At 38.8% G+C, this 240,570-nt stretch overlaps 5 protein-coding genes across 13 annotated transcripts; 3 read left to right on the top strand and 2 right to left on the bottom strand.

The window, feature by feature from the left end:
• Positions 1 to 44,944: 44,944 nt before the first annotated feature.
• spata17 (spermatogenesis associated 17) lies at positions 44,945 to 75,816 on the top strand. 2 transcript variants are annotated; one of them, XM_046856055.1, is made up of 10 exons: positions 44,945 to 45,084; positions 45,301 to 45,390; positions 47,951 to 48,032; positions 50,071 to 50,121; positions 53,021 to 53,124; positions 56,721 to 56,844; positions 58,890 to 59,066; positions 61,228 to 61,376; positions 66,296 to 66,425; positions 75,174 to 75,816. In XM_046856055.1, exons 1-10 carry the CDS (start codon positions 45,017 to 45,019, stop codon positions 75,252 to 75,254), a joined length of 1,056 nt encoding a protein of 351 aa, XP_046712011.1. In that variant the 5' UTR covers positions 44,945 to 45,016; the 3' UTR covers positions 75,255 to 75,816. The 2 variants fall into 2 exon arrangements, with proteins under 2 accessions (XP_046712011.1, XP_046712012.1); XM_046856056.1 differs by lacking the exon at positions 58,890 to 59,066.
• A 56,593-nt stretch (positions 75,817 to 132,409) lies between these two features.
• greb1 (growth regulating estrogen receptor binding 1) lies at positions 132,410 to 156,352 on the top strand. The gene is given in 33 exon segments (XM_046856598.1): positions 132,410 to 132,575; positions 138,331 to 138,506; positions 139,272 to 139,378; positions 139,664 to 139,822; positions 139,825 to 139,839; positions 140,354 to 140,536; positions 142,048 to 142,173; positions 142,273 to 142,404; positions 143,029 to 143,151; positions 143,483 to 143,596; positions 143,692 to 143,877; positions 144,508 to 144,858; positions 145,265 to 145,393; positions 145,526 to 145,627; positions 145,702 to 145,899; positions 146,025 to 146,205; positions 146,284 to 146,473; positions 146,958 to 147,094; positions 147,590 to 147,932; positions 148,026 to 148,141; positions 148,820 to 149,025; positions 149,344 to 149,786; positions 150,600 to 150,702; positions 150,781 to 150,936; positions 151,053 to 151,189; positions 151,284 to 151,445; positions 151,555 to 151,759; positions 152,057 to 152,219; positions 153,104 to 153,325; positions 153,533 to 153,668; positions 154,050 to 154,250; positions 154,588 to 154,726; positions 155,636 to 156,352. Coding segments are annotated over 31 exon segments (5,325 nt in total). The 5' UTR covers positions 132,410 to 132,575; positions 138,331 to 138,506; positions 139,272 to 139,275; the 3' UTR covers positions 155,800 to 156,352.
• Positions 156,353 to 158,452: 2,100 nt separating this feature from the next.
• Positions 158,453 to 184,639, top strand: lpin1a (lipin 1a). Of its 4 annotated transcripts, none has more exons than XM_046856616.1 (21): positions 158,453 to 158,592; positions 166,747 to 166,947; positions 167,324 to 167,419; positions 169,076 to 169,362; positions 170,782 to 170,895; positions 171,008 to 171,106; positions 171,199 to 171,328; positions 176,735 to 177,029; positions 177,107 to 177,200; positions 177,283 to 177,452; positions 177,532 to 177,625; positions 177,727 to 177,796; positions 179,595 to 179,687; positions 179,775 to 179,812; positions 180,098 to 180,236; positions 180,764 to 180,912; positions 181,037 to 181,123; positions 181,210 to 181,362; positions 181,661 to 181,775; positions 181,854 to 181,957; positions 182,041 to 184,639. In XM_046856616.1, the coding sequence occupies exons 1-21, from the start codon at positions 158,539 to 158,541 to the stop codon at positions 182,198 to 182,200; spliced, it is 2,742 nt and encodes a 913-aa protein (XP_046712572.1). In that variant the 5' UTR covers positions 158,453 to 158,538; the 3' UTR covers positions 182,201 to 184,639. The 4 variants fall into 4 exon arrangements, with proteins under 4 accessions (XP_046712572.1, XP_046712575.1, XP_046712573.1 ...); XM_046856619.1 differs by lacking the exon at positions 158,453 to 158,592 and adding an exon at positions 161,935 to 162,009; XM_046856617.1 differs by lacking the exon at positions 158,453 to 158,592 and adding an exon at positions 163,956 to 164,133.
• Positions 184,640 to 186,242: 1,603 nt separating this feature from the next.
• Positions 186,243 to 216,075, bottom strand: itsn2b (intersectin 2b). The gene is given in 41 exon segments (XM_046856615.1): positions 186,243 to 186,889; positions 186,982 to 187,155; positions 187,650 to 187,733; positions 187,841 to 187,923; positions 188,008 to 188,129; positions 188,209 to 188,421; positions 189,059 to 189,226; positions 189,314 to 189,412; positions 190,294 to 190,477; positions 190,580 to 190,686; positions 191,116 to 191,237; positions 194,579 to 194,773; positions 194,869 to 194,965; positions 195,205 to 195,326; positions 195,468 to 195,507; positions 195,598 to 195,764; positions 196,563 to 196,612; positions 197,347 to 197,543; positions 197,642 to 197,732; positions 197,844 to 197,989; positions 198,140 to 198,264; positions 198,971 to 199,225; positions 199,228 to 199,390; positions 199,392 to 199,794; positions 199,986 to 200,122; positions 201,192 to 201,331; positions 202,293 to 202,380; positions 202,983 to 203,123; positions 203,433 to 203,582; positions 203,690 to 203,952; positions 205,303 to 205,409; positions 205,519 to 205,656; positions 205,739 to 205,802; positions 206,943 to 207,085; positions 207,183 to 207,273; positions 207,356 to 207,562; positions 208,271 to 208,437; positions 209,467 to 209,530; positions 210,526 to 210,618; positions 211,265 to 211,357; positions 215,843 to 216,075. Coding segments are annotated over 40 exon segments (5,565 nt in total). The 5' UTR covers positions 211,272 to 211,357; positions 215,843 to 216,075; the 3' UTR covers positions 186,243 to 186,731.
• Positions 216,076 to 218,510: 2,435 nt separating this feature from the next.
• On the bottom strand, positions 218,511 to 234,519 carry pals1a (protein associated with LIN7 1, MAGUK p55 family member a). 5 transcript variants are annotated; one of them, XM_046856134.1, is made up of 15 exons: positions 230,759 to 230,892; positions 228,470 to 228,477; positions 226,170 to 226,652; positions 224,573 to 224,781; positions 224,198 to 224,275; positions 223,887 to 224,036; positions 223,101 to 223,262; positions 222,916 to 222,993; positions 222,628 to 222,811; positions 222,041 to 222,112; positions 221,866 to 221,937; positions 220,646 to 220,813; positions 220,352 to 220,554; positions 220,156 to 220,266; positions 218,511 to 219,403 (listed from the first exon to the last, which is right to left on the bottom strand). In XM_046856134.1, exons 3-15 carry the CDS (start codon positions 226,603 to 226,605, stop codon positions 219,227 to 219,229), a joined length of 2,100 nt encoding a protein of 699 aa, XP_046712090.1. In that variant the 5' UTR covers positions 226,606 to 226,652; positions 228,470 to 228,477; positions 230,759 to 230,892; the 3' UTR covers positions 218,511 to 219,226. The 5 variants fall into 5 exon arrangements, with proteins under 5 accessions (XP_046712090.1, XP_046712087.1, XP_046712085.1 ...); XM_046856131.1 differs by lacking the exons at positions 228,470 to 228,477; positions 230,759 to 230,892 and adding an exon at positions 234,382 to 234,519 and having other exon boundaries at positions 226,170 to 226,679; XM_046856129.1 differs by lacking the exons at positions 228,470 to 228,477; positions 230,759 to 230,892 and adding an exon at positions 234,382 to 234,519 and having other exon boundaries at positions 226,170 to 226,653.
• Positions 234,520 to 240,570: the final 6,051 nt, after the last annotated feature.

Genomic DNA, 240,570 nt, shown 5'->3' with positions numbered 1-240,570 from the left:
TTAACATTTGTGTTCTACAACTATTCGACCTTAATGGAGCTAATTCATGATTCAAGAACTCTTTTCTCAAGATTCGGTTGTTGCAATACAAGTCAATGGTGCAATATTATCATATACACACACGTTCACGTGCACGCATGTCCCGCGGAGGGAAGGGTCTCTGCACATCAATACAAAATCACTCTGATTAATCAGTGCATTACGCCTTGCTCATCTCTGCCTCGCTTATTAGGATCTATATGTACATCTATGCTTGGATTGCTGTAAATCTGATTATTAAAAGCATTATACGAATGAAATAGAAATGAAACTGAATTACTCTAGCCTGATGTCTCAGGGTGGTCTCTTCAAGGATGGAAATGTTCCCATTCACAAGAAACGATGGATCGCTGAATGTTTTAATGAGGATGAAAGTGATGTAAATCATATGATACCAATCATGTGATCTCAACCCAGATTAATACCTGCAGCAGATATGGAGCAACATGTTAGTGCTCTCCATTAGCATGACCATCGAAACAGCAATTGTGGAAATATCTCTGAGGAAAATGGTGTTTGCAACAGTTGGCCTGTCTAGAATTCCTGTCAGAAGGTAGGTGTAGCTGTGTCAAAGTTAACGTTCAAGTAAAGATTTTACTAGAGTAAATACAGAGGATTAATTACAAGGTGGACCTTATTGGCAAGCTTTGAACGCAGGAAGACCAGAATAGAATCGACTATTGATTTGATTGAAAGTTTTGGAACAGCATCCTATAGGCAGATACAGCGAGAGTACATTGTATCAGAATGACAGGAAGAGAGGATTATGGAGAATGAAAGGATCTGCTCATGATCAGAAGTGCACAATTTTGTCATACGGCTAGGATCATTAGTGACTGCCAGTAGAACTTGTTCCATTGTATTTTTGGAGACCACTCTTTGCAGCATGGGATGGTTCCACATCTACAGCTGAAAGATCCTTGAAGTTACTGAGCAACCACTGATTGCAAGAACAGTTCTGCATTTAAGTACCTATCACAGCAATGATGGAAGTGTAATAAATAGACATTTGATGCCACCCAGATGTGAATAGGTTTCCTTTCAAGTGTGGTTCCTCTCAAGTTTTCTTTCTCATGTCATCTCAGGGAGTTTTTCCTTGCATCAGCTGCCACTGGCTCACTTATTAAGGATAAATGTACAATTATAAGAAAAAAACTTATGGGCACTAAATTTATACATTCTTTTATACAACTTTATAACCAATTTATCTCTGTAAAATGTCCATTCTTAAAAGCGCTATACACATAACAATGAATTGAACTGAATTGAATTGAAGTGTATAGGCCGATATTATCTGTTTAAATTCAGCCAAATGCTCCAAACCCATCAGACAGCACTTCGCTGTGTAGTGACCCGAAGCAAAGCAGTGCAAAAATGTGGAATGTTCAGCAAAGCAATCATGTCATTCATGTGGCATTCATCCAATTGAGCATTCATGTCATTTACTGTAGGCGAAACACCCTAAGAGTGGACAGGAACTAAGACTAAAGATAAATTCAGTGTAGACAAAGTGGGTCAACACCAATGAAGAAACCATGCATCTGGTGATGTTTACAGTTCCAGATTCTTGGCTTTCACTAACTACTGCAGCCAAGTATTACAAATGGCAATTTCAAGAATTGAAAGTCTGCATCTGCCATAATCTGAGGTTCTGGAATTTCACTGGTACACTTAAGTAAGCATTGACATGCAGGACTCTGGACTACACTGACTGGCACACAAGTCCACAGACTTTGATGTGATTATTGGCATGTGATGCCATTATCCTCCGTTCAGGGGTTGTCAGTCGGCCACCATCTGCTCAGACTCGCTTGCCCTTACAGGAAAGCCCTGTCACCACAGGTGATCCATTCTACCCATAATCCCTAGCACTTCAGGGTTGTTTTTTGCCAGCCTGCTAAGCACTGGGGCAGCATTCGACAAGAAAGAATTAGAAGCAACCTGCACTTTTCCTTTACCCAAGTTTTGTTTACCCAGGAATATGACTATAGTCTACAGTTAAAAGTAATAATATCTAACACCTTAAGGATCATCAGTGTGGCTTTAACCTGTAATTCAAAAGAAAATGTATGCTACAACACAAGCTCCTATTCAGGTAAAAGGCAGATTCTAAAGCAACATAAGATGTCTCTTTGATGGTGACAAGGAAAATACAATACTTTAATTCCTGGGAAATCTATAATCAATAGAAATAGGCAGACAAGCAGACAGACAGATAAATACACACATTCATCCATATATACATACATATAGGGCTGCAGCTACCGATTATCCCATTGATTAAACGAGTAATCAGATAAGAATGATAAGAGCAATACTTAATATACTAGAGAAAATAAGACACAAGTCACAAGTAATGTGTTTAGAAAAAAACGTTTTAGAAAAAAAAAAAACAATTTTATTGCTAAAAGAACATACAAGAAAATGTGTAAAAAAACAACCCAAAAAAAAAAAAAAAACATTTAGTGCATTTAATTGCCATATTACTTAAAAATGCAAATACAAATTTACAAAATAAATAATCAAAAATAAAAATATTAAAATCTATTTCAATGTACTGAAAAGAAAAAAAAAATAAACACACTGTGCGGTGTTTTCTTTATGTTTTAGTTTGAAATCCCAAAACTGATCCCAAACTTTTCGTTGTTTTCTTTTGTCTGAATCTTCTCCTCTCCCCTCACTGTTTTCTCTCTGTTTCTCCATTTTTAATTCTGCAGCGTTTTGAGTTTAACTGTCAAGAACCACTGTCAAAGTTTAACGGGTGGTGCATCAGTAATAATGGTCCGTGGGAAAACACAATGCTCCGTGTGTAGTTTAATGGATTATACGAAGCATCGATTCAAATAATTCATTCGAATCACTGAAGTTACTCGAGGGATCATTTCAGACTTACATTCATCTTCTCCACGCACTCCACCCTGCCTGCACTCTTTTCTTCACTTCTCTAACACACTCTCCGTTACTTTACACTGTTCACCCCAGGTACTTAAACTCCTCCACCTTCTCCACCTCTTCTCCCTGCAACCGCACCACTGCACTGCCCTCCCTCTCATTCACACACATGTACTCCGTCTTACTCCTACTGACTTTCATTCCCCTTCTTTCCAGCGTGTCCTCCACATCTCCAGGCTCTTCTCCATCTGCTCCTTACTCTCACACCTGACTTCCTCATATAATACCACAACTATTTTCTTAGTGCCCTGTCGTACAATTTCTCTAAATCCACAAACACAAAATGCAACTGCTTTTGACCTTCTCTATACTTCTCCATGAACATTCTCAAAGCAAATTATTGCATCTTTAGTGCCCTTTCTTGGCATGAAACCATACTGTTGATCAAAGATGGTCACCTCTTTTCTCAGCCTGGCTTCCACTACTCTTTCCCATAACTTCATGGTGTGACTGATCATCTTTATTCCCCTGTAGTTACTGCAGGTCTGCACATCTCCCTAATTCTTAAAGATCGGTACCAGCACACTCCTTCTCCATTCCTCAGGCATCCTCCCACCTTCCAGAATCTTGTTTAACAATCTTGTTCAAAACTCCACTGCCATCTCTCCTAAACATCTCCACGCTTCTACTGGTATGTCATCTGGTCTAACTGACTTTTCACTCTTCATCCTCTTAATCACTGCTCTCACTTCCTCTTACTAATCCTATTCACTTCCTGCTTTACTACCTCCACACTATCCAAACTTCTCTCTCTTTTCTCATTTTCCTCATTCATCAGCTGCTCAAAATACTCCCTCCACCCTCTCAACACACTCTCCTCACTAGTCGACACATTTCCATCTGCGTCCTTTATTGCTCTAACTTGCAGCACATCTTTCCCAGCTCGGTCCCTCTGCCTGGCCAATCGGTACAAAGAAAACATAGTGCTCTAAAACCACTTTGCCTCATATACCTGGCACGCACATCAGACAAGCTGTCAGAGAAATAATGATAATTTACAGAGGAGAGAACAAAGCAAATAATCATCGTCTTAAATGGAGCATGAGGAATGAGTATGGCTGAGGGGAGCTCTCACTCCTCCTGTCTAAACACACACACACACACACACACACACACACACACACACACACACACACACACACTTGGCTTTCACACAATTAATCCATACTAACACACAAACACACACATAGAGTACAAAAACAGACATAAACAAAGCACAAGGTCCAACCTGGGCATGTGGTCTCAATTATGAACAAACAGTCTAATTTCAGAGCTCAAAATATTCCCTCCCCAATGCTATAAACATGAAATACATACACTAACATGCTGTGTGCATGTTTAAATCATGCAAAATCATTGTATAATTTCATTCCCCTATCACTAAGAGTCATGAAAAAGAACTGCCATAGTTTTTTTGGGGGGTGTTTACTTTTTCCGTAATTTCCAGGCTATAAAGTGCACCCATGTATAAGCCTCACCCACTGAATTTGACAGAGATTTTTATTTTAAACATAAATAAGCCACACCTGTCTATAAGCCCAGGTGTCTACACTGGAACTAATGAACTTAACACAGGCTTTAACATAAGACAGTGTCTGTTACACGGTGTAACGGGTGAAATATGTTGCGCTTCCTTTAGGAGCATAGCGGTATTTTGGGAATAGCTTGGGGCCGCATTTTTCCACTATTACTGCATGTGTGGAGACCGAGGAATATGTCCTTATTCTTTTCTGATGCTCATTTCTAAGTTTCTTTGACTAACCCGTAACGCTGTTGCCAAGAAAAATAAAAAAGCACGAGTTTTGGAAACCTGTGTGTGCTTATATGATTTCTGTTGCAACTGGAGTTAGTGAGCTCTCCCTTCACCCAGACTCAACGCGCTACAACGGCTTGTATCTAAACAGTAGCCGACCAAGAAAGACATTGTTCACTGTCTTTCTCCTTCCTTTCACAACTATTTCTCTCAGGAATTTATCTTTTGGCATCGTCGTGCTTTTAAGAAAAACGTTTTTTTCTCCCGATGCCGTGCAGCTCAGAACACAGGGGAGGTGCGTTTTTTAATGTTAATGCAGTATAGTCCGAAAAATACGGTATCTGGTTGTGCTGGGAAAACTGGGGGCTTAGTAAAGAGGGATGTCTATAAAATGGCTAAAATGTGTAGAACAGAACAGAAATGTGTAGTTTGGGTCTCCTAGCTAAAATGAATGAAAAATTGTGTGTCTCTATCTTTGTGGTAACAGTTTGGGGAACAACCACATATAGCTAGAAATGGCAGGTATCCCAAAACTTTGTCCATTTTGTATGTATGTATGTAATTATGTATTGATAGATAGATAGATAGATAGATAGATAGATAGATAGATAGATAGATAGATAGATAGATAGATAGATAGATAGATAGATAGACAGACAGACAGACAGACAGACAGACAGACAGACAGACAGACAGACAATTTTGATTAACCAAACAAATTGTAAAAACCTGCTTACAGAAGAATGATAATCAGAAAAAGTTTTGACGACAGGTGTTGGACTAATTGCACAGATATCGCTGGTACGGTAAGGTAGTAGCCTCCCATACTAATCCTGTCCAATGTCATGCGGCATTGCCTCCGGATAGCCCAGTGTCCGCGCCACAACACGCCAGCCAATCTCATTAGCATGCCAGACACTGTGTCAAGAGGGGCAATAGATCACTTCTTCATTACCGCAACTGTAATTAATGACGATAAAGGTTTTTGGGTAGAAATAATAGCGAAAATATTCGCCTTTCACTGCCTCAAGCTTACTCACAATGCTTGAGCACAAGGAGTTTAATAGTTTAAACACTTCAGATAATGGCGGAAATTAATTTTCGAAATCTCCTGTTTGAATAGTTGAGTCTGGACACATTGACAATTATGTAAATGGCTGAGCAGTGAGATAGGCTGCTAACAGGATTTGCTAGCATGGCCCTGGATGAAGATTCGGTTCTATAATAATACACTAACTAATCTCACGATGCCCTGAGATGAAGGCATTGTTTCTTCAGCTATGTTTGAGCTGGACCCTCTGCAACAGACCGAGCATATTTAGTCGTTCTGAAAAGTCTCTCTCTCCTGCATGAATAGGAAACATGAGGAGGGTGAAATTGCCTTTGCCGCCGCTAAGGTGGAAATTCATCGCCACACTATCGGCACTTAATAACACTTCTATGACTTTTCAGAACGTGAGCTTTCCGGGAAATGATGAATCGGGCTGGCTAGCGCTTGCAATAACCCTGCTAAATGCAAATGAGAGCCGAAGAAGCGGTAAGACAAAAGAGACGTTAGCACAGAGCTCTCTTTCAATCCGGCGAAGAAATCCTAGAACAATTCAAATTATATTAGTAACACAAATCCATAGCATTTACTTTTCCTTCTTTTCCTTCTTTTTCCTTTTTTTCCTACTTTTCTAAAAAAAACATGACTAGCAAATAAAAAAAAAAATCATACATATGACATTCAAGTGTCCTTCTCCCAGAATAACTGATGTTCATGAGAAAAAAAAAGGACGATTTCCAAAAGGTAACATTAAAAGTAAACCGTAGAACGTGTAAAAACGCAAGGTCAAGTGCAAAATCCATAAAAGGCCGAAAATTTATGTACCGACCCGATAAAGTGTTGTCACGTGCTAAAAGCTCTGCTAATTGCTAATTAAGGCCAGACTTTCATTAAGAAATTATTTATGCACAAAATGTCAGCTCTATAAAGCATTACATGGCTTGGCAAGACCTTAATGGATGTTGTAATCCATTCCAGGAACAGGAAGATCAAAGCCCCGAACCTGGCACATGGACGTCTGTCAACGCCAGTCTAACGTTTTGAGACTTGTCGCATGTACGGTATAAAGTAAGTCATGGTATAATCCTGGTTTTTAAAGCATTGCAGTGTTTGCATTGATAAAAAACAAGTCTGAGCATGAGTAAGAGGCTGTTGCGAGGGCGTGAACTAATGAGCAGAGCGATCGATACGTAAAGACTTACTCTGCATATCATTAGAGACAGCTTGCTCTGTGAAAGAAGGGGGGGGCTTCACTTATTAGATCTTCATGATGCTTTAAATAATTATATATTATTACTCCAATCGTAACTATAAGGGTCCTGATGTATCGCCCAAACCACACCAGCTTTGTGCTTGAGTCAGTAACAGTGACCTTTTGGTTTAATACAGGCAATAAATAAGCAAACTGTGATTTGCTTTGAGATAATGATAATCTCTTGGATCTACTTCCAGTGCCTGTTTACACCCAGTGAACTCTATTCACCATGAAAAACGTGTATTTAGTAACGGGTATTTAGAAGGATTAGAGGATTTTGGAGCCCGTCTGAACATATAAACGACACTGCGCATCCTCTCTCTCCTCTCTTTCTCTCCTCTCTTTCTCTCTCTTTGCCCTTCTTCACTTCTCTTTAGGAAGCCGAATAATTACCATGCCACGGCACCCGAAAGTGACATGTTTGAAGAACAGATAAAAAGACATAAATTGGCTAGTAATGGCGATATTTCCTCGGCTTTAGAAAAACCCATTTATTCGTTCCCTCTCAACAAATCAAGGCATTGTCATTTCGCCCCCCACTCGTCTCCTTGGCCGGAGGGGCCCGCCACAATTTCTTTGCTGTAAAGCGAATGGCGGAATGCAGATGAGGCTCTGGCGCTAACTAGCGCTCTCGGCTCCATCCAGCATCTGCTCGCTGCGTTTCCTCCATTTCTAAATCAACCATAATGGGGGCAGGACCTCAGCAGCACTAAAGAGAGTGAAGTGACACACTGGACAAACTGTGATTTTTTTTTTTTCTCCTGAAGAGGAAATGATATTGCACATCTGTCACTGCTGTGCAGACAATTACTCACCGTGTGTGTGTGGAGGGGGGGTCATGAGTAAGGCAGTAGTGTGTATCCGTGCAGATTGTTAACTAAGCTAAGCAGGAAAGATGGGCTCTCAGAGCTCGAAGCCTTCATCATTATGTATTGACTTCTGCTTTCTTAATTGTTCATTCATTTATTCGCCGTTGTTTGCATTCCTGCAGTAATTAAAGGCAATCACGCCATTTACCCCATACTGTACCTTTACTAATGAATAATCATGGCATTTAGCCCTGTAACTTTACTAATCATTAACTGATCCACAGGGGGGGCCGAAGCTCAGAAACGTAATAGTTTCTCCTCACGAATCGGCTGTGTCCTAAATAACATCAACTGCACAACCTTTATTTATCCGATGAGCTATTACCTCATAACTTTACGCCATTTTATATTCTAAGAAGTGTATTCACAGGGGTTTTTTTTATATAGTTACCTGGAGCAGGATTTGGCTTAGAGTTCATAGAGCAGTTCATGTTTTCATGAGGAGCCATTAGAATTCCAAAATATTTTAATTTAATCACTATACAGTGGTGCATCTCTATTGCTGGTAATGCATGAATATTTACATTTTTTATATACATCTACTGTGTGTGTGTGTGTATATATATATATATATATATGTACATAAGACGGAGTACGGAGAGCAAATGTCACCAAAATGCCTCACCCCCGCAGTCAAACATGTAAGTGGAAGTTTAATGGTTGTTTTGGAACAGGAAAAGTAGGAGACATATTCAGGGTAAAAGGAATACTGATCCAACATGGGTTCTGACAATGACCAGAGCTCTGTCCAAGCTCTCTAAACATTATTCAGAGAGCAAACTGCTGGAAAGAGTGTTAAAACTTATGGAACCCAGTCACTGCACCTATATCCTATTGAACTGCACTGGGATAAAAAGCTAAAAAAAAAAAAATCTTATTTGGCAGGTGATTATATCTACTGCTTCTGTTCAGCCTCACTAATACGGGCCTCGGAATATCACACCAGGACACCAGGACGTGTACTAAGTTTATTGACAGGGGGATGCAAAGACTTCTGTGATGACTATGCCCACCTTTTCCAGCTATGTTTGGTTCTTCCCCAAACTGTTACGACAAAGTCAGAGAACCACAACTGCACATCTATTTATCTATCTATCTATCTATCTATCTATCTATCTATCTATCTATCTATCTATCTGTCTGTCTGTCTGTCTGTCTGTCTGTCTGTCTGTCTGTCTGTCTGTCTGTCTGTCCGTCCGTCCGTCCGTCCGTCCGTCCGTCCGTCTGTCTGTCCAAGATACACACACACACACACACACACACACACACACACACACACACACACACACACACACATATATATATATATATATATATATATATATATATATATATATATATATATATATATATATATATATATATATATATACACACACACATATGTTATATATAACACACATATATTATATATTCAGGGTCAGGTAAAAGAAAATAATAATAATAATAAAAAGAAATAATCTGAATCTGTTCCACTGGCCCAGTTAAGCTATTTTGTACTTCAGCTCATCTGTTTAGTATACTTTTATTTTAGTAATTAAATAACATAAAATATTAATAACTTATCATACTTTACTTTAAAGTTAAATGCCATTTTTTTCCCATTCTTCCTTCTCTTATTTAATAAAAACATTATAATTTAAATAACAAATTACTTAAAAAAACTCTATTTGGTCATGACAGTGTTGTGATAAGTTGGTGACAGTATGAAATTTTATGTCAATTTATGGTCTAATATACAAAATACAGTAAAACAAATCGATACCATGCCATCAAAACCTTTATGCCTTCATGCCATTAGGCTAAAATCTACCATATTCTTCTTCTCCCCCTTCTGCATCCTCAAAGCCGTGCTGGAATTAATGTGTATTGATGATGTGTGCGCGAGACGTGTGAGTTCAAATGCGAGTGCAGGATGGCAAGGGAAAGCAGGAGAAAATCTGCTCTTGCGTACGTCAGGTGTGCAGAGGCAATGAGGCTTGCCTTCGCTGCAGACCAGCAGGACTTTTCATGCTCCACTCGTCAGTCGCCTAGCAGTTACAGCAAATCAGTAAAACAAATGAGTTGTTAAAAATCTTAACGCTCGGTCATAATGCCAACCCACCCCAGACTAACTCTTCGAGTATATATATATATATATATATATATATATATATATATATATATATATATATATATATATATATATGTTTCTTTTTAAATACAGATTTACAGATCGGATCGAGTTATTCAAATTCTAGTGTACAAATCAATGATTATCTACACCATGAATTCCAAACACATGAAGTCAATAAATCATAAGTATGTATTTCACTTCACAGGAACAAAGCGAATAAATCACTGTACTTTTCTCAATTGACGAGTACAGCTCAAATGTATTCTTAGTGTCCCTGGCTTCTCGAGTGAATTGTTTGTTTTCTTGTACAGAAAGGCTGTGAGTGATGCCTCTGTATGATTAATAGCAGTAAATAATGTGAGATGAAGCCTTGTCGCTCTCGGCCATACCTGCGCTCAGGACGCCATATTGCAGGATTGACTTGATGAAGCAAACATCTGGTCTCTGGCTTTTCTCACTCACCCTTGCAGGGTTGCTCAGGTGTTGTGAATGGGTTGGTGTGTGTGTTTGTGTGTGTGTGTGTGTGTGTGTGTGTGTGAGAGAGAGAGAGAGAGAGAGAGAGAGAGAGAGAGATTGAAGCTGTGCTACTACTGAAGCACCTGTCTGCCAAGAAGGAACTAATAATATGAGTATAATTATGAATACGAATATGAATCTACAGATGTTCAGAATGAAGTGCACATATTGTTGTAATATAATATATGAAATGTTATATAGGCACTTTGCTAACTAGGTCTTTTATTTTTATTATTTATTATGACCTCCACCCTACTGAAAACCTTAGGGATGAACTGGAGCACTGACTGCACCCCAGGTCTCCACACCTCACCTACATCAGTACCTGACATTACTAATGTGACTTGTGGCGAAATTTCACATTCACACTCAAAATTTCAGTGGAACATCTTCCCAGAAGAATGGAGGTTAATATAACAGGAAATGGGGACTAAATATGGGATGTTCAAAAAGGTGCAATTGTGTCTTATGGCCAGGTGTCTACAAACTTTTAGTATATATATTTGAAGGTGATGGCAGCCAAATCCAAAGATTTTTTTCACTGTATTTATTGTGGAATTTTTCTAGCTAGAATATTCATAGTGTTATTTTTGCTTTTCAAATTAAATTCAGTACAATTTAAGTCCTCCTTTCAAGTAAATCGACAATGCAATGCTACTATGTCCTAAGACATCACATACAATTGTGTGCCTCGAACTTTGTGGTTTGAAGAGGTTTGGAGAAGATCTACATAGGGGTGGAAAAGTCAAGGTGTCCCAATACACTTGTCTACCTAGTCATGAAAAGATTTACACAGCAATGGTAAAAACATGGTAAAAAAAAAAAAAAAAAAAAAAGGAAATAGTAAATAGAATGAATGAAAAATTCTATACAAACCATTAAGATGTTACGCTTAAACTTTGCCAGAACGTTACTATTCAACGTTTTAAAAAAGTACTAAATGGTTTAAATTTTTTGGAGAAGCAGGTAAGTAACAATGTGACCAATTTCCAAAGAAAATCTTAAAAAATATATATTTTTAAGTTTTTCTATCTGAATTATTTAAATAATAATATACATTTTCAATATTGTATCTTGTAGCTTTTTGCAGTTATATAATAATAATAATAATAATAATAATAATAATAATAAAATGTTTTCCTGCTTTTTCGAGCAAAAAAGGTAACATACAGCTGTGAACTGAGGAATCCAGAGCCAGGATCAAAGTGCTGTAAAGTTTTGGAAACACTGATGATAAACATGCTGAAGTCATGATGAAGACCACAAGTGAACAGCAACCCTAACCCCTCAGTCTAAATGAAATTGGGGCGTATTTTTGTTGTTGTTGTTGGACAGATGTCATTTGTAATGAAGGCAGAAAAGTCTAAACAAAGTCGATAAGCGAGTGTTGAAATACTACTACAAAAAGAAATGTGGTTCAGACACACATACACACTGATATAGTTATTCTACTTTATCCCGCTATGGAAAACACACTTTTTTTTCCCACAGTAAAAAGTTCTGTTGGTGACCTTTGTTTCAGGGTCACAGTATTTTTGCTCTGACTTTGTGTTGTGTCCTCTCCTTGTTTTCTTGGACACGTCCTGCCTGCAGAGGAAGTTAATCAGCTCTTTAGCCTCTCAGCAGCTTACCTATCCATGCCCTCGAGCTCTGAAGAGGGGTCGGGGCATCAGTCAGGACCCCCGTCTTGTCCGGCGTTGTATTTGGAGACAAAACAGCAAAGATGGCACAGTAGGCAGTTACACCCAATGTCCTTGTGTGGGTAATTCTCTGTGAGGGCAACTAGAGCCTCCGTGGTTTGGCCTGAGTCTGACCTTAATGGGATTACCGTTCAGACACAGATATATATATATAATGTTTGTGTTCTTTTCCTGCCTTGGTAGCTCCTGTCGCCAAGTCAAATTGTGTGTAAATATGGTAATAAAGCTTTTTCTGATGAAGAAATGAAGAAGTGAGACCCAAATCTCAGACCATGCCCCCTCCACACACATACACCTAACGTAATAATCCTATTGAAACGTAAATTGGCGCATGCGCCTTCCTGTTTCCTGCCAATAACTGTTTTAGAATGTGCCATGGTCATTTTGTTTTATTTCTCTCAAAAATGGTGGCAGCCCTTCAAAAATTGACGACACATTTCTGTAAACCATTTTGCTATAAACCATTGTAGTGCAATCCACTACAATGGATTTTGCTACAACCATTATTGCACAACCATTATCGCAAACGTGAAAAATTTTTAATAAAAAGATCGACTTTATTGACCCCAAACATTGTTGATAAGAGCAATTCATGATGCTGAAAATACTTGCGAAAAATAGCTACATACATTAATTTAATTTAATTTAATTTAATTTAATTTAATTTAATTTAATTTAATTTAATTTAATTTAATTTAATTAAGTTAAGTTAAGTTAAGTTAAGTTAAGTTAAATTAAATTAATGAATAAATAAAATCGTTAGATGTATAGTGTATTTTTATGGACTTCCTATAAGGCCATGCATTATAATAACTTATTTCTTTTCTATTTTTGTGTTATCCTGACAAAACAAAAATTTCTCCTGATCACCTCATTATCAGTACTTTATTTTTCTGTGTATTCGGCATAAGAGCATGTTCTAGAGACAGCATCATCGCATCATAAATGGTCGTATTCACCTTTACTTTAATTTTTGATCAGCGACTCACTCAAACTGAAAAAACTCTGTGTCTGTCAGTGATTGACAACTTGAAAGGCACGTGATAACAACATCTGTTATGGCGAGATCACGAGAAAACAAACTTTGTTATGGTGGGAAAATGTCATAATAAAAGAAAGAATTCATGGCCTCATTTATTTTAGATGTACGTGTATGAATATGCACGAAACACAGGAAAGAAAATGACCCTGCTCCCTAAGCCTTCATGGTTGTCATATGAGTGTTGTAGTATCTGTGTGTGTGTGTGTGTGTGTGTGTGTGTGTGTGTGTGTGTGTGTGTGTGTCCTAATTATTTCATTCTAGCAAGGCTGGAACCGCTTTATATTATAAAGATAGTCCCCACCTTACGATGAAGATGAGTTCCGATGACTTCATTCTACCTTCAGAATATTGTAAATTGAGAGGACATGTGGACACGCTCAGTTTTAGTGTCCAGCAATGCAGATAAAAAGGAGCGAGACAAAAGCAAAAATTGGGTTTTGAAACACAAAAAACACAGAAAAATCGCTCATAGCAAGATTGAAAAATCGTAAACCGAACCATCGTAATTCGGGGACTACCTGTATGTGATCTCTACAAAGTCCCTACAATTTTTTTCTCCAGAAGAAATCTTAAAATTATCAATTTATTTTTTGCAAATGAGAGTCTTATCTTGTTGTTTTGAGGTTTTGCTTTCCATTATTTGACCTGCTTCTAAGAACCTACACAGGGGCCAAGGAAGAGTGAGAAAGAGATTGTTCATTCTGAGATTGCCCGTAATAACAGAGCAAATGAAGCACGACTGGAGATGGTCCGCTCTCACTCTCGGGCGGGCCGGGATGAGGGAGGATCTGAAAGGCGTTCCACTTGAGCGGCTCTCTGATTTGCATTTAGCGGCGGAGACGCCGAAATGGCGCTCGCCGAATTGTTTGTGGTCGAGCCCCGCGCTGTAATTAGGATGCCGTCCGATGCCTCAGGGTCACATCGCACTTGCTCTGAGCTCCGCAAAACAAAGTAGCACACTTGAGAAAAAAAAAAGAAAGCACCTAAAAACCCTCTGTAATTACCAAGCTGGAGCGAGCAGAGCGTTATAATCTGAACGCACGCTCTTTTATTGCAATGTACAAGGATGGGTACGGGGGAAAAGCAGGTGGAGGGCTCATCACTGAGTAGTCCCCCCAGTCCCAGCCCATCCCGCCCCCCACCCCTCTTTTCGTTTTTTACAGCGGCATAAATTTGACGGAAGAGAATGCGGAAGGGAAAATGCTTTTAGTGTATGATTTATAAGAGCGTGATGGGGGAATCATAGATCACGGCAGCCGGCCGACAGGCACTGATGGGCCCTATAAGGAGCGCTAATGCCGCCAGAACAGAATGTAACCAATCTTTGGACGCCCTCAACCATGCAATATGCCTAATAGAAACTCCAAAACTATCAGGCTGTCAGGAGAGCTGCGTTGGAGGAGGACGGCTGCGCTCAGGAGATTCTAGATGGGAGAAAGAGGGGAAATAAATTTACTTGTTGTGCTCTTTCACCTACACACACTCTCACACACATATACACACACACAAGCTTTTCTACCCAGGTGGTGTTTAGTTACCTGGGCTCTCCGGCTTCTTTCCTACAGATGTGTCAAAGATCATAAAAGTTGGTAAATACATAAACAGGAAAACAATGTCAAAACCTTATGCACCTTGTAGATTCTAAGGATGTGACGCACATCATCATGACCATCACCCTTCAATCAGAGAAGACACTAATTAACCCATTTGACAGATGGTCAGAGCTAAAACACAAAGCGTCAGTGCTTGGTACAGGAAAGAAAGAGGTTCATTGTAAGTGAAAATGATGTTTGGTAAATAAATCAGTAAAGAGGGTGAAGACTGTCTTGTAGACACACAAAATAATCCCAAACGCAAACTTCTGTTTTATAAGGAATGACTCCAGAGTTCCTGAGCGCCATCATTCAGTTATGAGACAAGGCTAAAAGCGCTCTATCTCTTCTAAAACATGGTTCATCCCTTAGCTAGATCTCCGTCAATCTCTTCACTGCAGGTCTGGGGATATCAATCATACAGACGCCAAGATGTGCATGAAAGATATACAAAGTTTGTTGACAGGCAAAGCAAGTATACAGACCTCCTTGTTAAAAGTGGGGTTTTAGCATATACGTAATCATTAAACATTAAGATATGATAGTCGAAGCATGACAATATGCAAGAGAAGATCGTAGGAAGGAGGCAAATATATGTATAGGATTAGGATTAGGATTAAGGTTAGGGTAGGATTCATTGCCCCGCTTTTTTTCTAAAAGATAACATTGTGCAAGAATAATTAATCAGGGGCATCAGGGGACATGGAAAATATGCGTCAGGTGTCATTGGATCAGGATAATATGCAGGATTATCATTGTGCTGATCGGAAATGCCATAGCGATGTTGCATTGAGGCAAAACAAGATCGAATACAACTATAAATGCAGGGCCTACAAAAGCAACAGAGCAGTACCAGAGGTGTAAACAGTACCTAAAAATCATACTAAAGTTACAAATATATATTACCTTACTGCAAATCTTTAACAAGCACCAATTCCTATATGAATTTAGTAAAAGTCTTTGATTTGAATAGAACTTAAGCATAAGATATTGAACATAAGGTCAAAAAACAAGATCAACACAACAGCCTCTTCAACACGCCAGAATGAAATAAAAATCAAACATGTTGGTAAAAAAAAAAAAGACTAAGCAGTAAAGCAATTTTTTAAAAAGATATCTTTAATTAACAAAATAAAAGTACAGATTCATGTGAAACACCTGGCATTCGGCAAAAAGACAAATTGCAATGGTCAATGTCAATTAAAATATAGCGAAGTAAAAAATACATATATTGAATTATAAATGATTTTTTGATATTCAATAAAACTCGAAAGTAGCAAAAATAATCCCTTAAGTACAGTAACAAAATTATTTAACTTAGTGCTAGGATCAAAATAACAGAGAAAGCTATGAATATGTATGGTGTTGACCAGAGAAGGGAAATGTTTATCATATATGGCGTCCTTAAACAGACCATAGAAGTTAAAAAGAAATTGTCCAGGTCAAACAGATTTTCCTCTTCCTCTTATTTCCTCTTCGTCCCTATAAAGGATGGCAACCTGTCCAGAGGTTATGAGGGAGAAATATTATTTGGAATATTATTTAACATTCATACTCTAGCAAAAAGGTGAAAAAAAACATAGTTTATACATACGTGTATATATATATATATATATATATATATATATATATATATATATATATATATATATATATAGATTAGATTAGATTAGATATAGATTAATAAACAAAACAAAAAAAACAAAAAACATTGTTATTTTTGTCTTTGGATAATAAAGTTTTAATTTTAAATTTTTTTATTGATTATTTATTTTTTCATTTCAGTGATATATTTGATCAGATATTACTAAAAAAAAAAAAAAAAAAAATTTATGACAATAAATTAGTGAATAAATAAATAAATAAATAATACATAAATAAGCAAGCAAACAAACAAACAAATAAATAATAGCTACAGTTGAAAAACAAGCTATAATCAAAAAGAAAGAAAGAAAGAAAGAATGAAAGAAAGAAAGAATGAAAGAAAGAAAGAAAGAATGAAAGAAAGAAAGAAAGAAAGAAAGAAAGAAAGAAAGAAGAAAGAAAGAAAGAAAGAAAGAAAGAAAGAAAGAAAGAAAGAAAGAAAGAAAGAAAAGATACACACTAGGTTTAAATCATGACTAAACACTGATAACTTAATTGAGCACCACTTACAGTACCTCAATGTATGAAAACCTAACCACTGTTATCCCTGTATTCCTTCTCTCGATTGCTCGCCTCCTTTCTTTCCTACCCCTCTCTCTTTACCTACCCTGCTCCCCCTTGGAGAAAGCATGTAATTCTGCTTCCATTAAGGACGATATGCGGCACTTCACATTGGGGAGTAAGAAGGGCACGGGTTCAATTCGTCTGCATTCAGTGCACGCTGTTCATTTTCGAGCGGGAAGTGGAAACTAACCCTGGAGGTGAGGTTAAGTGGCGCAGCGTAGTCCTATTTCTGTGAAAAAGGGGTGAATCCTGCTAAATAAATAATTCTGTTTAAACCAGTCTGGCTGTTGAACACTATACACGAGGCCCGTTCCGATTAAAGAGAAAAGAGGGAAGATGGAGTGGAGGAGCGATGTCACAGTGTGGTGTAAGAAGTTGTATGTTCAGTAATTCTTTACTTTGTTCCAGTTTGTTACCCTTCTACTACCAGCGATGTCTTGCGATGTAAGATGATGGAATCTGGGGTAAGAAGGGGGGCAATTTGAGATTGAATAGCCTGAGAGCTTGGTGTGTGATGCGTTGCTGACAGACGCTGGAGACGCTGGGCATGTCAACAGGGATAAAGAGTGAGGCGAAGACAACAGGTACTCAGTACTCTGGCTGTCTGGCTGTCTCTGTGTCACTCAGTGGATCAGTGGCGATGGCTGGCGCGTGCCCTCCGGTCACCGGTGGAAAAAGGTGCCACCAGGCCACCCAAGATGAGCAGATGTGACTATGGTTTCTGGCATTTGGCAAGAGCTCTCAGCGTCAAGCCGATCCCGATGGAGCCGGACAGAGCATCAGCTGCAGCACCAGAGCAAGCAGGCTGCGCAGTGTCACAATACGAGGGGCAAACAGGGCTAGAAACCCCTCTCCGTCCTTCTCTCGGGCACTCGGGACTGGTGCGATCGAGCGTCACCCTGGCCAACAGCGCTCGCTGTCACAAATCATCACTGGCCCATGGGGAAGAACTGGAAGTGCACAGCCACTGAGGAGCGAGAACAGGAAGAAAGGCAAGTCAAATCCAGGGACTATAAAATAACATCAGAGTCTGTTTTCTTTAAGGATTTTCCATCTGCTGTATGTTTTCCCACAAGGTGACAAAGCATTTAGGGTGTTTAGGAAGAAAAGGTAAAAAATGGCCTATAGGGCAAAGAGCTCGCAAACAGAATTGTACAAGACGTCTGCTAAATCCGAAAAGACTGTTCGGGAGCAGCTTCAGAGAAAAGATAAAAGCAAAGTGAGCACTTGAAAAAAAAAAAAAAAACAGGGTTAAGGACTGTGTGTGTGTGTGTGTGTGTGTGTGTGTGTGTGTGTGTGTGTGGGGGGGGGGGGTTGTTTAGCTTGTATTACTGTATTATATATTTTAATTCTAATTATTGAAATTAATTAATTAATTAATTAACACAACTGAGCAGCACATTTTGGTAAGTTTTAGATGCACATTTGCCCATCTGTGTAATATCTCGTGAAGCCTTACACAGCAGCATGAAATATCATAAACCAGGGTCAATGGCCTTTGGGAACATTTCCTGTCACTTTCTCAGACTTTTCTCAGTCTCTGTTTCTCTCAAAATTTTTCTCAATTTCTGTGCCAGTCTCAATCTCAATCATAGATTCTCTCATTCAGACTTTTACTCAGTCTATGTGTCAATTTCATTTTCTCTCTCAGTTTATTTTAGAGTTTTTCTCAGTCTCTACATCAGCGTCTCAGTCGTAATCTCTCTCTCTGAATTTTTCTCAATCTCTGTGTCTTTGTCTGTATCTTTCTTTCAGTCTCTCTTTCTTTGTCTCTGGGTCACTCAGCTTTTCGCAAACCTTTTCTTAATCTCAGTCTCTCTTATTTTCTCTCTCAGTCTTGGTTTCTCTCAGAATTTTTCTCAGTCTCTGTGTCAGATTCAGTCTCTCACTCAGATGTTCTCTCAATCTCTATGTCAATATCAGTCTCAGTCTCTCTCAGGCTTTTTCTCAGTGTCTGTGCCAGTCTCAATTTCTCTCAATCATAGTTTCTCTCTTTCAGACTTTTTCTCAGTCTTTGTGTCAGTGTCACCTCTTTATTTCAATTTCAGTCTCTCTCACAGACCATTTTTCTCATTCTCATTCTCATTCTCAGTCTCAGTGTTAGTCTCGCTCAGTTTAAGTCTCTCTCTTTTCTTAGACTTTTTTTAGTCTCTGTGTCAGAGTCTCTCAGGCTTCATCTATCTCTCTTGCTCTCTGAGTCTTTTTCTCAGGGTCAGTCTCAGAAGCTCTTGATCTCACCGCTGCTCTCGGATTGTTTGCCGGGCTGTGAGAACACACACAGTTTGAGCTGACTCCAAAATCTCAGCAGAATCTTTTTTCTCGCAAAATATAATGTAATGAATTTTCACCTAATCTTCACCTTTATGTAATTGCAGCTTTATCCTCGAGAGACAAAAAATCAATTCCTTTCCCTTATTACGCATTACCAACTTCCCCACCTTAGGCTTTGGGTATCTTTTTTTCTGAAAAAGTAGGAATCTATTTTCTAGATTCATTTTTCATTCGCTCTCTCTATTAACACTAGTTCCAGTGCATATCAGAGTAGTATAATGAAGATTCACTGCTTTTCTCTCTTCTGCTAATACCTTATCAAAGTTGAATCCCTTTCTGGAAAATCAATTTCCCTACTGATTATTAAGTTCTTCTCTACCAGGCCTGTTTGCCCGCTGCTGCTGTTGCTGGGGAATGACACGAGAGAAAGAAACGAAACAAACCAAAAAAAATGTAAAAAAAAAATTACAATTATTAAAATAGTACAGCATGGTAATCTGTGTATTCAGTGGGATGCTGCATCAAGAAGCTGGGAAGTATCTGATATCAATATTGCACTATTGTGATATCGATTGCACTGATGGTGCAACACTTTAGGTTAAAAGGAGGGAAAATAAGATGAAAAAACGAATGCAGGCTTAGATGTGAAAGTTATGGCTGGAATGCACGTGATTGATCTGAGTTTATAGAATAAAAGAGAGAGAGAGAGAGAGAGAGAGAGAGAGAGAGAGAGAGAGAGAGAGAGAGAGAGAGATCAGCAAAGAATTACTTTTATTGTAAAAAATGAAATAAATATAGGGTTATGAAGGAATCAAAAAGTGTGAAATGATTTTTAAATGTGATCTACTGTGGAAAAAACTGTACAGTTAAATTGGCATGTAATAATGGAAATGAATAATGATGTAATCAATTCAATTAAAAACCTTTTGGAAATCAAATCTTGAACAAAAGACCAGAAACAACCATACCTACAGTGAAGCACGGTGGTGGGAGCTGCATTGGGATTGGGACCCTAACGCTTTAAATAATATTTTAAGATGGACTAATTAGAGGGCACATTAAAATCCTGGAGGTCATGCAAAGAGAGGATAAGCAGGAAATGTATGCTAGTGGAATTGACACGAATGTATTTTTGGTGCCACCCAAATGAGGATGGGTTCCTTTTAAGTTCTGTTTCTCCCGAGGTTTTTTCTTCATGCCATCTCAGGGAGTTTTTGCTTGCTACAATCATCACTCATTAGGTATAAATTTACAAATCTAATCAACAAATGTATAGGCACTCAATTTATACATTCATTTATCTCAACTTTATAACTGTTTTATCTCTGTAAAGCTGTTTTGGGATCATGTCCAATGTTGAAAGTGCTTTACAACCAAAAATGAATTGAATTTAATGAAAGTGTTGATCATTTTAATTGCACAAATATATATAAAACAAAATGAAGCACAAAGTGCTTCACCAAGCTGCCATTCCTGTGCTCCTGAGCAAGTCCCTTAACACAGATGCTCAGGATAAGAGCTTCTTCCACATGCCATAAATGTAAACAATATTCGGTTGTCTCTTTAAAAACAATATCGGTTGTTGAAAGCGGCATACGAATGAATCTGATTTGAATTAAATGGGATGAAGGGTGAATGAGAGAAAGAAAGAGAGAGAGTTGGAGGAAACCTGGGGAAAAAGATTGAAAGACAAAAAGTGGAGGTTACATTTTGTATTATTTTAAACAATATCATGGATGGAGGGAGGGAGGGAGGGACGGACGGACGGACGGACGGAGACGGACGGACGGACGGAAGGACGGACAGACAGACAGACAGACAGACAGACAGACAGACAGACAGACAGACAGATAGATAGATGTACAATATAGGATATGTACAATATATGTACAACTGTACAAATGTTACTCAACAGTGTATATACAGAGGATATTGATATGAGTATAATCTAGGAAAATAATTTTGAATTTTATACAGGATTAGTGAATAAATAGATAAATAGATGAATACATAGGCATGTTGATTATGTCTTTACTCATAGTATGAAACAAGGTATTTTTTCTTTAGGATAAAGGCATCACATTTGAAATTAAATCAATAAAATAAAATTTTAATTATGAAATAATATATTATTATTTGTATTATTGACGATAGTCCATACTTCTGCTTTACGCTGTGGTCTAAATTTATTTTAAAAATGGTATGAACCAGTTTTTTTCACAGCATAACCTTTTTTTGGAGTAATACTTTTTTCCAGAAGTTTCCAGCATCACTGTTCAGTCCCCTCATTTTCTTCTGCACCTTTTGACCCGTACAGCCAAAAAACTGTGACCCGAAGAGGAAGAAGTGAGCTTTGACGAGCGGTTAGTGGATTCACAGTAAAGTCTTTGTGCTGGAAGGTTGTGTTGAGGTAACGAACGAGGCAGGACACCGGGTAATGATGAGGGATCATGGATGCAAATGACCGCTGATGCTAGAGATGGGCGACTGGGGAGATCCTTGCAAGCCTCTCATTACAGCTGGAAGAAAGATGGATCGACAGGTTGGAAACAGTGACAAAAATAGAGGAGTAAAAAAAAAAAAAAAAAACAGAGAAAGAGATAGAGGGAGCAGGAGAGGGGAATAAACGGATAATAAAGTGAGGGAGCGAAGGGAGAGGTGCGTGTGACTGGAAGAAGGGTGGTGATGTATGCGATGGTGTCAGCAGGGGGAAGATGCAGTGCGCTCTTCCTCGGGGAGGCTATCTCCCACCCACCGAGCGCACGCTTCACACACACACACATAATGAAGTGGGCTGCCGACACACAACACAAACACGCACACAAGCACATACACACTCTTATCATCACGCTTCTGCCTCCACGGCCTCCCGTAGGGCCCAAATTACACACCGGCACCGGGCCCCGTCCGCATTCAATCACACTTTAACCTAATTGCACCAGCGTGCTACACTATAGTGATTTGTTATTGTTGTTGCGGGCAATTCTGGTGGGAGTGATTTAAATAAAACAGTTGAAGCACAAGTTATTGAAATCACTGGCCACCAATAGGAGGCCACTAGACATAGAGAGACTGAGAGAGATTGAGAGTCTGTTAGTGTATGACGAAGAGTGGCTCTTCGGCTCATGTGCGAGTTCGAAAAAGCAAATTATTCGCAGAATGAGCATTAAAAAGTGAGAAGAAATGAGAAGGGGGGAAAAATCGATGTAAATGGCTCCCTACGGACGCTCGGGTAATAAGGATTACTTCAGTGAATAGAACAATCCATACAGCAATCGGATGAAGAGGTGTCAGATGTGTAGACTAGTCTGTGAGAGCTTTTCTCCAATTGGTTTTTTTTTTGTCTTTTTTTGTATTGTATTGTATTATTATATTTATACAGGTTTATTATATTTATTATTAGTTAGTTTAATAAAGAGACATTTTGGAGACAGGATGGATGTATTGGAGACGAGGTGAAATTTGGATGGTTTGGTCGTGTGCAGAGGAGGGAAGCTTAGGATGCTTAGGATGGACCCCCAGGCAGGAGGGGGAAAAAAAAGCAGAGGACGAGGTTTATGGATGCGGTGAGGGAAGACATGCAGGTGGCTGATTTGAAAAAGGCAAACCAATTCAAATTGGTTCAAATTTAGCTTTTGTTTGTCCCTAATTACTGAGCCAGTGGTGGCTATGGCAAGGAAAAACTCCCTGAGATGGCATGAGGACGAAACCTTAAAAGGAACCAGACTCAAGAGGGAACCCATCTCATCTGCGTGGCACCAATGTTCATTTTTTTAGTTGTAGATGTAGAGGACACAATGGAAACAGATTGTGAGCAGCCAAAAGAACAACAAGAACAAGAAGAAACTATTACCACCCAAACTATTACCACGAAATTGGAGGCACATTGGAGGTGTATAATATGTCTTTGGTGAGTTAGCATGCAATTTCACATCCAAGTGAACTACAAGACCCATAAAGCCAGCACCATGAACTTATGCTTTACATGGGTTGGAGTGGAAGATTTGAAGTGGCCTGTCATTAAGCTCTGATCTCAACCCTATGAAACAACTTTGGAATCCTTTAACCCTGACTGCACCTCAGGCCTCCTCACCTGACCTACATCATTCTCTGAATTTACTATTGGTGGGATTTTTTAATGCTTAGAGTTACCTAAAAGAATAAAAATATATACCGGTACATATTTAGTATATTTCTTATTTAAGATTTCTAGCTTCCTATTAAGTTGTAAATGCCATGAGATAATATCCATCTTTATTGCTTTGTACAGAAGGTCACATATTCCTCATGTCTAATCTTTGCTATTGAAGCTTGTGATCGGACGACACTCTGATGGACTCGATCAAAAAGAGGACCGTAAGGTTTTGTCTATGGAGGTCGAATCATTGTAGCAGAAAAGGATGAATGAGCTCTTTTGAATGAATTTGTATTAAATTGGAATTAGAAGAGAATGCTGAAGACAGGGAAATATTATTATTATTAATTATGTTCTTTAATAATATAATTTTTTCCTTTGAATAATCTGACTATATTAATAGTACATTTTCTCTCATATCATGTGTTAGAGCAAAAGAAAATCATAAAGTGTAAGTAATGAACCCTAAAGATTTGGATCAAGGTTGCCAATAATTTTAGATTTACCTGTATATCGAGATTAATCTTTGGAATAATTATTATTTGGATATGTTGTGAGTAGTCATGTTTCCAAAATTGTATATCTTTGTATGATTGTGTGTGTGTGTGTATATTTGTGTGTGGAGAGGGTCATAGTAAACATACCTTGTGGGTAAATGTGAATCAGAGAAACTGAATGTGTGTGTGTGTGTGTGTGTGGTGTCTTCACTGTGAATGTCAAGCGTGTGCTGAGCATGGAAAGTCCTGTATGCATGAGCATACAAGTCCAGGTGTGAAATAGCTATATAGTGTGTGTGTGTGTGTGTGTGTGTGTGTGTGTGTGTGTGTGTGTATATGAGTACACAGCCTTTAATCTGGCCACTATCTTGGTGGCAGGGTAAAAATGGGTGTGCAGTGTGCCACCACAGCTGGATAATCCATTCTCAACAGTGCAGCGTGGAGCGCGAGGCGCGCTGTGCCCATTGTCATGCTGAGTTACATGGACTCCTGATCACATTACGTGGCCCGGGAATCCTGATGTTTCATTCGCTTTCAACTGGTGTCTGTTCACAGCCAACTTATTTCCTTGAGGCCTAGCCCTGCCACCAACCTTCTCGCCACCATATTAATCTTATTTATGGACTTATCACGCGCGGAAAAATGCCACAATACCACTGCGAAGGCAGGTTTTCTCCTGGACGCCCCTGGCACAAAACAAACCAGGAGCTGGGATGGAGGCTGAGGAATAAAAATTGGTTGTTTACTGCACATGGGGAAAGAAAGAAAAGTAAAAAAGGAGAGTGGACGAATAGCGGCGGAAGTGGGAAGTAAACGATTTGCTCGATATCCTCTGATCAGTTGATCAGAAAGTAAAAAAAGTGAGAATGAAATTTATGGCTACAATCCAACCTGATTCTTAGATTTATTTGATTTAAGTAACGATTTAAAACCAATAAAGTTTCTGCTAAAAAATGACTGATCGTTCGCTTGACGTGAGGTAGCTGATCTTCTGCACTTTCTAAATCGGACCAGGTTTGGCTTTACGACCTGTATGGTTATAGGAATGTCATTACTATATTACTATATTACTGCATACAGAGTTATAGCGCAGCCTCAGGGAGCGATTGTAGTAGAGGTTAATTCAGAGGGCCACAGCGTCCCTAACCTTATTCTTACACAGATGAGGGCGAGAGAAAGAGACAGAGGGAGGAGAAGGAAGGGAGGAAGAATGTTTATTCCCATCTCAATTACACCTTCATCAGCATCATGCCCTGTACTTCCACACCGATACGGAATGAGACGATGCAGAGAAAGGACACGGCGCATGTGTCTTAATTACCACACGGGTTTCCTTTCTGCTCTCTCCTTCTCTCACTCTGTCTCTCGTTTTAAAGCAGAGAGACATATTGATTCTTCTTCTCTCGTCCCTTTTTTAGAAAATGGAATAGTAGAGGCCAGAGATTTTGTGCTGCTGGACTGAAACGACACGCAAGAGAGGGAATTGTGATGATTTCATTAGTGATTCCTTTGTGAGCCTGTAAAATCCTGGACTTTTACTCTCTCCCTTACTCTCTCTCACACACACACACACACACACACACACACAGTCCTCTGTTTTCATTTCTCAGACTAATAAGAAAGGAAAAGAAAGATCGGGCAAACTCAACACATCAGGAGAGAATTCAAAGATGTCACAGCAAATGTATTTAATTTTGAACAATAGTTATGGACAAATGTTTGTGGACACCTGACCATAAGATTTGTGTGCTTTCTGAACATCCCATTCCTGTTCTAATAATCTCTCCTGGGAAGAAGTTTCAATACATTTTGGAGTTTGCTTGTGGAGTTTTTAACCACAATGGTGTTAGTAAAGCCAGGTACACATGTAGGTGAAGTGAGGAGGCCTGGGGTGCGTTCTAATTCATCCTGAAGGTTTTGAATGGGGTTGAGGTCAGAGCTCTATAGCAGGAGATCTTCCATTCAAACCCATGTAAAGAATATCTTTATGGAGCTGGCTTTGTGCTTAAGGGCTTTGTCATGCTGAAACAGGTTCGGGCTTTGCAGTTCAAGGGAAGGAACCATGTAATTGTGTGCTTTAAACTTTGTGTGTAAGGGACCACGTATGGCTGGAAAAGCCAGGTGTCCAAAAACTTTTGGACATAGACTATTCAAATGTCTGTGGATGAGCTGTAATGTAAAAGATGGCTAATATTATTGTAATAAATTATGTCACCATATATATATGTGTGTGTGTGTGTGTGTGTGTGTGTGTGTGTGTGTGTGTGTGTGTGTGTGTGTACAATTAAATAAATATAAATTAATTACATAATTATTATTTTTTACTAAATAATAAATAAAACAATTATAATTTATTTAATTTTATTTAAAATGTGAAATATCCACAGAAAATGTCTCTTGTATATATAATTACTAGAGACATTTTCTGTGGATTGTTTTCACATTTTTTAAATGTGAAAATATATATATACATATGTACTTTAGGTTTTTTTTTTTTTTTTACAAATGATTTCCCCATTTTGCAATTCTATATATTAAACTCAAACATCAATTATGTATTATTGAGAATGTACCATATATCATGATCAGATATTTTTGATTTACCCCTAACAGAAAGTATTTGAACACCTGCTTGATTGCCTGAACTAATTTCCACAGCATTTCTTTTCGGAAAACATTAAATGAATTTCAATCTTTGCTGTTCATCTGTATCTGATCTTAGGACACTCGAACGCCAGTGATATTAAAGATGAAGTTTAAAGATACATAGGCACACCAGAATAGAAAAAACCTCCCCTGTGCATTAGAAGGAAGGGCCATGTGTGTCTCCACATGCGCTCTCTGGCTGAGTGACAGCTGTGTAATGTGTGTGAGAGTGCCATTTGCTGCACCGGACTGACACGTTTGAATTTACAGCTTTTTGCCTCTTTTACTATAATCCACGCGCCTCGCATTTATCATCGTCCGATCGATCGTGCAGGCCACAGTTAATATTTTTTCAGGGATAAATCATTTATCAGCGTTTTACGAGCGCTTGATAGATGCGTCCCGCTACGCCACTGTCCCGGAATGCTTCAGAAAGAGACGAGAGCAGGAATACGGACCCTAATTTATGTTTATTTGCTTGCATTTTGCATTCCGTCACGAAGAAATATGGAAACGGATGAAAACTAAAGAAATAATCCTTTGTACACGATGGAGGCCTGAACACGAAAGCTAAGAGTTCTGCACAGGTCATCCGTCATCTCGGTGTTGTGTTGCAGTGTGTGATTCGGTGTTTCAAAGAGTTGTGTGTGTGTGTATGTGTGTGTATGTGTGAGGGAGGTGAAAAAAAAAGAAGACATAGAAGAAGCGGCGTAGACTGACTGTCAGCTGTATGATATGCTATGAGTGGCCTCTGCTGGCTAACTGAGGGCAACATGAGTCACAGTGCAGCAGCTGCGTAAACACACACTCTTATCTCTTCTCCCCCTCTCTCTCTCTCTCTCTCTCCGTCACACCCTCCTACACTGCACAATGACATACAAACACACACACACAAACACACGCATATACTGACTAATCAAGTGCTGGTCATGGCTTTGAAAGGAAGTAGATGAAATAAAAGTAGTGGTTGCACCATGCATTGCTAATTTATTTTCCCATTCTTGTGTGCTATCTTCCTCATCAGAGCTGAAACAAATGCAAACACCCCTCTCCCGCTCTTTCTCTTTCTATCTCTTCCCTGTCTCTATTTCTATTTTTGTCGATAAAAATACCACAGTGAGTGTAATTCCTGAAAGCAGGCCCCCGGCTAACAGCATGGCCCTGTCGAGCTGCCCCTCACCACCTGCATTCACACTCCACAAGATCTTTGGATTCAGAACATTGATCACACAGATATATTAATGAAGATGAGCGACAGGAAAAACACCAGCCGAGATTCAGTCACGAGCTTTCAGCATGTGATAATCAATAGTGCCACGATACGGCAAGATTTATCACAGCCTCGATTTCCACTTCCTTTCCTTTTTTTTTTTACCACTTTAAAGAGTTTTACACAAAAAAAGTGCATAAGAAAATAAAAAAATAAAAAAATTACTATAGAATTTAGTTAATTAAATATAATACTGAGCCCTTGGCAATATATATATATATATTTTTTTTGTTTGGTTTTTTTTTTGTTTGGTTTTTTGAGGAGGGCTCAGTATTATATCTGATTCACTGAAATTATTATAAATTATATATATTCATACATATATATATATATATATATATATATATATATATATATATATATATATATTGTTCCTCATTTATTTATTCTCATGGCACTTACCTATTTAATACTATAACTATATAATATTTATTGATAATTATACAAAAAAATCTGATTTCCTTTAATCTTATCAATTCAAAATCATTTGATCCTTATACGATTGTTCCTTAGCCTTGTTTCTACAATCATTCATTCAGTTTTAGAGACTTTTTTAAATATGAAAAATGTATTTATTTTTTTTAATCTGTTTATATAGCATATTATATTGCCAAAGAATTGCCAAAGAAAATTAAAAAAGTTTTAAAAGTGAGATCAAGTCATTTCAGATGTTCAGATTATTTGTGTTTTAATCAAAATAGATAGATAGATAGATAGATAGATAGATAGATAGATAGATAGATAGATAGATAGATAGATAGATAGATAGATAGATAGATAGATAGATACATTTTCATAGAAAAGCTACAAAATGATGTGTGCAGTAGTTTTATTGATGATTTACACAAAGTGAATGTAATAACTCAGATATAAATAGCATAAATCTGAAATTTCTTTCAGCTACAAAATATTAAATTAAAATAATTTTCATTAATTAATTAAACAAAGTGTATAAGGTTCCGTAGTAATCAAAATCCAATAGATTTTTCTCAAACAAACAAACATAATAATAAAGCTATACAATGTTAGCTCAGTCTAAAATAAAAACAGGGAAGCACCTAGTTACTCAAATGTCATCAGAATATAAGTAACTGAAGCAAAATCTTTCACTTTAAAAGTAACCGCATAATCTAGACCTGTTCTGAATCTCTTGGTTCCTGACAGGAACAGAGCTAGATCCTACCTTCGCCATGTAAACGCTGGTAAATTGTGAGCCAGCTCTGCGCTGATGGATCTCGAGAGCATTAGATGCTGCTTAATGAGCGCGCTGTGTTAACATGGCAGCAGGTGAAGAACATATTGCACTTGGAAAATTACCTCACCAGCAATCATCGAAACGTCGCCAACAAAGATGTTATAAACGCGTTCACGTTAGCAAGGCCTTTCATTAGTCTCGAACATTACGCGTGATTTATAGCGCTGAATCATCATGCCGTCGGGTTGCATGCGATTACTGCAACAGGAAAGGACACGGCGTGTTCCGAGATCGTGTGCGAAAAGGCAAAGGCCAGAGTGAAATGTTGCTAAGAGAGGGAGAAAAAAAAAAGAAAGAAAAAGAGATAGGGAGAGAGGACGAGAGATAGAGAGAGAGAGAGAGAGAGAGAGAGAGAGAGAGAGAGAGACCAAGCAAGCACAGAGCACCCAACATTCAAGGGGGAGGTCAGAGCCGGACAATGATGAAAAGTCCATATGGTACAGTAGTGCCATAAATTATGTGAAAACGTATGGTAAGGCCACCGAAGGGGCTTCCAAAAATAGTCCACAGAACAAGGTTCTGACTGCGGCGAAACAAATTGCCTGCTTTTTTGAGCTGCAGAGATCACAGCTCCTGACAACCCTGTTTACACGGCCTGTCCGAGAGAGAAAAAGGGGAAAAAGTGATAGAGAGAGAGAGAGAGTGAGAGAAAGTGAGAGAGAGAGGTGGGCCATCAAGCAGTCCAGCTCCGACCCCCATCCAACACCCATGTAACCATCTGCATGACACGGCTGAAGATTTATCAAGCTCTGGCATACGATAAGGTAAAGGGACACAATGTGGTCCAGCTCCATGAGAAGGCGCAGAGTCAGAATCCTACAGCAAACACATCATTTCATTGTCTATGAGTCATATTATTCACTAGAATGTAAACAAAGCACTTCGGAGCGGGACAGAAGTGTGTGGTGGAGGAAGTTCACGATGGACCGGAACATATAAAGAGACGTAGGTGCTCAAGGTTCCTACACATTTTTCATTTCAAAATTCCAAACTATTCCAGACACTAATAATACAATATTTCCTAAAGATTTATAAAACCATATTTAACATCTGAAATAATGATTTTAAATCTCAACTATACCATGCGTTATGTTACAATACCTGATGTATGTCAGAGTCAGAATCTCTAATGTTTTTCAAGTGTTTAGTCGCACGGTCTGGGGCGCTGCACCGTCATGGCAAATGCTGCCTCACCTGAAACAACCAATCACAACTGTGCAGATCCAGTCTAGCGCCGATCTTTTTGGCAGCGCTGATAGTCTGCTCCTAATGCCATGAGAAAACACCTTTCGGCCAGGTCCAGACTAATGTTTGAAAACGCATATTTTTCTGTTTCATATTTATCTATTTTAGCTCTTTGTTTACACCAAGACGTCGAAAACGCCGCTTTTTAAAAACGCTCCCCAAAGTTAATATATTTTCCAAATGAAGGCTTTCGAAAAACAATGACGCATTTTTAGTCATCGCCGCGACGTTTCAAAGAGCCAAAAAATTATTAAATGGGGGGTGGAAATGACACAGGTCGAAGCATCTTCGTTTTGTTCTTGCACAGTACAGGGACGTAAGCGTTGTCAAAAGGTTTGTGTGTATGAGCAACTTTTGAGAAATGATTGAAAACGACAGTGTGGACGCGATTACCCGGATTAGCGCTAGCCTTTGTTTTATTAAAAATATTTGTACAAATTCTTAATTTTATATTTTAGAAAAAAAATGTTTTTCAAAAAAGCGTAGGAAACCTGGGTATTAATAACCCTATTTATGGATTACTTTAGTCAGCAGAAGTGAATTTAGGTGTTCTGAAATGCTGAAAATCATCACCGTGGGGTACATATTTTCTAATAAAATGACGAAGTTCTAATTTCTTGTATACTGTCTACAATTTACACAATTACTAAATTATTACACGTAAACATCTCCAGGCAGAGGAAATACAAAGGGGGTACAAAGGGACACAGGGGCTGACAAATTCCCATTTCCAACATGCCAGGTGGGACTGGAGGGACACTCCAGTGAAAACAACACATCGTTCTTTCTGGGCCGGCCGTGTCCGGCTCACCTTAGCACCGCAGCCTGCCAGCCGATGATGGATCTGAAAAGGCCGGTGTAAGTGGGTGACACTGGCTGCCTTGTTATAGCTGCCAGTCTTCTCTCTGCTTCCTGTCATTATTACACGGACAAGATTTATTTGGGTTCGGAATGGTGTGCCGGCACGCCAGCCATTCGCTATTCATCACGAAGGCTTTTGCCAGAGAGGAGCGGCAGCGCGAGGCCGGCAGAGGCCGTGCCTGTAATTGCCAGCGTCACCCGGCTGTGGAAATGATGAGGAGGGGCTGATCAGGCCAGGGGTCAGGATCCCGCCGCTGCCACACACATGGATCCTCTCACAAACACACCCAACCACACACAGAGCACTGTAAGATGTACTGCAAACTACAACAAGAGCGTTTAACAAAAATTATTATTGTGTTATGTCAAAAAAAAGTCATATAAGTAGGCAGTCATGGGCCATTCCAACACGGCCTTGCTTTGAGTACAGTAATTAAAGCAGCATGGTGTAGCAGAACAAGGCCATGGTGTAAATTTATCTCTGCTCCATTTACAATTCAGACGCGTCGCTCTTCCGCAGTCACGGGACCTCGTTTCTATTTGAGTAAGCGTCAAAAAAAAAAAGTGACGACTCCTCCAGCCACGTTAATGTGGCCTAAAATAATTTGGCACAAACCTCTCCCTTTCCCTCTCCTTCTTTTCCATCTCTCTTTTGCTCTCTCTCTCTTTCTCTCTTTCAGACTCAATAAATAGCTATTTGTTTTCCTCGGAAGTGGTGACAGGTGCCTCATAGAGAGAAACAAATAAAAAGTAAGAACCCAAACAACACACACAAAGACACAACAGTGGGGGAAGATTCATTCCCTGAACAAACGTGTCTATTTAGGCTATAAATCATTACAATTAAACATCATAAGTAGGCCATCATAATTAATTGGCCAAGAGAGAGTTGGTGTGACAGGCAGGCAGGCAGGCAGGCAGGCAGGCAGGCAGGCGCAGGAAGCAGGAACGTAAAATCTACTTCCTCCACATGGCTCCATTAATCTCCTCCCCTAGCGCTTTAGCTACAGGCAGCTGGCACTGAGTACAGGAGGAAATCAGGGAACGCGTGTCAGCGTGTGCTGGGGAACATGCCGAAAAAGACGAAAATGTTTGTTTTATTCATCTTTGGTAATCGCTTTATCCTGATCAGGGTCATGGAGAAGCTGGAGCCTATCCCGGGAACGGAGGGCACGAGGCGGGAATACGATGCGGATAAGACGGCATGGGTCCACGCACACACACACACACACACACACACACACACACACACACACACACACGGCCATGGCACCTACTGGCATTTCTGCATTGTCTGTGAATAGATTTCAATTCAGCTCTAAGGCTTGTATACTATTAAGCATCATCATCTTCATCATCTTCATCAAAATATAAATAATAATAATTTAAAAAATATCGACACGTTTAACACCAGAAAAAAGTTGCTGACGTATTTCCAGGAAGAGTTTCACCCACATTAAGTAATGTTCACATTCATCCTTTCACTTCATTCTTCCATGGATAAACAGATCATGACTGTCCTTCAAAGCTCTCACACACTATTCTCCCCTCCATGCTAATGAATTCTCTATATTCTCTCTCTGTCTCTCTCTCTCTCTCTCTCACACACACACATGCTACTCATCACCACTTTCATCTCTGCCATCTCATTGTGTCCTTATCCCTTAGATGTCCTTTCCTTCCATCTGTCCCGGCATTGTGTCTCTGATTAAACTTGCGATCAGCCACTAAACGTATGTGTGTATGTGTACCTCCAATTTTCTCTTTATCCTAATGACCTGAACTCCACATTGTTGTGTATATATATATATATATATATGTATATATATATATATATATATATATATATATATATATATATATGTGTGTGTGTGTGTGTGTGTGTGTGTGTGTTTATATATATATATATATATATATATATATATATATATATATATATATATATATATATATATATATATATATATATATATATATATATATATATGTATATATATATATATATGTATATATATATATCAATCTTTTGATTGGAGGAGAAAACAGGTGTGATTGTGTTGTGAATTATTTAAAAAGGCATTCTGGGAAGCAAAGCCGATGAGCCACTCCAGTATAAACATGGATACATAAATATGGAGTGTTGCAAGCACTTGTATTGAAAAGTGTTTGTCGAATATATATATATATATATATATATATATATATATATATATATATATATATATATATATATATATATATATATATATATATATTTTTTTTTTTTTTATCATAGAATGCAACTTGAACAATGTTAAAAATGATTTACACTTTATAAAATGCTCTTCTATATATACACTTTATAAACAAAAGTTTGTAGAAACCTGAGCATAGGATTGGTATGTGCTTTCTGAACATCTTATTCTCTAAGTCCCCATTTGCTGTTATAATAACCTTCATTCTTCTGAAAAGATGTTCCACTACATTTTGAAGATTTGTGATCACTCAGTCACAAGGGCCATAGTAAAGTCAGGAACTGATGTAGGTCAGGTGAAGAGGCCTGGTTGCAGTCAGCATTCCCGATTCATCCCAAAGGTGTTAAATAGAGTTCAGGTCAGAGATCTATAGCAGGAGATCTTCCACTCCAACCCATGTAAAGCATATTTTCATGGCGCTGACTTGTCATGCTCAAGCAATTTTGAGTCTCCTAGAAAATTTCATGGTCCAAAGGCAATGCAAAGGCAATAGTGTGCCTCCAACTTTGTGGTAACACTTCGTAGAAGAAGCACACATGGCAGGTGTCCCAATACTTTTATACTTATACTTATATTATAGATAGATAGATAGATAGATAGATAGATAGATAGATAGATAGATAGATAGATAGATAGATAGATAGATAGATAGATAGATAGATAGATAGATAGATATACTGCTTTAATGTAAATGGCACTCAATGCCAACAAAACAGCAATAAAACGATTTATTAGATTAAATTGTTGACCTCTCCCATAGATCTTAGAGGCAGCTTAAAAAAGCAGTGGACGCCATTTTGTGTGTGTGTGTGTGTGTGTGTGTGTGTGTGTGTGTGTGTGTGTGTGTGAGTTTAGGGGGGGTCAAGGTCAGCTCAATTCAGCGAGGTCAAGTTCAGACTGCCTCTGATACCTCCCTTATGCATTCAATTACACAGTCACCTCACACTAAATTACCATGACAACCCAATTTGCCTTTTCACCCCATTGGAGTGTGATCTTTCCCTGACCAAAAAAAGAAAAAATGAGCACATGAGAAGGAGACAGAGACATATGCATTACTGTACAAGAAAAAAGAGAGTGCATACAAAAAAAAGCTTTTTGCTCCACTGATTCAGGAACCATAACATTTTTCCAAACGGCCGACTTCATTAATTATTAAGGAATCGGAAAACGACTTCTATCGGGAACTTTGAGTCGAGGTGCTGTCCCATTAGCCGGTGTCAGCTTTGGAGGAGGTAGTGGTGGCGTGTGCCGTAATGAGTGGACCCTTCACGCCTCCAGGCTGGCCTAATGAAGTGAAGCTTACTAAGAGGCGCCCGGCACCGGTGGAGCAAAGAGAAAAAAAAGCTGGGGCCGAAAAGCCGAAAGTTTTACGGTAAAAAGGGAAATGAAGCATCGCATATGTGGAGCCTGTTCTTGCTGACCTTGTTACTGTACCTGCTTTAAGCTGCCCACCGTTCAGCCGGAACATGGATCATGATATGAAAAAGCAGAGGACTGTTTAATACATTAGAATAATTGTAGAGTGCGTTAGAGCTGCATGACGAAGTACCAAAGGACTTAAATTGCTAATAGAACTAACAGTGCATGGATGCTAGTTACTCTAATTACTTGGGTATAATGTTAAAAAAGTAGGTTTTATTTATTATCAGTCACGTTTTTTTTTTTTATTGAAGTGAAACCATAAAACAGAGGTCTTAAACGTGGAGTTTATGTGTCATCACATTATTACATATAATAACTTTAATTTTAATGCTTAATGTTTTTTTTTACATAAAACTTACCTAAAAAAAACTATCATTTTTCATATAAACAAAATGTATATCTGTTTAAATTTGATTGATTTTTCACCACAAATTGCTGAATAGGAAAATTTAAATATTTGTTAAAAAAAAAAAAAAAAACATTTTCACAATCATAATATTACAATACCTTTTTCTGACATTTGATTGAAAGTAAAAACACATATCATACATCAACAGCCAAACTTTTTTTTTTAATTCCTAGTACTGTAAAATGATAAAAAAGCAATAGTTCAAATCAAGGTCGCAGAACAAATGTATTATATAGCAGATAGCTAGCAAGAAACAGAAACATTGTGAAAATCTGGGTTGTATGTGGACAGACTCGCCCCCAGCACCCCTGCACCACATCCTCCTAAAAAGGGCCTTGCTCAAGGGCCCAGGTCTGGCAACTTATTGTGGCTGGGATTTGAACTCACGGCCTTCAGATCCACAGTCCAATGTGTTAACTTCCAACCCAATAAAAGTGGTACTGGTATTCCGAAAGAAATGTTATTAAAACAGATAAAATGACCTACTGTAATATTTAATACATAATAAACCTAGATTTGATGAATCGAAAAGAAATAAACAATCACCTCCTTTCAAAAGAAAAGGAGAAAAGATGGTTAAAAAGTTTAATAAGGGCTTGTGACTGGTTAAATAAGAAACTGAAGGGGTAATCATTGCAAACTGAAAATGGTAGCTACTTCAACTACATCGTTGCGCATTCAAAGGATAAATTAAAGTAATAAAGGAATAAAGGAATAAAGTTGGGCCAACTCTGGAAACGTTATAAAGAGGCAGGATCGGTGTTGAAAGAAAAAAAAAGAAAGAAAGAAGAAAAGATGGAGGACACGGAGATTAGGTTGAAATTAAATACCTAAAGTGCTGTTCTAAGCATTTGGAAGTGTCTCGATAACTCCTTTAATTGATGGAAATGAGATGACCTTAAAAATGAAGAGCGATGGGCTTTAAAGCCACTTTGTTCGCGGCGTGGGCTTTTGCATGAGTCAGTGAACTCGGCTCTCCCCAAAGGACGACGCTTTCTATAGGTTACAGCCCCGATCGCCCTTCACTCTCTACACAAGGTAACTTCTCCCGCGCCCAGCTGTGGTTCGGCTATTTTTGGACGGCACGGTGTCGGCTGAGTTACGAAAACCTAGCCTCCTGCACAAAGATACAATCAATTCTGTCTTCCTGTTCTTTCTCTCTCTTTCTCTCTCTTTCTCTATCTATCTCTCTCTCTCCTCCCCTTTTCAGTTTGAAACGGAGCGCGCGAGAACAAACCGTCCTCCGTCATTGATCAGAAATTCAATTCAAAAGCCTATAAATAAAAACAAATGAGTCTCCCGGTCCCCTCCCCGAAGGTGGCAGCTGAACAGGGATCAAATCTATAATCCTTCAGCTGGAGACATGATCATCTCCAGAGTGTGCATGCAAATGGAATTAAATACATTTTTTGCAATGATGGAAGAATTGTAAATACTGTAACTTGACAAGGGGGTTGTTCAGAATTGTATATACAGTACATGACTAAGTGATGAAGAAGTGCTGGAATAGGAAGATGAGAAAGAAAGAAGACTGAAGGAGGAGCCGGGTCTAAATTAAGATGTTAGGTGCGAAGTTTCCAATAGGACCTTGACATAACTTTTGACCTACTCGTGGCACCGTCGCAGTGCCGAGGATTTGAAATTCTATTAGAATCACCGATGGAAAAAAAAAAGAAGACGAAGAAGACGAAGAAGAAGTCAAGGAGTCACGAGGAAAGCAAATCTATAGCTCGACTCTATCAGCCAATTACTGTTGTTAAAGTAGAATTAGATGGGTATTGACAATGAGAAGAGGAGAGAGGATTAGGCTGACAGGGGCCGCTGCACTGAGGGGACAGAGGCAGAATTAAAGGAGATGGAGATTTAATAAAAGGATTGTAATGGAAGGCTATTTTAATTTCGCAAACACGCTCCAGTTCAAGTGCTCCGAGTTCTGAAGAACATCAGGAAAGAAGCATGTTCGATCCATCACAAGTGCAATACATCATATAAAAGTGTCTGAAAGCTATAATAATTCTTAAATATTGTATGGAATATTTATGTGACTGTAAATGGGAATATTCATGGTGTACTACAATATGAGTTTCTAAAAGCACAGGAGAACAGTATATATATGTGTGTGTTTGTGTGTACAGTATATAGGTGTGTGTATGTGTGTGTGTGAGAAAAAAATGGGGGGTGGGGGGTTGTTCGCAAGAGACTCCCTCCACTGTCAGATCTTTATTTCTTATTGGAAAACTAGCTGAAGTTAATATTGACACAGCGAGGTATGAATCGATACATTGAGAATGAGCAATACATTTTAATTTCGAACCTGTTCAAACCTCCAGCAGCAAATCCATGCGGTTAAGCCACAAAGGGGGCCACGAGGGAGGGCAAAAGCAACCGGATTGGACGAGATAGAAATTCGCTCGAGATCAAATTCTGGATCAACCTTCTCCAGCGTGACATTTCCTGTCAGCTGATATAGACTGGCCGCTGCAACTTTTTTAATCCGTGCTTTAAAGCGGACGTATGGAACTAAAGGCAGTGTCTATAAAACACCCAGAACCCACAAGGACGTACAGTATATAAACAAGGCTTTTTAACTCACAGGCAGCCTCATATTGGGGTAAAAAAAAATCAGAAAACACCATACAACCTCTTTCTACCAGAAACTCATTCTAGCAGAAAGTATAGGATGCATGGGATATGGCGCCACGACTATGGAAACTATCAATATTCAAACAAAGGATGTGAAAATGCCAAATGTTATTGTATGCCTGCTAGATGGCCTCGAAATATGATTGATTAAAGCAACAGCCTTTCAGCAACATATACTTTAAGCTATATGCGCCTGCACTGTTCATTTCTAAGGACACGTGAGGTGATGTCTAAAATCTAATAGGATAGAAACTTGAACGTAAACAGACACTAAGATTAAGGGAATAGACTACTGGGAATAATGTAAAACATATTAAAATGTAAATTAGTGATTCTGATAGATTTTACATAAACAGAGAAAGACTTGCTGGCCCTGATGGCGTAATTCTGATGATAGAAATTTTAAATAGAGATGGAGATAATGTGGTAAATGTGTCTGGTGGAGGTGTTGTTATGATGTGAGGAATGCTTTCTTGGCACACTTTATTGCCTGTGCATCCCTTCAAGGGAGGTGGTAGCTCAGTGGTTAAGGGATTGGAACTCTGAATTGGAAGGTGTCAAGTTCATAGCACTACCAATGAACCACTACAGGGCGCTTAAGCAAGGCCTTTAAACCTCAACTGCTCAGTTGTAAGTCTCTCTGGAAAAGGGCGTCTGCCAAATGCCGTCAATGTAAATGTTCCTAAATGCACCTAAATGCAAGTGAAATTCGTCTCAAACCTGTTTCAAAAACATGGCGTTGGGTTCAGTGATCTTCACGTTCTTCCCAGTCATCAGATCTGAATCCTGAAACATGACTATGGAATGTTTGTGACCTGCACTGATGCGACCACATCAGCATAGACCAAAATCTCAAAGGAATGTTTGGAATATTTTGTGGAACAATCCCATAAGAGTAAAAGCCTGACCAACCCGGTGTTAGTATAATGTTCCTACTGAAGTGTAGTGTATAATCTTTAGTACGATGAACCCTTCTGTAATGGAGATTCATGGAAGGAGTCTCCAGTGTCAGGGATTTTGTGTATTTTAGCTTCTTAGACAAAATGACTGGTTTCAATGTATATAAAAAGTAATTTTATGTAATTTTGGTAATAACAGAAAGTTGAAACTTGGATGATCCAGAGGTCAAATTGGAGCTACTGTAAAAACCAATAAAAATGACATCACATATTAATGAATAACAATAAACTAAAAACCACATGCTGTTATTGGAGATGGTAAAAAATTTTAATAGCAGCATGGACCTTCATGTTTTATTCCTTACATATAACACATAATTATTATATATCATTACTACACATTATAATAATAATAATAATAATAATAATAATAATAATAATAATAATAATAATAATAATAATAATGCGTGTGTGTGATGTAGAAAAGTTTCACATGACAATTTTTCCTGTTATCTGACAGAGCAATGGCAGGAGCCTCAGGCTGTCAAGTGCAGGTCACGGTAGCTGTGTGTCCGGGTTCACGAGGTCACATGGAGGAACGGGACGCTTAATCACACCCGGCAGACTAGTCATTACTGTAGTGGGCCAGAGTGAATTATCATATCACAGCCTGACAGACAAGAAGAGCGAATGAGTGGCAGCTAGTGATGACAGGCGTTCGCTGAAGAAAAGGGGCCGGCGCACGGCATTGTGCTGCAGGACATTTTGGAACAAGAGAGTGGCTGCCTGATAGCGTTAGTGTTTTCAAGATAGTTTGTAAATGTATAAAGCGACATCACTGCAGTTTTCTCCTAGAAATGTTTTTTCTTTTCTAGGAAACTGATTAATTGACCATACTAAGATGTTCGAAAGAAGTTTGCATTATTTTTAGGCAAAAGTGTTAATTAAAGCCCACTCTTGAAGAGAACAACATCTATTTTCATCCTGCATACTTACCATCATTAATTAATGCTAATCGATCTAAAACAAATTCTTTTCCAACACCTGAAATAAATCACCCAGGCTTCTTCTCCTCTCCGATGACCCGATTTGGCCGGGCTGAGTGATCAATCATTAGTAAACAAGATCATGTGCAGAATTTCGGCCTATTATTTTACTATTATAGGCCTGTACATGACTATAGAAACTTCTTAAAGCCAAAGAGCTCCCGGTGTCCATCGTTTCACGTAAAGATACTGCCGGTTTGAGCTGCGGTTTAATTGCGTGAGCATCCGGCGTGTTGTTCTGTGCTGATGCTGTGTGTAATGAGGCTATCAATTCATAGCCTCGGGAAAGGATGTGATAACAGGCTGAAGAATATTTTCAAATGTTAAAAAAAAAAAAAAAAAACGAGAAAACACACACACACACACTTAAATTACGGCAACGCAGTCTCGTTCTCACATGCACAGATGCCTATAAAATCAAACAGAGAGGTTTGCGAAAAGACAAAAAAGAGAGGGCCTGAGGGAATCCACTCACACCTGGTGCTGTTATATTGCTGTCAGATCCACTGTTGGACGTGTTAATCAAAAACTCAAAGGGAAAGCAGCTATCTGACTCGCGCACTGCCATCTTTATCGATTCCATTTACTCCGACCTCACACCGATTCCGCTTCTTTAATTATTAAACCGGACCAAAATAGGTTTTTTTTCCATAAGATGTTTACTAGAGCGACAGGGGAAAACATTACATCATAACTGAAAAGGGATATAGTTTAAATAAAATTTAGAGAAATGATCTAGTTTCAGAGCACATAATTACTTTATGTGCTTAAGCAGACTAACCACGTGAAACATTCCTCGCATCATTACACCACCTCCACCAGCTGGACAATTCATGTTATATATATATATATATATATATATATATATATATATATATATATATATATATATATATATATATTATTTATTTATATTATTATATATTATTTTTTGCTTTAGACGTGCTTTGATTTGGGGTGAAATTAAGATCATCAGATGTGGTTTCCTGCTGTCATTGCATACAAGAATCAAAACATTGTACGTCTAATAACCTCAAGCGTCTCAAGTGTATCTCATGGAGTGTATCTCATGGAGATAACTGGCCAAATGATTGCAAAAAGAATGCGCTTTATTTGTTTCTTTTGATTTGCTGCAATTTCTTCTGATGACCTTTAAAATGGATGAAATTTGAACTAAGCCAAAATAATTCAGTGCAAAAAAAAAATAGAAAGAAAATGAGAAATACCAATCCAACCTGCAAATGATGACAAAATACTCAGCAAGTTGAGCAAAAATTCCATTTAGCTCCAAAAATCCAGGCTCCTGTGCCTCGCTTGATCTGCTGATTTGATATTTAAACTAAAGAACTTTTTGGTGTGAAACAGTCTTCTAAACATGCGACTTAATGGAGTCATCAGGCCCCTTGAAAACAAATCTATCTGTAGTAATAGCTCATATAAAACCAGATACAGTCATTGCAATAAGGGCAGGTAAACAGGCAACAAATCCTCGCAGAAATAGGATCGGGGCCTGGATGGACCGAACTGAACTGTGACTATAAACAAGGGCCAGAAAAAAGGCCAGAGTTCATGGGACAAGGTCTTTATTAAACAGCCGCCTTCCCTCCTCCAATTCCCTCCCTCTCTCTCTCTAGTTGAAAATGAATTGCTAGGCAGGCGAGGTATTGTCTAGATCAGATTCAATTCCCAGCAATTACAGCCCACTTTCGAAATAAATAAGCTGGCCCCAGTCAAGCAAGTTTGCGTTTTACACAGAAAACAAGCAGAAAGAGCAGACCGTAATACAGTCATCGAAGCTGCGACGCCTAGTTTGCTTATTGATCTTCAGCTATAGCGCTACTACGTCTCTCTGCTATAGAGATAAAAGATTTGACTGATCTCCGAACGGCACAGTGAGAGACAGAGCCAAGCTTCGAGTGGACAGGCCTAGGAGCAAATACAGGAAACACAGCAGGTTCTGCGTCTTCTTCTTATTGCTTCTCTGGAATATGAAAGCCAGCAGTGTGTTTTTTCATTAACGGAAAAGATTGGGATTTTTAGACATATGCGACTGGAAGCAGCGGGAAAAGCAGCGACGCCCTCACCGACAACACACGTGATTTCATATTTTATCATTCGCCGATCAAACCGGGTTCCTTTCTCGGGCTTTCGCGACAGCACACCGGTGCAACGCTGCTCGATGAAATGGAAGAGACCTCAATCAAACACAGGCTAAGCCTTTCTTCAGGAAATGAAACACACACAAACAGAGCATAGCCCTCCGGGCTGTATTACGATCTAAAAAAAACTAAACAAAAACAACAAAAAAAAAGACAAAACAAATAGTAGGAAAAGGAGTTTTTTTTTTTTTTTTAAATAATGAATAATAACCAGGAAGAAGACATTGTGATGAAGTACGCGGGACTGTAGCGAACGTACCGTAAGTACGAGCGGTTAATTGCTGTGGCGCGTTGACAACAGCGCTAACACAGCTCGCCCAACATGACCTGCCTTGTACAGTATGAATGTCTTTGGCCGGGCTGGTCAGAAACACAGAGGAGGTATTGGGAATGATAAAGAGATACAGTAAGCCAATGATGGATCTGGCGCAGTGGCAGCGGAGGCCGGCAGCACTAAATGCCCTTCCACACATGGCACCGAAATCCTGGACTTCATCAAGGCCCCTCGCAGGATCATCCCCCTTCTTAATGGATTACCTCTGTCTCCACGCAAGCACGCCACAAATAATGATAAACCGCCGGCAGATTAAAGCGCCTTGCCCAATCCTCCATTCATTACCTCAATTTCCCCCCTAGATAAGGGCCAGCTAATAAAAATATGATTTTCTTTCCCATCTGGAACAGTCACGCTTTTTTATCCATTAGGGGAAAACAAAGACGGAACGAGCAGGTGAGCTGGGAAAAAAAAAGAAAATTAAGGGCTATAATGACCATTATTTCAATTCTGTATGCCCCATGGTGCTGGAACAAAAAGACTCGAGATTGATGACGCAGAGGTACACGTGCAGAGTGAGATAGTTCCCGGAATTAAACAACTTTCTGCAGGCAATGGCTTCCTCGAACAAGCTGCAGAAGGAAACGTTTTTTCATGCTGTGCTGTACAAGAGAGGACTGGAGCATTTTCAAGCACCGAATGACGAAAAAAATGAGTGTCAGGACACATTTTTGGGGATTCAATTTTTTTTCTAGTCTAGATTCTATTGTATTTACAGTAGGGCCCTTGAAGTAATCACTTTTGCTCGAGAACATCATCTTCAAAACTATTTGGTCCAGTGGTGTATGTAGTGGCTAAATTGGCAGGATAGATACAAAATGCTCAATTTCAAAGCTAACATCGTTTTGACATCGTTAAAACAGGACACAAAGAAAAGCAATACTTTAAAACTAAATTCATGAAGGATAAATGAAAGCGCGCACGCGGATATAACAGTGGCGAAACATATCAGCTATATTTTAACCTGCTACGGCAGATGGACCATCAGACACAACAAGAAAAATACATCTAAAAATAATCATATAAACCATCGAAAATGCCGGACCCGTCAAGTGGAGTTTGGCGCAGAGCGGGCCACCAGGTCGCGTGTAAAACACGCTGGTCTCCGTGCAGCGGGAAATGGCTTTACTGTCATCCAGTTTGTCAAAACAGCACTCTGCAGGTAATTACTACGGCTTATAGTCCAGAGCCTGGGTGGACCCGTGCCATCAAGAGAAAAGCGAAAGTCCAGCAGAGGAGCAGAGTGAAGGAAGGAGCCACAAATCATCATCGCACAGCTTTGAATAAGATAAAATGGAATCGATAATAATAATAAATCAATATATACATTAAAATAAATATATAAGTATATAGATTAGATTAAAATAGATTAGATCAGATTCAAGTTTATTGTCATTACAGCAATTGTGAATTGACGGCTGAATTCTGATTGGATAGAAACTCTATACAGCTCTTTGGAGTAGCGCCCCCCAGAGAAACACTTTGAAATGACGAGACTAAACCATTGGGAATTATTCAAAACATTTTCATAGACAGAAATATAGGAAAACGTAAGTCCGTGATTTTTATCACATGACATGACACTTCTGATTTCATGTTATAATTTTAAGGCATTTTTTTTTCCACCTATAAACCTATTGCTTTCAAGAATTGAGTCTTGAATTTGTCTTGCACTGTCTTGTGTTGTCTTTGCACTATTTGCACCAGGTTGCACACATGCACTTTATGTGGTGAGGACACTTACTAGTCCTTAGCCCTGTGTTTTTCTGTTTCTGTGATTGTTGTTGTATGTAGCATCAGGGTTCTGGAGGAACGCTGTTTCATTTCACTGTGTACTGCATCAGCTATATATGGTTAAAATGACAATAAAATCTTCTTGACTTGACTTGAGATGATTTGAGATGTTACATACAGCTTTATTAGGAAGTACATAATGATTGGTTATCTCTGTTAAGCTGCTTTGGGACACTGTTGGTTGTTGAAAGCGCTATAAAAGTATATCTTGAATTGAATCGAATGACTAAACACTGAACCCCCAGAAGGATCGAAGTATTTCTATTTAGGAAAGCTTTTACTTCAACTTCACTTCATATCTACATAACTACATTTTGTGATATCAGTTGTTTCTTTTTTTATTTATGAGTGGATAAAACTTAACTGGTCAACATGAAACATACAGTTCAGCATCAGTACAGTTTTTATTTTTTTTATTTTGGGCTTATGGTCATGAATCAGTGTTTGACTCATTAATATCATTCTATTGATAGATGTGTAAAGAATAAAATTAGAGTTTTGTGGAAAAAAAATTATAATATGAACATTATAGCCATAATAATTTATAGTACTTTGGATACTTAAGTACATTTGAAGGCAAATACTTTTACACTTTTAAATAAAGGTTTAAAGGGAGCACTTTTACTTTTTACTGGAGTCATATTTTATCGCGTGTATCTCTACTTTAACTTAATTACATGGTTTGTTTACTTTGTCCACCGCTGGTTACACCTGTGTTGTGGTTTGGGAGTCGTAGCCCCGCCCCCCTGCTTCCGCTGTTGTGTTCGCTTCCTCGTTGTCATGGATACCAGGAAAACACAGACATGGCTCGGCTGGTGAAGCTGTACGATCAGATAGAGCACATTAAAGAGCAATTTTTTATCAGAAACAGGTAAAGTCAAAAGATTTTATATATATATATATATATATATATATATATATATATATATATATATATATATATATATATATATATATAGGAGCTATTATCATGGCTCCCAGGTGTAAAAAAACAAACAAAAACAAAAAAAGTCAGAGACCTGGGGAGTATGCATTTATATGATTCATGTTTATTTTATTTTTAATTATTGATCGACTTATATTATAGAATAGCGGAAGAAAACCGGCAGAAGGAAAATGCAGCTGCAGTGAAAATTCAGAGCTGGTTTCACGGCTGTCGGGAGCGCGCCTACCTCAGGTACACTGGATCAATAACGACTTCACGTTTTTACCTTTACTTTCTTCATCCATCATCCAACAACTTATCTTGCCTAATATTAGCCATGTTGAAACTCTCCAAATCGAAGTTTTCAAAGTGGCTTATTGTAGGAATATGACTTGTATCTCATATGGGTTCCCTATAAGCTCCTGTGCTCCAAAGCAGTGTCATCATTCACACTTAGAAAGTATGTCCAGTACCAGTCAAAAGTCTGGACACACTTCAGTGGTAGATTTTTTTGTTTTCAACAACATACTGAAATTTTTTCCATACAATGAAAAAAAAACACAAACACAATTATGTGATCAACAGAAAAGTGTTAACTCCAATGTAGCTACAATTAGCTTTAATGACAGGTTGGCAGAGACTCATCAGATTCACGAGGTAGTCCCCTGGAATGGTTTTCGGTTCACAGATGTACCCTGTCACGTGTTCATTTGTGGCATTTCATTTTTTGCTTAATGTGCTTTAAATCATCAGTTGTCTTGCAAAGTGGAAAGGGTGAGTACAAAGCCCTATTAGTGCTACTACTGTACAACTACAAAAGAGAGAAGGATGGTCCATCGTAACTTCAAGAAATGGAGGTCCGTCTATCCGAAAAATCCCCAAAACTTTCAATGTATCCCCAAATGCAGTCGTTAAAATCAACAAGTGCTATCACGAAACAGGGCCGTCCCAGGAAAGAAAGACCAAGAGCTACCTCTGCTGCAGAGGATAAGTTTATTAGAATTGCCAGCCTCAGAAACTGCATAATTACATACGTGATTCTCAGAGTTCGAGTGACAGACATATTTCAACGTCCACTGAAGAACAACGGATTGATGACCTGGTGTCCACAATCACCTGATTTAAATCCAGTGAAGATGATTTGGGATCAGTTGAACTGTGGAGTGATGGAAAAGCAGTTTTAATGTACAATGTTGAAATTAATACAAATAAAAAAGAGAAGCTGTGTCCAAAATTTTGACTGGTACTGTATACATTAAAAAATAGGATTCTTTTGTCAGAATTTCTGTCAAATCAAACGTACTCTAGTATCCGTGTAAGTATGTAAGTGTAAGTCCCACCGCCAGCTTTATCAAATCATAATGAATATAATAGTAATAATAATAATAATAATAATAATAATAATAATAATAACCTTCCAAAACTCCCAATCTATCAAAGCTAAATTTCCCTATGTGGTTGTGATGATGAACAGCCAGGATATGTTATCCCACCTGGTCCAAGTAGATTCTCTAGTTCAGGGGTCTCCAACATGGTGCACCAGGTAGCCCGCAAGGACCACGAGTAGCCCGTGGGCCTTTTTCTAAAAATAGCTGTTTCCTACTTTGCTAAATCATTGTTGATAATTATCATGAGAAATCATTAACATGATCAGTGTCTTCACATAGATGAATATCATAAATTTTTATAATATTAATTATTAATATTAATCAAATATTAATATTAATAATAATATAATGTTATTTTAGATCAAACTGAAAACTGTGTGTATCAAACTGGTAGCCCTTCACATTAATCGGTACCCAAGAAGAAGCTCTCAGTTTCAAAAAGGTTGGTGACCCCTGCTCTAGATCCTCCTGAGTATAGATTTCTGAAAATGAATGAATATATGCGATTTTATTCATCAGAATCAACTGAAGAATCATTCACTTGATGCTCATTGTGAGACCTTCAAAAAAACTGATCTCATTAAAAATAAAACCTGATCCAATTAATGTAACCATGGTTTTATGTAGCCTATTGGATCACCATCGGTTCTGAATAAAAGAGAACCTTGGTCGTACTCCACAGCAAAGTCTCTCAGAAATGTTAGTAGAATCGTATAACATTGTAGAACCTGGTATTCCTATTCATTCTGAAAGATCTATTGACACATTTCTTACACCAGTCTTCCATTCAGTAATATTTCTACGTAGTATTTCAAGCATAAAAAAGTCAGTTGACGAATGTACAACGGTTACACCGAAAAGAGCATTTTCTCCACATGCTGGTAATCTATTACAGCGTGCACGTTTTTTTTCTTCATAAGCCTAAAGTGCTGTGGACAATTGCAGGCCCCTGAGCTACATTTCCGGTGACCTCTGCATGCTAAATCATTGTCTATTTCGTTCTTAAGACCTAGAAATTAGCAAGAGCACTCGGTGCTCTAGCAATGTCAACCTCCATCTATTTCTGTGCAGTCAGCAGACAAACTCACAGACAGTAGGTTCATTTAGATTACTTTAGTTAATTGATCAGTGTGTTAAGTGGTTAATTAGGCACAATCCGAGTGCCTTAAGTGCAGTACTCGGGTTGCCACCTTCCCTATATACGCATTGATTTTTCTAGGGTTATAAAAATAGGGTCTTTTTTCAAACAGATGGCCTTGTTGAGGCCCGCATCACCGTAGACATGCATTTAGAGGGGACGGTTTTTGATAAATGAATGCAAATGTCGGAGAAGCCCAAACCACTTAGGGCTCTTAGGTGGAAGCTTTCCAAATGCTCCTTTCACTGCTAATATCTAGGTGATTAACTCAGAAATATTGTTGCAGATATCTACACCGGAACGCAACGGTAATACAGAAAACGTGGCGGGCTTTCAGCGCACGGCGGTACTTTAGGCAAAGGGTAAAGGTAAGTTGCGCCATTGTGTAATATCGATTATGTTATGATTACCCTCATTAACATTCAGCGGTTCACAGGCGTGCCACGACTTACACCTCAAGTAGCTTTGTAATTTGACAGTATGTATTGATTAGCTATGAAAGGCCTTATCGGAGAGAGGCTGCTGATGTAGCGCACTTATTCCTCTCCCGAGCACTGACCGGGTATTGTTTAATGTTGGTTCGTTAACAACCGATTTTAGAATTATTGGCACTCAAAAAAAAAAATGATTATACTTAGGAACTATTCGCCTATTTTTTGTAATAATGGATGTATGTTAAAATTAGACAGCCTAAGAAATACATCATATAAATGTAAAGCACATGGTCACCCACTAAAATGGATCACTTTCCATTAACCATAAAAGAAATGGCTCTTCAGAAATAAATGTTGCCTTTAACCGGGTATGAGGCTCAATCATGACGGAAAACCAAAGAGCTATTAGGTAAGGCGTATAAAAATTCTGTATGTAAACCGTTAAAAGGAAAGTACAATCTGATATTTCCAAAGAACGCACTTAAAATATACAATATGACCAAATGTTTGTAGACAGCTAACATCACAATAATACGTGTAAAAATCCATGAAGTTACTGAGCAACTCAAGAACTAGGAGGATGGATTTAGACAGTAATCAACACTTTCCTGAACAGTACATTTCAACAAGGATGGAACTATAATAAATCAATTTAGTTATTATAGTTCAGTGCCACCCGGATCAGGATGGAGTCCCTTTTGACTTTGGTTCCTCGCAAAATTTCTTCCTATTACCATCTCAGGGAGTTTTTACTTACCACTGTTGCCCCCGGCTCGTTCAGTAAAATATAGGTCTAAACTTATTGTCACTAAACATATATGTTCTTATTTAACAACCTCTTTATCTCTGTAAAGCTGCACTGGGACAATGTCCATTGAACATCCCATTCCAGATATCCCTTCCACTGTTAAAATACGCCTCACTCTTCGAGAAAGGTGAAGGAATCAGTAATCATTTCAGCCACACGAGTATTGGTGAGATCAGGAATTGGTCAGAAAGTGAGGTCTGGTGAGGTGGTCTGGGGTGAGTCTGGGTCTGTCCACTCCAACCTTGGAATACAATGTTTTCACCTTGTGCATGGGGACATTGTCCTGCTGGAAGAGTTGCCCAGTTTCAGTGGAGGGAAAATGTAATGCTACAGCAAACAAGGATATTTAAAAAATATGTGTGTCCTTGAAAATGAATAATGTGGGGAAGACCAATATATGGGTGTGGTGGTTGTGTGTCCACAATCATGCATATAACATGCCTAAAAAACAGATCTGCTGGTCATATTGCAATAGATTAGACAATTAGTGCTATCTATCCTCTTCGTCCATCAGCTTACTGAGACTAGCCAAGGATTACAAAATGCTGCCATCTTTTCCACCTAGAGAGCAAGGATGGCATGGATTGTGATCTTTTATACCACTTTCAACTGCTGATAAGTTTCAACCAGTTGAGCTCTAGACCTCACATGCATTATTTATTTAACACTGTTGCTAATTTTTATGTAGTGTGCCAATAATTCTGACAATATTTTCGATTCTTGATTGTAGCTGCTTAAGTAAACTGAATTAGAAGCCTAACAGTAGCAATAATTCGGAAGTACTACTCCTAGCGATACCTAAATACTGTATTATAATTAATAAATCACATATTTTCCTGTAGCGATTATTCTCTGGTACAGTTCTCCAGTTTTATTCCCCTTGGGACACCATTGATTATCAAACTCAGCATAGAGTGGTTTGCCATATATCTCTATTAGGTTCCAGTCTGCCTAGCATAGATTTTCCTCAGCCACCGCTGCATTACATATTAAGAACAGCCGTGTCCCTTCAATATGAGGCCTGACTTAACTTGCAGCGAGCTCTTTGTTGCTTATTACGTATTACGTATAAATCAGATTCCTCTCGTGCATGTAGGGAATGCTTCATAAAGCCACATGATTCAGTCCCTGTAATGTAACACTGTCCCCTTCTCTTTTTAACAGGTCGCATATTGTCTCATGAACCTGAATTTCTACAATGAGATGGCTGTCAAGGTGAATACATCTTTACTTGGTATCAAGTTTGTATTTTTGTTCAAATCTACAAGCAGATCTTCTCGCTTTTTGAGTAAAAATCAGAAAACATAGAGTATGATTATGTATTATGTATGTATGTGTGTGTATGTATATATATGTGTGTGTGTGTGTGTGTGTGTGTGTGTGTGTGTGTGTGTGTGTGTGTGTGTGTGTTCTATTCTCACGATTTAAACCGTGGTTGTCCAGATGTGCTAGCCTCAGAACAGGAATATGAACCTCTGTATAATCAGCTACTCAGGAAAAACAGACTAAAGTTTTTGTTTTTCCCTCCTTTTTTTGACTTTTCATTTTTTATCAGTTCCGCATGGTGCATTCTAAGACGTATAAAGTAGCAGCTTTATATTTGAGTGATGCATTGACATTTTTATTGGGGTATCAATATGCAATGAAACTCTAGCTTTACAATCCCATGTAGCACTTTTTTTCCTTCCCTGGTGTTTAACCTTAAAACACTTAAAAAAAAAAAACATACCATTTATTGAAGAGTGGCAGGTTCCCACTGATGAATGATATCACTGTGATATTTAGAGGCCACTGGAAATCAAGAATGAGTGCAGATTTATATATTCATTGGCTTGTTGAATGTAGGCCCTAAGCCTGTGCTCTCTGTCCACTCATGTTACATGAGTCTAATTGAGCGATGGAGCCTGACCTTCTTCCCAGAGGTCAGGGTGCACGAGGCTGAAGGTCCTGTCACCACTTAGACACAAACAGAAGCTGCTCAACAAGGCAGATGTGTTTTATAGCTCTTGTAAAAGAAGAGACTGTTATGACTAGGAAGGAAAAAGCAAATGTTAAAAACATATCATGGGGGAAATAAGGGGCCGGTGTGAGAATGGAAGAATAGATCCATTAGACCGTGTATAAAAAAAGACTCTGATTTGATAATTTATGGGTGTTTTTTAAAAATGGTTGCTTCTATCACTTTATTGCGTTTATGAGACCAGCTATAGATATATGAAGGAAGGATTTATCTCTGATATTACATAGCTTTCCCACATGACAGTGTTTGCTGTATGCTGTACATGACTGTAATTTGGCTGGAATGACTAGCAATATTATTGTGGAGATTTTATTATGATTTTAAATTGATCTATTTTGCCTCTTAATGCAAGATTAGTTTGTTAATATATATATATATATATATATATATATATATATATATATATATATATATATATATATATATATATAAACCTATTAAAAGAGCATTATTTCTATCATAATGACATTTTTTCAAAATTCTTTGTTATTGAAATCAAAACATTTACTTTCTTATGCATATGGATGCGGTCAGTGGGTGAATATAACAAATAATTAGTCTACGTTAATAACTAAAGGTCGATTGATACCGATAGTTAGGATCGTACTTGCTGATAATCGATTAATCAGCCGATAGTTTTTAAAATGGATACTGGATAAAAACATACAAACATAACACTTAATGTAAACAGTACTAAACTTTATCCCAAAAACAGAAAGAAAAAAAAACAGTACTAAATGATAAAAATGTGCTAAGGAAATTAATATGAATATATTTAGTAATCAATATAATTCTATAATTAATAAATAAACAATAATGAATATAGCGCTCTCCGTGCAGCATGTTATCTGACGTAAAAACAAACAGTACGTGGTGTTCGTGATTTGCCTCTAGAGGCTGCTCTCGTAACGACAGCAGATCAGAAGCCGGAAAAACTATCTGTATTGATTTTTGTTGATAGAAAATAGTTTTAGCAATCAGCTATTGGTGTCTCGAACTCTATTAATAATTATATAAAATATATCAATATAAATATAAAAATCTATATAAAAATAAGAAAAATTAAATCCAACCATTATTATTAAATATAAATATGATATAAGTAAAACATTTAAAATAACATTTTCAAAATATGTCAAGCATTGTTCAGAGGGCCATTCCAAATGTGGGGGTGGCCCGTAATTTGGAGACCCCTGATGTAGATGTTCAACCGAAGACTCGCCACGTAGATTTGACTCAGCTCACATACCCATTGCAAAGTATACATTTAGTGTTCTCATGCTTGCCAACACCAAGCCAATCTTTTTTTTTGCTACAAGGCTATTCTGGTTCTCATCCATACGGTTTCTGATTCCTGATCACCTGATCATCATCATCTTTTCTCTGCTTGTGTTCTGTATGGTGGTTTTTCAGCCTGAATACATTTATGAGATAACAAAATTTGAAATCATTTTATATCAGTATATTAATATGACGTGAGGTCCAGTTACCAGCATGACACTAAAACAGGTAGTAACATAATATTTACAATTATCTACATTTGATTTTAGTGTAATTCAATAACTATTTCTGTGTTCTTTTTTCCTAATTCAGTTTAAATTGCTTACACGCATTCTTTACCAAACGCCAAAGTGCTAGCTCGTTAATAGAAACCGGTGTTTACAAGGCTGCACACATTTGTATTAGACCTAATTGAGCAATACGCATCATCGATTTTACTCGTCTGAAAGGTCAGCGAGAATTCGGATTTGCGGCGCGCAATTACTTTATTTAGAATTATCTATTGACTGCTGATCAATGGCAATTTTCATTTTGTTTTGTTTTTGCCTTATCATTTTTATTTTTTTTTCGCCTGCTGATGTTTTAGTCTCCCAATTATCCTGAAGGACATGTGTCCACTCGGGTGCACTAGTAATGCTGTCCTATACGCTCGGTTGTGTAACTGTGTGTAACGGCAGCGCCTGAACCTTCTTCGTTTATGTAAAGACAATAATATTTTATTTATAATAATGAGCACATTCATGTAACTAAGGAGGCGACCACACAAAAAAAACCCTAATTGATAATCCTGACAATTTTGAATATTCTCGACAGATACAAAAGACATGGAGAGGCTACTACGTAAGGAGGTACGTCCACAATTACTATGCACGGAAGAGCTACTTGGAAAACTTGGCAAAAAAGAATGAACAAGTCAGGTGAGTGTGTGTATGGCACTATATTTTTATATTATATCTCACTATACACATACATTATATAGACAACCGTTTGTGCTTTTTGAACATCCCATTCCACCTTTAGTCCCCGTTTGCTATTATAATAACCTCCACTCTTCTGGGGAGATGTTCTTTTTTTTTGCTAATTTAGACAGAAGGGTTTTAGTGAAGGCAGGTACTCATGTAGTTGGGATGAGGAGGTCAGGGCTGCCTGCAGCGTTCCAATTCATCCTCAAAGTGTCCAGTAGGGTTGAGGTCAGAGCTCGATAGTTGGAGATCTTCCACTACAACTTCAGTAAAGCATACCTTCCTGGTGTTTGCTTTGTACACAGGGAGATTGTCATGCTGGAACAGGTTTGGGTCTCCTAGTTTAGGTGAATTTCTATAGTTGGGTGTATTTAGATATACACATACACACGCACACACATACTGTATATGTATATATATATATATATATATATATATATATATATATATATATATATATATATATATATATAAATATAAATATATATACACACACACACATAAATTCACACTATTCTGTACTCAGCAGTATTGCTATTTAAATCCATGACTTTCCACAAAGATAAATGACTCCCTATAAAGAGTAAAGCGTGCCGATTAGCAACATGCCAGAAATTCTTTGCCCACGGGTTCCTCAGCAGCGAATGTTACGAAATTAAAAAAAATTAGCCCCTCATTTCAGCCGGCTTCTACATTAATAAAACACGCATGCTTTGGGGCTAAAAATGATACCATCTTTTACTTTTGATAAAATCTTGAGTCAGATGTTAATGTGGCCAATATATTTTGTGGCAGAAAAAAAAAATATCTTTAGGGTTTTTCCTAAAATTAAATGTGAATTTGTTAAGTGCTCCTTGGATCTGTAACTCCAGCTCCCCATCGCCACCTCCAGCCACCAGAGACTGAAGTCACTTAAGAGATGCTACTTGCTTTTAATGGGGTTTCTCACCTATGAGTCACTTTTGCTAATGTGCCTGAAACACTGAGGATTTTTTTTGTATATATAAATGGTGGGTTTAATGACAGTATCCCATTGTATTTGATGAATAGTTTGAAACAAATGTGTAATAACTTTACATTTATGATACCATATATGATTTTATATATATCTGACTCTCTCAGATTTAATAAAGATAAAATATATACAAATAATATAGAATAAATCAAATGAATGCAATACACTTTTATTATATTGATTAAAGTGAGTAATCGATAAAATTGGCACAAATGAAACTGATTAAATAAAATTAAATAAATGGAAAAATTTAATGAAGCAGTATACATTTGGTAGACTCCATTTGGGTAATACAGATTTATTTAAGTGTTTGTGTGCGTGTGTGTGTGTGTGTGTGTGTGTGTGTGTGTGTGTGTGCGTGCGAGTGTGTGTTTTACATTTAATATTGGATCTTCTTAAAGACGTTATATTTCATTGTTCTACTTAATACTTTAACAATTCAGTCACTTTCTCCATATGGTAAAGGAATTTCCTTATAAGAGAATTCTTGACGTACATGAAATGCTAAAGAATCCATATTAACGACTGTCGTAAAAACAAAAGTGGAAGGATTTTGCGCAAGCTCAATACCAAATCTGAATTTTACAACCCCAGCCATTAGGGTTGCACAAGCCTTAGTGCCGGTCCCAAGCCCGGATAAATGGGGAGGGTTGGTTGAACATAAAACAATTGGCTTAAGCTGTCAGTGACCCTCTCTTCCCCTCCTTCCCTCGATCTCTTCCTCTCTTCCTTCCTTCCTCCCTCCCTCCTTCTCTCCTCCTCCTTCTCTCACTGCCAACAATGAAAGATCTCAACCAAAAAATAAATAAATAAAAAAGCACAACACTGTTGCCTATTCATTAGCAGAGCCTTGATGACAAAGGGGGCCACTGCTCCTGTGTCCATCTTCAGCCTGCATATCTTAATGAAGTCAAGGCCCCGGGTTCGGCGCGGCAGATCCACAGCAAGAGTTTGTGCGATGGAACACTTCATCATTTGTCGAAAAGACACTTAAAGTTCCTCCGCTTAATAAGGGCTTCCTCTGGGCTTGAGTAATTAGAAGCGAGCTGCTTGCATATTTACTAAACGCGGAGTGTCATTGCCACCGTGGCCCGTTTCCCGCATGAATTATTTCTCTATCTGTAATAAACAGCTGGGTAATTATTACAGCCGTAATCAGATAAATGTCTCTCTGAAATGTTGTGGCAAGGCAAGTCTTTAGCTCTTCAGCAGGAGAATTGATGGACTGCTAGTGCTAAAGCTACTTTCGTGACTCTTGCGTATCTTTCAAGGGCATTTGGGGGGGTGAGGGGGGGAGTTCCTTCACTTAATGTATTGCAAACATTTGCACAGCATTTAAGGCCGGGAACCTTATCTGAGTAACAAAGAAATTATTAATGACTGTGCGATGCAGAGATTTTCATTTCAACACTATTCCTACTGTATGACATGGTTAAACAGGTTTCGATGACTCTTCAGATGTACAGGCATTCGGGATGAAAAAAGTGCGAAGTTCGATGTGTGTGTGTGTGTGTTGTGCGCATGTGTTGTGCTTTCGAGGACACTCAAAGGTCATCTGCGAGCGCCGCTCCCATGTCTCCCCACTGGTCCATCAGCCCTAATGAGCTTTATGTGTTTCCCCATCGCCTTGCTCAGACACAGATTGAGATCCCCTCCACGGTTACAAATCTGTTTGGCTTTTGTCCACTACAGTGCAATTAATAATAAGTGTGAGATATAGGTCAGCGAGGTCACACAGACTGAAGCAGGGAAAAAAAAAACACAACAGAGTACTGAGACAGTAAAAAAAAAAATGCACAACGTAAAATATTACACTCTGAAAAACAAATCTAGATTTTTATGGTGTGTAGTTCATCCAGTGTTGTCTGTCATGCTGATAACAAGGGGAAAGCTGCTGTACTGTAGGAAGGAAGAGTTCAGTGGAATGGGGCAAAAATAATATCAAGCTAACTGGAAGATTTCGCTCACTATTAATACAGAAGTCCGTTTCCTGCTGACTAAAATGTCTCCATTTTACATATTTCATTTCGTAATTTAATCTTCGGCTTGGAGAGAAGGAGTGGGGATGTGGTGGTGGTGGTGGTGGGGGGATCATGGTTCTGCAAAAGTGGTGATTTTTAAGTGTCAATATACTCAGTTCCATAATCATATGTAAAAAGGAATAATAATTGAAAAGTGAGAGCCGGGGAGGAGCTCTTCTCGTTTCTCTCTCTCTCTCTCTCTCTCTCTCTCTCTCTCTCTCTCTCTCTCTCTCTCTCTCTCTTTCTCTGGGCACTTATGTGAAGATTAGATAGAAATGGAGCAGGATTACTAATTGTGTGTGCATTGTGTGTATTGTGTGATTGCTGTATGCTCTACTCTACTCTACTACCAACAGTTATGTGGATATAAAATAAAACACATATAGGGCATATTTTTATTACACTATTAAAAAGTCAATTAATAAACAATGCATAAATGAATTTTAAAGTAATAAAAAAAAGTATACTTTTTTTTTATGTGTGTGTGTGTGATGATTTGTGTTATTTTTTTAAAGGAAAGAGCTTGAGGAATTAGCAGAGCAGCAGAAAAGAGAGCGAGAGCGCCTCGCGATAGAAAGAGAAGAGAAGGAGAAATACATGCAAGCTCAACGACTTCACTTCCTCCTCAGCACCAAACAGGTCAGCATATAAATAAATATAATTCATTAATAACGCGTTAAAGCAAATTCATTTTAACAGCACATTTTATTAACGCAGCGTGCATTTCTGTTTGCCCATTTTTATAAAATTATAAATAAATAAATATAAAAGTTAAAACTTTTTTTTATTTTTATACTCAGATAAAAAATAAAAAAAAAATTTTATGCATTAAACATTTGTTTTACTGTTGTCTCAAATCACCAAATGATGCACACGTCCGGCAATTTAAACCGTCCGTGTGAAAACATCGCAAAATTTCCTTTTGGTGACTTGATGATTTGCGTAATTGAAAACACCATAATTACTTCAAAACATTTACAAAAATATTTAGTACTCATGCTCTATGTTGCGTTTGGAAACTTTTTTTTAAGGTGCATTTAGAACATAAAAATGTACGATTAAATTGTGATTAAGTTAACTCGTGACAACCAAGCAATTAATCGCGATTAAATATTTTAATTTCAATTGAGGTTAAAGGCTAATGTGATCGCATCTTGATATATAGCCAAAGACACGATACATTAAATATACATACTGTATGAAGCAGCTACCGATGCGATTCACCCCTACTACAGTGCAGTGCGATTCGATTCGACACAATGCAATTCAAAGCAATACGATGCAATGGAAAGAATATGTTACACATAGTTTGCTTTTATTTTTTTGGTTCAGACAGACAGCAAATGATCAAATTTACTTAGTTGCCTTCTGGCTTCTAACGCGTGGCCCTTTCTCAAACAGGCCTTTATAGTGACGTATCCGCATCTGAATATGTGAATGAGAAATTACTTCAGAAACAGTAAAGAAATATGTGAAAAACGATGCATCACGATATAAATGCCAATTTGTATCGACGATCATTTACCACCATGGACATTAGGGTAGGAAGATGCCATCGGCGGCGCTCTGCGGTCAGTATGCGGAAATGAGGTAATAAAACGTATCAGCTAATCGCAAATGGAGAACAGATGTGGGGAAGCAGCATGACAAGGGATTGAAAGGGGGGAAAACTGTCGAGAGGGGAATCGGAGAATGGCCATCATTGGCTATTTTGTTGTGTTTGCACAGCTACTGCTCGCCTTTTCCTGGACAACTACATTCCTATGGCTTAACCCGACACATCTGCTGTAGATAATCAGTGCGCCTCATTAGCCGAATTAGCCGTTCGGACCGAAACGATAGATAGATTCCTAGGAACAGGGCGGCGTAAATTTTCACCTGTGCAGGTGTCAGCTTCGCATTATTCAGCAGCGTGCATAAAAAGCTCTTGAGAAAGGTCACGCACCCCGAGCTGAACCCTCCATAAAGCAAGAGCTGGCGTTACTATCTTTGTGTCTTCATGCACTTCCTCTTAGTCACTCGCACGCTGCGTGTGTGTGCTAGGCAACTTCTGTTCCCACAGTCTGACCTTGTCGGGAGGAAATGAATGGGCCTCCAACGGTTCATCGTTAACCAGAGAAAATTCTGCTGGACAAAAGTGGCTGTGCTGACATAGATGTAGTTGCTCAGTATGAGGGTCAACATCATTGCTCTTTTCCCTGGAACACCGTGGCAAGTCAGGAGTTTCCACCGTGTAGCCCCTTACCAGATGCACTCGTCTTCAAAAAAAGCCCCCAAAGTGGTTCATTAGCACATGATATTTATATATATTTATATAGGTATATCTCGCATAACAGCTAGACCTTCCAGCCGGGTCTTCTTCATCAAGGTTGCGTCTTCCTAACGTTCGAAGCTAACGTTCATGCTAGGTGGAATACTTGACAGGCGCTGGCGTGATAGATATACGTCTACTCACGGGAGGCGACGAGTATAATTGTTTTGCCGAGGTTGAGTGATTAAAAGCAGGCTCGTCGACATTATGTGCGGCGTGTGCGTTTTTTGCATGAACACCTTCGATAGGTGGAAAGTGAGAACGAAAACACACAAATGAGGTATTTTTCAAGGCCACTGGAAAAGTCTGAGTGCCTCAGTCCTATGGTAATGATGTATATGAGAAATGCTATTTGTATGTGTGTTGTTTGCAGCGCCCAGGTGTGTTTAACTCCCCGTTCCGCTCAGAGCCTGATGAAATGGAGCTGAGGTTACGGACAGTAAAGCCTTTGCGGGCAAGATCCGCTCCCAAAGAAAGAGCAGTTGACCAGCAGCCGTCTGGATTTTTGTCTAGCATCGAGAGACTACCTCCGATACACAAGACGCCACAGGTAGACGCATGGCCTAAAATACCCGTAGGAGACTACAAAATCGGCATGACCTAACAAATATAGCTGGTTTCGGAAAAAATAGCTTAAAAAATTGTAGAATTTACATACATGGAGTTAGGAGCAGACTTTCAGTGTTGCCAAAAGATTGGTTGTTACGTTGTGAGGCAGCTGTTGCCATGACTGTACAGCGCCCCCAACCGTGCGCCTAAAAACATGTAAAAGATCAGAAATTTTGATTCGGACATACAACAGAGATTATAACATAACACATGTTATATTCAGGATTTAAAATCATTATTTCAGATGTTAAATATGGTTAAAAAAAAAAACTGTAGGGAAGTCGGCATATTCGGGTCTGAAAAAGTAAGAATTTTGAAAAAATAATGCGTAGAAACCCTGATTACTATTAGAATAAAAATAATTTATTAGTCACAAGACAAACTTCATTTCAAGAACATGTGCTAAAAATAGCAATAGATAGTTAATAGATAGAGCAATTAAAAATATTATTGCTACGTAGACAAAATAGTCGGCTGAAGTACCTGAAGCGAAAGACATAACTTCCAGTATTCAGACATAATAATGAAAGGCAGAGTGTGCTGTTAAGTATCATAAAAGATTACAAGCGTTCATGACTGATGTAGGATCAGGGCACTCTGAAGAGGCGTTAGCATAGTGGTTAACGCATTGGACATTGGATTCGAAGGCTGTGAGTTCAAATCCAAGCTACACCAATCTGCCACTCCTGGGCCTCTGAACCAGGCCCTTGACCCCATAGCTGCTTAGTTGTATATATAAAAAATGTAAGTCGCTCTGGAGGCTAAGGGCATCTGCCAAATGCTGTAAATGTAAAAGCCAGGAAGAGTAAAACTGGTGAAAAGCACGTCTATAGATATGGCTTTAGGTATTCTGGTTTGAAGAACGTCTTTCTCTCACTTTTCTGAAAACTTCAAGACCTGAAATTGTTCAAAAACAATGGCGCATTTGAAGTCACATGGCCCATTCCGTTCCAAAACAACTGTATAATCTTCCACTGTATGAATATTTCCATCTATTAATTTGTCGGATACTTTTTGACATTTCCCTCCGTGTCAGTTCAAAGCCACAGAAATTAAAGATATGCAATTCATCTGCTGTGGGAAACGACGCAGGGCAAAGCATTGTATGGTTTTTAGTTTTTATGTTTGGGTATAGAAGCAATCTTTATTTATCATTATTATTCTAACGCATGCCGTTTGTGTTGTTTGTGGTGACCGATTCTCATATATCGGTTTCTATTTGTGTAAAAGATAAGTGAGCAAAAATAAACGCATGAGACATTTCGCATTATTAGTGGCCTAGTTGCTTGGATTCGATAAAAGGCGCTTAGTTGCAATTCAAACAAGCAGAAACAGTAAGGGTGTATTCTTTATCCAGATTTTCACCCTTACGAAATGCACCGATCTCTTCCTCACTCATTGTAACTTTCACCCCCCCACCCCTTTGTGATAAGCATCAGGGAGTGATGGATTGATTGTGTGCCATTTGGGGAAGCCAGAGGATTGGTCAGTGCCCGGGTGCTGATCTGGTCTTGATAGCATCAAGGGCATTTGTGCCTGCATGAATTAGCAACCACAATGGCTGAAGGTCACATGAAGGAACAAAGAGCAACAAAGTAGTTTTGGTCAGAAGATGAAAACAGAATGATACTGCGCATATAATTCCTGATTATTTTGTGTGGTCAGTATAATTGCTATAGTATTGCATGGTGCTTTACTTGGGTAAATGCATACATGGAAATAAATAATACATTTTTTAATTATTTGAACATTTACACATTTTTTTTACAATTTCATCTTAAATTGACACCCAATGTAATGTACTGCGGTGTTGCGTATCCTTTTCACGGTGTTATAAGAAATACTGTGGTACACCTAACACAAACCGCCTGGTGTGTGTGTGTTTGTATATGTGGTACCACAGGGTGAAATAAGTATACCGTTTTATTTTCTTTTTTTACCCCTAACCCCTAATCATCTTCATGCCTTTAGCATGACTAAAACTGAGCTTTAATACCACAGCACTAGTGCAGCCTGGGGGCATTTGGCTGCAAGAAGGAATCATCAATAACAAGTAGGGTAAGCAATCTAACATTTACTTTATCCCTCCCCGTTCATGTCAGGGGCCTTTCAGGCCAGCTGCAGAGGTTCAGCGGCAACGCCAGCGGCCCCTGGAGCCGAGTCTACGCGTGGCCACATCCATCACGGCCCTGGAGGAGGCCAGAGAGGAGCTGCGGCAGCGCGAATGGGGGACTCGCCTCATCGACCAGCCGTGAGTCCTCAGCACACACACACACACACACACACAAGCATGCGACAGAAAGGCATTTAGACCAACCCGTGAAATTTAAGCTATACATATTCCTCACTATGTAATAAACAAGCAAGTCAACATGACTTCCATAGAAAGCAGGAGATCACGCAACCTTCTATGACCACACATCAGCCTGTGGGTACACTCAAATACCATAGATCACACTGACAGCAGGGAAGGTGTCAGACTGCATCTGATATTCAGATGTCAAAAATTAGGATACCTAACCACCAGCTGGTGCTTTTCCAGTGGCTCAAAAGTTGCAAAGAAAAGAAAAAAATGAATAAATAAATAAATAAATAAATAAATAAATAAATAAATAAATAAATAAATAAAACCCACCAACTCTGGCTTTAAAGGGCAACCAAGCTTCTAGCTTTATCCTTCCAAAACTTCAGAGCAGATGGCAAAAACTCAGAAGGGGCCCTTTTTAAATAAGTTAGGGAGAAAATCAGCGCATAAAACACTGCCTTCTCGCAGCTATTAACGTCCCGCCGAACGCATTCCGTCCTCGCTGAAACGTTATTAAAGTGCCTCTCGTGAATATAATGATTTCAGTGGATTATCATAATAACATTTTAAAACAATATTCCTTCGACGGTTCGGTTCCGAGAGCCTTTCCATTTATCGGAATTGCGAGCTTAGTGTGCAGTGTTTATTAATGAGGATGGCTCCAATTTGAAACAGAAAATTAGCTAACCCTATTAACACCGGCCACTCCGGTCAGGCCGTGGTACGGGGCGTAGTTACTGTGCAAATTGCGTTACACATGTGGTAGCTCTGGGGCATGCTGAGGTGTGATTAGACCGTGTCTGTTGATCTCGTTCTTTTCTCAGTGTACCACCCCCACCACCAACACACACATTAAAATGCTACAGAAAAGCTTTATTTTCCCTTCTATGGCACCGTCTTAAATCTAATTTAAATACAGAGGACCCGTCTCAATTTGCACTGACGAGGAAGTCGGCATTTTTAAGGTCTGTCTCAATTGCAAAGTCCTCCAATCATTGCTCAAAGACAGGGGTCCCCAAACCTTTTTCTGTGAAGGCCACATAATTTTTCCTTTATTTAGAAAATGTAACAAAAAACGTAAACCGTGTCATAATGACATTCTTTCATATTAGTTGCTATTAAAATTAAAACATTTATTTGTTTATGCATATGGTTGGTGGGTGAATCTAACAAATAATTCGACTATGTTAGTAACTAGATGTCGACCGATAGTGGATTTTACTGATAGGTTGGAACGTACTTGCAGGTAAGCGATTAATCAACCGATTGTTTTTTACAATGAATGCTGGATAAACACAAACAGACATAACATTCCATGTAAAATAGTACTAAACTTTATAAAGGCCAAGGATGAGGTTTATGGATGTGGTGAGGGAGAGATTCAGGTGGTTGGTTCGAATGAGGAAGATTGACAGAGTGGAATAAAGTGATTTGGAGACTGATGATCCGCTGTTGCGACCCCTAACAGGAGCAGTTGAAGGAAGAAGATAGTGTCTGGTGAGGAAAGTGGAAATTAGTTAGACATGTCAGTGGAAATTGAGTCATCGATGTCCCAATATGTAGTGGAAATGGTATTTACCTGTACCTGAGCTTGTACAATATATACTACTACAGGATCTAAGGGACACATCCTTGACATCTTGCCATTCAGGCTATGCTGGGACATACTATAACTTAAAAAAAAATGGTTATGGACAGGCTTAAAATGTATATTGAAATATTTGTTTTTTATATGCTTGAGCCATGTAGCTTTTTGGACTGGTTATTCATATGGAAGAAGTGTTTCTTGTTGTTATGCCACAGTGGTTTTCAATTCTCAGTTCTGATTGGTTAAAAGGTGTATGGCTAAAATGGTAGCTCTGACAGTAGGGTATTTTAAAACACAGGTTTATATTAGTGTACTCATTTGAATGCTGTATCATTACTATAGTATTGTTGCATTGACATGGTGGACATTCCTTGTAAACAAAGACTGCCATGTACAGTAGATTACATTATTTCTTTTTTTTCTAAGGTATAATTGTTGATTTGGCGATTTCTGGAAAGTATGCATTTATCTATTGTTTGCGAAAGGCGCCTCGGGTGTAGTATAAAAGCTCGGAACTTTTGAAATGTCTTCACATTGTCTAAACAGGATTAGGATTTTTATGTCTGCAGAGCTTTAAATGCCATATAAAACTGAGAAAGAAACTTTTTCATTTACACACACACACACACACACACACACACACACACACACTTCCCTCTGTCTCTATCACCACCTTTCCCCCATGTTTTTCCTCTGTTTGGTGGCTGCCTGGTGTGTTGTCACTGCACACTACCTCACGCTGCCAAGAGATCCCCTGTGAGGAAGCCAAAACTCCCCTTAATGGCTTTGAATGAATAAAAACTAGCCTATTAAAATGCAATTCAGAGGCAATGAAAGCAGTAAGTGAAACAGCCGGCTAGCAGCAGAAGCATTGTGTATTCGAGGACATCGGGGCCACATTAATTTTTACTCGCCGCTGTCTGTCCCTTGTGCACATTAGCATGAGTTGCACTGTAATCTGTCTTGCAGGAGCGGCTGGTGTCTCTAGTGGGGAAGGATGTATGTATGAGGCCATTATTTAAAGAGCTGTGTTTGATGCAAACTTTTTTTTTTTTTTTTTACTTTTTTTTTACTGCCCCATCAAAAATTTTATCTGTTATTTTTTGCTCCTTTATCAGGCTATTAGGTCATAATTATTTATAAGGGTATTATAGAGAGCCTTTCTCCTTGATGTGTGAAACGAGAATATATATATATATATATATATATATATATATATATATATATATATATATATATATATATATATATATATGTTTGTGTGTATGTGTCGTTGTGTGTATATAGCCTTTGCCAGAATGCCACATCTATGGTATTTTACTTTTGATTTCCAATTGTATGGTACCCAGTCCCACCCCCATGCATGATTACCCTCAGGAGAAGAGGCAATTATAAAGTATCCATATGCCAAAAATGATTTATAGACAGTTTACCTTTTACAAAGTGCTTTGATAAGAGACGTGTTCTTTTATTTCCCTGTTAAACGCCAGTTCCGTGTTTGCATACGGCCTCTGCATGCTTCTCTCCACATACTGTATCTTGATTTAATTGCGTTCAAATGTACTATTTAACACCTGTGTTTGTTGTCAGATCATCATTAAAAACATATGAATATGACAAGTGTGGAGAAAAAAGGGCCTTTTAGTGGCGAAAGAAAAAAAAAAAAAGCGGGCAGGAAGCGCCAGAATCGTTGGTTGTTTGTTTGTTTTGTGATGAGCCAAGCCAATGCCCAGAGGACGTTTAGCCGTGCTCATGCAGACACCTCTTGTACGGCGCCGGATAAATCTTCCTCCAGGCAACGTGTCTTGGGTGCAATTTACAAAATCAACCTCGCTGTAATTAACATCTGGCATTTTTCCTAAGTAACAGCCATTTGCATTGAACAAGTGCCCAACAAACACACAGGCGACTCTAACAACCCGCAAGAAATCAAGCGATTAAGAAACCATTCCGATTTGGACCGGAATCCGTCGCGTTTTCCGAAGGGACGCATGAGCCGACATAGTGATGTATAAGAGCTGAAACATTAGCTCGGAGTGGATGTACTAGAGAGAACTCGAGGCTGTTACTGCAATTTAGGCCTCTAATTAAATCCCTACTGCTGTTTGTGGCAATTTGGATTTCTCATCTGCCTTTTACACCATTTTAAATAAAAACTACAAGTTTAAAGTATTACTGTTAGTATTGAGGGCCTCACACTTATTTCTCTTAACATTTAATCCTATGGTGGCTGTGCAACGTCTGTAGGATTTTTACGATGCGAGTACAAGTTATACGTGATGTTCTTGTCTGGGCTCACACATCTCTGGTCACCATGTGTTATTACCAAATAAGGTATAGTTTTACCTCAGGTTTTGTATATATTAGGGCTATCAAAATTAACTTTAACGTCACTAATTTTATTAACGTGTGATTAATACAGCATGCATTTCTTTGACTATTTTTCAAAAAAATATACAAATATAAAAAAAGGGCAACGCAACACATTTATTAACGACGTCCTTTCTTTACTCAGCTAAAAAGAATGAGTAAACTCCACCAAAAACTAATACTGATTATAATAAACATTTGTTTTACTGATGTCTCAAATCGAGCACCAAAATCCGCCATGATGCACACATCCAGCAATTAATACCATCCGTGCGGAAACATAGCAGAATTTCCGTTTGGTGTCTTGATGATTTACACAATTTGAAATATCATATTTATTAAATATTTTGTCTTCATGCTCCTTGTTTAGTTTGGTTTTACTAATAAACATACATTTGCAGAAAGCATTATTATATGCCCATGCCCATTTTAATTTTTTGTATTAAAACTCTTAAAACTCTTAAAAAATTTATTTAAAAAATATTCTATAAAAACAAAAGTGTTTTTGTTCTGCCCAATGAAGATGCAGCTCTACCTCTGCCATGTTAATCTCTATTCTATGTAATTCTCAGGACACGCCTCGGTCTCCATAGTGTTTTGATATTCACATGGCAGCAGTGGTGCTGAGAGAACGCTCTTGAGATACAGTTTAGCGACGAGACTTCAATCTACATATAAATTATTGGTCGCTTTCTAAATAATATGTGTAGCGCATCTACTAATAATTAGATATAAATTAATAGTTTTTTACCGAATATCGATGCACCGATGCAAACAGGTGACACCACGGGCATCATAGATCGCATTGGAGACCACTCCTAAACCTCTCCTAGAATTAATTTTAGTTGGGGCATGATAAAATTACATAAACCTAAACTTCATCTTTTTCCCCCCTCTTGCTGAACAGGTTTCTGCCTTTCTCAAAGGACCACCGAAACAAAGAACACGAGGCCTTTCTCCACACTCATTCTCCATATCATCAGAACGCGTACGGCACCAAGTACTTCCGCGAGGAGAACAAAGTCCAAGGCAAGAAGGTACACTTTTAGCACACACAATCTACACTCTAGCTACTCTATATGATCCATTGAAAAAAGAAAGGTCCGAAGGCACCCCATCGTTATGTCGTGGCACAGCAATTTAATAAATACCCCAAAAATAACTGAGAAGAAAAAAAGCCTTCTCCTCTTAATACCCAGAAGTCCTCACATTAGGTAATTGCCTGTGTCTTTGCTGAAGGCTGTTCATGGATGAAAGTTCTTTATTGGCTCTTACCAGCAGGCACTGCCCTCTGCATCCAGTGCAATTGCCTGGAAATACCTCCTCCTCCAGCAGAATAAATATAAGCGCCTGCTCTTAACACAGCTCGCGCATGTCCCGTGTCTCAGCAGCTCACATTCGTGTTCCCGCACTGTTCCACAAACACGAGAAACCCATAAGATCACGTTATCTATTCATTCCAGTTTGCAGAGGACTGTTCAGAGTTTAGAGGATTGTTCCCCTGTCTGGTTTCCTCGTGGCGTTGCATGACTCAAAAGTTCAGCGAGTCATGACACAACTTTCGCAGTTCTTTTTGTAACCATCTTCAAATCCCAGGGGTGTAAAGCCGATCCTGCTGGCGTGTGACAGTAATGAAGGCTCAGCGTAACAAGCATGTGTTTGTGTGATTAGCATAATTGACGCAGCTGAGGATGTCACATCGAGGATTATCTCTGATCCATAGGTAGAAGGGAGATCCCCCCTACCATCAGGGGTTACGCCCCATCTAGAGAGGTCTCTAATCTTGCTGACAAAGCAGACACACACATACACACCACACACTTTGCTGAATTAATTACAGTCTTTCCAGGTAGTATTTTCATTTCGAACTCCTGCTCCAGGTCATCAGCAAGTCAAATGAATCCAATTAGTATAGATGTTCACTCTTTTAGCTATGGCTGTAAACCTTTACAGGGCAGTTCCTTCATTCAGAAGATTCGTACATGCTTTATCAACACCCCATTCCACAGTCCCCATTTGCTGTTTTAATAACCTCTACACTTCTGCGAGTACAGAGATTATGTGTTTATTTACTTAGTAAAGTCAGGTAATAATGTAGGTGAAACATTGAGGAGGTTTTGGGTGTAGTCGCATTCCAGTTCATCCCAAATGTGTTTTCAATGGATCTGGCTTTGTGTAAGGGGCACTGTCATGCTAGGACAGGTATTGGTTTCCTAGCTTATGCGAATGGAAAGTGGTAGCTCAGTGGTTAAACTTTTGGGTTACTGATTGGCACCCTAGCATCACCATGTTGGCAGACTTGGGCCCTTAAACAAAGGCCCTTAAACCTCTGTCCTCAAGGGGCACTGTATTATGGTTGGCCCTGCACTCTCACCCCTAATTCTAGGACCTCTATTTTTTTTTACAACTGTGTGCCAGGTTTGTTTCAAGCCGCATATGCATGGAAACGGTGTCCCAATACTTTTGGAAAAGGTCCCCCAATACTTTTGGGAAGGGTCCCCCAATACTTTTGGAAAAGGTCCCCCAATACTTTTGGAAAAGGTCCCTCATACAGTGTATTTGAGTAGAACTGAGAGATTTGGGAGAGCATATTCAGTAAACCAGTGCTATTGCTTCCAGATAATTACGTCCACATTCATTTCAGGGAACAGAATAAAACAGTTTTTAGCTTCACGTGCATCGCGTTCACACGCTCCGAGTCCACACCTCGCGTCGGTTTCTCATATTTATCGGACCTCAACGAGCGATATGCGTCGGTATTTCTAGCTCTTGAACTTCTCTCAGGAAAAGCTTAGGTCCCTTGATGGCAATCCGAAACGTAAATTGATTCTAAAGAGGAAATTAAATGGCACTTATTACACTGTCTAACTAGTAACCCGGTGTCATTTGTCTGCGGCATGATGAATGCACCGTATTCGCCTGCGGTTGCCGCGTAGCGGTGAGATATGCGCCGCACACAAACCTGTCTTCATAATGAATTTTCACATGGCCTCGTTCCTTTCTCCCTCGCATCGACTTTGCGAGGAGATAATGATGGATATGGTTATTTTCGGGTGCATTCGTGATTAAATAATACCCATAATCCTTTTTTTTCCTCTCTACATTTCATTTCTTCTTTGCTCTTCTAGTTCACCTTAAAAAAAGGCATCCTGAGTTGTACCGAGATGAACACCCCTTTAGCCATGAAAACGCAGCTTGTGATTTCTCAATTGTAAACTGAAAAGGAGCAGGTATAAAGATGAGACCTTCGGCTCAAATCTTTGCGGTGTTACGTGTCGCCAGACGGGCAGCACTGTTAGTGTTCACGTGTCGTTCTACAGATCTTCGTAAACCGTGAGTCCAGGTGGCGACGATGACGGGCGATGCTTACTCCTTAATTAGCACATTAGTTAACACCCTCTTGATGAGGACGGCCTTCATCGGGCTGCCCTTTGCGTGGCCAGAGCGCACGTTTCGAGCTTTGCATCAGCACCAACGAGCGCTAGCTAATTACAGAGCCTAATGAAGTGCGGACAGCGGCCGTGCTTCGGCGTGAAAACCCCTCACCATCACCCCGCATTAGACTTTCATCAATCACGCTTTTAAACCGGCATTCCTTCCTCACTCACTTTTTTTTAATGTTGCTTTACTAATCTTTTTTTTGTTTGCATTCCATTTCTTAGGCACCACACTAGCTTAGAAAACAATATAAAAGTCACAGTGACGTGATTGTTCGCGTTTTACCACGACAGATACTCGGTATGGAAAACATATAATAAGTCAAATAAAATAAAAACATCCAGCTTTTTTCGGGCCTCGCTGATGGGGGCTCGGTTTTAACCCTAGGATCTCAAACTCATACCCCCATACAAACACACACATCGGTCTAGGTTGCATTAGTGACCATGAGGCTTGGGGTGATTCACTATAACCTGTTTTATAGGGTGATAAACTTTCCCAGCCCCTTCATTTGCCATGTAATAAACAATTCTCCGGACGTGCCTCTTATATATGTATCAAAGAACGTCACGTTTTCATCAATCATGTCAGCGTTTTGTTTTTTTGTTGTCCTGCATCAGTATTAATTTGAAGCATTAAAAAGAGCTGTTTTGCCCCTTAAAATTTTTATGATAGAGCAGCGTCAAATCAGATCGCTTATACTAGGTTTAATGTCCGAATGAAAATATCTGTATAAGAAATTATTATTATTACTATTATTATTATTATTATTATTATTATTATTATTATTATTATTATATATGTAGACTTGCATTAGCTCACTGTGCTTCCCAATGAAAACCCGATGTATTCAAATGCATGTCCAGAAACGGGACCAAAAAAGGAATAATAATACTGACACAAAAAAAATGAGTACGTCCAGGAATCAAAGCACTTTCAAAAGCATCTTTGCATTAAACAAGAACCCGAGACTCATCCAACGCTCTCTTCTTCAATAGTCACGCTCCACTGAACCAATATCTTCTCCACCGTCCATTCTCCACACCAGCCCCAGATCTCGGGCCTTCAAACACACAAACATGACAGCCTTCATTTTGCATGGCGAGAAATACGAGTAAACAAAGAAACGAAAAATGGAAATGACTTTGTATTAAACCGGAAGAAAGAACGATGCGGATTCGATCCGAAGGGTGTACTCCTTCAGAGAAAAAAAAATAGAAACAAAACAAATGGGAAATTACAGGCTCGAGCCAGACTTTACTTACTTCCACTTATGATCCCGTTCATTAAAGCAAAATGAAGGACAGATTTGACATATGCTAAGTAGCTTTATTTGTAATAGGTTGTAAAAGTAATACTAAAAAAAAATTCAATAGTTACCTGTGTTCAGGTCTTTCTTTTTAATCCTGTTAAAGTCTTGGTTCGAGTATGACATTGAGAAACGATTCGGATTACACACAAGCACCTGCACGACGGTGCAGCGTCCCTTTTACATTCCTAAATCACGGTTATAGGGGGAACAAGGGGAGACGGATGAAAGCACTAAACCCTGGTGAAAGACTGGGATTAGAACAACAGCTTCCACATCCAGCGAACGCCGGAATTTAATTGGTCTTGGATCTAGGACCTCTGTGAGCAGGACAGAGGGGTTTCTGAAGTGTGAATGAGGCTAACAGGAGATATTTTAAAACACTAGGGTCGTTAAAACTTGGACAGTAAACATGAAAAACGAATAAAAGTCCTTTTTTTGGAGCATTGCACTGATCAGTGTTTCCAACAGCAACATTAATCAGCGATATTATACAATTTAATATTAAAAAAAACATTTCACATGCACTATTAGCATGAAGGGTTGTTTTTATATTCCATAATCCCCTCAACAAACATGTACTTTGGCAATTATTTTTAAAAATGTGCCTAAAATATAGAAAAACATGGAATAGGATTTTATGATTTTTGCACATCAGTAAATTCGTGAGTTATAGTTAATGGTCCAGTACGTACTAAAACACACTTCTCTGATCGCATATATATATATATATATATATATATATATATATATATATATATATATATATATATATATATATATATCCACACACACACACACACACACACACTATCCACACACACACACAAACCACACACTATAGTGGATAACACTGATTATTAACATATATATATATATATATATATATATATATATATATATATATATATATATATATATATATTAGAACTGTTAATCGGTTCAAATATTTATTTGGGATGAATCGCATGATTGTCATGAGTTAACTCGTGATTAATCGCAACTTAATCGCACATCTGTTGTAAATGTACTTTAAATGAAAACTTTTAAAGTTTTTATTATTCTAATCAACATGGCCATGGACACGTTTGGACACTTTATGCAAATGTGTGACTATTATTAGTGAAACCAGACCTAACATAGAGCATGTAGACAAAATATTCTTGTTGTTTGTGTTTTGAAGTTTTGTGGTGTTTAAAAATACGTAAATCATCAGGACACCAGTGTGTGTTGCGTTGAAGGATTTGATTTTAATACATTTTTATACTTTTATTATTTATCTTTTTAATAAAGAAGCCAAACAGAAATGCGCACTGCCTTAATCACACGTTAAAAAAGTTAGTGCAATGAAAAATATTTTGACAGCCCCTTTATATATATATATATATATATATGTTTCAGTGTTTGTTTTGTTCTCGTCTCCCACATTCGTACCTCACCTGAGCTCCCGAGCTTAAAGCCACTTCTTCACACAGGAGAGATAAATAGGATGATAAAATAGGACTTCAGGATGTGGGACGCATATTTCATCAAGCATCTGAATAAAGCCGAATTATTATGCATTGCCATCTCGGGGTTGAACTGATTACCATATATCATAAAGGGCTTCATTTTTTTTTTTTTTTTTTTTTTATTCAAGCCCTGATTGTTTTTTTGCCTGTATATTCTGCCTTAGAGTTTCTCCTGGAATATTTCTTTTTTTAATATTATAATATTGTTCCAATCTTTCGCATTTTATAGACTAAAGAATTTTACAGTAAGAACAACGTAAAAGTTTTAATGTGCACAATTATTCTTGCATCAAATGTAATTATTATTAGTATGTATAAATTTATTTTATTAACACAAAGTTCCTAAAAACTCCACACACACACACTATAGTGGATAACACTGATTATCTCATTATATTGGCACCTGTGTTGGGGGGGTGTGGTTTACTATACAACAAGTAGTCAGTTTTCAAAGTAGGAAACAGGAAGCATAGGTGAGTGTAAAGAGTGGCTTTGTCTAGAGGACTGGGCATCTCTAGAGCATCTCCAAAACCAAGGTGTTATGGACTTTATTCCAGTATAAAAGTGTTAATACCTACCAAAAGCCCTATCGTAGGAGAACGAGTGATTTGAGGGTAATGGATGCTCAAGGCACGTTAAAAGACACGAGGAGCAAAGGCTAGTCCATCTAGTCTAATCCCAAGTAGAGCGACTGTAGTACAAACTGCTGAAAAAGATGCCTGTTCATCATTCAGATCTCCTATAATAGACCTGTGAGCATCAGAACAAGTCCAAATCACATTTTCTTTTATTTCAAGTGTTGTTTTCTCAGTTTCTTAAAAATCTTTGAAATGCTTCGTCGAATACCTCCGCGTAAAGAGCTGTAGCTTCAGGGGAACGAGAAGCGGCGGTGTATGAAAGAGTCCTCTGCCTTTTTTCAGCTGGGAATTACGCCATCAACTTCCCGCTAGCGAACATAATGTAAACTCGTTCGGGCCGCGGGCCGGCAAGACGTCAGCGTGTCGGACTGCAGGAAAGTGCCTTGGACGCATTAGGACTTGACAGGGTCCTTTCTTGAAATAAGTGAAATTAATGGAGCTCTCTTCATGTACGACAAGGCCGCAGCACCCCTTTCACACTGCTTACATTCAGAGAAAAGTCAATACTTTTTTATTACGGATTGTGACCTACATTCTGCACTACAAGTGCTAGCCTGCTAATTGGTTTCAGGGAGAGAAAAAAAACACAGAATAGCTCCATGTCAAAGAATGCTGAAGCAAATAATTCAATCTCAGTTGGGTTTTTTTTGTTTTTTTTTAAATGCCCGCATCTGTTTTTCTTTCTTATTTTTTTCTTTTTTGAAGTCCAAGGCCACAACAAATGCTGGGTTAAATATGGCTCCAGCAGACGAGAAAAAAAAAGTCGTGTTCCGACTGAAGCTGTAGTTAAGTGGCTGTTAAATGCACACTAATGCAGACTCCAGGCTAGTGCTTCCCAGTTTAATGTTCTTGGCTCTTAATATTAATGAATGTCCTGCTAATTATAGCGCATTAATTATAGTATATAAAATGTTTTAGGGACAAATGCATGAATTAAATGATTCAAATTAAGAAATTGACCTTTAACATCACTTACGTGACATACCAAATCTAGTTATTTTGTTCAAACTATGTGGTGTGTTCGGAGGTCTGAAGTTTCGACCCAAAACATGAAACAGCAGGAAGAAATGCGCAAAAGCAAAATCGGGCAGAAAAATCGACGCTCATTGGTTCCTGGCGGGTTTTTTTTTGGACACCCTGCATCTACAGTACACACACTCCACCTCTTCCTCAAGCTGACAGCTCGACTGCTCCTGCAGCTCCGACCATGTGTCCTCTTTACCTCGACGCAAGTTCAACAATCTTTGTCTTCCGTTCCGTTCACGTGCTCCACGTCATCGGAGCGGTGTCCAAACACGACTCGAGCGAATGTTCTGCAAAAACACACTTGTTTTTACACCTTTTTTTTATGGGTTTGAGAGAAAACATTTATTTTAAACTCCGTCCGCTCACATTTCCTCCGCAGTCATTAGTGTCAGCATTGAGTGGTGTCTACAAGGACAGCAGTCTGGAGAATTTCCCCAGGCCATGGCACAAAGATGATTGTCACGCCGGCAGACGCTGACTGACAGACAAATCGCGTGCATGCCTGCAAGACGGCGAATCGTCAAAAGCCTCAGTCTATGACATTAGTTTGTCCTTCGTATTTTTTTTTTTTTGTCCAAACAAAATATATAATTAAAATGTCTCCCTTCCCCTCCCTTTCTTTTCCTGCTCGGATAACTTGCGTCACTTTTGTCGCTTAGCCTGGGCTCTAGCAAGCATCTCTCAGACCTCTAGGGGGCGTCTATGAGCATTAGCACTCATCTAATGAAATGGAGAGGAACAAAGCAACTAGGCCACTTGTTTTAAAAAAAAAAAAAAAAGCTGAATCCAGTCCAGCTAAAAATACCTGACACTTTTTGCAGAGCTGCAAAAATAGAGGTCAGGATGTTTGCGGTGGCTCTGGCATTCATCATTAACAGGCTGACTGAGCGCGGGATAAACTATTAGGATTATGATGAAGAGGGCATGCAACTTCCAGCAGCAACTTCTCTTCACCCCGGAATCACATTACACACACAGAGGAGCAAACTACGTCAGCGCAGTGAACTCGCTACCGCGAAAGATACCGCACGCTACCGTTCCAGGATACCTTGGACTTATTAGGAGAAAAATAATCATTGCACTGGCTCATTTACATTATTATTTGTACTGGCTAACTTTACAAACCCTGCACAAATTGCATGGTTGATATCTTTATTTATTATTTGATTATTAGATTTTCTTAGTTTTTTTGTTTTTCACATTTTTTAAGCAACAGTACACCATGACAAATTCCTTGTACCATGCAACCCATGGATATGATGTATATATATACAGTAATAACTCGGTACTTGTCGGCTGCAAAACTCTGCTCGGAACTCGACACTTACTACCCCGATGAAACTCGTGAGCACTTCGGTCTCACGGTAAAACAGATGCATGTAGAGTCTCATGTTAGCTTATGAACACTGCAAGAGTGCCCTCCTATGCGTTCCCTATGGTGCTTTCTTTGCATTTTAAGCCTCGGTCCTGAAAAGATTAAAAACGATACCAAGAAGCTTGAAAAGAATAGCAAATGGCTAAATAGCAATTAAGGAGAGCAACAATAGAAGAAAAAGAAAAATTGACTGTGCATTTTCTTTATTTTTTATACAGTACAGAACTGCATTAAAAATAATAGCTGTTTGGTACTCGTCAAATTCAGTACTACACGAGTACAGAGGTATTACTGTGTGTGTGTGTGTGTGTGTGTGTGTGTATATATATCATGTATATATATTTTGTGTGTATATATAATCATTAATTACATTATAATTATTATTATCATTATTATTATCATTATTATTATTATTATTAGTTATTCTTTTTGGGAGTATCTTTTCTGAATGCAATCTAACGGTTTCTAAATCTTTCTGTCTTTTTCAGCCATTCAAAACAGTCTTCACCACCTGCCATGTCTTCGACAAGTTTGGACGATTTTACTCCAATGCTGGGAAAATCGTTTAGCATCACTGAATAAAATAGGCACAATAGGATATGCACCGACCAATCACAGATGCACGTGAAGGCCAACAAATGAGCTACTGTAGCTGAAATTGCAGCAGAAGTTGATGCTGGTAATGCTTAAAAGAGCAGGACTGATTTGTCAGAAAAAGGGGGGAACCTACACAATATTAGGCAGGCGGTTATAATGTTATGCCTGATAGATAGATAGATAGATAGATAGATAGATAGATAGATAGATAGATAGATAGATAGATAGATAGATAGATAGATAGATAGATAGATAGATAGATAGACAGACAGACAGACAGACAGACAGACAGACAGACAGACAGACAGACAGACAGACAGTTGTAAAAATCCCTCATGAACTTAGTTTCCGCCTCCTTTCACTCTGGCTACTCGATCCGTACCGGAAACATAATTTGTACTGCACACGTGCGAAAACTCAAATTTTGATTGGCAACGTTTTTACGACAGTCTAGCGATATGAATTCTTTTGCGTTTTATGTACAGCTTTAAGAATATTTCTCTTAAAAGGAAATGTTCCTGACAATTCAGCATATTGAGGGAGTGAATGAATGAATGAACAAAGGATGGATGGACTGAATTCATTTATAAATAAATAAATTGAATGAATACATAAAGAAATATTTTGTGAGTTTCTTAAATGAAGACATCATTAAAGTAGGCAGAAATAAGTAGAACATATCTTTAGAAAAGTAAATATTTAATGTAAAACATGCACACACACACACACACACACACACACACACACATATATATAACCATCTGTATTACAGAAATGGTGTCTAACATATATATATATATATATATATATATATATATATATATATATATATATATATATATATATATATATATATATATTTTTTTTTTTTTTTTTTGATCTAGCATGAATTTTATAAAAAAAAAAAAAAAGCAAAAGAAAATGCAAAATGTTGATGTTCACAAATGTTAATTATTTAAAATAACAAAATATTATATGTTTTGCATTCCTTCCCCCTAACTGTAGCAAAATTTAACCGAACCGTGATTTTAAATCCGAGGTACGTACCGAACCGTGAATCTTGTGATTGTGTGTGTATATATATATATATATATATATATATATATATATATATATATATATATATATATATATATGGGATAGTATTTGTATGTGTTTTTTTTCATTGGAAGAAATGTAATTCTAGTACTATTGCACTTAGTGGTGCTGATGGACAGCTGCCCATCAGGAGACACATGGCAAGCAGCTACCTTATTGCACGTGTTAAATTTTTCCCCATCCTGGAACCGCGGCCAATTTCCCCCTGAGTTTTTCCACAGAACGAAAAAAATGTCCTTAATTTCACTGAGTGCGAGAAAGGCGAAGTCGGCCAAGTGAGGCTTCTCCTACAGAGATTTAATTTCCACAAATAATTCTGAGTGCTTTGTTCTGTTGTGGTGGTGTAAGTGTGTGTGTGTGTCTGTGTTTGTGTATATACCCATGTGGTGTGCGTCTAGGTGAAGCCTGCAGGCGACCATCTCCACCACCCCTGCTGATGAATCAGTGGCAGAAGCGGCGATAATTTGCAGATGCACAAGCTATCTCTTTGATTGCTTTCAGTCTGCGGTAGTCCATCACTTCACAATAACTCAAGCCGCTGCAGACTCGTTCCTTAAAAAATGCTGCTTTCCCATCAGAGCGATACACGGTTTTCCATCAAGCCGATTAGAAAAAAAAAGCCCTGCCGACTTATTCTGATTGCTCGCTCTTCATACCAAGTTTTGTAATCCACGCAGGACCCCTGAAACAAGGCCAGGGGATTGTGGGAAAGTCAGTTTATGAATTGATTCATGAAATGTGAATGATTTTTTTTGTTTACAGCTGAAGGGTTCACACAAAAACCTATATTTTTCACAACCCAACCACTGAACATTAAGTAGATTAAGTACATTCCTGATCAGCATTCCCATAGGCTTTTCCAGGTTTACTTTTACATTTACAGCAATTATCACATTCATACAACTGAGCAGTTCAGAGTTAAGGGCCTTGCTCAAGGGCCCAGCTAAGGGGTGACAAATTTCCAATATATTTCTGAAAACTATGGGATCTTCATCTGGGAAATTTTGGAAATATTCCAAGATGGAAACCAGGAATTTATGGGGAATTTTTTGAAATGAATTTGAATTTTTGGGAAGTGTATATAAACTGCATCATATACAAGCATACATATAAACTTTTTTTTTTTGCCTATAAGCTCACAAATAAAACAACATTGTGGAAATATTTCAAGTTGGAAACTTAACAGGAATTTATAGGAATTTATGGTAATTTAAGGGATTTAATTAGATATTTATATAAACTATCATATACAAACATAAACTTTTTTTAGTCATAAACTGACAAACAAAAACAACATAATGGAATATATCAAGTTGGGAACTTACCAGGAAATTATGGGTAATTGCTGGGAATTCATTTAAAATTTGGGGACATGTATATAAAATGTATCATATACAAACATTTCATTGTCAAAGCTGACAAACAAATCAACATATTGGTGGTGGGATTTGAACTCACAACATTCTGAGTAGAAGGTCATTATCTTAACCCATTACCAGCCCCTTCTGCTGAATCTGAACGCCTTTTATTTCAGCCAATATACTTCATGGTTATCCCACTATATACTCAGTTAGCCCATAACACTTTTCACTGAGCCCAGTATACCTCTCATTTAACCCACTATACTTTCTTAATTACCACATATTCCTACTTAGTTCATTCAGAATACCTCTTGGTCATCCCACTTTACTTCCCTATACCTCTCGGTTAGCTCATCGTACTTCTCACTTAGTCCACCCAAGCTTCTTCATTGTGCCATAATGAGCTCTTATTATCGCTTAAACCATCGCATTGCTTCTGCATCAACATTTTCATTAGGCAGGAGCAATAGAAATAAGTCTCCCAGTCAAGTCGTGCAGTGTGTTCTTCACAGGGCATGTGCTGGGTTTGGCTGCAGCTCAAGTGTGGATTTGAGCCAACGCGTGCGGTGAAAGTTGCTGCAACGACAGCAGGAGGTCCTCCGCCAGTCTGAAGGCCATATGCAGTGATAAAACCCTTTAATGAATGAAGACAGGTACGAGAAATCTCAAAGATAGGCTTAGATCTTCAAATCAGGTTGCGTTTATCATCAGATGGATGGTGAATTCGTTAGATAGAGTAGTAATGCTATATATTTCAAACGATCTGGATGATTGAAAACTAGTGGTGGATAAAGTACACAAAATATGTACTTAAGTTAAAGTTAAGATACACTGGGTAGAATATTACTCAGTAAAAGAAAAAGTGCTCTATTTAAACTTGAGTTAAAGTACAAAAGTATTTGCCTTCCAATGTACTTGAGTACTAGAATTTATTATGGCTATAATGTTCCTATTATCATTTTTTGTCACAAAACTCTTTGCTTAATAAACTCAGTTTATGTTATACGTAGCACACCAATCTATTAATAGAATGATATTAATGAGTCAAACACTGATTGATATCTGTAAGAATTATCATGAGCCCAAAACCTTCTTTTCAACTACTTAAAAAAAACCCTGCATAAATAAGGCCAAGTTAGTTGTGGCGAGTTCGAGTCAGTGGTTTCTTCCATCATTCATGCCGCTCTAAATGTTCTGAGTAGATACCACCAAGCGGCAATCAAAACAAGTTCAAAACAGAGAGTGCGCTCTACCCTGATTGGTGGCTTGACGCGTGAAGTTTTTATCCACTCATAAATGAAAAGAAACTACTGATTTCAGAATTTTAATTGAGAAAAAAAGAAAGATATGTTGCTTGTAATGTAGTGAAGTTAAAGTAAAAATTTTCCCAAATGGAAATACTTCAGTAAAGTACAGCTCCACGAAAAAAACCTACTTACCGTAATTTCCGGACTATTAAGCGCACCCAAATATAAGCCACACCCACTGAATTTGACAAAGATTTTTACATCATTGTCTACATTAAAACTAATGAATTTTACACAGGCTTTAACTAAAGACAGTGTCTGTTACACGGCTTGTATCTAAACAGTAGCCTACCAAGAAAGTCATTGTTCACTGTCTTCCTCCTTTCTTTCACAATAATTTCTCTCGGGAGTTTATCTTTTGGCATCGTCGTGCGTTTAAAAATCACCATCGGTGAAGCTTTTCTCCCGTTTCATTGGTTCACCTGAAACCGTTCTGCAATCTTATTGGTCTAATGTTATGGGTTTCAGTTTTTTGTCTTGAAGCTTGTGAAACCGGGAAAAACCCAGGGAAAATCCATATATTAGCCACTTCGTTGTTTAAGCCACGGGGTTCAAAGCGTGGGAAAACAGTAGCAGCTTATAGTCCGGATAATACGGTAAGTACAGTAACAAAAGTCAAATTTACTTTATTACTGTCCACAACTGCTGAAAACCAATGACATATATAGTCTGCTACAATGAGACTGCTTTAAGAAAGGCGGTAGCTTAGCGGTTAAAGCATAGGACTGTGGCTCTGAAGGTCACAAGTTTAAATCCCAGTCGTACCTTGGTCCTGAACAACAACCTTAATCCCATAGCTGCTCAGTTGATTAAATGAGAAAAAGCACTGGTTAAGGGTGTCTGTAACATGCTGTAAATGCAATGGCTTAAGACTGCAGTTTTCCAGCATCATTCTGCATTTTAGCACCTTTCACAGAACAGTAAATACCTTAATTACAGTACACATCGTAATGGGTGTCCCCCAGATGAGGATGGGTTCATTATTCAGTCTGGTTTCTCTCAAGGTTTCTTCTTTAAGTTTTTGCTTTCCACTGTCACTACTGGCTCACTCATTAGAGATAAACTTAAAATTCTAAACAACAAAATAATAGGCACTAAACTTATACATTCTTTTATAGAACATTATAACCTCTTTATCTCTGTAAAGCTGCTTTGAGACAATGTCCAGTGTCCATTAAAGGTTAAAACCGCTACACAACTACAAATGAAATGAAATGAATGACGTAGAAGTTAAAGGCCTGTGTGTTATACTCAATACACTGGCGGTTGTATGTAGATCCAATCCACTAGTGAGCCATTTCTTTGTTCAAGAATATGCCTGGTTTCAATTCAAATACCTGTTTAGGATCATTGCCAAGATGGCTACCAGGTAATCAGACTCTACTAGAAGCACTTATAAGAAAAAAAAGTGATGTACATTAATATACATTTACAGTAAAGCAGCTGTGTGAAGAATTATTATACAGATGTTACTTTATTACTGTAAATAGATTTTAATAGCTTAAGAATTTTTTTCATGCTTCAGATTTTCGATTATTAGGGTAAAATGTTTCTATTACAAGGTTGTATCTTACTTGAGCTTAAAAAAAAAAGCTTTCTTAACACAAAGCTGTAAAGCAGTAAGAAGTGCTGATCATGTGGGTCAGTGCAGGGCTGCTGGTCCGAGTGCTCAGTCAGAGAGCTGGTCTTCCTTTTCCTCCTCCTCCTCTTAAACCCAGCTAACGGACTCAACCACTGGGGAGAAGAGGTGGGTCGGAGGCCTGACAGTGAAGTGATGGGCTGTCTGAGCTCACCGCTGGGTCACAGCAGGACATGTCAGAGTAGCTGGCTTATCTCCTACCTGTCTGTCTGCTCTGTCCATCTTCTCTTCTCTGTTTTTTTGTGCAGATTAACAGCTCACACTCTCTTCCAGACTGTGCATAAAGATTTTATATGGCCACACCAGTCAATTAGTCAAACATAATTTTTTTCATCAAACCAGACACTCAGCTGCAATGAAAAATGGTGTTGGAGCAAATTAGGAAGTCTTGATTTTACATCATTGTCTGACTCAGAAATCTCCAATATTAAGGATTTACTAACTTTATTAACTTTTTTAGGATCTCAACACCAAAAAATTACGAGGTCAAGCCGTGACTTTATAAAATAAAAGAACAAAAACTACATTTATTTTTTAACGTATTTCTTTGCAACTTTTCTATCTCAGCATTTAACAAATGCCTGGAAAGATTCAGCACTAAAAGATTTGTCAGTACGCCTGAACCGTCCTAGAAAAACGTGCTTCACTTCGTCTTTAGGAAGTCTTCTGTAGATATTCGCTTGTTTTACGCCTTCGTTCACAAGACACTTCATCACCACATGCTGTTCCATGTTCCATGTAATACCGTTGTCTGCTATCTGGATTAACAATCACTGGACCGGCCCCGTGACATGTGCGTTTAGTAATAGGACACACTAGCCACTTGCAGTTGCATGTAATACCACTACGCTAACATCTATTTTTATACCTGTTAAAAGAAAATTCTTGGTTTGACTTGGATGCCTTTTGTGTATGATGCTTTATGAGGGTTTATATAGAGGCCAGGTTTATATATATATATATATATATATATATATATATATATATATATATATATATATATATATATATATATATATATATACTCATGGTTTTATATATTACATCTTAACGATATTACTATATTATAACGCTGCTCTATTTTTGTCAGAGTTCAAGCAAATCTGGAGTCTATACAGCCAACACCTGCCACACATGACACCAGTCAATCCTAGGGCACCACACACACACACACACACACACACACACACACACACACACACACACACACACACACACACACACACATGCATTCACAATGGGCAGTTATATCATATCCAATCCAGCTGAAAGATTTTTGGGTAGTGGAAGGAAAACAGAGCAAAATAAACACTCAACCACAGGAGGAACATGTGAAACCCGAGTTAAAAATCCAACCCAGGATCCTAGAGCTGTCAGGGTGTGATCTACTGCAGCTGTAAGGCTGTGAGTTAAATCCTATAATGTGACCATTTATGTTTGTGTTTGTATATGGGTATTATTAGAATAGCTCACAAAATTTTTGTTTATTTCTTTTCTGACGGGTTCAGGAGAATGAGTGAATGTGTTATGGACCTGGGTCTATAACACTGGTTTGGTGGTCTGTAAGTCATGCGAGCATTTCTTGCACAGCACGTGACAATACACCGACCAAGCACAACTGATATTGTGTTGATCCCCTTTTGCTGCCAAAACACTCTGATCCATCGAGCATTAACTTCTTTCGTAATTTAAGCTACAGTAGCTCCTCTGATGAATCGGATCATATGGGCCAGCCTTTGCTTGACATTATTGAGCCTTGGCCGCCCATGACCCGGTCGCAGGTTCACCATTGTTCTTCCTTGGACAACTTTGATAGATACTGACCACTTCAGAACGGGAACACCCAATAAGATGCTCTGACCCAGTCGTCTAGCCATCACAATTTGGCCGCACAATTTTGAGGACAAAATGTTCACTTGTTGCCTAATATATCCCACCCAATAACAGGTGCCATGCTGAAGAGATAATCAGTGTTATTTACTCACTGGTCATAATGTTTTGATGTCATAATGGTATGCCTGATCAGTGTATAAAGTATAATAATCGTAATATCAAATATAAATATATTTTACATCTATTCGAACATGTACATGTACATGTAAATACATTAAAAAAGAATGCATTGTATAATGTCAGTTTTGTATTCTTCTCCTTCATCAAATCTTATTGTTCCCAACCCACTACATGAAATGGCCCTCGTGACACAACAATTTGTAATTTTTTTTTTTTAATGAACGGATATTAAATTGTCTCCATTGTTCCATAAGCGGAGCATGAACTGAGTAAATAGCAAGCGTAATGTGCTTGTAGGAACGCTATTCGAATTGTCTGGAACAGAGCGAGCGAGCTGCAATGAGGGTAGTGCCAGATGCTATGCCAGATGTGTAGCCCAGCTCACTTGGGTGATTCCATAATTACATTTCTCATGCAGATCCGAGCAGGCAGTTTGAATTGCCACACCAAATGCTGAAAGGCCCCAGCTCTGATGTCTTTCCCCTGACTAATTCATGATTCAGTGTCAGTTGTGGATGAGGAATTCCACTTAATGATCACCGTTTCCACCACCCCAGCAACCCAAGCCATACAGTGCTACTTGTTCTGTCTGGTTAACGCAAACCTATCGAGTCCTTTACAAACGCCTCGTTCGCAAGATTAATCCTTGGACTTTTCGTCAGAGTCCACATCCGAGAGCCAGCCGTAAAATGCAGATGATGCATGAAATTCGACAGCAATGATGAATGCCAATCAGAACAGGAGGTGACAAGCATTAGTTCTGTGTTGAGCATGAGAAAGGGACAGGTGTCTGTTTGTAAAAGGTGTATTGGCAGGTATGTGCCTCTGGCACTCATGAGCTGCCTGAATGACGAGGCGGTATTGATAGACAGGATGTGCTGACATTTAGAAATGCATTTGGAGCAGGAATCTGCAGTTAATACCATTAATTTGTACAGTTTATCAAACTTATCACCCCAAAAACAGGACAAACAAGATGAATCTGTCTGAGATATGATACTGTCTTTCTGTAGAAATGCTGGTATTTACATCCTGGTATTTACAGTGCTCAGGATTTGTCAACTGGCCCGGACAGCCAATCTGATAGGGGAGCAGGAAAAAACAATCAAGATGCTGACAATAAACGTTGGAGGAAGGTGCCAGCTACTGCACACCTTTAGTGACCCTTGGCCCTGACAGGCGCCCGAGTTTTGGCAGGGTGGACAGGTACAGCTCAGTGTGTGGGCTCATGCTCCTGCCTGGCTCCACTCAGAGAATCAATCAGCCAACCTGTCAAAAATCTAACCCATGCAGACAGAGGAGGGCAGCAAGCGGCAGAGGGAGCTGCTCCCTCTGGGAGTCCAACAGCATGCATTACCTGCTCCGACCCCTGTCCCTTTCTCCATCGAACTCTGTATCTGCTTATATACTCGTCTCGTTAATGCACATTTAATGTTACCAATGTCTTATTGACTCGTTGATACTCGTTATTCCTATATACACAAATAACAACAAATCTTAATATATCCTGTAGTGTATTATATAAAGAGAACCTAGCACCCCCATTACGGCAATAGAGATCTATGACCTTTCCTGCTCCAGCTGCAGAAACACATACACACCCACTGCTGCATCCTGTCTAACTGTGCCTTGTATCACCTCAGGAAACTTGTGGCTATTTTTTTTTTCTTTTTGGCGGGGGCTCGGAAAAAGAGAGAATGCAAATGAGTGCAGACAGCTGGTGCCTTCCTGGTGGCGAGGAGTGATGGAGGGCCTGGAGGCCTCACTCATCAGCCCCTCGTCTTGCCTACTCCTTTCAGACAGAAGCCCACAGGGGAGAAGGTGGGGAGGCTTGCCCAACAGCGGGACCAGATGGTCCAAAAGGTAAAAAGCACAGCTCATTCAGTTAGCACAACGCTATTGGTCACCTGGGCGATGCTGTTAATGCCTTCATAGCCCACGGGCGTCCAAAGAGTTCGAACAGCTCCACCATCTAACTGGCGCCGTGTGTGTGCATGCAAGGAGGTGCTTCCGGTCGATCTCACTCATGAGTGTGAGACACAACGGCCGCTAACGTTCATTGTATTTAGTGCATGCGTTATTGAACCTTGATACAAATCTTTACGCATTTTATACTGGAAAACTACCATATCATTAAAAGTTTAATGGTAATATCATCCTGGGTATTCGGTTAGTATAACTTCATATTGTTTACACAGTGCGAGTATAATTATTTAGATAATAAAAGGGCTGATAATATAATATACAATTGTTCGAAAAAATTCCTTGATTACATGGATAATACATTTTGATCAGTTGACCTTGTTTAAAGTGCATCAAACTACATAAAATGATCAAGGCAAGTTTGTTAGGGGATATTCCAGAATATCTCAGGGATATATTGTGATCTTTGACCTATCAGTAATCAACATATTTCTATTTCAGAGAAAAATGTAAGGGTCCCTCACTGACCCAATAGGAATATGGGTACCCCTGTCAGGCATCACACAGCAGGGAGGTGAAAGGTCATCTGTCCACCACCCTGCCACTGAGAGAGTTGTCAAGAAGCATGAGTCTTTCTCCTCTTTCTCTCTCTTCACTGTTTGACATCTGCCAGCTAGCCAAAAACTCCCATGTCTCCCCCCCTGCAAACAAGCCTTCATTTACAAACACAGCCCCCTGTCCGCATCTCCAGATCATCAACATTTAGATATAGTCATCATTTACTGGGCCAGGCCTGACAGCTAACATATGGATGTCAGGTGCAGTCTCTGCCAGAGCTGGAGTCAGGGCAGAGAGAGAGAGAGAGAGAGAGAGAGAGAGAGAGAGAGAGAGAGAGAGAGAGAGAGAGAGAGAGAGAACAAACAAAGGGAGAAAGAAAAGGCAGTATAGGGGTCAGCTATATTAGATGAGTTGTGTACAGGAAGAGTAAGACTCTCTTATACAAAAAAAAGAGAAGGGAACTTAAAGCACAAATAGACATCTTGGTTGCTCTAGTGGACAGGAATGAGGGGAATGACGGAGAACAAGAGTGTGAGAGGCAGACCAAGTAGATTAGCCCCAAGATTCACAAGAGAACTGCCTCAGGACCCCCTTGCTGCCTACTGCTATATCAAAAACTGATGGAAAGACACAGTTCAATTTGTCCGACTTTCATAAAAGATAATTAAGCTGTCAGTCTCCACACTCCAACAACTTCATTAGATCGGAAGTGGAGCGTAGGTCGGTACAGAGGGGGAGCCAATCAGGATGGGTCCTGCCATCAGAACTCCCTCCAGCACCTACTTTCCCTATTTTCCCCTGTCTGTACTTCTCTTTCCTCTACTAAGTACATGTCAAACTATCAATGGATCATCGACACGTGTTTGCAATAAACACAAGTGACATCGTACAGTAATGACTTATGTTAAACAGTGCATGTTTCTAGAACGGGGGAGCTTGACACCATTTAACCGAACAAGGAAAAAACTCAGCAAGAGAGCAAATCAATTTAGTGCCACTGAACCATGGAGTGGTCTCGGAGAAGACCTTTTCTTAAAATAATGCGACACTATCTTAAATTGAGGTTAAGGGGTTAGCCTGTCATTACAAGTCTACGTTCGTACAAGAATCAAATTTCATATGCAGAGGTTCAGAAACAAGCTTTGAGAAGGTCGATTATAGCCCAGAATTCCACTGAGGAGTGTGACACGAGGACTACTGACCTAGCTGCTGTTCTGGCCTCATTAGGCTACGTACTCCTTCCACAATCACACACTGAAACGGTCACATTACAGTCTTCCGCTTAAGAGGCCATCACAGGAGCCTAAACTTTAAAAGCGTGCTAAAATCGGACAAGTGGTGCACTCTCACCACTCCTAATCACCAAAGCGTAAAAGTAAAAAGAACACCTCAGGGTTAGAAATGGTGCATAGTCTGCACAGATTACTTACTGCTTACTTCTACTGCAAACGGTAAAATGTTCAGAAAAAAGTTAACGAGGACATTAAACACTTGGGTTCCAACAGATGCATCCCTCATAATTACCAGGGGAGATGGTATAATCTGTTGTAAGCGAGTGTGCAGTCTGATTCTTTCACACACACATATTCCTGCAATTCCCAGTGCTAACTGGGCCAAGTGCAAGACCCCTCATTTGGTGTCCAAAATTTTATGACCCAAGTTAACCAGCACGGTGAAAGAACCCCTGACCCTCGGCTAGTATGAATATTAAAATGCTCTCTCTCATTTTTTCGGCTGTAGGTGAAGGGGGGCTTGTTGAAGACATTTCCTCTAACAGATGGATCAAGAGGACCCATCTGCTGGCAAGACAAGCAAACGCCCAATGATGCGTTGCAAAATGATTTAGCATTCAAGGATCTCTGCAAATGGTTAGCAATGATTGCGGCAGGAGCGTCATGTGCAAACACTCTGTTTTAGGTATGATCTATTGCCTCTGTAAACAAGAGAGCTTTTCTTAAAGAGCCAGCACCTTGTTTCGGGCAGCTTCGATCAGATCGATTTTACAAATCTGGGACTGCGAGCAAAAAGAGGAACGTTTGTTATTCACAGCTAGTGAGTCCTACAGAGAACACCAAGTTTTGGCGCTCAACCTTAGTGTTATTGAAGGTTTTTTTGTTCAAGAGTGACATATTTACACATGGGAAAAGAATTTAGCAGGAAAACTTGTCCAAGATTTGCTCTCCTGCGATGTTATGATTTCAGCCTCTGGCTTCATTTTGAGAGATACTTTTCTTGTTCTGTCTCCAGGAAGATGCAGCTCTACCTCTGCCATGTTAATCTATATTCTATGTGACTCTCAGGACACGCCTCGGTCTCTGTAGTGTTGCGATGTGTCACATTTACATAGCAGCAGTGGTGCTGCGAGAACGCAGTTGAGAAACAGTTTAGCGAGGAGAAATCAATCTACGTATAAAATATGGGTCACAAATTTTTGGTCACTTTCAAAATGATAAAAGTATAGATCATCTACTAATAGTTATGTAGAACCCTGCTAAATTAGGGTCTAATAATTATTTGGTTTTTATTTTCTTTTACAGAAAGAGTTAAAACTTGTTTATTTAAAACTAAGAAAAAAAACTGTTATTAAAAAAATTTTTTTAAAGAATAAGGTGTTTTCTGACTGACCTCTGAGGTCAGAGGTGAGAGGGGAGGGAGGAAGTGAAGTGTGACAGAGAAGGATGACACGAGGACCAGTGGTGGTCTATGCTGCATCTCTGCCTCGTTTACATCATCGGATGGATGATTCGCACAGTGCGTGTACGTATATGAACACCAGGGAAAACCAAATCGATTAAACGGATAATCCAAGTGTGTGCTTCGTGTACAAGTTTCACTGTTCCATTGGATTTCGTGAGTAGCAACTGCACACACTTTCACATGAGCTCCAACGTAGCGCACCAACCAGAGACTTAAATCCCAGCTGGGTACTACTTTCTTTTGTGGGATTTTCTTTCCTTTTGATTTCTTTACATTTGTTTCTGTTAATAAATGTTTATTGTTCATATAATATTAGGGATGCACCGAATATTCGGCCACCGAAAATTTTCGGCCGAAAGACTTTGATCACCGAAACAGTTTGTTGTGATGACGCAAACAGAAACCGCGTCCTGCACGTGCATGTCTAAAACAACATGTCTGTGGTGAGGACGTATTTCAGTATATCTAAGAAAGACCCACGGATAGCGATTTACAAAAACATGTAATGCCGAAATTTCAAGAGGTTGTGCGTCTGCAAAGACTTTCTCCACGTCGGGTTTAATTTTTCACCTGAAATCCAAACATCCGATCGCTATGCTGAATATGAGAAGAAGGCAAACGCACAGAAAAGCAAATCCCTTCAGAGCATGCGCACTCCGTCTGTGGGGGACGTTTTTGAAAAGGCAGGAAGTTTCCCAGTGATAGTGTTGTATTGTATCTTTAAGCAGTTGCACTTGTTCTGAATGCACTTTGTTTTTATGAAAGAACATATTTAATTTTACAACCTTTCAGCAGGGCAGAGGGCCTGTACATTATTATTTAATGTACACGAGTGCATTTAAGTTCAACATTAAAGTTTGAATTTTAATTTTTTATCCTGTGCATTGTTGCAATGTGCTATAAATAAATATTTGTATAATTTGTAATTGATTTATTCCTTGAAACTTTAATATTAATTCATGCAATTGAAATGCCTTGATTTTTGTAAGGTTAGTACACAGTCATAGCCATAAATGCAATGGTAATAATAATTGGCATAATTTCTTTCGGTGTTTTGGGTTTTTCGGTTTTCGGCCTTGCTTTCCTCTTTTTCAGTTTCGGCCAAGAATTTTCATTTCGGCGCATCCCTAAAAATTACCCTAGACATAGTTTGAGCCAGTGAATCAGTGAGAGGGCTACAGTTATATAAAAATAAATGAATTTTTACAATGCAAAAATGTTAATGCACACTTTTTTAAATCGATGCATCATATCGTTAACTTTTATGCCGTTGCACCGATGCGAATGAGCGAATCTTGCCATCTCTAATATATGCCTTTGCCTATATGTATGCAGTGTTTGGTCGATGTCAAATTATATTGTATAATCTTCACAAGGAAGAAAACCCGAGTGGGTCCATTTGCTGAAGGGCACATTTGTATTAAGCTAATGATCAAATGTAAATGGTGAATTATTTTTTTTAGCTTTTTTTTCGCCCTGTCTGAAGAAAGAGGCCTCCACGCTTAGCACGCGCTCGTGTTGATGGAGTGCAGAATCTCATTACGTATCTAATACAATAACTGCCGTGTCGTTCTGGAGGGGTAACAGCAAAACCAGATTAGACTTATTACTTTATTATGCACCACATGGCACGACTCAGAGTGGACAATTGCATTAAACAACAGATGAGATCACAGACAGGGAAGGCTCTAACACACACACACACACACACACACACATCCATCCCACTCCCCAAAACCGTTTAATTGATTCCACATGAAATTAGCAGGGAAAGATTTGGGATTCCTACAATCACCTTTTTTGGGGTGGTGCTGTTTAGAGGACTATGGTCAAGACAAAAGGGAGACTTTGTCATTGTCTGAGTGAATAGAGGGAGGAGGGATTAATTACACTGACCCTGTTGTGCAGTTTGTTTTGGGTTGTGCTACTTGGCCAGCCACCCTGTTTCTCATTACTGCACCTCTCACTGAGTAACTCAAGTGCTAAACTCATCAACCTGTATCTCATTTAGGACCACTTTGTGCAATCTAAAAGTTTGGGAACTTCTGGTGCTCTGTAGGTATCAACTGACTAGTTGGGTGTAATATAGGAAAGGAGAATACATTTAGGGGATTTGGGTTGCGAGGGTCATCCATGATTCGTTTACAGCGTCAGTATGATCAGAACTTTAGAAGTAGTTTTCTCCAGTTTTAAACTTTTTTTTTAAGCCATGTCCACACTAATAGAATTTCATTTGAAAACGCATATTTTTCTCTCCGGTTTTTGGCCTTTTATCCACACCGAGATGCTGTTTTTTGAAAACCGTCTCCAAAGTGGATAAATGTGAAAATGCTGTGAAAACTGAGGCTTTGGAAAACGATGATGCATTAATAGTGATGTGATGGTGCTCATCCTCGACATGAAAGTAAATAAAAGGCCAGGTGGAAATGACACTGGTCAAAGCATCTTACGTTTAATTCATGTACAGTACAGGGATGGAAGCAGTGTGGATGAGCAACGTTTGGGAAAAATTTTTCAACTATAATGTGGATGCGGAGCATATGCAAACAAAAAACGCTGTTTCCAAATTTTTCCGGATTAGTGTAGATGTAAGTTCCCTGGTGGTCTAGTGGTTAGGATGGGAACCAACCCCAGCCATTAGGGTTCCACAAGCCTTAGTGCCGGTCCCAAGCCTGGATAAATGGGGAGGCTTGCGTTAGAAAGGGCATCCAGCGTAAAAACGTGCCAAATTAAACATGCGGATGGTCCGCTGTGGCGACCCCTAATGGGAGAAGCCAAAAGAAAGTTTTAGTATAGACGTAGCCAGAGGCATTACAAAAAATCCCAAGGCTCACCACTAACCATAAATGTTACAAAATGACAGAATCACAGAAGGTGCATGACATGTTTCGAAACGAAGATTTCCAGGACATATTGCGGAAGTAGCAGGAACACGAGGGGTGCTGTATTGGTGTGCAAGGGGACTGTTTTGAAGGTGATAGTGTGTAAATGTAAATAAAAACAATATTTACTCCAAAACTGGTGATTGGGTTCAAATACTGTACAGCAGATTCTACTTCTTTAGTGTAATCACAGTCATGTGGGACATACAATTCACACTCATCCGCACACAAGAGAATTGTACAGATTTGTTTCATGGCTGTCAGCACTCCATCAGCATCAGGGACTTGTGATGATATCATGTGTGACACCTCACCTTGGCTGCAGTCACCTCAGTGTCCTTTTCCAGCCTGGCATCAACACTGTTCTCTACCAGTACAGCAGGCACGACCTTGACTCCCCCATCTCACTCGTTTACTCAGAGCGCTCCTCAGAGGGACAGGCTCTCCCCAGCCATGGGCTGCCAACCTCACACACTTGCGATGGCCTGGCAGTTTAAGGATGCTGTCTGTCATTGGACTCCTGGTGGCTAAGATTACCCAAACACTGGACAAGGGTGTGTTTGAGTTTATTCCTTTTTTCATTACTCGAGTAGCTTGGTTATTTCTATAAATGAAACGGTCATTTCGGTAAGGCAAAACTGCGATTTTAATATCCTGGGTTCTGTCACAGGAAAAAGTCCAGACAAGTCAGCTCCAATTTATCTCTCTGAAATTTCATCACCATGCACCCGACTCTTACTATTCATTCTTTAGCCTTTCAAAATTCAGCCCTATAAGCTACTAAAATTCATGAGACTCTATGGTCAAGTCTGTCCCCTGTGTGCACGTTCCACTCTAGCAAAGGTCAAAGACCTGTCACTTTTCAGTCCAACGTCTCACAGCCATTCTGCGTAATTGGCCAGAACTTACAAAACAGGGAAGTCTTGCCTCAGAAAGATGGGAGCTTGTGCTCGAGCATCACGCACCCTTTCGCACACTTCCTCCTCCACATATTAGATTATGTTTATGCTGACTTTCTATTTCCTGCACTATATACATTTATTGGCCTGAACAGAAGTCAAGGTGTCATGATCGTGGTCTGCAAAGCTCAATGGGATGTTCAATGAAGGGTGCGTTCTGTTTTTGGGTTTACATTTACCTTTACATTTATGACATTTTGGCAGACGCCTTTACCCACAGCGACTTAGAATTATCACATTCATACAGCTGAGCGGTTGAGGGTTAAGGGTCCAGCAGTGGCAGCTTAGTAGTGGTGGTGGTGGGATTGAACATGTACAGTTTTCCTGTCCCATGTCTCTCTTCGGATCTGCCTGATTCATCCCGACGCCCTAAATCTAGATAGAGATCTCTCTAATTTGAGACCACTTTGTACAACTGGGGATGGTTCCACATCAAACAGCCTAAAGATCCATGAAATTACTGAGCAACACAAAAGCTTTAAAGATGATTTGTACTGGAATTAATATCACCAGTCTGCTACAATGGCTTAGGACCATTTTGCATTTAATCATTGCACAACTTAACTATGATGAACTGTAATGAATGGACAGTCGGTGGCACCCAGATTATGGGTTCCCTTTTAAGTCTGGTTCCTCTCAAGGTTTCTTCCTTGCAACATCTCCGGGAGATTGCAAGGAAGACCCTCGTTCATTAGGGGCAAACTTAGAAATATAAGTACCGAACTTATACATTCTTTTATAAGTACTTTATCTCTATAAATCTGCTAGATTCTTTTGAGGCACGCTCCTCTAGTGGAAAATAAAGATATGAGAGATGAGGCACAATGAACGACAGGACTATAATTTTTTGTGTCCTTAATTTTCATTTACGATTTTCTCTAATAAAAATAAAGTTTATACACTCAAAAAAAACAACTAGATCATTAATGCAAGTAAATTAAACCAACATCAGTTAGGGTACCCAACACAACTACACTTTTATTTTCTCTACTTTTGAACTTAATGGTGTTTGATGTTATTGATTTGGAACTAGCAATGTCAATACATTGGACATTTTTAAACATAAACTAACATTTTTTGGGGTTAATGAGGGACATAAAAAATCCACCCCCTCTAAAGTGGGGAAAAATAATTTAAGTGAAGAAACAATTGTTCTCTGTTTCAGCAAACAACCTGAGAGATAAAAACAGACAAACACCTGTCTTTGAGTTCCTTCTCCTTAAGCAAACAAGCTCTCCACATACAGGTGGTCCCCTACTTATGATGGAGATACGTTACGACGACTCCATCATAAGTCAAAAATATTGTGAGTCAAAGATGGTACTATGACTGTGACAGCCTTTCCTGCGTTATGCTGATTTATCATTTTCATTATCTGCTCTAAACTGATGGCTTTCCTCTTCTTTTTTCCCTACAAGAAGGAGACATACTTGGGCACTTGGAAGACATGCTTTTATCACTAAAATTGCTGTTTAAATCCGTTTAAAACAGAAAAACATACGCACTGAGACAACTTTACTCCGTCGGCCACTAGCGAGAGCGGGGAATCTCACAGGGCGAGAGATATGCTCATCCCAGCTACACGTCCAATGAATCGTACATCATATGCTGCTGTCTGGGCTTGTTGTGTGAAGTTTTACAATTTATTACAATTTTGGCGTATCGTTAACGTCATCGTAAGATCGAAAAATCTAACCATCGTAACTCGGGGACCATCTGTTTACCTAATTCCATATACCTAATATACAAAAACTAATTCATGCATTTAAACAATAAATTGAATTGAATTGAAATTGTGACCTTCTGATCCAAAGTCCATTGAAAATTTAATTAGGTGTTAGATCTTTTGGAAACAGAAACCACGATTCAGCTGTTCAAATGTGAACATGAACATAAAGTATTATTATGTTAAGTATATTAACATACATTCCTGGCCATTCATTAAAATGACTGCATAGAGTGAGAGGGTACGGTATGTGCAAGAGAGGAGGGCTGGCAATGTTCGGAAAATAAAGTTGGAAAGCTCTTTGGTCAAGGCGGAGAGAGGAAGAGTAATTCAAACGGTTGCGCTAATGACCGGAGGAGGAACAGCACAGCAGTTGTTTCCCTGATACGATGGCAGGTCATTGCGACAGATGTTCCCAACATATGTGGAGAATTAATTACCCACTAGTAAACAAAATCTGTGATGCAGAGAGTCGTTTTGTCCAAATTTCTTTCGTTTCGCTGTTATTAGGGGCATAATTTTTCTTGATCAGCCTGCCCCGCTCGAACGCAAGAGCCCAGTAATGGAATGGCCACATGAGGCCAGAAGGGTGTTTAATTGGCAGAGCTGATTGTCAGCCTGCACAATGTGAAATCCATTGGTTTTATAATTGGTTGATTGAAGCACAGAGGTCCCCGAGAACATTTTCCTGACTTTTCCTCCTGAAACGCTGGGATGCCAGGAATGTTTTCACAGCGAAGAGAAACCTTGGCAGACAAAGAACACACAGTGCCAGTCGGTCTAGCGCGAGTTTGGCCAAATGATCAGACATCATAACGGAGCGGCGGACTACAGTAGAAACTAGTTAGTCGCACAGATGTCGTAAGGTCTCTTCGCGAAACATCACAGAGAACCGAGGACAATTAAGGCTTTCTTTGATTCAGCATATTTCTTAATGTCATTACGTTTGCGTGCGTAATGTGATCAAGCGAGCACTGACTCGATAGAAAGGACAACAGCGTCCATTAACCGAGCGAGCTGAATCTCAAGAAGCTAAAATGAAAATCAATTCATAAATAAGGAATGACATTGTCCCGACAAACAATGCAGAAAATTGCAGCTGGTATTTAGAAGTCTCTCGACATCGACAAATATCGATTTCTCCATCACCTTATTCACACCCTCAATTTAATATTAGATTAAGCTAAAGAAATGCTTCTCAAGGTGAATTACGCATTCCTGCACAAATCCTAATCAGATTAAGTCAACCGATCGATCGGTATCACTTACTCACCATCGGACTGGAGTGTAGCAGCATGTAGGACACACACATCAGGAAACTTTAATTAATATTTTTCAAATGGACAGACAGAAATGCATGGCGTGTCTACGATTATCCGATGACTCATTGTGCGATTTACAATTAATAAGGCAGTGTTGATGTAAAAAAAAAAAAAAAAACACACATTCTTTTCAGTCTTAGGAGCAAAGGCTTGGAAATCAATACCAAATCACATTAAAAAAACACACAATGAGCTGCCCGAATATATCAAATCATTGCCAATACTTGGTGTGATGAGGTTGGTACATGTTACTACTTTAATCAAGACTGGCGGGCTGATTAAGCCGATGGCCAACTCCACAACGTGTAGGGACTCAAACCTGACATATTCAGCATAGCAATTCAACACCACAGCCTCAGCCCTGCTCTTCCTGAGAGAGGAGCTCTAGTGAAGTGTAACTAAACTCTGGGAAATGAAGTTGTTAGCTAAAATGAGCTAAGCTTTGTGGCTGTGACTAAAGCTGCATGTGATTGCTTCAGGGGCTGGAAAAAACACTTATTACTTCATTACATCCATAACGTATCGATTTCCTGCCATGATAACATGTCAGCTGGAGTTAGGCATCGCTTTGAGGAAAATATGGCTGTCTGACATGATTGTCCAGTCTTTATTAATGTCAAGCTATCACACCATGCACAGGAGGGGCTCTAATCGTGCTATCCTGGTACTGGTATTATAATAATACAAATAATAATAATAATATCGAGATTGTAGCTCAGTGGTTATTGGGTTAGCGATCAGAAATTTCTCTGTGGGTCAATAAAAGTATTCTTAAAAAAAAAAAGTAGTATTATTACTAAGTATTTAATACATCTAATGCCATTTTTTTGTTTATTTTTTTTATTCTATATATTGCAGAATTCACATGGACTGGCATTTCAGTTCTTTCTTTAAATTACATACTATATAGCCAAAACTATGTAGACATCTGACAATGTGATCCTTCCTTAAACTGTTGCAAAAAAAATGGAACAATTGTTTGTGGAGAGCAACAATTATATTTCTCAAATACTCAGAGAGTCTTTACCATGAGGTGCCATGTCAAACATCCAGTGGTCAGTATGAGAGAATTGTACTAAAAGCACCAAATTTTAACTGCTCTAATACAAGCTACACAAATTAGTTTGGTCCTTTAAAGCAGACAAAAAGATGAACATGATGACTAGGACAAAAGCTTTGCATGGTTAAGTGATGTACAGCTGGTATCACTTAGGGTGTACTCACTTTTGTTGCCAGCTATTTAGACAACGTATGCCAAGTAATTTTTTTGAGGACAGTAAATCTATACTGCTATACAAGCTGAACATTGACTACTCTCAAAAGTTGAATTTTTATAGTATTGTTTCTTTAGAAGAAATACTAAAATTGTTGCTGAATTGTGAGAAGAGTACTCACCTTTTGTGAGATACCGTATATATTTATATCTAAATTAGAGCAAGATGTGTAGATGTGTGTAAGGCATGATATATGTAAAGAAATATGGCATAAATACACATACAATATGAGACATGTGCATTTTATGAACAGCCTACAAAAGATAAAAAAGTTACAGATTATATATATATATATATATATATATATATATATATATATATATATATATATATATATATATATATCTTTCCAAAAACATGCAGGCAGAGATGCCAAAAGTACAAACATCCTTCACTCAAGTAGAATCATTGTTAGTTTTGTAGGCTACGTCTCAGCCTACGCCTGTGGTGCTTGATAGCCACGAAATGATACGCCAGTGCTAGGTCGAAAAAGCTGCACAATGCTGCCATAGGTTGATGGGCTGAAAATGGTGCGTAATGAGATGAAAAAATATTGCGAAGCGAAGTATTTGTACTTTATGACTTCCCATCTCTGCATACAGGTATGTACACAGGTAAGCCTTAATTGCTCTAGGTGTGAATGGGATTTTGTGATGGACTGGCATCCCAACTGGGGTGAATTCTCTGACAGTGCACCCAGTCTTCACCATGATTCTGACCAGGATAAAGAAGCTGCTAAAAAAGAATGGCTGAAAAGTATTACATGGAGAATCTTTTCAAATGTGAACTGTAATTATCCAAGCCATCTCACCCATTCTAGAATGAGCCTGGTAGTAAAAACCCTATCATAGGCATTCTAATAAATTTCAACTTGTGTTTTCCCACTGCTTTTCTCTCCCTTGGTTACCAACTTTCTATACAATCAATCACCTCTACACCAGCAGCCCCTTGTTTCCTGGCTCTTGGATTTCGGATCACGGGATGTAAATCCCTGACAAGGGTATCTATATATAATATTAATGGGCATTGCATAGGGTTTCCTATAAACACTGCACCTGCTGCCAATAAGAGCATGATCAGGGGCAGCTTACCCATCCTCTCTGCCCCTCTTTTGCGTTCTCAGCATCAGGATGGATGGGGCATCATTAGGCAAAGGAGCCTGGCCGTTCTCTGCAGAAATGGCTAAGCCGGAGGTACCCATCAATCTACCCACAGATACCATCAGTGCAGTGAGGTACACAGGGTTGCATGTTGGTGCTCAGGGAATCACTGCGCTCAACACGACCCGATCTCATCTACAAGCGTCCGGACTTCTACACCCCCAGACTTCTAACATATTTACAGAGGGAGGCATTTACCAATGCGTTAATGTCCAAGGACGAACCAAGAACATTTGTTTGCCGCAATATGGGTTTTTTCGCATGTACCTCCAAAACGAATTCCTATATCACATATTTATTGTGTCAGTGTTTCTCAGTTGCTTTGGAACATTTCTCGAATCATTCTTAATATTTGCAAACCAGTATGTGCATTTTTTTACAGCAGTACAACCCCAGTTGTTTAATTCATATATTTTTTACTTAAATATTCTTGAAGACCCCACTAAGTCTATGTTTTACTTGTCATGGGGGTCCCTAATGCCTTACGGGGGGTCCTGAATCCTCCCAGCCCCCCCGTAATTCAAGCACTGATCCTGATCCTTCAGTTTCCTGATGTTTGCATTACAATGATTGAAAATGCACAAGGCTGAAATTCTTCTGTATGGCAGCTATGAATTTCAACAGCACAAATTTACACATTACTGCATGTGGACTATTGATTGCAATCCCAGACAGGATTCACACTTTTACTGTACTGTAATGGTGTCCGTTCATTTCCTGGTTGTTCATAAATTTTCAGAAATTGTAATACTTTGTTTTGCTGTCAGTATTTGCTCGCAAATTGAAGGTTCATGAGCTTCACATATAACCCGTTTAGAGAACTAGTTAATTGATCGTTGGTTGATCTGAGGCCATGATCTTTCATGAGTGAAATTCAAGATTCATTTGCACAATTGATCAATTCAAGACACATTTGCAAAAAAAAAAAGATGACAACTGATTTAACCATTTTGCGTTCATTGAGTCGTGCAATAAACTGATGCATAGATGTTTTGGGGGTTGAGACTATTCAAGTGAGAACCAGTATAATATATTTTGACCAATATGGCATAAACAATTGATAATATATGAAACAGCAGACGATTGTACACAATCAAGTAAATGAATGTACAATGAATTCGCAATTTGTAATGAGAAATGCTTTTATGATGTGCATAATTGACTAAATAATGCAGAGTTTAAAGATATGTCGTAGTTTTGAGTATTTTATTTCTGATCTGAGAAACGTTTTGAAGCAACTGAGAAAAACTGCAACCTAACCCTACCGCTAACCCATGGTCTGGTGTCTCATTCAGTGTGTATTCCCTGCTCACACCTAGTGTTACCTGGAAAAGCTCATGATTGTCCTCTACCATAATTCCAGGATACACAAAATACTCCAAAAATACTAGCACATCAGTAAGGTTTCTAAATCAGATGATGTGAGATTCTGGTAAACTATATCATAGACTTGCTAGCTTTTAAGTGCACAAAGCTAAGATGTGTAAGGATTTCATTTAATTGTTTGTTATGCTAATACTAATAAAGAAAGACAGCGGGATATGCGAATCAAAGACGAGGATGTTGAACTTGATCTGAATGAGAAAACAGAGAGATGTCATGGACTGAGAGGTAGGTTATCGGTAATCAATCGGCGATCGGAAAACCGTCTTTCCGGCAGTTTGGAGAAACAATTCGAAAAGAGCGGTGTGGGAAGAGAAAAAAAAATCGCAAAAAAAAGTGTGACACTGTCGATACAGCGAGACAGCTGCAGGACAGATGTGAGATGGGCTTTGTGCGATTATCTCGCTGGATGTGACACTGTGCATTGTGAGCAGGTGAATGCACTTTAAAAAGAGGAACGCGCTCAATGTCAATAATGCAACGACCGAGCAAAGGCATATTAAAACTTTTTTTTAACTAAATTAATACAATAAAATTGTGTTTTGTGATCAGAAGCATGGGTACGGTGACACATATGTGAGTGTAGTATTACACTGTGAATACAACATGACAATGAACATAAGACCTGACAATACCATTGCGTTGTAGAGGTGTGGATTTTCATCACTACAATGTTGTTTTACTTTCATATCTTGTCTTGTGATGCTCTGTTTTCTCTCCCTCTCTCGCTCTTTTTCTTTCTTCCTCTTCTTGTATCTCCTGTAGGAATTTTTCCAAGATGATTTTTTTTAAGTGTCGGGAGGTAGTGGACATGTTAGTCTACCACTGTCCAATTTGTCGAGGGTGTTTGGATTTGATTAAGGTTGGGGTCCCTCCTGCTGTCCACCCTGCCCATCAATCACATTGATAAGTCCCAGAATGGCGACACATTGCCTGGGAAGAGGACGGGGAGGGATATCAATTTCGCTGTCATGCTGCCTTCGCCCGCAACTCGAAAACATCCTGTGCTGTTTTGGCAGAGGTGCAGGACCGCCAAGGGTGAGGTGAAGGGGAGAGAGGATGGAGAACTCAAGCAGGGGGATGGTGCAGAGGGTTCAGCAAGTGGGAGAGTTCTTGGGGGTTAGAATGGTTCATCAGGGATACATGATTATATCAAATTTTCACTCATAATCATGACATTAATATGATATTATGATTTTATTACCAAATAATAAAGATACATTCAGTGGCACTAAGGATACTGTAAAGGTGTGGTACTGGGTTTCTTAATTCTAAAGTGTTCCAGACAAAAGCACTTTACAAACCTAAAAAACTCAAATAATATACAGAGGTGAATATAGTTTTAGTACTTTTTAATAATATGCCCCGATCTAAATACACTAAACAACTTCTCTACAACTTCATGTGTATTTAAATGTAAGATTTACTTATTTTTACTTTTTTGGTGAAATTCACCTCATTACTTTTTAAGCTGTCAATCGAAAAGCACTATGTGTCTTTTTTTTTTTTTTTAAAGACACCTGCATGTTCCTTTTGTTTATATGTACAAAATTAGGTAATTCAAATGTATGAAGATGTGACCCAACAAATTTATGTACTTTATGTACAGATAAATGTACTTTATTTTCACTGAAAAGTCCTCCATTAGCATGCATAACAGCTTTAGCTTTATTTTGTCAGAGTTGGAGAAGTTCTTGCAGTACATCCCAGAGCAGTTCAATAGGATTAAGGTGTGGTGACTGGGCAGGCCATTCCATGATAGATAACACTCCAGCTGACTGTTTGCTCTCTAAATAACATTTACCGAGTTTAAACATACACTCCAGGTCCTTGACTGGATTTATAGTGAAGTTGGTTCCAATTAGTTGCAGTCCATATGGAATGGTAGCCATGTTGGTTCAGTTTTCCTTTCACCTGGAATAAGTCTCCAAAATTCCCTGCTCTAAGAAAACCCCAAACCATGTTTTTTGTCTGTTAGTCTTCCTGTTCTTTATCTTGCATATGCTATGTCATTTGTTTGGACTCATCTCAAAATTCTAGCTACAAGAAGCGATTGTATTAAATAGTTACAATACAGTAAAAATAATTAAAAGGGAAGTGGAGAGTTCTTGTTGTGCAGGTGGCCCTACTTCATTTTAACCTGTAATTTTTGCTATTCATTAGCATGCCTCAGTGAGCAGTTAGCTAGAATGAAAAATAAGAAGCAAGCAAGGACATATCTGGTACATTTAGAGTAATGAGAATTGATAGAACTGATCACAATGTGATATGAAGAAATGAAGCATCTACACCGTCTTTTATTTAAGCGTCAAGCAGTAGATTAGCCTGGCTATATGTGTGTACATGTGGGATAATCTTTTCATTTAAAAGGGGGTCCAATGCTATTTCATTTGTTTACACTATTAATAAGTTAGATTCTTATGCTAAATATGGCTTAAGCCAAATACACTTCTTCTCTATGTGCATAAGTTTTGTAAAGTTTCATGACATCATGAAGGGCAGAATTCCTTGTATGGGCATATGGCAACCAGAGAGAGAAAGAGAGCAAGAGCACACCCTCACCATGCTTCATTTGGTTATGGAAGTCGTCGTTAGCACTTTACAGAACTGAATCGAGAAGAACATCTCCAATGAACTGTGTTTTTGAATGTGAGGGAAGGAGAACCTTATTCAGTACTTACCATATTGACACAACCTGCTGTAGTCATTGTTGCTACAGTTGTTTTTGATGTTCGATTTAAGACTCGGGATCCGATTTTGGATCAGATATTTACCGCTGGATCTGATTGTTCACCATAGTTATATTAGAACTATAAAGATTTCGTTTCCTGTTTTATTTGTTGTGACATCACAGATCCCTACGAAAAAGCTGTTTTAGCTCTTTAGCTCCACCACCTTCAAGAGCTCGGCTGTTCAACTTTGGTGAAAACTCTGTGTGTTATGCTCCCTTTAATCAATGCCAGCTAGCTTGTCCTCTTGTCCTTTTCATATAAATAATGCTAATTACACATGGTTCCTTTTAAACACAGAGCCTTCTCTTTTCTTCCAGAAAGTCTTTTATTTCCTTTCTAGAAGGTGACTTTATACTAAAGATCCCAGCAGGAAGCTAATGTCACTGACCCTGATGAATCTGATAACTTCATCTATGTCTGGAGCCATCTGCTAAACTTGTATTTGAACGTCTTGTAATATTCACATTCACACACCCAGTCACTCAGCATTTGGTTTTCTGTTAATTTAATAAAATGCCACAGACCCCCCTTTTTTCAACTGTTCCTTCATTTTCCTGGTCACTTTTAATGTCCTTCTCTGTACCTTTGAAAACATAATGATGCAAATGACGACAGTTTGAAAAGTCCAACTGCTTTCACAGTCCGGCAGTGAAAGAAAACGGGGGACAAGGAGAAAAAAAAAAGGTGTCTGCCTTTTCACTGTTGCTAAGTGCTAACTTGGGATTTCCCAAGCCCATTGTCATGTCAGCCAGTGCAGCAGCCTTTCCATTGTGATGATAATGGATTCGGTGTTGTTGGCTCGGAGGTCACGGGGTCAACATAAGCTCCTTAATGGACTGTGAAATAACTCTAACTGCATTAACCTCCTCAGATCACATGGTGCGGCACCCACTCTCCCTCCTGGAATCGCATCGCTTTATGGCCGTCGCGCGATTGGATTGCATTTTAATTGGCAAGGCGTGCACCTGGCAGCGTCGCTCCGAGGAGTTTAATCACTGAAATAGGTGCGACTGAAAGGATATGGTAAACACGTGCGGATAAAAGCTGACAGTCTCGGCGCGTTGTAACAGAAGCATGAAAAGCTCAAAGTGGCCTTCATTAGGCCGGGACTGGCTCGCGTCCGCACCGTGCTTAAGAACGGACCGCTCCATTGAGTTCGCTTGTCAGAGACCTCATGCATGCCCTCTTGCCACAGAAGTCGGTCCCCAAGAGGCTGGAGTTTGTACTGGAGCCTGGGGCCTGTGAATGGGAATTGCTCTCTTAATCACAGTGATTAGGAGCTGACAGCAATACATGGTAATTTAGTGGTAAGACATTTTTTCAAGGAGTTTCGCAGTAGGTTCGGGGGGTGGGGGAGAATGGAGGCTTCATGGAACAACAACGCTCTGCCCTGATTGGTGGCTTTCTGCATGCTTGACCAGTTACATTTTAATCCATTCATAAATAAAAAGGAACGACTGATTTTGCAAAATGTAAAGAGTTAAAAAGTAAAATGTTTGACTTGTAATGTAGTGAAGTTAAAGTAAAAGTCTCCCCAAATGGAAATACGTCAATAAAGTACAGATACTTAAAAAAAAAAAAGCTACTTAAGCACAGTATCGCATTACATTTACTTACTTACTGTTCACTGCAAATAACTACTAAACGTTCAGACACATTCAAGACCAAGTGTGATGAAAAAACAGAGACACTGTACTTTATCGCAATCTGTACACATCTTCAGACTGACAGTTTAATGAAATGTTGGTGCCTACTTCAAAACATGGAACATATGTTTGCCTTTAATGTTCCACAGTCACTATAGAAAGGCAGAAATGAAGTGTTCTAAAGGGCATGCTGATGTTGCCGTCATTAGCTTAGATTTCATTTTACTTTCAGAGGAAAGTAGATGACTGACGAACGTAACTAGAGGAATCTAGAAAATTCTTATTCAAAAATGCCTATACACAAACACCTGCTATGGGGCTTGACCAGGGACCCACCCTTGACAGGTGAATTGTGCTGGGATTCAAACCATGACCTTTCGGTCAGACGTCCAGCATAATAACCACTGAGCTACCATTTCCCAAAACTGATGGATAAATGCAATTCCAAGAAAGTACAGTACAACTGAACACAAGGTGCAAACCCAAAGATAGTGTACATGAATCCAGTGACGAGTGACTGGAATTTGTATACCTTACATTTAGTGTACAAATTCCAGTCACTCATGTCACTGGATTCATGTACACCAAATTTAAAGTGTGAAAATTGTGCACACTGCAATAGATAACTTTAAAGTCAGTGTGCAAAGAGGAATTAATGATAAATTCAATCGGTGCTTCCTGGATAGAAGAAGAATGAATCATATTGTCATACATCCCCATGATTTTATAAATCCATCATTTTTAAGTAAACGTCTGCAGACCTGGTTTAGTGGAACTTTGTTACATCTAACACAGGATTGTAGTTCTACACATATTTATTAGGCAGTACCAAGTCACTTAACTTGAGGGATTAGGATATGCTTCAAGAGAATCCAAACTAATCCCCCCCACACACACACCCACCCACCCCTTCTAAGAGTAAACTGAAAGTGACAAAATGAAGTGTTGGACTTTGTAATGCTGATGGAGCATGTTCCGTGTGAATAAAGGATAAACAGTGATTAATTTCCGTCAATAACGGAACGTTCGAGGCATCGCGTCAAAAAAGCCCAACAATTACTTTTCCATTTTTCCTGCCAAATGGGCTGATAGGGGGAAACAGGGGATCATGCCGCGTAAATCAGTCTTAATTTTGCCTTCCCCATTAAAAAGCCGCCATTAAGACCTTCCTCGCCTCATTTCATCTTCCTCTTGTTTCACTTTTTCAATTTGGGCGAAAGGGGGAGTTCACTCATCATAAAATTTCACTTTGGCTGGCCTATCATTTGCATCTGAGCCAATAAATAGCAATTAGCATTAACAATTAAACCAGAGAGTGGAACCAATGACTGCTCTCTTGGAAAGCTGATGAATGGCTATGAAGTGACTTTTTTTACTTTTTCTTTTTTTTTTTTTTAAGTGGGGGTATTACCTTCCATGGCACTGCAGTAAAAGTAAGAGCTCTCAGAGAAACGGCACATCCTAAATGCTGATTTATTCCATACTGTAGTGACCTCCCTCATCTATTGTAATGCAACGCACAAGATGACTGTGTTGAAGCAGAAGAAAGAGACGTTTCCAAACGACTTTCGCTGCCGTCTGCAAAAACGTGTGATTATCCAGAATATATTCTGCATCACATCCATTCGAAGTCACTTTTTAATGGTCAGGAAGAGTTTTCTGAGTGCTAACTATCCTCTATTGCAATTCTTTTATTAGTAGCAGTAAGAACATTTTTGCATCAATGGACAAAACATTTGGAAAGATGCTAACTGGATTAGTGTAGAGCAGTGTTTTGCTGTGAGTCAGCCAAGGGAGACAAATGGCTCTGTTTAGCCCCTCATGGCACTCAAGCACATTTTTAATGTCTTATTTTAGTGACCCATTTTATTCTCCTTCTGTGGAAGATCAAAACAGAGTACAGGGTTCAAGAGGCATACAGGATAACCGTTACCACTGGTGTCTGGCTGTTCTCCAAAATTACACCCCTCCACTGTTTTAGCTGTAAATGTTCGATTGGTGTACAAAGGCTATTTGTACATACTAGACATGCAGCTGGACTTCGAAGCAAATTAGCTCATACTGTCTGTACCTTATAAATTCATTTAGTCGCATTAATCATCTGGTAAAAGCGCTGACAGGGCAGTTTAGGTGCCCCTAGCTAACAAACCATGGACTAAGGACAGTGGCACCCAAAAGCAAAAGAGGGACCCTGAAATTGGAAGAGAGTGGCTCTAGCTCTCTTTTTTTTTGTCCTTTTATTAACATAACAGGCCCATTAGAAAGCTCCCTGTTCACCTTCAGTGGAGCAGCAAATGAAGAAGCTTCGGAGCGCAGGACTCCTACAGCCTCGCGCGGTCGCAGCCCAGGCCAGCGCCACCCGTGTTTTAATGCTTGTAAGAAACAGATGTTCCTTCCCTGACAAATCTCTCGCTTTGATTTATTAGTCATTTGCTCAAAGCACAATGGAAAGTCTTTGGGCCATTAATTAAATCCCACGCCAAAATAAAAACGGGGCCGTCACAAGCTCATTACTGGTAAATGACTTTGACACATCGTCACATCTCAGAGTAGAAGCTAAAGCTCCTTTCTGGAGGTAAGAGGAGAACGTGAACCAGGTCCGGTCTGCTGGATCCAGAGTTATTACATCTGTGTATAAAACATGAGCGTTAAGATTAAGATCTGTGAATAAGGTCTTCCGGTTGTGTCAAGACAAGCCAGCATGAAATCGATTTAAATTGGAGCCGAAGAAAAAAGAGATTTAATACCTTTTACTAAGCAAGGAGGATGAAAGCTATAAAAGAAATGCAAGCAGTATGAAATTGATACCTCTGATAACTTTGTTGTAGTGTTTCTGAAGTGCGGAAAGACTATACACTGACAACATGAAGGCAGTCAGTCTTTTTGTTGCAGCCATCCGACTATAAAACTGCCTAAATGAACATTTTCACACACAACAGCTGGAAGTGTTTACTCAGAAAGGGGTGAGGATGCCTTGTTAATGATAACAGCCAATGGAGAATGACCAGACGGACACGGAAAGCTACAGTAACCCTTTACAGTAGTGGTGAGCAGAAAAGCATCACAAAACCTCTAAAGGCATGAGGTGGATGAACTACAATAGCACTTGTGGTTAGGAAGGAATCAAAGGTAAACCTCTGTGCCCATTTCCTTCATAGTAAATACAAATACATAACATTTTCTGTCTGATATGAAGAAGTAGTTGAGGATGAAGTAAAACAAAATGACACTTGTTTCAAATACGTATAGCAGCAGAGAAGGTTTAGTTAAACCTAATGACTGATATGAAAATAATACTTAGATTAACAATCTGATACAATCTGCATGATCTGACACATTATACTGACACCAGTGTCTGTATAATGTGTCAGATAAACAAATATTAAAAAAAAAAAAACATTCATTGACCTGAACAAACATTTCTCACGTATTATAAATACAATATTACGTTTTTGGTTGTTGTTCTCCATGCTTGCAACTTTTCCATTCATTTAATCTAGGAGACCCAAACATGCTCCAGCAAGACAATAAGCCTTTATACTTATAAAGCCAGCTCCATGACGATATGGTTTATATGGGGTATATTTATTTATTTATATGTTTATTTATTTGAATATAAAATTATAATATATTATTATAATATAAAGTATGTTCTGTATTAGTTAAATGATTCAATATTTTTTTTATAAATTACATATTTATATTTGATCAATAAATTATATATTTTATAATTATATATAAATATATAAATATATTTTAATAAATGATTAATAAATTATAGATGGTATTAAATATTTTTGTTAAACCCCAAACTAAACACTATTCTTTAAGGCTCCGTGGTTGATTACACCATGTCTTGATATTTTCATGTTACGATGGTTTCATGAACACATCTGTGCGTGTGTGTGTGTGTGTGTGTGTGTGTGTGTACTGTCAAAAACTGTCAATTTGCTCTAAATTTGCAGCAGCAACTGTTTCATTTCCAGTACAAAGATGAAATACAGACTCTCATGTCCATGGGCATGGCTCCCTCTTACAGCTGCCAGTTGCAGTGTGTCAATGAGCTCCTAATTACCTTTTTAGCTTCACCAGTTGAGAGCAATTATAATGAGGGAATGGTTTTGTCACCCCCCCACCTCAAAACACTCGAAACACAATAGTGCTTGGGGGAGTTTGCACACACACACCAGGCCATCTAAACGACTTGCCTTACGCACCATGGTGGGCGCTGTTACACCCCCAGCGAAAGTGTTATCCGCCGTGTCATCCCGATAATCATACGGTCGTTATATTTTTTTAACATTTTTTTTATGTTTCTACAGCCCTCATTACGAAACCTTCCCATGCTCTTAATGGCATAATGGTTAAAATCCCGCTGAAGAGATGACTAATAAACTCTCTGCTGGGTTTTGTTATGTGTTTTGTAAGAGTTAATAGCATTTAACAAGTTAGATTTAGGGATTGCTTCGGTGCAATGATACCATCGGCGCAACTCTTCGGTTCCAACTTGTCCTAGGGCTTGTTTTGAGACCTCAGTTTTGCATCAGCTGACCGGTAGAGTCACGCAATTTATCGGTCGTTTATTATCATAGCCTCAGCACATGCTCATCCTTCAGGTCATGGTGAAGGTCCCAGGTCTGCGATCTTAGAATGTAAAAAAAGATACAGCTCGACTAGAACTTTGCCCTGAACAGTGGCTTCATTACACGCTCTATAGGGGAGCGACTGCTATTGATAAGAAGATTAAATACCGATTGACTGCCACTGAAAAGGTGCGTGCTTTGATAATCTGTTGTCATTGTTCTGTGGCCCGAGTGTGTGAATCACTTCACTTGATAAAAGCGCTGAGTGCGGTGTAAAAATACCCCTCTCGGTGCCTGTGACCGCTGCGGGCCTCTATCCGTTTGTAGTGGCTCCTGCAGCAAAGGCACATCGAGGACTGCTATAATTAAGCGGCATCACTTCTCAATGACAGTTTAATGATGCTGGCCCTCAATAGAAGAGACAAGAATGCTTCGGAGCATCTGCTGAAGATAGTCCCTCAGATGGAATGACAAAACACACACACACACATGCATGCACATCCAAACGGCTAAAACTTCCTTAGTGCCTGCTGCCGCGAAGACCGCAGGGGATGGGGCCGCTCTAATTAAGTCAGTCTATGGGGAGAGCTGGTGTCATTTCTACTTGGCATCAGTGCTCTGAAACTGGCAGTGTGGCTGGCACCGGTGCAGCTCAGAGGGGATTCAGATTTTGAGGGGCAAAAGAAGTAGGAGACTTGTAACGGATTTGGAAAGCAACGAAAGTGCCTTGGCATGGCTCGTTCTACCATTTTCGTTTTTTTTTCTTTTTCCCACGTTGGGCATTTGTCACACCAATGTGACTAAGAAGCTCTTATTGTTGGAGGACATACAACATCATAAATAGATGCTGTTGGTCTGATTGGATCACTACATAAGTGAATTCCTTGGAAGTGTGATCAAAATGGTGCGAAAAACAAAAAAACATCGACCGAACAGCAGTTTAGCAGATTGATCTGACTTCTTGTCTTGTCTTGTGAAACCCAAGTGAGCAGTCTTTATACAAATATGGTATTGGAGATATATTTTTTCTTGGTTAGAATAACTTGCCTAGAGGTTTTGAATCCGTATAGACTTTATTAAAAGGTTACAAAGCCAAGTAAAATTTGCAAACACTCCAGGGTCCAGTTTTGAACACACATCTATATACATCCCATTCCATACATACTGTGTCTTCCAGTATTTCTAGAAAAGGCATCTTTATCTTGTGTAAGCTCCTAAAGGCCGATCAATAACTTTTCACATACATTTTTCTAGCTCCAGTTTATAGGAACAAGGTATTTTTATATGTGTTTCCCAAGCTTTAAATACTTCACTCAATACAGTCAAATACAGTGGTAGACAGTAAGGAAGTAAATGTATTTCATTACTGTGTTTAAGTAGCTTTTTTTCACATATTTGTACTTGTCAGTATTATTTCTATTTGGAGATATTTTACTTCGCTACATTTCAAAGTCAATTATCTTACTTTTTACTCAACTACATTTTGCGAAATGAGTCGTTTCTTTTTGTTTATAAGCGGATAAAAACCGGTCAAATACGCAGCAAGCCACCAATCAGAGTAGAGCGAGCGTTCTGTATTGAACTTGTTTTGATTGCCACTTGGTGGTATCTACTAAGCACCCACATACAGTTCCATATCAGTTCAACAGCAAGCAGAACATTTTCTGAGCAATAAACGATGGAAGAAACTTCTGACTTATTTGCACAAAGTAGTTGAAAAAAAAGGGGGGTTGGGCTCATGATCATTTTAATTAATATCAATTAGTGTTTGACTCAATATTATAATTTTATTAAGAGATTTGTGTTTTAAGAGTAACAATAGAAACTTTCCACACAAACTGAGTTGATTAAACAAAGAGTCTTGTGACGAAAATGTTAAATGTTAAATGTTATAGTCATAATAAACTAAAGTACTTTGGATGATTAAGTACATTTAAAAGCAAATGTACTTAATCATCCAAAGTACTATGTGTACTTTGTCCACCACTGGTCAACTAGTAGAATAATTTTCTCTATTCTACTAGAATAGAAAAGTAGAAAAATTGTATATTGAATCTAAATCAATAAATATATTCCACAGAGAAAGGTATTAGGATATCAATTGGTTAGGTGGATGAGCTACAACTGCAGAAGACCTCATCAATTTCCTCTCCTGTTGGCCAAGTAGAAATCTGAAGCTACAGTAGACAAGTTTTTTGTTTTTTTTATTATCTTTAAGCGTGTATCAGTCCATTTCTAGTTATACACCTCTGGTCTCAAAGAGATACTCTGAAAACATCTAAAATATCATCCTTAATATAAACACACACATACAAATACACTCACACACTCTGGCCTTAGGACAGTCAGCAGCCTTGACACGGTTCACTAGGAAATGACAAGAGTGGACACCACTGTCACCAATGAAATGCCTGCCTTCATCTTTACACCGCTCCGAGATCTGGCAGCCAGCCACTCTCGGACATGATATGAGGAGACAAGCCAGGGATGTTCTCTTTTTCCCCACATCGCACAGATTTGGGAACGCTGCCGCAAAGCAAAAATATCATTGCTTTCGAGCTCCTGTGTCTCATTACATGAATTCACACATTCACACAATTGGTTTTTTTTCTTTTTCATTTCCTTTGTGTGGCTTCAGCGGATTACAGGTAGAATTTCCCTGCGAGCTTTTTGCCAAGGTTATGAGTAGCATGTGCATGCCAGTGTATAAAACGCAGACCTCAAGGCGAAAAGAAGTTATGCACAGGCTGCCATTGATCTTAGTTGAAGATTTATTCACTGAATGATGTTCACGTATCGATCGGGTGGACAAAACCCCCCCAAAAAACCGAATCGTTTCAAAAGGCCAAAGGTGAAAAATAAACGCATAACGAATACATAAAAGACAGAAAAATGTCGAGGAAATAGATTTAATAGGCAACACCTGCTCCTGTCAACCGTACCATTTTATCAAGAGATGTTTGTGCGCGAGACTGCGCACACACTCAAGAAACCGACACCGCAGCAGCACTTACACGCTCTCGTAAAGCATGTGAAGTTTTCTTACAATCCCAGAGGTTTTCTCCAGCTGTGGCATGAGGTTACACGCTTTAATGGAAATGGTTTTCCTTTGCTGCCATTCCATCCTCGTTCGTGTTGCAAAGAAATTTGTCTTCCGTGTCCCAGAGCATATAAACGAGTCAATCACCAGAATGAGGAATGATTCATTTATGGCCTTTTTCCTGCACCTGAGTCCAGAGGAGCTGTATTTTTCCTGCATCTGCTACTTCACATCCAGACTAAAGGAAAACGCCGCAACAGGTCTCTGGGAAATATTTGGCATTTATGGCATGGACGGCTGCACAAAGGTGTAGTGTAGTTGAAATGGTTCTTTTATACACGCCAGTGTTTTATATTATTAATATAATATATATTATAAATATTATTCGTTGTATTATACATGTTCAAAACTTTTTACAAAATTATAACTGTTATGTAGATAAAAATGTGAGTCTAATAGAATTGTACTTCAATCACCTTGAATTTATGAAATGTATTGAATTTATTCAGTTATACAATTTATGCAATCATTGTACAGTTCATTGTCTTAAGCATAAACAACAAGCACATTTACACATTTTCTGTCTATTCAACATACATTTTATCTTAAAAAACAAAGTTTATACTTAATACAGGATGCAAAATAACATTCACTAATCTGTTTTATGGCTAACTATATACTGCCTGAGGGTAGGTCACCCACTCTTTTAAAAAAAGATACAATCAAAGGATTTATCCTGTACACTGTTGTTGTAGTATTGGCCAGTATGTGTGGTGTGGGCGGGGGGGGGACCATATCTCTCCTTTTTTAAAGGAGAGATATGGTCCCATTATGGAAGAATATATTCTGGTCCAAATTTTTACAAATATAATTCATTTTGTTAGAACCTAACAGCAACATTGGGGTATCACTACTGTTTGAAATGAACAGATACAGCTATAGGATTAGGTGGTGTTGCATTGGGCTTAAGATAAGAAGGTTGTGAGTTTAAATCTCAGTCACACCAAGCTGCTGCTCTTGGGCCCTTTAGCAAGGCCCTTGTAGCTACTCAGCTGTTGAATAAGTGCATTCAAATGCCATAAATGTAAACTCCAGGTGTGCATCTAGACTCGAATCTTGCCACCAAAAAAACATGTTTGCTAACATCTTTTAAGAGAAACAAAAAAGTTTATTCATCCTAAGTAACTGCTACTTAGGATCATAGTGGTTTAAATAAGGCTTTTTTTATTTTCGGACGGAAAAAATGTTGAACAAATTTATATAATCCTGGGGTCATGCTAATGAGGTTGAGGAATCAACAAAGCCAGAATTTGCACTTTATTCTTTCTTGCATTTCTACTATTGTTGGATTTCAAAGTGTTTTCAGGGTGTAACTGTGTATTAGGAAGCACCTTATTTCTGTCAGGATTAAGGTGGATCTGGAGTTGGTCCAGGGAACACTGTATTATAAGAAGAAATGCCTACTGGCATGCTTTTTGGAGATGGCACACAGAAACTAGAAGAATCGCATGTATGCACAGGAAGAACGTGAAAATTCCACAATGATGTAACTATAATGATGATATTCAAGCTCAGAATCCAACTCTGGAGATGTAAGCTCATGGCAATGCAGCACCATCGTATGTTTTTACAATTCAAGGCAACAAAAAAAGTCTGGAACAGTTGATCATGCCACCATACTACTGTATATTTGTTTAGAATTGTATACCGTATTATATAGTATACCACCATTTTTCTCCTTAATGGACATCCACAAATCTTTAGATTCTTCTTCTACGTTAGTCTCTACTGCACTTTAAATCAGGGATGCAGCTTCTTTGTGCATTCGAGCAGTAATGAAAACTCGTGTAGTCTGACCCTGATCTATAGTCTACCATGAAATAAATGGATTTCTGGTGTTAAACTCAAGATGTCATAAACGAAATACTGTTTTAAAACGAATCATCATCAATAAAGCATCGTGTAGTAATTCAAGCATCAGCTGCAGGATCAAAACCAGAACGATATGCAGAAGGGCGGGGTCGGTTTTTTTAGCTATAAAACCAACGCAAGCGTGCTACTGTACACCTGCGCCCGCATTCGACTTTACACACCAAAGGTTGGCTCTATTGACACTTTCAACCTTGATGCCATCTCCATTTAAAGCAGCGAGGCGACTGGAGGAGGATGAAGGTTTAATGAAACACAATTCATTGGGCTTCCTAAAAATAAACCTGAGTGTTTGTCACACACACACACACATGCAGAGGTCAGTACTGAAGTATAAAATAAATTATTGTGCTGGTGATTGAAATAATTACATTGTGGTGCAGTCAGGCGAGTTGAAAAGCTGCTCAGTGTGCAGCCAACAACAAAAACATGACAACAATGCCAGCAATTTTTATTATTACTGCTAACATTCTATTATTACTGCTCATGTTACAAAAACATGTTTACAACAAATACTGATTTCTAATAATGTTAACTTATAACAACATCAATAATAATAATAATAATAATAACAATTATTATTTTTTATTCATTTCATTATATTTAGATTACTACACTTAATGTTGGTTTGTTCTTAAAATAAGTAAATAAAATAAAGCAAGAAATAATATTGTTATTTTTTTGATGATTATTATTATGATTTTTGTTGTTGTTGTTGATGATGTTATGGGTGCTGTTATCATAAATAAACAAACAAGCAGATAGATAGATAAAAAAAGAAAAAAAAAGATGCTAATTAATGAATTATTGTTGTTGTGGATGTACATAAATGTACCTAAAACAAACAAAGAAACAAACAGATAAACAGAATTAATTACTAATTTTAGCCTAAAAGAATTCCAGCTCTAAAAGCCCAGCTGCTGTATTAGGGAGCTTTTTTAATGCATCGTAATGGAAACTGTGAATTTTCCTTTTTGATGGTAAACATTTAAATGACGTAGAGAAGATCCATTAATTAAAATGTTTGTGTGGCTCCAGACCTCATCTTTACCTGAAACCTTCAAGGACACTTCCACTGGAGTGCATTCGGAAATGCGTGGCTTTAGGCCAGTTATCCTACATCTGCCATTTTTATTCTCTGTTTGCTCAAATTAAAAATGACATCTTCATTCCACTTCTCTGTCCGTCTCCGTCTCTCTTTCTCCCTCACTCTCCTTCCTCCTCCTCTCGGTCTTCAAGTGTGCATTCGTCAAAATGTGAGCATAAAAGGAGTGGTTTTGTTTTCCCTGCCGGCTATGGGTGAGGAAAAAAAACTTCCTCTTTCTGAACCATAAAAGAATTTCCTTTTTCTTCCTCTATTCATTCTGACAAGATATTACAGTACATTCAAGGCCGTCTGCTCTGTGAAGTACACTTTCTTTTGATTCAGTGCTATCATACACATTTCCTATGGCATGCAGTTTATTTAACATACAGTATATATATATATATATATATATATATATATATATATATATATATATATATATATATATATATAGCCAGCATAAATTAGAAATATCCCCAATACCTTCAGCAGAATTGGGATGGAAGTGTCCTATGTGTCCTGTTATAGAGCTCTGACCTAAACTCTATTGAACTGGAATGCGACCGCACCCTAGGCCTCCTCACCTACATCAGCCCGTGACTTTACCAACACCCTTGTGGTTCAATGAGCACAAATCTCCACAAGCACACTCCAAAATCTAGTGGAACATCTTCCCAGAAGAGTGGAAGGAATTATAACAGCAAATAGGGATGAAGGTAGAATGTTCAAAAACACATGAAATGTGAAATGTTATAGTAGTCCTATATTACAAATATTGAATAAAATAATTTATGATTTCCAATCATCTGCTCAAAAATTCAGGGAAGATCCGTTAGAGAAAAAGATGACTGCATAATGTTTCTCATAAATTCTTCTCGATTCGATTGGTTTCATCCCCTGTATATCTCTTTCTCTCTCTATCGCGTTCTCACTCATATACACACCCAAAACTCTTGAAACAAGGGCAGCTGAAAGTCAGAGAGTGTATTGCAGCTTCAGTGTCACATGAAGTATACATCGTGGCAGATTCGTACGGAGGCCCTGTGGCTCTGATGGCACAAACATGCCAAATAGTTTGAACACACCGGTTCTGTGGCTGTTCTACTGTCGTGTGGTTTCTGTTGGCTCCAGTGTGAGCGAACTGAGACAGGCCAGACAGGGACAGAGAGAGAGAGAGAGAGAGAGAAGGGAAGGGAAGGGAAGGGAAAAGAAGCATCAGAAACAGGACTTCCACACATCAACAGCAGCATTCCTCAAGTCCATGAATTTTTTCGTTTGTTTGTTTCACTCATTTATTCGTTTAAAAAATGTCAGATTTGTATAGAATTAAAAAAAAAATTTTCTGGTTAATTTCGGGGTTTATCTCATTGACAATTTCAAGGTATATTTCCTATATATAAAATGTTAAATGTTAGCTTACATGGCCTTTAGCTTTTGTATTTTTATTGTGTAGGGGAATTTGTAATGTTAATGTAAGTTGTGTTTTTGTATTATTTCTTAAATTCAATTCAAGTTTTAATTTGTCCCGATAGAATTAAATAGAATGTGAATATATAAATTAGTCACTATACCTCCCATTTATCCCTAATAAACAAGAGAGTGGCAACGAAGGCAAGGAAAAAGTCCGATAGATAGATAGATAGATAGATAGATAGATAGATAGATAGATAGATAGATAGATAGATAGATAGATAGATAGATAGATAGATAGATAGATAGATAGATAGATAGATAGATAGATAGATAGATAGATAGATAGATAGATAGATAGTCATATGTATTCCTGGCTCATAATTAATTAATACATATTTGAATTGGAAAATATGACGATAATTTTTAATAATGATATATTTATATCGTAACAACCACACACACATACATTTGTATTGCCGTTTCACTATTTTACACTTTACTCTTTTTTCGGCCTTTTTGACAAATATCTATGTTTACAGTACTTTTGTTTTTTACTTGAGGAGACGTCTAGACACAGAATTCCCACTCTCTCTGAAATATATAACGTAAGTGAGAGAAGATTGTTCTGTGTTTTCCGAACTCTCTGACTTTTTATTAGCTGCCACTCAAATAAAAATGACATTATTATATAAATTACAATTTTTAGTCTCCAACTTTAAAAAAAAAAAAAAAAGAAAGAAAAAAAAAAAAAGGTGGTGGCCCATTAAACAATAGCAATTAAATTTCTCCAAACTCCCTCCTCATACCATTAACTGTAATATCTAATTAAAACTCAAAAAGGGAGTCACCTTTTGATGGATAGGATCTCTTTTTACTATTTTGCATTTTAATGTTCATTAATAAACTTTTATTGTTTTGCTAATTATAATACCCCCTTTTAGATAATGACTTCTCATGGTTTGTTATAAAAGCCAGTCAGCTACATATGGAGCGAAGTCTCGGGTCAGACTCACACACACGTGGATTCACTTCGAATAAAATCCCAATTCCGGTGTATTTACAGATAAACGCAATTTTTACGCACAACTGGTTTTAAAGTTTGCTGGATGGATTTGAGGTTTCTCTCAGCACCTGTATTTCTCTTCTCCTTTTTTTCTGCCAGACATTTGCAGTCGTTTTGGTTGGTTAGTTTTGGCACCAAAAATAAGTTCGAAATGCCTTCCTTTTTAATTTCTGATAAACAAACTTGATCTTGACTTTTATCTAGCAAAAAAATAAAGAAATATATAGATTATAGCAAGCAGTTTGACTTGACCGAAGCCAGACATTTTTCACAAGTAGTGTGAAACTGCATTACATAAACTTGATCACTGTTAAGCCACAGTACAATTGACAGCACAATTTCCATCGTACTGCAGAATATTAATGGCGCTTAGCTTTACTTGTTGTTGTTTGCAGCTCTGTGCCTCCAGTTCGATCTCTGAACGATATTAGTCGTATTGTACAGCAATCTGTAGCTGAAGCTGAGGAAGCTTGTCCAGCTGAGATGGAAGAGCTGGTCTTTTTCTTTCTCAGAAAAAAAAAACAGGAAGGAAAAAGAAAAGGAAGAGCAGAGAGGAGGACCCAGTGGATGTGTAGATTGATCAGGGCTAGTAATGGGCCAGTGATAACCTTGTGTAATGATATGTTGCTGCACTCGTGATTCCCGGGCCTCATGATGGATGACGACGGCGAGTTGATAGTGCCATTACTCACTGACACACACACCTGGCTGACACCCGTCCCCTCCGGACCCACACCGGAGCCCCCAGAGCCCTGCATGCCGACACACTCGACTCGGCGAATTCCTCACTCTGCACAAATCCCAGTAAAGTTACGCCTGTACCCCTTTTGTAGGACGTCACCCCACCCTTCCTCTTTCTCTCTCTCTCTCTCGTTCTGTGCTTCCCTCAACACACACTTTTTCTTTTGGCTTGATAAACAATAAGATCAGTACTTTACTGTGTATTTAAGAATTTCCTTCACGGCTCTAACATCATATCTGTATTTTTTTTCTTTGATCTTTCTCCCTCTTTCGCTCTCTCTCTCTCCCTAAAACATTGTGGGGGTTTTTTTTTTTTTGGTTTGAACATTTTACACTTTTTCATGCAAACAACTTGAAAACTAATTTCAACGACTATTAAATAAAGTACTAGTCAGTAGTCGAGTTTATTACATGAACTTCATATATAAATAAATCATAAATAAATAACAGCTTTGTTCAATTAATTTTATATTAAGTGTCCTCACTATCTGTCTTACCTCTATTTGGTACCTTTTCCACCTCCAAGACCAGACTTCAGCTGTGGTAGAGCAGATTATCGACTCAAAATCAAAGACCATCAGGGAAAATTGCTGCTGACACAAAACCTTCAACAACCACCTTTTTTCGCAGGCTGAAATCACAGAGGCGCTACAGGTCCACCATCCCTCAAACTGCACACCACCAAGCAGTTCACACCTGCCCCAGTCTAGGGCAACTCTTTCACTATTCCTGTGAACATGACAAAATGTCAATAAAATGTTTCAGATTCTGATTTTGCCTGAAGTCCTTGCAATTTGCAAACCAGGATTTTTTTATTTATTTGAATTTAGTTTGATTAATAAGTCGAGATATATCAAAATAACGAATTATATTTCTGCAAAATATGTAATTTGTTGATAATTTTTTAATAATAATCAGCATCTCATTAAATAACCCACTTAATACAAACATTTAGGTTCCCTGGTGGTCTAGTGGTGAGGATGCGGCGCTCTCACCGCTGTGGCCCGGGTTTGCTCCCCTGTCAGGGAACCGACCCCAGCCACTTTTAGTGCCAGTCCCAAGCCCGGATAAATGGGAAGGGTTGCATTAGGAAGGGCATCCAGCGTAAAAACACGTGCCAAATCAAACGTGCGGATGGTCTGCTGTGGCGACCCCTAACCGGAGAAGCCGAAAGAAAGTCACTCAGTTGTGTACCTACTTTAACATTATTTAACGTAATAAAATGTAAAACATTCTTTAGGCTGAAGCGGAGCTACACAATATGGCTAAAAGTTTGTGGACACCTGAGCAAAAGATTAAGTTTTTTTTTTTATATCGCATTCCACATGCAGTCCTGTTATCATAAACTCCACTCTTCTGGGAAGATTTTGATATAGGTTTTGGAGATTTGTGCTCATTCATATACAAGGGTTTTGGCAAAGAGTGGAGACAGGTGGTGCAGTCGGTGTTCCAATTCATCTCAATAGGCTCCATTCAAGAACTCTTTCACTCCAACCATGTACACATTCACGGAGCTGGATTTGTGAACAGGGAACTTGGCATAGACTTGTCTCCTAGTTCAAGTGAATTAATACCTGCATGCATCCAAAGACGTCCCCAACTTCAGCTAGGTGTCCCAATACTTTTGGCCATAGTGTGTAACAGTTAAGTGCTAAGAGAAGTGAGAACTGCAAACACTGTGTAGGAGTGCCAAAGTGAGTGGTCCTTTAAACCTGAGAACACGAGGCCCACACACACACACACACACACACACACACATGCCCCGACACCTACAACACCACCAACCACCCAACACACAGCAGCCTCAGTCTATCAATCACTCCTAGCCAGTGCTAAGAAGCTGGAGGAGAAATGATAGAGAAGAATCATTCAGAGAAGGTGAAAAAAATAACATCAGTCCCACTGCTCCCCTTTTTTCTGCAAACCTCTCTGGATGTTTTCATCCTTTCAGTCGTAAAAATATAAAGCAAATAAAATACGAAAGGTTTTTATTTATTAATCCCTCAGTCTCAATGCTGCTGCTGCTGTCATACGTGATTTTCCCATCATTTCAGTTTGAAAGATGATCAATGGCTGGACATGGTTGAATATTGTAGTCAATCAAAATATATATATATATGAAAAAATATAAAATCTATAAATCTAAGTTTTATTAAGCAATAATAAAGAAACCTTAGGAGCGCACTACTTTTTACGCAGCTTCTCCGTTTTGTCCTGTACACACACACACACACACACACACATTTTAATCCTGACGTTTCCTCTGTAGGAATGTCTCGTGGTGAAATTGAACCAGGTCGCCTCTGCGTTTTTGCGCCTGTCACGCCTGCCTGTGCATGAAGCAGCTTGAACTGTTTGCGCATGTTTCCCAGCTGCAATATTTACCTGTCTGTCAGCGTATAGTCGTCTGACAGGCAGAATTACAGATGCCATTTTGAAGTGGAAATATTATTCACTGGCTCTGGATTTTGTTAAAGTCGTTTGTCAATAACGTCTAGTAACCTTGATGCACCAGCTGCTGTAACTGTCTATAAAATTGAGACACAAAGGACAGCCAGAATAGGATAAAACGGGTTGTATCTTAAATAAGGGGCAAGAAAGTGCACTTATAATTCCCATTATTTCTCCATATACACTCTGAATACACTCTGAACTGCGGAAATGTTTTTCCCAAGGTTTTGTGAACACACGTCTATTGACAAAGCAGATGTTAATTGATTCGATTTGCAGGCAGAACTGACATCCGAGTGCAAAGAAATAAAAAAATAAATAAAAAAGAGCAAATAACGGGCTGCAAATTGAAGTTTAGTGGATAATTAGCATTAAATGGGCCTCTTAATTGGGTGAGAACGCAATGAGAAAAACGCCCGTATTTCACTTTGTCTTCATTAACGCCGCATGAAGCGTTCATTTGATTTATAATAATGAAGTTAAATAGGAGATATTTACTCCGGAGCTCAAAGCATGGCATCGGCGTAGCATTTGGGGGGAAAACAAACAGGAAACAAGCACGTGAACGTGCAAATGAAACACCGCCTGGTTTAAAGCAGTGCCTCGTTCCTCGTTGCCGAAATCACAGCGCTCCGGACACGTTCTAGCCAATTCTGGATCATTCTAAATAGACATCACATAGCACACATAGAAAAAAACAGCTTACAACTCAGTCAGGTCCGAGAATGAAAAAAAAAGCAAATGGAAATATGGTAATTGGGAAATGAGAGTGAAAAGGAGAGGTGTGGAGTCTGGGAAAGTGTGGCGGTAGCGAGGAGCCTGCACACCACCCCTTCTCGAAGACCGCACCTGGGGGATTCTGGCCATATGTTTAAGCTTTGTCTTGTCCTACAAAGTTAGCCTGCCCTTCAAATGCTTCGCCTGTGACATGGAGAATATGTGCTGCAAGTAAGGGAGCCTGAAGAATAGGGAGGGAGAGTGCGAGAAAAGATAGAGGGAGGGCCAAAGGAGAGCGATCGCTCCTGGCTCCTACTGTAGAGGCCAACTGCTGAACTGATTATGGTATAATTAAGGTTGTAAAGCAGTGCATATTATCTACCTGCATAGGGCTCGAATCCCCCGCACTAATAAGGCAAATGAGGGGCGTCCAGCTTGCAGGTTTGGGACAGAGAGTACGAGCAGATTAATGCTGTTTATCGAGAGCCGTTCAAAGCATTACAGGTACAGAGGCGTGGTCGTTTGTCATTTTTAAAAGCTGGCAAATGAAATTATTGGAACAGGTAAACTAAAGAGACAAAGTGGAACTGCGCTTCTAAAGGTTACCGTTTTGCAAGCTATGTGTTTTCAGGGCTTTTTTTTTTTTTCTCTCCCTCTCCTTCCACCAGGCTCCTGGCGGGCCACTTTCATTTGCCTTTAAGTGGCTAAATTGGGAATAATTACCTCGACCATAAACAGAATTTGATTAAAGGACAAAAGACACCTATGAGGATGTATAGGGGAGATTTCAATTGGATTTGCATAACTGTTAAGTGTGAGAGAAACAGCCACGCTCTCATTCCAGCTCATAAGCAGATGTGCACACAGCTTACACACACACACACACACACACACACACACAGCCATGTGAGGTTGTACAGTGTGTTATTCCTCTGCAGAATCTCCATAGTACACTCGTTCTTAAAAAACATATTCACTGAATTATTCATTTATTGGTAATTATTGAGATTCAGCTTAATTTCATTTCAGTTCTGGATTTCAAACAGTAAAAAAAAGCTTTCGTGTGTGTTTTCTGTCCTTTTTTGCTGCTTTTACCTGTTTGCCTGGTGTCCTCGATTTTCATCTTGACTTTCTTTATTTTTTCCACATTTATAAAGCAGTTCCTGGTTTACTACAAAAAATCTCTCATCATCAGTCAAACAATTTTCTTTGTTAAAGGAAAAATTTGGTTTACATGCACGTTTACAGCACGGTGGTGGAAAGAAACGTTCACAGGTTCAACAATAAAAAAAAAAAAAGAAAAGAAAACCTTTATAAGAAAAGGGAGCAAAAAAGTATGTATATGAACATAGGTTTGTATCTATAATTCTTACAACTTGGAATAACTGATGGTTTAAATTGATGTATTATTATTATTATTATTATTATTATTATTATTATTATTATTATTGTAGTTGTTATTATTATTATTATTAATATTATTATTGTTTTTATTATTTTTATTATTAATATTATAGTGATGATTATATGTATTATATGTTTTATATGTGTTATTATTATTTTATTTTATTATTATCATTATTTTTTTCATTATTATAATGATGGTGACGATTATATATATTATATGCAATATATGTATTATTTGTAATAATAATACATATTGTAATATATATATATATATATATATATATATATAGATATATATATATAGATAGATAGATAGATAGATAGATAGATAGATAGATAGATAGATAGATAGATAGATAGATAGATAGATATAGATATGTAGATTTATTATTATTATTATTATTATTATTATTATTATTATAAGCAGAAGGAGAAAAAGAACAAGAGGAAGAAGAAGAACAAGAAGAACACAGATTTGGACAGACTTGTCCATAAAATATTGCACTGCTTTCATTCTTTATCTACATATATTATTCTACTAAATTATATATTATATGTTATATTGTATAAACTATATATTGCATTAGATGTTCTTCAATATGCTCTGAGGTTCCCTAAACTCCTGAAGCACTGTTGTGGTAAAGGTGCTCTGAAGGACGAGCTGTTTGTGAGATGTGGGAAAACTGGAACTTGCAGATTTTTTGTGTTTACCTAATGATTTTATTTTCCGAAGGACAAACAAGTAACCAGTCTGTAGCCTCTATAAATTATTACAGAACACAAAAACAACAGATTCTTCATGTCCTACTGTCGGACTGAATCGAATTTTTTTTTTTTTTTTTTTTTTTTTTATGAAAAGGGAAAAAAAAGGGAAAAAAAGAATTCCTTCATCATTTCATTGTAGAGGGAGCCCCCTAGTGATGAGAAAATATTCTGCACCTGGTCTAAAGAGTTTTTATAATAGTTGATTTCATGATTAATCAGTTTGCTAAATTGCAGAAACACAAAAGTGTATTTGGTTTGGGGAAATATTGAGAAAGACTTTACTCATTGAGATTATTCTTCATAACCTATATTTATTTATAATTATCTATAGCATTATTTATAGTAATAATGTATTTTTCTGTCTCTCTCTCTCTCTCTCTCTCACTTGCTATATATCCAAAAGAATCATAAGAAAAGCCAAAAGTGAGTTTATTTATTACTTTATTATCTGTTATCTATAGTTAATGTTTTTTTATCTTTATTTATTATTTTATTATTTCCATTTTCCTAGTTTTTATTGTTTTTCCGAATGGTAATTGTTCAAAAAATCATAATGCATTACATGACAGAGAGTAAGAGAAAGAAATAGAAAGAGAGAGAGAGAGAGGGAGGGAGAGAGGAAGCGAGAGAGAATGGGATGCCAGTATGCCCGCTGGTCTCCAGCACCCGGAAGGATTTCTAGCACACCTTATTAAACACTACTTGATAGGGTCAATAGCTCCCTCTCCGAAACACAATCCTAGAACAATTTCAATTTTAATAGCTTTTACTATGTATTTCATCAGAGGAATAAAGTGAAATAGAGAGTCCCCCCCCCCACCAACGTTGAAATAGAGCCATCAAAAAGTGGCACCGACACATTCCAGCCCGGGAGCTTGGCGTAATTATCCCAGTGGATGTGGGCCTCAGAAGCTCGGTCAGCCTCGTTCATCATTTCCAGCAGGCCCTTGCCTCTGCCTGCTAATTTCATCCCAGGGATTAGCTTGGCTCACTTGTCTATCTAGTTATACTTCTGCGTAGGGGTGTAAAATATCACCTCTTTCCATTTATAATAAGGCCAGGCGAGGCCACGCACCGATGCATGCGCATGGCTACGGCTCACTCTTGTGGGAAGTGACCGAGGAGAGGAAGTGAAGGTGAACAAGTGTGTGTGTGTGTGTGTGTGTGCCTGCCTTAGCTGCAGGGCAAGGAAGAAAAAAAGGAAAAACTGAGTTACAAATACCTCCAGAGTATCCTGAAAGTAGAAGACACTTAAGCACATACTGTACGTGCAGAACAAGTGTGTGACATCTTATTAGAAGATGGCGAACAAATCTGCTCTCGCACAGATCATTTGCTGCCCGTTTGTCAACTTCACCCTCCGCTTCGCACGTTCCGTGCTTAATTACACTGTATTGTGTTTAAAGGGGCAATTAAAGGCAATCGCACAGTGCCAGGCTTGGCCTTAATTACACACTCGCAATAAGACCCGAGTAACACTCCGCTTCTCCGTACGGCAGTACCGCGAGCATCGAGCTGTTACATGCTGGCGCAGAAATCCCAATTACTTACAGCAACGTATCAGTAATCATGTTGTTACTACTCCAAAATGTGCTTCTCAAACGAATAAAATAATCCCATCACAATGCAGTGACATGACAAACCCCATATCAGGGCAAGCAAGCTCTATTTCTGTCCCCGTCCATCTGAAAACATTTAGGGCTCACGCTTATCACTCAGCGAAAGGTGATCGAGTCGCACCCAAATCGAAACAGAGAGACTGAAAAATATAATTAACCTTTCTTACAACCAGGTCAAGCAACCAATTGTTATTCGTTTTTGATATGACAGCGCTCTGAGGCAGCGCGGGCCCGGGGAACCTCGAGCCCTGAGACGTAAATTGCGATCAAATGAAAACAAGAAAGCTGAATTAATACAACTGTATGGAGTAAAGAGCTCAGCGGCACCTGGGAGATCCCCTGCAGCAGTGCGAAGTCAAATCGCTATTTCACCCGGTCCGTTTATCTACTGGACTTTAGAGTTTCAGTGCAGAAGCCGTGCTATCGCTATATACTAAACAAACTAGCAGCATTTCACACGTGGTATTTATCTTTTACTGTAATAAAAAACTGTGCATGTCAAATTATCAACATATAGTCAACACCTGCACACGGGTGGGTACAAATGTAAATCGAGATTGAGTCTGTCCTGTGATATCATGTTCACAATAAACCCTTTTAAAAAAACATCAGAATTACTCTTTTCATTATTATAGAGTTACAGATAAACACTTTCTGTGGTTCCAGATCTCTTAGATGTTAGCTGGTGTACTTGATAAAGACCTTTTATACATTTCAACATAATATAGAGGTATAACCAGTGGTGGGCAGTAACGAAGTAAATGTAATTCATTACTATATTTGAGTAGGTTTTTCGTCTGGCAGCAAGCGACCAATCAGGGACTGGTTTTGATTGGCGCTTGGTATCTACTCATCACCAACATACAGTTCAGCGTCAGTTCAACAGCAAGAGAAAGAGAAATAAATGATGGAAGAAACTCCTGACTCGAACCTGCCACAACACCCGTGACCTTATTTACGCGATTGTTTTTTGAAGTAGTTGAAAAGAAGGTTTATGGCTCATGATCATTTGAATAGATATCAATCAACTCATAAATATCATTCTATTAATAGATTGATGTGCTAATAGTAACATCAGAGTCATTAGAGTCACCAGGGAACCTTTATACAGTGAGGAAAATAAGTATTTGAACACCCTGCTATTTTGCAAGTTCTCCCACTTAGAAATCATGGAGGGGTCTGAAATTGTCATCGTAGGTGCATGTCCACTGTGAGAGACATAATCTAAAAAAAATCTCCTCCACACAGATCTTCTCTAGATCAGTCAGGTTTCTGGCCTGTTGCTGAGAAACACGGAGTTTGAGCTCCCTCCAAAGATTCTTTATTGGGTTTAGGTCTGGAGACTGGCTAGGCCACGCGAGAACCTTGATATGCTCCTTACAGAGCCACTCCTTGGTTATCCTGGCTGTGTGCTTCGAGTCATTGTCATGTTAGAAGACCCAGCCTCGACCCATCTTCAATGCTCTAACTGAGGGAAGGAGGTTGTTCCCCAAAATCTTGCAATACATGGCCCCGGTCATCCTCTCCTTAATACAGTGCAGTCGCCCTGTTCCATGTGCAGAAAAACACCCCCAAAGCATGATGCTACCACAACAGTAACTTTGGAACGGTGGTCCCAGCTCTTTTCAGGTCATTGACCAGCTCCTCCCGTGTAGTTCTGGGCTGATTTCTCACCTTCCTTAGGATCATTGAGACCCCACGAGGTGAGATCTTGCATGGAGCCCCAGTCCGAGGGAGATTGACAGTCATGTTTAGCTTCTTCCATTTTCTAATGATTGCTCCAACAGTGGACCTTTTTTCACCAAGCTGCTTGCCAAATTCCCCGTAGCCATTTCCAGCCTTGTGGAGGTGTACAATTTTGTCTCTAGTGTCTTTGGACAGCTCTTTGGTCTTGGATGTTTGTAGTTGGATTCTTACTGATTGTATTAGGTGGACAGGTGTCTTCATGCAGCTAACGACCTCAAACAGGTGCATCTAATTTAGGATAATAAATGTAGTGGAGGTGGACATTTTAAAGACTAACAGGTCTTTGAGGGTCAGAATTCTAGCTGATAGACAGGTGTTCAAATACTTATTTGCAGCTGTATCATACAAATAAATAGTTTAAAAATCATATATCGTGATTTCTGGATTTTTTTTTAGATTATGTCTCTCACAGTGGACATGCACCTACGATGACAATTTCAGACCCCTCCATGATTTGTAAGTGGGGGAACTTGCAAAATAGCAGGTTGCTCAAATACTTATTTTCCTCATTGTAAATATATATATAGGTTCCCTGGTGGTCTAGTGGTTAGAATGTGGCCCGGGTTCGATCCCCGGTCAGGGAACTAACCCCAGCCACTTTCAGTGCCGGTCCCAAGCCCGTGTAAAAACGTGCCAAATCAAACATGCGGATGAGCCGCTGTGGCGACCCCTAATGGGAGAAGCTGAAAGAAAGTAAGTATATATATATATATATATATAAAGAAGACAGAATCTAATTGTGTGTGTCTGTTATACAACTGAACTGCTCTTCTGGCACTGTACTTCACTGTTATTCTCCAGCCTGTAGCTTGTACTTAATTGAAAGTCAGGAAATCATATTGTTCATTACTTTGGCTTCTTGTGCTAGCAATCAGTGTGGCTTATTAATATTTACAACCTAATGCATGTAGCACTCGTTACACACACACACACACACACACACACAGGAGTCAGTGCATCGTAATGATATATCTGATGATTAACAGAATACTTCTACTGTAGATGATCAACAAGCAATGAGCCATATTTCATACTGGGTCATATCTGTATCCATATCTGGACACTTTAAATTTTTCATTGAGGAAGTAGAAAAAATAAACTCAACAATTTAATTTATTTTACTGTACTGTTTAACCTGAATTTCTTACATTATTATTATTATTATTATTATTATTGTTGTTATTTTTGTTATTACTATTATAGTATTACAGCATAATGAACTCTTTAGCCTTCTCATTAAAACTAGTTGTATATGTCATTAGAATATAAGGTCTAAATCTTTTTGTTTTTTTATCCTGGCTTCCTCCTGAATTTCTCTAAAATGCTAATAAAAGGGTGCCGTGAGCCACGCTTTCATTCATGCATAAAGACAGATATTAATTGAATCACCCTCTCTTCTATCTGCTATCCATAGAAGGCCACGCACCACATCAGGTGTGCAGGATCATCAATGATGACATTTCTATCCCACAATGCCAGGGGCACACTGTGATTCATCATTTACTTCTCTGAAGGTTAAACTTAGATAACCTGCCTTTGGCATTTAATCAGTTACATGTTAAATACTCTTTTAGTAATAAAATTATATATATATATATATATATATATATATATATATATATATATATATATATATATATATATATATATATATAAAACTTTATTGCTTTTCAAATGAGGTTCTTTTGTATAATGGATTTAATGACTTTGTTAGGGCTCTACACTGTCACATCAGTGTGTAAAACTAATGGCATGTGCAAAAAAATAAAAAATTGCAACGATTTTCATCCAAATGGCTTTGCTAATCACAGTGTGTAAATTAGAAATACGTGCACCATAGGCAGAGATTTAGAGACACAACTTGGATTCGGATGCTCTTGTTCTCAACGATATCTGGTGTTAGTTTGGACATGATGTGATCCACACGGAAAGGAAAGGAAAGGAAAGGAAAGGAAAGGAAAGGAAAGGAAAGGAAAGGAAAGGAAAGGAAAGGAAAGGAAAAAGAAACACTTCCCCTTTTTTGCTTTCTTCCATTTATCTCTGTTGAAATTATACTAATGAAAAGAAAAGAAGAAATTCTCAATTGCTTTTTTTCCTTTCTTTTGTTTGTCTGTGTTGAAACTATACTATAGAAATTATAGTAAGAAAGAAAAGAAAAGAAAAGAAAAGAGAAGAAAAGAAAAAAAGAAACACTTGCACTTTTTTCCTTCTTTTTTCTTAAGCATTTGTTTGTGTTGAAATTTTACCATTAAAATTATACTAAAGAAAAGAAAAGAAAAGTAGAAATTCTCAATTGCTTTTTTTCTTTCTTTCTTTGTCTGTGTTGAAACTATACTATAGAAATAATACTAAAGAAAGAAAAGAAAAGAAAAGAAAAAAGAAACACCTGCACTTCTTTCTTTCTCTTCTTTCTTAAGTATTTGTTTGTGTGTTTAAATTATACCATTGAAATTATACTAAAGAAAAGAAAAGAAAAGAAGAAATTCTCAATTGCTTTTTTTTCTTTCTTTCGTTTGTCTGTGTTGAAACTATACTATAGAAATTATACTAAAGAAAAGAAAAGAAAAGAAAAGAAAAGAAAAGAAAAGAAAAGAAAAGAAAAGAAAAGAAAAGAAAAGAAAAGAAAAGAAAAAACGTTGACCATGGCATAGTTGTTAGTGCAGGTGAGCTGATCAGAAACTGCTGATCTTCTAAAAGTCTCAGAATTTACACCTGGTATAAACGTGTCTGATTGGTAACACTTTGTTCACTGCTATGAGCCGACAGCCAAATCTATAGCAGCTCAAGTAACCAACCGTAACAGTCTGTATAGTATCAGAAAGCAGACGTACTAAACGCTAAGAAAGTCTGAAATTCATGTGAATATTTTGTATATTCTGCTTTTCACTCAGATTGCTGTAGATAATATCTGAAAAGGTGGATCCTAGTGGTTAAGGCATTGGTTAAGGCATCTAAAGGTCATGAGTTCGAATCGCACCTACGCCAAAAGAGCATCTGCCAAATGCCACAAATGCTATTTTGGGCCCTACTGCATATATAAATGAAGTTAAGAATCTTCTTTTCGGTTTCTAAGCTACTGCTGAATTCCAGCAAAAAATAAAAAGAAGGCAGCTAAAATCCACTAATAAAAATAACATAGAAATGCATTTTCTACAAATGTAAAACAAACCCCTTCCATACTTCAGTGTCTGGGTTGCCCTTCAAAGCCCAGATGTGCTTGTTTCCCGTCCACTGACACCCATATAAATGGCTTTATTATCTCCCATTGTGGCAGGGGAAGCTGGCATGGTCTGGCCCAATGAATCACCGCTCGTATCCTGCTCGGCTGGCCCGGCTCCAGCTCTTGTTGTCTCATTAGGGGCTGCGTCCCCCGAAACGCTGCAGCGACAATAACTCACCTGCATTAAAAGCCTAAACCAGCGCCTGAGTGGCAGCACGGCCGGCTAATGAGGGGCGTTTGGGAAAATTGTTGACAGAGCATTTCAAAGAAGGGGAGTTGCCCACCGGTAATCTCCCAGCAGCCGACGGAGTCGACTCGGATGAAGATGGATCCACTAGCAGGTCCTTGGGAACTTCTGCATTAGCGCTTGACAACCTGAAATGCTCTTGTCATCAATGAGCGTGTGATTTGCCCACGGGGCACTTAGTGGGGGAACAAGGAGCCGTCAGGATGACAGATTGCAGAATAAGGAGGACTGGTAGGGGGGGAGGGTATGAGAAATGAACGTTTTGTTGTGAGGGCAACCACAGAGAGTGACAGTTCTGTGGTCCTTGTGTCGGTAGACTTATTCTAAACTAAATGGGGGCAATGGGAGATGTTCACTTTTAGGTTCATTCATGTATATGAATATATATCAGAGGCATGACTCGCTTCAAAAAGAGGTGTGTGAAGATGTGGCGTCTAGACTTTATAGACAGAAGATGTGGTGTCTAGACTTCATAGACAGTTAATAAGGGGGGCTTTTTACTTGTCACAGTGAAATTCTTTCTTCGCATATCCCATAGGGAGATGGGGTCAGAGTGCCGGCTCAGCTATGATACAGCACCTCTGGAGCACAAAGTGTTAAGGGTCTTGCTCAAGAGACCCAAGAGTGGCCACTTGGCGATTCTGGGGCTTGAACTTCTGACCTTCCAATCAGCAACACAGCTACTGTATATATAACCCTATAAATGCTGGCAACCAAAACCTCAAATGTCCTAATGAGTCATGAATGAATATGACTTTAAAAAAATTTTAAAACACCTTGGTCCATCCCTATTATTATTATTATTATTATTATTATTATTATTAATACTGAATACCGTCTTACTGACAACACGACTAACAATTTCGATGATCTTGTTTGTGAAGAATGAAAAAAGGACTTGTTATTCTGATGGGAATGAGATGTTCATTGACACAAATACTTACTTTTAAGAGATCAACTAAGGATTTTGATATGTACAGGCTTTTGCAAGAAATCCAATGTTTTGTGCTGTTTGTACAAATTGTTCTGAGAAATGCACTTTACTGGCTTGCAAATATTAAGGATGGTTCGAGAAATGCTCCGAAGCAGCTGAAAAAAACTGTAATTAAGCAGATCTTTCAGGACAGAACACTGGGGCTTTCTGATATCCTCCTAAGACGTTTGTATCATCACATTTAATTCGCCATAATTAATAGGCATACTTAATTTGTACCCCAGATATCATTCATTTATTCACATTAAGGAATTGCTTTATCTCGTTTCAGTTTCACAGTGGAGCTGGAGCTTTGGGTATGGGCCTATCAAGGAATCATGCACAGACACATGAGGCAATAATAATCAGTATTTACAGTTTTTCTCAGCTGCTTTGGAGCATTTCTCGAATCATCCTTAATATTTGCAAGCCAGTAAGTGCATTTCTTAAAACAATTTGAACAAACAGCACATTGGATTTCTTGCAAAAGCCTGTATTTTTCTCAGAATCCTTGTTGTCATTTTGTAGATTGTCCAAGAGAGGGCGCCAAATTGTTCATTTTGTTTATTTACACATTTTTTTTTTACAATTACTGTATTGTGTGCTTTTGTAAAATAAAGTAAACCGATAGAGGGCGCTCTCTGCCATGTCATCTCTCTTCACAAACAAATAAAACAACCTGAATATCAGTGAATATTTGCCTCACAGACATAATATATATATATGTATAGAACCCTCGCAATGTCTTTTACATAAACCACATTCACATCGAATAAAAAATATTCTCTGATTATGTAATTGGTATGATTTATACCATAAATCCCATAAAACCAAAACCATAAATCAGTATAATTATGATAAAAGCTTCTTGACTTGACTTGAAGTGGTGCAATTTCTCCGGTATCACCTCATTAACTGTCCGTGTAGAAACATAGCAAAGGTTCCGTTTGATGTCTTGATGATTTACGTAATTTAAACCACCATTATTACTTTAAAACTTTTACAAGAATTTTTTGTCTTCATGCTCTATGTTGCATCCATATTTCTCAATGTCCATGTTGCTTAAAGTATTAAAAACAGGAAGTATTAATATATGGTACCTTTAGAACAGATAGAAATGTGCGATTAAGTTACTATTAAATATTTAATTTGATTGACAGCCCTAATATTAATATGATGTGAGGTTCAGTTACCAACGTGGCACTAAAACAGGTAGAAGTAATAACTATTTTTTACTAAAGTACATGTCTGAGCCAAAACCTCTTTATTTTCACTTGAGTAAAAAAGTATAATCAGTACTTCAACTTTTACCAGAGTATTTTAAAACATGAGGATCTGTACTTCTACTTAAGTAAAGGATGAGTGTACTTGCCACCTCTTGTCAAACCAGACCAAATAATTTCTTCATGAGGAGGCGATTATCATTCAAACCAATTATTAATCTACTATAATCACTATAAAAAAGGCACTTATGACTTGTGAGGTAGCCAAGTAATGAACAAAAAAGCAGAATCTACAGTCACTGTATATTATACAATATTAATTGATAGATAGATAGATAGATAGATAGATAGATAGATAGATAGATAGATAGATAGATAGATAGATAGACGGACAGACAGACAGACAGACAGACTATCTATCGATCGATCGATTGATCGATCGATCGATCGATCTATCTATCTATTAGCAAATAAATCTATCTATCTATCTATCATCTATCTATCTATCTATCTATCTCTATCTCTCTATCTATCTATCTATCTATCTATCTATCTATCTATCTATCTATCTATCTATATATTAGCAAATAAATCTATCTATCTCTCTATCTCTCTATCTCCCTATCTATCTATCTATCTATCTATCTATCTATCTATCTATCTATCTATCTATTATGAAATATATCTATTTATCTATCTATCTGTCTATCTCTCTATCTATCTCTCTATCTATCTATCTATCTATCTATCTATCTATCTATCTATCTATCTATCTATATATATATATATATATATATATATATATATATATTAGCAAATAAATCTATCTATCTCTCTCTGTCTATCTATCTATCTATCTATCTATCTATCTATCTATCTATCTATCTATCTATTAGCAAATAAATCTATCTATCTATCTATCATCTATCTATCTATCTATCTATCTATCTATCTATCTATTAGCAAATAAATCTATCTATCTATCTATCTATCTATCTATCTATCTATCTATCTATCTATCTATCTATCTATCTATCTATCCATCTATCCATCTATTCAGCTTTGCTCCAATAACCCAACGTACTACTCTTTTCAGAAGGCACCCTCGGCCGAGTTGGTATCTTCCGCTCGTGTGTAAGGATTATTCATGGAAGATACCATGTTCGTAATGTGGGAGGGGGTTCGTCAGAGCAGTCCGAGGCTGGCCGCTCGTTACTGTTACTGTTACGTATCCCGGCGCTCAGGGCGCACAGCAGAGGCGCACAGGAGACCCGCAGCTCGCACAGCGCTATGTGAACCACGGACTGTTCTCTTCCACACACACACACACACACACACACACTCTCACACAGGACTATTTCAGCGGATTGTTCAGCTCACTGAGTGGAGGTAAGTGTGATTTTGTGCGTTTGATTGGATCGATATCGGAAATGAATGCTCTGCACACAGACAGTGTAAATGTTCTCTCACTCCACTGAGGCTGAAAACTTAACCTGCACTTTGTCCTAAAAGCCTTAGAACAAACAAACACCCCAGAGTGAAACACGACCTGTTTTTATTCTAAGGAAATGCCCAGTGCGCACTGAAATATCGCTTCATTTTGGATATAATCTGAAACAGCGCACAGAACAGTGTGTGTGTGGGTGTGTGAGTGTGGGTGGGTGTTTATATATCACTTCTAATAATCTGATATATCAGATTGTTTATCAGATCTCATAGTGAGCTGGTGAAAAGAAATCAGATGTAGGGCCCCATAATAATTGACTTATAATGTGTATAACTTATACATATTATAAGTCAATAATAATAATAATAATAATAATTGACATAATGTGTATAAGTTATTCATCATTGACTCAGCTGGTTCATTATGTCCAATATCTGAGTGTCATTGGATACGATTCTTTTATTTAGAGCTTTGCATTTAACATTAGTCATTATGGATGAAACAGCTAGAACAGGATATGAAGTGTGTGCTGGGTTCTGAGTGTACTGTACACTTTGTGGATTTGAATCGCAGGAGATGTTGAAATACTTCTGATTTCAGATGAATAAGGTACGTTTCAGGATCACGGTGTGGAAGGCATCTGAGACTGTTACTCTCCCTGTTTGTGTGTGTTTCAGATATATGTTTGCTATTTGCCATTTTTTATGAAATAATTAATAAATATATAGGATTGTCAAGTTTATTTCTATAGCGCTTTTCACAACAGACATTGTCTCAAAGCAGCTTTACAGAAATTAACAGTCAAGGTGAATGGTGTGTGTTTATCCCTGATGAGCAGCCGTGGCAACTGTGGCAAGGAAAAACCCCCCTAGATGTTATGAGGAAGAAACCTTGAGAGGAACCAGACTCAAAAGGGGAACCCATCCTCATTTGGGTGATATCAAGTGTGTGATTATAGTCTTTAAACAATACAGAACACTGGAGAGTGAGAACTAACATGAGCACTGGAGTGTAAGATTATGAGTAATGTTCTTTCTACAGTCTTTTACAGTCATTGTGGTTATAAAACTAGGAGCTACTGAGCAACTCATAAAATAGTTAAAATGGTGTAACATGGAGGAAGGAAGTACATGTGGCTGGATAATTATGTATCTTCTGTATCTTGTTATTCTTTAATGGAAAACCACGCAGCCATTCCATCAGTATACTTTTTAGTTTTTCGGACATCAGTTTCCACAATTGTTTCGATCCTTAGACTTTTTTTGTACAGCCAAAAAATGCATTTTAGACATGTTTATTGATCCTACAAGAGAAAATCAATTGTATTGCATTAAGTTTAATGAGAAAGTTCTCGTTGTTTTGTAGAAGTAACTACTTGCTCAAAAAGTGAAAAAGGATTGCATGTATGAAAGAATATTCGTTTCCATGACTGTATTCATAACAAAAAAAAATGAGACAGCTCATAAAACCTTCAACAGAATAAATAATTATTTAATTAAATAATTACATAATTACATAAATAAATAATTAAATCATTCTGGAGGCTGAATCTGAAAATGTATAGGTGTGGTGCTGTTGTGTGGCAGACAGGTTGCCAGGTCTTTGTGAGACTTTATTAAAACCTGCTCAAATCCCTCGTCTCTTCTCCCTCCTTTTTTTTTTCTTTCATTCTTCACGTACTTTGCTATACTTAGCTGATATTATAGAACATCCCTTTAAGCACATCAGTGTTTACTGACAGCGCGTATAATCCTACTAAACATGCACCGGAGATCCCGGTGTGGGGTGTGGGGTGTGGGGTGTGCTGGGGTATCTGAAAGCAACAAGCCAGCCCTGAAATGTGATCTTTTCGCTGGAGTGCAGAGGCCGAAGGTTAAAGGTGGTGAGAAGAATGAGTTAGGGTTATCTTCCCAGTCCTATAAGTCTCTTACTGGCCATTGAGCCGCTGGCTAGACCACGGCACAGCAGATTAAAGCTCTACCCAAACATTGTTATCTGGACCTGACCTTTAACCTGTTTCTCTGGGCCATGTGAAAAGTAGGAATGGGTGAAAGCATTGATTTTTTTTTTTTTGATCTTTTGACAACTTGTATTGTGATACTAAGTGTACTTTTTGTATTTGAAATGCACCCATTTGTGTGTGTTGGTTGCAGCGCTGACATATAAAAGGCAATACTGTTTTTTTTTTTTTTTTTAAGACTCCTATTCCCAGCTTTTCCACAAATCATGCCTCTGTGTTTTTTCTGTTGTTAGTCTGGAGCAGAGAATGGCGAGAATTAGGCAGACCACCCCCCACAAACCAATCACACCATTCTTCTAGAGGCTAAAATTCTTTTAAGACTGACCTCCCCCTCTTTGCACTTTTGTAGCCAGTGAAAGTTTCCGATTGGGAAATAGCCAGATTCAGGTGATGCTACTTTGTTGTTTTGAAGGTTTTATTGGGAAATTAAAATCTCCACATGGAAGATTATTTCACAGTTGGTTTGAATTACTTCACTGTAATAGGCAGGCCTTTGTCAATCAAAAGGTAAATTGTAAAACTGCTGCGTTAACATTTGCATGTAGATTTTGTATATATACAGTATGTTACCTTGTTAATGTACAAATGCGCTTATATGGGAGCTTTAGGTCCTGATCTTTATTTCAAAAGAATGTCTGAGAGAGAAGGGGGTGATCACAGTCTTTGAGAACAGGAGGTCATAAATACAGCCACAATGGTGGGGTTCAGTGGCCTGGGAGGAGCAGAGGGGAGATGAAAGGCCTCATCACCCCATGTAAGGAAGATGTGCCGGGGAGGTCAGGGCTGGGGGGGACATCCTCAATCCTATCGACACTTCCTCCATTATCTCTATTTGCATCTCTTTATTTCACAGACGGTGCCCATCAGGAAGGCTTGAAAAGTCTGGACAGTGGTCTGCAGACAGATCCAGAGCTCCTGCACTCACTGGAAAAATAGGATTATATAGATGGCCGGGGGATAAATGAAAATCCAGGAGCTGGACGTTTTTCTGTTAATTTCTTCTAGTTGGGAAAGGTATTCATTAGCAATGGGAACATTTGATGTTCTCTAGAAAGAAGGGTTATTTTTGGGATCTCTGTACAGCTCTACCATTGAACATTGTAGGCAGGACGAGTTTTACTGATGAAGCAGAGATTAACATGTTCAGCATATGACAGATTTAAAGCTAAAAACTCAGACAAAACTCCAAAACACAAATACAAGTAAATATCATATGGGAGGTTTTTTTTGTTTGTTTTGTTGTTTTTTGGCGGCTGCATTATTGTGTACCTGCATAAAAAATCTTCATGTGCAGTCCATTGTTTTGAATATAAGGTATATTTTTCAGTTTTTTGTAATACTTCTACATACATGTTGCAGGACAGGGACATGAGTTTATTTTGATGTTAGGTATTTATCTTACATTTGTGTTATTCATACAACTGAGCAGCAGAGTGGTTAAGGGTCTTTTTTTTTGTAAACTATATCAATTCAGGTTTAATAACAGCAAAGAAAAGATAACGAATAAAGAAGTGGTCGATGTTGTGACTGTTATTTGCCTGGCTGTAGGCAGTTAGATTCGCTGCAGCCACCTCTGACATTAACTGTTGTTTACCGTAGGAAAGATCATGCTGTTCTCTCTCGCTCTCTCTTCATCTCTCTCTCTCTCTCTCTCTCTCACCCCTCCCTTTCTCTTATTCAGGTCAGAACGCCCTGACATTTAGTCAGGATTGCTTCATTGGACACCATGACCAAATTCACTGCTTCTGTTGATCTCTCAAGAGGAAGTTAAGCTCCTGCAGGCGAAGTCCTGACAAAAATACGCTTTTCAAATGGCCGAGCAAATAGCAGAGATGCTTTAAACCAATTCCCTGCCTGTGATAACTCATCAGAAATGCATCATATTTATTAGGCAGAGAGGCAGAGAAAGAGGCAGGCTGACTCATCTTTTGCAGGCCGACGATGCTTTTTCGAATTGATTATTCCATTCTTATATCTTTTGTATCCTCAAATAAACTTTTGCAAGGGACCATGCATTTACAAAAAGCCAGAATACTAAACGCTTTTCCCATGTGCGGTTGGGGTAGATTGTAAATTGTGGATAAAAACAAGATTATATTATATTACATGCAAAGTCGAGGGGAGGTTAATATGTAAATGCAATTTTGTGTGTGTGTGTCAGAAAAGTTAAAAAGACATTTTCTCAAATATAGCACCAACATTAGGCACTGAGATGAGTTCAGAATGTTCAGAGAACACAATATGAATAAATTACAAGTGTAGACATTGGTGTGTTTCTAAATAATTGTATATCTTATATGTGCATGTATATGTACAGTGCCACTAGATACGGTTACCATCATACTTCATGGTTGGGATTCTGGAATGTAGTGCTTGGTTTTCTCCAAAACATAAAACCTTTCATTTACACCAAAATGCAGAGTTTGGATTCATCTGTCCACAGAGCATTCCTTCATTAGGCTTCTGGCATGTCCATGTGATATACTAAAGTAATCGATGAACGTATTTCAGATTTTAGAACTGCTTTAGACAAAGAAATTCTAGACCACTGTCTGTATCATACTCTGCACAGAGTGACAAGTCCACATATAGGTATCAAGTAGACCATTCATCAGCTTTCACAAATGAAATGCATGCTCTCTGGGCATATGAATTATCTCCTACAATTATTTTAGGCTGCTGTGAATGGCATTTCAGATGTAAAGTCCATGGAGCCTTTTTTGTGGGTGTTTGATAAGTTCCTCTATGGAAAAAAGGCTTGATATATGAACGTGTATAGTGATGTAGTCACGAAATGTAATCTATTGATTAGTGTTCAAAGACAGGAATGTCTCTCTGTTTTCGTGTCACTGAGGACGACTTTCTATGTCATTTATTTTAGTAGGAAGTATTTTTGGTGCCTCCGCCAAAGTTTTCTTTCTGCCTCTGCATACCACAGATGCTGTATTGTTTTTTTCTCTCACTTGTTATTGATTTTTTTAATCGTCAAGCACCATTACTTAATATTTAAGCACTAGATTTTATCCTTGTAAGCCATTTGATACTATAAATCGTCTGTTGTTCCTTCCAGTCAAAATACAAAATATAAAATTACAGTATAACTCTACACCTAACCTTAACAGTAGATTTTCTGTCTTATTATCTGATAAAAACAAAGGAAAAAAGATTACTTTAGGCATTTCTGTCAGCATTACCCATGATCCTCTGCGGTCGTGCTGAGTGACACAAAAAAGAGAGAAATTCGTGTTCATGAACACAAATCAATAGAATAAAGTTCGTGACTATATCGCAAAATGCCGTGAGACTGTGTTGAAATGTGATGATGTCTGAATGTTAGGACATGAACAAGGGGATAAGGGGAAAAACAAAAAGTAGTAAAAGGTGGATTCATATCACACAGATCACAGTGGTCATCATCCAGAAGATATGTTACTTCTGAATTATCTATTAAATATTTTTAACCTCATTTTATTATCTGGACTATTTCTCCATACTGGAGACATCACTGTTTATCATATGTTGCTTTTGAAAAATACATTCTGTTCTAAGCTGAGCTCTCACACTGTCAGATATTTATTTATCAGCCTATCGCTTTCATCTCTTCTTCCTTTCTTTTTGATTTGGTCAGAAAATGTTCTCTTGCACTGTTCTGGCTCACACTTCATGTTTATTTTCAGCTTCGTTTTTTTTTAAGAGATGGGAAACTCATATGCAGGCCAGCTGCGCACCACACGTTTCGAAGAGGTCCTGCACTATTCCATCGAGGCGTCCCTGCGCTCCAACAGCGTAGTACCCAGACCAGTCTTCTCTCAGCTGTATCTAGAACCAGAGCAGAGGCCCAACTCTCAAGAAGGTAAAGGTCTCTTCTTGTGTTAGAAAAGGGTACTTGCTCTCATATCTACGTGAGACCAATTATGGACTGGAATGATGGAGTTGAGACTGTCAGAGTCAGAATTTACAGGGCATTAAGAAAGCCTTAGGGTTTATGTCTCTGTGTATTTTCTATTGTTTTCCAGGGGCAGAATGGTATTTTTTTATTTTGTGTAGAGATTTTCTGTGTACAGATTTTTGAGGCACTACAATAGATACATTTACAGATAGTGGAATTGTGTTACAACCATAGTGCCCATAAGGTGGATAAAGGTGCAAACCGGAGTAAACCGGAGATCCCAGATTAAACCCATGTATTAAACCCAGATTAATACAGAAAGTTTAATCTGGGTTTAATACATGGGTTTAATCTGGGATCTCCGGTTTACTCCGGTTTGCACCTTTATCCGGCCTCTGCTCTAAAGAGCTTTTTTTTTATATTATTGTTTATTGCCCAGTTGCTTATTAGCACCCTCCTGGCAAACCCTAATATGTGACCACTGTGAATGTTGGTTTTATGAGCAGAGTGACTTTTCTGACCTGCTTCACATTCTCATGAGGGCCATTAAAGTATTAATGAGTACAACACATCATTAATACAACAACATCAGTAGAGACGATAAGTTCTTTTAAACATTCATGAAAGCTATATATTATATTCACTCAAAGTAGATGATCACATATTAAACCCCATTGATGTTATGCCATATGTTGAGTAACTTCACAAAAGTATATGTTTCTTCACCAGGCAAATGGAAAATGGGGAAGATGAGGATGAGGATGGCTCAGAGTCCAGCAGTCCTCCTATTTCATATCAGATGAAGCCTGCTCCAGAAGGGTCCTGCACTACTGATGGTAAGAGCACCAGCACTGTATGGAATGATTTGCCCTTGAGCCAAAAGAGAGGAATCAAAGAAACACTACAATCATCACAGTGTGTCACAACTCTCATATGAGAATGTGAAAACAGCCTGACTGTACAGTCCTTTGTTCAAAAAGCAGTGTTTTACGCCAAATATCAAATATATCCAGAGGACAGTGTGTTTTTGTAATATAATTTGTGACAACTCAGTAGATTCGAACAGTATATGAAGAGTAGATTTATTCAATGAAGCTCCATATCCACTGTTCTGCTATCAGGATTCTGTCAAGCAGGCAAAGACCTGCGATTGACCTCAATGCCTACTGAAAATCTGGACGTGCCACCGGGATTTCTGCTGGTCGGGGCCAAATCTCCCAGTATTCCTGGCCACATACTGGTGTGTGCAGTGGATCGACGTTTTCTCCCGGATGAACATGGACGAATGCACTTTTAGGTAGGTTAGTGGTCAAAATGCAGCCCTTCATTACTTTATTTCTGGGGTTCTTGGTGTCATTGCTGGAAATGTCTCAGTAATGTGAGAATTCTAGCAGTATAAAACATTTCACCTATGAAAATATATATATAATATGACATGATCAAGCAGTCTGGTCAGATTTTTCAGACCGATTTTCATTGACTCACTGCTCACAATCATGTAGCTGTTTAATATATTTTGCAGTATAAATGTGGAGAGATTGAATAAGAGAGGGAGTGCAGTTTAGATACAAGCCCAGGCATCTGAGTCAGGGCACCATAGCCAAGTGCATTTAGACCTGTGCTTTTGGAAAAAAAATACATTTGAAGCCATTCAGGTACGATTCATGTCATCTGTAAATCGACTCAGCTCTCTTGATCTCTGTGGAAACTCGGCTTGATTTGGTTTGATACACATCCAAAAATTCCAATTTGGTGGACACGAGAAATTGATAAATGTATTTGCAATAATATCATTTCTACTTGCCATTCAGGCTTCTCAGGGAACTGCATGGGCTGCGGTGAGATAGGATTCCGCTACTTCACCGAGTTCTCAAACCACATCAACCTGAAGCTTACCACGCAGCCCAAGAAACAGAAGCACTTAAAATATCATCTTCTCCGCAATGCACAGGGGGTGCTGGTCAAGGGTCCACTCATCTGCTGGAAAGGAATAGGTAAACCATTCACAAGCATGTAGAGTAGAATTATTGTCAGGTGATAGAAGGATAGAAGTTATAGCCCTACTGTTATGTTTTAAATCCAGGACCTGGCTTTTAGAATAGCAGGTCTGAACTCACCTGGAGAAAGGAGAGATTAGCTTCAAGTCTGATCTCTTCTCATTAGTCGAAAAGCTCTTTATTCCCTTGCTTGGTTTATGGCTTGCTTTGGCAAAATACCCATAGTTCAAAGCCACAACCCAAGTGAACATTTTCCATAATCATGTACCAGAGATGGAAAGAGTAATAAAATTCCACTCAAGTAAAAGTACTTCAACAAAATTTTACTTAAGTACAAGTAAAGTTACCAGTCTAAAAATCTCCTCAAGTAAAAGTAAAAAGTAGCTCATTTAAAATTTACTTTTGCTTTTAAAACAGCAAAGATGGTGTGGAGGATTCTAATGTAGTTAACAAAAGGACAAGGAGATATAAGTCTCAAATTTGTTTTTAATCGAAGGACCACCTTTACAAATTAAAGTGCATTAACAAAAATAAATATACAGTGGAACCCCGATGTACGAGAGGAATTCGTTCCTGAAAACGGCTCGTGTCCTCATATGCTCGTACTCGCATGTTAATTTTCCCATAAGAATGAATGTAAAAGCAATTAATCCGTTCCCAGACCTCAGGCGATTGCTTATTTCAGCCTTTAAAAAAAAATGTTGCCTCATTTAACACAGCAAATATACTTGTAACAAAGTATAAACATAAAAAGTAATACATTATAATAAAAATTATATAAATAACTATAAAGAAATTATAAAATGTAATGATAAATTAACTTTAGAGTACTGTACTGTACTTACATGATGTCATAGTGGTTGATGGTGAGGGTGAGATGATGTGGGGGATAAACATAAAAAGTACTGGAACTACAAACGGATTGGCAAACCTTTCTTCATGTATGTTCCAGGCAGCCATATAAGCCGCTTCTGTTCCAACCAGGAAGTGTCCTTCAATAGCTTTCTCTGCTGGGCCACTCACATACTTGGTTCCTCTTTTTACAAACGTCTTTCCAGCCATCACTACACTTCTTTGGACCCATGATGCTACAGTGAAATAAAATAAAAACAGACAAAAAGCACAATATACACACAAGAGAACGATGAGAATGCACTCAGAACAATGTCTATTAAGCGACTGAGCATAAAGCGTGGGGACGGAAGTGACAAACGGCGAGCAGAATGCGTGACTGGATCTGATCTTCCCGAAATATGCTCGTATTCCTACAAAGATTTTTACTAGTAAAACCGCTTATACACCGAAACACCGGGGTTGAACCAGTGATTTGCTCATATCTGTGAGTTAATGCTGTGTCTACAGATTTAAATATATGTTTCTGTATATATTTTGATGATGGTGAATGACACAATTCATCGGGATTTGCTGAAATAGTTGCATTTGAAGGATTATGAAATAGTAATGAGTGTTGGTAGGTGTAGTAACAGGTTTTTGATATCTGTGTGTAGATAGCCGCATTAGACAGACCTCCTCACACGCTTCTGGGGGTCTAGAGGAGCAGCCGTCCGGTCCTGTAACAAGCAACACGCTGCCTAATTCAGGACATGTAGGTCTGAGCACAGCCAACTGCACAGGTATAGTGATGCATTTAGTAAAGTACTGAGATTGTATTAATGGATACTGTTGGTTTAATGATGGGTTGATTTTCCTGCTGGATTTGGACTGCTCTACAGATCTAAACACACATCTCCAGGTATCTAAAACCTCTCCTCCAATGATCAATGGCAACCATGTTGCAGCATCCCAGCAGCCTCTGCACCAGCCAGGCCTGGTCACCAACGGCCCAGGAAGATCTACAGGTAAAGGTACTTTAATGCTAAACTAAAAGGTTTTTCCATGTGCCAGGGAAAATACAACCAACAGTTATTTATGAGCCTATCAGAAGTGAGTAATGGGAGTGGGGTGGGGATGTGGGTTTCACTTCCCATAACACCTCCATGAAAGAGATTCCCCTACCCTAAAATACTTTAGGAAGAACCTCAGCTGTATTGTCTAGTCCTTTTGCTCCTGCGCTTTTGTATCAGCAACATGTGGCGTGATAAAAGGTCTTCCCTCTCAGTGTAACACCTCAATAAATACTGCGGTTTTTCCTTTATACTTGGTGTTTTGAGCTCAACATGTCTATAAAATGCAAATATTCTTTTGTGACATGTGGATTCGAGTGCAGTTTAACAAACAGTATCTTCACATTTGTGACCCTGAAACAAAGGAGGAGCTCACACACACACACACACACATACATGCATGCATGCATGCATGCATGCACCTAGGCTAATTAACATACAATTAAAAAAGTGCTTCCTGTCAGCCATATATTCGTCATTTCCAAATACGAATGACGTGATTAATCACATGATGTCTTAACGCTAGAACTGAAGATAAAAATGATGAGACTGCACAAGAATAAAATGTTCACTCTCCACTTCAAGGATCTATGGCAAACACAGGACCACCCAAAAAGAGACACAAGGGCTGGTCCCCGGAATCCGCAGGACACACCGAAGTAAGCGGTAGACCTGTGGCCTCCAACCCAGTCAATGGCACGAAATCAGGTACAAACCCATTTAATTCTATTCTCCTAACCAGATAAGAAAAGCTCCTGTTGGGGATAGTAGTATCTTTTAGAGCTCTTTGTGTCTCATTAGACCTAGAATACAGTGTCCCCAGTCAATGGGTCACCTGGAAAGGAAAGCACACCAGGAAACAAAAAGAAATCAAAAGACTTAAATATAGAAACGCTTGGGGATTGAAACTTGAGTTAAAAAGAAAATAGTGCGCTTTTAGAAGTTTGTGTTCCTGTCATTATTAGATTGTTAATCCAGTAATCCATTTTTGTCAATTGTATGCTATTAAACCTACATTGTTGCATTGCATGTGCGGCAGACATTGGAACGTCTGTGTCTCAAGGGTCTTCACCCTCCATTCTCCCAGAGGAGTCTGTTTCAGTGCCTAATAATCTGCTACAGACCTGTGGATTGCAGCCAGTTATCTTTAAAGGTGAGAGTGTCTTCACAAATACATAAAAACATAAATGTGGTTTAAGGAAGATTTTCTCTGCTTTTACAAAAACGGTATGTGCAATGTTTATGTAGGGCATGGGGATCTGCCGCGTCTGTGTGGAAACACAAGCGAAGTGTTGGTAAACGGGTGGCTGCACGCATGCTACAGCAGTTCCCAGAACCTACCACGTGTTTATGAGCAGTATGGAGCCACCTCCATCCAGCCGCTCTCCACTGAGATGCAGGTCCTGCTGACTGTCTACTATCTGGTACAGCTGGGTGAGAGAGAAATCGCTTTTTGAAAGCATGTAATAAATGTATATTAGTGATGTGCATCTCCATAAATGAGGCTGAAGCGATTCGCATCTCGATGCGTAGTCTTTGAGGCGATACATTGAAGATTCATGTAAAGCAGCTACTGATAGAATGGAATACCTCATGCACCCCATAACGATGCAGTGCAATGCCATTTCGATTCGATTCAACACAAAGCGATTCAATGTAATGGAAAAAATATGATGCAATTACAATTGAATCATAATTTAATATGGTACAGACAGTTTGTTTTTATTTGTTTAGATCTGACAGACAGCAAATCATAAATTTACTTCACAATCAGGTCTTTGTAGGTCAAAAAAAAATAAATGAAATAAAGCCAGGAAAACCATCTTTTCCTGTTCTGTCTCTAGAAAGATGCAGCTCTACCTCTGCCATGTTAATCTATATCCTATGTGACTTTTTTTTTTTTTTTACCAATGCAAATATGTTAGAAGTGCATCATGATTTAAATTCTAACTTGCATCCAATGCACACTTTTTTTCACATCTATGCATCACATTGTTAACTTTAATACCGATGCATATATAAATATTCATATTGTGCAGTGTATAATCATGTGTCTGATCTTAGGCCCAGACCAGATACCCCTGATGGAAGACCTGGAGCAGATTCTCATGCGTTCTTGGCGCGAGTCACACCTGACAGAAATTCGTCAGTACCAGCAAAGTCATGCCCAGTTTCCTGCCCCACTGCCTGGCCTGGCACAGCCCTTAACTCCCTCTCAGCTTCCTTGGCTGGCCAAGCTAGCCACTAGCTCCTCTGGGGAAGCTGTTCTAGTGTTGGATACAGCACCCTCACTGTCCGAGGCACTGGCAGACATCTTCCGGAGGCTAATGGAGGGCAAGCTTAGTCACACACATTTTGTGGTGATCATTTGCATGGGCAGGAGCCAAGATACTGAGTCCTGCATAGTGGTCACAGGTAATTGGCTGATCTGCATTACACATATCTTAACTGAGATGATCTGGCTATAAAGTCACTTCCAATGACGTCCCAAGTGTAGTGGGGTTTCTTTTGTCTCTCATATAAATCCTACCTGACTGGCCTCATTAATTAATAGCACAGTCCTTTAGGGCTTTCTACATGCCAGGGAAAACCTAATTATGTCCTCCCCCGGGTCCCCTTAAGACTTATAAACTGAGATTCACTGTCTTGAAAAAAATTGCCTTCATCATAGATAAATCATAGAAAAAGTTTCTAAAGCACTGTTGACTGTAACCCCTTGACTGGTTACCCTAAAGAATAGCATATATGTATACTGTTTATAGTACATAGTATTATACAATACAAAGGTGATAGTAAGCTGTACATCAATGTTTCTCAACAGGGAAGCACCAGGCACGGGCACTTGCCGAGAGTATGCTCTCCCCAAGCGAATGTGTAAAAGAAATCAGTCAGGAGCTTTCCTCTGGAATGAGTGCTGAATTAGATGCCTATGTTAGCTCCCTCGGTCCAGGTAAGGATGCTTTGATCATTTTAATGCCTACTTATTTGTCTAAATCAAGACAACGAGTCTAGAGTCCAGACAATGAGTCTAGAGAAAAAAGTTGTCAACATGTCTTTTTGTGTGGCCAATGGCTTCATGCAGATGGAAATGTAGAGAGTTTGCTGGAGAAAGTCAACGCAGAGACGTACAACCCCTCAGCTCAGGCACCTGGAAAGGAAACCCTTTCAGAAGCCATGTGCACAGGTGAAACACGTGTGATTAAGTTGCCTTAACATATTATAGGTGGAACCAATTCATTGAACGATCTCCCTTCACAGAATATCGGGTTCAGTGGCACGAGATTCGACCCATTCAGCTAGCAGTGGCACGAAAGCTGTTGTCCCATGTGTGTGCCATTGCTGACTCCAGCACCCACAACTTGGATCTTGGCTCTTTCGACAAGGTTGAGTTCTTAATCTGTGTGCCTCCTTCAGAGGTGACTTTCCAGCAAGTGGTTCTTCACCTGTGGAACTCAGGTAGGCGAAAGAGTTCTCATTCCTACCTGCATATACACTTTAAATTACATTGATTTAAATTTATTGATAGTTGGTAACATTTGTAAGACCTTGTCTTACATGTTCTCTGTTGTTATTTATGCAAGGGGTCCTTCAAGAATTAGGCATGGACCAGGACTGTTTGTCCACGAAGGACGCTGAGCAGTATGTGATCAAATTAGATCAGGCTGCTGCAGCTAAGATCAACGGTCTCATTCAGAAATCTAAGCTGAACCCGTATACTCTTTTTATACTGGTGCACGATCATGCACACTGGGACGTCAGCAGGTAATGGTGCTTTTCTATCTGCTCTTTGTCCAATTCTTGTTTACGTCATTAAAAACTCTTTCGATCTGTATTTTGCAGTGAGCAGACTGGGAGGGGGGGTGGCTTGTCCGGCTTAGGACTGGTGGACAGTCTGCTGAACTGCAGGCATATTCAAGAGGCACCCAATGTCCTGATTCTTCATGTGACCTCCTTCCCTTTTGCCCTGCAGACCCAATATACACGTATCAGCCCCTATAATGAAATCCATTGGCCATCAGCATTCAACAATGTAAGAACGACAACACTGTTTGGCCAAAACTATACACCCATATGCCTGGATTTTTTTTTTTTTTTTAAGTTGTTTTTTTACTGGAGCTGAAAGATGAAAAAATATGATCCACCATGGCAAAGCCCAAGGGCCTTGACCTCAACTTGATTGAAGCCTCTGAAATGCAGAATGTGACGGTGCACCATTCCTTGTCACGTGACGTCAGTGCCTGGCGTCACGTGACATCAGTTCCTGACCTTATTCATGCTCTTGTAGATGAATGAGAATGAATTCCTTGTACATTTCCATCTACATTCAGAAACCCTCCAATGAGAGTGGAGCCTGTTAATGTGGCACCTACTTTGTAATGGGATATTCATAAAGCATACTTTATGCTTGTACTGGGCAGGTGTCCGAATACATTTGCTCATTTATTATATAAGGAAGCATTTAAAAAAACCAAATAAAAATACTCTAGTAAGTTGTGCTGTATGTTTTTGCATAGGATGTGGATCTGTACCAGGAAAAAACTAAATACTTTGGCGTGTCTGAGCTGCTGGAATCCACTCGCTCAGGAAGCGGTTTGCCTCTGCTGCGCTTTGACAGTTCATTCGAGAGCATGGTCACTGCCCTGGAAGAAAGGTAACAAACATCAGTGCTTTTTTTCACCAACAATGTTAGATTGATGCAACAGCTTTATTGTTTACATATTTAAAGCTACACTGTTGATTCTGAAGGCAGATTTCTATGACCCTGAAATCACATGATGGCTGAAATCTGATTGGATAAAAAACTAACATAAACATACACTACCGGATGCAGTGTAACTGGGAGAAAAGCTATGAATGGAAGAGAATTGACAATTGGATATATTTTTTTATACATATTCATGTATAATTCTAATTGTGTTTAGAACAGCAGAGAAGGTCTTGCTGGCCCTGACGGCACTGGAACATTCACAAATTTTATTATACAAAGCCATTTTGTGTGTCAGGTTTAAACGACGTTCCTTTTATAATCACAAATATCATGATTTTATTTCAGAAATTTGGTTCTCCTTTAGTAAATGTGAGATAAAAATTCTAGGCTTTTATCTCTTTTTTTTCACTCGTACTGATTCTTTATTTCCTTTTTCAGGTTTCCAAAACTGCACAGCTCTGTAATCCGTACTCAGGTGCTTCTCCAGCACTATTCTGTGGCTTTGTTAGCTGCTGCCAGAGGTCAGGTCCAGTTGCAGAAACACACCTCTGTTGAAACACTGGAGATAGTTCAGTGTCTGCTGGGGTCGACACAACGCTGCTCAAGCCACCATGGCTACATGCTCCTGCTGCGTATACCTTTCCCATGTCTGGCAGCACTGGCACATCAGCGCCTGTGTCACATCCGTGATCGCCTGGGCCTCCACGAGCACTTTGAAATTGTGCTGGGAGACCCCACGTCGGGGATCATTGTGGGCAAGCACTTCCTGAGCCAGCTAAGGGTATCTATACATGTACTGTGAATAGTTATTGGTTTTCTGTATTTGATGGTTTGATGGCCAGATGCTGATCATGCATGGGTTACATATGTGTAGGTATGGCTGAAGATCCAGGACCCAGACTGGACCCCTCGCACATACCTAGATTTAGAGGCTTTGCCTTGCATCCTCATCTTTACTGGCATGGATCCAATGGGAGAGTCATTGCCAAGGTACATAACCTTCATCTGTCTGCTTCAGGGAAAGAATCATTCCAATAACACTATTCGTAATGCTTGGCATGTTTATACTTCACAACTGTATCATAAAAGGATCATTTTTACATAGTACATATATTAGCATATATAATTATATATACTGAATCAATCCACCTCAAAATACCATCATTATAAACCCACAGCTATAGAAATCATCAATATTATACAGAAACTCAGTAAAAGAGAGCGCTGCATCACAGACAGGTATCTCGTGCAGGGAGAATATATGCCATTAATAAAGCAGGAAACACATTTACCACAATTTATCAGGTCTCCTTTCACTGCAGCTACAGCCGCACCACCATCTCTAGCAGAAGCATCAATATTAACATCATAAATTGACAGTCCACAGACCAAAAAAACACAAAGGCAATGGTGTGTTTTTGTGCAAATTCTACAGGGAAAATATGCAACCGTATAAAGGGTTATTGAAAAAGCTTAACAACTGTTTTAAACTGTTTTTGCTGACCTTTCCTGATGACATCCAGGTTTTCTTGAAAATCCGAAATGGCTTTGTAAATGTATCTGAGAATTAAACAAGTTCTCCTGCAGTAAATGTGGGATAAAAATTCTCAGCTACTGGATTGTCTGGGTTGCTCATTTTCTTCCCTTTTTTCATTTTGGGCTTCTCAGGTCTTTGAAGTACTGTGATGAGCGTGTAATAAGCTGCTGCGCTCTGCAGCGCACAGCTCTGGAGCAGGAACTCGGTCTGGCTGCGTATTTGGTGCGGGTCGAAGAGCAGAGGCAGCATGGACCAAAAGCGTCTAGCGAGCCGTCTGAGAGCGATCCTGATAAACTCAGCAGCACCGACAACGAGGAGGAAGAGTCCGTAGCAGATGGTCAGTTAATTGGCCTGCCTGAGCAGCACATTCTTTCAAAACATTCTTTCTGTCGGTTTTAGAACGAACTCATAAATAAAAAGACTGATTTCACAAAATTTGGTTGAGGGATAAAATTAGATTTTTGAAATGTAGTGAAGTAAAAGATTCAGTAAAGAACAGATACGTGAAAAAGCTACTGAAGTACAGTTATGAATTACATTACATTACCTTACTGTTCACCACTGCATACCATCTAGACATCTTGTGATTTATTTGAAGATCGTTGTTTGTAATAGCATGTTTCTAACGTGCATCCTCTCCTGCTCCTTCCTGGAGTGAGTAGTGCCGTCCCCGGCCAGGATACCTCCCAGCAAACCCAGGACGAATTGTCTCCTAGCAAACCGAGCCGTTCCTCAAAATCCACCTCTCCTGACTCCTTGTCATCGTCGCAGACCTCTTCACAGCGTTACTGCTGCGCCTGGGCGCGCAACATGAACAGGCCACCGGTTGTTCTCCTCCCCAAAACTTTATATGACCTGATCACCACTGTCGACGCTAGTGGCCTGCCCAAGCCAATGTCCTTCCTCCCACACCCGTGTGTAGAGTGGGCCACCGCCTTCAGGCCCCTTCTCAGCAAAATGATGACGTGCACAGAGCAGTCTTTGTACTACAGGCAGTGGACTGCCCCCAAACCTCAGCACATGGACAGCAGCAATTGGACAGAGGGACGCACGGACAACTTTCATCCTCGCAGGCTGCTCCTCAGTGGGCCACCTCAAGTAAGCAGCAGTGCTATATAATCAGGAATGAATAATATAATTGTATATATAGTATAATATTAGATATTATATATAATTATTAGTAGATGCACTATATTTTTATTAATTGAAAGTGACCAATTATTTGGTAACCACTGCTGCTACATGAATATGACGTATCACAACACCACACTAGGGCGTGTCCTGAGAGTCACATAGAATAGAGATTAACATGGCAGAGGTAGAGCTGCATCTTCCTGGAGGAAAAACAATAAAAGAATTTCTGGTTTTATTTTGTAATAATTGTATGATTTGCTATCTGTCTGAACCAAAGGAATAAAAACATACCATATTGAATTGCATAGCATTGGATATTTTGTTCCATTGCATCCCACTGCATCGCAATTGGGGTAAATCTTATCGAATCGGTAGCTGCTTAATATGTGTCTTTAATGTTATGTATCATTGGGCCTCAGTTATTTAGATGCACTTATTCTTAATGCTAATCAGTGAGATGTGGATAAATCACAATGGGTGCTTGAAAATTATTATGGGGAAATTGTCTAAGCAGTGAACAGAGAATTCAGGGTTCCCTGGTGGTCTAGTGGTTAGTGGTCAGAGAACCAACCCCAGCCATTAGGGTTGCACAAGCCAGTGCACTCTTTGTGCCAGTCCCAAGCCTGTATAAATGGGGAGGGTTGTGTTAGGAAGGGCATCCAGCCAAATCGAACATGCGGATTATGAATACAAATGATCCGCTGTGCTGACCCCTAATGGGAAAAGCCGAAAGAAAGTTTAGTGAACAGAAAAATGAAATGTACTGCATGTCTGCAGGTTGGAAAAACTGGGGCATATCTACAGTTCCTGGGCATTCTCTCTCGAATGCTGATCCGGCTCATGGAGGTGGACATTTTTGATGAAGTGGACATCAACTACAGTGAGTAGATAACCTCATAAGATCTGAAATTTTGATGATTCTGAAAGCATATGTACATGGTGTGTAACATCTCTACAGATTGCAAATCTGAGATGGTGAAGTATCATCCGGCTGTTGCATCATGGCCTAATGCTGACACCATAAGAGGGATGCCTTTTGACTTTACCATCCATGACCCCAAATACGAGGACATCAGTTCCATTTACTCCCCTGACTTTACTCCAAATGTGGAACGTAAGAAAAACAAGGCAGAATGTAGTCTGTCACAGTCATTTCGTTTTTTTTGTAGCCAAAATACAGTGTCATATAGTAATTGTTTGATTCAGGAATCGCTTTCCTTTTTAAAAAAGGAAACCCCCGACGTCAGGAGGACGTGTACCTTCGTCGTCGTACAGCCCGGATAAAACTCTCCAAGTACGCAGCATATAATACATACCATCACTGTGAGCAATGCCATCAGTACATGGGATTCAACCCTCGATACCAGGTAAGATCACCTGGTAATTAGCAACCAAATCAATATGTGGGCATTATGTTCCAATATTTTTAAATATTCTGGGTTTTTTTGTGTTTTTGTGCAGCTGTGTGAGTCTACCCTGCATGCCTTTACCTTCTCCCATCTGCTGCTTGGGGAGGAAATACAGCTCTATTTCATAATCCCCAAATCCAAAGAGCATCACTTCGCCTTCAGCCAACCAGGAGGCCAGCTTGAGAGCATGAGACTGCCCCTTACTTCTGATTGGGTATGGATTATAATAAACAATCATTTTTAGCTTCTAATATCCACAAATCCATAAATAAAAAAATCAAAAACATATAAGGAACGTAAAAAGGAGTTTTATCTGTTCACAGAATCCCGATTGTATAAAGAGTCCAATATTTACACCCACCACGGGGCGGCATGAGCATGGCCTCTTTAACTTGTATCACGCCATGGACGGAGCCTCGCACCTGCACATCCTGGTCATCAAAGAATACGAGATGGCAGTTTATAAGAAATACTGGCCCAATCACATCATGCTGGTCCTGCCCACCATTTTCAACGGAACGGGAATAGGTAACCGAAGTTGCTTCATTTTCAAATGAAACGTCGCCTCACAATACGAGCTGGTAGCTCAGTGGTTAAGGTGCTGGGTTTCTGACAGGAAGGTCGGGAGTTCAAGAAACGGTATCGCCACACAGCCACTCTTGGGCTCTTATGTCGTATCATGGGTGACCCTGCACTCACACTTTCATCAAGCTGGGATATGCGAAGAAAGAATTTCACTGTATTGTATATGTAACAAATAAAGGCTATTCTATTTAAAATTTTTAAGTTGATTTTTTTACTGTTTTGTTTTTCTCTATCTCACAGGAGCAGCCCATTTCCTCATTAAAGAGTTGTCTTATCATAACCTGGAGCTGGAGCGCAGTCGAAGAGTGGAGCACGGAAGTCATCCTCAGGACGTCTGGCCCTTCATCGTCCTGGCAGATGACTCCTGTGTCATGTGGAACAGTGTGGACATTGACCCCAAAAGGTGCTTTTATGGGTCCTCTACTATCTTAGAAATAATAGCAAAATACTTATGTCTTAAAATGAAAGGTGCGCTAGTAAGGATCATTTACCTTTATTGGCATTTAGTAGTAGTAGTAGTATCGTAGTGTAGTCAGTCTATTTGAGACCAAGATGGCGGCACATACACATCTCGAGGCTCAGCATCTTTCCAGATTTGCTGTAACTTCTGATTATATTGCAATACCATATTCCAATCATATTTATTCTGTATATACTGTATCATACAGACCTTTATATACACTATATGGACAAAGGTATTGGAACACCTGACCTTTCCTGCCATATGTGGTTCTTTTCTCAACTGTTACCACAAAGCTGGAGGTTCACAATTGTATAGGACGTCTTTGGATGTGGTATAATACAATTTTGCAATTACTTAAACTTGGAAACCCAAAACCTGTTCCAGCATGGCTATGCCCCCATGCACAAAGATGGTTTGGAGATGAAGATCTTAAGCAGCCCGCTTTATAGCTAAGTGTTAAGAGTGTTATCTTCTTGACATGTCTAATCCTCTGCATAATCTTTGCAGTTACTTAGTACTGTGTTTTACTAAATGTACCATGACATATTACCTCCTGCACCTTCTGTACATTCATCACTCTCACCCCTGGACATATGAACCCATACCCTCATTTACCACATCGCTATATATTGCAAATAGGACAATTGTGCACGGGTTAGATGCTAACTGCATTTCATTGGCTCTATATATGTGTATTTACAAAAACAATCGAATCTATGTTTCCCAAATCAGAGCAAGACTTGCATTGATATAACCATTTATAACGTCTTTGATCTTGCTTGTTTATGTTCTTGAGCGTATCATTTGCTTTTTTGCACTTTCAGTGGAACTGCTGGACCAGAGAGGAACGTGTCACTAAAGCAGGTGCTGCAGCACATGGAGTCGTCCCCAGATATCACTCAGTATGGCCTGTGTGGTCTGAGGAAGTGGTCAAGCCATGGAGCAGGCCTTGGACGAAGGAGAGAGCCCTTCTCACGAGGACACCTACATGATTTCCTGCTTCTCAATGTCGATCTCACTCAGGATGTGCAGTACAATCAAAACCGGTGAGCTGCTGGGTTCCCTTTTGAGTCTGGGAGTTTTTCCCTCACTCATTGGGAATAAGCTTAGAACGAACCAAACCTTCAGCCATTAAACTCTACATTCTAACTTTATACTCTCTTTATCTTTGTACAGCTGCTTTGGGACAATATTGTTAAAATATCAAGAAATAATAAGGAAGCCTGGTTTTCTTCCATCTCTTCCTTCTCCAGATTTACGTGCGACGATGTAGACTTCAACCTTCGTGTCCACAGCGCTGGCCTTCTAATTTGCCGTTTTAACAACTTTAGCGTGATGAAGAAGCAGATCGCCATCGGAGGATATCGTACATTCATTATCAAGACCAAGGTCGGTACTGCAGTTTTTACTCTTTTACTATTATTATTTTGAGAAAAACAAAAAAAACAAAGGGCACTTAGCCCGATACATTTTATAGTTTGAAGGTTTATAATTTGAAATTCTTATTTTTTTTTTATTTCCTTTTCATTCATAATGGTTTAAAACTAACCAAAGAAACTAAAATAAAAATGCTACATCCACTCCAGTCTAATTGCAGATAATGCAGGCACAGGTGTTCAATTTTTCATATGACGTTACCCACCATTCAATTTATAATTAATTAGCTGTAACGACTTTTCATTACATTTTATAAAGAGTTTCTTCAAAATAAAATTGGAACAGAACTGGACGCTAATGACGTGTTTAATTGGTACAATATATCTCTCACAGATGACTGATGTACCAACCACAGTGCAGCCATCCCAATATATCTGTGCTCCAGATAGCAAGCATCTGTTCTTGGCTACACCAGGTCAGCTTCTGCTGGAGAAATACCTCCAACACACAAGTCAGCGTCTTTTCCCTCTCAGCACCGGCAATTACAGCCATCCGCTCCTTTCTGTCGACTGCTACCTGAACCTGGGCCCTGAGGTAGGCCAAAGTCCCTCCTGAGTTCTGAATAGCAATATATATCTCACATATATTTGTAGCACATGGGATCAGAGACAAGCAGATGAAAGATGAATACAGAGTTTTTCAGGATTTCTGGATTTCTCGTTCATAATCTAGAACGAGAGTCAAAACACAAAACAAAAACAAAATGTAAAAAGGGAAGGATATTGATACTTAAATACACCACGTGATGCTCATTTGGACTCCTGGATGTTCTTGGAACTAATAATAAAACTAAACCAACTTGAAATATACACCATATTAGCCATAGACAATCACACTATGATGTGTATGTTCCTCTGTATGTGTTTCTCAGGTAACCGTGTGTTTTGTCAGCCCAAGACCACACTCCGTAAACATCAACACAACTGGTTTGTCCTTCAGCGGCCTCCTGCTTTACTTTTGTGACTCTTTCGTCACACCAGGATTCCTTAAGAAGTTCCAGTTTCTGAAAGGTAAAATGCAAAAATAATAATACAAAACAGGACTGTTTAATACTGTTTACATTTATTTTCAATAATCCACTTAGCAATCCTGACTGTCTGCTGTAGTCTCTTGATGTCTGATTTGGTAGCTGAACCAAACCAGTTATGGATCTTGATAAATGGAAGATCTTGAGATGAATGTGAACACTGACTGCACCCTCACCTCACCCTATTCCGTACTTGACTTTACTAAAGCCCTTGTGCCTGAATGAGCACACAACCACACTCAAAAATCTAGTGGAACATCTTTACAGAAGAGGTTCATATGGAGACTAAATGCGGAACAGGATGTTCAAAAAATACATACCAATCTTATGGTCACCGTCACTGAATAAAAAATATAAAAAAAGGTTATTGTGAATTTTTATTTGACACTTTCTCAGAACTATGTGATACAACAAAAGAAAGAAAAACATTTTACATTTAAAATTTAACATTTACAACCAATTACATTTTGCACAGAGAATTTTTTATACATTTTTTTACCACTGTTGGCCTGATTTACAGCCCCAAAAAAACGAGAATAAAAACTTTGAGAACTAACTTTTGTTGAAGTCTGAGACTGAGAGGTGCATCAGATCCCAGTCAGCTCCAAATATTAGTTTTTTCTTTATGGAAAATGATTAACTTTGAATAATTGTATAATTCTGCTTTGGGACGTGACACTGTAATTGTGTTCATTTACTGAAGATACCTTTTCAGTAAAAAGGCAGTAAGGTATTTATACTTTTACAAAAGGTATGATTTTCAGGTATTCTTTACACCTCTGGAAAATATAACGTGTCATATGGTGTCCACATACTTTTAGCCCCACAACGGGAAGTTTTTATGACTTTGCAAAGCCACTGAGAGATTCATGTCATTTATTCATGTTTGTAGGTGCGACCCTGTGCGTGATCTGCCCGAACCGCAGTGCTCTTCGCCAGACAGTGGTGCGGCTCGAGCTGGAGGACGAGTGGAGATTCCGGCTGAGCGACGAGTTTCAAACGGCCAACACCAAAGAGGACCAGCCACTCTTCTTCCTCACAGGAACACACATCTGACTTAGGATTGCTGGCTTGCATGTACATAGACGTGTATAGAATGAATTAGAAGTCCTGTACACTTGCGCTGGTGTTATCGATTTTGGTTTCTGTGTTACTTTTTCATCTCTTAAATTCTCCTGCATAAAAAATTTTTTTTTGTTGTATTTTTCGGTTGCAAATATGTATATGAAAATGTATATTTATTACCATAACAGTAACACAACTTCTGTATTTTATTATACATTTCTTTTATTATTAATGACAGGAAAATCGTCATTAATAAAATTGTCAAAACCCATCGAATGTTTTTGCAGAGGATGTTTTGTAGAGACAGGATATTTTTGTATATATTTATTTTTGCTTGTTTTTTTGTTTTGTTTTTTCAGGAAATTGTGCCACTGTACAGCTGTATTAAAGTTTCGCTACTTCATCAAGGTTGCTTCTGTAGTATTTGTTCAGTTCTTGCTAATGAACTGTAGAGGGCAGTAGAATGGTATTCATTGCTTGCTCCTATCAAGTTTATTTTGTACTGTATAAAGAAATGACTTTATTAAAATGTCTATAACAACAACCTGCTAACAATTTGTAATATTTTAAGTTTTTGCTTAGTTCTTGATTAATATATTAATGTTATAATTCAGCACCAGCTTTCAAATTAATTCTGTATATCAAAACAGAATACCAATACACAGTGGTGTTCATGGAATGTACCATGTTTCTAAAGTTGCTGGTCTGTAAGGAAGTGTACACTCTACACAGCTCTGTTGTCAGATTTTAAGTAAGAGCAAGTGATTAATAATAAAGTAACATACAAACAAAGGAATAACACAAAAACTTTGATTAGATATTTTTGGATGTATCTGATCTATGGAGATTAGGTGCCATTCAGATTCAGATAAAGATGGGTTCTCATCTGAGTATGGTTCCTCCCAAGGATTCTTCCCCATTCCCTTCTCAGGGAGTTTTACCTTGCCACTGTTACTACTGTCTTGCTCATTAGAGAAACATTAGATTAGTGTGCATTAGAGTAACATTCGGTTATTTTCACATACGTTGATTAAGCAAAAATTTAAAATATGAGCATTATAGCCATAATAAATCACAGTACTTTGGATAGTACATTTGAAGGTAAATACCTTTGTACATTTACTCAAGTGAAAGTTTAAAGATGAGCACTTTTAATGGGGTGATATTTTACCTGGTGTATCTACTATAACTGTCTTCCTACATGTCCACCACTGGTTTGGGGCTCCTAATTCAAGTGAAGGGAAAATAGATGTATGTTCTATACAATAGTGTGCCTTTACCTTTGTGTGAACAGTTTGGGAAAGAACCACATATGGCTGGATAACTGATGCATATTTATGATCCAACACAGAGACACAATTTTAACAGGAATATCCACAGTGAAGCAAAGTTCAACGTTACTTAATAAGTTTTAAATGAGACTCCATATTTGCATAGATTTAGCACTAATCCTACAGACATTTCAGAACATTTTGTCCTCGTTCGCTTTGGTATGTTGGATAAGTGTTGAATTAATGTCCTTTAAATAGCTGCCAAGATGTATGTTTGTAATTGAGAACTCGTGTGTCTTAAGAGAAGCTGGATGACTGGATCGAGTGTGTTGCTGGGAGTCAGAGTTCTCTAGAGCTCTGATAGTGGATTAAACAAGATACCTAAAATATAATATTTGAATATTTATTTTGTTCAAATGTTTGAATATGCTGTATATTTAAATATTTGAATATTTATTTTATTCAAATATTTGAATATGCTGTATATTTAAATCAACTATTTAAACAAATACAATCAAATCAATTAAATTTTATTTCTAAAGCACTTTTAACTACCAGAAGATTTTTTTTATATGCTCCACTTGTTGCACAAATAGTAAACGTGTAAACTGTTCTTTAACAAGTGCACATGTCAAAACCCTGAACATTAATGACATTTTTACTACTGTGCATAAATTGATATAATATATGTGTTGTACAAATGACATGCATATAAAAAGTCTTCTGGAAATCTAAGAAGGACGATGATGATGAGTGATGAGTCTCACTGTAACCTATAGATCTGAAAGCCTTATTGAAAACAAGTGAAAATAAACAGCTATATCCAATTACATACGAGTTAAGAATGCACAATCAAGACAAGATAAACCTGCACATATAAACAGACTATACATTTTATTCAACACAGATTTGTGTGCATGTGTGTGTGTGTGTGTGTGTGTGTGTGTGTGTGTGTGTGTATGTGTGTGTGTGTGTGTGTGTGTGTGTGTGTGTGTATGTGTGTGTAATAATCTTTTGTTTTTATATTTTGTGTTTGCTAGTTTAATTCATGATTATATCATTTGTAGCAATTTATTTCCCACCACATTTATTAAAATAACATAAAGTATGTAAAAAAAATACTGATTTTAATGTTTGTTACATAACAGAATTACAATTTTTACTCGTCAGGATTTTTTTAAATGCAAGTTCAGATGTTATAAAAGTGTGGGAACATATGCTGCAGGGTCTTGTCAGGTTCTTGCAGTGCAATCCTCTCAAGTTGCTTTGGACTCCATTCCAAGAACATGCTTGGTAAAATTAGTACGAAACCTCCTCGAGCCTGGTATATAGACCACTGTTTGAATAGTCACACTGCCACAGACACACATATTGTTTTTTCGGAGATTGGTTGTAAAATCAAGCAATAAGGACCTGATGGATTTTGGGGAGCTGTGAACTCCAACCAGACAATGGGATCATGCAATCAGAGGAGGAACCAGAAACAGATTCCAGTGAGACGAGCTGGATTTGGGTAATAACTTATTCTCTATTGTCTGATAACAGTTTTACCTCAGAATACTTGAAATTTTAAAATTAATTGAATTGAGATTGTAATTAATGATACTGCATCTATGATTTTCATAGTTGAGCTTTGATTGAAATATTTTTTAAAATTTATAATCTACATATTTTGTAAAATTCTGGATGAAACTACAATTCTAAGTATACTATAACTATAACTATATATACATAAACTAAATAAAAGCACATTACAATATATGAATATGCAAAAGTTGTGGACACCTCACTATACAATTTGTATGTGCTTTTTGAAAATCTCATTCTACATTCATTCAGGCTCTATTTCCTGTTATAATAACCTCTACATTATGAGGAACATGTTCCACTAGATTCTGGAAAGTGCTTGTGGTGATTTGCGGTGATTCAGCTACAAGGGTGTTTGTAAAACCAGGTACTGATGTAGATGAGGTGAGGAGGCCTGGGGTGCAGTCAGTGTTCCAGTTCATCAAAGGTGTTCAGTAGGGTTCAGAGCTCTATAGCAGGCAACTCAAAACCTTCTACTTTAACCCATGTAAACCATATCTTCGTGGAGCTCGGTTTTCAAGTTCAAGTGAAGGGAAAATAGTAATGCTAGAGACATTTTATATAATTGTGTGCCTCCAATTTTGCGTTGTCAGATGTCCAAGTACTTGTCCATATAGTGTATGTGATTTAGCAATGATGGGAAACTTCACTCAGGTGGATGGACTTCAGGATGTTGTTGTCTCTGTAGATGTGAAAATCCAAGAAAAGTTAAAAAAGGATCTGCTTATGTAAAATATCAGTTTTTCCGTAATTAACTAGACACCAATATACTTGAAATTATATATAATATACAATATACTGAAATTAAACTTAGCCTAGTTTCTGTATGATGTGTTTATAAATAAAACAAACTGGATTGCGCTGCACAACTTGTAAACTAGTCCTGATTATTTAAGCAGAGAAGGTGGCATGAGACGCTCCAGAGAGCGGACCAAAAACAAGATCTAAAAATATGCTCAGGGTCAATCTTTTGACAGCAAGACAAGTGTGTGAAACTTGTTTCAAGAGGGTCTGTTAGTATGTGACCCACAAATACTTTACCCACAAATCCAGGGGCTAGTTAGCATTTGGCAAATACACACGTAACGTGGTCAGTAGGTTTCGGTTACTAGATGTCGGTATTGTTATGTCAGGATGAAGCGTTGCTTTAATTTGCCTACAGTTTTGACATCAACTTTGCAGCAAACTCTGTGCCACATATTTCTTCATTATGAAGCTTTGTCCTGCAAAGGTTTTGCTGTGATTTATGCAATCTTTAGTGATAAAAAAACAAATATTTTGCATTTTAAAGCCAAAGGGGCAAATGATTGTCATGGCAAGAAACTGACTTAGTTTAGTTTATTTCCTTTATGACAGAATTGTTTGTGTCATTGTGATATTTTTAATTAAATTATTTACTTATTATTATTATTATTATTATTAGTAGTAGTAGTAGTAGTAGTAGTAAAATATGTGCACAGATTTACCTTTTTCAGTGCATGATTGCTGTTTACAAATTTTCACCTGTCTCCAATTTACGCTCTGCTTTATAAGGCCCCCTTTCTCACTCACTGTCTAATCTAATGTTCATACTAGCAATCATCCCTGGACTTGGATTATACCCGTTTTCTGGTTTGTGCTTCTACTTAAGCTTCTGTCTGTGTACTACGGCAAATAAAACTTATTGACTGTATTCTGGTCTCTGACTCTTGATCCGAGCATGACAAGTAGTTTGTCCAGACTTGTTGAGATCAGAACAGAAGGTGGTCAAGGTAAGAAACGTGCAGGCTGCCAGCATTCAAACTGATCATTTAATACTTCAACTTCCAAATAGGTGTCCAGTGATTGTTCAACATATATTGTGCCCTGATTAAAGTAACTGTTTATGGTATTGTATGAGGAAGTCAGGTGTGTCAGAGAAGTATGTGAGGGTGGTGCAGTACATGTATGAGGACACTGTGAAAGCAGTGAAGTGTGCAGTAGAAACAACGGACTGGTTTAAGGTGGAGGTGAGACTGCACCAAGGATCGGCTTTAAACCCTTTCCTGTTTGCAGGTTGACGGACGAGGTCAGACAGGAGTCTCCATGGATTATGATGTTTGCGGATAATATTGTGATTTGTGGTGAGAGTAGGGAGCAGGTTGAGAAGAGCCTGGAGAGGTGGATATATGTGCTGGAGAGAAGGGGAATAAAAGTCAATTGGAGTAAGACAGAGTACATGTGTGTGAATGAGAGGGAGGGCAGTAGAGAGGAGTGTTTGCAGGGTGAAGAGGTGGAGAAGGTGGAGGAGTTCAGGTACCTGGGGGCAACAGTGCAAAGTGATGAAGAGTGTGTTAGAGAAGTGAAGAAAAGAGTGCAGGCAGGGTGGAGTGGGTGGAGAAGAGTGATAGCAGGACTGATTTGTGATTGAAGAGTATCTGCGAGAGTGAAAGGGAAAGTTTATAGGACTGTGGTTAGACCTGCGATGTTGTATGTTTTAGAGACAGTGGCATTGAGTAAAAGACAGGAGGTGGAGCTGGAGGTAGCAGAGCTGAAGATGTTGTGATTTTCATTAGGAGTGACGACGATGGACAGGATTAGAAACAAGTTTATTAGAGGGACAGCGCATGTAGGACATTTTGGGGACAAAGTGAGAGAGGCTGATTGAGATGGTTTGGACATGTTCAGAGGAGGGACATGAGGTATATCGATAGGAAAATGACGAGGATGGAGCTTCCTGGAGTTTAATTAATCAACTGAATCAGTGTAACGGTGAAAGAACAGATCAAATAGGCCAATTGAGGTTTCACAAAAAAAATGTCATGCTCCCTTGTAAGGGTATTTTTTAGTATTTTTAAAATACAGTAGTTTAATTTGATACACGGTGGGGCTGCTGTATTTTTTTGTTTATTTTGATACACTTAAAGTTAAGGTATTTGGTATTTTATTTTAAAATACATTTTGACAGACTTAGCTAGATAGATCAGCTACCTAATCTATTTTAAATACACTCTGCTGTACCAAATGAATCAGGTTTATTATCTAAAACAACACAACGGGTTCATGCTCTGAACCACAGAGCTCCTACCATGGCTATTTAAAAAGCATAGAAAACAGAAAACACACTGAATAAAAGAAAAGAATCCTGAACTACTGGAATGTCCCCCACACCACTCCTCCCTCCTCCCACTACTGCATATAGTACAATCAGCAGTCAACAAGCGATCAGGCTGGATTTCTGTCACATGGCCATATGCTCTCTGATTGGTGCCAAAAGCTCAGCCCAAGCAACACCCCCTTTTCCACGAATGCAGACTTGAAGTCGGAGATCCTAAGGAGTTCCAGGAGTTCCTATTCCCCAGTGACAAACCATGTATAAAGAGCAGTAAGGCTAAAAAAATTGTCAATATGTTATTGTATTTTTGGCTTGTATTAAATAGGGCTGATTATTATGTAGATCCAAAATATTATTATGCATTTACTTTTTGAGTCAGAGCATCTCAGTAACCTTTGTGAATATAGGGACTACAGAACAAGGGGCCGTTCCGAATCAGTAACTTAGTTCCTAGAAATCCCTCGTAAGTATGCAGGGTACTCCCTCTAACTGCTAAGTCAACAGGACAAACAGGGTTGAAATCAGTAAAGATATGATCTCTCTCACACATACACACACAGAATGGGGGTGGGGCGAGGAGGTGGGTTCGGTTTGGGCCATGTATTCTTGAGTGCCAATTTTCCAGGAAATCTTAGAGGACAGGACACGACGTTAAGCAGAAAAACAATGTGCAAGATTACTGTAGGACAGAGTATAGTTTTTTTAAATCTATGATAAATAATATTGTATTTCATTATGTACATCATATACAGTGAATAATAATATAGTAAAAAAAGGCTGACTAACGATGACTAACTTTGCTAATAAATCAAACCCAGTAAGCTCTAACAGTGATCTAACAGAGCATAATGTGAAGAAAGGTAATCTTGAAACGTTAATTTTGATTAGTGTTGTCCTATCAGAGGCACTGATAAATAAATTAAACTCAATGAAATGAAAATAAAGTGTGATGAAGCTCTGTCACATGATGCCCATGCCTAATTGTTTTATAAGGTTATGGCAGAAATAGAAGGTCTGCAAGTATGTGTACATATGGGGAGTCATAAATCCTAAGACCGTAAGCACATGAAATAGGAAACATACTGTACCTTTATTTATTTCACACACACACACACACACACACACACACACACACACACACACGCACGCACACACACACTCCAGCTGGGACAAAGACTGGCAGTACTGCAGCTTCAATGTCTGATCAGAGTGGATCAGATAAGAGTTTGTTTGCATCAATGTCTAGCCTTCTTTAGGATATATTTTAGGCGTGGATTGTGTAGATCTGTGTACATGTGTACAAACGCACAGATCCTACAAAACTCCTGTCTCACAGCTTTGATCCTCACCTGTCTGAGTCCTGCTTTTGTCTCTTTGGACTTCTTTAGTCTTTGTCAGAAGGTCAAGTGGCCAGTCTGAATTGTGTATGAAAGTGTATCTGAATTAGATTCCTTTCCAGGGTATATATTCCTGCCTTATACCCATTGTTCACAGACTAGGATTGGAAGGTCGGGGCTCAAGTATCGCCAAACTGCCATGTTTGGGTCCCTTAAACAAGGCCCTTAGCCCTCTGTGCTCCAGGGGCGCTGTAACATGGCTGACACTGGATTTTGACTGCTGCTTCGTAACATCACTGGGATATGTGAAGAAAGAATTTATATAAAGTATAAGTATAAAGTGCTATAAAGTGTATGTGACAAGTACAAGGCTTCGTTCTTTCATTCCCTCTCATTGAATCTGGCGTTCATTATAGTGATTCGTTTTTGTTTTTGTTTTATTTATTTATGCGAAATTACCGATTCTAATTGCCAGGGTTTTTTTAATTTTTATTTTATATAAAACTTGATTGACAATTTATTGGGATTCAATTATGATGATACTCATCCTATACCAGAAAAATTGTGCCTTTGCTTAACAAATTCTGCCCTGATACTGAATGTTTATTTCAACCAACACAGATGATAGTACACAGGATAGTATATCCTGTATAACATGTACAGTATATAGAGACCACAATGCAGTGAAAGGGTTAAGTGATGACGTGATTCACTCAGGGCGGGGTCTGAGCTCCATCCCAAACAGCATGCTCCTCTATTCAGCTGTGCATTCTAGTGCATCTAGTCCTGGAGTGTTTAGGGACACTTTTTAGTGCTCTAGTGGGTGGCTTGGGACGAGGCCAGAGACACAGAAGAGAGGGAGGACTGTTTATTTCAGCCTGCCTTTAATACAACAGCATTGGAGCAGAGGACAGGACTGGATACATTCACTGGGAAATAAAGCAGAATAGGGGAATACTATTGCATGAACAAATAGCAGGGGATATTTCTTCATTTCTGCATTACTGCAGGTTGGATGATGGACTAATGTCACTCCATTGTGCTCCTTTTCTGCACTGTAGGTAGCTCACTGTTATTTATAATGTATTTATAAATTCTGTTTGCTTGTTTATCACCAGCTAAGACACTTATTCTTGTGTTTTTTGTTATACATGAGGTGTATTGAAAATGTAATTTGTGCAGCACTCCTGCCACTGTCACTGTGATCATATCAACTGGAAATATACAATAATGCAATGTGTAAACCTTGTCCTCACTTGCAGCCTACATTTTTGTCCCCTCTCAATGTCCTTTCCAAACGATTTTCAGTCTTGTGCTGAATGAGTCAGCTGACAGCTTTACTCTATACTGTGGGTTACACACAACCTCAGTGCACACACTGCACTAACACTGTGTATTATGGGCTTGGAAAATGTACAATACTGTGGCTCTGTATCGAAGCCCTTGTCATCATTCAATCCATTGCTTTGCCATGACAATCAAGAGGAATGCATTTGCAGTCTTTTGTGTTGGGGCGAATGTTAAGGAGGACTCACGGTGGCTTCAGTAATGCTTTATTGCACATTATTCTTTTTAGTAAAATCAAATACCTAGCAGTCATTGAATTTCTTAAAACTGTATTGCGGTGCATTAACAGTAATCATTAATGCAATGCAATGCAATGTATAACAAAATGCAGATGCATTTCAAGAGCTTTAGTTCATATTCACATTAAATATCAGAATGGGGTTCTAGTTTAAGGGCTGTTTGAGTGATGACTGGTTCAAAATGACAGAAAAGCCATGGTAATTCAGATCAGCATTCTGTACACTTGGGGGGAGGGGTGACTTAGTGGTTAAGGCATTGGACTGTGGATCTGAAGGTCATGAGTTTAAATCCCAGCCACACCAAACTGCCACTCTGGGGCTCTTGAGCAAAGCTCTTGACCCCATCGCAGCCAGGTTGTATGAATGAAATAATTGTAAGTGCTTTGCATAATGGTGTTTGCCTAATGCCAGAAGAGCAAAGTTTGGGTTCTACTGAATACAATGAATTATCGAGCTTTGCCTTTTAATCAGTTCTGCAGATTCTGGGTGCATTTAAAACTTTGGTAGAAAAGTCTCACAAATGGAGATTTAGAACCAGGTGTTAAGTAAAGCAGTATTCATTAAACTATTCAGTTATATACCAGGCAGTGATGCTGCTCTAGTTCTGACTAAATAACAGTTTGTCTTGTAGTAAGAGTCTAATCCAACCCGATGCTCGAAAGGCCGAAGACGATATATAATCAGCTCAATTTGCTTATTAAAACTTTGATCATTTGAATCAGTTTCCTGTCTGAACAGCTCTGCAGTGTAAAAGGCATATTGGTGTCATTTGGTGAAATCATTTAAAACATTTAGAGTAATAGTAAAAATTTGTAATGAATACAACCATTTTTATTTTTTTATAAATTATATTGCGGATTGAACTCTCAAGTGTGCACTCGAGTCGCACAGACTCTACAAACTCTGCACATTCTAGAGCGAATCCATCAGTGTTGATTGATCACAAGTTATTAGAAAACTGATGAGGAAAATCTGACTTTTTCTAACAAGCAATTAATGGAAATAGTAAGATATAGTAAGTTTGCTTTCATTTAAAATCAAGACTTGTGCAGAATCTTGGAATGGCAACTATTCAAGATATTCAGTAGTCAGTATTGTGGGTTAGGTGGTGCATTACATGCAAATGAAGCATAAAATTATTTCAAATGGTGGCTTTTTTGTATCAGTTGGACTGAAATCTGCACATTGGGGGTACAAGGTTGAATGTGAGCAATCGATCCTGCTGCTTACTGCGTAATGGAGAGAATCACAGCCTTGCCAAGACACATACTGTTAGGCCCCAGACAGAGAAAGATTTAAAGGTCTTAAACCAGCATGTCAACTACTGTTTTCAACTATCAACTATTGTGCCTGGTCGGCACAATAGTTGATTTCCATACCTACAGTTTTTCCGGGTTGCTTTATACAGTATGAGAGCGGCCTCTAGAGGTGAATCACTGACCCCACTTTATGTTTATTTGAAGTATCTTTCTTTACTCATTTTGCATGTAAATGTTTTTATTTATTTAAAGTGTTACTGTTTGTTTCAGTTTGAAAGCATGCCTTTTATTTTTCCCAATATTAATTAATATAATTAGTATATTCATATTTAGCTCATTTTTAGGATTGAGTAATGTTTTAAACATTTTATTTTTTATTTTTATAAATGATTGTACTATTTTACCTGAAGTGTTATGTTTGTTTTTATTCAGTATCCATTTGACAAATATTGCTTATTGGTAAGTACGATACTGGCTATCCGTATCGGTAAAACCAATTATCGGTCGACCTCTAGTTTCCACCATTTTTGGCATTTCCCTTCCAGCTTGGAAGCACTCGTAACATTAGGTGGAAAAATATTAATTTGACTTGATTCATCTACTGACAAATGATTACTATTACACTAGAAGTCTAAATGCTTTCTTTTCATGAAAAATCTAGCTGCTCCAGAGTATAGCTACCTTATAATGAATTTGATTGGTGCATTTTTCTTTATGTTATATTTATATTAGACCTTAAAAAAAAACTTTTGGAAAGTGCATTTATGATGTATTGGTATGTAGTTTAGAAAAATCTAACATTCTGCACCCTTACTTTTTTCTCAGAGTCGGACAATGAATTACGTGGGACAGCTGGCTGGTCAGGTGTTTGTGCAAGTGAAGGAGCTGTACCGAGGCCTGAACCCGGCCACTCTGTCTGGTTGTATAGATGTGATAGTGGTGCGTCAGCCTGATGGCTCCCTACAATGCTCACCCTTCCACGTTCGCTTTGGCAAGATGGGTGTCCTGCGCTCGAGGGAAAAAGTGGTGAGATATGAAGCTAATCACTAATAGACCTAAAAATAAGTGCAATATAGAAGAGATTGCAAGGCCAGCTTGGTAGTGTTGGTACTTGAACCTATGATTATCTGATCAGAAGGTCACATCTGATCTATTGAGCTACTACTCTACACCAGTCCCTGACTTTACTTACGGTCTTATGGCTGACTAAGCACAAATCTCCACAAGAGCACATAAAATCTAGCGAACATCTTCCCAGAAGAGTGGAGGTTATTATAACAGCAAATGAGGACTAAATAACGAATAAAAAAACAACAAATTTACATTTTTACATAGAATTTACAATGTAACAATTTACATATTTTATTTTGTTATTAAATCTTCACATAATTCTTTTGCCCAGGTTGACATAGCGATTAATGGCGAGCCAGTAAAGCTACACATGAAACTGGGTGAGAACGGTGAAGCCTTTTTCGTCAAGGAGACTATAAGTGACATGGTGAGCCCATTATTTTACACTTCTCCAGTTTGATTGTGATCTTTATAGTGTATTGAGCAACACAACACGTGCAAATATCTCTTGAAGTCGCATGGAGTGAAACGCGACTCTTGTTGACTCGTGTATTTGACCCGATCCTGAGCTGGGGGGCTTTCTGTAACCTGACCTACCGCACTCTCAGCCTTGTACTTTCTCTTATAGCACATTTCTCTCTTCCAACTCAAATTGGGAGGGAAAATAAATTGACGGTGTAAAGGCTGAGACTTGGAACATGATTTTTGCTGTCTAGTGCCTCGTGACAGTTATACAGCTTATACAGCAGTTATGACAGCTTGTTTACTGTCTCATATGGCCTTTTGATAAACGAAAAATTCTGAATGGGACGCATAAGAAGGAACTTATTAAATTTTTAGTCAGTGAGTCCTGAGTTCTGAGGGAGAATGTAATGGCAGTGTATTCTGTATTCTCATCAATGAGTTATCAGTGTATATTTCACTAGTATAAGTAAAGTGCCATGAATTTGAACTGATTCTGCACACAATTCACTTATCTATCCATATCTATAGTTTTTCCAGGTTGCGTTATACAGTATGAGAGCGGTCTCTAGAGGCGAATCACTGGTGTGCTGTTCTGTTTATTTTAAGTGTTTTTTTAATTTAGTTTTGGATTAACTGCTTTTATTTATTTGTTGTGTTGTTGTTTGTTGGATTAAATTTTTTTTTTCAAATACAAAATAATTATAAACATACATAATTTCTAAGCACAGAAAAAAATGCCACTATTCCAAATACAATTTTCTGTTCCTGAATAAAAGGTGAGAGGCAGTTCAGGCCTATGATTCTTCCCGATCTCAATCATTTGTAAATGGCACCAGATTAGCGTGTTGCTTTCCTTTTCTGGAGTCTTTGCTCCATTATCAGCACAAGAACCATTTAATCCTGACCTCAAAAAGCATCCTTCTAATAATATCAGGGAATTTCTGCTATCGACCAGTGCTGTACAACACCTCCTGTTGCTGTAGTTTGACCCACTGAATATATTTTTATGATGCAGAACAACACTTAAAAATGTTCACATTCTGGGTATTTTTCTAAAAGAATCCGTTAGCATTGTAACAAAAATCTGGCAATAATGATTTGGCTATATTTTATATTTCATTGTGCATATGTGCATCTATATTGAAGTTCTAAAGGCTTAAGTGCCTTGTTTATATTAAGAGGCCTGAGAAATATGTCCAGACTGAGCTCCCATATCAGCAAAACCCTTTGGCAAAAAAACAAACATCTCAGGAACATAAAAGAACCCAGAAAGTCTTGATGGTGGAGCAAATGTTATTTCCTATCTCATGATGAACAGGATTGAGAAATGAAGACATATTGGGAGAAACAGAGTACAATGACTCCTGACATACCACCTCCATACTGTCTAGTTGAAGCAATCTGTCCCCAGAGTGATAAATGACAAATGTCAAATATTTTTGTGTGACACTACTCATACTTGTGCAATGCAGAAACTAAATGCAGAGATGCAAAGCTTAATACTTTTATGATATTTAGCCATTTCTCTTGCAAAGCACTCATAACATAGTTTTGGATATTTATTAAACTAATATAAATGACTACCGGTTATCATGTTTATGTAAAATGCTCTCCACAGGAGACAGTACCATCCCATCTGGCCACATCTCCAATAATGACCGATGGCTCAGCACTGATGGAATCCCAGATGGGCAAAACCGTTTCTCGTCTGATTGATCCAATATCTGGGACGTCTATCCAATCTGTGGGCCCCTCAGGAGAGAACGGTGTGAAGAAGAGGAGAAAGAGGAGAAAGAAATCCAAATTAGACAGTGTAAAGCGAGATGAAAACGGCGACTCGGAGGATGAGGACATGTTCCCTATTGATCTGAGTTCTGATGAAGATAAAGAAACGACACCTAGCAGGTGAGTATCGAGGTGTGATGTCATGTGATTAAATGAGAATTTGTTAAGGAGTCGTTTTAATCTTTTACGAGTGTAAAAGTCTGTAGACCCCATTGGGGTTTGTAATCAAACTGAGATGTAAACAGACACTACATGGTTATAATCTGACTGTAGAATTTATCAAGAATTGTATTATGTAATTTGACTGTCTTTTGCTTAAAAGACTGTCATCTGCATTTTATTTTGGATTACAAATAAAGGTGTGGTAGCTACTGAAGCTAACCATTTATCAAATGGTTTGAACTTTATGGCTTTATAAATTCAGTGGCTAATGATCCAAAACAGTGACCTGCAGTGGCTGAACATAAACATATCTCAGTGGAAATTCCATGCAAGAGAGAATTTGTACAATGCTTATAAATATGTTGCTTGTGGACACATTCAACATGTGCTGCTCAAGTTAACAACACTGAGGACATCAAGACACAGAAAGCTGAGATGCAACCCGATTTGTAAGAGGAACAGTTAGCTTGCTTATCATGTCTATTATTAGCGACTACTCTGTCGCTAAAAATCTTGACCTAGCTATCTAGCATTAACAAGCTAGTTTCTAACTAGCTAACCAGCAAACCAAGCTTGATATAAACATAGATAGCTAGCTGAGATGATAAGGCTACAAGATGGAGTTTCTTGGACCGGAAATCCTACCCAATTATCTGTAACCACAACTGTCTTCTGTTGGCTGGGGTCAGGTGTCTGATTTGATAGTATGCGGTAAAATAGAATGTGCTGATAAAAACCCTTATGAATGTGTCAACACAGTGTGTCTGTGAAGATTCTTTTGCATTCAAGTGCATTGATTTGGAAGTTGAGTCAACTGGACTTCAATCCGGTTAGATTTTTGACAAATTAATTCAATCCTGCCAACTTCCCTCAGAACGAAGAAACTGCTTGGAAGTGTAGTAAAACGATTCAAAAACAAAAGTTTGAGGGATTGAGAGATTGGGATAGAGATTTGTCAAGGTTCCTGGAGAAAAACATGCTTCCTGAAGAAAAATATGCCAAAGATCCCATTAAGAGCCCATTTAGACCAAATGCAGTGTCAATAACAGCTTGTGTTCCCCCATAGTACTTGGTACTATATATTTTTTTTAATAAATATCTTTCGCTATATTTCAATTTCTCCAGGAATCATGTCCTTTTCACAGTCACTTGTCCATGTGCCAGTAACTATATTAGAAAACAAACAGTGGTTTCAGTGTCACAATCCCACAAGAGTCTTCTGGGAAAGAATTTCAGCTCTGTGGAGGCAGTTTGGATCAAGTCCAGTATAAAACATTATAATGCTTGCTGTTTGAGGTGAAAGGACAAACTGCAAGCTTTGGACATTGCACCATACCCGTATTTCTAATGCTGTGTATGGTTTTGTTTTTTCCACAGAGCTATGTCATATGATTCCTATGCTGAACAGGTGAACAGCGGTCTATCCGGGAGCTCCTATATGCAGAACATGGAGTACTCACAATGCAACAAAGATTGGATGAGTGGTCAGAGGTATACCAAGGAACCCTACTTGAAGATCAGAAACAATTGTGGTTGTTAACATTAGTCATAGTCATGTTTATTTATTTAAATATGTTCATATTTAAATTTATTGTTTTCACAGAACACGTGCGGAACAGACCTGTACTTTATCTGTCTCAAGTAATGGAGGTCTGTCCATCTCTTGCCCACAGCAATCATCTACATTTCCAGCTGGAAACAGGTACCAGTTTATACAGAGAACCTGTCCTCATAATGTTTTGTAATTAAGCACAAGTTTTCACCAGATCCTTTTACATCTGTTACCTGTTAAAGCATGGAACATGACTTCTTGCCTTCCACACCCAAGAGTGACTCAGAGCTGCTAGTCTCTCAGAAGACCAAGGGAAAGCCAGAGAACCCTGAGATGCTGTGGGCTTGGGGAGAGTTTCCTCAGGCTGCCAAGGTACTTGAACAGTGGTTTTCTGTGTTAAATGTACTGATGTACTGATAAGTTGATGAAGTTTTAATAATTAATAAAGTTGTCAGGATTATAAACAAGGACTTACGCATCCCAAAAAAAAACGATTACACCTGAATGTACCAGGTGACAATTCACATTTATTTACGTTTGGACATCTACCCTCTTCCACATGCATGAGCTCATGATTGGCTGGCATATCTGTGATTGACAGTTAGAGAGAATATGGCAGCCCTTCCTTCTGAGATACCATAGCATTTTGCACCATTGTCAGCATTCAAACAAGTTTTAGACCACAGTCTTGAATGCTTTTTTCTCAGGTACCTCAACATTACATTTACATTTACTGCATTTAGCAAATGCCCTTATCCAGAGTCTTCACCCGGTATTTAAAGTTAGGCAGTGACTCAGCTGTTTGGACATCTAGGGGAAATTAATTTCACCACCTTTGTCCGAGAACAGAGAAAAGATGTATACTTAGCTCTTCCCCTGAGAAATGGTGGGACCAGTCAAGCAGTGCTTGTAGTGCTAGTAGTCCAGTCTTGAAATGACAAGAGGCTGAACAAGCACCTGAGCAGCCTGTGTGGATAGAAATGGTCGAATCCATCTGATGTTGCAGGGAAGGAACCGACATGAGTGTCACATTAGCCGCATGTGAGGAAAACAACAGTTGATTGTCCATGGTTGCGAGCAGAGGTGGCAAAAGTACACACATCCTTTACTTAAGTAGAAGTACAGATCCTCATGTTTAAAAATACTCGGGTAAAAGTTAAAGTACTGATTATACTTTTTTACTCAAGTGAAAGTAAAGAAGTTTTGGCTCAGACATGTACTTAAGTAAAAAGTAGTTATTACTTCCACCTGTTTTAGCTGTTAACTGGACCTCACATCATAGATAGATAGATAGATAGATAGATAGATAGATAGATAGATAGATAGATAGATAGATAGATAGATAGATAGATAGATAGATAGATAGATAGATAGATAGATAGATAGATAGATAGATAGATAGATGGATGGATGGATGGATGGATGGATGGATGGATAGATGGATAGATGTGATAGCCTAGTGGGTTAATGTCAGGGTCCCCATGAGGATGAGTTTGAGAGTTTGATTCCTGGTCGAGCTGGTTGCTGTGTTGGTAAATAAAACTTCTGGACCTTGTCCACTCTGAAAACATTTCAATTCTGTGTTTGATTAATTTCTTGATTTCCTGGTCTTTAATGAAAGATAACCCCACCAAAAAAAAAAAAAAAAAAACACTTCTATGGTAGCTCAGTGGGTTAAGGCTTGTGCCTGAACACGGTCCTTAATATAGTCCACGCTGGTGATAAGGTTTCAAAACCAGTCCTACATGCCTTCTTTCTTACTGTGCTGGCATGAAACAAAGTATGAACCCTCCAAAAAGCACACATGCTTTTCAGCAGTGGTCGCTCAGTGGTTTAAGTCTTGTACCTCATCTAAACATGCATCCCAGTCTGATCTCTTCCATGGTTCATCGGATTAAGGCTGGTGTCCCTCTGTTGGTACGGATCAGGGTTTGAATCCTGCTAGTTGCGATGTCGGTTATGTTCCTGCTTCTTAAATCTTTCTTTAGCTTTATAGTCTTGTGTTGATGGTTTAAAGGTAGATAGACCTGCTCTAAACAAACATTCTGGCCTGTCTTCTCTGATGGTCCAGTGGGTTAAATCAGGTGTCGTGCTTTTGGTGGGGTTCAGGGTTCGAATCCTGCTTTCTGCCTGCCAGTCAGGATTCACTTCCTACATTTTTCTTTAGCGATATATTTTTGTTTTTAATGGGTTAAAAAGAAAGATAGACCTGCTCTAAACAATGCCTCTAGCCTGTCCTCACCGATGGTTCAATGGGTTAACGTTGGTGTCTCGCTGGTGGTGGGGATCTTGGTTCGAATCCTGCTATTTTCCTGCTATTTACAATGTGGGTTCAACTTGTGCTACTTACATCTGTATTCGCTTCCTACATCTTTTTTTAGCATTAAATTCTTGTGTTGATGGTTTGAAAAGAAAGATAGACCTGCTCTAATCAAGCTTCCCATCCTGTTTTTTCCTGATGGCTTAGTGGGTTAAGGCTGGTACTTTGCTAATGTTGGTGGTCAGGGTTCAATCCTGGCTTTCTGTCTGCTAGTCATGAGGTAGGTTAAAGTCCTGATTCCTTCTTCATATTCTTGTTTTGATGGGTTAAAAAGAAAGATAGACCTGCTCTAATCAAGCTTTCCAGCTTGTCCTTCCTGATGGTTCAGTCGGTTAATGCTGGTGCCTTGCTAATGGTGTGAATCAGGGTTCAAATCCTGCATTGTCCCTGCTAGTCATGATTTGGGTTTGCTTCTTAAGTCTGTCTTTAGCATTATATTCTTGTGTTGATGGTTTGAAAGAAAAGATAGACCTGCTCTAACAATTGGCACAGCCTGTCTTTCCTGATGGTTCAGTGGGTTAAGACTGCTATATTGCTGTTGGTGGGTTTCAGGGTTTGAATCCTGCTTTCTTTGTTTCTTTCTGGTCTGAATTTCTTGCTTTGAAGCATGAAACGAAGGATAAACCCCCCAAAAAAAGAAGGTGAGTTGTGGGACTTGATGGCTTTGTGGTAAAAGCCTTGCCTCTGAGCTCAGAGGTTGCTGGTTCAAATCTGGCTTGTCCCCTCACTTGGTAAGTTCTGTGGAAATTAGTGTGTGACTGTGAGCAAAGGCTGTAAAGACCTGCTGGGTTACAGCCTTAGCATAAATAGATGTTTTTTATTTAGGGGAAAAAGGGTTTTAATTAAATCTCTGCCAGGAGCCTATGTTGAAACTTTTTTGGATGTTTTTGCTTCATAACCCCTGTTTTCAGCTTCTCAGATGCCAGGGGGGCACACGCCTGATTATTGCCCCCCTGGTTCAGGATATGCCCTCTGAAACCGTCCACATCCGACCTTTCACGCAGCCATTTCTGACACCTTCCTTGCTATGGTCACCGGAACCTTCCACACTCTTAACTTTGAGCCCTGGCTGGGGTTTGAACCAGCAACCTCTCAACCCAGAGGCAAAGCTCTTCCAATTGAGCCACAGGATCTCCTGCAAGAAGCTGGTTTTTAGGACCTTTTTTGCTTCTTTTATAAAACTTTTTAAACAATTTAAAGGATAGCTAAGGGGTAGGAATTGAACCGGGTGAGTCAGATAGCAGAGGCTGCATTACTAACCACTACACTACCACAGGGGTGGCAAACAAGGCTTTGCTTATTGGACTCTTGTTTTTTCTATAGTTAAGAGACCACTGTTTTCTCTTAGATCATGATGGTAGAGGGTCAAAACTTCTCCTTCCCGTTCATTCTCTCAGTTACTCAAAGTCTATGAGAAGTGACTCAGGTATAAGAACCACATCTCCAACACCTGCACCACTGATATACCATGATTTACCAGCAACCAATTTTAATGACCTTTTATTGTTCTGTTTTTAAAAACTTCTTATAATGTTCAATATGAAACTAGAGGTAAGAATCGAACCAGGAAAGTCTTTCATCATAGATCGCTAATGGCATTACTTTCAAAACTCAAAACTTTGTTAGACATGTAGACAAAGAGACAAAGAGACACAGACACAGCTTTAGAAAGAGTGAGAAACAAATAGAGAGACAGCAAGAGAGAGACATATACAGTGAGACAGAGACATTTACTAAAAGAGACACAGAGACAATTCGATAGAGAAAATAGAGAGACAAAGATAGCGAGATATAGCCACTTCCTGTTGGAAGTGTTTATCCTGAGCGACTCTTAATGATCTCATTTACTAAATGAGCAGTAGTGAGTTAAGTGCTTGCTCAGGTGCCCAAAACTGGCAGCTTGGAGGTGTTAAACATGTATCATATTTACAGCATGTGATATGTATGTAAGCATATGTACAGTGATTAAATATAAAGGCTATATCAGTGCAGAGATGTGTGGACATCATTAAGAGCCTTTGCTATGTTTCCACACGGACAGTTAATGAGGTGATACCTGAGAAACTGCACCTCTTCAAGTCAAGTCAGGAAGCTTATATATAGAAAATTATAGACATATTACAGATTTGAATGATGTATTGTTTTTATCTGTAAAATAAATCAGATCAATAAAGACAGTAATTTAAGTTTGTGTCGCCATTATGAGGGAAAAACCCACAAAACGCCACCCAGAGGGTTAATTGTGTAAAACATGGCGGACTTGGTGTTTGATTTGAGACTTGGCGCAGAATTAAAACAAAAGTTTACTGATTAAAAATATTTTTATCTGGAGTTTATTTATTTATTTTATATCTAAGGAAGGACGTCCTGGATAAACGTATTTTTTGCCGAAGGTTTTAATTGTGCCTCTTTTTTATTTAGTTATTTATTTATGTATTTACATTTTCTATAAAAATTTTTGAAACAGAAATGCGCGCTGAATTAATAGCGTGTTAATAAAATTTAGTGCTGTTTACAATAATTTTAATTTTGACAACCAAATATTCATATATATACATACATACATACATACATACATACATACATATACATACATACATACATATATATATATATTAATACAAAACGAATTAAAAATGCTGTTACCCCTTACCTAATGAATGTATCCAGGCTGAAGATCCACATATAGAACACAAGCAGAGAAAAGATGATGATGATCAGGAATGTGTCTGTTCTCAGACATGTTTACATCACTGACTCCCTCTGTCTCATCCACATTAACCCCAAACTTCTTACTGCCTTCTGCCTGCTGATTCTTAGCTCCGTAAACTAGTCTACATCTGTGGTGAGTGAGAGTCAGGACTTTATACACCAGTGGATTGAAAAAGACACGCAATGACAGGAAATCGTTGTTCGGCTGAAATCGGCGCACAGTGAAAATAAAAAAAATATTTCACCAAATCAATGGATTAAAACTAAAGTAACGAGCCGGTTTTGAAAATGTAAGAAGTAAAAAGTACAGATATTTGTGTAAAAATGTAATGAGTAAAAGTAAAAAGTTGTCTGAAAAATAAATAGTGGAGTAAAGTACTGATACCAAAAAAATCTCTTAAGTACAGTAACAAAGTATTTGTACTCAGTTACTTCCCACCCCTGGTTGCGAGCAGTAGCTGAAGCGGAGATCAGATAAATGTGTAAAGATATTGTAAGATCTTGACCTGGAGATGAATCACCTGGGATGACCAGCTGTTAAGTTCTGCTGGGATTTAGTTTCAGTTGATGGAGCAGGTATCCATGATGATATGTCTGCCAGACATGGATGGAGAAAGCATCTTTAAGCATCTGTCATTTTTGGAATTTTTAGTTTTCAGTATTATTCCACTTTTATAAGTCATGTGTATGTAAAAGAAATAAAGTTCAACTTTGTCTTATTAGCAAAACCCATCCTTTTGGCACAGCCCATGTTCAAGCAGTCCATCCCAGAGCCTAAGGTGGTGGCTCCAGCACCGATCCCCAAGTCAGACAGCACACACTTTCAGGCGATCACTAGAGACGGGATGGTGGAAAAGATGGAGGAAAAGCCTCCGGTACTCGGAGCCGAAGAGGCAGGAGCTCCAGCATCTGTTCTTTCTCCAGATATGGATGTAGAAGCCATCGCTGCAGGGGCTTGCTCTAGTGCAGATCTAGAACATGAACAGCAGGGTCCTGGGTTTGAGGGCCATGCTAAAACCGACTCTCCGTTGAAAAGAAAAGGTTGGTCTTCCTAAGATTTCGGTTTTAGAATGTTCAGTGTTTGTGCATTAAACCAACAAGTATCTATTCATTCTTAGACAAAAGAAGTCATCATCTTGGATCAGATGGTGTGTATCTGGATGACCTTACTGAACTAGAGCCTGAGGTAGCAGCACTCTATTTTCCCAAAAGGTGAGCTTTTCTTAAAGAGCAAATTTCTTTTTCCTGATAAAATTAGATCCATTCTGATAAAAGTAATCATTCTGATGTGCAGTGAAGGCACAGGGTTGGTGAGGAGTCGGACAGAAATGAGGAGCAACAGTCAGTCACCAAGCAGCGGCATGGACAGTGGCTGGGACAGCTTTTCTGATCAATCAGGAGAGCTGCCCAGTATCGCCATCTCACTGTGTGGTGGATTGACCGAGAACCGAGACATCACTCGAGGTAAATAGCATATGGTATATTTGGATCCTGAAGAATTGCTTGCTTGCTAGATGTTAATGATCTGATTTTTCTGCTGCAGAGGAGTTTGAGGAGAAAGCAGTGTCTTATCATGAGTTTGCTAATAATCCGTCGATTATCGATGACCCCAATCTGGTTGTCAAAATTGGAGCCAAGTACGTCGAATATTCCGTACAATAATGAATTATAATTTTTATTATACCAAAAAAAAAAGATTTCATCAAAATGAATTGTTTGTTCTTGTTGTATGTGTAAGGTTTTATAACTGGAGTACAGCTGCTCCTCTTGTACTGGCCATGCAGGCGTTTCAGAAACCCTTACCAAAGGTAAAACTGCATACTTTTTATTAAAATACTAAAGGATCGTTTATTATTTTGTATATTTCCCAGCTTTTGTGCCAGCTTTCTGTGATGTTTCTCAAGTTTGTGCACGCTCGAGCATCTCACAATTAGTCCTCATTTGATGTTATACTACTACTACTTATAATACTACTATATCTGGGAGGATGTTCCACTAGATTTTGGAGTGTACTTGTGGAAATTTGTGCTCATTCAACCACATTTGGAAAGGTCAGATACTGATGTAGGTGAGGTGAGGCGTCATGGGGTGCACTCAGTGTTCCAATTCATCTTATAGGTTTTTAATTAGGTTTAAAGCTTTATAGCAGGCCATTTAAGACCCTCTGACCTATGTACAACATATCTTCATAGAGCTGGCTTTGTGCACAGAGGCACTGCCATGCTGGAACAGGTTTGGGTCTCCTAGTTTAAGTGAAAGGAAAATGTCGATTGAACACATCCACATACATCCAGTACAAATTTGTGCCTCCAACTTTGTGGTAACAGTTAAGGGAAGGTTGTCCCAATACTTTTGACAATATCATGTGTATCCATTCTTCAAAACCAACACCAATCATTTGACACATTTCAAGCTGGTAAGAATTCAGCCAGGGTCAACAACCCAAACATTTTGCAACCTAAACAAGTACTGATGTTTTTTTAGAGGAGTTACAGGGCTCTGAAATGACCATAATAGAAACGCCACAATTCCAAAACAAGTTTTTGGTTTTAACTGAGGGGACAAATGTTTGGATTTCAAGCAACAGAGATGCAGAGATCTTGCAGGAATTTGGGAAAATACTTTTTTCCGATTAATGGGCACCGTTAGTTGATTGCTGGAGTTATTGGGAAATCCATACCGATAGTTTTTCGGGTAGCATCCGTTGCTGGAGCTGCTGAGAAGGTCCTCAGTCATTACGAGGGTGGCCTCTAGAGGCAAATCACTAAAGCCATGTGCTGTTGGGTTTTTTTTTACATGGGGAGAGCTCATGGTAAGTGCTAAATTATATTATTAATTATAATTTATAATTTGTATCATTATGTTTATTAATATTATAAATAAAATTTATTTGTTCAATTTTCATTTATTTAAAATTATAATTCGATTTTTTCAATTTATTTTTGTAATTCAGTAGTAGTTCAGTACTATTTTACATATAGAGTTTTTTTTTTGGCCGTATTTATTTTTAAATCTATTGGTTGATTATTTGGCAGTTATCACCAACGATCTAATCTAACTATTGGTATCGGTAACATCCACTATCGGGCGACCTCTAGTAAACACCCTATTAATGTGTATAGTGTAAAACAAGAGATCTAAATGATGAATACATTACAAGATACCAAGAATTTAAATCTATTTAAAATATACAACATATAATGGAGTATTTTGTTGCTTTCATTATAACTCCGTGAATGTTCTAACGTGCTCTACGAGCCTAAAGCCACGAAAATAAGACTTAACTTGTTTTTCCCCTCTTTTTTTTATTCCTTTTTTCCATTTATTTTGTTCATCTCATCTCATTTGACACTGTTCCAAGTACTCTTGTCTGAGTTACGTGTACTCTGCTTTCGGATTCTTTACTTATTGCTTTCCCACTGTTTTTTGCTCCAGTCCCGTATGTCCTACTTTCATGTTTGTGTGTGTGTGTGTGTGTGTGTGTGTGTGTGTGTGTGTGTGTTTGAGCCTTAGCTACTGCATGCCTTTCACTCTGTGTGCACGTTCACAGCCATTCATTTATATTTTTGAGTTTTGAGTATCAGGTACTCTGTGCATTTGCTCCAGGCTGCATTGGAGAACATTGTGAAGGAGAAAATGCCCAAGAAAGGAGGACGTTGGTGGTTCTCGTGGCGAGGCAGGAACAGCAGCTCGAAGTCGGTAAGTCGTTGCTGTTCAGTTCAAATAAATGCTGGTGGAGATCGTCTGCCGCTTTTGCTAAGGTTTGCTGATTTTTTTCTCTATCAGGAATCTGCTGAAAGTGGGGAGCAGACACTAGGCAGTAGGTAAGATCTTCCCAAGCAACAGTGTTAACTCCAGAAATGGCTCTGTACCTTTACTGTAGGTGTAGATGTAGGGGCACATCGATGAAATCCGTCTAAAATAACTTTTATTTAACAAAGCAGCCACTACACCTCATCCAGGTGTCGCTATTTTGACCATTTTAGTTTATTGGTCTGTAATCATTATTTTTCTGATTTAAGTTTTGTTAGTGACTCACATCATCCAAACATTCAATCAGACACGATAAATTAATAAGTAAATAATTTGCCTGTTGTGTTTTGTAACAGGTTAAAGGATGAATCCTCTTCAAGTGACGACGAAAGCAGACCGACTAAGCCGAGTTCATCATGCAATCAGACTGAAGCTCTTCCCAGTTCTAGCAACATCTGCTACAAGAAAACTCTCCGGTTGTCCTCAGAGGAGCTGGTAATGTTTTCATATTTTTTCAGCTTTCATTTGGTGAACGTCTGATCCACCGTGTGTGGAGTGAAGTTGGCGAGGTTATTTGATAAGCATGGAGTGTAGGTAGGTTTGGTGTTGCAGATGCTTGGACATGGAGATGGTCAAGATCTGTGTCGCTGATGCGAGTCAAAGCGACATCTCATAGCAGATTTATATGTAATTATCTTACTGCACTAGCTGATCATTTGACTTGTTTCTAGTCTGTATCTTCTTAAATCTTGCAAATTTTTTCTTATATTTAGACAGTTATTTTTTTTGCAGTGTATACGAACAGAAACCCAACCAGATTTCTCATAATCTCGTAACAGACTCGTGGCGATAAAATAATTCGTTCCAGTGGGGGAATGCGAGGCCTGAGATTACTGTGAGATAGGATAAAGGTTCCCTGTATGAATATAATTTTGGAAAGCATAATTAGGAGTTTTTACAACTAGGAGAGTTACAGATGTCCGCTATGAAATTAAGAGAGGGAGCATTCATTCTGTTCTCAGGCCAGTCTGCAGTTAAAAGAGGGCCCCAACGATGTGGTGTTCAGTGTGACTACGCAGTACCAGGGCACCTGTCGTTGTGAGGGAACCATATATCTGTGGAACTGGGATGATAGAATCGTCATTTCAGATATCGACGGCACAATCACCAGGTGAGCATATGGTTAGCCTGGAGTTAACAGGAGACTGATTTTTTAAGGTCAAAAAATATTTCTAAACTCACCTACATGGTATGGACCTTTTGTCTAGAGTGTTATAGCAGTCGCTCTATTGCAGGTCAGATACTCTCGGACACATTCTGCCAACACTGGGCAAAGACTGGACGCATCAGGGTATCGCTCGTCTTTACCACAAAGTTAGCCAGTAAGTGGCATCAGTGTGTTTTGATTTCACGGCGTAAAAAAGCATGAAGAGAACATTTCTTGCTCAGAACTGTTGTTGTTCTGTAGGAATGGCTATAAGTTCATGTATTGCTCTGCACGAGCGATCGGTATGGCTGATATGACAAGAGGCTACTTGCATTGGGTGAATGAGAGAGGCACCATGCTACCCCAAGGCCCCGTCCTCCTCAGCCCCAGCAGCCTGTTCTCTGCATTGCACAGGTAAGTGTTCGCTGAAGTAAATTTCGAGGTATGTCAAATAAAAACTTATGAAATTTTTTTTCTTTATTTAAGTGAATCTGGACACCATTTTACCCTGAAAACCCTTCAAAACACTTGTGCATGGAACAAAATTGCGATTATGTAGAAATGCGAAAATAAAGTCATACATGCTGATTTGTTATACAGGGTGAAATGGTACATTTTGGGGCATTATACACATACATACTTAATCTTCAAGTGCCAGCCCCGATGATGGCAGTGATACGCAATACACTGAGATCATGTACTCTCGTTCCAGGGAGGTCATTGAGAAAAAGCCGGAAAAGTTCAAAATCGAGTGTCTGACCGACATCAAGAACCTTTTCCATCCTAACGCAGAGCCTTTCTATGCCGCGTTCGGAAACCGAGCAACCGTAAGTGGCGAGAGGATTCTGTAATACTATTAACACGAGAGTCTTGTACTGTACGCTCACAGAACGCTCTCTGTGTAGGACGTGTATTCGTATAAGGAGGTGGGAGTGCCCCTGAACAGGATCTTCACTGTGAATCCTAAAGGAGAACTCATTCAGGAACATGCTAAGACCAACATATCGTCGTAAGTGTCTGTCTCACTTGGATGAAATGCTAACAGGAGAATGAATGATACGGGAATAAACACTACTTCGATTCCTCCTTTAGATACGGGCGCCTGTGTGAAGTGGTCGATCATGTTTTTCCGTTGCTGATTCGAGGCAATACATCGGACTTCCCTTGTTCGGACACCTACAGCCAGTTCACTTACTGGAGAGAGCAGCTACCAGAACTGAACAAGCATGAGCAGGATGTGAAGAACAGCTGAGGTGATTAAAATGCAGGACTGGAAAAAGAGCACAATTCTGACACAAGCTTGTCGGTTCTGTTGGTATCGAAATCTTTCCCTTTAAATTGTGTTTTTGTTTTTTGCTTTATTATTATTATTATTATTATAGTTACAGTAGCACTTTTGTTATTTGATTATATTTATTCTATGGTCGTGATGTCAATCTTAATTTGTTTGCACCTTGCCTGTCACTTTAAAGTGTCTAGAGAAAAAGACTCGGATCTCAGCAAGCAATAAGACAAAGCTCACATCTGGACACAATTTGTCTCCTCGTCAGCCTCTGCTCCTCTCGTGTCTGTTTTTTCTTGGGACAGATCTAAATTTTTTGTATAAGGAAAGCGGGTTGTACAGCTTGTAAAATAGATTTAAAAGTAACATTTTACACTTTTTATTATTGACTAAAGAGCACGGCGGACGTCTGAAGTCCCCTCTCAGGTCTCACACCTCGTCTATTTAGTTCTAGCGCAAACATCAGCGAACCTCCGTATGCACTTGTGCCTGATCGAAACAGTTTACAAACAATTATAAACTGTAGTCCAGCGTCAGGTCACGGCAAGACGACGAGTCCCAGCAAACACTGACTCGCTGAGGCAAATTACAGTGTATGAATCCCAACACACACACACACACTGTTCCTCTCACAGCCTTCCTGTTAGTGATTGACCACAGGGAGTTTATATACATCCACATACACACACTATAACTCTCACAGTCTCCCTGATTGACCACAGGCGTCCTCGTGTACACACAGTCTACATCTATATTAATCCGTCTAAAAACGCTTCGCATCAACACTGTTGTTTGCATCCAATGTTGCTCATACGCACGGATATTTCTGGAAACGCATCCTAACCTCGAGACCATGAGAGGGATAGTGTGTGTGTATGTAATGGGATTAGCAGTCCGTGGTGCCATGACCCGACGGCTGTGGTGTTTGCAGGGAGTTGGTCGTCCTGTGGTGCCATGACCCGACTTTCCTGTTCTCATTGTACATTTGTACACTATCTTGTCCTTTAGTTTTACAACATGGACGACAGGAAACATGAAATTTTATTTCAACTATTCGCAAGGAATAATATACACAGCATTCCTTTATGTGTCTGTAGTCTTACTATATTTCCTCAACAGGAAGGCACTCCAGGAGAGCTAACTTTGTTTTTTTTCCCCTTATTAACGTGAAATGTCTGCCTTAGTGTCATAGCGGTGCAGCAGATATGGCAGGGAATATTCAGGTGCATGTTCTCACTGTGTTCATGTAGATTTACTCTTGGTTTTCTCCCATCCCCTGTATGTGGATGAGCTGAACACAAAATCCTCTAGGTGTGAATGAGAGTGTGTGAGGATGCCCTGCAAGCTTTCGAACTCCCATTGAGGCTGCTCTAAATCCACTACAGCTCCGACTACCTTTTGTGGTCACTAAGTATGAATGAATATTTTGTTCGATCTAATTCTTGGCATCTTACATTATTAATATGAACAAGAGCAAAAGGTTGATTTTGATTTGTGTATGGGGTCAGAGTTATAATTAATAGTATTAAACAGTACAATACTGTTCATGTTATTTATAAAAGGAAATAATAAAAAGGGTGCTGCTGTAACACTATGCTGCATAATCCAGTGCACATGGAATTAATACTGTTATACCTTTTATTATTAAATAAATGATATATACTCTATATGGACAAAAGTTAGTGGACACCTGAGCATAAGATGTGATTTTTTTCTGAACATCCCAGTCCACATTTACCCTTATAAATATTCTCCACTCTTCTGGAAAGATGTTCCACTAGATTTTGGAATGTGCTTGTGGTGTAGGTGAGGTGAGAAGGTCCGGGGTGCATTTAGCGTTTAAGTTCATCCCAAAGGTGTTCAATAGGGTTGGAGCTCTACAGCAGGAGATCTTATACTCCAACCCATGTTAAGCAGATCTTCATGGAACTGGGTTTGTGCATCTTGACATCTTATACAATTATTTGTGGTAACAGTTTGGCAAACAAACCACATATGGAGTGTCCCAATACTTTTGGCCATATAGTGTGAATATCAATTAAAGCTTCAGTGAATGAAAGCATGTCATGTCTTTGTGAATGTAATGTATTTTAAGATTCAAAAAATGGTTAAATTATTCAATTTTGTACAAATATATTCTCTTTATTATGTTAATAATAGTAGACCATTAAAGATATTAAGGGAAGAAACAACATTGGCGCCCTCTATGGGAGACTCTTTCCCTTTGAATAGGTTTCTTTCAATTTCAGCCAGAACCCTGGACTCGGACTCGTGTGTCCTCAACGGCAGCATCCGATATTCTTTCTGTGAAGGATCAGCAGTGTTGCGGCTCGTGGGTTTCGGATTTATTGTGATTAAATGATGCAAACGATGAAAAATCTGTATAATAAAATCTGATTGCTACACAAACTGAGTCTAATGTTCAATCATACAAACACTCGAGTCGTTCGTTTAGAGATGATTAATTCATTCCACATGACTAGCAGATGGAATTCATGGGATTAAAAGTTTCGAGTTCAAATGTCTGGGGTCGACTGTGAAAAAGAATGGGGAGCGTTAAAGAAGTGAAGAAAAGAGAGCAGGCATGGTTGAGGGAAGACATTGCAGGTGGTTGGTTTGAAAGAGGTAGATGTAGAGGAAAGAGTGACATGGACCCCACGAGGGACCAGCCAAAAGAAAAATGGGATGAATAGAAGGTTAAATGTACTTGGGGACTGCAGACGAGTGTATGATATATATGGTCAAAAGTATTTGGACGTTGGATTACGGCCTTTTCAAGCCGTATGTAATTCTTCAACAGACTGTTGCCTTTGGATGTGGTAGATTTACTAGGAGGCCCAAACCGCTGTGTGCAAAACCAGCTTCTTGAAAATACGGTGGAAGTGGAAGCTCTTAAGTGGCCTCCTATAGAGCTTTGACCTCCTATAGAGCATCTTTGGGAAGAATTTGAACAGCACATCAGGCCTCCTCAACTTTACAAACATCATTGTAGCTGAATGAGAGCAAATCTCTACAAAAATCTAGAGGAACATCTTACCAAAAGAGTGGAGGTTAATGGAGACTAAATGTGGAATGGGATGTGTTAAAAAAAAAAAATCAGATGTCTACAAACTTACGCCTAGATGTTCTACAGTTACACTTTCGCAATGCTTTTGTATTTATGTTGTTTTTTATTCCTTGCAAAAAACAAGCATGTCCGGACCTACCTGTAATCCACCGTCCACAACCTGACCAAAAAAAAAAAACAGTTCGTGTACGTAGAAACTAAAATTGCATACATTTTATTCATTTTTTTTTTTTACTTATAATAAAGTGGGAAGCATCACGTGGGACCATTTCGCCCCGATCTGGCGTCGTTACGTCGGCATACCGTAAGAAACAAGGCCCGATTTCACACCAGGAGGAGGACTAGGAAATGCTTCTGAACCCTGATTCTGTTGCATATTCAGTATGTGCTTATATTCAGAGGTGCCACCATCTATAATGCAGCCTTTTTTAAACCTTTTTGCTATTACGGTTCAGAAAAAAAACCCCACCTAAAACTATGCCTTTCTGCTTTAACCACAAATAAATCTCACAAATGTAAAAAGCCATGAAGGCCATGAGACAGGAAAGGTGAAGCTCTTATGTTTGGTTTGTGAGGAATTTATCCAGGGCCATTTATCCAAATTCAAACTTCAAACGTCATATATATATATATATATATATATATATATATATATATATATATATATATATATATATATATATATATATATATATATATATGTGTATTTTTCAACTTTGGCACCTCTGCATGTCTAATACTTTGCTTTTGGCCTAGGCACGGAACTGCGCAAATAAAACCTGAACCGAAATATGACACAAAAGAGTCGCTTAAAATTATAGAACATTTAAATCAATCAAAAAAAAAAAAAAAAATCAAGTCGTTACGAACTAAATCTGTAGGGAGGATAGTCAGAGACGCATAAATTAAAACAATAAATACAAAATCAAAAGAGATCAGAGCTTGTAGAGTCACTTCTGGGTCATCACTTCATTTGTACCATTGTAAAATAAAACTTAAAGAGATAAGCAAAGAAAAGAGAGGGGAAAAAAACTTTTAAAAGAAAAAAAAAGTTCTAAATGATGGAGTTATTCAGGCTGTTACACACTTATATATAAGATGTAGTGTTAGTTGAGATCAATCCTGATCTACAAATCAAATTGAAGTAAATGTAAAAAAAAATAATAATAATTATACAGCCAAATAGACAGGGAAACAAAAAAAAACAAATCCTGAGACATCTCTATACCCAGTGACAAAAAACTGAGGCAAAATGCAGATAAAAAAAAAAAGAAAAAAAAACGACAACAAAGTATACACTTGGCATCAAGGTCATTAATACACAAGCGTTCTAAAGAAGAAGTCACACATTCAGTAGCATGGTCCACATTAGCTGAGGACGTTTTAAGGCGAGGTGTTTGAGTAAGGAATGTCTGGAGGAGTTATACCGGGATTTCATTTTGGGCTTTTGCCATCAAAGAGCTGAAAATCGAGCCGGACCCAGACCTCTCCAGTAGGCACTTCGTGAAGCAGCAGTCGTTTTGTCGTCGCTCCTTTGTTCACCAGGTCCTTTTTGATGGTGGCCACGGGAAGCTCGGTTCGACCCAGGAACTCTGCACAAATAGAACACATATTGTAAATGAACAACAACAACAACAGCAATAAAAATATCTTTTTTTATTGTTTCGAGAATAAAATGACAGACCGTCGGGTGAAAACTGCTCGCGTTCGTAAATGGTGATGCACAGCACATCCTGGTACAGGTCGTTGATGTTGAACTGGCAGTTGAAGTTCCATTTCGGGTTCTGCGTATCGTTAAGCGTTCGCGACGTGTAGCACTGCGCCCCCATGGTCACTTCGCAGTACGGATTGCACCTTCCTGAGCACGAAGAAGCACATTTTACATAAACATTTTACAGATTTTCTTTGTTGCTTTGGAGCGTTTTCTCAAAATCATTCAATGCATTTCTCAAAACTATTTGTACGGATGGAACAACACGGATTTCTTGTAAAAAAATGTGATGCACAATACTGTTATTTGCACTACCACACACTTTACGTACATTACTGATCTGTCATATAATCTGTATATTGTGTCCTATTTAATACTCGCGTTGTCTGTTTTGTCTTGTATAGTCTAAATGTAGTGTTATGTCTGCACTTTTGAGAGTCACCAACAGGTGGAACCAATAAACCTGATTCTGTATCAAAATGACAAACGGTTAATAATGTAGGAAACAGCAGACAATTAGTACACGATCAATGTGCACGTGACTCCATGATGAGGAGGTCGAACGAGTAGTTTTGAGAATTTCAATTCTGATCCGAGAAACGCTCCGAAGAAAAAAAAAAGAATAAATAAAAATCACGCACCATTTGATTTTGAGGATTTCAGTTCAGTTGCCTCCTGGACAGTTACGAGGAGGCGGCCGATTCCTGTGGCTTTTATCGAGCGAGCTTAAATGAGACCAGATTTATTTGGTTAAACCACAATGAAAAGTACCAGCTATTAATATTGTAATTTATCTCCATATAGGGATAATACTGTTAGCTCTCGAGCTCACCTTGATAGGCCTTCTCCCGTTTGCTTTTTTCGGTCTCGAGGAACTCCTCTGAGGCGGCTTTGATCTTCTGAACCCAAGCAGTCCTGATCACAGATATAATCGTATCAAACATTGTGTCTTTTGCGACCTTAAATAGCAAGAGTATATTGATTACAACTCTAATTCACCTCTCATTAATATTATCGGTTTTGAGGGTATAAACGCGGTCGATGTGAGAGATGTAGAAGACCGGCTCATCGCTGGAGGGATCTGTTGGCATCTTCACCAGGACTTCATTCAGTAACAAAGGCTGATGACAGAACAGATATTGTTTATTCTCGCATCTCATTCTCGTCCAAAAAAATACAAAAAAATCCAATATTTCTTACCGATTTGTACATCTTGTACTGTGTGTTGGACTTTGGGCTAAAAAGTCTGTCTGGGCCTGATGATGTGAACTGTTTGACAGCTTGAGTGAAGAGCATGAAATCGTTGAAAAGGAAGGCGTACAGCTCCTTATTGCTCTTGGTTTTAAAAAGTTTACCGCTGTGGAGGAGCTTTCGTGGACCCAGGCAGTTGGTCAGAGAGTTAAAAACCAGATTCTAGTCAAATAAGGGAGAAATGACCAGAATGTCAGACGTCAAATTCCATCGTTTAGGAGCATAGGAAGTAGAGGTCGACCGATACGATAGCTGGGTAGAATCCTCATGTTAATAGTATTGAACTTTATTACAAAAAAAAAAAAATACAGTAATGAATCATGAAAATTTTCTAAATAAAATAAATATTAATGAAAATTAGAAATGCATTCAGACTGAAACAAAAAGTAACATTTAAAATAAATAAAAACAGTTACATCCTAAAGAAAAAAAAAAAACACTGACAGCACATGTTGTCAGTGATTCGCCTCTAGAGGGCGCTCTCTTCACTGTATAACGCAACCCAGAAAAACTACAGGTGTTGATTTTTGCTGAAAGCTTCAGCAATCGACTATCGGTGTCAATTCATCTTTAATAAGAAGAGAAAGTCCTATCAGTCATGGAGCATCATCGACTCTAAAGGGCAACTAAAGTACTGGAGTGAGAAGAGTGAAGGTTATGTTTTGGAATGTAAGGTATCAGGGGCTCAAACAGACACTGAGGAAATGAGCCATGCAGAGCTTTTTACTTGAGAAGTTTAAAAAAAACGGAAACGGAAGATTCTGAAACGCAAGTAATGCTGATAGATCTTTCTACTCACCTCTGTGATCCCCTCGGACTGGACGTGGTTCTGGATCCACTCAAGCCGATCAGAGTTCTCCTTCTCCCTCACGCCTTCGTTCACCTGAGAGCACAGCTCCTCAGCCTTCTCCAGAGCCTCTCGCAGCTGAGCATGGTCCACATGAGTCTCAGGGGTGCTCTCAAGAATCTGGGGACGAACAAACAGGCGTCTTGATGTTTAACAAGGCGTGTTCACGACAAAGCGTGGCACAAGACGGCAGTTCAGGGTACTTACGTTTTTGATGTGGAGAGGGTAACGCGTGATTCTTTGCATAGGTTTCAGTAAAAAGCTGGACAACGGCATTCCTTTACAGCGGTAATCTGTGGCGATTTTCTAAAGAACCAGTTGAACAAACGGTTTTAAAATGAGATCTGAAGCAAAAAAATATTACTCAAATATCGTACATCTGAATATCCTAATATAAAGTCAGAAGGCATTGAGATAAAAACTACATTTAACACATCATGGACAAACGTTTGTGAACACTACACATTACACAATTAGTCCCCGTTTGTTGTTTTAATAACCTTCACTCTTCAGGGAAGATGTTCTACTAGATTTTGGAGTGTGGTTGTGGAGATTTGTGCTCATTCAGTCATAAGGGCCAAACTACTGCCCACCCCCACATTTGGCCTCTGAACAATGGCAGAGACATAAAAAAATAAAATAAAAATAAAATTATTTTAAATATATGTTTTACTCATATCATATCTGTATTTGATGAAGGAAGGCTATAAAAGTATATTAAATCATTACAAGAGCGGCCTCTAGAGGCCAATTACTGACAATGCATGCTGTTTTTACATGTGAGACGACGCGCTGCGTGAAAAGCGCTAGATTATATTTATTATTATATTATTTATGAGCATAGCCTAATTACTTGTTAGATTCACCCACCAACCATATGCATAAGTAAGTAAATGTTTTGATCAGAAAATCTTCCACTCCAACCCAGGTATACCATATCTGCATGGTGTTGGCTTTCTTCACAGGGGTATTATCATGCTGGAACAAATTAAAATTGAATGCTATAGACATTCAATACAAAATATTACTACCAACCTTGTAGTAATATTTTTGGGAAGAGCCACATATAAAAGGCAAGTGTCCAATTATTTTTGACCACACTACACTTTACACTGTTTATACTCATGCATTTTCTTAGCGCGAAATTTTTAGATGGAGATGGTTCATGAAGCTCAGACGACTTGTACCTTTAGGAAGTCTTTAAATTCCGGCTCCTGGTCCGTCTTCTGCTGAAGCAACGCAGCACAGTTGAGCTGGCAGCTGCAGAAACGAATGTAGGCCTGCATGTGAGAGAGCTCAGAGGCCAGGATGTCACCGATCATCTGCACCGGCATATTTTCTCCTCCCGTCTTCTTCCTCGCTCGCAGCGCTCTGATCCGGGAAGGAAAAAACGAACGATTGAAAAGGTTAACGAAAAAGCTCATGTAAAAGGGTCTCCATGTCTCCTGATCGCATGCTGTGTGTTACACGTACTTGAGCAGCTTGCTGTTGGACACGATGAGCTCTTTCCAGTTCAGGAAAATGGTGTTCATCTCGGCTTCTGTTAAGCGGCCCGACTCGGACATGGGCTTCTGAAAGACCTAGAAAGAGGTTTAAGAAACACCTCACCTGGTTATTATATTAGCACATCAGCACATTTATTTATTTTATTGGTAAAGAACATCATTATGGAGGGTATTCATGTGTCTATTTGGGACTCATTTTAAAGTGTGTATACGTGTTCATAAATATGACAACGATGAAATGTAGAGCGATGGTGATGGTGTAGGGCGATGGTGATGGTGTAGGACGACGGTGGTAGTGTAGGGCGATGTGCTAATTCAATGACCTTTATCAAATTAAGCATGCATTTTAATTGCTGCAAAAACAGATCAATAACAAGCAGGTTAAATAAGTATGAGTAAATAAGGTAAGAAGGTGGTTTGGATGGAGCATAACACTATTTGCCGCATTTTGCAATTCCCAAAATATCGTAGTACACCACTGATGGTGACTCTGTGAAGGAATACCTCCAGAACCAGCTGCAGATCCTCCATGTATTTTTCCTCGGTCTCAATGAGCTCGTGGATGTAGCCTTGCCGTTTCTTTTCCTGCAAGCTCATCGAGTCTAGACTCGTCAGGTCAGAACACCCTGCAATGAGAGAGACACTCAGCATAAGAAAGGCCCTAAAATATATGCGCTATCCTAAACCCCACACAGCAGATACCTTCATACTCTCCTGGGGCAACATAAGAAAGAGCTCCTGTTCCAAACACACTCGTAAGCAAGCATAAGGGCATTCACAGAGGGATTGAAAGGCAGGCACTCAAAAATGCTCACGTCAAACCTTACCTGAAGAGGACCCCCAATTCGGATGCTCCCGAAGCCCCTGTAAGGTTGAGTCTTTCAGGATGCCTTCATTATCCACACACCACAGTCTTAAAAAGAGCAGTTTTAACCTGCCGTGTGAGCAATCGGTCGCTCAGTTCTTCACTGTTCATAAACGTGTATGTCTGTCCGTTATAACCAGCTTTGACCAACATGAGCGGATTATTGGGGAAAGGCATGCAGTGTAACCTTCAACCTGTTTTATTAGTAATATTAATCAACATAATTAGTAAGAATATGTCAAACGAAAACCAAAATCAGTGATCTCTTTACATTATGACTGGATTGGCAAGAGAACTACCGAAAGACCGGTGCATCAGAATATTCACAGAATATAATAGTGATATAAAAAAATAAAAAACTGAACAGGTAGATTTTGTTTTCAAAGACTTTTAATGTCTAGATTTCTGTTAATCAAATAAATAGGGTTACATAGCATCTCTCCACACTTCTTCCGACACCGTAAACCCTTTGCTAAAATACAAATCACTTAAACAAATGTAACTAGGGCACAGAAGCGTGGCATGAAACACGATATAGGAGTAACATCATTAATTATTCTGTTGTGCTCCGTAATAGTAGCAGCATATAGATACATTGCATTCGAGGAACTCAAAAGCAGATAGTGTACTTATATTGCGAACAATTTTTTTTTTGTGCTTCCATTAAACATGTAACATTCATTGTTTTTGTTGACATACAATCAGTACAACCTCAAATTAAAATGAAATCCATTAAAATTCAGTGTAGAATTAGAGATGCCCCAAAAGTGTTACAGATTTAGATTCTTCCAGGACAGTGGACTTTGTCTAGAGAAGTCCAGAATTTGAAAGATCTATGGAAGATAAGGCAATAAAATAGTGCAGAATAATAGAAGACCCACTTCCCACGCTCATGAATACGATTAATGTGGATCGTGATTGGCCGGTAGATCGCAAAGGTAGAATGAATTTGGATGCGTGCCATAAAAAAAAAAGACTTTTGACTATAATCTATCCTCTCTATAGCATTTGCCACTTGATTGACGTGCAGGACGGAAAAAACACGTGCAAGCTACAGCAAAACTCAAACAGCAAATCAGTGATCAGTGAATCAGCCTTCTCCCAAATAAAAAGGAAGTATATTCAGGAAACTTTCGATTTACCTGAGGGATTTCTGGGAATTAATTAAAAATCATATATCATATCACAATTATATCATATACAAACATTTTCTAAAATTTTTTCAACCTTATAACATTTTTTCTAATTTTGTTGCACAATAGCTTACACATATTGGTGTTTAATATTTGTTATTCATGTAAAGATGGACATTTTTCTGGCATTATTTTGTATGCGGGATTCGAGAAATGATGAGTGCATATAGGGGGGGTGTGGCCTCAATAACCCCGTAATAAGCAGATATGAAGGATGAATGTGCAGGAAATAAATGCAACTAAAATTGCATTTAATCTGGTTGTTTTTTTTCCCAACTATATTTAGTTTCCTTGTTACAGGCAAACCTGCTATTTAGTAAATGCCCAGTTTATTCCCATTACAGTGGTCCCCTGGAAAATCCACCTATAGTACCTTAGCGAATTTAATTTTTAATACAATAGTGTTTAAAAAATTTGTTAGTGAAAACATAGTTTAAAATGGTTATTCCTGATGTTCCTGGACATCCGGTCCCGCTGCAGATTCCCACGAATTTTTAGGTTCCAAACGAGAACCCGGGAATTTTTCGAGCCGCGAGATCCGAACCGCAAATTATCGGGGGTTGACTGTAATTCCCAGATATTCCTGCTAATTCCCATGGAAAGTTTCCAGTCTTTAAAATTCCTGGGATTTATATATTCTGGAATAATAGTAGATAATAAATACATATAATTTTTAATGTAGGTACATCATTTTAACTTGGGCATTTCAAAAGTAGCTCGCGAGCCGATCGTTAAAAAAAAGAAATTTGATAAAAGAGACCTGTACATGCTATGTCGTTCTTTCTTCATACAGTATATCGGTATACCAGTATACCACTTCCCGTGTTGTGTTTCAGCTGATATTCGTTCTTCCTTTTAAACTAATCGCCATAATATACACCTTTAAAAAAAGCATGTGCAGGCGGACGGAACACACATCACTGACTTAACTGAACCAACTTCCCAAGTATGCTTTATTTCCTCAAAAAAAAATATAGGAATGGATGATGCTTTGATGTAAACTGACTTACAGTAAGCGGGACGCTGCAATGCTAATGCTGGGATTTTTTTCATCATATTTTTTTCATGTCTCAAACATAATTCTAACTTTTTAATGCTCAATATTCATATTGATACCATAACACTTACTGCAATGTGCCGAACATTTCATAAGTATAACAAATTATTTTTTTGCATATCTTCAAGCGACAAATCATTGCAGCATACAATCTTGTGGCGGAATAGTATTTGGCTCTTTTTTTTTGCACCGTTACCGTCACGCCTAATTCGCACAGCATGACACTCCGATTGAATTACCATGTGAGGAAGGAAATCTAAATATAATGCACAGAAACTCTATTAAGCAGGAGTTAATAGCAGTCACGCCACCATAGTACCACATCACGCCAAATACCGGTTAGCTTTGTGTGCTAGTAAGGGATGTGGAGTTAGTAAACGGGACATGGTTCATGATCAGTGGGGTCTGATCTTTTGTAAGGGGAGAGAGTGGGTCCCTCAAAGATGAGGAGAAGGAGAGGTGTTACCACCCTACAGGAACAAAACAAATCAAACAAAAAAGAAAAGCCAATGGTAAAACCAACTTTTAAATAACAGATACAAGAAAAAGAAAAAAGAATGCCAGTTGGCAGGTCTTTCCCCTTGCTGTGAAAATCATTCTTTTGAAAAAGGAATCACGCAAACACGATCCACCGCATTCAAAATACTCAACCCCTGGCTCTTATTAAATGTTTCTGTCTTGCTAAACAATATCCCAGCAGAAAAAAAACTTAAAACATACTAATGATTTCTGATCATATTCGCTCATTATGTAATGTATGATTTAATAAATGCCAGCTTTCAGAAAACATTTTTTTTTTTTTTTTTTTGGGGGGAACGAAAAAAAAAAAAATAATCTGCTCCAACTACTTACACTGCTGGCTAGGGTCAGAATCAGAGGTGGTCATTTTCACATAGTTGGTAGGGATAAGGCCTGTGACCCCATTGATTTCTCCTTTCCACCAATCAGGGTCGCTCTTATCCAGCACAGTGATGATCTGATTCTTGGAGAAGCTGAGCTCGTCCTGGTTGGCCGCCGTGTAGTCATACATGGCGATGACCTGACCAACTACGAGGCGAGAGGAAAGAACGGCATGAGGAACGTTACAAAAATTTGGAAAACAGAAAATATAGCGCAAGGGAAAGTGGGAAATCCTCACGTACCCGTCACAGTCGCGGGTGTGGATTTGCCGCTATTTGAGCCCAGTTGCTTGATGTGAGATGCTGGAAACCAGCCCTTCTGTCTCTTCTTACCCCGTGCCTGAAACGTTCAGCATTAAGCAGAAAATCAGTAATATAAAAAATGTATACAAACAAATCTAAATATTTTGTTCGATTACATTAAAGTTCCCTGATATTGGCTAACCTTCAATTAAGTAAACTCCCATTTGTTACATTTCTTATTCCTATATTTTAAAATTGTGGTTTGCTTAGATAAACACTTTGGCTGGCAGTTTATTAAAATTGACAAAAGAAGGTTATTAATAACTAAGATCTGACCTGCAGTTCTCCCAGCCACCAGCCTGAATGGTGTTTACTGAGGATGACGATGAGCTGACCAGGAGAAAGATTGAGCTGTCCTGTCCCTGTGGCCGTATAAGCGCTGGTCACCTGAGCTACCTCTGCAACACAGTACAGTAAAGCACACTTCAGAGAAAAAATATATTATCAGATTTTTAATTATTATTATTGACTACATATTAGTCACGGCTTTAAATATTGAAAGGCAACAATCGTATAAAAAAAAAGGAAGTGGAAATCACCTGGCTTTTTCCCGAGCACACCAGGTTTGAGGAGCGAATTCTACAAAGCAGCAACAGAGTGGGTTAAAGAGCAGAATAAAACATTTAAAAAACAATAAAAAACATCTATTTTAAACGTAGCATGAGTTACATCAGATTCCTTGGGTTTAACATAGTTGGAGGGAAAAAGTCCAGAACGGTCTCCTATGCTGCCTCTCCACCACTCTCCTTCTCTCTGAGACACGAGGACGGTGTCTCCCTCAGCAAACGTCAAATCTGCAGGTTCGGGGCTTTCGTAGGTATACAGAGCCACATACTCTTTAAAGAAAGAAAAAAATAAAGAAAGTATAAACACACATAACAGTCTGAATAAAGTGACACAGGCAACTAGGGGTGACCCTGAATAGTCAAAGACGTTTTGATAGGAGAAGCCTGATTCCACTCCCAATCTCACAGTCGCATTATACCATTTTGTTTATATGGGGATGTACAATGTCTGATTTTGCATAGAACTACTGTTTTTTTTATTTCACACTAATAACTTAATATACAGCCTATTATAATAATGCTGTAAATGAAAATGTGACAAGAAAAAAGCTTTTAATAGACATTTTTAATGAGTGATTAAATTTTCACTTTCCATGATCCGTGACGTAACAGGAGCATCTTGGCGGGGATTTAAATATTTGTATAAAAAAAAAGTCTGAGATATTCTGTAAAAGTATATTCTGTTCTAAATTAACTCTGTAAACTAATAGTTTTTCGGTGCATGTTGTGCTGCACAGGCGATTTAGCCGATTGAATCTGATTTGCCGAAATGCGAAATGCGGATCCTGTCCGCAGTTATTTCATTTTCATAATTCTTTAACACGTTATAAGGGAGAGCTTGACGAATGTTCATCCACATTGCCTTTCATTTTAATCTTTAAAGGATAAAAAGGCATCGGCAGTTTTTGTCGATCGGTGGGCAGACAGTTGACAATTCAATTAACAAGACTGGACAATTTGAATTGGACTATGTAAATCGTTAGTCGGGGGACACCACCTAGAGGCAACGTACCACAACGCATCATTGAGCACCTGAAATTTGCTGATATGGATTTGGAAACGTTTTACCTTCAAGGCAAGAGTCGTCTGCTGCTGTGGAGTCAAATCCATCAGCGGAACTGTACAGAAAACAAAAAACAAAGAACATCTATTAGAAAAAGAAATTATAGGAATTTTCAAGCCTGGAAACTTTCCATGGGAATTAACAGGAATGAATGGGAATTTGCTCAAGTGCAGGTGAGACCAAAACAGGGAACTTCTGGTTAAAACAAGCAGAATTATTGCAATTTTAGTTTAATTTCGACCCTGCAAATTCATCAATCGCATGCACACAACACACTTACTGCAGGCCTACAGCAGATCATTGCTTAAATCCTTTTCATGGAAATTACACAAATATTTCATATATTTATGTATAAAACTTTCTTGTGTAAGCTGTTGTGCAACAAAAATTATATGCAATTATGTCATAAAAATTTGTCTGCATGCATGTCGTATCATGACCAAACAAAATGGTTATATTTATGTTTGCATATGATAGTGTATATAAATTTCCTTGAATTTCTAATTGATTATATTAAATTCCTGTGATGTCCATCATAAATTCCCATAGATTCCTGATAAGTTTGCAATGATTTCCAGTTCCTACGGAAAGTTTCCGGGAAAATGTACCATACATTTTCTGCCCCTCTTGCAACCCCTAATTAGAAATAAAAAAATGTATAAATAAAAAAATTAAGCTAAAAATCCACAGGTACCTATTATAAAGCTTCTGATAATGCAAAAACCCTTACATAAAATGTACACTGTTTTATTTAATAATAATAAAATAAAGATTTAAACAGTAACTTACTCAGCAGAAGGTTCGCCGCTGTCCAGGACCGTGACGTAGGATTTTGGAAACCATCCCTGCACTCCGTTCAGTTCCCCGAGCCACCAGCTTTCCTGCTGCTCCAGAACCATGATCACGTCGTCCTTGGAGAAGTTGAGGTGGCTGTCAGTTTTTGCTGTCCAAGAACACAAAGCTTTAACCTGCACTTTCCCTACAACCTGAAAGAAAACACAACAGATATATTAATTGCAAATAACAAACACACACACACACACACACAGAAAAACAGTTTGATACGTCTGTTAATAAAATCGACCTGGCGGTGATCCATGGAAGTGCTGCCTATGGAGTGGGTGCGCGTGAAAGCGGAGGTCTGGCCTGTTCCGCTGGAAGCTTCCGGAAGATTTCTGGAAAAATTTTTTTTATAAATTACCAGAACCTTTTGAACAACGTGATTAAAAAATAATAAAATAAATCAACCAGGAAGTAACTGTGGCATATACTGAAGTAAATGATACCGAGATGATGACAGCGAAGGCTGAGGTTTAAGAGCTGATTTGGTGCTTTGCGTCTGCTTTTCGACGTAGCTCTCCGGAAACCAGCCCAATTTCCCCTGCAGGCTTCCATACAGCCATCCTTCTTCTCTTTCAATCGTCTCATCCACCTATAAAAAGCACAGAAACCACAACTTAGATCTTCGTGTGGCCCAACAGCAAGTTACAAAAGTTTTTAAATGATTGGAATGGATCCCATAAAACCCCCTTTATTTTTTTTTTTTAAGGAATCCTTACATAATACAACTTCAAGGTAATACCTCGATCGTATCGCCCGTCTCAAAAGAGAGTTCTTCATCGTTCCTGGCTGAAAAGGGGTAGAGGGCTTTAAATTTGGTCAGAACTACTGATTTCCTTTGTGACCTGCTCCGGGGCTGTCTATTGCCTGCAGAGTAAGAACACACACACACACACACACACACACACACACACACACACACACACACACACACACAAACACACCAGAGTGTTACATCATGTGTAAAATGTGACCTGCAACAACTGCAAATATTATTATAATCATATGGAAATATTATGCAAATTATACATGCATCAGTTAAAATCAAGATAAAGATGATAAAGATCATCATGGACATGGTTTTAATAATATTTTAAAGCTGAGCTGGAAAATATGATAAAAAATATCTCTATAACTAATGTATTGAAATGACAGTAACGGAGCAGCAGGATTTACTAGTATGTGACTGGTCGTTTCATGCCTTCGAATTAAATATGCATGAAGCGTGACAAATGTTTTAAATTGTATTAAATTTAAACAGTCGTCCCTACACATACACTCATCTTGCTATCAATTATTACAACACTAATCCCTACAAGTAATGGTAAGAGTCACTTACCATCACTTATCCTATTCTTATCGGTGCATCGGCATAAAAGTTAACGATGGATTGAAAAACAAAAAAATGTGCGGCCGATAGTGGCATTGTTTCGAACATATTTGCTCAGTTATAATCCCTACACATAAACTTGTCCCTGTTCAACACCCAGCACCCAAATAATACATTTTTATGATGAAATGAAATAATTGATTATAAAAGCAGCAAACTACTGATAGTTGGCCGTTTCCTCACCTTTCCTCTCCTCCAGTCCTCTGAGAAGTGCAGCAACAATGTCTGATTTTACATTATTTTGCTTTTCGTCTTTCAGCCTTGCAGTAGGAGGAGCAGCAGCCACTGTGGCAGCAGTGGCAGCAGCAGCCGCCTGCTCTTCTTGCTGTTTCCTCCTCCGTTCTTCATCCTGTTTCTTTCTTTCCTCCTCTCGTATCCTCCGGTCGTCCTCCTCCTGCCGCTTCCTCTCCTCCTCTTTCTTCTTCCTCTCCTCCTCTTTCTTCTTCGCTCCTCTGCATCCCTAATGGCTGCCTCCTGAGCTCGCTGTCTTCTCCTTTCCTCTTCCTCGCTCCTTTCTCCTCTCCTCTTCTCGCCGTGCCTCTTCCGCCTCCTGCGCTCCTCACGCTTCCTCTCTTCCTCCTGCCTCCTCTTTATTTCTTCCAGCCTCCTCTTTCTTCTTCCGCCTCTCCTCCTCCTGCCTCCGCCTCTCCTCTTCCAGCTTCCTTCTTTCCTCCTCTAGTTGTCGCCGTTCTTCCTCGATTTTCTTTCTCTCCTCCTCTCGCTGCTTGCGATCCTCTTCCTCGCGCCTCCTCCTCTCTTTCTCCCTCCTCTCATCCTCTTCTAGCTTTTTCCTTTCCTCCTCTTCCCTCCTCCTTCTCTCCTGCTCCTCTTGAGCTCTGCGCTCTCTTTCCGCTTGCTCTTTGGCAGCCTGCAGACGAGCCTGTCTCTCCCTCTCTTCCTCCTCTCGGAGTTTGGCCTCGCGCTCCTCCTGGAGTTTCCTCTGTCGCTCCTCTTCATCTCGACGCAGTTTCTCCTGCCACTGACGTTCCTTCTCCAGCTTGATGCGCCTGTCCAAAAAAGAAATAAATAAAATGTTATATATTTATATATTAATGCAGCACACATTTATGTTTGACCATTTTTATTACAAATATAAATGAATAAATATAAAAGAGGTGAAATTAAAACCTTCAACGCAACACATTTATTCAGGACATCGTTTCTTTACACAGATATAAAAAAACAAAACCTCACTCACCGTTGTTCTTCCTCCTCTTTTCTCTTTTTCTCCAGTTCCTCCTCTTTACGTCTCTTTAGATCGTTCAGTTTGTCCTCTCTAAGACTATGCAATTTGTCCAGTGCAGTCTGCTGATCTCTCTGGCTCTCTATGAGGTCCTAAAACACAGAAGCTCAAGTTCACCTCTAATTTTTTTTTTTTTTACATTGTTCTATAAACACAAATACAGGACAGAACAACTTACACCATAAACAAAAAACATTCATCCAGAATAGATTTGACCTAAAATCTAAAACCTAAATGACCCATAGATTTAGATATACACTATATGGACAAAGGTTTATGGACACCTGAGCATAAAATTCTTATGCACTTTCCGAACATCCTATTCCGCATTTAGTCTTTTATAATAACTTTCATTCTTCTAGGATTTTGCAGTGTGCTTTCAGAGATTTGTGGAGCTTCATTCAGCTATGAGGGTGTTAGTAAACCACTCGGTGTTCCAGTTCATCCCAAAGGTGTAATTAAGGTCAGAGCTCTATAGCAGAAGATATTTCACTCCAAATCACATCATCATGGAGCTGGCTTTGTGCACAGGAGCATGGTCATGCTCGGGTAGTTTTGGGTCTCCCAGTTCAAAAATGTCATGCTACTGCATTCAAAGCCATCGAATACAATCCTGCACCTCCAACCTGGTGGGTAACGGAACCACATACGGCTGGAAAAGTCAAGTGTCCCAATACTTTTGGCCACCGCGTGTACATAAAGCCAGGGATTGCTAACTCAACCTATGAGTATAAATACATATGCATTAAAAATGTAGCACAATCATAGTTAAGCACTGAGAGGCACAGGGGAAGAAGGACGCTACTGTCGCCCGCGCTAATCGCGGTTTATTAATGAGGAAAGGAAATGCCGAAGATGGACAATCTTTAGGAGGAAGAATAGGTTATGGAGACGGCTCAGTAAAGAGAACACACTCTTAAGACAGGAAGGCAGACCACCACACAGACACACAAGCTCTACATCTAGTTAGACACGGGTACAAAAGCAAAGCAAGTTATTAGCATTAGTATTAGAACTAAGAACTAGAATACTTTCAAAAGAGGGAAAAAAGAAAACAGAAATCGCAGAGAAAGAACATGAATGTTAATTATAGTACAAAAACTATGGGAAGGAAGGAGAAGTGTAAAAGACTAGTTCAGGAAGCATAAAGGAGAGGTTTACCTGTATGTCCTTTTTATAGCAATCAATTTCACCCAGTTTTAATGCAGTCTCTTTCTCTAAAGCAATCAGCTGTTCTTTCAGCTTTCGACAGCTCAGGTCTTTGTCTTTAACACTGTTCTGTAAAGTGGCCATTGTAGAAGCTAAGGAGGAAAAAAAAGGTGCAATAATTAAAAATCAGGCTCCAGACAATGTCTTCTTCTTTCGGCTTCTCGCAATAGGGGTCGCCACAGCGGATCATCCGTCTCCATACCACCCTGTCCTCAACATCTGCCTCTTTAACCCAGAAGCTCCAGACAATGTGCACTGACTATATATACACAGCACCCCAATAATGCTATTTTATGTATACAGTACTGTACTGCAGTGGTCCCAAACCCCTGGGTCAATTGGTACCAGGCCGCACAGAAAGAATACACAACATAGTACGTTTTAATTATTATCTGATTCTGAACAATGTTTTATTTTGGAAAATGACCAGATTCTCTCCACCACATCTGTCTATGACTCACTCTTGATGCATGTCAAGATGCTTCCCTCGGTCACATGTCTTACCTCCATCCGCTACCCTCTTAAAGGGGGTGCTCCCGCCGCTAACACATAATCCATTACCGCTAAATTGAAACACCCCAAGCGAGCAAAATTAACAAAAATCAACACAGTGGATTCACGTTTATTATTATTATATTTAGAAAATACCAGTATTTATGTCGGTCATATCATTTTATTTTATTGTATTTATCTGCGACACCTTAAAGGCCGGTCCGTGAAAAAATTGTCTGACATGAAACATCCGTGGCGCAAAAAAGGTTGGCGACCGCTGCTGTACTGTATTAACATTTCACTTCATTATATAATTAATAATATATTTTTTAATACATTTCATTATTTGAACACCATAAACACAATTCCCTCTAAGTTTCTCGGTCTAACGTGCTATCCGCGTAAATCAAGACATGGCCTGGCCTACCCAGAAGTCTGTGATCAGTATGGCGTATTATATTGTAGTTTGTTAATGATTAAAACATTTTTCAGTACATCATTTAGCAAAACACAGCAATTTACAGTACATTTACAGTTTCAGTATTACCATGCAAGTCTTACCTGGCATGTTGCTCAGATTCACATTTCGAAGCATCTCGTTCAATTTCTGCTGCTCTGGTACCATCTTGGCCAGTTTGCTCTGCAACTCCTTCACACACACACACACACACACACACACACACACACACACACACACACACACACACACACACACACACACACACAAGGGTTAAATACAAAACTGCGATCAATATTTTTAATCAGTAATTCCGATGATCAGGATCAATTCAGTATTCGAGTTTTAAACTCTAAACGTGTCCAAAACTAATGGTACAAATGGTAGACATTATATGGGCAAAAGTTTGTGGACACGTGACCATATGTACTTTTTGAAAACCCCATTCCACATTTTGTCCCCATTTGCTGCTATTATAAATGTTTTGTTTTTTTTCAATCCGCTAGTCTTTAGAGTGGGCTTGTGCTTAAGATTAGTGCATTGGTAGTATCAGGTACTGATGAAGGTGAGGTGAGGAGGCCTGGAGTGCACTCAGCTTTCCAGTTGACCTCAAAAGTGTTCACTAGGGTAGAGGTCAGAGCTCTATAGCAGACCACTAAAGCTCTTCCATTCCAACCCATTTAAAGCATCTTCACAGAGCTTGTTTTGGGGACTGGGGCACCGTTATGCTCGATAACGTTTGGCTCAGGTGTTCCAATACTTTTGTCCATATAGTGTAAATACTACAGACAAACCTCAAACTGCTGCTGCATCGAATTGATTTCGATTATTTTCCTGTCTCGCTTCTGGTTGATCTGATCCAAATCGATTTTCTGGATTTTCTTCTTGGCCTGGGCATCTCTCAGTTTTTCAGAGATTTCTTTATGCCTGTTGCCCTGAAATAAGAGCATGATGCAAAAGGGAAGTCAGGAAAAAAAAAGAAAGAAAAATTTGACAAACAAGGAACTGAAAAGTGTGCATGTGTTTGCATTATTGTATAATTCAGTATATACACTGGCCTGAAAGTTAACAATGCGATGCAAAACTGTGCGTCAGATTCCAATTAGCGTTTGTATCTTGACTTAACGTTTTTAACTGCTTCATATGCATCGTATCAGTGTCTACACATTGAGTTGCAAATCGCATCGTCCTTAGTTATAAAGTTATGAAATCTAAAAAAAAACAATAAGTGCAAGGTATTTCACCACAGCTTCAAGCTCCAACTCCAGACTCTTCTTCTTTGACTTCAGTTGAACTATTGCCTCTTGCTCGTTATTTTGCTGATTCTGGAGGTCCTGCAATTTCTTCCTCTCCAACTCCAACTGCCGCTGCCGCTCCAGTTCCTTTTTAGCTGCCTGGGACCACAATTCAAAAACTTAAATAATAATAATAAAAACAAAATTGCTGAATATCCCACAGCTTTCAACTTTTTTCACCACAGTGTCCAAATAAACCCAGTCACCTCTTTCCTCTCCAGCTCTCGGAGTCTCTCCTCTTCCCTCTGCCTTTCCAGCTCCCTCTGTCGTTCCAGCCTCTGCTCCTCCTCTCTCTTCCTCCTCAGCTCCAGCTCACGTGCCTCCCTCTCTTTTCTTTCCTGCTCCTCACGGGCCTTCTGTGCTCTCTTCTCCTCCTCACGTCGCTGTTGCTCCAGCAAAGCCAGGCGCCGTTTCTCCAACTCTGCGTTTCCTCGCACCAGGCTGGCCTTGAACTTGTCCTCGAAGGTCACTGTACACATGCAAGCCACACAAACACACTTGATTATCCTTAGTTAATTAATGCGATGTGGACATTTCTACAATCGCAATATGATCTGGTGGGGGTGCAACACAGCAACTAAAAAGGGAACTTTAGTGTCACGTGGGACAAAGATACAGAACACAAAATATTGCGCATCCGAGACGGAAATGGCACAAAACCAACTGCAACAATTTAAATAAAACTAAAACTATGTTTGCATGAAATATATCATTTATTAGAAAATACTTGTATTTTTATTCAAATTTCTAAGTGTAGCCAATGATCCGACATTAATAATGCATACAACGCAGCTACAGATGCGATAGGTTTCACCCCTATTACGATGCGATCTGATTTCGAGTCGATTCAACACAATGCGATTTAATATGGTACGGATAGTTCGCTTTTATTTCTCATTAATGGCAGCAAATCATCATTTTACTTAAGTGCCTTCTGACCTCAAACGCATGGCCCTTTCACAAACTAGCTTTTGTAGTGCAAATCTTTTTTTTTTTTTTAATAAATTAATTAATTAAATAAAACCAGACTTTCTTTTCCTGTTCTGTCTCCAGGAAGACGCAGCTCTGCCTCTGCCATGTTAATCTCCATTCTATGTGACTCTCAGGACACGCCTCGGTCTCCGTAATGTTGTGATACTGTTCGTCAACGCGCTCGAGTTTTGTGACGAGAAAAATCAATCTACATATAATATATTGGTTGCAAATTATTGTTCAGTTTCTAAATAATAAAAGTATAGCGAATCTACTGATATGTAAATAAATGTTTTGGTTTTTTTTTACTGTTGCAAACATAAAAAACTTAAAATCCACTATATATATATATATATATATATATATATATATATATATATATATATATATATATATATATATATATAAAATATACACACGCCAATATCTGTAAGGACATTCCAATTATTATAGACATCTATCATTATTATTTTATATAATCACAAATTTTATTAATCAGCCTAAAACCCCCAATGTGTGCTGCAGAATATACGGATAAATTATAAAGATATACTGCAATATACAGCTAGACATTTGTGTGTTATGGTTTTGTTGTGCATTATGTTTAATTGATAATGTTAAAGGGAAAAGTAGTAACTGCCCCAGAGTGTTCTAGAGTGTCCCCGAGTGCCGCAGAGACATCACCCCTCATTGTGTGAGGGCATTTCAATTTTATTTCTTTTTTTAATCACAACATTGGGTATTACGCAACTTATGTAAGCGAGTGTGTAGAAACTGGGAGGAGTGGATGACTGAGTCACACAGGTATGAGTACAGAGCAGGTGCTGGGTGTGGTGAGAAGCCTTACAGTTATTTTTGGATTTTTGTGGTGGATCAACTTCTGTAAACTCTTCAGTCAGGGATGCATAAACGGACAAACCGGCCGATCCGTTCAGCGAATCGCCAGCATTTCCTCTAAGAGCAGTAAACAAACAAACAAATCAACTTCAAATTAACATTTGATTGAACACTTAAGGCCGAAACTCAGGCTTATCGGACACTCCCAGGTGACTTTTTGCTGTACCTGAGGGATGGGGGCACGAGGTCCACAGGAAGAGCGAGAGGCAGAGCCTGTCCTTCCTTGGCCATGTCGACCAAGTGCATGGCCAGAATAAACTCCTCGGCCTTCAGTTTGCCGTCCTTATCGACGTCCGCCAGGTTCCTACGAACCATATGAGGAAAATTTGTTACACTTGCGTGATGGAAAAATACTGAATGTGTAATGCAAATTAAGTGATACCAACCAAATAGAGGCGAGTTGGTTTTGACTTAATAATGTTGAAGCCATTACGTTCCTAACCTGAGGACCTGCAAAAAAATTATAATAAACGGCAATGAAATGAAAAATACAATTTCCGCTCACACACAAACGCACACTTCTGACTGCAGTCTTGAATAACGTCTAACGTAAACGGACCGGAAATAAGCTCAGGACTTTCAAAAATGACTCATTTTTAACTATCTACATCAATCAACTTGTGTGGGCTCATGTTTAAACTTTACCTATGACTTTGATTTTACTTGTGTTGCTTAAACAAAACCAGCCTGGTTGAAACTATATTTCATATTCTTCATTAGAGCCAGGAAAATATGGCAATTAATGGGAATAAATTGTAAATTTACTAAATTGCAGGTAAGCCTTAAATACAGGGAATTTAAATGTAGAAGAAAAATATCGCAGGATAATCCTGGTTCAAACAACCGGGTTATATATAATTTAATTCTGTTGAATTTCTACCCTGCACATTCATCGATCAAATGCACACAGCACACTTACTGCAGGGCTACTGAGGCCACACCCCCTACACGCACTATGCATTACTCCATAACATAACGCGGATCGTTTATTGAATCCCGCATGTGAAAAAATGTCCATCTTGGCGAGTATTCACGTAAATTTCATAAAGTTCTGACTAATACTGTATATACTTGGATATAGTTTGTTTTGGAAAGCATGAGTATTTATTCTGGTCAAAAATGTTTTTATTTATTTTTTTACAATCTGTATTAGTTTGCATGCTTGTTTGCATGAACAAACAAATTTCTTAGGTTTATGTTTGTATTTAGTACAGTTAAATACAGTATACATTTTCCAAAATTTTTAAGTAATTCCATAAATTCCTGGTAAGTTTCCAACTTGGAATACTTCCCAGATGATGTTTCCATGGACAGTCTCTGGATTTTCCGTCCCTCTGAAACTGCCCATACATATGGTCCCTATTTTGCTGTTCACTCTTCCGGGAAGATGCTCCACTAGATTTTGGAAGTGACTGACCTCAACCCTGACTGAACACCTATGGGATAAATGACCAAATCTCCATAAACACACTTCCAAAATCTAGTGGAACATCTTCCCAGATAAGTGCAAAGCAAAATAGGGTCTAAATGTGGAATGGGATGTCAAAAAGCACGAATCCACAAACACAGTACAGTAATCGAACATCATACCTGACAGAAAGCCAGTCATCTGCCTATCCAGGCTGTTGAACTGCTGCCTGTATTTAAGCCGTGACGCATGTGGTATGGTCCAGTCGGAGGGTATGTTCTGAGGCGAGCTGCTGGCTAAAGATATTGTAGAAGAGGAGTTGGAGCTGGGAAAAAAAAAAGAGTAGTGTGTATTTAAGTGAACAGTCCTGTCATGCACACACAAAGTCCATCTCAGGAGCACTATGCATTACACAATCTCACCTGCTTGAACCCAGGTCAAGGAGAGCCGATGTCTTGGGAGCAGAAGAAAAGCCCAACGGTGAGGGCGTGTAGTAACTGTTTGCTGGAAGAGCTATGAACACGTACAAACTGAGTACCTAAAACTCTTAACCACGCAACCATACGTTTACTGAGATGTCATAAATCACACCTACCATTATTAAGAGAAACAGGAGTGGGCTGCAGAAGACCCACAGGTCCATTGGCCAGAGCAGGAGCACTAATGTTGGCCATCATGGGCATCGCCAGGCCGCCAGGCATCATGGGAGTCATGCCTTGCATAGGGCTTACGGAGGGCAGCAGCATAGGGGTAAGAACAGGCATAGTGGGCACCATGGGAATGTTTTGCATGGATCCCAACCCTTTAAAAACAATTAATTCCAAAAGTTATTGAATTAACATTTGATTTGGACAAAATAAGAACAGATTGTTTGAACTAATACAGGCTTATGTAGAAAATGGCAAAAAAAAATACAAAATAAATAAATACAAAAATAAATAAATAAAATGGTATTTTGTTTTTTTCTTAAATGAAGACATTTGTTAAACTATGCTGACATAACAGTTAATTTGAATATATCTTTAAAAACACACAAATATACACATCTGTATTACACAAATAAATATAAAATGGGGTCTAATCAATTTAATTTGTGCCTGTTTATTTATTTATCTATTATTTAATAAATTACACTATTTAATAAATATTATTTAAAAAAGTGTGTTGCTTTAATTTGATTCATTCCATTTTAATTTTAGATATTTAAACCAAGCAGGCGTTTTAAAAATTGTTGGGTTTTTCTTTTTATGTACTGTTAATGTTCACAAATTCGAATAATATAAAAACAATTTTAATAAAAAATTAAAAAAATTAAAAGAATTTTAGGCAAAAAATAAATAAATATATATACACACACACACACACACACACACACACACACACACACACACACACACACACACACACACACACACACACACACACATATACATACTCTCTTTCATTAATAAACAAAAATGGATAAATGCATTTGATAGAATATGAAGAGGGTAATGGGAGGGCAGCTTACTGTTTGGAGTGAGAGGCAGGGTAGGAGCAGGTACTGGTGGCTGTTTCATGATGATGGGCAACGCTGAAGGAAGAGGCTGACCCTGCAACTTCATCTTAATCAGCTTCATGGCAATCGAGAACTCTAAACGGTCCATTTTGCCGTCCTTGTTCATGTCGGCCAGAGCCCTGCAAAAAGAACACACCATATAACATCACCGGACCCTGAGAGAAGCTTCCGGAATACATTTTGGAGTAGTATCCAGAACAAATGCTGTTTTTACATATTCCTGGAGTACACTCAGCATCTTTGTCTGGGCCACGGATTCTAGCTGAGCAGCGTCTGACACTAATTTATACTCGGTTTCAGGCTTTTTGTGTTTAGGAAACCATTTAAACAGCATCATATGGAGTCCTCACTGTTTCAAAAACGACCACTGAGCATCGAAGACACAGTGTCTGACTCGGGAGATGATCAGCGAGTCATTGAGGAAGGGGCTACTTAAGCACAATGCTTAATGAAGAAACTCTTGTGTTGCATTTGACATTGGGGCACGATTTTCCAGGTAAGAAAAATGAAGCATTTACGAGGAAAGGAAAGAAAATGGAAAGATGCCTGGTCGTGCCTCACTCATGCATAAGCAGACGTCGGGGTGATTCTCAAGGTAAGAAAAAAAAAAGTTATTCTAGATTTAAACTGTCTTTAACTGACTTAAATATATAAATAATGCTTTTATTTGAGTAGGTCCATAAAGAATTTAAACGAGGAAATCAGAACCACAAAGCGGACAGCTCTAGTTTTCAACATTATCTATCAGGACTACATTGCAGTATTATTAAACTCTAGATCATGTAAATCTAAATAACTGCTTGTTTTATACAAAGCAAGAAATATTATATTTGTGATTTTTATTTTTTTATCAGGAGTCTTCATGTCACTGTTGTAAACTGTTTTCCAGCTCGCTCTCGCTCTCTCTCTCTCTTTCTCTCAGACCTCAGATTCAATCATGAGCAAATGGTCACAAACACAGCAGGAGACAGAGGCAAACCTCCATCCAGCACTTTGTTTTTACATCATAAAGTAATTTTTTAAAGTATAATTCACAATACAGAAGAATAAAACAAAACATCTATTTAACAATGACATTCCTACATCACCCATGAGCCTTTAGGCATAATGTAAAAATGAACTGTTATGGTTTAGGATGGACGACTCACCAGATCTCAGCCAGAACAGCGGAAGGGAGGCCTGACTGCAGGAAGAAAGTCCGTGCCTTATCCCCTGTGTACAAAAACAGCATAAGGATGTGAGGGGAAAGAAACTGTTATATCATTCATCAACAGGAAGAAACACATCCTGAGAACATGAAGCATCACTACTAGGGACATGCATGTATACACATATGTAGGTATATACACTGTCATACTGCCGTGCCAGAGAACCAAAGACAGAAAGGCATTTATTTTGGAAAACATTACATTTTATAAAAAATATATCAGTATATTATATATATTTACATACATACAAAGTAGGGCTGAAACGATTCCTTGAGTAACTCGAATAAAAAAAAAAAAAAATTTTGTCCAACTACACTTGAAGCATCGTTTTTCAACGGGAAGAAAACAGCGAGGGGAAGATTGCTATAGAAGCACATTTCCTCCACAAAAAAAAAAAAAAAGAAGAGGTTTGCCTTTTTTCTTCTCAATTCCGATTTTCTTCTCGCCAAACAGGCAGCGTCATGAGCCCTGTAGTGCCGGAAGGCTTTACACATTGAAAATGAAATGGGCTACATTTAATAGAATCGCATGGTATCAAACTCAGCCTCCGATCCCTAAAGAGAAACAAACTCTGACTAACGATCAGCTCTGGAGGAGACGGAACAAGACAGATGAAACAGAGGAGGCTTTGTTTATACACCAGCAGCCTCAAACTTCCGACAACATGGTTACCGGTGGATGCACCAGAGATGTGGTGTGTTTACGAGAAATCAAGTTGGAATTGCAAGAAAAAAAAAAGGCAGAATTGGGAGAACTTTTTTGTTGATGTGGCGGAAACGTTTTCTTTTTTCTATTGATATTTTTCTATTTTGATTATAGTAAAGATGTTAAAAATGATGGAATGCGATACAAATGGCAACTTTTATCTGATGCACACTTTTGTTTTCAATCAAAGCATTACATTGTTAAGTTTTATGCAAATGAACCCAAGCGATGCTTATCATCCCTAATATACATATATATTTAAATAAATGAAGAAAAAAAATCATGAACACATACCAGTCACAAAACCCTGCACCGGAGAGAGGGTATCAAATTTCTGATCATGTTTAGTCCTTTCCTCTGGACTTATAGCCCAGATACTGCGGCCACCTAAGAACCATTAAACACAAGGGAGAAAAGGACGTGAAGAAACCGTTTCTGCTGGATAAATAAAATAGAAAAAAAAACAAGAATTAATGCAAACAAATCTGTGTGATGTTTCATCTGCAAATGAATGGCAAATTTGTCAAGCAGGGTGTAGGAGCACGTCTCGATTACTCTCTTATACACAGTGCATGGCCAAAAAATATCAACATCTGCTTTTTCCAGTCATATGTGGTTCTTCCCTAAAATGTTACCACAAAGTTGGAGGAGCTTAAATGCATAGGCTATTTATAGGTCTTCAGACTCCAGGCCTCTTCACCCTACATCAGTACCTAACTTTATGAACACCCTTGTGGGTAAATAAGGACAAACAGCACTTAATGTGGACTTAAGGACTTAATGTGGAATGTGATGTTCTTGTGTTTAGGTGTCCACAAACTTTTGTGCATATCAGTATATTGTGTGAAAGCTTTCTATAGTAACACAACTCATTTACAACTCAATTGTATTCCATGTTTTAACAGCATGGTATATGGAAGTGTCAGTAATAAGAAAGAAAAAAAAAAAAAAAAAAAAAAGAAAAAAGAAAAGAAGAAAAAAAAAAAGAAAGAAAGAAAAAAAAAGGAATGATATTAAAAAAATGTAGTTTTACCGTTCATGGTTGCAGGTGCGTGTGTGTGTGCGTAGAGACGTGAAAAAGTGGCCCTGGTCCTCGCCTCAATGTGCTTGTTTAGGCATCATTACTCTAAATATACATATGGATGGACAGACAGAGAGGGGGAAAGAGATAGAAAGACATAATACATAAGTACATACATAATACATATGCTGATAAATCATAAAAGTCATTTTTTGTGGAGATGATAATAAATATGCACAACTGATCCTCCACCATGCTATGAGAATGGGTTCCCTTTCAAATCTGACTCCCCTCAAAGTTCCTTCTTCATGAAGTCTCAGGGAGTTTTTCCCGCACCATCATCATTAGCAAGCTGATAGGGACTATGGAATTTTAAATGTATATTTCCTAAAGTGTTTGGTGACCAAGTCGGTCGTTAAAAGCGATGTACAAATTGAATCGAATTTTTGATCACAAGACGGTAATAAATATTTAAATAAATAGTTTAAATCTACTTCATAATCTCTGGTTTCACCAAGTTGTCTACATCTTTTTCTTTATTGTGTAGAAGAAATGCAGTTTGGAAGATCAGTAATTGTTAGGAAGTTTTCCTATCCGGCTCGAAGGACCATATACGGATTTTCACTATCTGGTGTGCGCTGATCAGGGGATTGTACTCGCCCCAGCGTGTCAGTAAAAACACGGTAAAGGATTCAGAACACTCAACCTTACTGGGTATAGAATTGATCGTATATATTCTTGCTGTCTTCTGTTAGCTGCTGTTTGGTCGGTTGCGTGCTGCAGAATGCATGCTGCTCAGTGTTCTGGAAGACGGTGCACTGTGAAGTCATAGGTAACTTGTCATGATTGGTAAATATGTATGTCTGCCTCTAGTGGTGAAGCGTGGAAATACAACTGAATGGCAATCCTTTCTTCTTCTTTCGGCTGCTCGTATTAGGGGTCTCCACAGTGGATCATTTGTCTCTATACCACCCTGTCCTCTACATCTGCCTCTTTCACACCAACTACCTGCATGTCTTCCCTCACCACATCCATGAACCTCCTCCTTGGCCTTCCTCTTTTCCTCCTACCTGGTGGCTCCACCCTCAGCATTCTTCTACCAATGGCAATCCTTTCTTACAGTAATAAAAGTTCATCTACTTTATACTCATTTTGGGTTTGGGATCAAGAGAGGAGAATTTAGATGGGTATAGATCACATATTTCTCAGGTCATCAGCAATACTGGAACTGAAGACTGACAGACTGACAGCTATGGCCTGAATATGTTTTGGGCTGAATGTAGGATGGACATGACCGATAAAGGAGATATCTATAGGAGAACAATTACTAGATATAAACTCACAAAATAAAAAATTACAATTATAAGAAACAAACATACATTCTATAAAAGTAAACATACTTTTTTTTTATAATTTATCTTTATTAATTCGTATATTCATAATTATTTCCATGATTTAGTACTGGTTTTATTGGTAATTGGTTATCGGCAATTGCGATCCAACCTAACTATCGGCCTTATTGTGAAATGCGCTATACAAATAAAAAAATGATTACATTCAATTAACGGCCTGGGCAGAAAAACAAGAACAAACATTTTTTTTTTAATTTTAAAAACTAAAAGGTCCAAATTCACGTTGTCTTTAGAGAATTTAAAAAGCGCTTGGCTTCTGCCAGAGGTTTTTACATTTTTACATCTTCTTTGCATCTTACCAACTAAAATCCGACACCTGATGCTCTACAGCTTCAGAACTTCAACGCTGAAACTACAGTATACATGAGTTTGTGTTTATCACCCTGTTGCCTCAAAAGCTTTTGGATTTCTTAGTCTTAAAGGCCGATTTTGAGTACACACCACAATCGTCAGGTTGATTTAAGTGCGCTCACTTTGTTTTAATGACGCGAGAGCCAAGAACAGTGTGGACAGAGCGTGAAGTCGGTTTAAACAGCAACCCACCCTTCCGTGTGTGTGTGTGAGGCAAGAAAGCAAAAATGATGCAAGAAGTAAAACACAACTTTTTTTTGAGAAATAAAAAAATTTGCGAAGCTGAATTTTTTTATTTATTTTTATTAAACTAATCGGCACTACTGCTAATAAAAACAATAATTAAAAAAAAGAAAAACAGTTTGCCAGAACATGTTCTCCAGCACATTCAAACTCAATATGCGGGCAGGCAAACGATTATGCTCTCATTTCTCATTTTGTGTTTACACACGACGGTGATTCAGAATCGAGAACAGGAGCTTGCACTATGCGATACTCAGGCTGGAGTCACCTCCAGGTGCTAGTAGTCCACCACACCCTCCAGGTTCCTTCAGACTACACACTTACAAGATTAAAGTACACTGATAGCTTCACTGCATGTTGCACAGATGCAACAATCTCAAGCCGTAACACAAGACTCCAATATGCTTGCCTTTTTTTTTTTTTTTATTATTACGGCTTTGATCGAGTTAAACCTTTACCTATTCATATACAAAAGCTACTGAGGTTAACATTGGAATACATTTCTGACTGAACACTGCAATTGAACGTTTGGTGACATGTGAATTCATATCATGTGAAGATGTTTGATACGCCATGGCCTGACCTCTCAGAAAACACAAATTAAAGAAGCAAAGAATAAAGAGGAAGCAATGCTTATATCAATGTGTTGCAGTTTCCTGTTTTATAAAACACCGTTTTAAAATCATAACAACCCAATATTAAAGAAAAAGCTGCTGGTATCTGAAGATATCTAGTGTCGATTTCAGTTTCCTTAAAGCAATCACACTAATAATACCAGTATTATTAGTGTGATTGCTTTAAGGAAACTGTTTACTGTTTGCACCTATCCACAAAGTTTATACCTTTCCCCTACCACAAACAGTAATAAACACCATATGTGCACCTGTAGATTCATGACCATGGCCTTAATCTGTCCTGCAAGTCAAACACACATCTACCTGCATAAGAGGTTCCTCTGAGCCCAGGTCTGATATTTCCCTCTGCTTACTGTACAACGCAGCAGTGCAGTACCTGATCTACAGGGTGTAACTCTAAAGCTTTAAATACTTCATATCCACCCACCTCTGGTGTGTCAGAGAGCGAAAAACTGAACAGGCAGGAAATCAGAGAGCATGACTTTCTCTTCTGCTATTCTGGTATTCGGCCTGGCACCGAAAATGGCGTGATGTCACAAGTAACATGACATCACACCAAGCATGATCGCTATGCGGCTCCATAACGGCTTCTACCTCAAGCCAATGCAATGACTGTCATAGTCACTTGAAGTCACCTTCATGTGTAATGACCAGTAGATGGGGCAATGTCTCTCTCTCATGCTCTCTCTCACTCGCGCCCTCTGTCTCTGAACTTATTCAGAGCGACTTTTGGGTATTTTTTACAACTGAGAAGTTAAGGATTAAGGGCCTTGGAACTCATGACCTTTCAATCAGAAGTAAAACATCTTAAACAGTGATCTAGCCTTCCCCAGTGGTGGGTGGGTGGGTTGGGTGGGTGGGTACCTACCTACCTACCTACCTACCTACCTATCTATCCATCTATCTATGGGTGTACCGAAGATTTTTGGTTGGAATACATGTAACGTTACACCCTTAATAGGCATTGCACTGGAATGTACAAAAAGTTGCATTGTTTCTTATCGTACTCTACAAGCACTTGAACAGATTAATGGCTTCTATTAATGCAATTTTAAAACTGGAAACATAAATAAAGGGCAAATTTCATTTAAATATAATGCGTGTAATGCATTCAGTCAGATTCGATTTTTGGCCCTTTAGAGGAAAAGGTTTGGGCCCCTCTTAAAGACGCATAAACTAATTGGTCACGCCCCTGACCACGCCCCCACACACCAAGCTCCTCCCTCAATATATTTCGTGGTTCAATTAAGTTACTACAATATTGAGTTGCAAATAAAAACAACTGTCCTGACATACATATATATATATATATATATTTCTATTGAACGAAAAGTAATAATAAATTATTATTAAAATGTAAGGGGGCGTGTTTATTCAGTAACTGACAAGCCAAACACACGCATGCTTTCCGGAATAATCCGAAAGCCAGATTTCCAAAACAGTTTTTCCTCCCGTTACTTTATAGACTTGTTCTTAAAATAATGATGATAATAATAATAATAATAATAATTTCTGCAGTAAGAAAAAAATAATGACTTGCATGTTCACTGTTCACTATAATAAGGCCATGGTGTTGACAGAGGCAGCATAGGTGGTGGTAATATGACAGCATCACTCTCTCACACACACACACACACACACACACACACACACTCACACAAAGTTGGAAATTGCTGGTAAAGATTTCAGTAAAGCGCGCGCGCGCACACACACACGCGCGCACGCAAGCCAGCCAGACCCGTTTGCAACTCGCTCAGCAGGTTTCCGAAAGCATCCACGTAAACCCGAAACGCCCAGCATTGCTATAACAGATATTTCGGAATTATCTGAATTTTTACAAACAAAACCCAGACTCATAACGCTAACAAACAAACAACAATTACATCCCATCCCTAAAGCTAGCATTAGATCACAGTAACACTGCTGTTACTGAAGCTGCAGCTACTTACATTCCACCACGACCCAGAAATGGACATTAACGGCAGTGTGTGGTCCCATGGAGGTGTAACTATCTGTCTTTTCAGCGTCCTTTCATATAAAACAGCAAATGAAGACTGTTAGAGATCGCTTTGAGGATTTATTCCCTCCTAGAAACGCTGACAACCTGTTGCTGAAAGGGCTGTCAGAGACACAAACATGGCTGCCGGCTCTGAGGTTTGCGGCCCTTCACTGTGCAATCCGATGTGGAAAGGCACAAGGGTCAAAACGTCTACACATGTACAGCAAGGCAATGCAGTAGGGGCATCCGCTGTGGATAGGCACAAGGGTCAAAAACGATTACACATACACGGTATAGCAAAGTAGCACTGGCATCCTCTGTGGAAAGGCACACGGATCAAAACGTCTACATATGTACAGTATGGCAAAGCCGTAAAGGCATCCGCTGTGGAAAGCCACAAAGATCAAAACGTCTAGACATGTACTGTAAGGCAAAACGGTAAAGGCAACCGCCGTGGAAAGAAACAAAGATCAAAACATCTGCACATGTACAATATGGCAAAGCGGAACCGGCATCCGCTGTGGAAAGGCACGATGGTCAAAACGTCTGCATATTTGCAATACTTATTTCGTTATGCAAAAGCAGTTTCGTTTCATGTTTTTGATAGAATCGCTTACGTGAACAGTGTCCTCGGTCGATGCCATGTCCAGATTGATCATTTTCGTCCATTTAAATCCTGTCTGTGTAAAACGTGGCGTAATTCGTAGACATGAACATTTTATAACAATAACATTGTAGTGGTTTATTTTTTTTGATCTGCACCAGACACAATTTCACTTCATGTTGTGGATTGGTAATTCCATCCCCAGAACATTATAGGTATAAATATGCATGAAACTAACTATTAAGAAAAATGTCCATATTGAAATTATTAAAACTTTATTTAAATTTAAAATAATAGAACCTAGAACCCACATTTGGGACCTGTCCCCAATTTCCAATCCTATATTTAAGCATGGAAAAGATAAAGTCAGGGCAAACTCATGTCAGTGAGAGAGAATATGGAAATGTGACACAATTGCAATAAAAACGTGAAATAAGAGCCAATAAATTAGGTTCCGCTTGTGTGGTGCGTAGGCCTTATGTTGAAAATAGACTGCAACAATTCGTTATTGCTGTATATTGTGTCTGAATTAAAAACAAGTTCTATCTAATCAATGCAAAGGAAAATTAGAAATCAAAATCAGAGAACCACCAGTCAAAGCTTTAAAGGACACAAATACCTGTAGCTCAGACTGTGCTGCTCTATATGTAGTCCAGATTGTAGAAATGGGAAGTGTGGTTAAGGTATTGGACTTCTGCTACAATGCTTGTGGGTTTAAATATCACCATTGCCAAGCTGCCATTGTTGGGTCCTTGAACAAGGTTTTAACTGCTCAACTATTTTCCTGTCTGGATAAGGGCTTTTGTCAAAATGCCTACAATATAAATAATAAAAACACAATGCTCAAATATGCCAAAAGAACCTATGTTGGACTTCTGAAAGGAAGGTTGTGAGCTCAAATCCCAACCTCTTAACCCAAAAGTGCTGAGTTGTAGTGTTCAGTTGTAGACTGCAAACTGTTTGAGTGACTAAACCTTGCACTCACTTACTCACCCACCCGCAGGGACCATGAGCAGAATTTCAGTTTGGTAAAATGTGTTTTGCGTACAGTAAAAACCCTGCATAAAACACCACATACTATCAATCAGGATTTTAATTATTCACATGTATAATGCATTGAAATCGGTTTCTCAGACAAAAAAAAAAAATTTTACATTCATTTGTTCTACTTCCAGTTCATTAGCATGTAGACATCTCGAAGAGGATCATATCGAATATACACGACCGCAGGAGGACAGAAGACGAACTGACCGCAGCCAGTGAACAGAAGGATTACATGGTGCGAATGATTTATTTTGTAATATAAATATAGAGGTTGATTTTGCAATTGTAAAACAATTCAATAAAGCTGCGTTCCAGTGTGTTGAACCACAATATAATACTCGCCCGCTGAAGCCATTTCGGCGACGGCCTTTTCCTTTAAGCAGATCTACATAAAGATCATCAATATTCTGATGAAGGAAGTCTGGTTTCACCTCATCTACAATCAAGTCAAACTCTGCACAGGAAGACGCACGCAGAGGTGAAGTTTTTCCCCGGAGATTTGCGACCGTCGATCGACGCAAAAGTCGTGGGAGAGGAAAAACAAAACAATCCCCTGCATGTAGTGAAAATGTGTACATGCCACAGGACTGATTTCATGTGTGGCAAAAGTCCAGGCTGATATTATTCTCAGGAGGTGAACCTTAATGTACTGAAATACTGGTTACAATACTGGTCACACTTCTGGGGTCTGGAAGTGCATGCGAATACTGCAGCAGAACTCCTCCTCGCCCAACCCACCCTCCCACAGGCAAATCAGCTGTTTGTTTGTTGTCTCGGGAGAAAACGCTGAGTCGGGTGGGAAATGAAAGGCTCGTGTTACAGCTTTTGGTTTAAGTCCTTTTCATGGCTTGGAATGCTTGAAAAGTTTTGTTCTTCCGATGAGGATGATGGGATGTGGTCCCTCATCCACCAAGGGTCAGCAGTGAATCACAGAAAAAGCCGGACATGACCTTTCATCCACAAAAGCGCATGACTCATCCCTGTCCTTTATTATAATCTTCGGGCGTTAGTGTTATTTATTTCTTTGCAATTTTTTGCAACAAGTCTCCGTTGATAAATTAATATACAACCGAATGGATAAATCAACAGAATGAAGCGCTCTTTTAAAAACAAACAAAACAAACAAAAAAAATCCCAGCCTTTCAAATGGAGGAAAATCATGCTGAAAGCAACATGCAGATCGGAAACACACACCCATCAGCAAGAAACTAAAAAAAAAAAGGCAAAGTTTTAAAAGTTATTGTGTCAGTAAGTAGTGTCTAGCTGAACATTAACCAAGCTCGAGTGAAGGAGCTGTGCGCAGAATATTTCCCTGCTGTCCGCCATTCCACAGTGTAGAAGCGCTCTGCGAATAATGAAACAAGGGGTATTTTTTTCTTTTTTTTAACAATTCTTTTCTATAAATAAACAGTATTGTTTTGAACTCCGCTGTAGGAAAGCACTAAGACTCGACTCTACAGTCACTACCTGGTACATTTTTTGCGTTGCTCAAAAACGTAGGCTGGTGTTAAGCCTGGTGAACAGTCTCGTGTATAAGAGTTCAGATGGAGGTTAAATAGTGTAGGTGCACAGAAAGCCACACAGCAGTCACCCAATCCACAAAACTCCACATAAACCCATGCACAGCATGGTTATGTTGGGTTGGGGGTCTTTGTGTGTGTGTGTGTGTGTGTCTGAAGAATGATCTCAGCGCAGCCAAGATGAGGGAACCCACTGAGGCTCGGTGTCCAGTTTGTTAATGAGGCGCAGCAGCTCCTGATAAGCCTTGTCCTGGTCGGTGTTCACGATAGCGGCATCAAACAAGTGGCCGAAATTCTGCTCCATCTCCCTTGCTTTCTCGATGATGTCCCTCAGCTCCTCAGGCTTTCCAGAGTTTTCAAAGGAAACAAAACATGTTTCAAATGTTAAAAAATGTTTTGTGATTCCTAAAATGCAGAAAACGATTGTTGTATATTCTAATGGTCATGCCAGACAAGCTCTGAATTCAAAACAACAGGGATCCCCAAACTAGACATTTAGAAATGTTTATTTTAAAACTTTAGAGGCACCAATAGTTGCTGGATGCTGGAACTATCGTCTATCGAAGAAAAAAAAAAAAAAAAGCGTTACCAATAGTTATTCCGGCTTCCGATCCGCTGTCATTACGAGAGCGACCTCTAGAGGTGAATCACTTACAACCACGTGCTGTTTGTTTTTACACGCAAGATATTTATTATTCATAATTTAATACATTTATTTGTTAGATTCACCCCTCAACTGCATGCATTTGCATAAGTACATTTCAATAGCAATGAATATGGGGGAAAAAAAATCGATTATAGATCTCTTGAAAAGTAATGCTCATTTGTCTGTATGGTGCATAACAAAATAATAAACTAATCTTCTATTAGGAGGCATAATTCATACATTTAAAATCATAATCGCCACAATAATACTGGGAATCCTTTTCTGTTACCATTAAAGAAAGAAAAAAATGATGTGGCCCTCACAGAAAAAAAAGGTTTGGGGACCCCTGCAATACAACAATCGATGATTGTCATGTGATGCAATATACAGATGTTTCCTAACACTAACGTATCTCTTTCTGCAGGGGGAAAAAAAAAAGCTTCGGTTACCTTTGGGTTCTTGTTATCTTTTGCTAAGAGGGCACGCAGTCGTTCCTGGGATGGGGGTGCGATAAAGATGATATAGGGCTTGAGGTCGGAGCTGCGCAATACCTTTAAGGACTAAAGAACGAAATGGTTAAGAATAGTAGACAATGCAGCACTGCGATATTCCAGACCCCGCAACTTTTATCTCTCTCTCTCTCACCTGGGTGTGCAGACACAGAAGGCAGATCTTGCCACTGTTGATGAGCTGCCGCACAGAATCGGTGCTGGTGCCGTAGAGGTTCTTCTCGAACTCTCCCGACTCAATTAACTTTCCTGCTGCAGAATCCATTTCGAAGGCCTGGCGCGATACAAAGTGGTAGTCGCGCCCGTGCACCTCGCCGTCTCTCCGGTTCCGTGTCGTGTCTGACGGGAAGGGAATATAAAAAAAGGACGATGAAGCCACGCGTATCTGCATACGGCGCTCGCTTACCTACGGTCGAGACCCGATACTTACGAGGGACGGCGCTTCCAAAGCGATCAGGTTCACTGGAGAGCAGTCTCTGTCTCAGCTCATTCTGCCCGCAGTTCGGAGGTCCGATCAGAGCGATGGGTCGTTTGCGATTGGCTGGCTGGTGGTACAGAGCCATCTCCTCATAGGTAAGAATCTCCTCGTTGTCGTAATCTGAAACACAGGAAGATCTTTAGCTGTGCACATGATGTAAATGAGTGTACGAGTAGATTGGATTTGTGCTTTTTGTTGTATTTGAGGGAAGAACATTTTTCCATATACATATACAATTGATGATTATGATTGATGATGATATTAATGAAAAACTGCAAATGCTGGAAAGCACACAAACGATTTGCCCATTAAAAAGCACTGAGACATTAAATCTGCAAAAAGAACATTAAATGTTAAATAAACCCCATATAAAATCACCATATTACAGAAGTCCCAAGAAGCCACGCCCTTCCTGTTTTCTCGTTATCATCGCTTGATTTTCTTGTGATTTTGACAAAATGTTAAACATGATCATACCTTCATTTTTCTTTGTATTCAGCGAAAGAGCATGTTCTAGAGGCAGCATTATGGTTAATAACCATAACCAATTGTGGCAGCGGGTGTGTGGATGCACGTTGTGCGGGTGTGTGGAGAAAATATAGAGATTGTGAGAAATTGTGGCCACGAGAAAACAAGAAAAAAAAAAAAGATAATGCATGGCCTCATAGGACCTCCGTAATACAGTAATAATTCTGTTTTTTTTTCCTTCTAAAAATGTTTGAATTGCAACTGGCACTACTGTTAGAGCAGGCAAAGGAAATGCCATTTTGCATGCATGCCTTTTAAAGTATATACGTTTTCAAATGTGCATTTAAAATTTAAATCTGCACAGAATAACACATTTTACTCTGCTTAGAATACCTTCTACGCATGAGTCGATCCGGCGGCGAGACAATGTGATGATGGAAAAAGGAGTTTGGCGTTCCTTATTTACATTTCATTACTGGTTTGTGACGACTTTAATAATTTCATGTAATAAACCAAATGTAAAAGAATGAATGAAATGCACTCTCAACATTCTCGCATAATTAAATGAATTTGTTTGATGCAGCTTCATTAGGATAAAGCGATAAGGTTTTGGGAAGTTGCGTGTTGCACTTGTAAACCCTGAACGATTCACAGTAACGAGAGCGAAAACAAAAACAAAGACAAACAAACAAACAAAAACTTACCATCGATCTTATTTGCGTTGTACAACAGTTTCTTTCGCTTCTTCTTGTTCTTCTTTGCACACCACAGCTTCCCTGATCAACGATTTTGGGGTGTTTATGGTGCAAAGCAGGATTCAAAATTCTGTAGCAGTTCTTTAGATATGACAAGTGACTGTGTACGTTTTATGGTGCTTACCTGATTTTTCCGGCTCTTTATCCTCTTCTATTGTTTGTTTCATGGCTTCTCTTTGCTGTTGGAAGGCTTTACCTGAATAACACAAAATTCCACGTTTCAGTGGGTTTGAAGAGTAAAGAGATATTTCACTTCCGCTGACTGACGGCCAAATCTGAGCGGCTTGGGAAGAGCTTCTTCCTACAAGCCACCAGACGTCTTAATGCGAGCATGCTGATGTCCACTATCCAATAAGTCCCACTATTTTTTAAATACCACCTTATTGTTATATATTTAGATATTATATAAAATAAATAAATAAATCACTACTGACCCTTCGCACCCTGGACACAACCTCTTTAAATTCCACTCTTCAGGCAGGCCAAACTTTAGTTACCAAAACTGCCAGACCCAGGAATAGTTTCTTTCCCCAGGCAATCACCCTCATTAACACCTGACCTTAACTTAATGCCCTGCGTCATATCTATAATACTGCACTGAACCTTGTGCCAAACCACATACGGCTGGAAATGTGTCCCAGTACTTTTGTCCATATAGTGTGTGAAAAAGATTATTTTGAATGACATTAGAATCCATAATAAAACACACACCTGGCACCAGTCCTGCAAGAGGCTGGTTCTCTTCATCTCCATCTCTGTAAGCCTGCCACCAGTTAGGGTCGTCCTGGCTGATGATGTGTAAAATATCCCCCTTCTGGAAGCAGAGACCCAACTCCCGGCATGGTACATACGGATCGTCGGAAGGGTCGTAGTCAAAATGAGCTTTGACGTGCATCTGGCAAAAAATCAAAATAAAGACACAAAGCGTTAGGAATGAAAAAAATATAAAGGATTTCCACGATCATGTATGTAGACCAAGATCTAGTGTGTTAAACCCACCACAGTCTCTTTAATGGGAGGAAATTTAGTTTGAAGACTGGGAATCAGAACAAAGGTCAACGTGCCATGCATCTCTGCCTGAGGACACACAATTAAAATGCTTATGAATCACAAAGCTGTACATTTCCTTTAACACTGTTTGTATAATGTATAACGTCCGATTCCGGGATCTTTTTTCCCCTCACCAAGATATCGAACACCTCATTGACGTCTTTGCCACGGATCTCGACCCCGTTGATCTCTAAAATCTCGTCGCCTTCGTGAAGCAGTCCGCTTTGCTCTGCCGCCCCTCCTTTCACAATCCGACTGATAACCACGCTCTCCATGTCGTTCCTCACCGTGGCTCCCTACAGACATGTGGGATTGTATCAAGAACAAAGAAAAACGATGAAGAATAAATCATGGTTCCTAAACATTTTTTATTTCAAAATTCCACACTTTTCCAAACTCAAATATGCAGAAATCTCTGAATACTTTTAAGACCATATTTAACATCTGAAATAATAATTTTTAATTCCAAATATAAAATGTCTGATATTGTAACGTAAAACGCATGTCGGAATCTCTTCCAATCTTTTCCATGTGTTTAGTCGCGCAGTTGAGAGTCTGCTCCTGCTAGCTTCATGTCCACGCTAATACGTTTTCGTTTAAAAATGCAGATTTTTTTTTGGCCTTCTGTCCACGACGGCATTTTTAGTCAAGGAAAATGTAGCTTTTTGAAAAAGGAGGTGGGCCGTTTTGATGTATCCGGTTTTGGTGTAGTATTTGTTTTATAAAAAGATATTTTTACAAACTCAATTTTATATTTGAAAAAAATATAAAAAAATTTTAATAGTGTTCTTTCCTCCTCTCCCCCCACATACTAATCCAAACCTGGAAATCACTCAAATCCAATTCCATACTTTGTCATTCAATATTTTTCTGAAACGCGTAGGAACCCTGTAAAAAGCAAGCTTTAGCTGTGATCTCACCAGCGGGATGTCCTTGGCCTTCTCGATGCGTACGATCCGGACGGTCTCACCTCCCCACTGCGTGAGGGTCTCGCATGGGCTATCGAGAGGACCTGTAGACTCGATCTGCATCTCCTGCTGAGCCACGCCGTCGTGGGCGAGCATCAGCGCCTATGGGGAGAACCAAAAATGCTTACGTCTCGCTTCAGAAAGATCGTGGACGTAGCTATGTACGTTTATAAGCACGTATTCAGTGCATGCATTGGGGTTTTGAACACAACCATAACTTTATATCAGCAGAGGAAGCAGCAGGGGATGTAAAAGATGCCCACCTGCATTTGAGGGCTGTTAAGCAAATTGCTCAGATCGAGACCCTCTTTCTGCGAGGTGTTGTGCAGCACGGCTTGAACCTGATGGAAAGAAAGCAAAAGGCTTTGATACTGGTTGTATGGTTTTGCCTTTCGACAACGGTGTCACCATGTTCGACTGCAAGTCAATGAGCATATTGCAGTTCGTATCGTCTGAGCTTTATTTCAAACTCTCAAACATACTGCTAAACTACCTGGAACAAGACTTTGTACTAAACCATTTTATAAACAGTGAAAACGGGGCTAAAATACAGCAATCTAAAAACAGCATTCAACAACAACATTAATAACAATAATAATAATAATAATAATAATAATAATAAGACAATGTTCTCTGACCTCATGCACAAGACTTTGTGCACAGTCTGTGAGAGGAAACGGAGGACTGGGGCGGTTCATGTGCAGCGCCACAGCATTGTGGATGTTGAAGGCCTTCTGGAAGTCAGGCTTCTGTACGAGGTGCAGCACCAGTTCTACGTCCTCCTGACTCTGAGCATCACTCAGACTGTGCTGTACCTGCTTCAGAGACATCAGCAACTCCTCCAGGTCTGTGCATGCACACCCACACACAAATAAAAAGAATTCAAGACTGCTCAGCTGGATGTGAATGAACTACATTCACGAAATGCTTCTCAATCGTTCATACATAAATTACACTCAAACGTGTAAATCTACAGACTAAATCCAGAGAGCCCTTAAAGCACAGCCTATATTGTTATAGGCTCGTTAAAAATACAACTCCCTATTAAATATGCCATGTTTGCAGGACAGGATGGCTCTCCTCTGAATGAAGAGTTTGGCAGTGTGTGTAAAGGCTTTATCCAGAACGAGGTGTAAGGGGAGTTTATTTGTGCACTGGGTGGGTGGCTGATGCTTAAATTCTTCTAATCTTATGACCTACTGTAACTTTTTTAGGGAACAACAAAATTCGTCATTCATTCAAACATATAGAGGCAGAGTTGAAAAGTTGAAAAATGGCTGAGAAATGTATATATCTAAAAAAAAAAAATGTAAATAAAAACAAAAAGACAGTGCGAGTGTTTAAATAATGACCTCAGTGCAGGCTGAGACAGAAACACTCTAAAAAGGTTTTTTTTTTTAATTAAGCTAGTACTTACATGGGGCCCCATGCTCCCTTTCTCAGGAATTCACCAACATTCTCTCTCTCTCTCTCTTTCTCTCTTACACACACACACACACACACACACACACGATGTGTCCTAAATTAAATAAATGCCACTTTACACTAGAGGTCGACCAATTCATCGGTTTTGCAGATTAATCTGCACCGATAGTTGATTGCTGGAACTATTGGCAAAAATCCATATTGTTAGTTTTTCTGGGTTGCGTTATAGAATACGCGAGCTGTCTCTAGAGCCGAATCGCTGACTTCATGTGCCAGTATCTTTTTTTTATTTTTTTTATTCATTTTGGATGTAACTGTTTTAATTTCTTTGGAGTGTTGCTTTTTGTTTCAGCGTGAATGCACGTCTCATTTTCCTCAATATTTATTAAAATAATAAATATATTGATTTCATTTAGCACATTTTCTTGATTCACTACTGTATTTTTTAAAAATAAAAGATCAGTATTATTTTTCATTGAGTTTTTTTTTTATATTCAATATCCATTTGAATCGCTTATCTTCAAGTACGATCAAACCTAGCTATTGTTATCGTTCAAATCGATTATCGGTCGACTTCTACTTTGCACTAAAAATGATTTTTATATCCACCATCAAAAGGTCAACAAACATTACAGGATGTCCACTAGGGTGAAGAGGAACCAAAGGAAATATGCTGAGCAAACATGCATGATATTAAAAAGTTAAGTTTATATAATTGTACTTTTATTGTTTTCTGACTTTTTAGATGTGTGTGACATTCATGGACATCCATACCTCAAAACTACCACTGCAATGTTCTGACATACTCACCCAACAGTCGTGGTGCGACACTAAAGCCCTGCAGTGCCCCAGGACCCTCCAATGTCTCGAATGTGGGGTTGTCAATCCCCAACTTGGGGTTTTGTGCCAGCTTTTTGAGGCGCATGGAAGAGTTGACCTCGAGGTCTTGGCGGCTACGGCCCTCCTCCTCCCGTCTCCTGCGGTCCTCCTGCTGTTGGCGGATACGTTCCAGCTGGGCGCTGCGCCGGACAGGCAGCGTCCGGGAGCCTAGGTCACCTGGGCAGTCCACAGCCATCTCTCTGTGCCAGTGACCGGACGAGTCCGAGGTGTCGCTGGTGCCTGTAGCCCTCTCTTCCGACTCGCTTACATGGCCGTTCATGTGGGAAGTGGTCATAGTGCAGGCGTGCAGTTCACGTGGAAAGTTGTGAGCGACAGATGGAAGGCTTACGAGGGACATGTTTTGCATGATTGGAAGCCTGGGGCCATGACAGCCAGGTCAGAGTGACTGCTCCTCCTGAAGAGAGGAAGGAAGGGAGCTTCCTGTTAGAAATGGACACTACAATAAACACCTTACCATGAAAACAAACAATGAATAAAACAGAATTAGAATATAGGGGAACTCCCAAACCAAACAGCTCTCAATTTTATTTTTATTTTACACAAATTTCGAAAAGCACCAAGACAAGGGTCAAACACCCTACTTTTCTAGCACACAAAAAAATAAATAAATAAAAAGGGATTCAAGGCTTTACCCAAAACTGTGTTTCTAAGCTTTCTAACCACAGCTACACTCTATACACAGCAAACTGTGATGCGTGAGTGAGTAAGTGTTCTGAAGATTTGGCTTATAGAAGTTTTATTGTCCAAACATACTGACACTTGGGCAACATCCCAATCTAATCTGACTCTTTCACTCCTCTAAATAATTAAACTGCACTCCCACCCTTACAAATGAACCAATCCATGGACACAATAATAATTCCCTCCGATTGTCTCCCACCTCCCAAATACATGCCAGTGGGTAGATTTGTGTTGATCTGAGTTTCTCAATAATAATAATAATAATAATAATAATAATAATAATAATAATAGTAATACAACGAACTGCAGAATAAAGTCTTATATTATAGCATTAAAAATTGCTGCTAAAAATACATTAGATGTAATAAACATTTTGTTCATGAAAAAAGTCTTAAGTCAAACTCACACCACGTTATCGTCCTGAACATGTTCATCAATTCAAAAGAACCTCCGCAGGTCATGTAGATTAGAGCCTCTGCTGGCCAAATAGAGTAACTCCGTTAGATGCTTAATCGGTACACTTCTATCCCTGATGTGAATCCTATACATCAATGATGGACGCAGACTTTTTATTTTTGCACCGTTACTCATGCCTTCCAATGAATGAACAACACTATCGATTGATTTACAAATCACTATTAGTAATGTTATAGAATAAAAATAAGTGTGTTGTTCAATACATCATTAATTTAAGCAATTTTTTGTATCATGTATTGTTTATAAACTGTTACATTTCATGAGATGAAGCCCAATAAAAAGAAAATCAGCGTCATATATTAGCCATTGGCTGTCCTGATTTCTAAATATCGGCATCAGCACCGGCCAGAGAAAAACTCGTATTGGTCAACTTTTACTTCAGGGCCCAACAGTGGCAGCTTGGTGGTGCTAGCGCTTGAACCCCTAATCTTCTAAACAGCAACCTAGAGCCTTACCATTAAACTTCCATCAGTGAAATATATTAATAAACAGCAGATATTTTAGATTTTACACAATATGGACTACTGGAGAGCAAATGCCCCACGACTTCAGTTTTTGTGAGACCAGAATTAGCCTTTAAACATCACATCACAGGTGAACTGACTTCCAGTGCCTAAGAGATACCTGATCTAACCTGTGACTCGTTAAGTCTGGCTTCTTATCTTCTTAGATGTCCTAATACCTTGCTACAAAGTTTCTGCGGACGAAATGAAGTCTTTGACACAGATTGGGAGTGACACGCCACCGGTTACACCACACGCAAATCAGCAGAAGTGATCCAGCAGGAGTGGTCATGGTCATGTGACACCCCTGGCAGAAGAATAGATAACCTTTGTCCTTCTCTCCACCCCTCCTCCACAACACGGTGCATTCCTGCTTTTACTACACGCTGTTTTGTCGATTTGAAGAGCAAGCCTGTGCCAAATAGAGGTTACAATTTATTCATCTACACTCAAACATTACGGCCTCAAAAACCCTTCTACATGTTCTCTCGCCTCCCTCCATCAGCTCCGAGCCCTTCAGCCAGAACCTTCATAATCTCCAGCACCATCCCTCAGTCCCACTCAGCCTTGTGGAGTGAATCACCCCTCATTCTCTTCTGCCCCTCTCTGCAGGGCAGAGATTACTGTAGTGTGCCGCTGCCCAATGCGTCGCCATAGTAACCATTATAATAGCAAATAAGGGGTTGAGAATAAGGCTTGAGGACAAAAAGAGGGGGAAAAACCCCTCCATGCACACACGCACACACACACACACACTCAGACATATTTAGAGATGCAGACACATGCACAGAGAAACAGATACCATGAACAAAACACGGTCAAGGACAGACGCACGCACACACACACACACAAACACACACACAGCCCTCTTGCAATCATGCGGAAGAGTTCAAACTGTTCCGCATTCTTTTCTAGCCACTTATTTATAAAAAATGTGCATGGACTAATCCGGCAGGAACTTTGTGCGTGTTTGCGAGAGAAACAGTAAATAAGCATAAGATGTTAAGTTCAAAACCAATCATCAAAATGAGTGAATGAAAAAAAATGATCAATAAATCTAGTTTTAACATAAAATGTAAGTTTCAGGCAGGTAAACACAAACACTAATGATGTCAGAAGGAAGGCTGATAAAAGAACATCACCCTCAGAGGAACGGAATGCTGGGTAGCCTGGGAACAACATTCTTCAATAGAGCTACATAGCAAAAGAGGCCCATTGTATGCATGCTGTTCCCTGTTTGTGTGTGAGAGAGTTTGAAAGAGAGAGAGAGAGAAAGAGAGAGAGACAATGAGAGAGACAGACAGAATAAGAGAGAAAATGAGAGACGATGAACAAGAGAGAAAGAAGAGAGAATGACAGAAAGACAGAGAGACAATAACCGAGTGTGAGAGATAGAGAAAGAGCAATGCAATGAAAGAGAAAATGACAGAGATACAAACATGCAAGAGAAAGACAGACAACGAGAGAGAGAGAGAGAGAGAGAGAGAGAGAGAGAGAGAAACAATGAGACAGACAGAAAGACAGACAGACAAAGAGTGAGAGAGAGAAAATAAGAGATGATGAACAAGAGAGAGCAAGACAATGACAGGAAAAAGACATAACAATATGTCTTATTATGACAATAACAGAGTGAGAGATAGACAGAGAGAAAGATGATGACAGAGATACAAACAGACAAACAATATATGTGAGAGAGAGAGAAAGAGAGAGAGAGAGAGAGAGAGAGAGAGAGAGAGAGAGAGAGGATAAAAGAGAGAAACAATGAGAGCAAGAAAGACAAATGAAAGTGAAAGACAGACAGAAAAAATGAATATGAGAGAGAGAGAGAGAGAGAGAGAGAGAGAGAGAGAGAGAGAGAGAGAGAGAGAGAGAGAGAGAGAGAGAGAGAGAGAGAGAGAATGAAAAGACAAAATGGGAGAAGGAAAACAGTAAATGAGAGCGGGAAAGACAATATGAGAGAGTGAGAGAGAGAACGAGAGACAGACAGAAAAACGCGTCACACTAATTGCCATTGTAAATCATATATGGATATAAAACTCTTAATTCTTCCCTCTGACTCTGATAAGCACTGAGATGTGAGCACAGCTCAGACACGGGTCCTGTCACCACAACGCCGTTATCATCATTATTTAACAGCTGCTTTGCTGAACACTGGGAAGGACATTGAAATGAAACAATAAACAGAGAAACAGCTTCAGACAGCACTTTAGATTTGGTTTGGAGGCTGTGTTCTGCATGATGACGTAAGCTTCCCAATATACCTTCCAGACAACAAGCTTAATCATGACTGGAAAATCCACTCCCTCTCTTCATTGTCCACCACTTAGTGCATGTCACAAGGCAATAACAAACCTGGAGCCACAGACCATCTGCCACTCAAGAGCTTAAGTAGGATACTCCAAACCGCCCAGCTCCATTCATTCAGACTGGCACGCAACACACAAGCCATGGAGACAGCGATTGAACACGAAGGTCTGTTAAAAACAGAATTCCAACCTGATAGACTGGGATGAAGCAGGAAGCTAGAGCAGAACGTGTCTGAACAAGCATCTTGTTCGACAGGTTTAATGATGAAGCCTCGTGCAGTTGTTTTAAAGCCCTGACAGGTGCAGGGGCGAAACCGACAGGTGCCTTTTCTCCAACTAAAACAAGAGAATTGGGGCTCTTGATAAATAAATATAAATAATGCAAGAGAATCCAACTAAATAAGCTACTTACAATCTTCTGCATTGTTTCAGGAGCCGAAATATGTCTAATTTTTAGCTTGCTGTCGAAACTGCCAAAGATCTAAAAGCACTAAAATCATTACTGATAAAAAAGAATTCCACTGGTTTACCTCAGTCCCAGGGACCCCCCTCTGTTCCCATGACTCCTGTTATCTCCCAGACCGGAGTTCCTTGAGCTAAAGCAAACACTTTAATCCCACGAGACAAGAATAACGTGTGTGAATCGCTCTCGACCGTCCTCGGCCAAAGAGATATTAGCATGCAGCTTGATCTGGGTGGAACACTTAAGAACATGAAACGACCGGTCCTAAGGAGTGGCGCGGTGAAAAGACAAGACACAACAGCCGAATCCAAACCGTCTTTCTGATATGCAGAAATGATTCTCCACGAAATTCAGAAATCTTATATTATAAAAACAAATCAGGGAATAAAAGTCCAATCAGACAGCATGCACTTACAAGCCTGCAGACTTTATTTATTTATCTATTTTTGAAAAGAAACAGACAAGGATTGTTATCTTCTCCGAAGTGCCTGCTTAACATTCCTACTCTTCTGGCTTACGTAGTGAAAATTCCAGATTCCTGGATTCCAGTGGGTAGATTCCAGTGGGTACCAGGAACGAAAGGAAGACGAGGTGTGAGAGTTCAGAGGCCTACTCACAGACAACCAAGACCATAAAACACATCGAAGTCCCTGCTCAAAACACATACGTGTGTGTGTGTGTGTGTGTATTACATATACATACACATACGTGTTGTTTTTTCTTAGGGAAATTGCCACAGAATTGCCCGGAGTTAGTATAGAGTGTGTGTAAGAGCAAGAGCGAGCTCAAAGTGGTGAATAATTGAAAAGACCAAAAGGTGAGAAACTTTACCTGCTTCACAATCCTTCTGGAGTCTCCAGAACATTAATATTCAAAAGATCATACATAAATGGCCCATTTTAAAGTCTGTGCATCTTTGTGTGTATGTGTGCGTATATATATATATATATATATATATATATATATACACACACACACACACACACACACACACACACACACACACACACATATAAAAGTGTTTCTGTTTCTTCCTCCCAATAGCAGAAGCGATCAGATCATTACCAATAGGAAGTACAGACTAAAAAAAAACGTCATGAAACATTTCTGTGAACGGACTAACGCATGACTGAATTGTAAGACATCAAAGTTGGCTGATTCCAACAAAACTCTGATATCAGTTTTAAACCGAAGATAAAAAAAAAGTATGAGTGGTGCACGCTTGAACACTGCTGAATCGGTCAGTCATTTGATTCATGCTTTGTTGTTTTGTGTATGAACATTAAATGTCTCACAGCATAAGATAATTCAGAAAATACCAAATCCTGCTGCTCACAGCATCCAGGAGTAAAGCCTTTACAGATTGAAAAACAGATGATGATAATGTCTGATGGTAATAATGATAACATTAGGTTATAACTATACCACAACAACAATAATAAGGGAAACATTATTGTGTCTGAGGATAAAATACATAGTCTGGTGCTGATGTCACGATCAGTATAACAGGGTTCATATACATACAAGTGTGAAAACATGGTTTGGATTATTAATGCTTTCCAGTAAATGAACAGAAGATAAATCCATTATTTGGTGTGACCACCCTGTGCTTGCAAAAACAGCATCAGCAGTCCTGATCTCAAGGTCATCGAGTCTGTCTGGGATTACATGAGGAGACAGAAGTTCCTCGGTTTGTTCTCCAAGATGTTAGGAACAACCTTTTGGCCAAGCTCCTTAAAAAACTGTACAATTTGTATACTTTCTATTTGGTTCATTGATTAAAAAATATACTATTTTTGAAAGTTTTTTTTCTTTAGTGTCTGCAGTAGAGCTGAAACGATTCATCAAGTAACTCAAATGTTATTATTATTATTTTTTATTAAAAAACACAGGCAAACTATTTCATTAAGTCCGTTTAACCTCACACGGTGCACTGTGTTTCCCCACGGACCATTGTTACTGACGCACCACCCGTTAAACTCTGGAACGCTCAGGACCGGTAAACACAGAAGATGCTGCAGAATGAAAATTTGTAAATGTAATAAATATTTAATAAAAAATGTAATGATATAATATATTTGTCTTTGCAGTTTGATGTAATAAGGCAAGATAATGCACTAAATGGGTTTTGTTTTCACGCATATTCTTGTATGAAATTTCAGCAATGTTGTTAAGGAGACCCGTCTTATTTTCTCTTGTATATTTATTATTGTGCTTTAATAAAGAAAATTTACTTCTTATCCGATTACTCGGTGGAATAATCGGCAGAATTTTTGATTACTATTACTAAAATAATTGATAGCCGAAGTCTAGTCTGCAGCCAACAGTGAAGTACGGTGCAGGTTTCCTGCAAATTCAGGGCTGTAAACAAAGTAGGCGATTTGGTCATTTGGTCAATGCTCAGCAATACAGACGGATACTTATCCATCATGCAACACAACCAAGAAAAGCTTCTGATTGTCCATAACTGTTATCTGCCGCCAGACAGATGTCATTAAGAACTATCTTAATTCCATGAAAAGAAGTGATAGTGTTGGCTCCTAGAGACGTCAATCCTCGACGTCTGTCTGGGATCACACAAAGAGAGATTTGAGGCAGCTGACTTCCACAGAAGATACGCTCAGGGCTCCAAGATGTCTGGAACGAACCAGGTTCCTTCAAAAACTGTGTGAGAAGAATTGATGCTCTTGTGGTGGTTACACCAAACATTGATTCGCTTTGGATTTCTCTTCTGTTCATGTACTTTCCATCAGGTTCTTTGATAAAAGAATGGTGGAGTTTTCCTGCATGTTTGGGGCTGCATTTCTGTCTGTCTGCAATTACATTAGGAGACAGAAGGATTTGAGGCAGCAGACATCCACAGAAGATCCATGGTTGGGTCTCTAAGATGTGTGGAACGACCTATCGGCTAAGTTCCTTCAAAAACTGAGAAGAAATGATGCTCTTTTGCAGGCCATGTGCGGTCACACCAAACATTGATTCGATTTGGATTTGTTTATTTACTTTCCATTTGGTTTATTGATAAAAAGGATAAACTTTTTTTTTCTTCACACCTGCTGAAAACATTTGCACTGTTATTATATGTATAGATCTCAATATCTGATAATAAATAAGCTCAAAAAAGTTCAAAAGTTTATCAAGCTCAAAAGTGGATGAACCCTGAAGCCCAGAGAGAAGCAGCTGACACTGTAGTCTATACTGGAGGTCTTCACGACCCGTTGGAACTGGATTTAGACCGGACCTGGCTTCCAGACTAAACCAAAACCCCCCACACACACTCCTAAAGTCATTAAATAGAATTTATCATTCTTTCTCATACATGTAGTTTGTATTTTTTGTGTAAATTTCATGTTTTTCCATCACTCGCAAACTTTTCCTCGCAACAGGTTGCTTTACTAGCCGCTAGCTAGCAGGGGTTCTGTTAGCGCCGCGACTTCCTACCAAAACAAAAACTACTCGTTATCCGTAATATCTCATGTAAACCAGTCCCTTAAAACTAAACATAAAATATACATAAAAGTAAAAGCACCTGTTTAGCTTTCGGAATAAGTACAAGTCGGTTTCTCACAGGAGTCTGAGCTCGAACAGGAGCTAACACGCTAACTACTCAGGCGCTTAGCAACCTGTTGCTCCCCCTAAAAAAAAAACACTTTACGGTCAAATAAAAGGAAAATAAATTATTCATTGGTTACCTTTTAATTGAGGAGTGATTTTCAGAGCTCCAAGGATAAAAAGTGGAGAATGTGTGTCAGTTCTTCACGGACAATGTAAAGATAATCCGGGACGGTGACGACATACTGTGAGAAGAAAACATGAGTAATGAAGGAGTTTCCAATGAAGCGACTCTACAGCGACATCACTGGCTCTGTTCCGGAATTGCAGCATGCACTCTGCGGCGCGACCACTAGATGGCAGTATAACGGACAACGCGCGATCTGGTTAAACTGGCCACAGCGTCTGTATTTTCAGTTCCTTGAGACATTTTTGTCTGTTCTAAATGTACCTTAAATTAATACTTTTCAAGTTTTTAAAACTTTATTCAAGAGCATGGACAAATACCGAAGTTTTATGCAAATGTATGCTTATTATTAGTGAAACCAAACTCAACATAGGGCATGAAGACCAGACATGTTTCAAAGGTCAAATTTTTTTTTTTCAAAGATCTTATATATTTTGGACACATAAAAAAAAGAACATCGAAATAACACAGGTTCCCACTTCTCTTTCTTTGCACCGAGCCAGTTGCTCAGACAAGCCTGTTTATAAAAATACACTTGCAAATGTTTGAAAGTAATTATGGTGTTTTAAATTACGTGAATTATCGGAACTTTGGTTATGTTTCCACACGGACGGTTTTAATTGCCAGATGTGCACACCATGGTGGATTTGGTGCTTGATGTGAGACTTAGTGCGTCAGTGAAACAAATGTTTAGTGATTAAAAAATGATTTTTCTAAGTAAAGAAAGGACATCGTGAATAAATGTGTTGCGTTGAAGGTTTTAATTTCACCTCTTTCATATTTATTTATATATATTTTAAAAAAATGGTCAAACAGAAATGCATGCTGCATTAACAACACGTTAATTTTTACCTTTACAGCCATTTTTTATTTTTTTTAAGTGTGCATCATCTTTTAAATTCTTACATTAAATCAGAGGGGCATGTAATGCTTTAATCTGCAGTAACAAATGCATCCATAATGTGGAAATTATTATTGTTATTAAGTGAGTCATTGCGATTGAATGAATCAACCGTTTAAATGATTCGGTTCAATCGCAACGACTCACTTACAATACTATTGTTCAGAGACGCAAAACATTGGATTTGTCCGAATGATTTTTACTGGCGAAATAATGCAAAAACAGAAAATGTTGTGTCTGAAACATAATTCTCTTAATATTAAATTATTTTTTTTTAACTGTAATATAAAATTAATATCACAACAATCGTGCTGATTTTTGGAGAAAAAAAATCGACTTTCCACATAATATGGATTATATAACTACATTAAAAATAATAAATATACACTTTTTTTGCCCCCATATCTTGAATTTTGTGTTTATTCTAAATGTATTCTAATAAACTAAATCGTGCAGCGAAAGAACGCATTCTAAATGCACACACGTTGGAGTGTTTTGTTTGGGTTTTGCGATATACTCGATAATATCAACAATTACGATATTATCGGAGACGATATGCATCATACACAATTAGTGCCAAATGCTGTAAATGTAATCAAAATGTCATTAGAGCAAAAAGAAAAAAACAAACAAAAATTAAACAAACTGGAAGAATTGATCGTTGAAAAGCTAAGAAATTTAACTGCATATAAAACACACTTAATAAAGCGAGTGTGGTTCAAAGCACTTTAATAAAGCAAAGTTACACACTGCTTGTTACACATTGGCAGATTTTTCTCTTGGTGTATCTATTGTCCACCAGATGTCCTCATTGTTCATGATGGCGTCCAGTGTCTGCTAATTGATATCACCGCCACCTGTGTGTAATTTTCCTCAATGCATATGTGTGTAAGTTGCTCATATTCTTGAGCAGCACTGTGATATTGAGAAAAATGTAAAAGGTAATCTGTTTCTGAAAAATTATTTTCTCAGGCATCAATAAAGTTTGGTCGGGTATACGCGGTTGTTTCCAGGACAGGAAGAGTGGTCCTTGTGGTCCTATAGATATATTGTATTTGTAACAACTAAATTAATACGTCCATCATATAATATGCATACTGGTATTATTATATACACATTATAGTATTGCATTAAACTGGTCCATGGTGCAAAAAGGATTAGGGACTGCTGACACTTACTTGTTTATTGCAGATTTGACTTCTCTGTCTCCTAAACTCTTCTTTCTCTTTCCTTCCGGCACAGGTACCACATTTTGGAGACGAAAAGCAAGAGATGTTTGAGATAGTTTGCTCATGTGCAGAGGAGGTACATTAGTAGGAAAATGCCAAGAAGAATGCTTCCTTTAATTTTCTTTCTTTATTCTTTCCTTTATTCTTTCCATCTTTTCCATCCCTCCTCTCCTTTATTTCCTTTCCTTTTTTTCTTTCTCCCTGGCACAAGTAGGGCGTTTTGGAGACATGGTGAGGGAGATGTGACTGAGATGGTTTGGACATGTGCAGAGGAGGGACATGGGGTATATCGGTAGAAGAATGCTGAGGATGGAGCCACCAGGAAGGAGGAAAAGAGGAAGACTAAGGAGGAGGTTTATGGATATGGTGAAGGAAGACATGTGGGTAGTTGGTTTGAAAGAGGCAGATGTAGAGGACAGAGGGGTATGGAGACAGATGATCCGCTGTGGCACCTCCTAAAGAGAGCAGCTGATAGAAAAAGAGGCAAATGCCGCTCATTTATACAACTGAGCAGTTAAGGGTCAAGGGCCCCACTCAAAGGCCCAGGAATGAGAACTTGCTGGCTTTGGGATTTGAACTCTCAAACTTTTCATCAGCATCTTTACCATTGAGTTACCACTTCCCTATAACAGTAATGAGCCTCACGGTGCAAAAAGGGACTTCCACCATGTATTGGCATTTTATTGACTCCCTCCATTCTCTCCACCCTTTCTTCCTTCCTTTCTGTCTTTCTTTCCAATCCTCCATCTTTATTTCCTTTTCTTTCTTTCCATCTCTCCTCTTTTTTTCCCCTTTTCCTCCCTCCTTTCCATCCCTTATTTTACTTCTCTTTCCATGTCCCTTTTTTTTCCTTTTCCTCCATTTTCATCTTTCCTTCCTTTTCTATCCCTCCATTTTTCTTTCTTTCTTTCTTTCTTTCTTTCTTTCGTTCTTTCTATCCATTTTTCTTTTATTTCCTCCCTACCTTTCCTCACTCCCCACTTTCTTTCTTTCTATTTCTTTCTCTCTTCCTCCAACTTTTTGTTTCTTCCTTTCTCCCTCTTTCCTCTATTTCTTCCTTCCTTCCATCCCTCCCTTTCTTTTTCCTACCTTCCCTCACTCCTCTTTCTTTCCATCCCTCCCTCCATCTTTTTCTTTACTCCTTTCTCTCTCTTCTCCCTTCCTTACCATCCCGCCCTCTTGTTTCCACCACCATTTCTTTCTTCCCTACCTTCCCTCACTCCCTCTTTCTTTCTTTGACTCCATCCTCCCTTCCTTACTTCCCTCGGTTTGTTCCTGTCCCATCCTCCTTCATTTCTGTCCTTCCTGAACACTACCACGTCTCTATAACTATAGTGAGCCGCGGGGTGCAAAAAGGGTCTTCTGCCATGTACTGGCATTTTATTTACACTGTAACAACAGAACCGAGTGAAAACACATTTAGAAACAAAAGACCGTAGTTCAGCCACCTCACAAAGTTTATTTTAAAAAGAGGAACTGACACACATTTTTTACATAATGATTTTAATTATAAGTTTTAATATCCTTACAGAAAACCTTTTTTTTTTTTATCGTACAGGGATTTTCTCCTCATTGCTTCAATATTTCCAGAGTGTTTGTCACATACTATATATACACATCATTAGCATATTTGACTGTACATTTTGTGTATTTCTGTAAAAACACTGTCAGCTCTTAAATAAGCTGCATCCTCTTTTTAAAGCCAAACGAATACATTTCCAGCCTTACAAGCTTCCAAGAGCGAGTCAAAATGAGTTAAGGAGTTTCTCAACCTGGGAGCCCAAAATATAGGCCCGACCACCCGACCCTATTAATCCAGAACTCAAAAATACACAGAATCAACTGATTTGCTGAATCAGGATTTAAGGAACCACAGGAGTGAGATTTGATTATGAAGGCATACTAGACAGAATAAATTCACAGTAAGAGGATAAAAACATCGGTTTCTGACTTTGGAAAAAGGTCTGCATCGCTCAGTAGCACCCCCCCCACACATTTTTTCAGATTTCAGAAACACAAAACCTCCTCAGTAATCTGGGCTTTTGGAATTGTGCCATAAACACAGTGGTTTTGTGCAGCTTCGATATACCATAAAGCATACAGTGTATAGTAAAGGCAGAAGTCCACCTTGAGGAAATCGTAGCGTGATTTTGCATCTCGACGAAACTTAACCAGACTGTGATTGGATTTCGCGTCCCAAAAGTGAGTGCACCCCTCGTATTCCAGCAACCGCTTTAGTAGATCTTCTCAAGGGACAATACTATAGAAATGAAACTTGGATATATTTTAGAGTATTTTTTACTGTCCAACATACAGCCATCACTGTCTAAACAGCTGGCAACAAACGTGAGTACACCCTAAGCGATAACAGCTGTATGCCGCTTAAACATGCAAGGCCACACGTCCAATTCGTCATCTTCATGTTTTTGTCTGCTTGACAGCACCAAACGAATTCGTGTATCTTGCTTTGCGGACAATTCTCTCAATGACCGCTGGATGTTCAACATGGCACCTCATGGCCAAAGACTATCTGAGGATTTGAGAATTAGAATTGTTGCTCTCCACAAAGATGGCCCAGGCTATAAGAAGATCGCTAACACCCTGAAACTGAGGTACAGTACAGTATCCAGGGTCATACAGAGGTTTTACAAGATGGTTTTCACTCGGAAGGGCCATTCAAAAAAGTTGTAATGAGGGGTGTACTTACTTTTGTGAGCTCCTGTAAGTCCCCTCTCCCCACATAGCATTTCTGCTAAGTTTGCATTATTTGTGGAATAATAATATGGATATGTTGTCCTTGGCTTATTCCTAAAAATACCAGACAAGGACAAGATGAGGTCTCTGAACATAATATATAAGGAGCATTTACAGTGAGGTTCATCAGTATCTCATCAACCTCACCTTTTGGAAGCCACCTGAATGGATCTGAAATGGAATTGATTACGATTTAATAGAGTTGTTGCATGGATCAAGAATTACTACCCTTTTTACACAGTCCGTCCATTTTCTCAGACTCAAAACTAATCAGAAACGTACGTTTCTTAGGAAAGTCCTAAGAGGCCATGCATTATAATATATATATATATATATATATATATATATATATATATATATATTTATAAATTTTTAATTTTTAATTTATATTTTTACCCGTGATCTTGACATGGATGATCCGCTGTGGTAGCCGGTTGTTTTCTCTTGATCTCGAATATCATTATTCTCGTGATCTCCCTAGCGTTTTGAATCTCGTTTGAAAAGAAAAAAAAAAAGTCGATATCACAAAAACACAAGTTATGTCGTGGTAATGAGAAAACAACTTTAATGTCAAGATCACGATAAAACGTTTGTTACGCCGAGATCACAAGAAAATAACGTGGTCATCACCAGGAAAACAAGAAAAAATTTTAAGAAATTGAATGCATGGCATCATAGAACTTCCATAGTTTCCCCTTTAGTTCATGACTAATGTGGAAGATGCCAACCACTGAATACACTCAAGGTCAGAAAGACTTTTAAGGCTAAGATGATTAGCCCTAAAAATAAATGAATAAATGGATCAAGCTGAAGAGTTAATGCAATTTTTTGGAAACACATTCCAAATTGTGTTGGTATACGAAGGAAAAATTGAGTCAGTTAAAAAAAAAAAAAAAAATCAAGACTTACAGTATGAACACTGGCTGTATATCACACAAGTAAAAGAGTCTTAGTAATAGAACTAACTTTGTAACCTCAATAATGTTCTTGCGACTGGGCCATTTTGTGCTGCTTGGATGCCTTTTAGCCTCTTAAAGTCTTTTCAGGTGATTCTTTTATTCCACAATATACCTGGGTGTCTTATCCAATGGCAGCCAATGACAAATTTAGTTTTGACGAGGCAAATACTTTTTCACACAGGCCCAGGTGGTGTTGGATATTTTATTGATTTTTTTCCTCCTCAACAGATTGTCCTGTATTCAATATAGTTTGAAGATCCGTAACAATTTACTGGCGCACACATGCAAATCTAGAAGAA

Source organism: Silurus meridionalis, chromosome 8 (assembly GCF_014805685.1).
Source record: "Silurus meridionalis isolate SWU-2019-XX chromosome 8, ASM1480568v1, whole genome shotgun sequence".
In the NCBI taxonomy this organism is placed as follows: domain Eukaryota; kingdom Metazoa; phylum Chordata; class Actinopteri; order Siluriformes; family Siluridae; genus Silurus; species Silurus meridionalis.
This window is presented reverse-complemented; position numbering and strand designations above follow the sequence as displayed.

What these genes read in the sequence shown, in the direction of transcription:
- spata17 (XM_046856055.1), top strand. Translation starts at nt 45,017, where the DNA reads ATGGCTCGGCTGGTGAAGCTGTACGATCAGATAGAGCACATTAAAGAG. An exon ending in CAATTTTTTATCAGAAACAG is followed by an intron (nt 45,085 to 45,300) that starts GTAAAGTCAAAA and finishes CTTATATTATAG; the next exon opens with AATAGCGGAAGAAAACCGGC. An exon ending in ACTCGCCTCATCGACCAGCC is followed by an intron (nt 61,377 to 66,295) that starts GTGAGTCCTCAG and finishes CTTGCTGAACAG; the next exon opens with GTTTCTGCCTTTCTCAAAGG.
- pals1a (XM_046856131.1), bottom strand. Translation starts at nt 226,605, where the DNA reads ATGCAAAACATGTCCCTCGTAAGCCTTCCATCTGTCGCTCACAACTTT. An exon ending in TTAACAGCCCTCAAATGCAG is followed by an intron (nt 224,037 to 224,197) that starts GTGGGCATCTTT and finishes TTCTCCCCATAG; the next exon opens with GCGCTGATGCTCGCCCACGA. An exon ending in CTTTGGAAGCGCCGTCCCTC is followed by an intron (nt 220,555 to 220,645) that starts GTAAGTATCGGG and finishes CCTTCCCGTCAG; the next exon opens with ACACGACACGGAACCGGAGA.
- lpin1a (XM_046856616.1), top strand. Translation starts at nt 158,539, where the DNA reads ATGCAATCAGAGGAGGAACCAGAAACAGATTCCAGTGAGACGAGCTGG. An exon ending in AGGAGACTATAAGTGACATG is followed by an intron (nt 167,420 to 169,075) that starts GTGAGCCCATTA and finishes TGCTCTCCACAG; the next exon opens with GAGACAGTACCATCCCATCT. An exon ending in GGTTGTCCTCAGAGGAGCTG is followed by an intron (nt 180,237 to 180,763) that starts GTAATGTTTTCA and finishes TTCTGTTCTCAG; the next exon opens with GCCAGTCTGCAGTTAAAAGA.